Genomic DNA, 246,131 nt, shown 5'->3' with positions numbered 1-246,131 from the left:
AAAACTTTGTGTTCCAAATTTTATTCCTCCCTTCCTCCCCAACCCCCCCAAGAGCTCAAGCAATTCAATATAAGTTATAAATGTGTAGTCATGCAACATTTCCACATTAGTCAGGTTGTGAAAGAAAACAGACAAAAAAAAACTTTAGAAAAAGGAACTAACAAAAAAATTAAGCTTCAGTCTGTATTCAGATACCATCAGTTCTTTATCTGTAGATGGAATGCATTTTTTATAAGTTGCAAAGAACCACTTCAAATTTGAATGAACAAAGGAAGAAATGAAAGGTTGGTTAAGAAAAAATAAAGAGAAAGGAAAAAAATGAACTCTTTATTTTAATGAATGCTGTTATTGGGTAATGTAAAGTGAGGATTCCCTTTTCATGGTAAGTCTAACTACAAAACCCTTCTGATTGCAATTGTTCAGAGCAAATAACCATGGCCAAGCAGCTAGAGCAATTGGCTCACAGCATCTCTCATTGATTAGTAAACTTCATTAGGATAGAGGTAATTGGGATAGAGCACTGGACCTGGATTCAGGAGGACCTGAGTTCAAATCTGGCTTCAGACACTTGACACTTACTAGCAGCGTGACCCTGGGCAAGTCACTTAAACCCAATTGCCTCACAAAAGAAAAAATTGGGGCTACATCATCCTGATTGCTGAGTCAGCCAATAGGCATGGTCTCGGACTCTGGACTATGCTCCATATTATATCTAATTATCTGCTCTAGCCAACTCTTTGCCATCTACCTTTTGAAGGGAGGTACTTCCTCCCCACTAAATGTCTGCTTTCTACCTCTTAACCTGGGAATAGTAATCAAATCAATATTATCATTGCTCCTGAAAAAGGTGTGTCATTTAACTCCCTCATAGCTCTCCTCACTATCCCTGTGACTTTCTCAATGAAATCATCCTTGCCTGGAATCTAAGCTCCTTGAGGGTAGGGCCTTTTTTTGCTATTATATTTGTACCTCTAGCACTTGGCCATTCATTCATTCATTCATTCCAAAAATGACATTTACAGATGTATACAGTGTGTAGATAAACCGTATTCTGGATGGTATGGGAGACAAAAGGAGAAAGTAGTATCCTTGAGGCTGGAAACTTTTCAATCCATCTATTAATAACCAAATATTTATACAGCATTTAGTGTATGCTAAGCACTGTCCTAAAGGCTTGTTGTTTTTGTTGTTTATCACCCGTGATTTGATCGGTCCTCTTCTAAAACAAATAGCAAGGCAATTCTATTTTTTCCAAATTGATTTCCTATCACACTCACCTCCAGATCTTTCTTTTCCCCAAGCCTCCCATAAAACTCCCTTTCTTCACCTTCTCTGCTAAGGACCTAACCTCAGACTTTTTGGAAAAAATTCAGACCAGTCAATGAAGGCCATCTCTTCTCTTCTCTTCCTCATCTCAGATCTTGCTGACATCATCCTACAATGGCTTCTTATCTCATCATCCAATTGAAACTGCTCTCTCCAAAGTTACTAATGATCTCTTAATTGCCAAATCGAATTTGTTGTTGTTGTTAAGTGTTTAGTCACATCTGACTCTCCATAATTCCATTTATGGGGTTTTTTTTGGCAAAGATACTGGAGTGGTTTATCTAACAGTCTTTCCTAAATACTCATCCTTCTTAACCTCTTGGAAACATTCGGTACACTTAACCATCTTCTGGATAGTCTCTCATTTCAGGACTTTGTTCCTACCTGTCTGATTGCTTCCTCTCAAACTCTTCTGCTGGATCTTCATCCATGTCATGTCCACTCTATAAGTGAATTTGTAAATGCACTAATTGCCTTGATCTGCTTGAGCTCCTTAGTTTTCCAGGTAATGGAGAAGAATTAGGTGAGGATGGCTGTATTGACTAAGGAGCATAATTGCTTGACAATCTTTTGTGGTGATCAGAGTAAACCTAGCTGGAAAATTACTAACTCTGAAGCCAATTAAACTCATATCAGCCTTGAAGCAGATCGTGAACTATTTGGTGATGGTGGTTTAGGGACTTTCAAAAGAGACATTCCAATCTTCAAAGACTTACTTGACTGCAAGTAATGAGACTATGAATATATTCAGTTTATGGTCTTATTATCTTCAGCTCTCCCCTAACTTTGGTTATGGGACTCTCAGAATTATCAAGCTATTTGAGAAATCTCCTTATCAAGACATCTCTTAATCAAGCCTTCAACTATGTACTACTTATCACCAAGGATGTTTTTTGATTTGTGTATCAAAAGCCATTTTTTTTTTTTAGTGAGGCAATTGGAGTTAAGTGACTTGCCTGGGGTCACACAGCTAGTAAGTGTTAAGTGTCTGAGGTCACATTTGAACTCAGGTACTCCTGACTCCAGGGCCAGTGCTCGATCCACTGCACCACCTAGCTACCCCAAAGGTCATATATTTTTGACCCCTGGAATTCATCACTCCCCCTCCCCTGGGAAATGGAACTCACTGACTGATTCCTTTCTAAGCCCACTTTTCCCTCCAAATTTTCTTAACTGCCTTTGTTTAAAATGTATATAAATGGGGCAACTAGGTGGCGCAGTGGATAGAGCACCGGCCCTGGATTCAGGAGGACCTGAGTTCAAATATGACCTCAGACACTTAACACTTACTAGCTGTGTGACCCTAGGCAAGTCACTTAACTCCAATTGCCTCACCAAAAAAAATTAAATAAAAATAAAATGTATATAAACCCACACAATCTATATGTTATGTGGTGTCCTATTCAGCATAGGCATACCTATTCAGCATGTTAAATTTTTCTTTTCTTCCCTGCTTAATAAAAACCTTTCTTTAATTTTACAGGTATGGTCTTTCTCTGGTTTCCATTCCTTTTAGGAAGAATGGGATTTAAATCTCAAGTACTGGCCTATATGTTCTGCAGTCTTCCCCTTTGGGGGAGCAGACATCTAAATTTCATCAAGAGAAGTTTGCCTCAGTTTACACCCACTAACTGTGAGTGTAGCTTAAGGTTATGCCCTTTGCCCTCTTCTCTATCATTTGGTGAGCTCATCAACTCTTATTTGATGAATTATTACCTCTATGCAGATGATTCCCAGATCTAAATATTCAGCTCTAGTCTGTCTCCTGCTTCAGTCCTGCATCATTAAATGCCTTTTAGACATTTCAAAGTTGAACACACAGGGGCAGCTAGGTGGCACAGTAGATAAAGCACCAGCCCTGGATTCAGGAGTACCTAAGTTCAAATCCAGCCTCAGACACTTGACACTTACTAGCTGTGTGAGCCTAGGCAAGTCATTTAACCCCCATTGCCCCACCAAAAAAGAAAAGAAATAAAGATCCAAACTTGAACACACGATCCCATTAAAATTTAAGTAAGAGTTTTTATTATTTGGCACACAGAGGTATGGGGGGGGGGGAGAAGTCTAAACTTCAACTTCCTCAGCAAAGGAGAAGGTGATAGTTTTATAGAGGAGAGAAGGGGGTGAGCAGAAAGACTTAGGACTGAAAAATTACAGCTGTTTGGGGAATGAGGATGCTAGCTATTGGGGAGTGGGATACATGAAATAGTAAATATGCCACATTCCTAACTTGAGATTATTGTCATTAAATCCTAATCACATAGCAAACACAACTGGCTTCCAGTTCGGCTCATAGTATAATTTTCAAGGCACCCAACTTTCTGGGTGTCTGTGATGTGTCTGCTTTGTTATCTGTTTGACTAATCACTCTATGGTTATTTAACTACTCGGCTTTTCCAAGGAAAGAGTAATCTCTAAGTGACCCCAGCAAGTAGATCAACCAACCATATTTCTCCAGGGTCCAAGTGTCCTCCTCAGGGTCAGAATATCCCTAACTGGACCCAGACCTTCTAGACTGTCACTACAATTTATTGTATTTCTAATTTCTTTTAAAGCTGCACACCAAGTTCTTAAAATCTGTTCTTTCTCTGTTTTTCTGATGAAAACGTGTAGGGATATACAATTTCCCCCAGGGACTGCTTTGGCTAAATCCCTTAATTTCTTTCTCTAGAATATCTCTCACATACTTCACCTTCTCTCCACCACTATATCATCACCATCCCAGTTCAGGCTTTCATCACCTCTGGACCAGACCATTGCAGTAGCCTTCTAATTTGTCTCCCTGCCTCGCCTCTTTCTATTCCAGTCCATCGTCCACTCAGCCGCCCAAGTGATTGTCCCAAAGCATCGGTCCGACGATGCTTACCCCTTACCCCCAAATTGGATAAACACCAGTGGCTCCCTACTACCTCTAGGAGCACATAGGAAATCTTTGCCTGGCATTTAAAGCTTGTGGACTGACTGCGGAAGCTGAGGCTCAGGTCCTTAGATGTTCCAGTGAATGAATCAGGAAGACGTGAGTTCAAATGCAGCCGCTGACACTTTTGCGCTTTTTGACCACGGGCGGATGAGTTAATTTCAGTTTCCTTCACTATGAAATGAGAATAATAATGGCACTTACTTACATCCACGGGCTGATGGGAGGGTCAACTCTGTAAAGGTAATTTGTAAAAATTACGACCTGGCATCCAGTAGGCGCCTAATGAATGGTGGTTGCCTTCCTACAGATCTGTAAACGGCGGCAGTCTGGCACTAAAGGCGGGGCTCGAAATGCAATTAGAACATTTTGATTTTTTTTAGCCCCACTCGCGCCGTCCCCCTCCCCCCCTCCCCTAATGAAAATGTTAGTGAGACATGTCCGAATAGTCCAAGGTAATAAACGCTGCCCTCCTTTAAATATTGCAGTTCAGACTCGGCTTGTTGGGCTCCGCCAGTCAGAGAGCGCTATCCAGAATCGCGAGGGCAGCGGGCACCAATGAGAGGGCAGTAGGAAGATGCCAGCGGTCGGCTGTGACAGTCGTAGACGGCAAAAGGCGGGGCTTGAGAACCATTGGTTAGCGGGAGGCATCAATCAGTGTCCTTGGAGCCGGAAGCCGGGCCGCACCGGCGTGCTCGTGGGGTGAGAGCCGAGGGAAGGCTTCTGGGGGCGTGGTCTAGAGTTTGAGAGGCGGTGCCGAAGCCCTCTTGGTTCAATGATTACCCTGCCGAGGGCGGGAGCGAAGGTGGGGCTAGCCAATGGCCGTGCGCTCCGCGGACACTGTGGGCGGGCTCTGCAGTCGGGCCGGCCTTTGGGACGGGCGACTTCACCACTTTATCAGTGTCTCAGCGGTCGTGGCTGTCCGCTGTCCGACTTCGCTTCCGGCTGCGGTCCCTCGTGTCTCCCTGTGCCTCGGTCTCCCGCCATGGAGTCTTCCTCCTCCCTCGCCGCTGTCTTCTTTTGGGTGGGCGTGATCACCGTGGCCTATCTGGCCCTGCGGCTCTTGTACAACCTCTTGTCGGCCTTCTGGGTCTGGGGCATGGCCCACTCGGAGGTCGGTCCGTCGCTGGGCGAGTGGGCAGGTGAGTCCCGGGCGGGTCCCCGGAGCCCCGGGCGCTCGTTATCTGGAGAGGGGAGCCGGGGCCTGGGGTCCTTCCGCCCCACGTGGGCGGCCCAGGCTCCTCTCCCGATGCCAGGACGTGGTACCTACCACGGGCAGAGCCCCGGGGTCGAGTCCAGAAGCACTTAGTAAGCACGTACTGTATGCGGTGCCGGGCTGAGCCTCGCATAGTCCACTTGTCGGCCGTGTGACCCGTGGCAAGGGACTTCCTTCCCTGTTGATTCTCTCGGGGTTAAGCACACAGTAGGCGTTTAATAAGAGCTCCTGGACTATAGAATCAGGAGGGTTCGAGGATTCTATATTGGGCAGTGCTCCTAAGCGATTTCCCCTTCCCCTCATGCCCGTGCCACCGTGGAATCTGCCGGATAGGAAGTCAGTCGATCAAAAAGCATTTATTGAAGGCTTACTGTATGCCTTGGTACTGTGAGAGGATACAAAGGCGTAGAGGCAATTCAGTTCAGTAAAATGCATTAAGCTCCTGCTGTGTGCCGGGCACTGTGTTATTCGAAAACCGCCCCGGGCCACAAGAAAGGAGAATCAAAGTACCCATGGCACTTTCCTAGGTGTGCGAACTTTAGGGGAGTCACTCATCGAGGTTGGAACGTAAGACCTCTGAGGTTCTCATCCATTCTAAACTATAATAATAGCATACATGTGTATGTATGTATCTGCCTTAGGGTTTACAAAACTTGGCAAATGTTACCTCTCATTCTCAGGATGCAGTGGCATGCGCTTCCAGGGACTTTTGCTATTGTGCTAGGGCAGACTAGGTGGGCAGAGTTGACGAAACACCGAAGCAGTGCCGTGGGTTTTCATCTGTGCCCTCTTTTTCTCCCCAAGTGGAATAGGGCTCTTAATGATTGCATCTTCTGGGCCCCGGTTCAAAGTGGAGAGCCCAAAGTTGGCTCACTTTGTGAATGTGCATGCGTGGTTTAAATAGAAAGTTTCTTTCGTGGAAAAGTGTTCTCCAGCCACAGAAGGCTAGCCATGTGTTAACCGGTTTCATCGAAGAGTTCAGGAATGCTGTTCAGATCGGGTCTTTTCGATCCTTTGCAAACGCCTCTCGTGACAGTGTTTTTTTCTTGTTTTTTCACCCCTCTTCTTATTAAGATTGTACAGAAGAGTGGGCAGGGGCTTAGAGCTGGAAGGGATCCTAGAAATCATCAGGTTTGATCTCTTCTTTGAAGAAGAGGAAGCTTGAGTTTCATAAAGTCGAAGTGTTCATAAAGTGTTTTTTCCCGTTATTAAGCTAAATAGCAAGAATTAAAGTTTCCACCCTGATTTTTATTCTGGCAAAAATAGATGTTAACGTTGAAATGAATACTGTCCTGAAAGAGAGGGGCTTGGGGAGGAAATACTGTTCTCAAAATGTGTATGGGATTGTACAAATTGCTGAATTCCAGCTAGGGTTGGGGGGGGGGGCGGTGTGGGAAATGTAGGGTAAAGGTGTTTGGAGTTCCTGAGAAATTTACCTGTTGAGCAACTTCTAAACAGCTTATCTTTCAGATTACTTGTGGGGTGGTGAGTGACCTGGCTGATTTCACTGTGACTTGATTATTCATTTTGAAATCTCTTGTAGGTGAAAGACTTTGGAGATGATCCTGATTATTTTTCTGCCTGTTTCAATTGCATTTCTAAACAACTGACTAGGAAAACCAGAACAATTATCATTTTAAAGGGACCAAACTTAATTTTGACAACAGAATGTCTCAAGGAGTTATTAGGTTTATATGACAGCTGTCCAATGTGATTAGCTAACTATTAAAATTTTTTTAAATTAATATTTTTTGTTTGTTTTAGTGAGGCAATTGGGGTTAAGTGACTTGCCCGGGGTTACACAGCTAGTAAGTGTTAAGTGTCTGAGGCTGGATTTGAACTCAGGTACTCTTGACTCCAGGGCGGGTGCTCTGTCCACTGCACCACCTAGCTGCCCCTAACTATTAAAATTTTAATATTCACTCTTTTCTAATTTATTTTCTTTTCCTACACCTTCTGGCACATAAAAGATGGATTACTCATTTCTAATATACTGTATAGTAACTGAATTTCACAACTGTTTTGAATATTGAACTCTATAATAGTTTTGCAACAGAACTTTGCTTCAGGGAGTTAACAGCATTGAATTCGACACATTACCTGAAAACAGTTTTAATAAAATTAGAAGGATCTTGAAAACTTGGCAAAGCACTTTAAGAAAAAAGGAGGGGAGGGAGTAGTCTCTTTAAATAGACTATTTAAAAGAGTCCATTTAAAAATGGAAGTGTCTTGAAAGGAAAAGAAATATAGGCTTATTTAGCTGCTTGATGTCTAGTCCTGACACTGCCACTATCTTGGAAAAGTCAGTTTCTCTTCTGGGTCAAAGGTTTAGGGATAGGAGGATCTCCAACGACTCTCATTTTGTAGATGAAGTTACAGAAGGGAAGTGACTTGTTCAAGCTCATATAGAGTGTCAGAGGTGGAGTGTTAGCACAAGTCCTCTGAATTCCAGAGCCAGTGCTCTTTTCCCTGGCTTCATGAAGGATTTGGAGTACATCTCCAAGTTCCCTTCTAGCACTGAGTCTATGAGCCTGTCGTGGTAGAAATTGTTTGAGGGTACTTGGCAATGACTACTTTGAAGCAAGAATTAGGCATTTGAGTACTGTGCATAGTTGCTTTACCAAAAGTCATTGCCTGATGATTTTCACAGTGTTTCATTAATAAGATCCGGAGACAGATGGTGGGATTTTCAGTTGGGAGTTAAAGGAAGCCAGGAATGGCATTAGTTGGAGTGGAGGGAGGAGGAGAGGCATGGGGACACCGAGAGAAAAAGGCTGGAATCTGAGAGATAAGTCTTGTTCTCCGAATGGCCAGGAGGCCAAGGTCACTGGCTCAAAGAGCACTATTGAGAACTAAGTTGTAAGACTGGAAAGGTGGGAAGGGACTGGGCTGCCAAGGGCTTTTTAAAAGCCAAACAGCATTTTGTATTTGCTTCTGGAGGCAGTAAGAAGCTACTGAAGCTTATTTTAGGCAGCTTGCTTTCTTATTCTTTGTGTAACATTGTTCCACACTTTGTTTTTAATGGTGATGTTGGGGGAGGTATTGTCCTTATCTTAGATTTAATGTTTGTTTAAATCTTTGTTCTCTCTTCTATCACTGGTTTTAAATAATTCACTTAGTGTTCAGCAGTAACATGCAATCAGTTTGTAGCATGTTATCTGCTTTGGGGTACAGTTATTCTCATTAGATGGTAAGATCCAGGAGATATACTGAGAGTTGCTTCTTTTTGTATCATGTAGCTGCTGGCGCAGGGTCAGTACAAAGGTGGGCGTTCTGTTCTAGATAACTTAAAAAACACACAACCAAATTTGAAAGACAGAAAAACCCATCTTTTAAAAAACCATCAAAATCTTTGAAATTGATTTCTATTCCTTAAATCTTCCACTGCCCTCCCTCCTCCTTCTCCTACTGAGAGCAACTTCCCATTTAACAAAGACTTTAAAAAGAAAGGAAGAAAAAGGGAGCTTGAAGAAAAACTTCCAATATCATCAGCTACTTCTGACTGTCCACACAAAGGTCCACAATTGTAGCTCACCACATCTTTTCAGGGATCATGGGAGGAACCTTTTTAGTCTGAGGCAGAGCTCTTGGCTGGCTGAGTGAGGACATCCTGTCACCAAAGGAAACTGTAGCAAAATGACTGCCTGTCCTCAGTAATTCACACATCACTCACTGTAAGGAAGACTTTGAACCTTTAGAGCTGATACAAAGTGAAACAGGTGCCAGAGGAAGGAGGCAGTGGGTTTTTTTCAGTGGAAGAATCCACTGAACACCAAAAAGATCCTGAAAAGTTCAAAGGGAGATCAGTTTGCCTTTGCTCTCCATGCGACCCTAAAGAGCAGCTGTCTTGTAATTGCCAACCCTTGGTCTAAGGCGAGCCAGAGGAGAAACTGATGACTGGATCTGTGTATACTTGTACTGTTGTGAATACTCCCTCCAGTCATACAGATTGCAGCTTTTCCAAATCTTTATATCCTATATATGCTTTCCCATGAGTCCTCTGTAGGTGCCCCACCACCTCATAAACTGGAAGCCTTCCTCTGGCTCTTCTAATGCTTAAGGGAGTGTGTCATTTCCACATCTCCAGTTCTCCCTGTAATTCCTCCCTTTGGTATGGGCCCAGCCCACCCTTTCTGATTCATAGATAACTAAGGTAATGTCTTTTACAAGTCAAAACTAACTTTAAATGTATATGGAGAGGGGCAGCTAGGTGGCACAGTAGATAAAGCACCAGTCCTGGATTCAGGAGGACCTGAGTTCAGATCTGACCTTAGACACTTGACAGACACTTAACTAGCTGTGTGACCCCAGGCAAGTCACTTAACTCCCATTGCCCCGCAAAAAACAAACGAACAAACAAAACAAAACAAAATCCTACCCGGTGATAATGTGACTTTAAAGACTGGGTAGAAGATCGCAAGTTGCCAGTAGGAATTGCTTTTGAAGACGAACCTTATAAATCAGATTTGTGCAATCCCAGAGTTGGAAGAGACCTCAAAGACCACTTAGGTTAGTTAAAGTTGAAACTTAGTGGAAAGAGTCCTGCATTTGTTGTCAGGTGACCTGAGGATGAGTCACAACTCTGCTACTAACTGTGTGACTTTGGATGAATTTCTTAACCTCTCTGGGTTTTAGTTCCTCATTTGTAAAATTAGGGAGTTTGACCAAGGCCTCTAAGGCCCCTTCCAAAGGTTGTAAGTGCTAATTATGTACTAAGCTACGTGTGATAAAATTAAAAACAAAAAACGGTGAAACTATGCCTGTTCTCATGGTACCTTCCAGATCCTCTGATTGATGCATATGAATAAGACTGTCCTTACTAAAGCTAATTTTCAAGCAACACATCTTCGAGTTTCCTTCAGCCTCTACCTCCTTGAATCTGTTTTTAACCCTCCTGAGAGCATTTGTTTTTCTTTTTTTTAAAACTGTCATCCTTGGGGATGCCTAGGTGGTGCAGTGGATAAAGCACCGGCCCTGGATTCAGGAGTACCTGAGTTCAAATGCGATCTCAGACACTTGACACTTACTAGCTGGGTGACCCTGGGCAAGTCACTTAACCCTCATTGCCCTGCAAAAAAAACCAAAACATAAAACAAAAAACCAAACCAACAAACAAAGAAAACCCCTGTCATCCTACCCTCCACCAGAAAGAGAAATTCTTAAAGCAGCTGCCCTTTGTTGCCTCTTTAGGAAAGAAAGGTTAGGCTGCTAGGGAGAAGATGAATGGAGGCCTTTGATGTGCTGGAGGGAATCAGATGAAGCAATTTTTACTGTCTGTCCTTCATTTTCCAAGAAGACGAATGACATCAAGATGTTGGGTGATGACTTAATTTGTGTGAATTAGATTGAAGTGAGGCAGAGTTGTCAGACTCACTCTCTCTTCCAGAATCATGGAAGTGCAGTGGCAGGACAAAAGTCAGGACAGCTGTTGATGGCCCAGGATGCAGTGGAAGACCTTGGCATCTTCCGTGCCTGTCCAGGCTTCAAGTGCTCCACAGTGCCCGCTTCAGCCGCCTTCACGACCCTCGGAACAAATTGTTCTTATCCATCCACTCCGCCAAGGGAGTAGACAGGCTCCTAATTCGTTGATGGCTCTGAAGCCTGTTAGTTACCCACAGCCTGGTTTATTTAGCCCATCTGCCAAGACCGTTTTATTGGGATGTGGCCACTGTGCATGGTACTCTCGTCTAGGCTTAAACACTGAGTAGGTAAATGACTTGCCTTGGGTAACACAGCCAGACACAGAACTCTCCAAATGGCCAAATTGACTACACAAGATGTTATTAAATCTACTGAGGGATACTCAAAACCTCTGTAAATCAGGAGAATAATAGCTCCTACCTGAGGGGTTATTGTCAGGAGCAAAAGAATGAACGTTGCAAATGCTTCATGTACCTTGGAGCTATATAAACTCTAGCTGCTAGAATAATGGTGATAATAATCATGTTATTACTTTATCACTGTGGTGTTCAGACTCAAAAAGAATGAATTTGAGTAGAAATTTCAAAGCAGATCTAACACCAGTCAGTTATTCCAAACACTTTTGAAATCCTTATGAGCCCAGACTGAAAGCATCATAGAGAAACACACCCAGGTTTGGAATATATTGTGGCAATTAAGATTGGCCAAGCTGCAGTAAGAGTCTGAGGCAGAGCTCCGAGCCAATGGTCCTCTCTAATGAAGTGGACCCCAGATCTATCTCCCTCATGACCTGAGGCGCTTCCTTCTTCCAGGACCTTGTTTTTATAACTATTACCTGGATGTTCTAAAGCGGTGATACAAAATACAGAATTCTGTTGGGTGACATTTGAAGCATAAGCTAAAATAAGTCACAATGGCTTGGTCATCATGACAAGGCAAAAGAAAGATGGAGGACCTCTAGTTAGCTTTCAACTTGCAGTTCACACCTCTGGGGCCTAATATAACAGAATTTATAATCACTACCCCTGTGGAACCAGATCAAACGGATTATTACTGATTGGAATAGGGTAGGGCTCCAAATGAATTATTTCTCAAAATATCTGACATGTACATTTGCAAATTTGGATGAGACATTAGTGTGGTGACAATCACTGAATCTCTGGTGGCCTCTCCCTCCCCCAAGAAGTTGTAGCTTGCTTTAAGCTTGAGTGCCACTGAGATTAACTGATCCAGGTGGGGATCAGCTCAGTTAACACCTGTCTGTTTTCTTATGAGGGTCCTTTTTGGTCAGGGAGAAGTTGTAGATGAGAAGACTAGTTGTGGGTGCTGATCGTCAGTATTGGAAAGATTATGGCTGGTTTTCGAGGTGCAGTAGAGAAGGAACAGAAGAAGTGATGGTAGAAAACCCAGTGTGAATGGAAAATTCTGCTGACTGGCTTTCTTGGGAGAGGGGACTGGTTAACTCCTAAATCTCTGGTGTAGCAGTTGTTGTTTTTCCCCTGGTGTAGCAGTTTTAAAATTCTTTTTATTGATACCTTGTTTTTATATCACTTTCATTTCCCGATATATATCCCTTCGCCCTCCTTCCCAGAGCTATTCATTGTCAATCTATCAACATCTAGGGGCCTGGCACTATACTAAGTTCTGGGAATGCAAAGACAAGCAACAGGTAGTCTCTGTGCTTAAGGAATTCATGTTCTAGGCAGGGGAGACAGGTAGCATACATAGAGATATGTACAAAATAGCCATTTGGCACTTTGGGGGAGACCGAATTAGTGGGAGAGATCAAGAAAGGTTTCCTGTAGAAAGTGGTGGCATTTGAGCTGTCTTGAAGGGAATGGGATGTGTGGTGGGGATGAGGAGGCATGGAGTACTGCCTGCCAGAGCCAGAGGAGTGGGAGACAGACCGAGTGCTGTGTATAAGGAAGTGGAAGCATTGTCTCAGTTAAGCCTGGCAGTGTATTTATTATACAGTGTTACGCACTGGCAGTCCACTCCTGCAAAGAAGGGAGGGAGGTACATTCACTTCTCTCTTCTGAGCTAAATGAGGTCATTATAAGGATAAGAACTTAAGTTTTGATTTTTTTCCTTGTTGCTTTCATTATTGTTGTTTTGTCTCTTATTTTTCTAGTTGTGCTTATTTTGCAATGTATCTGTTTTCTCTGAGTTTCATATTTGTTGTTTCTTAGAGACAGTAATGTTCTTACATTGAAGTAACAAAGTCTCTGTGACCATTTCCCCAATCAGTAGCTATTTACTCTGTTACCAGTTCTTTGCTGTTACAGAACATTATGCTCTAAATGTTTTGGTATATGGGGACCTTTCTCTTGTCTTTATCTTGGTGTAACCTTGGGAGTGGGATCTCTGGGTCAAAGGGAAGGACGTTTGAATCACTTTCTTTACCTAGCCCCAAACTGCCTTGTGGAATGCTTGGAACCCTTTCATAGCTCCACTGGAACAGGCCTTTATAGGAGGTACTGATTTCTTCTACCCAAGGAACCATACTCCTTTAACTCTAGGTTCTGAAGAGATCTCTTGTCACTCTGATGTGAAAATGTTTCTAGGAAGAATTCAACTGGGAAGAATGACTAGAAGATTTATACTCTTAGACTCCTTAACTTAATGAATGCTAAACTGACATTACTCTAGCAGTTTTGCCTTTTTAAAAACCTTCTCTTCCACAAAATACTTGTAATGGAGTTGTTGGAAGGAAGTAATTACAGCTTGTTGAGCCACAACATTTAAAAACCTTGACTTTATAAACATAAATTAGAGGGTGATTACTGATATTCCAGAATTCAGCTCCTGCTTCTCCATGAGATTCCTGAAAATAAGGAATTCCCTGTCCTAGCAATTGAAAACAGATATTTAGAGATCATCTTTGTTTTTAAAAATTCAAATATTACCACATGTAAAAGATCAGATAGCAATTGGGATCCTAGGCCAGCTGTGTGGTGTTGTTGCTTGATGTGTTTAAGGAAAACGTAGCTACTTAGTTACTCTCAATAGGACTGTGGGAACCCTTTGTAATAGAATGGAAAAAAATCACGTCTTCAAATAGCATAAAGTAACAAGTTAATTTTTCTTTATCTGTGGTTTGGGAAAAAGGGAACCCATTCCATACTTGTTCTTTTTTTAAAAGGTTGTCTAAGAGGCTGACTTAATGTTAATCAGGCTTCTTTTAGCAAGACTATTGTAACTAGGTCTTTTAGTGTATCTCTTATTTGAAGTAAAAGTTGACTAGTTTGGGCTTGTTGTGAAAAGACTGATCTGAAGCATGGGATATTTTTGTCAGGGTTGTTGTAACTTTCTTCTTTTGAAGTCTATATACACTAAACCCCACCTTTCCCCAAGCTGTTGATAGATCAGTTTTTTTCTTATCTTCAGACTGGTAATGGTTCTGAATGTGATAGTCTACTCTCCTAACCTCCCTTCTCTGATTACTTACATACATACATATATAAGTGTATGTACACACACTTCTAAATAGCTTTATGTGCCCATTCAATGCCCTCCCCCTCTCCTAGGAAGAATCAGGTAGCTGAACTTGTTTAGTTGTTTCACTTGTGTCCAACTCTTCATGACCCCCATGTGGAGTTTTCTTAGAAATATTAAAGTGGTTTGCCATCCCCTTCAACTTATATTACAGATGAGAAAAAACAGGTAAACAAGGTTAAGTGACTTGCCCAGGGTCACACAGCTAGTCAGTGTCTGGCGCTGGATTTGAACTCAAGAAGAGAAGTAACTCTGACTCCAGGCCAGGTGTTCTATCCATTGTGCCACCTACCTGCCCCAAACAAACAAAACTGAAATGATGAGATGGAAGAGAGGAGGTGGATGGGTCAGTTACTAGGTAAAAGTGAGGGATAGCAAGTTCATAGACTAGGTTGCTCCCCTAGGCCCTGTGGCATATGGAAAATTCCAGAGGAAGGCCTGTAGAATGTTGGGGAGAGCCTCTGGAATCTCTGGGCAGACCTGAACAAAGACTGCACAGGATAAGAAGATGGATGTGTGAATATAGATGTAGAGGGTAGCTGGAAAATTCATTCCTGAGGTGCTTTTTGTAGCAATTATTAAGCGCCAGCTATGTGCCAGGTTCCATGCTGGGCTCTGTTGGAGACATGGAAAAAAACCTGAAACAAACACTGAAAGTAGCACATTGCTCACAAATTGATCTTTCTGGCAGACCCTCCCTGGCTTCCAAAGCAAGATGGTATTGTTTTGTATTTTTGTAATTTGTGAAAACACACACACACACACACACACACACACACACACACACATGCTCCCAAACAAAGAACAACAACAAACAAAAAAGACTTTATATTGTAAAGGGCTAAAATTCTAGTTATGATGTCTAAAATCTAATGAGTGGTCACCTTAAATTGGAAACTTTAGCAAGAGTTTAGACTTTTAAGTATTTATTAAAGTGCATCAGAAGTTGGTGAGGAGAGAGAAAGAGGTAAAAGGCAAACTTCCTCTGACTATCTAATAGACCCCAGCATCCGACCCGCCAAGCCGAGGTCAGGAACCTGTTAAGGGCTAAAATTCTAGCTAAACTGTCTAAGATATCTAATGAGTGGTCGCCAATAAATTATAAGCTTTAGCAAGAGTTAGACTTTTAAGCATTTATTAAGGAGAATAAGAATTTGGTAAAGAGAGAGAAAGGCCTAGATTCCTATCTATTAAAGGGAGAGTGCATTTCTAGCTCCCCTCTCCACCAGCGTCCTCAGGAAAGAGCCTGAGACCGAGCGCCACTCTCTTCCTTCCTCTTCCCACTAGCCCGGGTCACTTCCTGACGCCAAAGAAAAAACTCCTGGTCTTGCCCTCACAAAGACCTTTGCTTCATGGGCGGAACTCTTCTACAGTAAGTCTCCAGCAGGTGGCGTCATTCCAATCGTTACATACCCAAAAGACCCCTCCTCAGGGGCTTCTCCCAGAATCCCCCTTGTGAAACCTGAAACAGAGTCGTCCACACACACACAGCTCCAAGCTAATTCGTTGGTAGCTCTGACAGGCCCATGTGTGATTCTATAGATGTAACTTCCGGACTCCAGGCAACTTCCAGATGCTAAAGTCACATGGTTTCCAAGTCACATGCTTTCTCCTCATGGTGGAGTTTCCCTGCAATATCTCTCCCAGCAGGGGGTATCATTCCAATTCTCACAATATGCTCAAGTCCTTTCTCTCAAGTAGGTTAAATAGATTTGCAACAACCTATTCTACCTGGTGAGTTGACTTGGCCAAAAACTGGTTTAGATCTGTGCCTTGTTCAAAGCATTTGTGCTTAACGTAGTTGTATGGTAACAGGAGGCAGTAAAATGAGGCAGCTGCTTCCAAAGAATGACCAGTGTGAACAGTTTGGTCACAAACACTGAATTAAAGAAGTCTGAATTCACGAGGTTTTGTTGTATTACTCTGATGGTGCAAACTCAAAGTTTTCAGCAACAAAGGTGATTTTAAGGTAAGTCCTGTCTAAGTATAACTTTGTTTATCTGAGAGAATATCTGAAAGCTTTAGGAAAGAAAAGGCTAGTGTAGACTATGAAAAGCACAAGTTAGCATATACAGACATGATCTATTCTCCAGCTGTAATCTTTGTCCCTGTAGCCCAGTTGAGTTGCAGATGTGTACCCTTGGTCCAAGGGAGAGCAGAGGAGATATGCTTTTATATGTTTGTGCAAGCTGTTATCCAGAAATTCTAGAAATTGGTTTATAATGGATCAGTTTTTATCATAAGTATCTACTTCTCTGTAATTTAAAAATTAAATAGAGATTTTATTTCAGGCTATGATTGTGCCTTGATTTAGATGCAACCCCAAATTTGAGTTAAAATATATCAGTTAGGATAGTACTTTGCACATAGTAGGCTCTTTTTTTGTGATAAAAAAAAGTTTATTACAATGTACAATAGACTAAGATGACACAGTCTTGACTGCAGGTGGCAACATGTTGAAGTAGGAAATGCAGATGTCACAGAGCAAGAAAGAAATGAAAAGGAATCACCATCTTATCTACACAGGAACGTCTACTTTTTTGCCAGATTTCTTAATTCCACCACTGGCAAGTGGTACCTTTCCAGCAGCTTTTGCTTTTAACTCTTCCAGTTATTTTTGTTTGAAAGCTATATCTTCTCATTCATTTCCTTGGTTTGCTTCTTGGGCTGTTTCAGAGGCTTCTTCTCACCACCCTCGCGACCCGACATCATGCAAGCAGCTCAGCTTCCCCAACACATAGTAGGCTCTTAATAAACATTTGTTGAATTGTATTCCAGGTAACAGTTGTACTCTTAGCAGACCTACTATGCATTAATTCTCACACTGGTTGAAACTTGAGATGCAGTCTATGTGCATTACCTATGGTGACTTTAAAATATCCTCCATTTATATCTAATATATCTCTACCAACATAATTCTGTCTATGTACTTGGAATATGCAATTTAAAAAGAAATCATTCTTTATAATTTTCTCATTAAGATTAATTTCTGCTGGTAGTTTCTGAGTTTTAAAATAGTCTTTCATATTCAAATCGATCCTTGTTACCAACTTGTGAGTACACATCCACTGAACACTGGAATTTTGATGATTTCATGTTTATTTCTATCATTTTCCAAATAGCTGAATCATTTGTTTGTCCCATCAGATTGTCAGCCTCTTTATTATTCAGTTGTTTGTGGTTGGTTCTTAATGTTATCTATTTGGTTCTTTAAACAGGTGTTGTTGATTGATCAAGTTTTGAATAATAATGATTCAAAAAAAACCAGTCCATGCATGAAAAAAACTAAATGGATGGATTTTCCATGCCACTGTCTTGTTAGATGATGAGTCCATCTATACTTTTATCTTGGACTGGAATTGCATATGGATGAATGGATGTTGAGCTTGGCTCAGAACTGACTTGAATGGAAAAAGTGGATTGTTTTGAATTGGACATATTGTGTTTTTCAGTGATCCAGAGCTGCTTCCCATGCAAAAAACCTACCTTTGAAATGCAGCCGTTTTCCTGGCAATGCTGTGTGAATCTCGAAATGACATTATTTCTGGGGACTCATAGGGCAAGGGAGAAACTCCTAGTGAATATTAGGCTGCAGCATGTTTCCAATAAAGACCTAAGTGCAAGAAATGATAGAAGGAATATCATTAAGGAGATCAGAAAAGGATACAGGTTATTTATGTGGCAACAGTAAGGGGGGATAGTAGGAAAGACCAGTGATGCGTAGGTACTTCTGAAATATAAGGAAATGTAGAGGAGAGCCTCTACTATGGTGAATGGATCTTTCTTCCAGAGATCCTTTCTGGAAGATCTTTGGGAGAATATTGACAAGAAAGGAACAAAGTTTGAAGCCCTTTGAATCTTAAAAGCACCAAGGTTTTTGAGCTCCTTTCCAATTAATTCTTCAGTTCTCTGATTCTGTAATTCTTTCTATGGAAACGTTACAATCTGCATGTATAGAGGGTCTTCCCATACTGTTGAAATCAGGTCAGATGAGGTATTTGAGATATACCTAAAATCAGTGATTTCATTGGGGTGACTGTTGTCTCCATCATTTCAGATCACATTCCTTCCTTATCTTAGATTTTTCATGAGTTTGTGTGGATAAGACAGTTACCTGATTGTCAACATTCTGGTGATGATTCTCTAGGGACTTAGCTGGGATTGGCCTCTGAGGATGAAATAACAAACCCACAAAGTGAGATCCTGCCAGAACTTGTTATCAAATGGCATAGCTCTGGAGAAATTTGCCTTCTTTTCTCCTATGAAGGATTTTCCAACAGTGAGAGCTGAATCCAAGTGGAATGGATTGACCTTCTATTCACTCTTTCTCCCAGGAGGGCTTCTGGTAGACGTTGGATGATTGACTACTTTTTGAGGATGTTGAAGAAGGGCTTCTTTGTTTAGGGATGGATTGTACTTAATGGTCTCTGAGCATTTTGCCAAGTCTGAAATTCTGGGATTTTGAAGCCTACTGAGAAATGGTATTCCCATAGAGCAGCTCATGCTTTATTCAGTATGGTGGTCAGATCAAGTTGATATAGCTTCTCATTGAGGCAGTATAATGTGGCAGACAATGGGAATGAATTAGAGTCAAAGAACCTGGCTTAGAATCTTGCCTTTGCCATTCATCTGTCAGTTACTTACCTTCTCTGGGCCTCTGTTTCCTCATTTGTAAAGTGAGGGCATTGGATTAGATGACCTCTTTGGTCCTTTCTTGCTCTAAATCTCTGACTCTGTGGATGGGTAAAAGATCTTTGTTTGGATCATGCCACATTGAGGATTGATTGAAAGCAGGGAACATGGCTTGATGGGCTATGAAGTATGATCTCCATTTTCTCTAGATATAAAACGGCTTCATTCATTTTACAGATGTATGGCAGGTTTAAGCAGCATCAAAATTTATTTTGGAAACCATGGTGACTTTCTCATTATCTCCCCCTCATCCTTCTTCACCAGCATATGTACCTGAGAAAGGATCCAAGCTGTCTGCTTATTTAGATGATAAACCTGTTTCCAAGTAAAGAAGTGATTGTTAACTTTATAATAGAATATATCTTCTTAAGATGGGAGTGTTGATAGTTTGGGTAATGGACATAAAGAATGTTTTCCTTTTTAATAAAATAAACATACACTGTGGTCAGATAATGGATGAAAGATACTATTAAAGTTGTTCCTTGTGAAAGGGCCATTTTAGCTGTGATATGATTGGAGGACAATTTCATAGCCTGACATAACTGTAATGAAAGTACAGGGACTTCAGGGGGTGGAGCCAAGGTGGTGGAGTAGAGAAAGCGCTCCACTGAGCCCTCCCAATATTGCCCTCCAAACAACTTTGAGATAACTCCTCAAATTGAATTCTTGAGTATCAGAGGAGACATTCTTTCAGCCCAAGACAGTTTAGGAGTTCAGAAAGAAGGATCTATGGCATGGGGATGGAGGCTGGCCTTGAGCCTACATGGATGAAACACCAGTGGTGGGACTAGGTGGTAGCAATAGAAGCAGCAGCAACAGCTTTGGAAGCTCCTAAGCCAGAGATGATAAGGGCATCTGGTCAGAAAGAGACAACAGGGGACCCTTGTGCAATCACTGGATGCAGGATCAAACACTGTTTGGTTAACTATCACCTATATCCTCTTCTGGGTCATAGCTCAAGTGAAAATGGGAACACTTTTGGTCAATAGGGAGTGAAATTTCTGAGGTGCAGTATTACTTCTAGTCCCAAGAGATCAGATACCCTTAGGAGCAGTATCAGTTACTATCCCAAAGGATCAGAGGCCCTTCCTGTAGGGACCAGAGTGCAAATCAGAAGAGCAGTGACCACACCTCTCCTCAGATCTCATGAGTTTGCAAGCACTGAAAAAACTCCCGAACTCCCCAGAACTAGCTCTGAAAACAGTAGTGTGGAAAAGCCTGGAGCTTGAGACAGCGTCCCTCATCCCCTGACTCTGGAAACAGGGCTCAACATTAACATAAAATTCCAAATTAAGAAACAAGGTGGGAAAATGAGCAAGCAACAACAAAAAGAACTTGACCATAAAAAGCTACTGTGGTGACAAGGAGATTGATACAAATTTAGATGACAAGTCAAAATAATTACAAGCAAAGCCTCAAAGAAATATGAATTGGACATGAGCTTGACAAGAATTCCAAAATCAAATGAGAGTGATAGAAGAAATGTTAAGCAAAGAAATGAAAGCAAAGGAAGAAAATTAGGAAAAGACAACAGTCGAGTAAAAGTGGCACATAAAATGCTAAAGAAAATAACTTAAAAAACAATTGTCCAAGTAGAAAAAGGGATACCAAAGACAATAACTTCTTAGAAGGCAGAATTGGCCAAATGGAAAAAGAGGTATAAATGTTTACTGAATAAAATAATTCCTTAAAAATTAAAATTGGTCAAGTGGAAGCTAATAACCCTATGACACATCAAGAAATAATAAAACAAAGTCCAAAAAATGGGAAAAATGGAGGAAAATGTGAAATATAATCATAGGAAAAACTGACCAGGCAAAATCATTTAAGAATTTTTGGATTACCTGAAAGCCATGATCAAAGACGTAGCCCAGACATATTTCAATAAATTGTCAAGGAAAACTGCCCCGATATCATAGAACCAAAGGATAGAATAGATAGAAAAAAAAAAAGAAAGAAAGAAATGGAAGGAGTCCTATCCCCACCTGAAAGAGGTCCTAAAATGAAAACTCCCAGGAATATTATAACCAAATTCCAAAACCCCCAGGACAAAGAGGTAATACTTCAAGCAGCCAGAAAGAAACTATTCAAATATCATGGAGCCAGTTAGGATCACACAAGATTTATTAGCAGCTACCACATCAAAGGAGTGTATGGCTTAGAATTTTATATTTTGGTAGGTAAAAGAATAACCTCCCAGCAAAACTGAGTATGATCCTTCAAGGGAAAAAATGGATAGTTAATGAAATTGAGGACTTTTGAGCATTCTAGAGCTGAATAGAAAATTTGACTGTCATACAAGACTCAAGAGAAGCATAAAATGGTAAACATGAAAGAAGTCATAAGGGAATTAAAATTAATCTTTATCTTTCTTTATGGAAAAATAATACATTTCTTCTAAGAACTTTATCACTATTAAAATAATTTTTAAAAAGTCTAAATAGAGGCTGCAAGTGAGTTGATTATTTTGGGATGATGTAAAGAAAAATGGATAGGCAAGAAAGAGGGATCCCTAGAAGGGGAGAGGGAGAGGTGGAATGGGGAAAATCATCTCACATAAAAGAGCTTCACAAGAAAGAACTTTTATAGTGGAGAACAATGTGGTGGTGCAGGTGGGTGAGCAATGCTTGAACCTCACTCACTCACATCTAAATTAGTTCAAAGTGGGAAAATGCATATACATATCTGTGTGTGTATGTACACACATACACACACACAGATAGAAAGACAGATATAGATATTCAGTTGGTAATACAAATCTGTCTTACCCAATAGGGAAGTAGGAGAGGAAGGATAAGAGAAAGTGGTGGTGGTGGTGGTAGTGGTGATAAAAGGGCTGATAAAATAAGGCTCAGTGATCAGAAATAAAAGAAACTTTGGAGGAGGGACAGGATAAAAAGGAAGAGAATGATAAACACAAGAAAGTTGAATAGAGGGACATACACAATAATCATAACTTAAGTATGAATGGGATGAACTTGCCCATAAAATGGAAGTGGATAGTATAATGAATTGGAAATCAGAATCCAACAATACGTTTGTTTACAAGAAACACACTTGAAACAGAGAGACAGTTAAAATAAGGGGCTGGAGCAGAATATATTATGCTTCAGCTGAAGTTTAAGAGGCAAGAAAAGCTGTCATCATCTTAGACGAAGTAAAAGAAAAAAATACACTAAATGTAAAGGGAAAAGCAGGGAAACTACATCATGCTAAAAGGAACCATACACAATGAAGTAACATCAATACTAAACATATGTATCAAATGGCATAGCATCAAAATTCTTAAGGAAAAGTTATTTACAGGAGGAAATAGTAAAAATATACTAGTGGGAGACTTCAACTTAGCCCTCTCAGAACTACATAAATCTAACCATAAATAAGAAAGAAATCAAGGAGATGAATAGAATCTTAGAAAAGTTAAATATGATAGACTTCTGGAGAAAATTGAATGGGAATAGAAAGAAGAATACTTTTTCCTTAGCTATACAAAGTATCTTCACAAAAATTGACTATGTATTAGGACATAAAAACCTCACAACCAAATGCGGAAAAACAGAAACATTAAATGTACCGTTTTCAGGATTATAGTGCAATAAGAATTACATTTAATAAAGGACTGTGAAAGCATCGATTAAAATTAATTGGGAGCTAAATAATCTAATCCTAAAGCATGAGTGGGTCAAAGAACACCTAGAAACAATCAATTTTTTGTTAATGAGAATGACAAAAATGAGACATTCAAAAATTTGGCATTCAACCAAAGCAGTACGTAGGGGAAAATGTATATCTCTTAATGTGTACATCAGTAAAAGAGAGAAAGCACAGATCAATGAATTGGGCATGCAACTGAAAAAAACAAAAACTTAGAAACAGAACAAATTAAAAATCCCCAATTAAATATCAAAATGGAAATTCTGAAAATCAAAGAGATTAATAAAATAGTAAAAAGAAATTTGAACTAATGGATAAAAATAGGAGCTATTTTTAAGGGGGGAAAAACCAAGTAAAATAGATAAGCTGTTGGTTAATTTGATTTAAAAAAAGAAAACCAAAATATCAGTTTCAAAAATGAAATGGGTGAATACACCATCAGTAAAGATGAAATTAAAGCAATGATTAGGAGTTCTGTCCCCCAATTATATGCTAATAAATCTGACAATCTAAGTGAAATGGAAAAATGTTTACAAAATTATAAATTGGCCAGATTAAGAGAAGAGGAAATAAAATACTTAACCCTATCTCAGAAAAAGAAATTGAACAAGCCATCAATAAGCTGGCCAAGAAAAAAATTCCCAGGACCAGATGGATTTACAAATGAATACTATCAAACATTTAAAGAACAATTAATCCGAATGCTATATAAACTGAAAAAAATATGTAAAGGAGTCCTTCCAAATTCCTTTGATGATACAAATGTGGTTTTAAAATTTTATCATAAAAGTATTTTATTATTTTCCAGTTATATGTAAAGATAGTTTTCAACTTTTGTTTTCATGAAATTTTTTAGTTCCAAATTTTTCTCTCTCCTTCCCTTCCTAAGACAGAAAGCAATCTAATATAGGTTATATATTTACAATCACATTAAACATATTTCTGCGTTAGGTATGTTGTAAAAGAAGAATCAGAACACAAGGGAAAAACCTCAAAAGAGAAAAAAAAAACAACCAAAAAGTAGAAACAGTATGGTTCAATCTGCATTCAGAATCCACAACAAATGTTGTTTTGACACCTAAACTAGGGAGAATAAAACCATAAAACTATAGAACAATTTCCATAATGAATATTGATGAAGAAAAATTTAAAATACTAGCAGGGAGATTACAGCCATATATCACAAAGATCATACACGTTGTCCAGGTGGGATTTATACCAGGAATATAGGGCTGTTTCAGTATTAAGAAAAACTATCAGTATAATTTGGTAACAAAAACAATAAAAATCATTTAGTTACAGAAAAAGCCTTTGATAAAATACAACACATTCCTATTAAAACCACTAGAAAGTATAGGAATCAATGGAGCCTTTCTTAAAATAAGTAGTATCTATCTACAACAAGGGCAAACATTATCTGTAATAGAAATGAACTTGAAACCCAGTAAGATTTGGAGTGAAACAAGGATGTCAGTTATTGCCACCAGCAATATTGTATTAGAATTGCTAGCTATGACAATAAGACAAGGGAAAGAAATTGAAGGAATAAAAGTAGGCAACGAGGAAACAAAACTATCACTCTTTGCAAATGATGTTATGCTAAGAAAACCCTAGAGAATCAGCTAAAAAACTAGTTGAAACAATTAAGAACTTCAGCATAGTTGCAGGATATAAAATAAACCCACAAAATCATCAGCATGTCTGTATATTCCCAACAAAACCCATCAACAAGTGATAGAGAAAGTTCATTTAAAATAACTGCAGAAACATGTAATACCTGGGAGTTTACCTGCCAAGACAATTTACCAGCTTTTAAGACCTTGAGGAAAGTCCTGATTCTGGGTTTCTCCATCTGTAAAATGAGGGGTTTGGACTCAGCGATCTTTTAACCTCCCTTGCAGCTTTAAATCTGTGCTCCTATGATCCTACAAACACTAAGAATTGATTACCAAGTCGAGTGAAAAACCACAGTTGCCATGTACTGCTACTCATGTCATTTACTCAGTAATGCTAACAATTTGCAAGCATATTCCTCACAACAAACTCATGAGGTAGATAGTGAAAATCTTTTTCTATATATTTGCATGAGCTCTTTGATAGATCCTGTTTTATAGTTGAGGAATTGGAGGCTCAGGGATTTTGCTCAAGGACCACAATCAGCTAGTGGCAGAGTCCAGAATCCAGAAAACCAGCATTTCTTACTCCTTGAAGTCTAGAATTAGCTACTAAGGGCAATTGTAGAATCCCTTCTGGTGTCTCTTTGAGCTGAATCAGTAAATCAAGAAGGATTTTTAAAAAATGCCTTCTATGTAAAAGCAAGCATGGGATATAGTAAGAAGCAGAATTAATGAAGTATATTCTAGGCATGGGGGTCAAATAGCCAGACCAAAAGTGTGGACCAAACTTCAGAAAGACTAAGATTACATTTATGGTTCCCCCTCACTTTAGGCAGCAAAGACTGGATCACCAGTGGTTGGGCTTGTTGTAGAGGAATTCATATAAAGGTATTTTGTTGATGTTGGTAATTTTTCAGTCACGTGCAACTCTTCATGACCCATTTGGGGTTTCCTTGGCAAAGATGCTGGAGTGGTTTGCCAACAGGGTTAAGTGACTTGCCCAGGTTCACACAGCTAGTAAGTGTCTGAGACTGGATTTGAACTCAGGAAGATGAGTTTTGCTGACTCTGGGCCCAGCACTCTGCAACCTCATGCCCTATACAGGTATAGGTTGGACCAAATAATACCTCAGGTCCTTTCAAACATTTTGTGGTGATGCAAAATTGAGTGAAGAATTGTGCTCCACCCCCCACCCCCTACTGTGTGGGTGGACGTAGTAGCCCCTCACACTATTGTTTGGTCCTGACTCTAGTTTTCCTCCTGACATTTTAGGTCAGATTCACCAGCCTGGCTGTTCTAAGTCAGCTGACATAATCCCTGACTAAAAGAGAGGCTTATTTGTTGTTCCACTGTTTAGAAAATGGGGATGGGGCCTAGATAAGGTCTTTGTTATCCTTAGGATTTTCTGATTCCATGTAAAAATGATGTCAGTATTTGTACAAATATGAAAAATTAACTTGGGTTTAATTCTGGAGATGCAGCACAAAGTAGGGCAGGGTTCAGCAAAGTGTATGTGGCCCACTAGCTAAGAATAGTTTTTTTTCCTTTTTAAATGGTTGAAACAAAATAAAAAACATGAATATTATTTCATGACATGTGAAAAATGAAATTCAAATTTCTGTATTCATAAATAAAGTTTTATTGGGACACAGTCCCACTCATTCTTTCATGTATTGTCCATGGCTGCTTTTGAGCTGTGATAAGTAAGAGACTGACTGTACATGGTGCTCAGTCATGGCGAAGCAGTTATAATTTGACAACATTTCAGGTGCCACATGTACTTTGGTATCACATTTTATTTTATTTTATTTTTTATTATCCAAGCATATCCATCATGTTCAAAGTAAGAAGAGGGAAAAAAAGTTTTATCGTGTGTTTTTTTTAGCTTGTGTCTGAGATTTAAATTTTTCTGAATGAGGACCGCCCTCAAACATTATTATGAACATTGAATAGCTTTGGAAATTAACTTTTGCTATATATATTTGATAATGTTTCTTAATGAATTCAACCTAGAATTATAGGGTAAAAGAGCACTTCTACGCAAAACTTATACTGCAGTAAAGTCAATTTGATGACAAATGATGTCTGAATCACAAGTAATGTGATTTATATACTTCCCATGTTGCCAAAAGTTAAAACAAAGGGGCAGCTAGGTGGCACAGTGGATAAAGCACTGGCCCTGGATTTAGGAGGACCTGAGTTCAAATCCAGTCTCAGACACTTGACACTTACTAGCTGTGTGACCCTGGGCGAATCACTTAACCCCCATTGCCCCGCAAAAAAAAAAAAAAAAGTTAAAACAAGAAAGAAACAAGATCTCCATTTCCACATGCATCTGCAGTGGATTTGTTTTCTGAGCTCAAAACAACAGTTCTAGCACTTTCTATACCTTGATATGAGTGCAAAAGAAAAATTTCCTGTTTCCAAATCTATTTAAATGTGCAATTAAGGAAATTCCACCTGATCTTCAGTTGGAAGTGATTAATAATCTGCAATGTTATACATACTTAAAGCAAATATCAAGAGAAAATCAAAATAGTATTTCTACAAATGTCTTCCAAGTAATGAATATGCTCAATTAAAAACACTTGCTCATGGATTGATACCAGTATTTGGCAATACCTCTCTATGGGGAAAGATCTTTTCAAGAATGAAATATGTAAAATCTTATTATAGATCAGAATTAACATGTACATTTGTAATGGATTTTGATGATAGAGAACACTAACTTTGGACTCCAATTAAGTGGAAATACCACCTTAAAAAGAATTCCATTCTTTTAAGTAGTCCTTTATTACAAAAAAAAAATTCGATCATTTTAATTTTATTTCATCAATAAAAATGTATGGAAATTTTTTTCTTTCTTATTATATAAGTATCTACACAATATCCTTGATTTTGCTGCTTGGCCTACAAACCCTAAAATACTTAACTATCTGTCCCTTTACAGAAAATGTTTACTGACTCCTGATGTAGTAGAGAGTTAGGCACAGTGGGAATAGACCTGGGTTTAAATCTTGGCTCCAGCACTTAGTTGTGTGACCGTGGAAAAATTCATTAATTTCCTTGAACACCATTTTCCTTATATATAAAATGTGGGTAATAAATGTACAGCCAGTGGAAAGACCACTGGCTCTGAAATCAAAAGACTTGAGTTCAAATCTCACCCCCAGTGCTCCCCACTTTTGTACTCCATTAATCTTTCTGGGCCTCAGTTTCTTTTTCTGCAGAATGAGAGACTTTGACCATATGGCCTCAGAGGTCCCTTCAAGCTAAAAATGTATGATCCTATGATTTCACAAGGTTCTTGTGAGAATCCATTAAGAAAACATATATAATGTACTTCATAAACCTTAGGTGCTGTCTAAAATATTGGGTGGTGTTTTGGCTGCTCAACTATTACTACCTTGGGCTATCCCTAGAGAAAGATGAAAATGAATAATGATGATGATGATGATAATAATAATAATAATATAAGGGAGCATTTATGTAGGTCTACTATGTGCCAGGCACTGCTAAGTACTTCACAAATATTATTTCATTTGATCCTCACAGCAACCTGGGAGGTAAGTGCTGTTATTATCCCCATTTTACCATTGAGAAAACTGAGGCAGAAGTTTAATTGGCTTGGCCATGGTCATCTAGCTAAGTAAATATTTGAGGCTAGATTTGAACAGTGGTCATCTTGATTCCATCCCCAGCCTTCTATCCACTGCATCACCCAACTACCCACGTTATGTTACTTTTCAATTAAGTTCCAAAGACTACATTATATATATTTGGGGCTTCCAAAAATCTTTTTTTTTTTTTTTTTTTTTTTTGGTGAGGCAGTTGGGGTTAAGTGACTTGCCCAGGGTCATACAGCCAGTAAGTGTTAGGTGTCTGAGGCCAGATTTGAACTCAGGTCCTCCTGATTCCAGGGCCGGTGCTTTATCCACTGCGCCATCTGGCTGCCCCTTCCAAAAATCTTAGTGGAGTTATAAACTTTATAGCTTTTATTTATAAACTTTAGTAGCTTAATACTGCACAATACTGGAATGAAAGAAGCACCCTTAAATACAAGGTTTTTAAAAGTGATTTAAATTGTTTTTTTCTGTTATTCTGAACTTGATAAACACTAACAGATGTGAACATTTCTGTGTATAAAGAGGAACAGAAAAAGAGGAAATATAATAGGATTTTTAGCCCTTTTAGGTTTGCAAAACACTTTATGCATGTTAAATGCTATTAGAATATTTGGAATTTGCACATTAGATAGTTTGCTAAGTTCTTAAACTTGATTTGATCCTTAGAGCAAACGTATGCAGTCGATGTAATTATTATTCTCATCTTACCAATGAGCACATTAAGACTCGGAGAGGTTGACTGCCCCAAGGGCATCCCAGCCAGAAAGTGTCTGTGGCCTGATCCAGCTCCTAGTCTCTTGACCCTGAATCCCCTGTCCCCTGCACTTCACCATCTACTGGGAATCTTCATTACAATAATGGCCCATCTTTTAAAAAGTACTGTTATTAATTCATCAATTTGGTTCTAATATTGCCCTGCTTGTTTATGTTTCCTTTTGATCTTCTGTCTCCTCTGTGAATTTTTAAAACAATTCAACCATACTCTTTTTTGAACATTAATAGAGCATCTCTATTTCTCACTCCTTCTTTCCCTCTATTCTCTTCTCCATAAGTTAGAAAAAACCCCCACAAGCTTCTCCTTAAATAGAAATGTAAACTTATATAGAATCCCAGCATGTAGAGATCCAATCATAGCTTTATTTTTGAAAACCTTGAAGGGAAGGAAAAAGGCCCTAGCCCCTTTATTGCATAAACTTCTTCTGAATCTTTTACATTTGTATTGGTTTCCTCCAAAAGTACAGTGTCTGGCATATATTTTCCAGTTTGTTTCTTTAACAGCATTGAAAATATCCTTCATTCTTGGTCTAAAACAGAATAAAAAATAAAAAAGACTTGCTGAATTGCACCCCCTGTTGGCCACATTCTCAAATGTTTTCCTTTGAAAAATGGGAGGTTTAAGTAGGGCAACTGTAAACTCCTCAAATCTCATTCTAAAGAAGTGAGTCATGTGCCACTGCCAAAATGAGTTATTAGCAAGCACTGGCCTATTTCATCTTAATAAATGTAGAACTGGAAAGACTTTAGTGATTAACGCATTGTGGTACAAAGGAGAGAGAAATGAATTTAGAATTAAGAGCCAGCAGACTTGGGTTCAAATCCTGACTGTTTAAAGGACATATGCCAGGGGACACAATAACCCCCAGTACCTGGATCTTAAGCCTCTTTTCCCTGCTACCTTTGAACTTCACTGCCCCAGGACCATCTCCAGCACCAGTATATCCCGAGGACAAGAACTTCCCCAGGACAGAAAGTGCCCCTCACCCCCCAGCCAAGGCTTTCATACCTCTGCTTGTTTTGAGGAAGGCCACCTAGGACAATCCAAGACAAAACATAGTCATCTGCCACAAGGTTGAACCTAAAGAGATGACTTTGTTTGATCTTCCATCCTCAAAGGACCTCTCTCCAACCAATGATACTCTCCTAGGACTCACTTCTCAAAGGGTAACAAATTCCCATCCCTGTGATTCCAAACCCTTTAATGTGCAAACCCCATTCCCTTTGCAAAACTTGAACTGTTAATCTACAAACCCCATTCCCTTTCTCAAATTCTCCACTCATTCCCACCTGTGACCTCAACTCAAAAGATCCAAGTGCCTACCCTTTCTATGGCGTCCTTTGGAATGCACGTTCCACCATAAGACAAGCGTTCTCTGCTCTTAAATCTTCCTTTTATGTTCTTTCCACCTTCTCTCCTTTACTAAACCTGTCTTCTTCCTAATGGCACAGCTTTGTCCACCATCCTTTTGGATACTGCCAGTTTTTTCCTCTCATATCCTGGTGAGGGCGTTGGACTGCTTGTTTGTCATCATTTCCAGGCTTTCCCTGGATCACCTTCACCAACCAACTTCTCTCCTGTGAGGTTCACACTATCTCAATTTCTCACCCTATCAAGATCATGGGAGTTAATATTTACTTACTACCAGGACGTTCTTTCTCCTTCCTCTGTGGGTTCAGTGCCTGACTCACTGTGTTTCTCTCCTGTTCTCATACAAGGAGACTTCAGCATATGTATTGATACTCACTTAAACACTCTTTACATTGTCAGCTATTTGAAAAAAAAAATAGGTAAAGAAGGGCTTCTATTAAATTCTTCTTATGATACAAATGTGGTCTCAATACCTAAACCAGGGAGTCAAAACAGAAAGAAAGCTATACCAGTATTCCTCAGGAAAATTGTTACCAAAAATTTTAAGTAAAATGCTAACAGACTACAGCAACAGAGCACAAAAATTATATGCCAGGAGCAGGTTGGATTTATAGTAGAAATGCAGAATGGGTTCAAAATTAGGAAAACTGTCACCATAATAGGCTATAGTAATAACAGGAACAAGAATAACAGCAATCGTCTAGCCATGTCAGTAGACACAGGAAAAGCTTTTGACAATATTCAATATCAATTGACAATATTAATTAATTATTTTTATTTTAATTTTTTTTAAGTGAGGCAATTGGGGTTAAGTGACTTGCCCAGGGTCACACAGCTAGTAAGTGTTAAGTGTCTGAGGCCGGATTTGAACTCAGGTCCTCCTGACTCCAGGGCCGGTGTTCTATCCACTGCGCCACCTAGCTGTCCCAATATTAATTAATTATTGATCCTAAAATACCCCAGCTTCCCATTCCTCAACCTACTCAGTTCTCTTAGAATCCCTTCCATCTGCTCTGTGCATCTCTAAACATCTATTGGTTGTTTAGGCATTATCTCTTCTCTTAGAATGTCAGCTTCTTCAGGGCAGGGACAGGGTTTTTGCCTTTCTTTGTATCCTCTGGGCTTGGCACATAGTATGCCCTTAATAAGTGCTTGTTGCCTGACTGATTCACAGAGTTAAGGTGGGGTAAGGGCAGGCCTGTAGAACAGGACAACAATATGGTCCAATAAGTGGGGAGTGGGGAGTTGATAGGAAGAGGAGGATGGACAATGAAAGGACCTGGATATTCCAGATGGGATATGCAGTCATTGCATAATCAAAAATGCACTGGTTTTTGTTTTTGTTTTTTTCCTGTAAATCTCTCCTCCTGAAATCTCATTAATACTGTTCTTTTGAAAGTCTGGGAGGATTCTGTTTATACTTGGACACTGTTTCTTCATAAATTTGTTGATTGCGCCTTTGCAGGACTTCTTTCCCTCCATACTGATGTATTTTACTTAATGGAGCATCTGGTAATGCTGGCAGAAAATTTCAAACAGATCTGCACACTGGAATTGAGGGTGATGAGGGGTTGAATTTTCCCTAGAATGAACTCGCTTGCTAGTCTCCAAATTTGAGGAGACAAAGGAAGAAAATCCACATGGATTTAGTCACTGGAGAGCAAGAAGCAGTCTAGTCTTTTTCTGAAGGGCACAATCAATTGTGAATTGAGCTCTGTTACTTTTATGAATTGAAAGCAGCGCCGTTCATGTGCTGTGGCTGCTGGCCTGAATGTGAGCTCTCAGTGAACAGTGAACTTTATCCTGGTGAATGGTGCCTGCATGTGACTGGGCCCCCAGAGAGGTGGGCAGTGCCATGTGACCAGGACATGGGCTACTACACGTGCTGCTGGGGGGAGGGGAGGAAGGCAGGGTGTCCACGTTCTGCCTGGGGGCAGCTCCTTGATTCTTTTGCCCTTCTGCAGAGCATCATTTCCATTGGAGCTGAAACAAGGAGGCTTGATGATGGTTTTGCATTTGGGTAACAAGATGGGATGTTAGCAGTCTCCTTTTTGAAGAAGACCTCTTCAAACCCTTAAAAAATCTGGTCCCAGCCATTCTTATCAAACAGACATCCCAGACAGTTCCTAAACATTCATGTAACATTCTGGATTTGTCTTTTCTCAGAAAATTCTTAGCTTCCTCTATAGTAGAGTATAGAGCGAGAGTCTTAAATTTCAGACTTAGCCAAGACTATGTGAAAATTATGTCAGCTAATTCCTTTCCAAACAAGGACCCTTGCACAGCAATGGGGCAGAAGAGTGAGGCATGAACCAATTTAATAACAATAATATAGTTAATATCAGGTGGCCCCTTCCTGCTCCAAATCCATGATCCTTTGACCAGCAAACTATATATTAATTTTTGGTCCAATAGACCAATGAATGGATAAATAATTAATCTTTTTAATCATCTTGAATTATATGTAAGTGTTCTTGCATCGAGTTTTAGTTACTGAAGTAAACATTTCAGAGATGATGTGTTGACTTTAAGCATGATGCCTTTTTCTTTTTTAAACAAACATACCAGTTTGTAGGAGGCATAGTTACTTTGGAACCTCCACATTTTTTCTTAGGATGTTGCCTTTGGTGATATTACTTTTGAACTGCCTCTCCTAGAATGAGCCCAAGAACCTGAGGTCCATTTCCCTGAATGGCCTTAGTAGCGGTCAGTCTTCTTGAGGGAAGGCCATTGAGAGGCAAATTTGCTGAGCATTGTGGGTGATCAAACTGGATAATGTTGTCTGTTGGCCAGATCAGAATGTAACTTAGAAGTAAGGATCTAGCATCATGGGGAGGGGGAGTGTTATCAGTCTGTCTAGTTCAATCATCCCATTATGCAGAACAGGAAATTGAGGCCCAATGAGGTTAAGTGATATGCCCAAGGTCATACAGGCAAGTAGCAGAATTTAAATTCAAGTACTTTGACTTTGCTTCGCTGTTCTTTTTAGTATTTCCTGCTGCTTAGCTCTGAAGGCAATTCAAGGTGTGCAGATATCAATCTTTTTGATAGTCTTGATATCTTACCAGAATGTAAGATACTTTTGAATAACTTAAAGTCCTCTATAAATGTTAGCATTTCACTGTTAGGAAATTTTCAAATTAGAAAATTAGTTCAGTAGGTATTTATTCCCTACCCTGATAAAATGTGAGCTCTTTGATAGTAGGGTTTTAGTTGTTTGGGTTTTGTTTTTGTTTTGTTTGTTTGTTTGTTTGTTTGTTTGTTTGTTTGCTGGGCAATGCTGGTCAAGTGACTTGCCTAGGGTCAAGTGTCTGAGGTCAGATTTGAATTCAGGTCCTCCTGAATCCAGGGCCAGTGCAATGCTTTATCCACTGCGCCACCTAGCTGCCTAGTTGTTTGGTTTTTAAGCTGAGTTTTGTTTTTCTTTGAATCCACAGTGACTGTCAAATATTAGGTGTTTAAAACATGCTTGTTGATAATCCTGCCTTATAGAATCAAATGTGTTAAAGCTACTTAAGACCAATATTGTCTAATCAAGAACTCTGGACAATCACAAAATCTTCTGAGTTTGCTAATTCTACATCTGATCATGGCACAACTACCATCCAACACAAACTGTGTGTTCCATGTAGCCTGTGTTCTTCTGTTAGGCTCTCTGTTTTCCTATCATTCCTTTAAAAATTTCTCCAGGCCTGTTCCTTGGGCACAGAAGCCTAGCCCCTATGGCTTCTTTTTCATTTGCCAAATTCCTATTTCTCTTTCAAGGTCCAGTTTAGATTTCATGATGGGTTTCCATGTGCTTAGCTGAAAGAGTGCTTCCTACACACTCTGATAGTGCTGTTTTTACATTTGTATGGTGTCCAGTACATGCTGTCTTCTCTCTGGGCCTATTTCTGTTCATCTCATCTTCCCTACTGTACTGTTGAGCTTACTAAAAAAGGGATTTGGATTTTACACAACTTTGGCGTTTCTAAATTAACCTAGCACAGATTCTCCATTGGTGTAATAGTAATCGCTAGGTGGCGCAGTGGATAAAGCACCGGCCCTGGATACAGGAGGACTTGGGTTCAAATCTGGCCTCAGACACTTGACACTCATTAGCTGGCTTCATTCCAATCGTTACAATATCGTGGAACCCAGACTCTGGAGTAATCCATCCCCCTCCCCCCAGACTTGTGATTCAAAATTAGTGATGTTTACCTCGGAATAAGATTTCAAAAGCATTAAATTTTTAATTTGTCAGCTTTCTTTCCTTCCTTCCTTCCTTCCTTCCTTCCTTCCTTCCTTCCTTCCTTCCTTCCTTCCTTCCTTCCTTCCTTCCTTCCTTCCTTCCTTCCTTCCTTCCTTCCTTCCTTCTTTCTTTTGGTATTAGACATATCAAAATGTAGAATGGCAATAAGCATCCAACTGGAGGTTTGTTTTTTTTGGGTTTTTTTTGCCGGGCAATTGGGGATAAGTGATTTGCCCAGAGTCACACAGTTATTAAGTGTCAAGTGTCCGAGGATGGATTTGAACTCAGGTCCTCCTGAATCCAGGGCTGGTGTTCTGTTTAATAAAAATCTTAGTGTGTTAAATTTCTAATGCTACACGGGAAATAAAAGCCTGGGGTTCAGGTTCTGCTTTAATACCTATTATAGCAGTGATCATGGTCAAATCACTTAATTGATTTACTTCTCTGAGCCTTGGTTTCCTTATCTGTAAAATGGTTATAAAAAACCTGGACCACATATTTATGAGGATTTTTGTGAACAAAGCCCTTTACAGCCTGTGTGGTATCAAATTGGAGGTGAGGCTCATCCAAGGGAACAATCAAGCGTGGCCCCTGTTGGAGGGTATCACAAAAGAGGAATCATTCCAGAGAAGTGGTATGTCAAGTCAACAAGCATTTATTAAGTGCTTACTATATGTCACGCACATAGACTTAGTAGTGTGTTCCCTGTGCTCAACACTAGGGATACAAAGCAAGCCCTTCCCCCAAAAGTCCCTTCTCTCATTAGAGAAAGGAATGACTGGAAAAATAGGTTGACTGGTTATATAGTGAGACAGTGGAGTAACTGATGAACCCCTGTTCTAGGTTGTATCCATGAAATATCCAAAGACCTTGAGGATGAGTCCCACCCCCACCCCATCCTCTGCCACACTGGACAGACCCCCTCAGTGGTGGACTAGAGGGACAACATGGATGAGGGTTACACAGGATGGGCATCTGTGGAGATCTCTCCCACTGGTGGTAGAACTCTATCAATAAGATGACAGATGGGGGCAGCTAGGTGGCGCAGTGGATAGAGCACTGGCCCTGGATTCAGGAGGACCTGAGTTCAAATCCGGCCTCAGACACTTAACACTTACTAGCTGTGTGACTCTGGCCAAAGTCACTTAACCCCAATTGCCTCGCCCCCCCCCCCAAAAAAAATGACAGATGCATTGGATAATCATAAAGTCTTGTATACTGTATATTGTTTCTCCAGATTTGGTTTATGTGAAATTTGAGCATGGCCTCTAACTGGTATTGTATTTTTCAGCATACACCTATACTTTTACTTTGAAAGAGCTCTCCTTAGAGCAGTAGGGCCTTTGGGATTGGATCACGTATTTGGACTAATGAAGTACAACGTTTATTAAGCGTGGCTGGGCACTGGAGATAGAAAGATAAAAATGCCTCAAGGAGTTTACATTTTGTGGGTGTAAGAGAGGAGTGGATGTGGCTTATGCAGAGATAAAGAAATGCCAAAAGTTTGAGGAGGGAGAGAGCAGTTACCACTGAGGGGGAAAGAGAAGAGGAACTGGAGGAGCTGTTCTGGAGTCCTCAACTGTTGGCAGCGTGGAGCTGGAGTTTAGGAGGGATACTAATGGATCTGTAAATCTGGGAGTCCTCTGCAGAGGAGATGCTGAATGAATGAATGGGAGCTGATGAGATCTCCAGAAGAAAGCATAGAAGAGAAGGGCTCAGGAGAGAGAGCCTTGGGGTGACCAAGGGACAAGGACAAGATGTTCCATTGGTTCAGTTGTGTCTGACTCTTTGTGACCCCACTTGGGACTTTGGTGATTTCCTTTCCTAGCTCATTTTACAAATGAGGAAACTGAGGCAAACAGGGTTCAGTGACTTGCCCAGGGTCATAGAGCTAGTGTATGAGGCCAGATGGGACCCTGAGTCTTCCTGAGTCCAGACCTGGCTGCCCCAAGATGAGGCGTCCTCAAAGGAGAATGAAGAGCAGTGATCAGACTGGTAAGAGGAAAACCAGGCGAGCATGGTGGCTTGCTGGTGTCTTGCCACAAGAGGAGTCAGTCTGCAGGAGGAGGGGGTGATAGAAGATTGCCTGGAGTGAGGACTGGGGACTCCAGGTGAGACCAGTTTTCAATGGCGAACTGGATTGGAGCAGCCGAGAAGCAGATGGAAAGGGAGGAAATGAAGGCCAAAAATCCCTTCCAGGAGTTTTAAAGGAAGAGGAGACTAGGTTAAGAGGACAGGAGGAGCAAGGAAAGGTTTGGGGGAAACCTGGGCCTGTTTGTAAGCACAAGGAAGGTGGAATCCATTGGCTAGAAGGAGGGCCAGAAGATGGGGGCTGTTGGATAGGGCGGAGATGGGCTTCCATGTGTATGTATTAATGTGAAGAAGTGGAGGCCTCCAGGCTCATACCCGACACTGCCGTATGTCGCTACATTTCGGGGTGGGGGGACCAATACCAAACTTGTTAGTTAACAAGTATTTATTTTCTCTCCCACCTGCCCTTCTCCAAGTTGAGGGGGGAACCCCTTGTTAAGACACATGGATTAACAAGCGAAGGCAGTGCCCACTGGCATTGATTCTGTCAGGTCTTGGTATTCTTGGAGGAGATGGCCTGTTTTTCCGCTACTCCTTCCTCCACCTGGGCTTATTAGGCCCAACAGAGCAGCTGCTGTTCTACCGCTGTCAACAAAAGCTGATTGTTCATGTTGGTGGGAAGATGGTGCTCAGAGTTCTAGGGGAGCCTTTCAGGGCCATAAAACTTCTTTTAACAAAGAGCAGGGCTGCCTGTGAGGCCAGGGGCTGCCACCCCGTGAATGGGCTCCAGGAATTCAAGCTCCCCGTTTTTCACTGTACTCTCAGATGTAAAAAGAGGTCAGTGGGATTTTCCTCCCCTCTCCAGAGGCACTAGAGACAGAATCTTGGCTGGATGACCTCATTTAGAAATAATCATAATTGTGTTTTTAAACTATTCAGGATCTATTAGAGATTAAGCACTCTGAAGGAAGTGATGTTGCCACTCTGTTTCATGACACTTGTGTTGGGGGAGAAATAATCCTTCATTTCTATTATTAGTGCCAGTTAATAGGCTCCCAGTGAAGAGTCATCTGGCCTTTAATGCACTCACAGATGCACACCCGACTTCTCAGTGGACGTGTACAGTGTCCATAGAATCGGCCGAACTGGTGCCGTTTGCACACTTTCTCCTTGTGCTAACAAAACGCTCAGTTTTTCCTTCTTTGTGTGTGTGTTTGTATTCTGGTGGCGTAGCTGAACCAGACAGCTCTGCAGCACACTGTGTTATTTTTAGACTCTCGGTTGCCATTTTTATCCTGTAAAAATATTCATCAGTGTCTGGGTGACAGACCATCAGCTTTTATAAATGTGTCAGAGACCAGATTTGGTTCTTTGTCTCCTTCTTCTCCAAGCTCCTCCCCCCACCTTTTCTCTTTTTCCATTCAGGATCTGCTCACAGCTCTTTGGAGGGTAGGGGTTTTTTTGGGGGGGGGGTGGAGAAATCAGTTCATATATTAGATACTTCATTTCACACATCTTCAGTGCCTCCCAGTTCATTCATGTTCTCCCATGTGTAGCTGTTTACTGACTCTTACAGGGGAGCCAGGCTACTGATTAAAGATGGAGGCTTAGTAGGGCAAATGGGATCAACTGGGGGACTATCTTGCTGCTCCCATTCTGCCTGTGGGTCTCCCTCCCAGCCTGCCCCTCTTCTCACTTCTGCCTGCTCTAGGGTTCAGCATTATTTTGCATAAGCTGACACCCTGTTGTTTTTCACTGAAATGAAATCTGTCTTGCATTTTGATATTCATGCACCCACTCAACAGTTTTCAAAGCCTTCCTTTTAGGGACACTGAGTGCTTGACCTGTGGGAAATACAAATTTTATTCTCATTATTATAATTTTGATTATTCCATTTTAAGTGAGGAAATGAAGGCTCCTGGAGCTTTAATGACTTGGCCAGAGACATTTATACTTGTTTTTCAGTTGTGTCCAACTCTTGAACCCTGGGGCCCATAGCGTCATGGTGTTGTCCATAGGGTTTTCTTGGAAAAGATACTGGAGTGCCTTGCCATTTCTTTCTCCAGTGGATTAAGACTTGTTGTTGTCTTCTTCTTTTTTTAAATTAAATTAAATTAAATTTTTTGGTGAGGCATTTGGGGTTAAGTGACTTGCCCAGGGTCACACAGCTAGTAAGTGTTAAGTGTCTGAGGCAGGATTTGAACTGAGGTCCTCCTGACTCCAGGGCCGGTGCTCTATCTACTGCACCACCTAGCTGCCCCTTGTTGTCTTCTTGAAGAGGACTGTGACATGGGGGTGATGTCATGACTTGCAGTGAATTGGATTTAAGTGAGACAGGGCTGTGCAGAGTCTCCAACCTCACTTTGTCCTCCAGAACCATTTGGGTCCAGTGGCAAGATGTACATCAGGATGACTGGAGATGGCCCCGATTTAGGCAGAGCTTAAGTGACTTTCTGAGGGTAACATAGGTAGTAAGTATCTGAGGCCAGATTTGAACTAGTGTCTTCCTGACTACGGGTCCAGCACTCTATCCACTGAGCCACCTAGTTTTTTTTTTTGGCAGGGCATTGAGGGTTAAGTGACTTGCTCAGGGTCACACAGCTAGTAAGTGTCAAGTGTCTGAGGCTGGATTTGAACTCAGGTCCTCCTGAATCCAGGGCCAATGCTCTATCCACTGCGCCACCTAGCTGCCCCCATGTGGATTGTATCTTATCAGTGTTTACTGTATTAGAAATTAAAATATCTTGGTATTAGGAAAATAGTTCTGACCATGTGCACCTCCTGAGCCTCAGGATGCCTGGAACATACTCAGAACTGTATTCAAGGATCATGGTCCCCAAGGTCCCATTTCTTTCCTCTCCTTTCTGCCCTCTCAGGGTCTAATGCTTTTTTCCTGGGAAGAAAAACCCAATGACTTAATGGCAGCTGCTGGGGAGGGTGGCAGATCAGGAACATGCAGAGGCCATTGAAGCATTTGTACAGTGGAAGGGCAGGGAGAACCAGCACCAGCTCTGAAGAGTTCAGGGGCGAGAGGCAGATGGTCACTGCAAAGGACCCCGCACCTGAGATCGCAAGCCCTGTATTGGAGTCCTGCCCCTGCTCCCAAAGAGTCATGTGGTCTTGGGCAAGCCATTTGGGTTCTTTCCTCATCTGTGAAGTAGAGGTGTTAATACTGCTCTCTGCCTCTGGGGGCTGTTGTGAAACTCAAGGAACGTGATACAGTAGCAGTGTTAGTAATGAATTATAAATATAACGTGGCCTGAAAGTCTCACGTGGGAGCCTTTTCCGGTTGTGGAGGTGACGTCTGCCAATGGAAGCCAAGCTGTTGTGGCTCATACCAAGCTCATCTTGACCCTGAAGATAATCTGTTGGCCAAGGAGTGGGCCGGCTACGTTTGGAAAGGCTCATTTTGCAGAAGGTTAGCCACCCAAGGGATGTCTTTGGGGGCCCCAGCAACCCCAGGAATTTTACTCAGGCATGGCAGGAAGGTGGTCTGCATTGACTCTGTTAGCTATGCTCTCATCCTGAGGATGGCTGAGGAATTTCCCTCTCTTATTTCTCCTGTCACTTCTCTGGCCTGATTCTCCCATATGTCTGTTCCCCCTTCTCATGCCTTGCCTATGCCCTTGACCCATGGCTTGCCCCTTACCTGTAAGTGCCCTCCAAGACTCTCTCCCCTGTCTTGCCTATTTTGATGTTCTCCTTCGCTCCTCTGAGTTTGAATTTCATCTGTATGTAGAGGACTTGTATATCTGAGGGGGCGTGTGGGGGTGGGAGGGTGTGCGTGGCGGGGTAGCAGGAACATGGTTTGGGAAACAGGTGACCTGGGTTTGAATACAGGCTCTTCTACTCACTATTTGTGTGAGTTTGGATGTCTCTTGACTTGGCCGGATCTGTTTCCTCATCTATAAAATGAAGGGATTGAATTCAGTGACCTCATAGATTCCCATGATTCTAAAGCTATGATGTTACAGCCTCTCTGTGCAACCCCAATATCATTCCTGAGCTCCAGTCCCACACCCCCAGCTGCCGGTTGGACACATAACTGGACATGTTGTGGCCATCCCAAGCTTGGTGGGTCCACATTGGAGCTTGTGATCTCTCCTCTCGCCACCCCTCCCCCAGACTTCCCATTTCTGTAGCAAGCAACACCTTAAATTGACTTCGTATATCTTTAGACAGTCCCTGTTCTTTTCCCCATGGAAGTAAACCTCTCAAGGGCAGATACTTGTCGTTGCCTTTGCATCCCTAGTGCCTGGCACCGTGCCTGCTGGCCGGGGATGGACATAAGGATTGGCGCTACAATGCACTGCTGTGGGAAGGGAGTTTTCCCAGTGCAGAATTTCTACTCTCAATGCCGGGCAGCACCTTCTTTGGGACTTAATATTTTAGATGGTTGCCTGCAGCGCTGGGACAGATGGTGACTTGCCCAGTGTTCCACAGCCACGATGTGTCCGAGGCAGGACTCAAATTCCCAGTTCTTCCTGACTGGAGGATAACTTTCTATAAACTCACTTGGACTTCCTGCTTCCTATGAACATGCCCATGTTTCCCTCCACCCAAGAAGCCCTCACTTGATCCTTCCATTCTTGCCACCTTGTGTCCTATACTTCTATCTGCGGCTAAACTCCTTGAGAAGACTGTCTACAAGAGATGTTTACTTTCTTTCCTCTCACTCTCACTTCACAATCTGGCTTCCAGCCTCATAAGTCCACTGACACGTCTGTCTCCAAAGTTAGCAGTGATCTCCTAACTGCCAGATCCAGTAGTCTTATTTCTCAATACTCATTTCTTCCTTTTTTTCCCCCCACAGGAGGTTTCATATTATTTATTGTAAAGCACAAACTAGACATTTTAAAAGTGAAAGTATACATTGAAAAAGTACATTTATATCACAAGGCATTGACCACATAATAATTGCCGATACATTTGCTGGAATGTGTACATCTACACTAAGACAAACCAATGTTCATTTCGATGCAGAAATATTACCTCCTATCAGTAATGATAGGTATTTTGTACATTTTCAAAAAACACTATTTTTTTAAACCAAAAACAAAATTAAGATCTTCATCAAGGCGTCTGCATCCATACATTTAACAAAGGTTTTTTTCCCCCACACAATGATCTTAACCTCTCTGCAGCCTTTGTTTTTGTTTTTTTTTCCCTTCGGAGCAGTGAGGATTAAATGACTTGCCCAGGGTCACACAGCTAGTAAGCGTCAAGTGTCTGAGGCCAGATTTGAACTCAGGTCCTTCTGAATCCAGAGCCGGTGCTTTCTCCACTGTGCCACCCAGCTGCCCCCTTCTCCGCAGGCTTTGACACAATTGATTACCTCCTTGGCGCTCTCTTTTCTAGGTTTTTGGAACACCACAGTCTCCTGGTTAGTTTCTCTTTCTACTTACCTGACCTATTTTAGTCTCTTGCTGGATCCTCATCCCGATCACACTTCCTAATAGTTAGGCGTTGCATAGAGTTGTGTCTTGGGTCCTCTTCTCTAGGACGTGGTGATTTCATTACCTCCCTCTATGATAATGGTTCTCACATCTGTCTGTCTTGACCCAGCCAGTTCGGTGACCTTGATACTGCCTTTCCAGCTCATTTCAGATGTCTCAGACTGGATGTCCAGTAGACATCTCCAACTCAATCCATCTTAAACAAGGCCTTCTGAGTTGACCTTGTCACCCCACTCTCTCAGTAAACTCCAGCAGCTCCCTGTTGCCACTCGGGTCAAGTACAGAATCCTCTGTTTGGCACTGAAAGCTCTCCAGGATCTAGGCTGCTCTGACCTCTCACATCCTCTCACCCCTTACTCCTCGCCATGCACTCTTGGAGCCTCACTGCTGGCGTTCTTGCCATCTCTCGGCTCTGGGCATTTTCTCTGGCCGTCTCCCATTGCTTGTCTCTCTCTCCTGGTTTCCCTGGCTTCCTTCGAGTCCCAATTAAGATCCCAGCTTCTCCTAATTGGATGCTTTTTCTCTTATTTATTTCCCCTTTATCCTGTATGCAGCTTATTAACTCCTCTGTTAGAGTGTGAGCTCCTTTAGGGCAGAAACTGTCTTTTGCTTCTTTTTGTGCTATGAGCAAGTGCCTGGCAAATAGTAAGTGCTTGATAAATGCTATTGGATGAGAATCATGTCATAAGCGGCAGACGAGAGCCCCGCTAATTCAGTGACAGAGATGCTCTCAGACCTGGGGCATGGGCTATAGACGGAACAATGACAAACAGTGAGGATCATGTTATGGGTTATTACTACCTGTTATGTTTATGGAGAACCTCTAGTCTTCCAGGGAGGGAAGGCGGCTCTGAAGTTAAAACTAGCAGATGGCATCGGTTCTCTCAGCATGCCTGAGGTAAGCAGAAGTCTGCATAAATAATGGTGCCTCCTTGGAGCCCCTCCCCAGATGGTCCTTTCGAAGGAGCTTCCATTTGGAAAGAGTGGCAAAACTTTCAACAAGAAATCAACTTGACCTGGGTTGCTTTTGTGTCTGCAGTGGTTTTAGATTCAATTCTGCACTCAGGGTATTCATTAGGTAATGAAAGTGAGGGGTGGAGGAAGAAGTCTTCTCGTGGATAGAGAATGCAGCTAGGGATCTGGACATGCCCTGCCGCCCTGCCACTTGCAAGCAAGTGAGGATCATTGGAATGGCCAAGAGGAGCTGTCTCATACGCAGGAACCTGTGATGGGGCTTGTGGATTGTCTATACGTTTCAGTCATTTCTAGTGATTGTCAACAACGTCTTCAGAAGAAACAAATTGATAACAAATCCATTTCGCTGCTTGGAAGTATTTAAAAATTTGGGGGGGGGGCGGGGGGGTGGAGGTTGGTACCAAGGTTTGGTGTGGAGGGCAGGAAAAGTTGGAAGAAATAAAATAAGCTGGGGGTGGGGGGGGGAGGGTGCAGCTAGGTGGTGCAGTGGATAGAGCACCAGCCCTGGATTTAGGAGGACCTGAGTTCAAATCTGACCTCAGACACTTAACAATTACTAGCTGTGTGACTCTGGGCAAGTCACTTAACCCCAATTGCCTCACCAAAATAATAATAATAATAATAATAATAATAATAATAATAAGCCAGGGGTTCTTAACCTGGACTCTGTGAACTTGGGTTGTTGTCCTTCTCCCCACGACCACTGCTATTTGGGTTATTGTATTTCCATTTATAACCCTATGTATTTTAATTTATGCATTTAAAACCATGATTCTGAGAAGGGGTCTATAGTCTTCACAGACCTCCAGAGTGGGTGCATGACAGAGGAAAAAGATTAAGAGCTCCTGACGAAAGACCACTGGCTATTTTTCAAACTTGACTTGCTATTGTCCGACTCACTACATTGGCTTAAGTTCTTCTCCACATCCAAAATGCCTCCCTTTATTCCTTGTTTCTTTTCCTTGATATCCTTGCCTTTTTCCTTTACTTCTTGGCCCATTTGCCACCTCTTCTGGAAGCCTTCTCTGGACTCCCCTCCTTCCTCTGCCCAATGCTAACTCCACTTTTTTTCTTTTTTTTTTTTTTCTTCTTTTTTTTTTTTTTTTTTTTTTTTCAGTGAGGCAATTGGGGTTAAGTGACTTGCCCAGGGTCACACAGCTAGTATTAAGTGTCTGAGGCCGGATTTGAACTCAGGTACTCCTGACTCCAGGGCCGGTGCTCTATCCACTGCGCCACCTAGCCGCCCCCTAACTCCACTTTTTAAATTGTTTTCTCCCTCCTTAGATTGCCTTGTCTGAGTATAGGTTGCATTTCCCTCCTGCCTCCTCCATTGACTGTGTAGGGACTAATTTTTTTTTGTGTGTGTGTGTAGTTTTTTTTTTTTTAATTTAGTGAGGCAATTAGGGTTAAGTGACTTGCCCAAGGTCACACAGCTAGTGTTAAGTGTCTGAGGCTGGATTTGAACTCAGGTACTCCTGACTCCAAGGCCAGTGCTCTATCCACTGCGCCACCTAGCTGTAGGGACTAATTTTTAACTGAGGAGTGTTAGCTAGGCGGCTCGCTGCAATATTGGGTCAAGGAAGGAAACCAACAGCCTCCCTCAAAATGGAGCAAGATTTATTTAACAAGAATGAACTTAAAAAAAAACCCAAACACAAACAGGATCAGTAGGACTAAGGGAAAGGAAATAAAATGGGGAAGGGGAAATCATACAACCTGAACAACACCACTGCCCAGGAATCAGCTGAGAATACACAGCAGCATCCTGTCGCCTTCCAGCTTCCAGCTAGAATGGCACAAAACCTCCCTTCTTCCCAGCAGACCCCACGCTGACCACACATAGCCCCCAACCAATTGGCTGGCCGCTCTGACAGTCACATGACTGCCCTCACTGGGCTTCAAATCATTCTAATTTTGCCAGGCCCATGTAGGCGTTGGCAAGTGGCGATGACGTGAGGTGCCAGCGCAATGGCGATGGCTACAACCAGTGGGTGGAGTACTGTGAGGTTTGGAGAGTCCCAGGCCAGTGCGTGTGCCGAGGTCTCCTCAAACTCCAGTCAAAAGATGGGGCCATAAAAACCTCAAATAACAGTCAATTCTTTACAACTCTAAACTCCACTGGGGCTCAGTAGGTCTGTCTTGTCTTGGTAAGCCTTGCACCAACAGAAGACCTTGGATGAAATACCAGTGGGAGTAACTGGTGCTGACATCAAAGTTTAAAGCTTATATCCATGATGCTCTGTGATCTTTACCGTGTCTCTGTGAATTGCTTAGTGCTCTCAGCATTACTGTTCCCATTCTACAGATGAGGAAAGTGAGGGTTAGAGAAGTTGAGTGATGTGCCCTGTTTGAGATGGGCTTTGATGTCAAGACTCTTGCTAACTTCAAGTCCTGCCTTCTCCTCTCTACGTTGTGTTGTCATGTAGAAGTTTCCACAAACTCCCCTCTGTTGAAATGAGCAGAATTTATTGCTGTCTTCCTGCCCTTTGTTAAGCAAAGATCTACTGAGGGTCCATTTATTTATCACCATCATCAGCAAGCATTTATTAAGTTCAATGTGCCAAGCTTTGTACTGAGCACTGGGTTTACAAAGAAAGGCAAAAACAGTCCTCCAGGAGGAGTGCTAATGAAGTGGACAACATGAAAGTAACCAGTTCTCCCCAAGATTTCTACTGAGTAGATGGAAGGGGGTCTCCGAGGGGATTGGGAAAGGTCCCTTCCAGAAAGCTGGATGTGAACTGAGAGGTGGGAGGGAGGCAGAAGATCACTCTAGGCATGGGAGACGGCAGGTGCAAAAGCCTAGGCCCGTGTGGTTGGATTGTAGAGTGTATGGAGAGGATGAAAGGTAGGAAGGGGTCTTTAAATGCCAGACAGGAGTAACAGAGAGTCCTTAGAGCCCACTGAGCAGGAGGGGTGGGGGTGGGGGGGGAACACAGGGGTACAGGTCAGAAGTACCTGTTCTTAATCAAAATCTCCTTGGTAGCTGAGTGGAGGATGGATTGCAAGAGGAGAGACACAATGAGGATGTGTCAAGATAATGGAATGTGGTAGCAGATACTCCACCTGGAGATTGATCTAAACTGACTGAATTGGGTGAGAGTGACTGGCTGGCTTACTTCCAGTTAACTAGATTATAAGCACATCTGGCTGGTACTTAAGAGGGTATTGTTCTCAGAAGCTTAAAAACTTTGAACTTTACCTCGAGACTACTATTGGTCCAGTGAACCAATGAATTTGAATGACGCTAGCCAATCAGCTTGAAGAACCTCCCATTTCTGGGAGAACATGAAAGAGGAAGTGAATGCTGTGGGGGACCTTTTTCCTCTTTGGCTGGAGAGATCGGTGTGGTGGCGGGACTTCACATGGGAGTTTAGGAAGACTAGGATTTCCATGCTATAAGAAATCTGTTCTCAATCTTTCTCTCTTTACTATCTTTTATCTTTTAATAAGCCCTTAAAAGCCTAAACTCTTGGTGAATTTATCAGTGATTTTAGCCAGTTTCCCCCAGAAACTGGGGGGACAGATTAGAACCCATATTTAGATTTTTAAACAACACAAGGGCCTGAACTGGGGTGGCAGCTATGTGCATAGAGAGGAGGGGGGCATATACAGGAAATGTTGTGAACGGAGGGATGATAAAGTTTAGCAAGAAATCGGATACATGGAATGAGTGTTAGAAGTTGAGAATGACAGATGTTGTAGGCCTGAGTAACTGGGAAGAAGTCCTTGAGTAATAGGAAGAAGAGAGTTTTTTAGGGGAAAGGTGATGAGGTCTGGTTTGGATATATCGAACTTGAGCTACCTGTGGGCCAACCCATTTGAAATGCCCAATCGGCATTTGTTGATACCAGCCTGGATCTTCCAAGAGATACTAGGTTTCCATAGAGATCTGGAAGGGAATTATCTGCATAGAGATAAGTGAAGTCATGGGAACTGATAAGACACCCCCCCCCCCAATGAAATAATTTTTCACTGTAAAAGGCAACCTGAGAAAGAGCCTTGGAAGACACCTGCTTGTGGGTGTGACATGGGTGAAGACCTGTCAAAGGAGATTGAGAGGAAGGGCTAAGATAGGAGAATCCGGAGAGAGCTCTGTGTGAGAGCCTAAAGAAGGAGGAGATGGGCCACACTCTCAAAGGCTGCAGAGGCCAAGGAGGAAGAGGTTTAAGAATAGGCCCTTGGATTTGGTGCTTTGGTGCATGAGAATGGCCAGGCGCAGTGATGGAGTGAGCTGTCTCCGGTCCCACAGTCATTTAGAGAAGGAAATTGGACTAGAACTGAGATCTGACTTAGTATTTGAGGTGTGGGGAATAGCATGGGCGTAGGATCTAGCAAGTCTTGTTGGAGGGATGCTTAGAAGATTGTCTGAACTGCAGTAAAAAGGAAGTTCTGGAAGACCTGGGGTTAGGAGGGTGTGGGGAGAAAGAGAGAGAGGAAGCCTCTGGTAAAGGACCTTGATGGCTACCTGGGGACATCAATCAGCCTGTGGTGGTACTTAAGCTGTCTTTTTTTTTTTTTTTTTTTGAGTAAGGCAATTGGGGTTAAGTGACTTGCCTAGGGTCACACAGCTAGTAAGTGTCTGAGGCCAGATTTGAACTCAGGTCCTCCTGAATCCAGGGCCTGTGCTTTATCCACTGTGCCACCTAACTGCCCCTTAAGCTGAGTTTTGAAGGAAGCTAGGGGGTCTTAAGAAGAGAGAGTGAAATAGGAGGGCATTCCAGGTGTTGGGGGGCTTGCAGTTGGGAGGTAGATTGATGGAGAATAACGGGAAGGCCTGTTTGCCTAGACTGGAGAATGAATGAAGGAAGTCATGGGCTTTAAGCCTGAAAAGTCAGGCTAGAGCCAGCTTGGGAGGGCTCACATCATTCCTGCTGTATTTTCCCCTGACTCATGTCTTCATTTCAACTACAACTTCTAGATATTTCCATCCTTAGAGCTGAATCATCTCTGACTGCCCTCTTTCTGTTGGCTGGTGGAGTACTCCTGATTTGGTTCATCCTAGTAAACTGGAAATTTGATGCTCAGCACTCTCTGGCCTTTGGATTACTTTGCTTGGATATGTTTGTGGGGGGTGTGAGGTGAATACCTTCACCATCTGTGAAAGGATGATGGGATTTGCCTTTATATAGACCATTTCCAACTTAGAAAGGGATTGTTTCAAAAGTTCATTTGTAAGTTGGGTGTTTGGACTTCAGAGAACCTTTCTCCATAAGAACTCTGTGATTGGGTGGGTAAGTTTCTAGGCCAGGTGATAGGACCCTATTTAATTGATAATGGAGCAGTAGCGCTAATCTTGGTTCTGGGATCCAGTGGTTGAGATAATTAGTACAGGAGAAAAGTGGCGAAGGAAGAGTTTTCACCCTTTTCCTGGCTGCTGGGATGGCCTTAGATGAACTCCCTCTTTTACTTCCATTTCTCTTTCTGGATCTCTCTCCTCAGGTCTGGACACGCTCCTCCTCAGCCCTTTGCTCCCTCCCCATCAAAACGTCCATTTTCTTATTGCAGTTATTTAACTAGAGAAAAGCAATCTTATGGAAGTAATTCACTTTAATGTGTGAATGACTGATAGCTCAACCCCTCCCCCATTCTCCTCCCCCCCCCCCCCCCCCCCCCCATCCCCCAGCCTTCCCAGAAGAATTTACGTTTTTTAAATGCAGAGACTTCCTAACCCAAACGACTCTGTCTGGTACAAGCCCGGGCAAGAGACACCAAGCAAAGCAAGCAGCACGACATATGCCAGATGGTGTGGAGGAAGGTAGTTTGGACTGGCTAGAGGCACTGCCTGGCTGTGAAGACAGCCCTGCCTGGAAATCTCCCCCTTAGGGCTGTCTTCCCTGAGCTATTCCCAGTTTTCACACCCTCTTTCCCTTCCTTTAAAAGCCCGCTGCTTGTGCTTCCCGTGTGACTCATTTATACGTTGTGTACACACCACCTGTATAGATGGGTGTGTACGTGTGTGTGTGGATTATGTTTCAGCTGGCAAATTTTGTGGCTTTGAAAAGGAATCGATGGAATTCCTGGCACTGAATAGGCCATTTCTGAACAGATCCTTTTCTTTCCCAGCAAAATGACTTCCATTTAAATGCGACTGGGAGTGCGGGTCATATTGGTCTTCTCTTACTTTGCACCACTGTCTCTGTTTTGCTTTAATCAAAATGCAGGAAGTTGCTGCTGTCTTATTAAACTTGCAGCACGCATGCTTATCTTCTTTGTTCTTTGTTCGATATGAGCTGGCATGTGTTGGCCTGCGTTAGCATTCACTCTTTGGGACTTCAGTGGTTGCTAAATTCGGCATTGCTCAGCCGGTGCCCTGTTTGCTGGAATCAATTGGGACTGCTATTTTTAGCAACAAAAGGGAATTGAAATAGCAATTTTCTTTCCATGTAATAGATCCCCAAGAGGAATACTGATGCAAGCTCTCTGTCATTCCCTATTCTCCCCCTCCCCAAAAGCACTCAGACGAGAGGCAGCTGTCACGCTTTGCGGCAGTATTAATCTTTAATCAATCGAGTGTTTTCTGCATTCAGGTGTTCAGGGAAAAAAAGGGTCACGAGGAGGACCTGCCTGGAATAACCGAGCACTTGTGCATGGGCTTTGCAGTCAGGATTTGGTGGGTAACGACAGGGAAGAGAGGGAGAGGAGCTAAAAATAGGGTGTTTGCTTCCGGTGTTCCTCTAGTCTATTTTTGATGTTTGATTTTGATAAGGTTGATTGGGTTCTTGCTAAAAATATCTGTTCCTAGCAAATTGAGGACAAAGAGTAGAATATTTTTAACCTATACAAACTGAATTACTTTTGTTGACTACAAAAAAAAAAATCTGGAAACTAGGCATTGGTCAGTTGCCAATATTTTATATAATCTCTGACAAACTGGACACTTCTGGATGCTCAACAAGGATCGTCTTTATACTTGCTAGTTTCAGTCTTCTCAAAGACTCGCATATTTTGGATTCTGGTTTTGTTTGCTAGAATATTTCTCCCATTCTCCTTTCTCTTTTCTCCCTCTACCCCGATTCAACTTGTTATATATTAATTCAGTATGTACTCTCTTCTCCACCTCCAAAGTGGAGTTATGGGTACTAATGACTGTAGCTGGATTTTTGTTCTTTTATCTCCCTTGTCGAGAGGGGCCTTGACTCGGCTCTTTTTCTGTGCAAGGTAGAATGATTGCCATGACCATTGAGCTAATTGATGAAAGCCAACAGGAGTGTCAAGGAGAGTAAACTGTACCCACCTTGATAATGCAGGCTTTGGGTTTTTACCAGACCAGAATAATCAAGGTTCCCTTTTCCCCTGGGGCTGAAAACTAATTTATGGGCTAGTTCACACCCACCCTGGAACACGATAAGAAGCAGCTGTCTAGCAATAAAAATCATTTCTTTCTGTTACAGAATCCCAGCATCCTTTGAAAGTTTATCTATAGACTCAGCATGTACTGAGGCAGACTTCATTTTCTACTAATTATATTTCCTGGAAAGTTGAATTTTGTTCATTTCAGTGTTGAAAAAGGCAAGAGAGAATAATTGATTGCACATAGTAGGTGCTCACTAAGGATCTGTTGAGTGACTAGTGAATTGACCAGCAAGATTTGGCATGAGATTTGTCTTCTGGCTGTGATTTAGCTCCACTTACAGTTTCTGCCTTCACTGACCAGTTAGAAAACTGGGAACAAGAAGACTCGGCTTCTCCTTTCTTGATAAGGATATTTTCACTCAGGCACAGAATCACTTCTTGGGTGCCCTCTATATGTGCAATGTCATATTAAATGTGACTGCCCTTGTGGTTGAGAAATTTACAGTCTGGTTGAGAATATAGATCACATACAGTCTGCGAAATAGACAGTGCTTACCAAGGAATGTCCAGATTTGAATAATGGCCGAGGACAGTGAGTCAGAGGGAATGTTGAGAAAGGTGTCTTCATAGTGGATTGAGAGTGTTAGGGATGACAGGAAGACTTGCTGAAGGAAGGAAATCTTGAGTTGATTTTTAAAGGAGGGGACCCGACTTGAATATTGAGGGGGAGGAAGTAAGGTCAGAGGCATTCAGCAGGGAGGGTAAAAAAACCCACAAAAACAACCCACCGAGTTTGAATGGAGAAGTTGTGTGGGCTTGGCTTGGGAGGTAGACTTTACTTAGCTAGAGAAGAATATCTTTGTAGGGCAGTCGTGAGAAAGAAGGTGAGTGATAGAATGGTGGACCTGTGGATTGAAGACATTGAAGGACCAGGAAATAGAATATTTAATTTAACATGGCATTTGAAGGATCACAGTGCTTTTCCCACAATCATCCTATTAGGTAGGTGATACCCATTTTATCATTTACAGTTTACAGAGGAGAAAACCAAGTTTGGTAGAAGCTAAGTGACTTACTTGCAGTGTAACAGCCAGTAACTGTTAGGACTGGGATTCAAACTCAGGTTACTTGATTCTAAGTATTGTTTCCTACAGCAGTAGGTGCTTGGGTGACTTCTTCTCAGGAGAGCAGCACAGTGGAAATGTTGAGTGAAGAACATTTTTCTCGGATGGGTTGAGTGAGGAGGTACTGGAGACCAGGAGACCAGCTGGTTATTGGACTAAGCCATATATGGAGTGGTGAGGTCTTGGCTATTGTGAAACTCGGATGGATAATGAAGTAAAACTGAAACTTTTTGAGTGTAGGGATTGCTTTGCACTCATCATCTCCCCAGTGCCTTCCGTGATGCCTTGTTCCTATTAGTCCTTTAATAAAGCTTTGTTGGATGCATAACTCACCAGGTTATTTTGAGAAGAGTCTGTGAGTATGAGTTGTTATTGTGTGGCTGCTGCTTCTCAGGGAGGCACCTCTGGTGGTCGTGTCCCGGCACTGCGATAAAATGTGGGGATACAAAGAAAGGCCAAAGGCATGCTTCCTACCCGCAAGGAGCTCACTTTCTGATGGAGGGGGCAACTTGCAAATAACCATTCACATACAAATTATGGACAGCATAAGTGGAAGGTTTGGGGGGAATGGAATTGGAGATGTGTATTATTATTATTAAAATGCAAATATTTGGAAAGATCCCTGGATTGGTATTCAGGAAAACCGAGCTTTTGCCTCTGCTCCGGCATTAGTTTGTAGGAAATCGGACAAGTCAGCCCACTGCTCAGGACTGTTGCTTTAACTTTGAGATGAGGTTGTTGGGACTTCTGGATCCTTCAACTGTTTTTCAGCTCTAAAATTGTGATTCTGTGAAATACCTTTATTCTTGGTAGTATGACTAGTGTTTCTTTGAGGTGTGTATGTACTTTCCTTGGTAGGATAACCAGAGCCAGGGGGGAGGAAGACCTCAATTCAAATCCTTCCTCTGACATTTACCAGCTGGGGCAAGTCTCTGCTGTAGAACAACCCTTCAACACTGTCTTGTTATTACTTAGCTTGGGAAATCACCTCTGTAATTCAGGGCCTTTTTAATTGCAAAGAATAGTTGCAGCTCTTAAGTCTTTTTATTATTCAGCAGAGATAGACATGAAGCTGGCAAGAAATCCCCAAAGTTGTTTCTGCTGCTTGAATTTTGTCATTTAGATGCTTCCCTAATTTATTTTTCTTCAAAAACAAACAAACAAACCCCAAACCAGACGCACAGCTTAGTGAAACTGTCCTTGTTTCTTGCTATAGGTTCTGGTACTGTGCATAACTCCTGGAAGCATAAGTAGGGTAACATTGGACTCAATGAATCAGAGAGTCTTTGTTGTGGGAGGGCCCTCAGAGAATATCTCATCCAAGGCTTATTTTGTAGGTTGGGAAAATAGGGCTCAGAGACATGAAGTGACTTGCCCCAGATCACACAGCTAGTTAGTGACTGATGCAGGCTTTCAAGCTAGGTCTTCTGAAGGTCTGGTCCAGTGCACTTGATACTGCTCTGCTCCAGCTGAAGCCTCTTTCCTTGAAGAAGTAAAGAATTGAGACAAGGAATGGAAAAATACCACTGAGTTTCTTTGTCTGATCATAGTCCTTTATTCTTCCTCTGTCTTTAGAACCCATAACCCTGTTTTTTATGCTCACCAAGACTACTAGTCTGTTCACCTCTCACTTCTTTCCCTGGTTGTTCCTCTTGCACTGTCTATACCTTTCTCCCTTCCCTATCTCAACCCTTGGTGAACCAATTCAACTCTCTTCTATCCTCTACACTTCAGTGCCTTGTTCCATTATTTTCTTGCTGTTCACTCCTGGCCAAGACTTAGTCATGGATTATTCCCACCATCTGCTGCTTTTATGCATCTTCTCATGCTTCTGAACAAAGCTTGAGAAAACTACTGATTGGGTCCACTGCAAATTTATGTTCAGTAATGTTTACTGGGCCCTCTCTTCAGCAAGGGAATCCTTTTACATACCCCCCCCCCAATTGATTGACTCTACCAATCATTGCAACTGATTGTCTGAACCTTTATCCCTCTCAAACCTCTCATGCCATTTCCTCTTCCTCCCCATCAGCTGAGAACCCTGCTTTCTACTTCACTGAAAAACACTGAGGCCATTCACCAAGATCTTCCTCTTCTCTTACATTACTCAGATACCATCCTGTAATCTTTCCTCCTTTACTTCTGTCTCACATGAAGAGGTTAGCCAAGGCTAACTTCTCTATGTGTTTTCCTGATTCCATTCTCTCCTATCTTCTCCAGTTGGTTACTCCCTCTGTCATTCTCATGTTCTCACTAATCTTTAATCAATTTCTCTATTTTTATTGGCTTACAAACATTCCATGTCTCCTATCCTTAAAAAAACCCAAAAAAACCCTGATGTGATCCATGTATTCCTGCTTGCTATCATTCTAGATCTTTCTTCCATTTCACGGCTAACTTCCTTGAGAAAGCCATCTTCAGTTGATGGATCTGCTTCCTCTCATCTCAGTCCCTTCTAACTGTTTTCATTAGACTTTCAACCTCATCCAAATAAAATTCTTCTCTTCCCAATTCCTTTTTCCTCAGTTCTTATCCTACTTGACCTCTCTAGTCATTGATAATATTAATCATGCTTGTCTCCTGGGTATTCTCTTTTTTCTTGGTCTTTATGACACTGCCCTCTCCCAGTTCTCCTACCTACGTGAGTGCTCCTTTGCTGGATCTTCATTCAAGTTGTGCCTGCTTATGGTGGGCATCCCTTAAGACTCCTTTAGGTGGGGCCGCTAGGTGGCGCAGTGGATAAAGCACCAACCCTGGATTCAGGAGGACCTGAGTTCAAATCCGGCCTCAGACACTTGACAATTACTAGCTGTGTGACCTTGAGCAAGTCACTTAACCCCCATTGCCCCACAAAAAAAAAAACAAAACACTACAGAAGACTCCTTTAGGCCTTCTTCCCCTTCTATTATCTTGTTGAGATGTAACTAGATGCTACATATGAGCTCCTGTGAATTCAACTCTTGTATCTATGCAAATGATTCTCAGATCAGCTTCTCTAGCTCTGACCACTCCTGAGCTCTTGTCATTCATCACCAGATGCCTTTTGGTCATCTCCAATTGATTGTCCCACAGGTATCTCAAACTTACTCTCTCTAACACTGAACTCATTATTTTTTCTTGACATCCCCCCCCCAGCCCCCCATATCACCCCTCAGCCTTACTTTCCTGTTCCTGTTGAGGGAATCACCGGCTTCCCAATCACTTGAGGCTCACTACCCAGGGGTCATCCTTAACCCTTCATGCCTCACTGGCCTTTCTGCTGTTCCGTGAACTAGATATGCTATCTCTCAGGTCTGGGCATTTTCTCTGGTTGTCCTCTGTCCCTGGAATGCTTTCCTCCTCATCTCTTCTTCCTGGCTTCTTTCAGCTAAAATCCCATCTTTTGGAAGCCTTTCTCTGTTTTTCCTAACTCTGGTGCCTTCCTTCTCTTATTTATTTTCTATTTGTACTCCATATAGCTTGTTTGTACCTATTTGTTTGTTTCTTGTCTCCCCCATTAGATTGGGAGGATCTTAAGGGTAGACTGCCTTGTGCCTCTTTTTATACCTAGCACAGACATAGTAGGCACTTAAATGCTTATCACCCAGCTGACTTTCTCACACCCTATTCAGTCTGTTTTCAAGTTCTGTCAAGGTAGTCCTTCTATCTTTCCAATGTTTCCCATTTTTCCCCTCCTTTTCTCTTCTGACTTCGCTGCTATCCTGCTGCCGCTCCAGTCTGTCCTCCACTCAGCTGTTAAGTTCAGGTCTGACCATCATCCCCCTACTCTATCAAGTCCAGTGGCTCTCTGTTCCCTGTAGCATCAGTCATAAAATCCTGTGTGGTAAACTTGCAGGACCTGATACAGAATGATTTAAGTAGAACCAAGACAGTAATATACACAGGGACCTAACAAATATAAAGAGAATGCCACTAAAAGACAACAGAATTCAAATCAGTGTAATGCTCGACTGAGAAGGAAACATGTTTCCCTCCTTTTGTTGAAGAGTTGGTGGAACCCAGGTGGAGCCCAAGTGGTCAGGCAGGGTCAATGGTCAGGCTAATGCTGCTCATTTCTCTTTTACTCTAAGGGAGTGTTCTGCCATTTTGAAGCAAAGTAGTGGCTGGTAAATGAGCACTGGCTTGTCTTCTTCAATTTTTGATAGAACTAAGTGAAATTAGATGCTTAGATGATGTCAAGATTATGGTGCTCATAGAAACCGTTAGGGAGGCTAACAGCAGTTGAGTATTAACTGGGATTTACGTTGTTCTACTAAGTTTTGGTCATTTAAACTTAGGTCCTATTCACAGTGGGCAGAGATCATAGTATTTAGAGCTTGAAGAGACCCTAGAAATGATATATACCTTCTTTTTTCCAAGGCCCAGGAAGTTAAGTGACTTTCCCCAGATCACACAGGCAGTGAGTATGTAGAAAAGCTAAGATTCAAACCCTTCTCCAGTAATCTCTCCTATACAAGGAATTTTGCCCTTGTCAACAGTTTCCAAGGTAAACTTTAGGTAAGCAGTGTGTCACTTTCCACAGCGCAATTTTGTATCCTTAGACACCATAGCGAGAGAGGATGGACGATGAATCATAGGCTCTGTAACACTGGAAGGTATGGTAGAAATTATCTTGTATGCAGAGAGAAGTGGCTCACCTGGGTCATACAAAAATGGCATTGGACCTCAGGGCTTCTGGCTCTGAATCCAGTGCTCTTGGCGCTATACCATGCGGCCTGTCATCCTTGTGGCACATACCATCCTTATTAAGGTGAAATAAGAAATATTAGACAATTTCCTTTTAGAATGGCATTCCTTGTGACTGCTGATGATACTGTGTCCTTAAAAGTAGGAAATGGTAATTATTGGCAGATATCATCACCCTTTGTTTAAAGCAAAGTGACTTAGTTGTGCTCAGTGGGACTTTTGATTTAATCATTGGCAGAAGTCCAGGTTGGGCAAGTGACCTGATCCTGGCTGTTTATCAGAGAAAGGCCAGCATCACGTGACAGTGAAGTAGCTGGTGAATTTGTAATTTCCTCAGTGATAGGAAAGTGGTTCCTGATCCCCAGTCACTTATTGTTATTCCATGCCATTAGAAGTCATGCTCATTATAATGTACCAAGGGCTAGACAGGTGGAATGTCTGAAAAGAAGCAGTTGTATTTCAGATTTTATTTTTGTGACCTTATTCCCATAGACATACTTTTTATGCTCTTAAGATTTTTCTGAATATTATTCATGTGACTTGTGTTCTGCTTGGCCCCAAAGGGAAGAAGAGCCTTTAAGTGACATTAGCTTCAGTTTGGGGAAGCATAAGCATCAGGATTCAGAAAAGGGACTTTTCTGTCTAGGTCCTAGAAAATATGTGGAGTGAAGTTTACATGTGGTATAAAAATTGAATTAGTTCTCTAACATTTATTGACTGCAAACAGCACACTGTGTGCTGAGTGTTAACAATGTGTCCCCATGATTTGTGGATACAAATTCGCTCTTAGATTGCAGTGTATCCCCTACAGGGTCAAACCCATAGTAGGTACCCAGGAAATAAATTTGTTTATGAAATTGATGGCCAACAAAAGAATAGAAGAATTTATTCTCTGTAAGGTTTTTTTTAAAAAATATTTAGTGTTTTGCTTTTATCTTAGAAAGTTTGATAATGTGTGCTTGGTCCTTGTTCTTGATGATCTGTTTCTAGAGGTTTTACACAATTTGTTGGATCATAGAAATATTTTGAAAGTTACCTCTGCCCATCAGGGGCATTTTACCACCTCTAGAATTGATCTGTTTTGGAGGTTCCAAGGCTATTTTAGGCTAAAGGTAAAGAAAATTGTCTTGTAACCATGTGGAATAGGCAGTTTTAGATGTACAACAAAATAACGTTCTTTAAAGATACTTAAGCTAAAAAAGTCCATAAATAAAGTAAGGGTGTGTCTTCATTGTACCTTTAAGTACTGTACTCTAGAATTGGGAAGCCTAGAGCTATTAATAGTCTTGCCACCTCATTTATGACCAAGAGTTTTGGTCAAAGCCTGTATGTTCTTAGAACAACTTTTGGCCCCATCATGGGCAGGAGTGCTAGCAAGAACTCTGGACTCAGTCACATAACCTGTATTCCGAGTGCAACCTTCTCACTTACCTTGTGCCCCATGGCAAGCCACTTGGCTATTCTCACCCTGTTTCCTCACCTGTAAAGTGAAAGTAATAATTATTCTGTGCTTCATAGCAATGTTGTGAGCATCCAGTGACATGGTGTGCGTGCGTGTGCGCGCGCGAGCACACACACACACCTTAGAGTGCTTTATAATTATGAGCTGTTATTACAACAGGAAGAAAAATGTGAATAGGCAAAGGCTTGGTAGGTGAGCTTCAGTACAGGCAGGTGTATATATACATACTCAGGGAAACACCATCCAAACTTTTTTTATCAGATGATCATCTCTGAGCTATTGGTTTACCCAGAATAGAACTCAGTGCAGGCAGGCAGAGTGTCCTGGTCACAAAAGCCAAGGAACATCATCAAGAAGAGTTTTGGAAACCAAACAGAAAATGCTTATTCTCTTGGTGGGGGTAACTGCGCATATTACTGCCAGCCCATGCATGCTGTCTCATTCAGTTCAGACTACTTTGGAAAAGACAGAACTTGAACAAGATCCATAAAAGTGTAATCAGAAGAATAGAGAAACTTCCATATAGTCAGACAGATTTTGTGAAATTAGGGAAAGAGAACCTAGATCTTGAGAAGCTGTTTCTGGTTTTTGTTTTGCTTTGTTTTGTTTTTGGTGCCACCTCACAGTAGGCTTAATGGAGCTGGAGAGGGAGCCAGTGAAATCATCGGGGGCTGGGGTATAAGGACTCCCAAATGGAGCTTTCTGCTGTTGAGTCTTTTCTCAGTTGTCGCCCCCCCACACACACCTCTCTGTGACCCCGTTTGAGGTTTTCTTGGCAAAGCTCTTGGAGGGGTTCGCCATGTCCTTCTCCGGCTCATTTTACAGATGAGGAAACTGAGGCAAACATTTGCCCAGGGTCACACAGCTAGTCAGGGTCTGAGGCCAGATTTGAACTTGGGAAGGTGAGTCTTCCTGACTCCAGGCCTGGTACTCTTCCACTGTGTGCCTGATTGGAGTTAAATGAGGGATTCCATTGTCCAGATGAGCGAAGATGGAGAGGAAATGGGATTGAAGTTTATTTAACATGTGGGTGATTGAGATGGGATGTTGTTTATCTTATCTCAGAATCCTGGATGAGGACATCCCTGGAACTTTAGGAGCTAGTTTGATGAGAAATTGAAGCAAGTATTACTTTGCACAGGGGCAGGATCAAGAGGGTTAAGAGGAGTTCTATGTATGTGTACAGTAATTTTAAGGACCTTTTCTACTTCTGGCCACTTCCCAATAAATACCTCCTCACAGAATTAAAATTCCTCTGTAGATATCTTGTATCATGTTTTTGTCTTCATTCTCCTGAGATACATACATGTTGCATCTTCCATTAGACTATATATACTCCATGAGGACAAGGATTGGTTTTGCTTTGGTATTCCTGGTTCTTAGCACAGTTTCTAGCATATAATAAGAATTTAATAAGTGCTTGAGATTGATTGTAACAAAGAAACAACTTAAACCAATTGATAAGTGACTGCATCTGACAGTTTATGCAGTGATTCACATCCATAGTTGTCCCCTAACTCTCTAACAAAGTATGTTAGCTATTCTCTGGAGTTTTTATTTATATTTATGTAATTATTGTATATATTATTCTCCTGGTACTGTTTTCTCCACTCTGTATTAGTTCCTGAGGCAGCTAGGTAGCACAGTTGGTAGAATCCCGGGTTTGGAGTTAGGAAGACTCATCTTCCTGAGTTCAAATCTGGCCTCAGATACTTAGTAGCTGTGTGACCCTGGGTAAGTCACTTTACCCTGTTTGCCTCAGTTCCTCATTTGTAAAATGAGCTGGAGAAGGAAATGGCAAACTGATTCAGCATCTCTTCCAAAAAAACCCATAAGGGAATCGGGAAGAGTTGGACATAACTGAAAGAACTGAACAACAGAAGTGTTTTTATATTTCTCTGAATTGTATTAATCCATTTGCCAAAGTATTTTTTCATCCATTCCCCCTCCCCCCCAGTTGATGGGCATTCACTTTGTTTCCAGTTTTCTTCTACTACAAAAGTTCTAGTATGAATATATTGGTACATCTAAGACCTTTCTTCCTGTCTGACTTTCTTGGGGTATATGTGCCCCATCATAGGATCACTGAATCCAAGGATATGGACTTTTTAATGACTTTTCTTACATAATTTGAAATTGTTTCCAGAATGTTGGGACCAGTTCTCAGGTCCACCAGCAGTGTACTAGTATACCTCTCTCCAACAATGACATTTGTCTTTTCTTATTTTGTTCAATTTGAGGGGGTGTGAGTTAGATGATAAGTTTTGTTTTTGTTTTTGTTTTTGGTGAGGCAATGGGGGTTAAGTGACTTGCCCAGGGTCACACAGCTAGTAAGTGTTAAGTGTCTGAGGCTGGATTTGAACTCAGGTCCTCCTGACTCCAGGGCCGGTGCTCTATCCACTGCGCCACCTAGCTGCCCTAGATGATAGTTTTTAAGAGGAAATTTGAGAATACATCCTTAACCTTTTAAAGCTTGACTTCTAGAAGGGTAACCTTGCCCTTTCATAAAACAAATCTTGGTGCTATAGGCAAAATCCTAGTCTGGATGGACTGCCATGCTAAGCTTGAGGTCTACTCTTAGGATGTTTCTGCCCAAGCAGCTAGAAGATTTTGGTTTATAAAAGGGCTAGGATTTTCTGTAAAGGAAGTAGAACCTGCTTAACCTTTTTTCAGTGCTCTTTCTGTGAGTCAGACATTAAACTTTGTCTTTTTTTTCTCTTTTTAGTTGTCACGGGGGCTACCGATGGAATTGGAAAAGCATATGCAGAAGAGGTAAGCCTTCGTTTTATTAATTTAGGCTTTTGTAATTAATTTTTATTAATCTAACTTCTTCTTATACAGGACATAAAGTCTTCTCCTTCCTCCCATTTCCCAGTACATAGCAGAATAAAAAACAGGATTGCATATGAAACCCTGAGTCTCTATTTCATACTGCTTGCTTTTTTTTTTTTTTTTTTTGCGGGGCAGTGGGGGTTAAGTGACTTGCCCAGGGTCATAAAGCTAATAAGTGTCAAGTGTCTGAGGCCGGATTTGAACTCAGGTACTCCTGAATCCAGGGCCAGTACTTTATCCACTGCGCCACCCAGCTGCCCCCTACTGCTTGCTTTTTCAAAAAAAGTATATTCAAAATTCCATATTTTACTTTTCAAGCTGCCCTCCTTTGTACTTCCCTCTGAACTTCCTTCACTTATTTACTGTGCATTAAAAAAAAAAAGTTTCAGTGCCCTCCCCCTTTTTTTTGGCATTACTACTGCTGTCTTCCCCCACCAGTTGAAAATAGAGGAAATAGAACCTTTTAAACAAATAAACGAAGTCAAACTAAAGAATCCCCCATAGCACCATGTTGAAAAATGTTGGCCCCTTTCTGCATCTTGACTCTCTCCTCTCTGGCAGGAGGAGAGTAACATGCTTCATCAGCCATCCTTTGGAGCCAGGCTTGGTCATGGCGTTGATCAGCTTTCTTAAGTCTTCTTGTTATTCTTTACAGTCTTGTTGGCATTGTATACTTTCTCCTCCTGTTTCCTTCGCTCCATCAGTTCACACTTCCCAGGATTCCTTTCCCTTGAGATTCGACCCATGACTGCTTCCTCTCCTTCTCTGTTCCTAAATTTCCACCTTGCTAAGTTTGATGCCAGTTCTTGGGCGCCAGTTGTCTGTGGCAATGAGAGCAGCCTATTTCTGCCCCCCCCCCCATGTGTCTTTCCATTGACTTTTACCTCAGCAACAGTTTGTATTACTTCGAGGTTATGAATGTTGTTCCAGGATTCCTGGCCATAATAGCATCACTAGATGAATATTGGTGTCAAAAAGACAAAACATTATAGCCCAGTGTTATTGTTCATCTGCAATATTTGTCAGAGGTAGATAGACGGGTAAATCCAGTCTAATTGTATATTCCCATTGGAGCAGTTGACAGTCTTCAGTCATTTAATATCTTCCTATATGTATTGGAGGGATGACAGATCTTCTTAAGCAGGCTCTGTAGTATTCTGGAACTCAGCACAGTCAGCATAAAGTTGTTTCTATATAGGAACATCTGGAGGACCTCTTCATCTGTAGGGAACACTCTTTCTACTTGGACTCTTGGCTTGACATGCTCCATGACAGGAGCAAATACCTTACCAGTGTACACTTGCTGTTTTCCATCTCCACAAAGTACTGCTTTGACTCCTTTGTGTATCACGGAGGCATTTCTGGGCCCTCAGAGGCTCTGACTGCGGAGCATCATCTCTGTCGTTTTCTGTGAAGCAAGAGAAACTGGCCCAAGTAAGGCCCTGGGGCCAGACTGAGTCTGTGTCCAAGAACCAGCCTTCCCTGAACATGCAAAGTTTCATCGTCATTTGTCCTTCAGGTAATGAATTATATCTCTAAACACTCCCTCGCTCTGAGATCATTGTCTGATGACCAACGAATTGGCTTACTACCAGAAAGCTGTGTGCTGTGGTTCACCACATTACTGTTGATATTAATGTCAGAGACCAACAGGATATTTCATCATATCTCAAGGACTGGAAGGGATCTCAGAGACCATCTAGTAGAATTCCTTCATTTTGTAGAAAAAGAACCTAAGGGGGTCAGCTAGGTGGTGCAGTGGATAGAGCACCGGCCCTGGATTCAGGAGGACCTGAGTTCAAATCCAGCCTCAGACACTTGCCACTTACTAGCTGTGTGACCCTGGGCAAGTCACTTAACCCTCATTGCCCCGCCAAAAAAAAAAAAAAAAAAGAAGAAGAACCTGAGGCCCAGGCAACTCACAGGCTCTTTCAAGGCCATTTAAGTAGAAATCATGAAGGGCAAGATCTGGAGCCAGAAGTTAGCTAAATGGGAGGATGGCTCCAGGGGGTAGCCAAGGGAGCTAAAGTGACTCCATTGTATCTGTAGTTCCTCTGCCTTGCCCCTGGCACTGTTTGTATTGCAACCCCCACCCTGACTTCTACCTTTACTGCTGAAACAGCAAAGACAGACCTGTCTTTTAGGGTGAGGTTCTAAGAGCTGGCTAATGTGAAGAAGAACCTTTCCTGTTACTAGCCCCCTGCTACAAGCCTTGCCCAACCTGAGGTACCCCATACCCAATTCACCCCCATCTGAACTGAAATCTGAATAAGCTTTGTTCTTTTGTCTCTGCTCATGCAAGTGACCATACTCAATAAACCCTCATCGATTCCTCAATTTCTGGTAAAGGGTTTGGTTTTGGTTCTGGTTTGTCCTAGCACCAACAGTTTTATCCATACTCCTAAGTTCATTTTGGAAAGTTTCATCTTCTGACCAAAGAAAGACAAGAGACATCATTGTGTGGGGCACAGGATCATCTTGTCTTGTGGTGCTCATGATGGGCTTAACCAAAAGGGAACTGACGGGAATGTGCTCTTGACTTGTGTGCCAGATTCTTGTGTAGAGGGTGGTAGTGGGTATGAACCAGCAAATTGCATCAGCAGATGCTTCATTGCGAGACCACCTTCATGGGAAAGGGACCAGAAAGTGTGTTAGACAATGTGGCTAATGTCAGAACAATATGGGCAACTGAATAGTGGAATATTACTTCACTACAAGGAATGATGATGGGTACAGTTTCAGAGAAACCTGGGAAGACTTGTATGAACTGATGTAAGATAAAATGGGTAGGACCAGAACAGTTTGTTCAGTGGCAACATTGTAAGGACGATTTTGAAACTTAAGATCAATGTAATGACCCATCAACGGTCCAGAAGACCGATGATAAAGCTAGCTCTCCAACTCCCTGACAGAGCAGGGGTGACTCAGGGTGCACTGTGTTTGACTATGGAAAAATACTTTCAATCTGTAAGAAAGAATGGTAACTGCTTCATTTTTTTTGATCCTGTAAGTAAGACCTTAGTATATCCTACATTGTAAAAACCAAATCGTCTATATTTGGTGTAGTTACATAATTAGAGGAACATTAATAATGATCAGGAGGGATCTGTTTTCACCCAAAATGTTTGAAGTCACATTGGCTGATGAAGCATTGCATGCTCCTTAATTGAATTGTCTTTCTTCTCTCTCTTGTTTGCAGTTAGCAAAGCGTGGGATGAAGATTGTTCTCATCAGCAGATCCCAGGAAAAACTGAAGGACACAGCTAATGAAATAAGTATGTTTCCGTGTTAGCACCTGTTGTTTTGGTCATGGTGATTTTGATTATGGTCTGTGATGACCTCAGCATTTGTAGATGGTCTTTGAAAATGGCTGTGGTGAAAAAATCAATCCCTCTATAGTCATCCTGGCGCTGAGTGTCTCAGCTTTTCTAGACTTGTCCTTGTATTAACAGGTGGCCATTGCACGCTTGAATCCTGTCCAAAGCCTTTGCAGCTTAATTGACCTGATCAAGTATTTTTTTGTTTTGCTGGGATAGTATTTAAAAACCCAAGGACTCAAAAGGGCAATCACCACTACTACCACCACCACCATTATTCTTTGGCTAAAATTCTTCATTTAGACATCTTCATGGTGTGGGAGTAACCCAATATTTTGAAGGCTCTTCCAACCCACTACAATGTTTTGTAGCCCAACCAAGCTAGATTATTATTTTTTTTTAAGGCAATTGGGGTTAAGTGACTTACCCAGGGTCACACAGCTAGTAAGTGTCAAGTGTCTGAGGCTAGATTTGAACTCAGGTCCTCCTGAATCCAGGGCCAGTGCTCTATCCACTGCACCACTTAGCTGCCCTAGATTAACTTTTGCATATGGAGCTCACAATAGAATGTGTGGCTGTCAATTCCAGAGTTCTCTTCCCTTGGCTAAATTTGGAAAGGTCCAGGCCCAGAAGCTTGGCTAGGAGACGTTATTGAAGTATTATTATTTAACTACCTAATTAAGAGCCACCTGGGTGGTTGTAAATATTCCATATTGAGAAATATCTTGCTGAACAAACTTGGAAAGGGAGCATTTTCTATCCTGTGATGTAATTATTCTATTCATATATTTTAATAACTTGCATCAATATACCATTTATAACGTTCTTTACTTATTGTAGCTTTTGGTTCATTTTATTCAGAAAGAAATACAACTTGAATTTTTGTTGCCAGAACATTATGCTTTTGTGTTCCCCATTACTATATGGCTGCTTTACAAGTGCAGTATTACTGTTTTTCAAAGTGTCCAGTCCTGTCCACTTTCCTTTATTCATGGGGACACATACACCGCCAGAAGGAATCTGGAATGCATTACCGAGGGTTCTAAAGTTTGGAGTGTGAAACTAGAGCGGTTACAGGTGTCCCTCCTATCAGGAGAAGGCAAGAGTTTCCAGGCAACCAAAGACATTGCTGAAGATCCAGGAATGTTAGGCATACGCCAGGCTGTATCTGATAATGACTGGGAAGTATGTGTTTGCCTGGAATTTTCTGAATCTAATCCAAAGGTCTTTAAACTGAAAAGGGAGGTGGGAGAAAGAGAAAAACTGCCTACATTTGTCTCTCAGCCGGTCACCAAGTACTTATTCCTGTGGATCAGGCCCTTTGCCCGGCTCTGGGGATACCTCAAGTGCCTCCCCTTCTCTCTAGTTATTTAAATACCACTCAGCCAGAAGAGTCACTCTTGGGCTACCTAGGCACTCACAGAGGAGCCAGTGGCCAGCTGTCTTGTGCCCGATCCCTCTTTTAGGTACTAAGCGATTTCAGTCAGACATCGGGCCTTCTCTATCTTTGTATCTCCCTTAGTGCCTAGAACTGAGCTTTCCACATGTTGTTGGTCAGTTGTTTCAGTCATGTCCAACTCTCCGTGACCCTCTTTGGAGTTTTCTTGGCAAAGATCCTGGAGGCATTTGTCATTTCCTTCTCCAGTTCGTTTGAGGCTGTATGGGTTCAGATTTGAACTCGCATCTTCCTCATTCCAGGCCTTTTGTGCCACTTGGCTGCCTTGGTCCTTGCACATAGTAAGTGCTTAATATTTATTATGTGGAATTAAATAGGGGTCTTTGGAGGAAGGGAGAGCTGGATGAAATAGGAGGCACAGGACCAACTGAGGCACAGTTGAAAGAGGAAGGAAGACAGGAGGGGTAATTGCACCCAAACCCCAAAAGACCCTTGTTTTTCCTGAACAACGATCTTATCTTGGGTGCAGACAGCAAATGGGCCTTGTCGCCTTTCTGGAGCTGACAGTGCCCCAGAAAGTGAAATGGTGGGCTCTACACTCTAGCACAGGCCTACGTAGCATTCGTCCCAGCCAGGCTTCCCTCATCCATCTCCATGAAGGCAGAACTGGAAACAGCCTTTCCCTGTGTGGGCCTCCTCTGTGCCCGGGCCTCCTCCATCTAGAGCATGAAAGTGGAAGAACTTCTTGCCAACAGGTGCCAGCAGCCTGCCGGGAAGCAGCTTGGTGACTCCAAAATCAAGTCACCTCTGCCCCCCAGGTCCTTACCGCCCAGAGGCCCAGCACACTCTCCAAAGTACAGAGACAGGCAGAGACGGGTTTATTTGATCTGTTTAGATGCATTTCTGAATTGGAAATGTTCTCTGGTTGTGCTGCTGAGGACTCTGGTGTCAGTTGATGTACTACTGGAAATGATCCCTGTGCTTTCACTATGGGGTACTGGGCATGGCGGGAGCTGGGCTGTTGGGAAGGTAGCATTCTCTCAAGGCTATGTTTCTTTGAGTCTTGTTCAGGCCAATATTCCCATGTTGTTTCTGGTCCATCTCCTTTCCTGTGAGTAGGAGAGAAGCAAGAGATGGTGAAAGATGAGAAGAAAAGGTCCAAATAACTACTTCTGGGAGAAAAGTTAATCTTTCAGCTACAATTTTTGCACATGACTCTTCTTCCTCCTCGCTCCACACCTGCTGTTAATCTTTACAAATATCCCTTCACCAGCACCTTGAGAATGTGTCTTCCATGAAAGCTTCCTATGAAAATCAACATGCTAATGCTATACTAATGTGTATATTGGAAAATGGACATCCAAGATCTAACTACCTTTTGTTTTCATTCCCAAAGGTTCAGAACATTTGTTTTAATAAGGTTATCAGAGTATGGGGTAGAGTGGTTAAAAACCAATGATGGGGAAACAGGTCTACTGAACCACAGCAAACACCTTTCCTACCTGTGTCCCCAAGTCCTCTGTAACTTCTTCGATTCCTCTGCCCTCCCCCGTGGTGAGAGGCAGCTGTGATAGAGGAAGAAGACTAGGTTTGAAGGTCTCTGCTCCAAGCACTGCTGCTGTTGGCCATCTGTGCAGCCTGGGCCAGGTCACTTCACCCGGAGACTAGAGTTTCTTCCTTTGTAAAATGAGAATGCCAACATCAACCTTCCAGCTCAGCTTGTTAGAAGAGCATTTCCACACCTGAATGTGTGCCTCTCCTCCTCTCTGCTAGATGTGATCAGATTCATGTCTAAAACAAGGTGCCTTCCCTACCCCTGGCCCACCTCTCCCTTTAGGGAGATGACTTTGCAGAACCCCATCACTCTAGTTTCCATGCAGAAGTCTTCTTACAGTGACAGTAAGAGACAATTTCCACTCCCAGTATGGGGGTGGAGGGGGGGTGGCGAGGAGGGAGTCCTCTTCCATATACAGAGGTCATGATAAGTACATTTCCCAAGAGGCTGGTTTGTTAAAAAAAAAACCAACTGTCTTGTCCTTGTCATGGGTAGAAAAAGTCTTGCCTGTCACATCGATTTGTCACCAGCCTGTCTTACTATGTACCCTTTAGGATAGTAGGGAGAAAAAAAATTGCTTCCAGCCATACGGGAAAACGTGTGTGTGTGTGTGTGTGTGTGTGTGTGTGTGTGTGTGTGTGTGTGTGTGTGTGTGTGTTTCATTGTTTCACTGGGCCCATTGTCAGCTTCTTAAGCTTCTCTCTTGCTAAATAAAGTTTGGCCAATTTGGGGTTTTGATCCTTTTTTAGTTTCAGAAAACGGATAAGTTGTTTTTTCATCTTACATACAATTATGATTTTTCATCTTGAATGTACAATAAAAATCACCATTAGAAGGAAGTTTGGTAGTTTGGGGAGGATCTTATCAATGTCTTTCCTCCATTTATAAGTTGGTAACGTAAATAAAGGCTTTTACATCTCCTTTTATTTACCAGGCAAGGGTTTAAGGTAAGGATTTCACAGGCAGACTGAAAGTGAAACATTGTGTAAATATCCAGTCATTTGAGATTCTTTAGAGAGTTCGAGCTTTTCCTCCTCTCCTCAGCACCCCCTCAACCCCCCCCCCCAAAAAAAAACAACCCCTAACCTTTTTTTTTCTTCATCTTGGTAATTCAGGCAAGAGTAGTATTTTATCACGATGACCTCAATACGATCATTTCTACTCAGGTTTTAGATGCCTTTGTGATCCTGTTAATGTGGATATTTTCCCTACTGGGGCGGACCGCATTTCATTCCTTCTTATCCTGTGTGACTCTCTACCATGGTTTCCCATAAATTCTTCTCAGTGGGCCCCCTCAGGGTGCTTGTGGTCCTCCTAGACCGGGAGTGGTTCCCAGGAGAACAGGCAGCCTGACTATCACTTTTATGCTTAAAAAATGTTCTTTTAACATATAGGTCTTTGATACCATGCTTCTCCTGCCCACTTTTTTTATTGGTGAATGTGTTGAAGCTCACTCAAGTCTTTGTTGTACATTGAGTGATCCTAAAACTTAACTCTTCATCAATGAATATTGATGAGACTTTGTTTCAAGGAGAAGCTCAGAATCGTTAAGAACATGTAATTTCCCAAATACAATTAAACCTGGTATCCTATTGACCAATTCTGGACCTAGCTGACTGTTTGTATGTGGTGTCTGTCCAAGCTAGGGGAAACGATGGACCAGCTCTCTGAGTCCTTAAAAGTCTAGACAATGGGGCAGCTAGGTGGCGCAGTGTATAGGGCACTGGCCCTGGATTCAGGAGGACCTGAGTTCAAATTCGGCCTCAGACACTTACTAGCTGTGTGACCCTGGGCAAGTCACTTAACCCCAATTGCTTCACCACCACCCCCCCCAAAAAAAAGTCTAGACAATGGAAATTTTTTATCTGCCTCATTTTTTCCACTGGGATTAGTTACACTGCACGATTATGTTTATTCTAAAGGAGGCTCTGCAGTGTTCTGGGGCTGGATAAAATCTTACACTGTCATCCATAAACAAAGGACCTTGCCGTCTATTGTTGTTGTTGTGTTGTGTCTGACTCTTCATGACCCCACTTAGGGCTGTCTTAGCAGAGATCCTGGACTGGGTCGCCATTTGATTCTCCAGCTCATTTTTCAGGTGAGGAAACTGAGGCACACAGGCTTAAGTGACTTGTCCAGGGTCACACAGATAGGAATTGTCTGAGGCCAGATTTGAACTGAGGAAGATGAGACCTCTTTACTCTAGGCCTGGTGCTCTATCCACTGAGCCACCCAGCTGCCCCATTTATAGGGAGGGCTTTTTTTTTTTTTTAGTGAGGCAATTGGGGTTAAGTGACTTGCCCAGGGTCACACAGCTAGTCAGTGTTAAGTGTCTGAGCCCGGATTTGAACTCAGGTCCTCCTGACTCCAGGGCCGGTGCTCTATCCGCTGCACCATCTAGCTGCCCTGGGAGGGCATTTTTCGATGTGGACTCTATACTTCTCAAAAGAAACGCAAGATGTACAGATTTCGAGAATCCAGTGTGGACTCTTTGTGCTTGACCTGTGGTAGAGCTTTCCAGGCTCTTTATTGGTCTGATCAGCCACAGCTGGACACACTGTCACTTAACTCTAACATAGTGATTTCCTTTTGGTTCTCTGTGAGAACGAAGGACAGCAGCCAGCCATACTTTCCATCCTTTGTGCCCATAGCCAACCCTTTTGGCAAGCATAACTCTCTGTGTTTTGTGCTTCACTTAATTTTAACCAGAGGGTTGTTGATCAAAGTGATCAATCGTATTCCAGCTTTCAGAAAATCTCGTATGACTTGGTGGACGTGTGCTTGATCCATACTGGATGAATGAGTAAATGAAAAATGGTTGTTAAATGCTTCCTCTGTGCCAAGCACCGTGCGAAGTGTGGGGTGTGCAAATAGATAAAGAATATGTCTCCTGCTCTCAAGGAACTCACGCTGCTATTGGCAAACGGCACTTCCTGGTGTTTACTAATCATTTGACCCTCGGCAAGTCACCTAACTTTTCTGCACCTCATTTCTATGTCTGCAAAATGGGATTATGGGATGGGACTCCTGAGGTCCTTTCTAACTCCAGATCTCTCATCCCACGACCTGCCTCTTAGAATCTCTAGTTTCCTTACAAACTCAGTTCAAATGCCATCTTTTACATGAGGCAATTCTTGATTTTCCCCATCAACTGTGCTTTCTTCACCCAGATCACCTTGTATTGACTCTAGATTGTGAATCTACAGCTGTTTGTGTACATGTTGTTTTCCCCCAAATCTCATAAGCTCCTTGAGGACAGGGAGAGTTAATTTTTTTTTCTTTCTGTTCGTATTGCCCAGTGAGCTGCCTGACACCCAGAAGACACTAACAGTCCCTTGCTGACTAATTTGTATAGGTCTGTTACACTCTTCATTACACTGTAAAGAAGGGAAAAGTCACAGAGCACTGGATCCTTGGAAGAGGAAGGCATCTGAACTTGGAGTCCACCTGTGCCATGGCAGCATCCCCTTAACAAATGCCTGTCCATCCTCTGCTTTAGCTTCCTGTCTTTTGGAATGATTTTGTACCATCTCTGTGCTCACAATAACGGTTGCTTTGATAGCAGACACTTGGGCAGTCCCTATTCCATAGGTTACTATAAAGCACGTTTTCTGCATAGGCAGCGTTGTGGTTTTCAGGGAATATGGCAGGGTCTCTGCCTTTATGGAGTTCATAAGTTAGTAGGGGGATATGACAGACTCCCAAAAAGCTGCAATATAAAATGATATATGACCACGGTAGAAGTGATTTATATTCCAAGTGTGAAATCCATGATGGGAAAGATCCTTAACATTGCCTAGAATATAGCCTGGATTAAAGGGGGTCATGTGAGACAGGGCCTGAAAGGTACAGTGTCTATTAGTGAATGGGTGGCTTTGAATGCTGTGCTCGGGAGTTTTAAGTATTTTTGTCTACAAGCAAATTAATCTAATAAACTTGATTTGATAGGCAGTCGAAGAATTCTGAACAAAGGAGGGAAATGAAACAAGATATGTGCATGAGGAAGATTAAGGTGGAGAAAAGTTTGGAGGATGTATTATTGAACTGACTGAAAAGAGAGCTTCATTATACTCTGCAAAGAGTGATTCCTCTGAAATTTAATATATTAATCTCGTCATATGTATAGTTCCAAACTTTTGGAACGTTCCATTATAAAGTCAAAATGTTTTTACCAATTGCAGCTAATTTCAACTTGTTATTGTTTATACTGTTCATAGTTTTTGCTGTGATAGAGGAGAACAACATCTGTATTATGGATATTTTAATAGAAATGTTAGCATATCTAGCAATTACACGGACCAGCCAAATCAACGTGTTTAGGTCTGCATCTCCAATTAAGGCAGCTGCATTAGTGTTGCCATTCCACAGCTGGCATTAGGGATGTGGGAGTGTATGGCACCGTAGCCAGATGCTAGATTGTACCTCTTAATTAAAAAACTTGGCTGTGGATGGAGAGTTTCTTCAAATCATTAAGTGGTCTCTCCTATTGCATTATTGATTGATGGCTCAGTGATTTTTTTAAAAAATTAAAGTTTTTTTAAAAAATAAAAATCACTTTGGAAGGAGGAGAATGGAGACCAATATGGAATGAAATTATTCCCATTTAAATAGATGATTAGTGTTTCTCTTCTCACTCTTAAATTGCTGTGCTGTTGAAGTAAATAATTGTGCTTAGCTTTAAGCAATATATTAATTTGCAAAAACTGAAACATTTTTAAAAATTCTGATATTTTCACACAGGTGTTTATTTTTTCTTCTAACTTTGTGAGTAAGTAGTCCGAGTTCAAATTACCTTCTTTGCAAAATTGGTTTCTTTCTTTTTTTTTTTTTTAAATGAACATAGAACTGTAAAGGTGATCTGATCCAGCCCACAGGATGCTTTGATTCATAATGAATGATCTTGTACATTATGGGTCCTTGATGAATATTTGTTGCTATTCTTTCATTAATATTTTCACATCTTTTCAAGTATGTTTTGTCTGTCTGTGTGTGTGTATATACGTAAATATGTGTGAGTGAGAAGGTGGACTGTAAGGGGTTAAGAAGAAAGGAGAAAACAGAGGCACTTACCATAGTATTTTGGGGGGGGCGGGGCAGTGGGGGTTAAGTGACTTGCCCAGGGTCACACATCTAGTAAGTGTCAAGTGTCTGAGGCCAGATTTGAACTCGGGTCCTCCTGAATCCAGGGCCAGTGCTTTATCCACTGCGCCACCTAGCCGCCCCCTAGATAGTCTTCTTAATGAGTTTTGCCACAAAGGGCAGAAGAGATAGAGGACAATGGTTAGCAGGGATGGAAGGATCAAGTGAGGATTTTTCAGGATGGGGAGACATGAGCATGTTTGTAGGCAATAGAGAATGAGCTAGTAGATGGGGAGAGAAATTGCAGATGTGATAGATTGGGGATGAGAGGGGGCAGTCTGTTAGGAGGTGGGCTGGAATGGGATCAGCTGTGCAGGTAGAGGGGTTAGCCTTGGTAAGGAGGAAGGTCACCTCATCATGCGAGATAGTAGTGGAGGAGGAGAGAGGGGCAGGAGGTATATGAGTGATACTAGACAAGAAAGAGGGAAGAAGTGGGAGATCAGGGTCAATGGCCTTTTTTGGTTTTGTTTTTGTTTTTTTTGGTGGGCAGTGAGGGTTAAGTGACTTGCCCAAGGTCACACAGCTAGTAAGTGTCAAGTATATGAGGCTGGATTTGAACTCAGGTCCTCCTGAATCCAGGGCCGGTGCTTTATCCACTGTGCCACCTAGCTGCCTCCAATGGCCTTTAAAAAAAAAATGAAGCATGTTTCTCAGCTGAGAGGGTGGGGAAGGGAGGAGCTGTAGGAAGTTTGAGGAGAAGTAGCAGGAAAGGGAAGAAAACTTTTCCAGTGGGTGGAGGCTGAGTCAGGAATCCAGTTGGATAAATTTATATTTAATAATATAAGACTAAAGAGGACATGGAGAAAGTGGTCCCCAGCTCTTAGGGAGCCAAATAGTTTATTAACTAGGCTAGAGGCCCTTTTCTCACCCCCTTAAATTTAAATGCGTAATTCATATTAATGATGTGCATACTAAACCCCTCTATTAATTTTTTTCCTTTAATCATTATGTTTAAAGGGGTATTGGTTCCAAGGTGCCAACTAAAACGAACTCTGTAGGTAGCAAATCTTTTCCTGTTTGGAATGGATTACATTTTAGAAAAATAATTCTGTTTTCTCAGAAGTTAAATTCTTTCCCCTTGCTCAAGCTTTCTAGGTCGAAATGTGTTTTTGGCCATAATTTCCAAGTCTCTTATTGGGATGACTGAATATATTAGGAACATTTAGAATTAAGCTTGGGTTACTTTGGAATTACTTCACCAAGTTCCGGTTAAGGGAGCTATAGGTTATAACTGAAGCCATTTCATATACAGAGATGAAAATACTTTGCAGAAGGCTGCATAGACTGCATGAAATCCTTCTTGGGTTTTGAAGGGAGGGACTTTAATGCCACCCAACCCCCTTGACCTTCTGCTCCCAGCCTCTGGTTCTTCTTCCAGCCTGATTCTTCTTCTCCTTAAATCATCTTCCTTATTTATTCTAGTCCTTAGCTTCTTGCCTGGCCACACGTATTAGGCATTTAATAAATATTGAAAACTTTGTATTGGTCCTTAACCTTTCTTTCCATTTCGAGAGGAAGAGTGTCTCCCTTCTCCTTCACACTAATCCCTGCCCTTTTTCTCTCAATTCAGGTTCCTTTGGGACCTTCCCTCTTCTGTGTGTTTAATTCCTTTTGTGCTGGCTCCTTCTCTGCCTGCCAGTATACACAGGTCTGTCTCCCTATCTCAGAGAAATCTTTGCTGGAGTTATTCATTGCCTTTTACCTACTAGGCTATCTACCAAACTTCTCAAGTGAAGACTGTCTCTTTTTCTCATAAACTACTTTATCCTTGAACACTGGGACTTCCTTATCTACCTGCTGCTGGTCATACACACCTGCCTTGTACTATCTGCTGTATCCATTCAGAACTCTTGTTTTACTTTTGTTTTTGTATTTTGCAGGGCAATGAGGGTTAAGTGACTTGCCCAGGGTCACACAGCTAGTAAGTGTCAAGTGTCTGAATCCGGATTTGAACTCAGGTCCTCCTGAATCCAGGGCCGGTTCTTTACCCACTGCACCACCTAGCTGCCCCCTCTTTACTTTTAAGGCTTTCTGGAATTTGGTTCTTACCCTCCTGACCCAAACTTACTTCCCACTGCTCTTCAGTATCTTGTCTAGGTTGTTTTCCTCTCTGGCCTATTTAACGCTGTGGGCCTTTGTCCCTGATTTTACCCCCCCACTGCCCTTACAAATCTTATTCCTGTTTTAAGGCCCAGTTTAAATCCCATTTCTTCCATGGAGGCAAGACTTGTCTTGATTTGTCTTTGTCCTTTTACCCATCGTGCCTTGTACAAAGTAGGAGCCTGGTAAATATTTGTTGAGTTGAATTCATTACTCCAGCTGGCTGGAGAGTCTGAACTACACAATTCAACATGTAATTATATGTTGTTTTGTATTGTTTGCTAATTAGTTCATTTTGTTAGCTTTGCCTTTTACTCAGCCAGTTTGTCCTTCATTTCACTTCTCTATCCTCACAACTTCTGCCATAGGATGGACTCTACTATTGGGTAACAGAGATGCAACAATTACTTATTAAATGATATCTATGCTTTCATTTTTCAATCTTAGTTGTCTGTGGTTTAAAATAAATCTTTTCTTGAGAGTTTTGAAGCTCTCAAAAGCCCTGTTAAGATGATATGATGGAAGGGGAAGGGGAATAAGCCCTTATACAGCAGCTACTACTTGGTAGGCACTGTGCTAATAATCAGGACTTTACAAAACTAATGAAGCTCAGAACATGGTGGAGTATTACTGTAGTCCTGGCTCCCAGGGAGGCTAAGACTGACTGAACTCTTGAGCTCCGGAGAGCTGTGCTGTTGAGGGAGTTTGGCATCAATGTGGTGGCAATGCAGGAGTGGTAGACCACCCCATCCCTAAACCGCCCTGGGGTAGAAATGAAGCTGTCAGAGCTCCCATTAGTCAGAAAAGGGCTTGGGTTTATGAGTAGCCTATAAACTTCCAGCCTGGGCAAGATAGAGGGATCTTGCTTTTTTCTTTTCTTTTTTTCTTTTTTTCAATAGGTAATACAAGTGTCAAACTAGTGTTACATGCATTCACTTTTTTTTTTTTTTTTGGTGAGGCAATTGGGGTTAAGTGACTCACCTAGGGTCACACAGCTAGTAAGTGTTAAGTGTCTGAGGCTGGATTGGAACTCAGGTCCTCCTGACTCCAGGGCAGGTGCTCTATTCACTGTACCACCTAGCTGCCCCATGCATTAACTTTTAAGGTTAAGAGACTGTTAGTACTAGAAGAAACCTTGGAGAGAATTCTGGCCCAACACCTTCATTTTTCAGGTGAACAAACTGAGGCCCGTAAAGGTTGTATGACCTGCTCAAGTCCATAGAGTTAGTAAACCCCGTAATACTCATCTTTTGACTGTATGTCCAATACTCTTGCCTTTATAGCATACCCTGAGTAACATGGGGGTTCAGAAAACCCTAGATAGCAGCTCTGTTAGCAAATTTCAGTTGGATTTAATCGGTTTTTTCATTAAGTTGATGTATCAGTTCAGTTTTACTCAGGGCAATGTTTTCATAGCTGATTAGAGCAAATTCAGTGGAATGACAGAAATGCTGCAGGTAGTTAAGTCTCTCCCCACGGTGCATATTTGTTAGAATGAACAAGTTCAACATTTTCTCTGAAGTATATGTTACCACCCCATACACACCTACCCATGTGGCTTGTATGATAGGATCTGCCTCTTGAAGACCAGAATCCAGCACCCTCCTTTTATAGAGAGGGGGTGATTTGCTCACACAGCTAGGTAATGACAGAAGCGGGACGTGAGGTCCGGGGCTTGGCCTTCCACTCTAGGGTCTTTGCCCTAACAACACTGCCAGGGACTATCAGATGCCTACTCTCTGCAAGGTACACAAGGTAAGCCCTGGAGGTGCAAAGACCTAAGTGGAAAACAGTCCCTTGTTATAAAGAAAGTATAGTTTCAGAAGTTAATCTTCAAACAATGATGCAATAGTTCTTTTCATGATATGTTCCTAAAACATACGAGAATTATGTGTTTCATTTACAGCTTTAATGGCTTAAAACCACAATGCAACTTTTGGGTCAACCTGAATGTGTCATTGCTGAGTTTCTTAAAGTTTTCAATTGGAGAAGTTAAGCACCTTTCTTAGTCTAATCTAGGCAGGATGTTGGCAGTTCAGAATTTAAATCCAGCCTCGGAATTCCTTGTTTGTGTTTTTTGATCCTGGACCATAAGTGTCTTTTCCTTGATGTTTGAGGAAGTCAATAAGTTTGATTGTAAAGCATCATAGCTTCCCTGTGACAGCTAATAGATGTGCTTGGAAGCCCTTCAGTGCCTGAATGAAGACATTGGCTGGTCTGACTGCCACATTTTTCAGATGTGGAAACTGAGAACCCCCCAAAATGCGTTGACTAGGCCAAAGTCACATGAGAAGTAAGTGTTAGTTCTCATATGCCAATTCTTTTTTAAGATAACGTTTGTTGCTTGAAAAGAAAATTGATAGAAGCCACGTTTTTCTTAAGGTTATTATTAGATTTGAATTCTTCTTCACATAGTATGCTTTTGACCTGACGCTTTTTATAAAATTGCTCGGAAAGTTATCCCCATTTGGTGTGACCCCACGTGATGAATGGCTGATATGGGGTGGGTGCATTTTAAAGACCTTGTTAATCATGATGGAGACTCCTCAGGCTGCCTAGCACAGTACTAAAAGGAAAGAACAGCAGCTGCAGACGACATTTCTCTCCTTTAAAACCCATCTTATTTTAAAGTTAAAAGGCGCATATGTTTGTGTATGTGTGTATAAATGTAATATTTTATAAAAATGAGTTGTCGATCATTCCACTCTTGATTAGCCTTTTTCTTCTCCATCCCATCCTGCACAACACACAAAAGCTATTAACTTCATTTTCCCCTAACACAATTACCAGACCATGCTTTCAGTAGGGGGCTGAATGTCACTTACATCCTCGTTTCACATAGCAACGTCTCCCTAGGGTGTTTTGGGTTTTTGTTGTTTAATATCCAATGCAGCTGCTTGTGGCAAATGAAGGGGAAAGAAAAGAAATATACTGCCTCTTACCAATCTCTGGATGTTCCTGAGAGGAAGTGGTACATCCTGTGCATTAAGTAGCTCCAGGATTCAGCATGAATGGACAATCAGATCATGGAAGCAGCTACTTTTCCTTGAATGGAGAAATGCATCTTGGGAAGGAATGTAGGTTGTTTCTAATCTTTTTGTGAATGGTTTTTCTTGAAGTTGACAGATTTTTATGAATGATTTCCCAACTATTCTTAAGATTTTCAGAAGTGATGAATATTGTTGGGAAATTATTTCATTCGACTTGCTGTTTTGGGAACATTCCCATAATTTATTTCTTTTAGCCAACTTAAAAAATAAAAGCACAGACACATAACCCTAAATCAGACATTCAGGCAGTGAGAGTGTTTATTTTTATGTTGTGAAATATGTAGTTTATCAAATGAATGATATTTTCCAGTAACACTAACATTTAAGAAGCCTAAGCACAGATATGAAATTAGATTGTCCTCATAGTATGGTAGAAAGAGCATTGGATTTGGGTCATGTGACTTAAGTTCACATGACAGCTTTGATTGTGAGACCATAAACAAGTCACTTCACTGGATGAAAGTAGGGCTAAGACTAGATTAAGATCCCTTCCAGTTATAGGACTTAGACTATTACAAAGGACATTTTGTGCTTTCAACATCAGTCATTTAGTCCAACTCATTTCACAATATACTTTTATAACTGCCAGGCACCTCAGCTGTAAATGTTCATAACTTCAGTGATCTTTAATTTCATGTGTGAGGATACTTCTGCCAATGCCAGCTTCTACCTTCTGTAGGTGAAAAATTCATCACTTCATAGCTAGTCTAACAATAGCTTTTCCACCCTTAACTAGACCAGTCTTCAAGCAACAGATAGAATTGGGAGCATTTAGGTGCCACTGGAAGGTTTCTGATGCACTTTGTAAATATTATCTCAATTCTCCCAACAACCCTGGAAGGTGCTATTGTTACCCCCATTTTACAGATAAGGAAACTGAGTCAGAGTTTAAGTGGCTTACCTAGGTGCACATAGCTAGTAAATGCCTGAGGTAGAATTCCCCATTCCAGGTCCAGTGCTCTGTATGATCCTTGACCTGACCCAAACTCAAAGCCTCTACAGCTTTGACTAGGGCTTTTCAGAATTGGGCTTCAGTGGCATTTCCGTCCAAAACCTGGGTTATCTCCATGCCAGGAATAGGACTTGAGTGAAAATCTTAAGAGAAAAGGTTATCTCCTAAAATATCTTAAGAGGCCTTAGAAGATTTTCTCTTATGAATAATAAAAATTCATCATTTTCGAGAAAGCAACAACCTGCGTTTCACTGATGCACGTTTCAGTTCCAGGCTAATTATTTTCTCCCACGACTGTCCCTTCCTAAAGAATCCTCAAGCTATTCCGCTAGGGTTGAAAAGTAGTGGTTTGCTCAGTGAGTGTTGAGTGATTGATTTTGTTGTGTCCTAAGAGAGTGGGGAGAGGCCCGTACTAGTGTTAGATTAGGCTCTGGAGCAGGAGTCACTGGATCATGCTTCTGCCTTGCTACAAAGTTGGGCCTAGCCACTTCACCCTCTAGGCTCTCAGTTTCCTTATCTGCAAATGAGACATGATCCTAGAGATTTAGAGTTGGGTGGGGCCTCAGAGGTGAGCATCTCCTAACTCTGACATTTTCGAAGTAGAAGAAAATTTAAAAGTAAAACTTTGCTCACATTTGCTCTCTATAAAGTACCTTTATTGAAATCATGGATCAGTCATTCGCCTTATGACTCCCTGTGACTTCCCAGACAAAAATGCTCCTTCCTGGCCTCTCTCCCAGTACATGTGTTGTCTTCTCATATTAGTATGTGCCCAGTAACAACAGGGACTGTATTGCTTTTTATATTTATATCCCCCCCACATTTAGCATGGTGCCTGACACACAGTAATTGATCAGAATTCTGAATATTAGAGCTAAGTGGCATGTTCACACATAGAATGTAATGTGTTGGAACTGCGAGTGATCTTAAAATGTAAAATATACAATGTTTGTACTGGTAGGGGCCTTAGAATGTCGAATAGTAGTTGGAAGGAACCTTAGAACATTTTGTATAGAATATTAGTAGTGGGAGAGAGACCTTAGAAAAGATAACATAGAATGTCAGCGATAGAAGAGATCAGTCTCACCCGACTCTCCTGTTTTGTGTATTAGGAAAATGAGGTCCTAGCCACTTGTTTACCTTATTCTGATACTTAACAGCTGCTGTAATGCTTCTGTTCTTCATCCTTCCCTGTTTTTTTTTTTCCCTTCACTCCAAGGAAGGAGTAAATACAGATCATTAAGTACCATCATAAAATAGGACTTCTAATGGTTTATATTTGTTTTGTTTGCTGCATTCCGTCTTGACTGCTTGATGTGTCACTATGAATATGCTGAGAGGGCTTTTCTAGAGAAGTAAGTGTTCTATGTACACATCGTTCTAAGGATATTTTTCTGCATCCCTGTTGGCCCCTGTGAACCCCGAGATGTGCTTATTATGGAGGTCTGCATCATAAATTCCATTTTATGGGCAGCTTAGTCTAATGCATTTTTATGAGAATCTTTTTAACTTTAAATTAGGGAAGGGTATTATGGGTTGTGAAGTAGCTTTAATGTTCCCTTTTCTCCTTTTTAAATAAGATAAAACTATCAACCTAATGTACTAATGGAATGAGCACTAGACCAGGCATCAGGATGCCGGGCTTCTAGTTTTATCTGTGGCCTTTTTTGTGTGTTTGGGGGCAATTCACTACCTGTTATTTCCTCTTCTGTAAAATTAAGGGGTTGGATTAGTTTGATTTCAGAGCTCGCTTCCAGTTCCAACATCTTCTGAATTCAGGTTACGCTAAATGCTTGTTTTTAAGCGAATTTGATACATGGATTTTCCATAGCAATTCAGATTTTAAAATGTTGGGATTTTGTGTCATTTGAGTGGTCAGCATGTCTGAGGGCCCTTCTAGTTCTAGGGAAGTAGATCATGCTTCAAAATTGGGAAATGGATTTTATACTCGCTAATTTTACTCTGTTTCTTCACATGTGAAATAACCTTAAGCAGTAGGTGAACTTTGGGAAAACAATAAGCTCATTGCTGTGACCTTTTATGGTTTTTAGAATACTTTCCTCATTTCCCAGTGTGTTTGCCATTATTTCCATTTTACAGATGAGAAAACAGGCTCAGAGGTGAAGCAACTTGTTGAAGGCCATACTGCAAATATGTATTCAAACTGTTGCTTGCTGATTCTAAGGTTTGGGACCATGTAAGCAATCTAGAGGCACCTCATTTTCCAAGCTACCCTACCTTCCTGGGCTGGTCTATGATCAGTACCTGTTCTTCCCTTGATATAGCCAGGTTAGTATTTGTAGTTACCATGAAGTTCAGATTCCAGTGAATGTTGTGGCACATAAATATAGGACTCTGTGACATTTGGAAAAGAATTGTGCTGGCTTGCACAAGAAAAGAAGGTGAACTTCCCTCAAACTTCCTTGGAATTGTTGGCAGAGGAATGGGGTGAAGTGAGCTACAACATTTTATGCACAGTCCCTGTCTTATGCTAGTTCAGATATTGTCTATCCTTCTTATTCAGTGCTTCCTAATTAACACTCATCCCACATTTCCTTCAGTCCTTTATTTAACATTCATTCAGCAAATATTTATTACACACTTCCCTTGTAAACCAGTGCCCTGTGTTCAGGCCTGGGAATGTTATGATTCATTCACATTCTAAGACCAAATGTTGCTTACCCATTAAATTCAACAGACTTTAATTAAAGACCTGTTATATGCAAGGTATTAGGAATAACAAAACAAAACAAAAAAGAACAAAAAACTGTTCATGTTGTAAAGGAACTTATGTTCCATTGGGTATGTAAACTGATAAATAAATAGAAGATAATTTGAGAAAGCAGAGAATGCTAACAACTATGGGAATTAGGAAAGACTTCCTTTAGGAGGTGATAGCTGAGAGAGAGAGAATGAATGAATGAATGAATGAATGAATGAATGAATGAATGAATGAATGAATGAATGAATGAATGAATGAATATTTCAGTCTTTTAGGATAGATGGTGTGAAGGAATGGGATTTGTCAAGCTCAATGGCCTAAGAGGTTCAAGAGAGAGAGGTACTGAGAATGGATGCTGGACTAGGCTTTTGCTGTGAGGTGTATTTGGGTTGACACCAGCACCTTTTCCAGCAGAGAATAGAAGTCTCTCCCATAAACTGCCCTCCTAGTCTTCAAGAATGGGCCCTAAGTTAACCCCTCTATCCAAATGCCTTTCAGAGCTGTATCTGTGGGTGGTACCTTGTCGCGTAATTCTCCGTGTGAGGAAGGCATTTCCTTATGTTACCTATGGACGTATGCTCCAAGCCCTGGATTTACATGGATGGTGTTGAATCTTGATGACGGTGCCCCCTCCTCCTCCAGTTATATCTTTGTGTCTCATTTTTGCCGTTACCCAAGAGTGTATTGAGGATCTAGGATAATACTTAGAAACACCTAGAAATATAAGAAATAATATTGAAGAATTAAGATACGAATCTTATCAGGGCAAAGCAGTTTGAGTCAAAGCCTACTTTTTCATTTTGTTCAGTTTTGGGATAGGTCATCTTCCCAACAAATTTTCTAGAGTCTAAGAAGACAAACACAATCATTATTAATTAAATGGAGGGCAATATAAAGTAGTGAAAAGAGTGCTGAACTTTGAGACAGAAGCCAAGGAGTGAGTTGGTGGGGTTTCTTCATTCAGATCTTACCTGATCTATATAATTTTGCTACATTCTCTTTTGATTTGTGTGTGTGTGTGTTCTTTCCATTTATATTGTTGTGCTTGTTGCATATATTGTTTTCTTACCTCTTCTGACTTCATTCTGCACCAGTTCCTCTAGATCTTTCCATGTTTTGATATATTCATCACACACACAATTTCTTATAGCACAATAATATTCTATTAAGTTAAATACCTATTTTGTCTACTTTTCTTCCTATTCTTTGCTTCTATAAATATTTTTGTATGTATGGGAATTTTCTTTTTATCAGTAGCTTTCCTGAGTTATAAGCCCAGCAATAGAGTCTCTGGGTGAAAGGAGATGGATATTTTAGTCACTTTATTTGCATAATTCCAAAGTTCTTATTCACGACTCCACCAACAATGTGTTAGTCTGTCTATCATACTACACCCCCTCCAACATCGACTATTGTCATTTTTTGTTAACTTTGACAACCCAAGGTTATTTTAACTTAAATTTCTCTTACTGTGATTTGGTATATTCTTTCTTGTTGTTGTGAACATTTTGTAATTCTTCTTTTAAGAACTCTTCATATCCTTTGACCATTTATCTATTGGGGCAAAGCTATTAGTCTTATATATACTTATTGTTTGTTTATCTTGGCTACTAAGTTCTTATCAGAGAAATTTGATACCCCAAACTTTTTTTCTTCATTTTATTTTTCCCTAATTACATGTAAAAACAATTTTTAACATCCATTTAAAAAACCTTTGCGTTCCAAAATTCTCTTCCTTCCTCCCTACCCTCTACCCACTTTGAGAAGGCAAACAATTCAATCAATATAGGTTATATATGTGTAGTCATGCAAAATATTTCCATATTAGTAATATTGTGAAAGAAGACCAACAATAATAAAGTAAAAAATAAAGTAAAAAAAAAATTGCTTCAGTCTGTATTCAGATACCATCAGCTCTTTCTCTGGGGATGAATAGCATTTTTCATCATAAGTCCTTCAGAGTTGTCTTAGCTCATTGTATTTCTGAGAATAACTAAGTCATTCACAGCTGATCATCTTACAGTATTACTGTTACTTTGTACACAGTACATTTCACTTTGCATCAGCTCACATAAGTCTTTGGGTTTTTCTGAGAGCATCCTGCTCATCATTTCTTATAGCACAATAGTATCTCATCATAATCACATACCACAGTTTGTTCAGCCATTCCACAACTGATGGACATCCCTTCAGTTTCTAATTGTCACCAGAAAAGAGCTGCTGTAAATATTGTTGTATCTATAGGTCCTTTTCCTTTTTGTCTTTTATCTCATTTTGGATACAGATCTAGGAGTGGTATTGCTGGGTCAAAGAGTATGCATGGTTTTATAGCCCTTTGGGCATAGTTCCAAATTGCTCTACAGAAATTCTGTGAGATTAAGGGTAGTGTTTTGCTTAATAAACACATGTTTTAAAATCTTTTCAATCCCTCTAGGATTGTGACCAGGAAACAAACAAAATGCTTATATGGCAGCTCAGGGTTAGGGTTAGGTTACATCACTTTCACTTTTGGGACCATAATTTTCTTCAGCTGTAAAACTTGGGGCGGGGCAGGGGGCGGTTAGATTCAATGATCTCTGAGGTCTCTTTTCAGTTCTAGCATTCTGATTGTCTCATTTTACAAGAGAGGATTTAGATCCAAGAACATAATACAGATCAAGTTTGGCCCCCCTATTTTATAGATGGAGAGTAGTAGTTACAGGGAGGCAGATAAAGGCTCAGTGTAATAAAACACATTACCACTTTTGAACAGCTCTTGTTAGAGAGGGGGTTTCCTATTGCTAGAGGTCTTCAAGATGAGACTCGATGAATGGGAATTGCTATTCAAGTATGGGTTGTATTAAATGGGCTCTGAGATCTTTTCAACTTTGAGACTGTGTCCTACATCACATGAGAGATGCAATGAGGTACCGCAGACTGTTGAACTTGTAGTGAAGAGTCCTAGGCTTGCGTCACAGCTCTTAATAGCCGTGTGAACAACGGTGAGTCACAACTTCAGTGCTTGTTTCATCATCTGTAAAACGGAGATAACCTTTGTACAAGAGGTATGTTGAGTAAAGTGCTGTATAAACACAAGGGAAGTATCACTTTAAGCCTATTGTGAGGGCAGAACTCTCCAGATACATACAGGCTTGTGTGTTTCAAAATTATAAAGCAGATAATCTCATGCCCATAGACCAAAATTAACCTATTCACAAAGGTGTGGGAAATGCATCACACCATAGCCATTATAGGTTGAGTTGTATTTGTCCATTTCATAATCGAGACAAATACAGACTAGTAGTCCTCAGCTGAGGCCAGTTGCTCTTGACAGATGAGCTGTTGATATCTTTAATATATGAACATCATTAGGACAACTTGGCCACCCCCTCTAGAAGCCACATAAAACCTGGGGAGAGAAAGTAAAGGCTTTTGGAGGCCCCATAAATGATGCAAGGAAAACTAATCCTAATTCTCATGAGCAAAAAGGATTACACATGTGACAGGGTATCTCTTTTTGATTCAGATTTGGTATTCTAGATCTAATTATAGTGCAAATAAAAATTGTAATAAAATCTCCCCCCCCCCAAAAAACCCCAACAAGAAACCCAAATTGCTCTACAGAATGGTCAAATCAGTTCACAACTCCACCAACAGTGCATTAATGCCTCATTTTCCCCACATCTCCTCCAATATTTGTCATTTTCCTCATCTGTTCTATTAGCCAATAGGTATGAGGTAATATTCCAAAATTGTTTTGATTTGCATCTCTCCAATTAATAGTTAGAACATTTTTCTTTCTTATGGCTATAGATAGCTTTTATTACTTCATGTGAAAACTGTTCATATCATTTGATTGTTTATTAGTTGAGGAATGGCTCTTATGTTTATAAATTTGACTCAATTTTCTATAAGTTTAAAAAATGAGGCTTTTATCAGAGAAACCTACTTAAAATATTTTTTGACTACTGCTAACTGTATTTTCTTCCATCCTTTCTCCATTTATTCTATTCTTTCTCTTTTCACCCTGCCCTTCCTCAAGTGTTTTGCTTCTGACTACTTCCTCCCCCAATCTGCCCTCCGTTCTATCACCCACCCCAACCCCTGTTATGTCTCCCCTCCCCCCCTACTTACCTCTTACTGATGACAAACTCAAGGTCAAGAGACACAAGGTGACTTATTCAATGTCACACAGGTAGAGAGGCAGCATTTGAATCCAGGCCCTCTGTTTCCACTGGTCTGTTGTTGTTTCTGTTACACCATAAATTGAAAGTGAATCCTTTTCCTCTTTGTCTCACATACAGTCTGGCTGCTTCCCAAGAGATATTAGTAATAGACTCCTTCCTTTATACCACATTGCCCCCAAGGGACAGCAAAAATCACTTTACAGAATCAGTGCCCATAGGGATGGACTAGGGCCATATTAACATTTGAAATACCAGGGCGCAGCTAGGTGGTGCAGTGGATAAAGCACCAGCCTTGGATTCAGGAGGACCTGAGTTCAAATCTGGCCTCAGATACTTGACATTTACTTAACAGCTGTGTGACCCTGGGCAAGTCACTTAACCCTCATTGCCCTGCCCCCCCCCCCCCAAAAAAAAAAAAGGGAAAAAAAGAAAAGAGACATTTGAAATACCAAATCAACCTATGCTCAGAAAGGTTTTCTTTTAGCTTGAGCTCTTCCCTTAAGATAGATTCAGACTAAAAAACTTCCTATGACCCAGCAAGTATTTAAGAACCTACGATGTGCCAGGCACTGTGCAAGGTTCTGGGGATCCAAATACAGTGAATGACATGATCCCTCCTTACAAGGAACCCCATGAATGACACCCCAGCCACCTCAGAATCCTCTGAGCTCTTACCACAAACTGCTTTCTGTTCCTTCCCATTACCAACAGCTCCCTTAACATTCTGGTAGACTTCAGTAGCTGTGTAGCCCCCTCCCTTCTCTCAGTTAAGCCTTGTGTTTCAGTAAGCCTCAGATGAGTTGTGCATAGTCATGCAAGGTGACGCCAGGTCTTGGTCCTATCACTATCTTCTCCAAAGAAATGGAGTGGGGACATTTTCTCACATCTCTTTGGATCCATGCTTGTTCTTTTTTTTTTTTTTTTTTTGTGAGGCAAATTTAGTTTTTTTAAATTAATGCCTCTAGGGGTAGCTAGGTGGTGCAGTGGATGAAGCACCGGCCCTGGATTCAGGAGTACCTGAGTTCAAATCTGGCCTTAGACACTTGACACTTACTAGCCATGTGACCCTGGGCAAGTCGCTTAACCTTCATTGCCCCACCAAAAAAAAAAAAATTATTGATCTCTTTTTTTACCTTGCCTGTTTTTCCCCAGTTTTCTTTCTCTTTCCTTCCCTCTTTCCTTTCCCAGAGAGTCATTCCATATAACAAAAAATCAAAACAAAACAAAACAAAAAATCCAGTTCAGCAAAACTAATCAACCTATTGAAAAACTTTGACATATGGGGTATTTTTATACCTTTGCTGGGTCACTCTTCTATCCCTGGACCCATGGCACTGACTTCTCCCTATCACACTGACTTCTTGCTGCTTCTCCAATAGAGAACTGAGAAACAGGGTTTAAATCGAATTTCTGGGTAAGTAAGAAGAGTTAAACAGTTTTTGGTCTATCTGGCATCTAAAAGCCATTAAGCTGAGTTAGGCTATAGTGTCTGATGTGATGTAAACTCATGACTTACCTCTGTGGGCCTAGTTCCTAAGTTGAGACTGCTTCATAGTAAAATGGTATCTCTCACCTAGGCTATGGGGAGTATGTTGTGCTGAAATTTCATGACAGACTAATGGCTTTAAAGACTTCAGAGAGAAGTAAAAGGGGAATGTTGACACCAGAAGAGCATAGTCTCTGATTTCTTGGTTGGTAGTGGCAGGATTTGGAGGTAGCTGGATGACTCAGCGGATAGAGCATTAGGCCTGTAGTCAGGAAGGCCCGAATTCATATCTGGCCTCAGATACTTACTAGCTGGATGTCCCTGAGCAAGCCACTTAACTTTTGTTTGCCTTCATCCACTGGAGAAAGAAATGGTAAACCATTCCAGTATCTTTGCCAAGAAAAACCCCTGGAGAGCATTGGCATGCTCTGGTCCATGGGGTCACGAAGAGTTGCACATGACTAACAACCACAACAAAAGTGGCAACGGAACAAGAGAGAGTTGTCTTTTGGGGGGGCTCCTTTCTGAGGAGAGAATTGATATAAATAGGTTTCTCAAGCTTCTTGGTATGTGATGAACTGAAGGACATCAACAAATAACAAGCAAAAGAATCCCCAGACAAGTACCAAAGCACACCCCAAAGCAGTGTAAGGAGACAGTGGCTCAATAAAGAAATGGTGGTGTGCGGAAACCAGAAATGAGTACGTTGACTTTGGCCAAACATGCCTTGTTAATGAGGCAGAGCCACAAACCAAACCAGGAAAATGCTGATGGTCACAATATGTGGCCACCTGACTTCTATTCTGCACCATTCTTTATAATGAGGTACCTTCAAAGAAAAGGGAACAGGAAATGGGGGAATATATTTTCTCATAATAACATAATGACAATAGTATTATCTTATAAACCCATTGGACTCTTTTTTTTTTTTTTAAGGCAATTGGGGTTAAGTGACTTGCCCAGGGTCACACAGCTAGTAAGTGTTAAGTGTTTGAGGCTGGATTTGAACTCAGGTCCTCCTGACTCCAGGGCCGGTGCTCTATCCACTACATCATCTAGCTGCCGCCCCCCCCCCCCCCCCCAGGACTCTTAAGGTGAGTTTAGCTGTGTGGTTGTGGGCCTTCTCTGGGTGAGTAGGTATGCACATGTGTCTGCATGAGAATTCTGAGGTGCTGCATTGTGGGTGATTACTTCAAACACCCAAAGCATAAGCCCCAGCTCTTGTTATTTTACAACAACATTGGTAAAGCATTGTCACCAAAGCCCACTATACTTAACTTGTGATATGCCCCTTCTACAAGAAAAAGATTGTGCAAAGACAAAACCCAAGGCGCCTTCAGGTCTTCAGGGGATATGAACAGGGTTTTCTTTCCCCCTGGAGTATAAAAATCTCACCCCCGAATTGCAGATTGGAGAATTGAGCTAAATCTCCTCTTATGAGATTTTTATCAGGTTTTAAAGGGACCCAGGAATGCATCAAGATAATGTCCAGCTGTCTGATGTAGTGAGCTCTTATAAAGAATGTTGTTGGGGAAAAATATATAAGAAGTGAAATTCAAACGATGACTTCTTGGCCTGTTCACCTAAAAATTCAAGCATCCTCCCAACTCTTCAACATTCCAAAACTCGTGAGGGTTGCTAAGGAGGTGATGCTCACCCACCCCCCAAACAGAGCAGGGATTTGGTCGGGGATAGGAGTGGGAAGAAAATAGGAAGTTCTTAATGTACTGTTCTGGATTTTGTTTTTTAACATCCAATAGAATCCATAACCCAGTCTGCTGTCATACATACTGGCCAGGCCTAATACTCCTTGCTAAAACAGATGAAAAAAGCCCAGGTTTGCCCTGTTTTCCTGGTCTCTCAGACTGCCTCAAAACAAACCACTCATTGTTCAAGAAAATGAACATTATGAGTAGTAAAAGGGGGTGGGGGGAGTCTGGAATTTTGCTCATTCAGTCACAGTCTCTTAAGGGCCTACTGTGTGCTAAGTGCTCGGTGTATTTGAAGACAACAGTGAAATAGTCCTTGTACTGTCTTGGAGGAGACATGCAGTTTGGGACAGGAAGATTCGGGGGGGGGGGCAGAATCAGGGAAGGCTTTCGGGTAGAAGGGGACACTTGAGCTGGGTCTTAAAGGAAATAGGATCCTAAAAAGTGGAGGTGAGAAGATTACTTGTAGCGGATTCATGAATTTTCTTCTAGTCTGAGCTTGTGTATGGAAGTTGGTGGGTTTGGGTTATTCTTGGGGAGCCCAGAACCCCAAGACCATTTTTTACTTTTTACCCCAGACCTTGCTTGACCCGGTTCAGTAGTTTCTGAACTACAGCTAGCCACACAGCTGGAGTGGGCCAACCCCTGCCCAGGGGCTGACAGCGGCTTGAGGGCAATGACAATCCATTGTGCTATAGATCTGTGGTTATAAATAACACTGAGATTGGTTTTTTCTCCTGAGCATAAATTGTAGGGATGTATGGAAGTGGACTGAAAAAGTGAAGGGACAGTTTTCTCTCACCTAATTCATGACTTTTCGTGCAGTTACCCATGCTGGGGCTGGAACACTGCTTCTATTCCTAGCTGATAGTCTGCTGCGGGACAGAGGTTTGTCCCTACATCAGAGCTGTGTTAGCCCTGAAGGTATCGATTACACCCCTCAGACTGAGAAACAGAGGAGCAGGCCTGTGGCAGCAGGACTGTTTTATTTGTCGGAAGGCATTCGGTTTAGAGCTCTAGAATGTTCCCATCAGGGTCCCGTGACCTCAGAGAGCATCGTCATGGACAGATGTACCTGCCACTAACCTGGGGAAGGTGTCACAGTCCGGGCGCTCTCCATCTCTGCCATGACCAGCACCATCTCCAACCCCCGGGAAAGGCAAGGTAGCCTGGGTGAACTGGTGAGGCAAGCTGGAGTGATGACCCAGGCCAAGGCACCACCACCCATGTCTTTGATATCAAAGCTCTGGGCACTATCCAGTGAGTTAACAGTGGCAATGCCACCACAGAAGATGCATTGCCATCTGCCATCGCAAAGAGGACTGGGTCTTTCAGACTGCTCTGGGACTGAATATTGTCTATGTGGAGTTCTCCCTTGCCCTGCCCCCCCCCCCCAAATAAATATAAGAAAGAGGTAGTGGATGCAGTGTTTCACACTCAGCCCCAACTGTGCAAAAAAAAGGAAAGGGAGATGTGCGCTCTCTCTTTCCTAATGCCCAGGGATTAGTCATTATTATTACACAGCTTTCAGTTTCCTGAGAGTTTTTGCCACGTTGTCGTGATCACTGGGTATGTTGTTTTCCTGGTTATAATGATTCCATTCTGAATTAGTTCATGTAAGTCATTCCGCGCTTCTCTTACATTCATACACCATAACTTGTTCAGCGATCCCACATTTGACGGATATTGACTTTGTTTCTGGATCTGTGCTACCACCGAAGTTTTGTGAATAGTTTGGTGCCGCCAGGCATGAGGATTTTTTCTTTTTTTCCTCTCTTTGGCCTTCTGGGCATATGCCCAGCCTAGATCTGCTTTTATGGTGGTCCAAGTAGACATGGTATAAGAAGAGGGTGGCACCCATTTTAGAACTTTTCATGTAGTTCATGAGAACAGTTAAAGCTGAAAATAATTCTGGAGATTATCTTAGTTTGTTTCCCCTACTTTCAACAGAAAAGAAAACTGAAACCCAGAGAGTAGTGATTTGCCCAGGGTTCCATAATATCAGGGATAGAGCCAACATAATATGAATCTCATTTTAATATGGGGACTACACTGTAAGTGGCAGGATGCCAGGCCATCCGACTTCAGGCAATAGATGGTTTACTTGTTTTTAAAGATGAAGATGTCTTCAAAAATATTGAGTACCTAAGTTTGCGTGATAGCCTGCAGGGTGCTATATAGGATTCTATAAACAGATGATTCCTGTATGAGTCTCCGCTGTAGGCATCAAAGCTCACTTTTTAAAAATAACCAATCCAGGGGCGGCTAGGTGGCTCGGTGGATAAGGCACTGGCCTTGGATTCAGGAGGACCTGAGTTCAAATCCAGCCTCAGACACTTAACACTTACTAGCTGTGTGACCCTGGGCAAGTCACTTAACCCCAATTGCCTTACTAAAAAACAAAAACAAAACAAAACAAAAAAATAACCAATCCAAAAAATATTTTAAAAATGGGGCAACTAGATGGAGCACCAGCCCTGGAGTCAGGAGTACCTGAGTTCAAATCCAGCCTCAGACACTTAACACTTACTAGTTGTGTGACCCTGGGCAAGTCACTTAACCCCAATTGCCTCACTAAAAAGAAAAAAAAAATTTTTAAATAACCAATTCACTGATCTCCTAAGTACTGGTGCAAGGATAATTGTAGTCCAAAAATCTGATTTTGTGTCCCAAGTGGCTCTTTAGTAGTTAGTTGTGTGATCCTGGACAAACCACTTCTCCTCTCTAGAACCTTGGTTTCCCAATCTGTAAAATCAAGATAATGAAAACAATAGTTATATTTTCTCTTTCACAGGGTTGCTATGAAGAGAGCACTTTGTGAGCTATAAAACCGACAAAAGAAAGCTTGTAGGACATAAAGATTTTAGAGGCTCCCATTATCACGAGGCCATACTACTTCCTCTTGATATACGAACAAAGAGAGAGGCTTCTTTAGGGGTTCGTGCTCAATAACACTCTTGGTTCTTTGATTACATTGTATATAAATAAGTCTTGAAAATATAAGTGTGTCCACCAAATGTAGTAGGTTAGCAAAGTGTACATTTGCTTCCTTGGTTAGTACATAGTTATTATTACCAGGGAGAAATTTATTCATCTTCAATGTCAGCCTAGCAGCTTTGGCTGGAAAGATACTTTGCTTTTCTTAACACCATCATGAAGATTGCTTTATTATTTTCTTCGTGACTCCCAAACTTTATGTTTAATTAAAGGTATCCTTCAACCTTTCCTCCTTCCTTTTCCTTGGGAGACCACGAACAAGAGAAGGACAATGTTCTCGGCCACTGGCGAATCCTGGGGGCCATTTTGGATGGCCTTGAAGTCCCAACTCTCGTGACTTCTGTGATTTGGAGTAAAAGCTATACAAAGACCCAGTCCTTACATTTTCCTATCCACTCCTGATTTTTCAAAAGATATGCTGTTCTCATGTTTTCTGGACTTCCAGTCTATGAGTAGGAATAGACCATTTGTATTAACTCAGGAATTATGTCTTCAAGCCAAGGCAAAGTAGTTTTGGGATCAGCTATTTTTCCTATTCCCACTGATTCAAAGTCCTGGCAAAAATTTCTTTCCGGGATCAGTTCTTGTCTTTAAATCTTTTTTTTTTTTTTTTTAAGTGAGGCAATTGGGGTTAAGTGACTTGCCCAGGGTCACACAGCTAGTAAGTGTTAAGTGTCTCAGGTTGGATTTGAAATCAGGTACTCCTGACTCCAGGGCCAGTGCTCTATCCACTGAGCCACCTAGCTGTCCCTCTTGTCTTTAATTCTAACCAAGATCCAAGGCTCTCAGCCTTAGCTTTAAGGCAGGAATCCTTTTAGATGAGTATTATTTCTTCCTACTGGATGAATGTGGCATCTTCTGAAAAGAATTGCTATTTATGGCCCCCCCCTTTTTTTTTAGGAAGTATGGATTTATTTTTATTAAAATGCAACCAAATTCCAGTCTTTTAGCTTACTTAATAAAAATATAACTAACTGGGAAACAAATTTCAAAAAAACCCATTTAAAAATTTCTGGGACTCACTGTTGGAGAAGTATCAAAGGCTTTTATTTATACATTCACAGGAATGGGCCAACTCCCTAATGGAAATAGCAGTGATTATCGGACCCTTTTATCTCTTAACGGGCTGGCTCCACCCTTCTTCCTCAGTTACAATCTTCCTGCCAAGACACTGGTGCCAAACGCTAGCCAATTGGAATACAATATAGCCAAAGGGGCAGCCCTCTAAACTCCTCCCCCACGTGACCAGCCCTGGGTCTCTCATCATGTGATCCTGATTGCTGGGGAGGGGGAGGAAAGGAGCCATTAGTAAGCACCCATCTCCCAGCTGAAATTCACCTCCCAGACATTCCCCCAGACAACTTCAATCAACTTTTGAGGGGGGCCCCTATTTTTCTCACATTAACCAATATGGAAGTCACTGTGATTAGTTTGCTTAAAGGAGGGCTTTTACCTTATGTTTACATGAACATCACCACTCACTCCATTGGAAAAAAGGTCTAGGCTTTTCTTTGTATCCAGAGCTCTCAGCTCACTTCCAGAGTGTTGAATAGCTGCTTGTTGATTGTTAACTGGGCACCCTTCAGGCCTAGGGAGGAGCTTTGGGAACTTTTATTATGTAGATCACGGCTTTGGAGGCCTTCTCTCTGTCTAGTTAGTGACCGTCTTAGCTGAGGGGGTTCCTCTAAAGTTCTTAGGAGGTCATTTGTGACTGTGCTGACTCATTTTGTGTGTTACCATTTTAGTTTGATTGACTGTAAATGTTGATGCATGAGAATCCTCCATCTACTCTACTGACCAGGGCGTGACTTCTCACTGAAATGGTGAGATCTTAAATTTTTATTAAAATCCTTAAAGCCTGTGGTATTTCAGATATACTTAGATGTGAATTGTACTTTTCCTGTTATTATATCATGCAATTTATCTAAAGATCTGGAAGTGGATGGCACTGTCATCATTTTGTTTGTTTTTGCGGGGCAATGGGGGTTAAGTGACTGGCCCAGGGTCACACAGCTAGTAAGTGCCAAGTGTCTGAGGCCAGATTTGAACTCAGGTCCTCCTGAATCCAGGGCTGGTGCTTTATCCACTGCGCCACCTAGCCGCCCCATCACTGTCATCATTTTAAAAAAGGCATAATTGATGGTGGGTTATTCAGACTCATTCTGGGCAGCTAGGTGCACAGTGGATAGAGCATGGAACCTGGAGTCAGGATGACCTGAATTCAAATCCAGTCTCCCACACATACAAGTTGTATGATCCTGAGCAAGTCATTTAACCTTGTTTGCCATAGTTCTTCATCTGTAAAATGAGCTGGAGAAGGAAATGGTAAACCCCTCCAGTATCTTTGCTAAGAAAACCCTAAATGGGATCACAGAGTCAGGCATAACTGAACAACAACAACAACAACAGATTCATGCTACTGCTGAAATTCCAGCTCGATGTTGGCTTCTTATTCCATGTGTTTTGCTAGCTGATCCTTCTAGGCCTGAAAATCATAGGCTCATAGACTTAGAGCTGGAATAGGAAAGAGTTCAGTTGTCCTTGTGCTAGGGTTTTTGTTTTATAGTGGAGGAAACTGGGGCTCACGGCCAGGTTCAGTGCCTTGATTAAGATGTCCCACGTGGCAAGAAGTGTTGAGTATGGAGTCATTTTCGAAGAACCACATCCAGTTTGAAAATTTTAAAAGAATAATTTGAATCCCAATTCTTTTTATGTGTCTATACTTATATTTTAAAAGCATCTTTCTCTTTGTTCCTTTTTAGAAGAAAAATTCAAAGTGGAAACCAAGACGATTGCTGTTGACTTTGCATCAGCTGATATCTATAACAAGATCCAGATAGGCCTGGCAGGCCTCCAGATTGGTGTTCTAGGTTCGTATCTTTGGCACATTTCTTGGATTTATTTGATCTATCATTTGACCATCACCACACCACCCCCTCCCCCCCTTGCTTTGTATTTATTAGTGCAAAAACAGCTTGTCAAACATTACTATTGTCTCTATACTTTTAAGTGGATAGAGGAAACTCATAAACACAATAAATGAAGTTATTATGGATTTTGAAGGTTATAAATCTATTCAGATAATGAACCTGCTTTTGGGGCAGTTGGGGTTAAGTGACTTGCCCAGGGTCACACAGCTAGTAAGTGTCAAGCGTCTGAGGCCGGGTTTGAACTCAGGTCCTCCTGACTCCAGGGTCAGTGCTCTATCCACCGTGCCACCTAGCTGCCCCTGCCTTCTATTTTTAAAAGTCAGACCGCAGAAAGCTTCTCTTGGAGTCTTTGGTAGGTTCTGCTATTCACCCTAATCCTGAGAACCCCTCTTGCCCATTCTGCCTCACACCTAAGCCCTGGGCCATGTCACTGTTCTCAGGAGCCCCAGAGGGCTCTAGCGCATGAGCTAGCCTCCATGGTTTACTTTAAAGCATTTTTGGCCTGCAGTCCTTCATGGTGTCAAGTCCTTTAGCTCTTCATTAGCTTCCATAATAGCCGTTGGCTGGGCAATGAATCCCAGGCGACATATTTGCCTTCTGCAAAATCCCCTGACTTTCTTTTCCTTCACTGGCAGCAACCACAGGTACTTAGCCAGTTAAGACATTCCTCTGTCAGTGGCCTTCAACTCCCTCCTAAAGGTGATGGTGAACTCTACGGGTGGGGAGAGAAGACTTAGAGCAAGACTCAGCTTAAGGGAGGAAACAGAAGAGATCTTGTTGTGGAGCAGGGGACCAAACTTTTATTTGCTAGTTTTAAGCCTTCATTCTTCAATAATCTTTTCAGGAGGCATGAGTATTAATCATGGTAAATATAATGACAACAGTGATGATGATAACTAACATTTAAGTGGTGCTTTTATAGTAACAGTCTCACAGCAACCCTGGGAGGTAGGTGTTACTGTTATCCCCATTCTATAGATGAAGAAACTGAGATGAAGAGAGGTTAAGAGGCTTGGGAGGGGCATACAGGTGGTGAGTAGTGGAAGTCAGTATCCTGACTTCATCTAGGACCAGCATTTTACCACCTTGTAACAATGTAGTCTGTTGTCATAAATAGCCCCTTTTCACCATGCAGGCTTCCAGACTAGGAGCCCCAGAGTCAGGCCCTTTGGAGACTGTAAAGAGAGGGAAGAGAAGAGTGAGGTAATCATTACGTTGTTGGTGATCTCGGCACCTTACACTGGTTTAGTACGTCATCATTTTCAAGGTGCTTTCATGGCCATAGAATATTAGTTCACATTGATATCGCACTGTGAGGTTTACTTTCCATCTGCCTTCCAATACTCCTTTGAGGCAAGTCTAATAATAATCTAATAATAGCACCCTTTTACACATGAGGAAATCGAGGAGAGAAGTGGATTGAAGATCTGTTCTTGGTCACACGACTTGTAAATACCGAGAGAGGCATGTCCTAACAGTGAAGAGTTGTCTGAAAGAACGTGGATAGAAAGAGAGAAGAGAAGGAGATTTAGGCTCTAAGAACTCTTATTAACCTTCCAAACTATTCTTTAAATAGAATGGGCTAAGGATGGAGCTATAGTCAATTTCCCCTCTTTAGAGGTTTTCAAGAAAAGACTGGATAACTGTAATACCAGTACGTAACGTTTATGTAATGCTTTTAAGGCTTGCAAAGTTCTTTACAGAAGTTATCTCATGCTATCCTCACAACCACCTTGGGAGGTTGGTGCTATTATCCTCGTTTTATATAAGAGGAAACTGAGGCAGACAGATTAAGTGACTTGCCCAGGATTGTAAGCTAGTAAGTGTCTGAGGCAGGATGTGAACTCTTGACTTCAAGCTTGGCCCCTGCAGCCCAGATCTTTGAGGGAGCCATGATATGTGGCAAACAGATGGTGAGTGACGAACGAAGCTTGTGGGTATTTTTAAAAAGTCCCAGTGGAAAGTGTGCAGGCACTTTGTCATGAGAGTGACATTGTTTTCAGTAAGTTGATGCAGAGAAATGAATCTGAGAAGTTTGTACTGAAAGCTCAGCCTAGCTTGACACCTCCATGAACACTTAGAGTTAAGAAGTTGTGGCCTTGAGATTATTATGTAAAAGAAACAGGCTTTCATTCTCCTCATTCATGTTCCTTCACAAATGCCGAGGAGGGCGAGTCTGAGAGTATCTTATGGAGAAATGCATCTTTTTCACTGGGGAAGATGAGATCAATGAGTACCAGCCATAATCAGAAATAAGCTTATTAACAATAGCTCGTTCTTTTAGTGCTTTTTATAAGACATTCTGCACAAGCGTCCTGAGAACCAAGTAGTCCCATTTCACAGAGGAGGCCTGGCGAGGTAAAGTAATTTAGAAAATTCCAAATTTTAGAGCTGAAAGTGCCCTTATCAGTTATCTAGTCCACCCTGCCTCATTGTACAAGGTGAGGGAGCTGATGCTTAGGTAGGTGGATGAAATAAATTGCTCACAGTCAGAACTTGGGCCCAGATCTAGTCCTCTTTCTACTCTACTTGTTCTGGACATGAGAAGACATTTTCATCTTCAGGTTTGGTTAAGCAAGTGTTCATTTGAAGGCCTTTGGACCAAATAGCACGCCTGTCAGTGCCACTGTGACACACATCACAAATGGAGACCTCCATTGAGAAAGAAGCCAGGAGCAGCCACTGCCTGGAGTAGCCATGGGCCGTGGGGTTCTTCCCACCGAGACGTCAAGGAAACTTTAAATAGGAAGTGTACCCATGGTGGCCTTTGCCTGTGTCTTTCACTAGGACTGATTTTTTTCCCCTTTGCTTTTTTAAATCAAACAAGTGAACATGGAATGGGCTTTGCAAACTTCACATACATGCCAGGTGGTATTGTCGCCATGATTGTTACTGTTCTGTCCTCTAGTCCAGCCACCTTCATTTTTTAGAGATGAAGAACATGCGGCCAAGAGAGGCTGGCTGCCATAGGCTGGGTCATGGCAGAAATGGGCCGCGAACCCAAGTCTCCCGATGCCCGTCCACTGTCCTCTTCTCTGCCTCCTGCTATAGGAGTTCTTCCCTTGTCTCTATCCATGGGCAGTCTGGGAAGGTGGAGGCCAATGGAGGCCTTCAGAGAATCATGCTTTCAAATAATTGAAGGAAAAGATGCAAATTCTTTCCCATTCAAGTTCGTGGACTCTGAAAACAATCCCTGATCTCCAGGTCAAGAACCCTTGTCTTAATCCTTCAGGGAAATCAGAAACACTGACTGGGCTTTTGTTTTTGTTTTTTGGGGCAATGAGGGTTAAGTGACTTGCCCAAGGTCACACAGCTAGTAAGTGTCAAGTGTCTGAGGACAGATTTGAACTCAGGTCCTCCTGAATCCAGGATGGGTGCTTTATCCACTGCACCACCTAGTTGCCCCCTGTATGAGTTCTGATAGAAAGAGAAAGCCAGGATAATTTTGGAGCCTGAGGAAGAGGAACCTAGTCTGGGTGGATCTTAACAGTTTATTGCCCTGGGGGTTAAGGAAAAGGAGATAAGAGAGAGAAGGGAGGATGTTGCCTTGAGAGACATCCCCCTGCCAGAAAAGTTTGCTTTCTAGTCAGTCATTCAGCAAGCATGGCCATGGCCAAGGTACTGTGCTAGCCTGGTGCTGCTGGAGATAAAAGGATACCCCCACCTCCTACTCTCCTCAGTTTATTTTGTTTGTTTGTTTTTTTGTGTGTTTTTTTTTTGCAGGCAATGGGGGTTAAGTGACTTGCCCAGGGTCACACAGCTAGTAAGTGTCAAGTGTCTGAGGCCGATTTGAACTCAGGTCCTCCTGACTCTAGGGCCGGTGCTCTATCCACTGCGCCACCCAGCTGCCCCGGCCTCTCCCTTCTTAAAAGAGGAGTTAAGAGAAGAGAGGGATAGGAGTGGTTACAAATAACCAGAAGGAGGCTGAGTCCCATGAGGCCGTTGAAGTAGAGGACTGTGAGGAGTGCCCTTCCCCTTCCTAGGCCTAGCCATTATGTTGCACTTCACAGATCCAGGAGGAAAGGTCTGACCCCACGCTGGGGAAGCTTCCTTTTGCTTCCCTCCATCTCAGAGCCTCTTTAGAAGAGGAGGTGTGGCTCATGGTGAATGGAGCCTATTGGAAACCTAGGGGAGGTCAGACCCATGCTTGCTGGGAAGGTTGGTCTCGGCTCTCTTACCCTTTCATTAGAGGGTCAGGATGTGAAAGTCTGAGTTTGGCTCTCCCAAGTAATGAACAGACAAAATAGGACTTAGAACATGCAGACGCTTTGGGGTCACCTCACCGCTGCTAATAACAACAGTTCTGGGGGCTTAGATGTGGGACCTGTGACTTCCCTGGGAGAAGGAATTCCCCAGGGAAGAAACTTCTTCCATCTGTACAGTTGTGTGCCATATTTCCAATTCATTTTTTACAGAGTTGCCTGGAGCCCTGAGACATTAAGTGATTTGTCCAGGGTGGAACTGTTCAGTAGGAGCTCTCAGATCCGGCTTTCAAACCCAGGTCTTTGTTATACCTGATATGGGGAGGGAGCACCTGGGTCCTTAGGATTCCCCTGTAAAGAGTTACACCCTCCCGCAAGTCCTATTTAGGAATAAAAGAACAGCTTTATTGGGGTACAAGAGAAACTGGCCAGGAGGAAGGTTTTGGAGAAACCAAAATGCTTTCCTCCCCAACTAGCTCAGGGAGTGCCCTTATATAGGGTTCAGATGGCGTGGGTAAGAATGTCCCTTATTGCGTGAGGGGCTGGGGGTTCTCTGGAGTTTGGCTGGGGTAGGAGAGATCAGTTGTGAGCAATCTGCTGATGGGCGTTAACTCTGGCCTGATGGTCCAAGCAGTCTTCTGGTGGGCGGTTCCAGGGTCTTCTGGTGTAGTCTCTCCCAACAGGATTACCTCAATCAGGGAGTCAGGAGTGCTGGACTGCGGGGTGGTGGTCCTGGAGCACGCTCAGTTCCATCTAGTGCCACGTATCTCTTTTGGGTGTGTATGTCCTTGATTGAGCTCAGGGAGAGGCCTACTTGATTTCAAGGGAAAACTCCTGAGGTTTCGAGGAAAAAGTTCCTTGAGCTCCCCAGACAACTGTTGGGGTAACCGGGGCCCATAATCCTCCCCTAACATACCTAAGGGTAGCTCTCCATTTAGTCTGCCATACTGCTTCTCAATCCACAGCCAAAGCACAGTTGAATGCTGTGTCTTCCTAATAACCAAACTTACCCCTATATCCACCACCACCCCTCAAAAAAAGAGAGAGAGAGAGAGGAGGGGGCACCTCTTTCCCTTCTTTGCCAAGTCAGAGGATCTGGGGTCTAGACAGGTGGCTGTTCACCAGTTACTACAAAGAAAGGCTGGTAGACTCGATGGACACGGTGCTTAGTTTGGCCAAATGGCTTTTTTCCCTCTTTTTTATGCTTTCTTATAAGGGACAACTGTCTGGGTGGATGAAATGGAAAGAATATATTAAGAAGCAGCAAAGTAATGAAAAATAAAATCTATAAAGAAAAATTAATAAGAAACAATGATTTATGGGATCATACGATTTCGATTGGGGATGGTGAGGACCTTAGGAATTATCTAGTCAGAAGAAAACTTGAGGTCCCAAGAATGGAAGAGGGGGGTTCTTTCTTATCTGCCCAAGATTTCAAAGGTCCAGTAACCTCAAATATAAATTGGTCCACGATCCATTTTGTAAATGCTCTTTCCTTGAGCTGTGAATTCTGGTGTAATCTGATCCAGTCCCATTCTTTCCCTCCTCCTTCCTTCTTCCACACCACCTCCACCCAGCAAAGTTTGTGCTCAGCCGATGGCCTTTCATTTTGTTGTGGAGCATGTATGGCAACTTAGAAGTAAATAGTGGAGATTTTCTATTGTGTAGCCTCGAGCTGCAGATTCTGATTCAAGCCACTGCCAATTTAAAGCCTTGTAAACTCCTTCTTATTTAGAAATTGATTCTCACAAACGTAGGAAAACTGTAAAGTTTGCAAAATGTTTTGCATAGTGTTCCAAATATCATCTGTCAGACTATGAGCATGTGCTAGCTGCAGCAATATGTTAAATAAGAGGAAGGAGAACCTTTGTATGCCGGAGTCCCTGAACTCCACTGACTTGAGATAGTTGGAGCAAGACCCATGGGAGAGGGGCCAGGGAAGGCGAGGGAACAGTTATTTGGTGAATTGAACCCTGGCGATGAGCTGGGCAGTGTGGGCCGTCCCATTCCAGGCCCTTTGCTTTTCCTTCAATAGGGTTTCTGACCTGAATCACCTTTCTGTTTTTACCATGGTCTTAAAAATGTCAGGCAAGTACATTAACCCTCAAAGTTTATACCTCCTAATCCAGAGGATTTAAAAAAAAAAAATCACACTAAATCAATCTCTAATAAATGTAGCTTAAATTATTTTAAGTTTTGCAAGTTAAGTCAGTGAGAGGGCAAAATGGGGGCAGAATAGAAAAGTTCTGGAGTGCAGCCTGTAGGAGAACGAAGACACAGCTGACCTGGGCTCCCTCCTTAAGTGGGAGGTTCTAGGAGGAAACATCCTGTCCAAGGTCTAGGCCAGAGGGAGGAGGCTGCTTCCCATGAAGGGACTCTAGCACAGGAAAGAGCCTGTAGGATGAAGAGGTTCCTGCGGGGTGGTAGAAGTCCCGAGTGCCAGCCTGGAGAGGAATGAGGTGTATGGTAAAGCACCTTTTCTCTTCTCCCGTCCCTCTCAGTCAGTTTAATGAAGAGACTCTACCTGGGCTTGAATTCCTTCTGGCTTCTAGGTGAGTTAGTGCCGGGCCCGGTTAGTGTAGATGATCTCAAAGGTGACCGAAGTGGAAATCTTCTGTTATCAGACTTGATCTGATGAACCAAGTAATAGAATGAGGAAGGATAATTTGACTAATCTGGTATATATTGAAAGGCACCTGGGCTTCAAGAATATTTATTTCTACAGCCTGGGCGACATGCTTATTTCACATGAATCCGAATTGTCATCCCCGGGGGACATAACAAGTAAGGCATTGGGTATACCTATCTTCAACTCTTCGGATTGAAATTGTTTGCTTGAAAGCAGACCGTAACTCTCTGGTACTTCACTCTTCTCTGCCTCTGCCCCACCCCGACCACCAGGGAAAATGACATTCTTGGACGACATCATTGTCTTCACAGCAGGAGAACTTTGAGTTTAGGGGGGTCAACAACAGCAAACGAACTTAGTCCTTTCTCATTTAAAAAAGACTAGGGATCAGCTTGATGGTGCAGTGGATAAAGCACTGGCCCTGGATTCAGGAGGACCTGAGTTCAAATTCAGCCTCAGACACTTGACACTAGCTGTTGTGACGCTGGGCAAGTCACTTAACCCTCATTGCCCCACAAAAGAAAAACAAAACAAAAAAACCCAAAAAAAGACTAGGAAGAAAAAGGAGAATGATTTTAAAAAATGATGCAATTAGAATATTGGTGGACCTGTTTCAGAATTAACCAAAAATTGACTGTGCTTTCTATTTTGAGCACTGTATCGGTGTTTTCTACAGCTTGTGATTGAGGGAGAGTGGAAGCCAGTGTAAGTCTCAGCTCTTGGCCTCCTTCTTCTCTATGGCTTTGACAACACTATCTACCTGCCCCCGGGTCACCTGCTGTTCCTGCCTGTCCCTTCCTGTTAGTCCCTTCCCCTGGGCCTGCCGCATCCCATTTTATCTCTACTCCTCTTTAACTTTGTCCCAACCTTAGCTAGGTAGATGAATCATGACTCAGGTGAGTATTTGCACCTTTCTGAAGGGGCCATGTCTATATTATTGTGTGGAGTTTATGCCTAAGGTCATATCGACCATGTCTTTCCTTATTGTTTGCTAATTAATCCTCTTTAGTTTGAAATCCCACCTTCCCAGCCCTGAACCTGCCAGTTTCTCTCATGTTTCCCCACTGTCCAGCCAACACAGCCTTAGTTGTCAAGTGTTATTAAGAGCCCAGTCCTGTGCCAAGTGCTGGAGAAACCCCAGAAAGGGCCAGAACCTTATTTCTATGCCTAGAAATCACTGAGCTTATCCTATATGTCCAGGAGAGGTGGAAGGATGGCACAGAAAGAGCCACTAGCAAAGCAGTTGGAGGTGGAAAGAAAACAGAAGAGAACCTTCTGTTGGAGGTGGGCGTGTGAGCTGAGTATTGAAGAAAACCCGGGAAGCTAAGAGGTAACTGGGAGGAGGGAGAGAGAATTCTAGACACGAAGGTGGGCGATGGCGTCCTTTGTGGGGATGCTCCAAGAAGCAGATGGAGCTAGAGGATGGAATGTGTGAGAAGGGCCCGGCGGCACCGCCTTCACTGCCAGGCCCTGGAGGAGACACCCGTGGTTAAGAGGCACGAGTGGTCGTACAGCTAGGAGGAGAACCAGGAGAGAGCGAGCAGGATCACAAACTGAGAGGAGAGAAAGCCTGGGAGGAGATGGCACCATCCACCGTGGCAAAATTTGCCGGAAAGAAGAAGGATCAAGACTAGGCTGTTAAATCTGGCCATTGGGAGACCATCGGGGACTTCGGAGAGAGCATTGTCAGTTGTGTAATGAGGCAGGAAGCCAGGGGACTGAGAAGAGAGAGTGTGGAAGGCCTTGATGTGGAAGGCTTGCAGCATAGCAGGGAGCCAGCTCAGTAGGAATGGCCGTGGGGACTTGGGCAGTCCACGAGTGGGAAAAAGTCAGTGGATAGGGAAAGAGTGGAGAGAGGGAGAGTGGGATGGTAGGGGCGGCATTCTGCTGGGGTTACCACTAGGGGCCGAGCTCCCCGGCCCGTGTGGAGAGCTAGAAAGGCCAGCCACCTTTTCCTGGGAGACAGGAGCAGAGGAGGAGATGATGGGGCACGTCCCAGCAATGCTGGGTGATACGCTCTGTGTGAGTCAGTGCCTTTCCTTTTGTCTGGCCGTGTTGCCGCCTCTCCTAGAATGCCTGCTCTGCCACCACCTCCTCCCCAGCGCTGTCGTCCTATTCTTATCTAGTTTGGAAGGTCAAGCTCAGAGGCTGCATTCCTCCCTGAACTCTGCAAAGTTGGGGGATTTCTCCATCTGGATTGCTGCTGCATGTTGTGTTCTCCATCAGTCGTCCTGGAATGAAAGCCTCTTCAGGGCACAGGGCTCTTTGGCTTTTGTCTTTGTGGTCCCTGCTCCTAACACAAAGCCCAGCACATAGTAGGCACTTCGGAAATTCTTGTTGACGGCTCTATCTCCTGGATCGCAGGGACCAAGTCTCCGACATCTTTGATCTTCCACGATGCCTTTAACGGTTCTTTCAGGCACTTGATAATCTGCTAAATAACTCAGTCGATCAGTTTATAAGATGATAACCCAGAGGTGTTTGTTTTGAAGTGGGGGGACAGTGAAGAATTTGGTGTTAGGAAGACAGTTTTGTCACCGAAGACTCTGGAGTCCCAGGAAGGAAGAGTTAAAAACAAACAGTGATCCACCTTCTTCGGTCAGTTATAAAGGGCCTACTATGTGCCCAGCACTGGGAATATGATAACAACAAAGGACGTAGCCCCTGCCCCCAAGAGGCGGCACCAACATCTACATGTACATCTTGGAGGTAACATGTATTCATGTAGTTATGCACGCACACATAACAAGGATATAGTTGGCTATCTGCACTGACTAGGAAATAAACACCAGGTCACTAAGGGGGGAGGTCAGGAAAAGCCCCTGAAGAAGGTGGCCCCTTGGTGGGGCTCTTCCTTGTGCCCACACTACAGATGAGGGAAAAGCGGCTGCCGAGGCTTGGGGATTTCTCCCCTGTACATTTTAAGAGATTTCACAAATCTAAACGGTGTGAAAACAATTTGTGGGATTCACTGGGTGTGTGGTGAATCCTCATGTCATGAGTCCCAGAATGTGCCGAGATGCCACCCCCGCCCCCACCCGCTTTGACGTGAGATTAAGCGAGCGGCGTGTGGGAATTATAATCTCAATATTTTTCTGGCACACCCAGTGCCATACTTCGCCCCCTCTCAGCCTGCGGTTCTCTCTTCCCTAGTGATGCCCCTGGTGAGCCAGCTGCCTGCTCTCGGGTTCCTGCTGCCACCTAGTGTCTCTATTCTGAACCACAGTGGGCTTGCCTCTTGCAGGAGGTAGTGGATGGGGAATGTGGGTTAGGGAAAGCGTTTTTTAAGCAAGCAACAGTTGGGCTTTGCTAGATTCTGAAGAACATTCTGAAGGGATGACTTGTTCCTGGAAGGCCAACACATATACGGGGAAACGACATTCAGCCGAGTCTAGAGTCCTGGTGTGGGAACAGGGAGACTAAGGTTTGCCTGCTGTCTCACAAACTAGCTGTACAACCGCTTTACCTCTCTTGGCCTTTTAACCCTTTATCTATTAAATGACAAATGTTAAAAACAAACGAACAAAACTAACTCAGCTAATGCCTTAGGTTTTCAGCACTATAATTCTAAGCATTTTTTTTGAGCTTTAAAAATAAAGAGGATTGGGGGCAGCTAGGTGGCACAGTGGATAAAGCACCGGCCCTGGAGTTAGGAGTACCTGAGTTGAAATCTGGCCTCAGACACTTGACACTTACTAGCTGTGTGACTCTGGGCAAGTCACTTAACCCCCATAGCCCTACAAAAATAAATAAATGAATAAATAAATAACATGGAGAGGATTTTTGGATGTGGCCAATATGGGAATTTTTTGTTTAACTAAACTTATTGTTACAAGGGCTCTTCCTCCCAGGGCAGAAGGCAGAAGAAAACCTACCATTTTCAAGGTTCACATAGTAGGAGTTGTTGAGATTGTCTTTACATTTTTATGTTATTTTGTGGTTTGCCGAACACCTAATCACAATCTCTGAAGCTGAGGTGGTAGACGACATACCCGAGGGCCAGCGTAGCTGAATTCAGAGGTGCTTCGTTCCTAGGCTGACCACAACCTGTGTTTTTTAAAGCATGGAAACTTGAGATGATCTTCCACCAAGTTTGTAGAGCTACTGCAATGAACAAAGTTGGGCAGAGTGCCCACAGAAGCAAAATTACAGCAAAAGAATCTGATAACCTAGAGAAAGAAGTCCTGGGTTTAGGGGGAGTGAGACATTGAGAATGATTTGACTGTGTAAGAAGGGAGGGAATTAGGTGTAGACCGTGGGGCAGGTATTGAGGGTGGGGAGGGAGTGGCCACTTGGCAGACAGAGAAGGAATCTCCTTGTACTATTTTCATGAGAGAGAGTTACATGATGATGTTTTTTCACAAGGCGGACCTTAATGGGAGCAAAGAGACCTAGGGAGGGGGAGGGCAGGTTTGTGGCGGGGCCACGTGGCCTTCATAATTGACCTGTAGTCTAGGTCTGTGTAGTGAGGTATGGACATAGCTCTTGCAGAACTGGGCCTGTATTTGGGAGAAGGACCCTTTTTGATGACTAAAATTAAAATTAAAGCCTAGCAAGACTAGAAACTCTTAATTTCTCCTAATCCTTAGTAAAGTAGCCTTGATAAATAACATTTACTCATTTTTGTCCTCTGCTTACTGACTTCCAGGCAGTGTTCTGACCTAAGAATTTTACCCTGCTTTTGTAAGTAGATTCTGGAAAGCCTGGATACCAAGTGACTTTCATAAGGCTGAATGTTGTAAACCCATTGCCTGGGTTCCCTCCGTGTGCTCTCCTTCTGTGGGTAGTAGCAACAGTAGCAGCTTAATGTCTATAATTTAGAATAGCTTCAAATCCCGGCTCTGACGCTTGCTTTCTGCATGACAATAATAACCTCACTGGGTCTTATCGTCCTCATTTATGAAAGGAGAGGTTGGGCCAGAGGACCCCTGGGGGCCGGTTGAGCTATAAATCTATGATCCTGTGTTCCCGTAATCTCATTTTTAGGAGACAGGGTTGAGGCCTAGATTGGGTTTCAGATCTCAATTCTGCCGCTTACTGGCTATTTGACTTCAGAGAGGTCACTTCTCTGGGCCTCAGTTTCCCCCAATTATAAAATGAGAGAGTTGGACTAAGGACCTCTAGGCTCGCTCCCAGCTTTGACTCTATCTATGATCTTTGAGTCTCACAGCAGGCCTGAAAGGAAGGGAAGGCACGGGATTATAATCCTCGCTTTACAGATGAAAAAACTGAAGTTGAAAGATCTCGGATGTCTTGCCCACCAAGATGGAGACAGATCTCCGATCTCTTTTCTCTCTTCATGTGCAGGACTTCCTCCATCATGCCGGGCCGAGTCTTTGGATACTACTGCCGTCGCTACAAACAGGCTTCTTTGACACGTTTTCCTTTACCAACATTTTATTTTAGCTCATGATTTCACTGTCTTTTATCTGCTTAAACTTCTCTTTTTCTAATAATTAATTCTCTACTTACTAAATCCTGTTTAGACTTCTGTTAGCGACTCTTAATTCGTATCCTGTTAATGGGCTGCTAGATGAAGTTAGAGGGGATCGCCCACATCCCGTTGCCCCCAAGCTTCATTGGTCTTACATGAGACCAGATCCTGCCGGTAGGAGGAACCTTGTTTGACTGACAACATTAACCATTCATAACCTCATTCCTGGGGGTGTAACTGCCTGTTTTCAGTCAGTGAATTAATAAACATTTATTAAGCACCAACCATTGTGCTAAGCCCTGTCGTGTTTCACTTCCTATCAGGCTTTCAAGTAACCCATTAGCAATGTTAGTTGGGGGAGAGGAGTGCTTGTATGTTGGAGGCATTGTCTTTGAACAATTCAATTAAGTATAGGAAGGTAAACAGAACACAAATCAGGAATGTAATCGATAATCCTGAAGTCTGATGATTATTTGGAAAAGTGTTAAGTTCTTTGGTAAGAGAAACTCCAAAGACAGATATTTGCATTTAAAGATGAAACCTTAAACGCTGAATTTTCTTCCTATTCAAAGATTTTATTTTTGTTATTGGAAAATAGGGCAATCTGAAGGTACGAGGATTAGCTTGCTAACATGTTTTAGGCTGCTTTACATGTTGTAAATTTTAGGGGACTATTTTTCATTCTGTCATTCTCAAGAATCTTTAAAATACATGTCAGCAAACCAACAACTCATATTTTTGTCTTTCAGTGAACAATGTGGGTGTGTCATATGAGTATCCCGAATACTTTTTGGATGTTCCAGACCTCGATAATGTAAGCTATTTTTGAAACATTTCTGAAAACAAATATTTGAAAACCTATCTGGTGGTAGGACACATGCAGCCAAGCTAGCATTGACATGGGAGGAATGATTTCCTTGGTGTGGACAGGCTTTCCCCCTAAGAACTGTGTAAACATGTCAAGGAGAGAACTGCTTATTTTAACTCCCAGGGGTGTTCAGAGCCTTTTGCACAATGTTCCTGGGTCTTTTCAGGTCAAGGGAACTCTTGCAACATCTGCGTTGAAGTAGTCGAATGGACCTCTGCAGTTAGTGGCTCTCAAAGGGGTTAGAAGGTAAACTTATAGGTCCATGGGCGTGTCCTGGTCTCCTGACTCTCCCCCAGTGATGCCCATGTCATGAATCATATTGTGCCATGAACAGAAATGTCAGAGAGGTGCTGTTGTGGTTGTACACTTTAATTTGAATGGGGACATGACAATATAGAAGGGACCTCAGAGGCCACGAAGGACCTCCACCCCCATTTTACAAAAGTAACTGAGGTCTAAGGATTTCATTGAGTTAACCTATGTTACACAGTTTTGACTTTTTTGGGGGGTGGGAGGGTGGGGCAGTGAGGGTTAAGTGACTTGCCCAGGGTCACACAGCTAGTATGTGTCAAGTGTCTGAGGCTGGATTTGAACTCAGGTCCTCCTGAATCCAGGGCCAGTGCTTCATCCACTGTGCCACCTAGCTGCCACCCACAGTTTTGACTTTTAAAAAGCCAGTTGTGCTTAGCGTTCTTCTCAGGTGACAGATGAAATCAACCCCACCTGTAAGTGGAAATGGTATTGGCTGTGGTGTTAACCCATGGGAGAGCCAACCACAGCAGTGAGTGGCATTGGGATCTCTGTTCCATCTCTCCTCACCACGCTTTCCTCAGCTTCCTTTAAAATGGGCATAATCACACTTGTTCTACTGATTTCACATGACAAGGTCGTTTTGAGGTGAATCCTTCATAAATCATAAACTACCACAGAAATGTGAGTTCTTAGGATGCTTTATTTTTGTTCTCACTCTTTTTGCCCTCATTTTAAGGACGTCACATTCTTAGGGCAAGTTTCAGGATGTTTTTCCTATCTATAATGTCAATACGTACTTCTAAATGAACTACTTGGAAGTAATGTCTAATTCTTTCATTTTTTTGCAGTTTATCAATAAATCGATAAATATTAACATCCTCTCTGTTTGCAAGGTAAGCAGTTACTTTCTTAATATGTTTTTCAATTTAAGACCTATGTTAAAACAGTGAACTAATCTCAGCTTGTTCCCTGCAACCCATTACCACTGATAGGTAGATGGTCCATTATACCCATGCCCTCAGATCATTGCTTCCTGATGCCCTGTCGAGATGTGGTCAGAAGATGCTGATTAATTTTATTAATCAGTCTGTGGAGAAACATTCTAGGAGTCATACCAGTGTAAGGGAAAAGAAATTGTTTGGGTTATTCACATCATGGCCCAGAGGGAGCCCGTCACCAAGGGGTTAATGGATGTGAATAGTGCTTGGGGTGTGAAGGCCATGTGTACTGGGCAAAGGCCAAAGAGAACTTTGAGGTGAACATCCTTTCTCTGGACTAAGGACTTAGAGCAGTGAGAGCCACAGAGGACAAAGAGGAAGTCGGTGACATGATCTCTCATGTGCAGGGTTAGCAAGGCCTTCCCTGTACTTTCTGGTCATTCATTCATGCGACAAATAAAGTGACCTCTCTGGAGGGCATGGGGCTGACCTGCAGGGACACAGAAATGGACGGCTGTCCTTGCCCTCGGAGAGCTTACTAGCACAGGTCATTGAGAATTCGTGCAACAATAAGACCTCATGAAATTGGCATCATGGGAGAGACCCCGGCTCCCGATTCCTTTAGTGATCGGCGAGCGTGTCTGTGTGCCGGTATTCCACTTGGACATAGCTGATGGCCTTAGACAGTTGTAGGATAAAATGCCCTGTGACTCGGGGGCTGATGCACCTCCCTCAGACTGGCTCGGCGGGTCCTTGAGTGACCCGTGTCTAGGCCCTCACAGGGCTCCTTCCCAACCTCCTTCTGGCCTGCTCAGCTGTGACAGAGCCTGTGGACTGCCAGCTTAGGCTTGGAGACCTCTAGGATCCGTCCCTCCACACCAGGAGGTGGTGTTGCACGGAGGACTCGAGGGGAGGAAAAAAGGCGACTTGTAGAAAGTGCTGTGATACTCTCTGAGGGCAATGCAAACATAACGCCAAATTTAAATGAAGGTTTTCCGCATCTCTAAAGCCTGTGGAGTCGGCCTGTTCTAAACCCCTGGTCTGATTGCTGGTGTGGGATAAGAGGGGGTTCCCACAGCTCCTTCCTCCTGCTTCCCTTGGGGAGTAGAATTCTGGCCTCTGAGTGAGTTATCAGGTGCCTGGGATCTGGGACCTGGGACCCCTCCTTAGGATTTATCGCCTAGGAATTGCTCCCCTCTCTATGAAGTCTGATAGCAGCCTTGCATGTGCTATAGAAACAAACAGCAACACCTGTAGCAAGTCACAGGTGACTGATGCCAGAAGGTGACAGGCCACTATACAGCTTTGGGGCCTCCTCAGCCCATGTGAGTCCTTTCCTGGACTTATTATTGGAGGCTGTACACATAGAAACCTCGAGCCACTAGCAGCCAACCCTGGGAGGTAGGTGCTATTCTTACCCTGTTTTCTGATGGGGAAACTGAGGCAAACCGGTAGAGTGACTTGCCCCAGATCGCACAGCTACTAAGTGTCTGAGGCTGGATTTGAACCTGGGTCTATCTGTTGTGCCCCCTCACTTCCTCTGATAGTTCAGTCTTGGTCCTCACCCATTTCTCTCTCCCATCCCCATGCCTTGGCCCTGCTTTCTCTCGAGCCTGAAAAATCCTTCCTCGAAAGCTCTGACTTTTAGAATCCCTTCCTTCCTCCAAGACTCAATGCAAGCCCCACCTGAAGCTTTCCCAGACTGTACCCTCCTCTTCCACCCCCACTGCTGCTGGTGCCTCACTCCCCCAAACAACCTTGTGTTGTTTATGGTTCTGATCTACTTATGGACACATCTCCTCCCCCAGGAAAATGTAAGTTCTTGAGGACATTTCGTGTTTGTCTTGGTGCTTCTAGGGCTTAGCACAGAAGGCTCCTAATAAATCCCTTTTCATTTATTCATTTGTATCTCTACTGCTTAGCACAGAGGTTGTACACAGGAAGCTCCTAATAAATCCTTTTCCATCCATTCATTCATTCATTCATATCTTCACTACTTAACATACAGTTAGGACCTAATAAATGTTTATTGGTTGTCTGACCAGGTGATTGAACAGGTTAGTCATTGTCATTCCTGGATGAACTATGGGGTGGGACCAGAACATAGGGCAGTGGAGGAGGGCCCAGTGGCCAGAAAGCTGGAGCTCAGTGCCAAGGAGAGGCGGAGGCAGATGGTGCTGTACCCACACGGGGGCCGGTTCTGGACCATCTGTCTCTCAAGCGTTGAATGGTCGTGTTGGGTACACGATTGTATTTAGGAGAGACTTTGGCACAGTTTTGAGCAGACACAGGTTTTACACGTGTAGCTGAACCTCCTACCGGGGAAAGTGCAGGGTGTCGAGTGAATGGGGTGCATCTTCTTTAGATCCTTACACTGTGGGCTGGCAGCCCCGATGAAGGTGGCTTTTGAGGAACCAATTTGGTGCTCCCATTTTGTCCCTGGTGGCCACATACAGTGCGTATCCCAGCCCTTGTGGTAATGAAATACTGAGTGTGTTCTCAGTTTGGCAAAAGGCATGGGCTGTGCCACCAGACCACCAGCAGAGGGAGCCCTTTGGCAATCCACCATGGGAGACTTGGACTGGTCAGGGAGGAGAGGCCTCTGCCCAGCAGCTGAATCCTGAACTCCGTCCCTTCGTGGCTTTAGGGGGATCCCCCTAGTCAACAAGTCGTTTAAAAAGCAATATCCTGTTAGTTTTTCCAAAGAGATGTTTTCTGCATGTGATGCTGACTCATGTCACACTTCCTTGTTAATGCATTTTGAAATCAGCCATTAATACTCTGGTCCACTAGGATGTGCGTTGTGGAATCACTGGGGACATATTTAGCCTTGAAAGATCTGTTCCGTGGTAGTCATGCCAACTGCCATAGATATAACTAGGTAAATAAAGGCTGGGTGGCCCATATCCTTAGGAAGAAGGGTTCATGTGGGACACTCGACACCCTGCACTTTCCCCGGTGGGAGGTTCAGCAAAAATATGGTGTAGAACCTCATTGGACAAATTAGGGGGTTGTCCACCAATAGGACATGTGCCGACACTTTGGGGAAAGCACAGTCTTTGGCAAAAACTTAAATAATGACACCTTGAACGGTCTTTGTATATGAAATGGCTAAGCTTTGGAAAAAATCAATTGTGCCACACCGTTGTTACCTCCTCAGTGTAATGTCGATTTTGGAAATTCCATTTATGGATTGTTTTTGTTTTTGTTGGAGTCTTCAAATGAAAGATTTGGGACTCAGAAATGATACTGTATGGAAAGTGATCCGTAATGGCTACACACACACACACACACACACACACACACACACACACACACACACACACACACCTCTGTGTGTGATTTCATGTTAGGTGTCAGTGTGGCATGCTAGACGAGAGCCCTTACTCTGAGGACAAGAAGGTCCTGCCTTGCTCTGCCACACCTCGGATCCTTACCACAGGGTGATTGCAGGCAGGTCCCTTCACCCCTCTGAGCCTCAGCTTATGTATCTGGAAAATGAAGATTGGATCATTGCACCTGCTTATCTGGGTCCTTTCAGAAGTTCAGCCCTAAAAGCAGTCTCAAAGTGTGATTTGTTGTGAATAAACTAGACAACTCCAAGTGTGAGCTGTTTTTATTATGGTAGATTAGTAGTAAACACTGTGTTCCTGGAGGACAGAGAATGGACTGTGTCTTCCTGCTCTTTGCAGAGACGACTCCCAGAGGGGCTACAGGAACACAGTGGGGCATGCGCTGTCCTCGTGCCACCACCATTTTGGTTGATTTGGCTCGATTCCAAGGCAGGCTCAGTGAGGGGGTGGGGGGGGGGAATGGTGAAAACTGTGCCCAGAAACACCTATGATGTCAAAATAAAAAGCATCAAAACCCACATTTGATTTTAACAATTAGTATGTTGTTTTTCTCCTTTAAAGAGTGGGTTTCTTTTCTATGTATGAAAACTGGGACTTCACTGCAGGAGGTCTATGACAATCCTCGTAGGCTCTCCAAGGAAACACAAGGTAGGACATGAAAAACGTTCTCTGTTTTAGAGAGCGTAGGGGGACATTTTCCATCTTGAATGACTTGGGGTGGGGTCTCTGGGGGAGGACCGCTTAGTACCACAAAGACTTAGAATTGCTATAAAGGGAACAACAAAGAAGCATTTGGCTATTCACCTGAGGATCTCAAAGCACCTTACCAACTTGATCTAATTAAGCCTTCTACCCCCTGTGCAGTAAGTATTATGTAGGCCTCACAGATGTGATTCTAAGAATTTCTAATCACATTGTGCTCCCAGTAACACTGAGCTCAGATTATACAGCTTTCCCAAGGTAATGTGTGTTGGATTGTTCTGATGGGACTTCCAGGAGAGCTGTTGCCTCATTACTGCCAAACATACACTGTAACACCATTATTACCTGGTTGATTTCAGATCGCTATTATAATGGAATTTTAAAAATTATTTTGTAATGAATCTACTTGCCAACAGGTTAAAAGCATTTACTTCTACGAAACACTTGAGTTCAAAATGGCACAGCTCTATTCTTGTTCGAGTTGAGGCCGTGTTTTTAGTTTTATTTGTGGAGAGAAGGGTAGCGAGAGCCTAACTGCCCTAAACTTGTAGGCCCGGGAAGTCTGGGGTCTGACAGGTCTCATTCAGTCTGTTGGCAAAAAGCTTAGCAGAGAAACATTAAGATGGTACAGTAGACACACACAAGTCATCAGTATCACCCCACTTTACTAATGGGAGACTCTCATTTGTAGATGGGTGATTGCATTCCCTGAGCTGGCTGTCAGATGTGTGGTAAAGCTCTAACCCTGCATGACCTCATCGATTAAGGGACAAAGGAGAAGTGATTGCTTCATATCAGTTTATTTTTTTTTTTAACTGACTATTTCCACAAACATGAGTAAAGGATTGGTACTATTAAACCTCATCTTTCTGTGACAGCAAGGAATCACAGCATTTGAGTTAAAAGGGAACCTCAGTAGCCATCTGATCCAGTGCATAGCTAAGATATAGTTCCCTGAGGACACACCCAAGAAGTGGTCACCCAGTGTGGCAGGGAACCTGCAGCCTCCCGAGGTGGCCCATTTGTTTGTGGAGATAATTGAACATACGGCCCTTGTATCAGGCCCAAATTTGTTTCACTGCCACCTGTTACTTCTACTTCTGCCCAGTTTTCCCCATATTTTTACTTGTAAAGGTCATTTCTTAAACTCAAGTATAAGACTGACCTTACATTTATTACGTTTTCTTAGATTCGACCCAATTTTCTTAGCCTTTCATGACAATTTTTTTTAGCTCCTGATTCTGTCATTGGCATATTAGGCAGCCAGTTTTGAGTCTTCTGCAGACTGGATAACGATGCCATGCATTGATACCTTTGTCTAAATCATTGATTTAAAAAAAATATTCGACCACACAGGCCATCCAGATCCCTAGGGCACAGTTAAGAGATGGATTGTGTTCTGTGGAGAACAGGCAGGAGGTCGCTGTCCCTGGAGGTTGGTGGGGCAGAAGACTAGAGACATAAGAGAGGGCCAGACTACGAAGGGCTTTGAACACCAAATAGAGGGTTCGCCATTGGATCCAGGATGGGCTGGGGAGCCTTTAAGTGTGGCCATTCAGCCAGTTCCAAATCCATCTAATTATGCATTCATCCAGCCCACCTGACTTCATTTTATCCACAAAACAATCACATGAAGTACTTTATTAGATGCTTTGGGGGTGGTTTTTTTTAGATTCAATTTTATGTTCAGATTTTCATTCCTTCACCTTTGAGGAAGCAAGAAAAATAAAATCCGCTCCCAACATAGATAGTCGCCCAAGACAAATTCCCACATTGATCACATCTAAAAAAATATACCTCAGTCTCCACCCTGGAATCCATCACCTCCAGATCTGGAGGTGGGGTAGCATGTCTCATCATTGGTCCTCTGGAACTGCTTAGTCATTGTGTTGATCAGCGTTCTTCCGTTTTTTATTTTGATAATTCTCCAATTGATGGACACTCCTTCAGTCTCTCCTACTTTGCCACCACCAAAAAAATATTGGGTACCCAGGGGCCTTTTTTCTCTTTCTTTGATCCGTTTGAAGACCAAACAGCAGTATTGCTAAGTCAAAGGGTCTACACTGCTTAATAGTTTTGGGGAGCATGGTTCTAAGGACCAGATCACAGTTCTAGCCCGAGTACCTGTTTGCCAACAGTCCCACCAGTATCGATCAAATGCTTTTGTCAGATCTAGGTAAACAACTGTTCCCATAGCATTCCCATGGTCTACCCATGTGGTAACCCTGAGAGAAAAGGAAATAAACTCAGTCTAGTATAACTGTCCCTGACAAAACCATGCTGGTATTTTGTGATCACCCCTTTTCCATGATGTTCATAATCCATCTCTTCGTGAATATGTTTTAGAATTTTACAAGGCATCAGAGTCAAGCTTGCTGGCTTGTAGTGTGCAGATTCCTTTCTATTTCCTTTTTTTAGAACTGTGATATTTGCCTTCCTTCAGTCCTTCGGTGCCTCCCCCATTCTTCATGATCTTCTAGATGCCACTGAGAGTGGTTCAGCATTCCCATTGGCCATTGTTTTTTCAGTACCCTGGGAGATAAGTTATCTGAGCCAGCTAACTCAGTTTCATCAAGGAGGACTAAGCATTCTCTTACTGTTTCCTTATTTATCTTGGGCATCTACTTCCTTTTATCCATTTTTGTTCTGTTCTTTGCAGTCCTAGAACCATCCTCTTTGGCAAAGAGAATAGAAACAGAACTCTTCAACCAGACTGTACATTGCTTTGGCAGCATACAGAGCCTGTGTCTGATGAATGCCTCACATGACCGCTTGTGATCATATACCCCAAAGAATTCTAAATTGGGTTGAATCAGAGACTTTCCCTGCATCTGGTTGATTTATCACCATTTCAGTGGCTGTCAGGTCAATAGTACACCTCTTGTTAATCAATCAATGAACATTTATTGAGCATACACCATATGCGGGACATTACTGTGCACTAGGAATTACAGGTACAGAAACAAGGCTGTTGCATTGAACTGCCACAGCCTGAAGGAGCTTATATTCTGATGGGGGTGGGCATAACTCAGATGGGGCAAGTGGCCAGGGGGGAGAGTTTAGATCCTGGCAGTCACAGAGATTATGAAGGGGTTCCTAGGGCAGTCGATTGTCATACTCGGTGTTCTAGAGTGTTTGGGGTCAGCGATGGATCTGACTGAACGGCATCTTCTGTTAACAACTAAGAATGTTTGTGATAATTTAATTAAAATGATTCACACCACAACTTTCTGCTAAAGAGACCATAATGTAATACCCAGTGAATCCATTAATGTTGATGTTGAATGTTCAGAAAAGGATTTTTTAAATGTGATAAAACATGATAGAAATGGGAATTAGGACTTTTGAACTGTATAAGATTATAGTAATAACCATCTCTTGCATCATTTGTGTGCAATTGTATCCCATATAATGTGGTCTTGACTGGTCTTATTTTGCAGTAATGTTGTTAATAGAACCTAACGTTGCAAGCCTCTGCTAGAATGCCTGCTGGCTCTTGACCCACTAATAACACTGGAGTTTGTTCTGCCCAGAACTTTGTTTGGCCGAACGCAGTGTTTGTGCAGAATTCTGTAGTGTCTGGCTAGAGGGTTTGAGAGCTTATGTTGTCTGCTCACAGCAGCTCCGTGAGAAAAACGGCAGGTGATTATTATTCCTTTCTACAGATGAAGCAAGTGAAACTCCCACAGGTACGGTGAGTGACGCGCCAGTGATCAGAGATCACAGACTTAGAGCTAAAGGTACCTGTGCGGTCCCCTTCTCACTCCCATTTCACCGATGTGGAAACTTGGGTCCCAGGGAGTTTGTGACTTGCCTGAGGTTCCATTGGTCACCTAGTGGTCGAGCAGGGCTTGGGACTGTTCTCTGCCCCATAGTTGAACATTCTGTCCTCTGCCACGTGCTGCCTCCCCACTCAGGGAGAGAGTGGAGCTGGCTTCCAAACCCATGTGTCATCCTTGGCGCCTGACACTTCACCCACCCATAGCCAATCTTTTGCCAAATCCTGTTGGTTTTACCTTGAAACATCTCTTATTACACCATGCTCCCCCACCCCCAACACACGTGCACACACGCGTGCGCACACACATATACACCCCATCTCCCTTCTGACACTGCCTGCCAGGTCCTGATGTAGGCCCTCATTGGCTCATGCCTACTCGACTGCTGCTACTTGCTTTCTTTGCCCCAAGTCTATTCCCACTCCCACTCATTTTTCATCCCGCTGTCAAATTAGTCTTCTTAAAGTATAGGTCTGTCTGATCATGCCATCCCCCCATCACCCTCAGAATCAAATATAAAGTCCTTTGCTTGGCATTCAGAGCCCTTCATAACCTACACCCCTCCCCCACCTCATGCCTCTCCCCCAACGGGTGGCACTGGCCTCCTTGCGGTCTCTTGCACCCGACACGCCAGGCTCCTGACTGAGCGTTTTCAAGGCTGTGCCTATCTTTTCCCTGTCTTTGTGTAATGCCAGTGTCTTCCCCCTGAGGATTGTCCCCAGTACGGCTTGTTCGTGCTGTTGTTCTCAGGTTGTGCCCCGTTAGACTGGGGGTTCCTCGAGAGCAGGGACAGCTTTTCTTTGTGTCCCTGGCGTTTGGCGCGGTGCCCGGCACCGAATCAGTGCTTCCTGACTTGACTTCTGGCTTGTGGGCTCTTCCTCTTCCCACCACAGCGTTGTAGCCTTTTGAGGAAAGACTGCGTGAAAAGTAGGAAGTGAGCTTCATAAGACCCTGAAGCTGTGCACAAGCTTTCTCAAGGAGAAGGGGATTTAGGGTCAGAATCTGAAGGTGAAGGTAGTGAATGATGCGTTGGTGAGCATCAAGCTTCAGTCTGTGAGAGGCCGCAGAAGAGGAGCTTGGAACCTTGAGCCACTTCTTAGGCTCCCAGGGCCTCCCTTTGCTCAGGAGTGGTGGACCAGACTATGGCAGTTATCATTTGGGTTTGTTATAACTATTTCAACGCTTTGTAATCCCATAATTTATTGTAAGCATTTAAAAACATTGTTCTGAGCTGGGGTCCATGGGCTTCTCCACAAAGATATCACAAAGTTAAAGGACTCCTGCTTGTATGTAGCATGTAATAATAGAACAATATGATGTCTGCTATGAGTTGTTACTCAAATGTAAAAGAAACTAAGTTGTTTAAAAAAAAATAATCCCTCTTGAGCCCTAATAGATGGTTTGGTGAGTTTCTGTGGTAAAGACAGTGGGAGCAGTGGCTGAATTGAATACATTTTCATTGCAACAGTAGTGGGATGAGAGCATGACTCAGAGCCAGGAAAACCTGGATCCAGGTACCACCTCCTATGTGTGACCCTGGGCAAGTGCTCCTAGCTGGTTCTCTAAGGCTGTGAATTGCAGAGAAGGGGCTGACTCCTCACCAAGGAGTTCCTATCCCACATCAAACCACAAGTAGTCCCCTGGCCTTTCTGGTGGCTAGCTTTCTAGAGATGAGCTACTCCACAATGAGCTCAGCCTTTCCTCAGGAAGACAGTTTAATTAAAACAAAAATTATTTTGAGTGCCTAACATGGTCAAAGCACCGGAGATGAGAGATAACATAATCCCCGATGTTGAGGAATTTCAACATCTCTCCCACCCCCCTTCCCCGAAAAAATCGACTCCCTCATTGGTTCAGGTGCTCATAAACTTTCCAGCTTTCTCAGAGTTAACAGAGCATGCACTCCACTAACAAGGTGACCTCTGTGTTACAAGGAGGCTATTGGGGGTGGCTAGACTCCTTAGCAGATGGAGTCTAGCCCAGTCCCATGGTGGTGGCTGTTAGCACAGGTGTGCTAAGCACCTAGCCCTCCGGCCCCTCCCAGCTCTAGGTGTGCCTTGTGGTGTTTATTCATAACCCATCATTATTTAGGAAGTCCTTCCAAACCACAAATTTGACTTTTGGTGTTAATAAAGTAGTTGTTCTGGCTTTATAACTGCTTACTTGTTCTTTTGCTTCTTATGACCAAAGTTTTCTTTCTTTCTGACTAGAAGAATAAGAAATTAATCTTAAAATACTTTAAGATAATCTTAAACTATTGTTGGCATGCTGCTTTTTGATGGTGCTTTAGGAAAGTGGCCAATCTCATAAAATCAAAGACATTTGAAAGTCTCTATGGATGAGTTAGTTTTAGCAGGTAGCATGTTTGCCTGCGGTAGCATGTGCCCTTTTATAAGGAGGAAGTTTAGTCAGCATCCTTTTCATCAGAAACCCTGTCCTGTTTCAGAATCTCTAGACCTGCATTCAATTTCAGCCAAGGATAATTTAACCTGGTTCACTGACAGAGTTCCCAGAGTTATCTCCAGTAATGTCGTCTGATTCTTCTGTATGCACACTTGACATAACCAAGTGCTATATAGTATATAAAAATAAACAACGATGGGGAGAGGCTCTTTGACTCCCTTCACTTTTGTGGGGGCAGCTGATCTCCCCTCTTTGTCTTTTGCTTGCATCCTCAGCTCTCACAGATGCTTTGTTTTTCTTCTTTTTTTGCAGATGACACAATTGGTGCTGCCCGGCATGCTGGCAAGGTGAGTCATGAGCTCACACACAAATGCTATACAGACAGAGTTCATTATTATTTATAGGGGAGAATCCTTTCTTTGAAAAATTCATTATGGTGACTAATCAAGCTGCCCTCCATTTTCTCCTGCTGGAGTGATGCTGAAGTGAGTCACGGCCATGAGGTGTGAGTCAGCAGCTGGTGGAAGCCTCTTCCACTCAATTCCCTTTTTCTTCCCCCTCTCCAGGACTGTGGTGGCTTCTTTAGACCAGAATTAAAGAGCCACTCTGAGTCATTCCCACTAACGCAATAACCTGCTTTTCTGAGGGGGTGGTTAGGGTTCCTGGGATGTTCCCGGGAAGAGCCTTTTTAAAGCTTTGCATTCCTCTCCATTTGTGACCCAAATCGCTAGGGTTTGTTAGCCAAGGCACAAACTTCTGCTTTGGATTTCTGGAAGGAAGAATGGGTGTGTGTTACACACAGGCAAAACATGCGATGATTATGATGTGTGGAGCCAACCGGTAAGGAAAAGAACCTGAAAAACATCTGCTGGTCTCACGTTCCTCCCAATTCGTATTGATCCCTCTCTAATGGAATTGGCCTCTCACTCTTCTTGGGAATTATAATGTGCAGTCTTAATGGTTAAAGTTTCATGTACTCTAAGGACAGCATTTGGTGCCTTGGGAAAAGTTCCCTTTTCCTTTCCTGAGGACACCTGCGTCACAAGTCATCACCTGGAACCTTGTGTAATTGCTGAGGCTGAGGATCCAAGGTGACTTGATAATTCATTGATCTTAGGCTGTGTCAGCCCTCATTGCTCCCTGGCTGGGACAAGATAACCTCTCCCTCAGACAGGAAACAAGACTTAGTATCATGGGCTTTGGAATCAGAAGACGAATTCACTTCTAAGTCTCTCAGAAACAAGACATAAATTGCTCCAAAGGGCTAGTCAGACAAAGACAAGCGTCTGGCACTGAGGCCATGTGATGACTCGGAAGACAAAGTCTAGATGGTGACTTAGCCTATTAGGGGAAAAAGACAAGCTTCACCAAAGAGTAAGAGCCTTAACATATGGATCGAGATTTTTGTTTCAGCCTGGACAAGACAGAGAGACAGGGCAAGGGCAAAGACTGGACTTGCAGGTGCCCAATGTCAAAAAGACAAATGGGGTTAATGAGATCACTCAGCACAGGATGACTGGCAGCTCAGAAGAAGACTCTTTGAGGCCACATGGGGAAGGGCCTTCCTTATCTAGGAGGCCTGAGGAGAAGCTGTTTCCCCAAAGATTTAACGGGATGAGATCAGGGGTTCTTAAACTTGGGGCCCAGGAATTTGTTTTTAAAATATTTTGATCACTGTCTTTCAGTAAAATTGGTTTTCTTGGTAAGGTTCTGTGCTTCATTTTATTGCTTTAACAACATTCAGAGAAGGGGTCCCTAGGTTTCAGTAGATGGCCCATGTAGGTTGAGTACTCCATTTAGATGACTGATTCTAGCTTCTGATCCTTTGATCGTGGTGTGATCCATGGAGTAGAGGCTGTGCCACCTCACTCTTCCTCATATTAGAAATTTGAGTTTGTCTATTTAATGTCTTTGGAGTAAACATAATCCCTACCTTGACCTGTACTGAGTCACTGGAAACCTTATTTCTTATCATAGAAGATGAGAGGCAGGGTTCCCAAGAGGGAGGAGGTTACCTCTCTCTAGCTTCACCATCTCTCATCATCATCTGGGATTACCCCTTCTGTCTCAGCTCTCCTTTAGGTTTTGATAGACACAATGGGCAGCCACTGCCTCCCAGGGATCTGGGTGTGGAAATACCTACTTTTTTTTTTGGATTTTTTTTTTTAAGTGAGGCAGTTGGGGTTAAGTGACTTGCCCAGGGTCACACAGCTAGTAAGTGTTAAGTGTCTGAGGCCGGATTTGAACTCAGGTCCTCCTGACTCCAGGGCCAGTGCTCTATCCACTGTGCCATCTAGCTTCCCCGGAAATACCTACTTAACACACCACAGGCAAATTCACAAGCAGATGGGAAGTTTTGAAGAATAATTTCACTAAGAAACTTAGGTTAAAAGAACGACAGAGAAAGCCGCAAAAATTGTGTGAGCTGGGTGGACTGAGAAGGCAGGCTGATCTTTCCCAAGGACAGTTTTCTACATGGGTCATTCCCAGGAGTATCTCAAGAGCCCATGGTTTGGTTCTCCCTTTGACTTGATCTAGGCTCCTGGGCTGAGAAGAAGGAAGAATGAAAGGAAGAAGGGAGCTGTTTGTGGGAGAACCTGGCAGCCGTGGGCAGGCCAGACCAGGCCAGGTTTGCTGCAGTCAGTGCTGAGGACCAGTGAGGAATATAGAGGGGACAATCAATGAAGTGCAACCACACACCTTCCCTTCTACCATTACTTGCTAGGGGAGAGAACTATCCCACCCCACCCCACCTGGCCCCGCCCCAAAGTTTCTAAAGCATCCCTTGGAGCCTTTTTTTTTTTTTGGTATCCTAAGTGAGCCCCTTCCAGCTTGCTTTGTGCCCTGCCTGTAAATGGGGTCCTTGTTTTTGTTGAAGCTCCTGCAGTGCATAACCATCGAGGGAGAGACAGGAGCCCTTAGAAGTGGTCTTTGTTCTTATCTTTGCTCAGTTCTGGATGGGAGCTAACAGAACATCCAGTCCTCCAGAACAGTCGCCTTGAGACCTGTGATCCCTCCACCAATATCTCTGCAGTCGGGTGACGGTGTTATTGCTGCAGAAGTAGAAAGTGCAGACTTACATGATAGAGGAAGCGTGAGCTTCCCACTTCCCTGGAATTGTCAACACTGTGGACAGCTGGAGCCAGGAGGTGGTTGCCATGGCAACTTGGGGAAAGCTAAAAATAGCCTGTTTTCTCCTCTCTTGCTTAAGGTGGCATTGATACATGGTGGGGTGGTGGGGCAGGTAATTCTTTGTCATTGGCTAAATGTTTGCAAACTTTGACTGACAAAGCCTGTTTGTATGCAATAAGGATCTGGATGTTGGCTCTCATTAGATGACTGACCCTGGATTCTCGGGTTCTCCTCGTGATGCGGTGTCCGGATTTATGATCTGTCTCTCAGACCTTGAGAGGGGGAGTGGGGAGGGGGTGTTGAAATCAATTTGCATCTCCTGCTTCCACTCAATGTCATGCTTTCTGAAAGCACACATATGTGCTCCCTGCCCAAGGACTGCAGCACTGTGACAGGCTTTCTAGCGCCTGCTCTCCTTCCTGTCATCAGCTGCCATCCAGTCCCCACTGTATGCTGTTCCACAACTCTTATTCCCCGCCTCAGAAACCTTCAGTGACTCCCTATTACTGATATAGTAAATGATGTAGGCATCTGTGGTAGCCTTGTCAGCTTACAGTAAGGACCCTGGCCCCTATGCCCCCTTCATCTCTAGTTCAGCTCACGTGTTGTTATTTCAGAGAACTTTTTCTTATTTCCCCAACTCAAAGCATCCTCTACCTCCAGATATTTTCCTTGAGCACTTGGGGTGTCTCATTTGCAACTCCCCTCTACTTTCCCTAATGCTTACCTCTGGGCATGGTGCGTCTCCTCTCCCCTGCCGCCCCCCCCCATGCCCCCTGGTAGACTATGATGTCTTTCAGAGCTGAGACTGGATCGGTTTTTTGTTTTCACATCCTAGCTCAGTAGACGTTGGTAGGTTTGCCTTGTGCGTACTGCACATAACATGAGTTCCATCTTCTACAAAACAGACCGTGACGCATCCTTACCCTTGTTACCCAGATCCTATAATAGATCCTGCATGAGGGATTTGCCCATTGGCTCAGGGGCCTTTCTCTCTATTTTTTGGTAGTCTATGGGTGGGTATGAGCACAGCTTGCCAGGGTGTCTAGCCATCTGTTCTTTTCTCCTTCTCACTACAGGATCCTCCCACTTCCCTTTTTAGTCCTTCCTCTCTGTGATACTTTTTTTTTCTTTTTTTGCAGGATAATGCGGGTTGAGTGACTTGCCCAGGGTCACACAGCTAGTAAGGGTCAAGTGTCTGAGGCCAGATTCGAACTCGGGTCCTCCTGACTCCAGGGCCGGCGCTCTACCCACTGCGCCGCCCAGCCGCCCCTAAAATACTGTTTCAAAAGGTCTTTAGGTTTCCTTCTCATTCGCGGCAAGGATCACCTTGATGCAAATTCCCGAATATTTTGTTGGGATGAAACACAACTTCTGGGTCAAATATTAATTAATAACCTCAAAGTTCCTTTTTTTTTTTTTTGTAAAAGTAACTGCTTAATAGTTATTGATGAATTAAAAAGAGTTGAATTGGAGATCAACTATAATGGTAGCAATAATAATACAACTGTGCCTTTGCAGACCCCTCTTTAGTTTACAAAATGCTTTCCAGTATTTGATTGTATCTTGACACAGTATCTATAAGAGACATCTAGGTCAAACATTATCTTCATACTCATGACAATGAATGTGGTTCCAGAGAGATTTTGACTTAGAATGATAGATTTTAGATAGCTTTGAGGGGAAACAGGGATTATAAGCAGTGGAGGCAAGAAGGGAGTGTGTTGCCGGTTTGAGGGACAATTTGTGCAAAGGTATGAAGACGAGCTGGAATTTAATGTGTGAAGAAAAACAAGAAAGTCACCATGGCTGGGCCTTGTGGTTTGTGAAGAGGAGAAAGGCACCGGTTCATCTGCTTTTCCTGGGCTGCAACCTCAGAATGAGTCAGCAGTGTGATACAGCAACGAAAAAAGCTGTTGTCGTTCAGTTGTTTCAGTTGTGTCTGACTCTTGGTGACCCCATTTGGGATTTTCTTGGCAAAGATACTGGAATGATTTGCCATTTCCTTCTGCAGCTCATTTGACAGATGAGGAAACTGAGGCAAACAGGGTGAAGGGATTTGCCCAGGGTCACACAGGGCTTCCTGCCTCCAGGTCTGGCACTGTGTGCGATACCTAGCTGCCCCCAAAAGCTGATGGAATCTTAAGTTTCCATATCTTCCCTCCTTAAGCTCCCCTCACCTTCTCTCTCTCCCTCCCTCTCTCTCTGATGAGGATCTTGCCTCTCACTTTACTGAAAAAGTTAAGGCGATTCATTGTAAGGTTTTTCTTCCATTCTCTTTATTTCAAAATCCCTTCATATCATCTCCCATTCCACCCCCCCCCCCCAGCTAGTCCCCAGTCTTTCCAAAGAGGTGGTCCTCTTTGCTTAGGCCAACCCCTTTACACACGTGCTTGACCCTCCTGTCTTCATCAGCAGAATGCATGCTCTATCATCTCCCCCTCTCAAATCTTCAACCTGTCCTTATCAACTGGTTCCTTCCCAAGGGCCTTCAAACATGCCCCCTGTCTCTCCCATCCTTTAAAAAAACTAACCTTCACTAGATATTTTTACTTTATTCAGCTGTTTAAATGAACAAGTTTACAGGTATTTTAATCACACACTACATTTTATGGGGATAAACTGTCAAATACCTGATAATATTGAGTGCAGTATAGAATCTAACAAGATAAACATCACATCTGTAAGCTACATCTTTTCCCCCTTCATCTCTCCTCCATCTCCTTCCCCATTCTCATCCAAACTCCCTAAAAAGTTTATACCTATTGTCTCTGTATTTCCGCCCTTTCTAATCCGGCTTCCAACTTTATCATCCTATGGAAGCTGCTCTGTCCAAAGTTACCAGTTATCTCTTAATTGCCGTGACCTTTTCTCAGACTTCATCCTTCTTGACCTACGTGCTGCCTTTGACGTTTTCGATCCTCCTTTCTTCCTGGCTCCTCTCGCCTCTATGGGTTTTCATGACATGACTCTCTTGGTTTTCCTCCTCCCTGTCTTCGTCCTTCTTAGTCTCCTTTGCTAACTCATCATCCATCTCTCACCCCCTAAATGTGAGTGTGTCATCCTGGGCTCCATCCTGGCCTTCTTTTCTCTTTTCTTTCTCTCTTGGTACTTTCATCAACTCCCAAGGGTTCAACCATCATCTCTGGACACATGATTCTCATCTCTCTCTGTTTAGCCCCAGTCTATCCCCTGAGCTTCAGTTTCACATCATGAGTTTGCTCCTGGACATTTTTAACTGAATTTCCTTGAGACATCTCAATCTCAACATGTATGAAACTGAACTCATTGTCTTTCCCTCTAAATCTTTCCTTCTTCCCAACTTCCCTATTTCTTTCAAAGGCTCCACCATTCTTCCACAGTCATAGACTAGGTATTGTTCTAACCGGTCACTCTCACCAGCTTGCTCCCCTCCTCTTGCCTTTGAATCAGTTGCCAAATCTTCCCATTTCTACTCCCACAGTATCTCACATATGATCCCTTTTCTCCTAGATTATTTCTCGCCTAGATTATTGCAGCAGCCTCCTAATCAGATTCCCTGCCTCAAGTCTCTCTCCATTTCCCTGCCTCAAGTCTCCACTGCTGCCAAAGCAATTTTCTATAAGCTCAGACCTGACCATGTCACCCTCCTATCCAGCCAACTTCAGTGGCTTCCTATTGCCTCTAGGATCAAATATAAACTCTTCTATTTAGCTTGTAAAATCTTCCACAGCCTCATTGGATATTCTCCCTCCTTCTGCACTCTGCTATCTAGCCAAAGTAGCCTTCTCTCTTCTACATCCCCTGTCTTATTGTCTTAGCACCCATCATCCCTGGAATACACTCACTCCTTAGCTCCCTCTCTCCCTTTAAAATGAAGCTCAAGTAGGGCAGTTAGATGGAGCAATGGGGAGTGCACCAGTCTTGGAGTCAGGAGGACCTGAGTTCAAACCCACTTGCTAGTTGTGTGACCCTGGGCAGGTCATTTAACCCTGATTGCTGAGAGAGAGAGAGAGAGAGAGAGAGAGAGAGAGAGAGAGAGAGAGAGAGAGAGAGAGAGAGAGAGCGCGAGAGCGAGCAAGCGAGCGAGCATAAAATGAAGCTCAAGCATCATCTTCTGCTCTAACAAAGCCCTTCCTATCCCCTCACCTGCTAGGTGCCTCCCAACAAACTCCTCTTATTTAACTACTTGGTGTGTATTTATAATTTATTCACTTGCATTCTCTCATTTGTTATTGCTTGATGGATGGAAGCTTCTTATCTCCCTTATCAGAATGTGAATTTGTAAATCAGCACTGCTACATTCTTTCTAGTGATGGCCCCAGCACTTAGCCTAGTGCCTGATACATGGTAAGTAGTTAAATATTCGCGGATGGCTGGTTTGACACAAATCTTTTTTTTTTTTAATTGGAAAGAACATTTAAAGACCAGATCATCCAACCTCTTTATTTTAGCCAGGAAGGCTAAATGACTTGTCCAGGGTTACAGGATGAAGGGACCTAGTGGTACAGTGGAGATTTGAACCCAGGTATCCTAATTCCCAAATCCTATGGTCCTCTCACCGTACCATGGCTTCCTCTTACAATGGGGATACTATGCAACAGCAAAATACCTGTAAGAGAACACAAGCCTGGGCTCCTCTCAGTGATAAATAAAGGAACTCAGTCTCAGTTTAATCTTGCTTTAGCATGAAAGCTTCCTTCAAAAGAGAGGAGTTACCAAGTAGAAAAGGTACAGTGAGCTCCATATTTTACCAGGAAGACTGACTGACTTTCCATTTTAGATGGTGATAAGGCAGGCTCCCAGGTCAGCCACAGACTTGGAAACGATAAGGACATATTTTCCAGCAAAGGTTGTTGCTTTAACACTGGCCATTTCAGCTTTGCTATCTCAGTATTTGAGTCCTGTCCTGTGAGAGGCCTTGTGGAATTGTGGTGGTTGCTAGTTAAGCAGTCTTACCAATAAAGACTGTTGCATCACAGAATAATTAGATGGCTGATTTTTGTGGACATGTGGGGTAGTGGTAGGTGTGTTACTGGGGAAGTGGATGTAGCCAGCACTTGATTGCAGACTGGCACCATTAATCCATAAAGTCTTGCCTTCTCTTTCCAAGCCCCAGGAGAGTGGAGCTTGTTCTCATTTGGTCCTGGGTGTTTGGCCAAGCACCGACTTTCTCTTTTTTCCCTCCCTGACTTGATGCAGCGGGATTCCTGAGTCTGCCTGTGCCATGGAAACTGCCTTGATGTCGTAGATTCTGCTTGGGTGGGGATTGGAGCTAGAAATGCAAGTAGATTTGAAGAAAGCCTTTTGTTGGCCCGGCGGGCCTACTCTCCTCAAGAATTGCATCCCTAAATTTACATGCATGCACTAGTAACAAGTAAAAGCATGCATCCAGGTGACACCAACAGAGAGTGTATGATAATGCAGTCAAGAGTGGGGCTGGCCTGTTACCCTTACAGCATGAGAAGGGAGAGTCTGATAGCAGATTAATAGAAACAGCTCCTCATGTAATGTGCCTTCAACCATAGCATTTCCCCGGAACCCTCCCATGCCATCTCAGAACCCCTTGGTCACATCCTATGATTAGCATTGAATAAACTCACAATTTCACAAGGCTGCATGTGATAAGGGAGCCACACCATTCAGATCTCAGTGGCACAGTGTAAAGGCCCCAAGCCTTGCAGGCAGAAGAGACCAGAGTTCAAGTTGTACCTCTGATATTTAGTAGCTATTTGACCCTAGAAAAATCACTGAGTCTCTCTGATCCTCAATTTTTAAATTTATTTATAAAATGGGGCAACATCTGTAGCACTAGCCTCATGATTATTGTGAGAATTCAGTGAGATATTCTATGGAAAATGCTTAGCTTAATAAAGTGCAGTTAGAGATAAATAACCACGTGGTATGTAGTCGATTCATTGTTCCCATTATACTGAAAGAATAGATGGAAAATTCATTGGATTTTGAGCCCAGGGAACTAGATTCAAACCTGGCTTCACTTATGTACTTAGTAGCTGTAAAATGAACAGATTGTAGGTGATGAGTTCTCAGGTCCTTTCCAGTGCTGAAGCCTATGTTCCTTTATGTGAAATTACTTAGAGAAGGGCATGTTGATATGATGTGGCAGTCATTTTTATGTCCAAAGTACTAACAAAAGCTATAGTCATTGGGTTGTGTGTTTGTTTTTTTTAAAGTTTGAATGAAGAAATGAATGAATGTCATATGGAGCAAGGGACAGCCTACAGAAACATCATCACTTTTAGGAAAGGGTCGTTATCTGCTGAGAGTACTTCAAAAGAAGGTGTGGCTGTTCGTTCTGGCTGAGATTTCATTCTACTTGAACCATATGTCTGCATCCATTAGCATACCTGGGCCAGGGATTGATGTTTTAAAGCAACATAGTTGGTGTGCATTTCTGGCAGCAATTCTGATTCAGAACAAATGCAGTAAACATTAGGTTCTAACTAACCTCACCATCTTTTTTGAGCACTTGTAATTGCTGGACTTAGCCTGTGTGTGTGACACAGAGCACTGTGAGGCCTGTCACATAGGAAAGTCTACAGTTCTCTAGCATTAGCATCGGAGAGGGCCTGAGGGGGGTTTCTGAGTTTTCCTTCTGATTGGTCTCTTTGTATTCTCATGTATTTTTATTTTAAGCATTTAAAAACAGGATTCTGTGAGGGTTCCCATTGGCCTCACCAGTCTGCCAAAGGGAGACCATGTAGGACACAGAAGAGATTAAGAATTGCAGACCTAGAGCTGTCCTCTCATTTTCCAGAGAAGGAAACTAAGGTCATAGCAAGATGAAGCATCTGGCTCAAGTCCAACAGCAAGTTGGTGGCCTGGTTGCCTGTAGAGTACAGGCCTCCACTTTCTTGGGGCAGGGTGACCTCATGGAGCCGAGTCTGGAGACATTCTGAGGTGTTCTGCCTAAGTGAGACTAACCGTAGGCACTCATGGGCCTTGTGGAATTGGCTCTTTGATGTCTGGGAATCCACAAATCAAGGGAAGTGTGGTGCTGTACAATATGCACTCGCTTGTTTTAAGAGTGCTTTTTCAAGCCTTCCCCCTTTGAGGCCCCCTGGACCTCCTCATGGTGGTGTGGCCTGACCCCGGGTTCTAAAGGCTTAGACAGCAGAGCCAGGCCTCTGGCAGGACCTACCAGACCTCCCCTAGTTGTGACACCATCCAGGAAACTTTTGTGTCCAGAGCATAAGAACACTAGCTAAAAACAATCAAAAAGCACCGTTGCCTTTTCGTGTATATGGGGACAAGAATGGTACCAAAGAAGGGATGGGACAATGGTGGGAATGATTCTAACACAGGAGAGCAAGAAGGCTGAACTAGTCAGCTCTTACCTTGGTTCTGTTTTCTAAGGAGAGTGATCTTTGGTCCATGGAGAATGAAAGTCCCAAATCAGCAAGGCCAGTCAGTCAGCAAGTGGCTGCCCCCAAATACCCTAGTGCATCAAAGAACTATCGGGTGGCACTGTGGAGCCACTGACTCATCTTGGAAAGCTCTTAGGGGTCAGGAGAGGTCCTGCGGGCTTGAGGAAGGGCCGTTGTCAACTCCAGTTTCAAAAAGAGAAAGTCTAGACAAGCAAGCTTGACTTCTTCTGTTTCTGGAAAAATGGGTAAAATGGAATTTTAATAGGGATAATCATGAAGCCGAGCTAAAAGAAAGTGGCTTCACCAGATACAAGATGGCTAGATGGCAAAGAACTCATTTGGAAAAGATCAGGGCTTTTAGTGGACTGCAAACTCAGTATGAATCAGCTGTGTGATATGGCATCCAAAAACCAATTCAGTCTGAGGCTGTGTTAAGCAAAGCAGAGTAAACAGGACCTGACTGGTAAAAACTGTGTCGTGCTGGTCAGGCCACATATGGACGGTTTGGGGCCTGTTGCCTTCTGCAGGCCACATTTTAGGAAGAACATTAGGAAATGGGAAGCTAGCCGGAGGAGGGCATGGCTTCACCATAATGCCCTACGTAGTTGACCTAGAGACCAGAAGACCAGGGGCCCAGAAGTGCTGGCTTCACGTCTAGGCGGCCCATCGTGGGGAAGGGGGCCCAGAGAGCAATCGCTTGAATTGCAGATTTAAGCTTGATGTAAGGAATACACTGAACCCTGAGTGCCATCCCAAAACGAAGGAGATTCTGAGGTGGGAGGAGAGGGGGAAGAAAGGGAAGGTGTCTCCAAGCAGAGGCTGCATGGCCGTTCTTTGGGGTCCTAAGAGGACTTTGCAAAGCATGGATCGCTAGTGCTGAGCCAGGAAGGTTTAACATGGCGCAAGTGGGGACTCCGTTAGGTCAGGTCAGAAGGGCGCATGTTAGGAGGCACGGAAGGACTGTTGTGAGCCGGAAGCCAAGAGGGGCAGAGCCTAGCATGCTGGGGCAAGAGCGGTTTGGCTGGAGGGCGTTGTATATCAGTCAGTCAGCAGCAGTTATGTTCCTGCTGCCGTCCAGACATCGTGCTGAATGCTGGGATGCAAGAAAGGCAGAAGACAGTCCTGGCCTTGAGGAACCTCTAGCCTGAAGAGTGAGATGGTGGGAAAGCCACTGTGGACAGACAAGCTGCAGGCAGCATGAATTGGAGGGGATCACCAGAGGGCCAGTGCAAGCATTAGGCACCAGGAAGGACGTTCTTGGGAAGGCAGGGTTTGAGATGGGACTAGGCTCAAAAAAAGGAGAAAGCCAGGGAGCCCAGGAGGTGGAGATGAGGAGGGAGACAGCCAGGGAAAACGGCCAGCATGGCGAAATAGAAAAGAGGCCAGGGTCACTAGATCACAGGGTAGATAGGTGCGGGACTAAGGTGTGTGATGCGTGAGAAGACTGTAGAGATCGGGAAGGGGGCCAGGCTATGAAGCTCTTTGACTGCCAAACAGAGGATTGTTTCTATTTGATCCTGTAGGTCATAGGGAGTCATTGAAGTTTACTGAGTGAGGATGGTGGTGGGGGAGACGTGACACCTGCATTTTAGGAAAATCATGTTGTCAACCTAGTGGCAGAGAGACTGGTGGGGAGAGACTTGTGGCATGCAGACCCATCAGCTGGCTGTTCCCAGTAGGGTTGTCCAAGGTAGGTCAGAGCCAGATGGTGGAGGACCGTCCTTTGCTGGTACGAATCTAAGATGGGTTTTGAGCAGTGGAGCGAGAGGTATGATCCTGTACCCTGGAAGACCAACCCCCCCGCAGCCTGTCGAATGGAGTGATGTGGTTCCAGGCTGGAGAGGCAGGGAAATTTGTTCATCAGCTCGTTAGGATAAGGTCAGCAAGAGGTGATGGCTGCCTGAGCTAAAGGGTGACAGCAATGGGAACAATCATCAGTGAAAGATGAGCACAAGAAGTGTCACAGAGGAAGAATGAATAGGTCTTGGTGAGTGCACTGGTTTGTAGAATGAAGGGGAGCAATGACTCCAAGGTTGTGAATGTGCAGATTCACAGTGCCATTGACCGAAATGGGGAAGCCAGGAAGAGGAGCAGGATTTGGGGGTCAATAACTTCCATTTTACACGTTGGTCCTCAAGCTCAGGGACCGTGTGGTATTTTGGTGTCCCTGGACATGGCTGACAGTTAAATGTAAGTTGGGCTTCTAACTAAATGCTGGACTGAGTGGTACAAAGATTTTAGGAGTTTCCAGAATAGAAAGACTTAGAATGACTAGGAAAGGCCTAATGGAAGAGGTAGACCACCCTGGAGTCTTTTATGCATGATGTTTCTTTGTGTGTGTTGGGGGGGGGGGCGGGTTGTAGAACTGATACTTCTTCAATGGAAGGACACCCTTAGATGTGAATTATCTTGGAAATGAATGCAGCCAACTGTCAAGTGGATCCTCTCGTTGCTGGAGTTGTACCTCTCCAAATGACCATGGGTATCTTAGGTGCTGCTGCAGTAGTGACTCTAGGACAGTTTTTAAATCCGTATTAAGTAAATAGTTATGAAATGATGCTTCAAACTGATGAATTTCTGTAGCCAGCGCTTGAGAAGCAGCCGGTGTATATGCCCCATGCTCCGTAGCACTCTCTGAACCTTAGCTGTTTCTCCTCATAGAATGTCTAGACCACTATTTGCACCAAAGTCTTGGCAGAGTCGCTTTGGGGAGAGCAAAGGAATCGGCAGATAAACATGGAAATGCAAATAACTGTCATTCTTCTCACACATTCTGTCTTGTCCTCTGTCTTCTAGATCTAAAGGTGCAATTCTGAACATTTCATCTGCCAGTGGGATGTTCCCGGTTCCACTGCTGGCTATTTACTCATCGACCAAGGTAAAGTTTATTGAGAAAACATGACCCAACTAGTCATGGATCATGGAGTAAGTTAGAAGTGATAGCAGTGTGTGTTTCCTGTGGTTTCCTTATTGGAAGAGTAGCAGAGTGGATAGATTGCTAGACTTTGTTCATTTCAGAAAGAACTGGGTTCAGATCCCACCCACACTTCCCCAGGCAAGTCACTTGATGTCTTTGGGTTTCAAGAAAATCCCCAGGATTTAGCTACTAAATCACAGATGAATTGTGATCTGTATAGGTAGATTAAGTTCCCATACTGATGAAAATAGCGCCCCTTTGTGTGTTTTGTTCTGGTCAATTTTTTTTTTTTAATTTTTTGCAGGGCAATAAGGGTTAAGTGACTTGCCCAGGGTCACACAGCTAATGTCAAGTGTCTGAGGCTGGATTTGAACTCGGGTACTCCTGAATCCAAGGCCAGTGCTTTATCCACTGCGCCACCTAGCTGCCCCCTGTTCTGGTCAATTTTAAAGTGGGTCAGAAAGAAAATCCAAAATGTCCCTTGCCCCTTTCAACAGGAAGAAAACACTGATCTAGTTTAACACAAATTTTTAATTCTTTTGTTGTAGGGAGAATTATATTTAGGTATTACCCTAAGTTCAGGAACTTTTGAACTCTAAATTTGTTTTAAACAAAAGGTACAGTAGCTTGCACCTTTTCTTTCATTCATTTAGTAAACATTTCGTACCTATTATGTGCAGAGAGCTATACTCAATTCTAAAGAATAAAAAGAGTTTGCATAAAACATAGGCCCCCTTCCATGTTACAGTCTAATGGTCCTTTGGCTGAGGTATAAGAGGGTCAAACCCACATTAATTGTTCTTTGCAGACTCGGTTTTTCCATAGCAGTGAGGATATTTTCTGTGTGAAACCAGTTGTGATTATAGACATATATAACCCAAAGTAGAAATGTAGCCTATGAGTGTCTTAAAACAATTTTAAAATCCTTGCTTATGTTGTTTCCTAACTTACTGACCATCAACATGTTGGAGAGCTAAGTACCCACAATCTAACATTATGGTCATTGCTGCTAGACCCCAGTGAGCTATGGGGGGCTGGGCCTCTGCTCAAGTTGCCTGTGGCTGCAATGAACCTGGTATTCTTGAGACCAAGCATATGGTGTCATCTTCCAAATGGACCTGTGAGCTTTTTTCAGGGCTTTTCTTCTAACCCTGGTCAACTACTTCTGTGGGTCATTGGTCAGTATAGGGTAGAAGCTAAGGAGGCTAGATCAGTCAGCACTAGTCCATCTCTACAATGGGAGTGGAGTCATGTGCTCTCAGTATGTCATCTTCATATACAAAACTCAGTATCATCAAACCTATTGTGGGAACAAGAAAGGGAAAATGTTGAGAAATACAAGTGAATCTAATCATTCGAATATACAGTGAAACCAGTTCACGGAAGAGACTCAAAAATCCATTTTTTAAGTGGAGAAAAGTTTATTATTTAGTCTATTAGGTATGCTTTTCCATTTAAAATAATGGATAATTAACTCTTTTTCTAAATTTATCTTGAGAAATAAGAAAAGGAATGCTTATTCTTATTAATCATAGTGAAATTTCTTTTTGTAACATTTTATTAAAAGAGAACAATATTCCTAGTCATTAGGTTTATTTTTTTATTCTGACAAATTGGAAGAACTTGGAGAGTTTGGCCTGTGATAAGAGAATACAGCAGGGGAATCATGGAAAATGACCTTGATGACTCCTGTTCAGCAACAAGGGCTGCTTTGGATTTAGTTTTTTTCTCAAGTTTATTAATAACATCTCAGAAGGCTCATCGGGACTTTTTTGGGGGGGGCAGGGCAATGAGGGTTAAGTGACTTGCCCAGGGTCACACAGCTAGTGTCAAGTATCTGAAGCTGGATTTGAACTCAGGTCCTTCAGAATCCAGGGCTAGTGCTTTATCCACTGTGCAACCTAGCTGCCCCTAGTACATTCTCAATTACAGAAAGCACATGTTTCCTTTAATAGGATAGGAGAAGTACAGGTGTGGGTGGTTTCACATTTGGACAGCTTCATTTTTTTACTGTTTCAATATGGCGGCATTATATACATGACACTTGTAGGAAACAAGATCCCAAATCCACAGAACCTTTGGCTTTTGCAGCTTTATTGAGAGCAAGAGCCAGATAATTCAGGAAGGGTCAGTCTGGGGTCATAGAAAGACCCCTGGCCTGAGGGTCAGAAGTTCTGGAGCTGATCTTGGAGAAGTAGCTTAACCTCTTGGAGCCTCTGTTTCCTCCGATTTATTATTTTTTTTTAATTTATTTTTCCCTCTGATTTAAAACAGAGCCAGTCATGTTTCTACTCTCTGTAAAGTGGCTCAAGTGAAATATGTGTCTATGAGTAGGGAGCCTCAAGAAAAAGTCTTGCTCTCTTAATTGGGGTTTGAGTGTGTTGCCTGTGGCCTTGCATCCACCATTGAGCTCCATTCTGTGGCTGTGGAGCTACTGCTGCTGTCTCAGGAATTGGAGAAGAGTGGATGTGTCTGCATGGCCATCCCCAATACTGGGGCGGGGGCAATGTGCTTGTCCTGCCAATAATTGGTCATTGCTTCATCTTCACACACAGCACCGTACAACACTGAGACTGGGAATTAGCTGGGAGGTTCCTCAGAGATGTCTCTTTCTTTTGTAAGAGAAAACCTCAGTGACATAATGCACTGAATGGGGGATGTTCATTTAACTAGCCAAAGTGAAGTGTGCATTTGCAGCGTGCCATAAGGCCTGGCTTTACTCTATCAGTGTAGTTAGGGAAGGAAAGGAGCAAAAACCCTGCCCGCAACACAGCCATTTTCCTTGGTTTGTGTCGGCCTCTGGAACACCCCAAACAGCTGCTCCTCTTTAGAAATAAGTGCCCCCCACCCACACACACCCATTTTGAGCTACTTTTGTCCAGGGCCAACAGCCATGTTCTCAGTGAAATGCCCATGGACACATGCTAATGGCCCAAGTGCCTGCTCTGCCGAATTAGCCAGAATATTGCCGCTTCCCAACCTTGCAGTCAGGCTTACTATCCTGTGCATTACCCCTGAGACTCAGTCAATCAACAAGCATATGTCGCAAATTCCCTGGGGGATATGCCAGGCACTGTGCTAGGCTGCAGAGGGTGGGTCCCTCTTATTTCCTGGAAGGGGCCTCCAGGTTGTTGTTTTGGAAAAGACAGGGAATGTTTCTTGTCTGCACCTGCTGGGTCTCATCTCCCCGGAGGACCCTTGACTGTTCATCTCCCATTTCAGCCCTGGGAGCTCATTTCTCAGTGTCTCTTAGAGCTAAACGAAACAGAATTCTGACTGTTTTTGTTTGTGCTGTAACTGGGGGAGTAGCTGGAAATAAGATGCATTTCTTCTTAGAAAGCAATAGAATGATAAACTGAGTACACTTGGGACCATTGTGTTCTAACTGGCCAGAACCACCCAGACAGATGATGACAGTGAAGACTCCGATTTTAGGTCGTTTCATATACATTATATTTGCTCCTTACAGCCCCTCCCTTAGGTTAGAGCATTGTTGGGTCCTGTCGAATTAAACCACTTGTGTTGTCACATAGACAGCAAACGGTAGAGCCAGACTTTAAGCTTTCCCAGGCCTTCTCTTTCCATCACATCGTGCTGCCTTGACCCTATGACCCATGAGCTCCAAAGCATGTCTTCCTGATCGAATCTCAATCAGACCGATAGAATGATTTTAACAAGAATCCAGTTCAGCGATAACTTTGCTGTTGAAAGCCAACTTGTGATTCTATTGTATTGTATGAGATCTCAGTCTATCTAAAGTAAAACAAACGGTGAGGAACTCTCCTGTTCCCTGGTTGCCAGATTCTTTCCCGTTTCCAAGACGACAAATCAGCCGATTGATGTCATCTATGTGGTTTTTTTCCTCCCCCCTCCCACCCCATACAGGCTTTTGTGGATTTCTTCTCCCAGTGCCTCCATGCGGAGTACAGGAGCAAGGGCATCTTTGTGCAGGTGAGTGGAGTTTGTTTCCACTAAGCATCCCTGTTACTGCGTGGTTACCACAGCAACTGTGGCTGTCTTGGCAACGAAAGGAAATCACGTTCCTAAGTAAGTGAATGTGACGTTAACACACCGTTAAAGATGCAGTTTCCCTTTGGCTTGCGCCAGGGGAGTCTAGGCTTCTGGAAAAAGTTCCCCACGCTTTTCTGTGGGGGTTCATGCCCGAAGGCAAACCAAGGGCATCATGGAAGCGGTTTTGGCGGAATTGGTGCAGGCTCTGTTTGATGCCAGAGCTTATAGAGGAGGCTGTGGTAATAGGGTGTAAAGGTGGAAGGGGCCTGGGCTTCCACAGAGTCATTGTCTCCTCACTGGAGAGATGAAGGCCAGTCCCGGAGAGGGAAGGCCACTTGGCCAAGGCTCCCGGGTTATAAATCAAAGAGCTGGATTCAGACCCAGGGCTTTGGGGCCCGAGTGCAGAGTTCTTTTCTCCTGCACTGTGAAGGCTTCTGCCCAAGGTAGCGGTGCCCTCACCCCTCTGACTAAGGTGCTGCTGATCTTTAGGACCATGTGGGCCATGGGGGTCGTAGGCAGAGACAAAGGGAAGAAGTGCTCTAGGATCCCGTGGATCCTGGGATGACGTTTGTAATGATGTCTGATGTTAGCACCCAGCGAAGTCCCAGGAAGCTTGCAGCAACAGTGCTCTGCCAACTGGCACTGTGATGGGGGAGGGGGATCATAGAGATTCTGCAAGGTGCCTTTATTGGTGCCAGTCTCCATCAGCTGTTGAGCAGTAGTCGAGGGTACATGGTAATGATGACCCATGGGATATGCATCGTGAAGGGCATCGACAAGTATACCTCTGGGCATGTGCAGATGCCCAGCCATAGTTTAATATGGCGTTCCGTCCTGTGAGATCAGGGCCAGCCCCACCTCTCATTGTTGGAGGGGAGCTCAGGGATAAGTAGTGAAATCTGCTCTGAGAAAGCACCCCTCTGTAAGGTATGCAGAAAGTGGTCCTCCGGCCTCTACTCAAGCCCCTCTCGGACCATCAGAAACTGCCTGTTCTGTTTGGATAGTTCAAATTATCAGGAAGTTTTTCCTTCCATTGAACTGAAATTTGTTCCCCGTGCCTGCAACTTCCCCCTTTGCTCCCAGTTCTGCCTTCTGGGACCGAGCAGAACATGTGTTAATTCTCTCGTATGTGTCTGCCATTTGGACCTGAAGATTGCTGTCATGTTCCCCAGCTGCTGCTGGTGAGAGCTGGTTGGCCCTCCTGGCCTCCGGGCCCTCTTGTACAGGCAGCTCTAGGGACCTCTCAGGAATTCCTTAGACCTGGGCCGTACTGGTCCCGCAGAGGAAGGTGAGAACAGGTCAGTCTCCCTGACGGTTCAGAGCCACCTCATCAGGTTCTTAAGGCCATATCTCTTGTTCTGCTCCCAAAGGAACACAGACATTATCTTGCCCACTGGGGGTGAGAGTGTTATTATCTCATCATCTAATCCTGGAATCAGCTTGACTCTGACCTGGTCTAAGGTCTCACTCCCTGTGTTGTATGTTCTTTTTTTTTCAGTGAGGCAATTGGGGTTAAGTGACTTGCCCAGGGTCACACAGCTAGTAAGTGTATAGTGTCTGAGGCCAGATTTGAACTCAGGTCCTCCTGACTCCAGGGCTGGTGCTCTATCCACTGTGCCACCTAGCTGCCCCCTATGTTGTATGTTCTGGTAGCTATAGTGCTCTGAATGCCCTCACCACCAGGCCCTGTCCTCCTGCATCCAAAATCTCTACCTGGATGTCCAGCGCCCCTGTGGTAGGCCAGTTTTCCAGACCTTAGATTTGAAAGACTCCAGAGCCCTGGGTTTGAGTCCCAATTCTGCCGTGTTAGCTCTTGTGGCCTCAGTTCCTTCCTCTGTTAAGTGGGTTGGACCAGGCCTCCTCCAGGGTCAGCCTTCCAGCTCTACCACTCTCTGATCTGGGCTTTGATTTTATGTGGCGTGATGTTGTCAGTTACCACTGCCTCTTGACTGAAATGTAAACTGTTATACCGTTATGACACTGTTTGTGTGACAAGGACTGATGGTTCTTATCCCAGCACTCCTGTTGTCCTCTGTGTCAGTATTACATGGCAGTGACCCTGCTTCCTTAATGCTCCAGATACCATGTGAAGAGGCTCATCACTCCTAGCTCGGCCACAGCGGTTCTCAGAAAGTAGGCTGAGCCCTGGAGGGCATTGGGTGTGCTCTGGTGGAAGGAATGCCCACCCCTACAAACTCAGCAATGCCTCAGGTAGCACTAGACTAGCAGGAGAGACCCTCCTGACTTGTATGGCCCTTGAGAGTCTACAGAAGGGACCTGCCCCACATGATAAGCCTTGTGCCAGGCACTGGGCACAGACGCCAGCCCTGCCCTCCGGAAGCTTGGGTTTTGATGATGGCAGCAGCATGCAGGGAATGAGGTCTGCATGTTCTCTCGTCTGATCACCACTGTCCTCTGAGAGAAGGTTCTTACCCCCTTTTTCCAGAGGAAGTGACTCGCCCCAGGTCACATGCCTAAGAGATGGAAAAGACGGGGCTTGAACCCAGCTCAGAAAGGCGTAAGGGATCTCCGTCTTGCCTGTACCTGGTATATGGGAAAAGTGTCCTTTGGGAGTCACCATCACAGGGAGGGGATGGCAGGCCGTGCCACGTTAGGGCGGCTCCATTATTAGGAAGCTTGCTCTATGGGAAGCTGAAATCTGCCTCTCAACATCTCCCACCTGATGCTTCTAGCTCTCCCCTGTGGAGGCAAGAAGAATGAATACAATCTCTCTTCTCAGACAGCCCTTCAGATACTGGGAAGCTGTTATCCTGCTCCCTCGCGATCCCCTTGGCTCCAGGGAAAGCTTGCCCAGGTCTTCAAGTGTTTGTCGTATGACACAGTTATTAGTCTTCGTCTGGACTCTGCCCAGATCGTCAGTGCACCCCAGAGAAGGGACCGGCCTTGCCCCCCAACACAAACTGCTGACCAGTTGGCCCCATTGTGGCAGGGAGGGAACCCTAACTGAAGCAGCATCTCTCTGAGGGAGAGACAAGAAAGCTGCATGTGCCCGCCATTCATCTCAGACTGCTGCCACCACTTGGACCATTGGCTCTTCTCAGACCTAGATAGAAACAGCCCCGAGAACCAAACTTCCCCCCTGCCCCGGAGCACCAGCCTGCATTTAGCCTGGCCTGCACTGCCATCATCAAGAAGAGCGGCTCCTGTGGGGAAGGTGCCCACCACCAGTAGGCACGTAAGCCCTAGAGCCCTAATGAGAGCAGCGTTCCCCTGGACGATGGAGCCTGCTTCTTGTTCAGCCCTCAAAGCCTTCATCCAGGAAGATGACTCTTGGGAGGTGTAACCTAGCAACTGCCTCTGCAGGTGTGGGAGCTTCCCCTCCTCAGCAGTCACTACTGTGGAGCACAGGGAAGGGACATTCTCGCCATCAGAGTCCTTGGCACCATCAGATGGCTTGACATTAGCATTATCAATGGAGACGACAGTAAGAAAGGGTTCCTCACCGTCTGCGTTGTCCCTGTGCCCTCAGGACCACTGGGTCTTTCTATCTGACTACTGAAGCCTCGTCTGTCGTCTCCCCCATTAGAGGATGCAGTGCTTGAAAGCAGGGGGCACAGAGCTTAGCATGGGCCTTTGCGACAGTATGCATTCAGTCAATGCCCTTTGCATTCATTTGTCGATGCAGCCTGAGGTTGCAGAAGTCTGGGGAGCGCGCCCATTGCATGCATTATTACCTCTGACCAAGTATGGTATTCGGGGAATGTTCTTGCTGACTCTGGGGTATTGCCTCCCGATGGGGAGACCACCCATTCCGTGCAGCTCTTGTCTGTATCCTCCTTCCCTGTGCTAGAATGCCAAGTGTTTACATTGGAGAGGGCTCATAATATCTATATACCTATATATCCGTGTGTGTGTGTGTGTGTGTGTGAGTATCCTGAAGAGACCTTCAATGTCAAATTGTAATCGAAGGTTAAAAAAAAAATCATGTCAAAATGAAACTCAGGGGCAGCTAGATGGCGCAGTGGATAGAGCACCAGCCCTGGAGTCAGGAGTACCTGAGTTCAAATCTGGCCTCAGACACTTAACACTTACTAGCTGTGTGACCCTGGGCAAGTCACTTAACCCCAATTGCCTCACTAAAAAAAAGAAAGAAAATGAAACTCAAAGGAAAAAAACCTGGTATTTTAATGGAGTTTTCTCCAAAAAGAAAAAAAAACCCCAAAAAACTGTTTAACATTTTTATTTAAAGTTTTGAGTTCCAAATTCTCTCCCTCTCTCCTTCTTTCCCCTCCTCCCTTCCTGATGAGTGTTTCTTTAGAGTTATTTTGTTTCTTCTTTGGGTAATAATTTTGTCCCAAGAGTGTAATCTCTTCACTAAGCTAGTTACCGGGAAGCAGATTTTGACTCAAAATGAAGAACTTCCTGCCAAAGCTGGAATGAACAGCCCATGCGGGTGGTGGATTCCCCATCGCTGAAGGTGGTTAAGCAGAGACTAGACAGTCACTTGTCAGGAAGGCTGCAGGCTAGGGTTGGATTCAGGGATTGGAGAAAGACATATACAAATAATAATAATGTAGGGCGTGCTTTCGGAAAGAGATGCCAAGTGGTAGGGGAATTAGGAGGCAGGAGATGCCTCTTCTAGCTTGGGGAAATGAGGGCAGGGGGAATCTGATCTCAAGATTGAAGAATGGATAGGAAATGAAATAGAGCTGCAGGTCCCGTAGGCAGAAGGACCAGAGTGATGCAAGTCCTGTCTGGAGAGTGAGCAAGAGGCTGCTTGAGCTAGAGCATTTGGTGGAGGAAGGGTAAGATGGGGAGGTGGGGCTGGAGGGAGAGGTTGTAGAATCCCCCAGTGGCGCCTTGGATGGAGAGTCAGGAGCAGAGTGTCTAGAGTCATCTTAGCCTGGCTGTGAGACACGAGCTTCCTGCCCAGCAACACCCAGTGTTACGTGGCAGAGCCAGGATTTGGAGCAAGCCCAGCAGCGCCATACCCTAATGCCTCTCTCACTATTAGCAGCCAATTCTAGACATAATTTATTCAGAGCACTAGATCCATTCACAACAGATTGAACTTAGTCAGTTTGGGGGGGGGGGCAGTGAGGGTTAAGTGACTTGCCCAGGGTCACACAGCTTAGTAAGTGTCAAGTGTCTGAGGCCAGATTTGAACTCAGGTCCTCCTTTATCCACTGTATCACCTAGCTGCCTCAACTTAGTCAATTTTAATATCCAATCTCCCTGAAAAGTTTTAGAATTGTACCTTTAAGTTCTGCCTCTGAGGCTTATTGGGAGAAATGCATTTTAGTCATAATTTAATACAAAATGAGATTCTCATTTCAAAAAAACAAAACACCTGGGGCGTTTTGCACTTTGTAGCAGAGCCCCTTGTAGGCTGGGCCATCCTGTTTTTCTGCGTCCCTAGCACCTAGGACAGTAGTTAGCACAGTTGAGGTACTTAATGCTTTAAACTGAATGGCCAAATGCATATTTGCAGAATGCATCCTTTAGGGCCAACCTTTTTTTGTAAGGGGTGGGTTTAGGAGGTGTCAGTGTACAGTAAGAGAATTTGGGATCAGATTAAACTTGATTAATATTCTCTTTTTGAGGAAGGTTGTCATATTGTGGCCGTTGAACTGATCAAATTCACCCTGACCTTTTATCTGTTTAATATGTTGTAAGAACCTGTCCTTTCATCAAGATCGCTGCCTCTAACATGAGGTGAGGTCATTGTTGGTGAGGAATGAGTAAGAAATTTGTGGGACTTTTACCACCAGAGGGAGCACTAGAGTCACTTGTCTGCCTGAACACCCTCCCTAGTGACAGAGACTGGATTGGGTGTTCCTGATTGCAAAGAAAAACTGACTTTGGTGCTGGAAATCGAGCCCAGTGTTCAGGCCCTTCTCCCACCTCTTTTCCTTAGTACCTTGTGTATCACAGGGTCTGAGGGCTCTTGGCCCCTGTTGGCACATCGAGGGTTTGGGATCTTGGTGGTGGTCTCTCCCGTGCCTTCCAGCTTTTGCATTCTGGGGTTCTCTTCAGCCCCTCCCCAAGTGCCTCCTGCCAGGCCCCACAGTTGGGGCTGGGGATGCAGATGTGGAAATCGGCATCCTCCTGGTGGGTGCCCAGCAGCGCACTGAGGTGCCTGTGACGCTGAGGGCAAGCAGAGATTCACACACAGTGCCTTAGGAAATTTGGAGGACAGTGAGACGGCGAGTGAAGATGAGCCTTGGGCACCCTAGAAGTTAATGCAGTTGATCTTTGGAGTCCAAGGGCCCCCACCTTCTTTCTGCGTGACCTTATGGGACGACTCAGTTTCTTCATCTGTAAAATGAGGGGGTTGAAATAGATGCTAAGATCCTCACCGGCTCTGAGCCCTTGACAGCTGCCACCCTGGCCTCCTGGGAGGGGGCACTTCATTTTGAAAGACCAGCACTTTCTCATTGGTCTTTCCAAGCACTCACCTGGCATGCCTGCTGGCTTAGTCACGCACCTGAATGATAAACTGTCCTTTGGCACCACCAAGTGGTCCATCTGGGCCACGCAACCTCATGCTTCCTAGCTTTGGGTGGTTATGCTGCATGCCGATTCACCAAAACAAGCTGCAGAGGGACAGTTATGATCACAGAGGCTCCTTTAAATTGCAGCGGTTTTGTTTTCCTTTTAAATGGGATGGGGTTTTTCTGGGGGGAGGGGTGCTGCAACATCGAACATCATGTTTACCTGAGCTATTTGTACGCCTTAACGTTGTCAGTGAGACAGTGAGAGGAAGGATTTTTAAAGGGAGGTAGAGATCATTTCTCCCAAATATCTGGTGCTTGTAACACTCATAAGAAGTGATTGATAAATGCTCAAAAGTAAAACCATCTGGCTGCTTTGATGGGTGGATGGATGCCCTCTCCATGCCTTCTACTGCAATGCTACTTATGTTGTCTCTTCCCCTGGGAACCGAGCTTCTGACAGACCCACAGATCTTCCATATTCTTCCATCAGTATACTGGGGGCCGCCTGCTACATGTCTTTTTTTGTTTGTTTGTTTGGTTTGGTTTTTTTGGTGAGGCAATTGGGGTTAATTGACTTGCCCAGGGTCACACAGCTAGTAAGTGTTAAGTGTCTGAGGCCGGATTTGAACTCAGGTCCTCCTGACTACAGGGCCGGTGCTCTATCCACTGCGCCACCTAGCTGCCCCCTTGCTACATGTCTTGACACTGGGTAAATATAGATGGGAGTAGTTGGGTTATCTTTGTGACCAGCCACTGTAATGTCCTTCTATCTACTTCTCTTGGCAGGGAAAGGGTAAACACCTCCACGAGCAAAGTCACTGCCAAGTACATTTCACAGGAAGCAGGTTTTTAGTGCACTTTGGGGGGGGGGGGCGGGGCAATGAGGGTTAAGTGACTTGCCTAAGGTCACACAGCTAGTAAGTGTCAAGTGTCTGAGGCTGGATTTGAACTCAGGTCCTCCTGAATCCCCGGCCGGTGCTTTACCCATTGCACCACTTAGCTGCCCCCATTAGTACACTTTCAAAAACACTGAGCCCACCATAGCAGGACAGTATGATGCTTCCTTTACAGGGGTTTGAAATCCTCAACATTTTTTGTTTAATAATTCCGTTCCCATGTTTACTAGAAGAGTTGGGTAAGAACATCCTGTCCTGGACCATTCTGGCCTCCCAATTGAAGCCTTCTTTTAGCTTACTCCTACCGTTTTCCTCTTCTTTTTTCCTCTTTGGTTGATGTCGGTGATTATTTCTCATCTTGGTTCTTTTTTATAAATTGTGTCCTATCCTGGTGCCTTCTGTTGAGATGGGGAGAAAGATCCCTCTTTGAGATGAGAACTTGAAATGTATCATTTTGCCACAGACATGGTTCTGAATTCTGTTTTTGAAAATATTAATTGGCAACATGCTGTTTTCTCACTTTAGCTCAATATGCTTTGTTTTCCAGAGTGTCCTACCATTCTTTGTGGCCACGAAACTGGCAAAAATCAGAAGGCCCACCTTGGATAAGCCATCATCCAAGACATTTGTGAAGTCTGCAATTAAGACAGTCGGTGTGTGGTCCCGCACCTACGGCTACCCCATCCACGCCATTATGGTAGGTTGTTCTTTAAAAGGAATAAAGAGTCTTCCCTTCTCAGTTACTTCTTTTTATAATAAGATACTTTTAAAAAATGTTTTTATAGTCAGAGTTTCTGTATTGAAGCAGTAGATTCGGTAGCAAAACATAGATAGTTTTTAGACATGGCAAGAAATTATTTCTGGGTTGCACCAGATTCCCTCTTTGATTAGAAAAATGCCTTAATATCAGATAACTTTAAAAATCACATTTAAAACAATTTGGTCAGAGTAGCTTGGCTTAGTGGGCAGAGATCTGACCTCAGAGTCAGGAAGCCTTGGGTTCTGTTTCTGGCTCTGGTCATGCTGGCGGTCAGTTATGTCCCGGTTTCTCAGAGGCGTGCATGATTTTAAAGCTATAAATCATTGCATGCCAGGTGGCGGACTCCATTGGTCGAGGGAGTTCCCTTGTCCTGAGCTTCAGATACAAAGGAATCCCAGCTCAGATGGAGCCACTGAAATTGTCAAGGCCATAGAGCCGTATACTTCAGCATAGCCCTGATTGAAGTTTTATGATGGTCCAGGGACTCCTTCTGCATGGAGATGACCCTAGCATCTCAGGCCATGCTGGGGGCAAAGGTTCTGGCAGGTTCTACTGGGATGGAGGTCCTTCCCATGGAGGCCACCCAGTGGTCAGAACGGCATCCTAGGGTGATTATAAGCGGCTCATCAGCAGAATGGCTGGCGGAGGGTGCTTGCTACAGCCCCCACCGCTCAGAAAGGGTTCTACACAGAGGTCAGAGACAGGTGGCAATCTGCATCTGGGAAGTGAGTGAACAGCCACACTAGGGAAATCCTGGATCTGTGGAGGATGGGCTTAGACTCTTCTTTTATCACTTTGTTCCCTAGGGCTGGTTCATCTTACTGTTGCCTTCATGGCTTTCCTTGAAAGTAGCAAAGTCTTCAAACCAGAGTACGCGCGCTCGCTACCTAAAGAAGGCCCACAAAACCTAAGCTGGGCTGAGCCCATCAAGGATTTCCAGCAGATGGTCCGACGCATCCACATTCTCTGCGGAAACCAACCTTTCAAATCTCCAGTTATCACTTTTTAATTTAGTAATCGGACTAAATGCTTTGGGGTTTGGGGAGAAGGCATAAATTATTTCCAAGGCCTTCTGCCTTAGACTGCTCACTGGAAGACTAAGTCAGAAACTTCAAATAAGAGATTACTCAGTTAGTGAGGAATCCTTGCTTTAAAAACAAAGCAGAATCAGATTAAGGCGGGGTGGGGGTGGGGGGCAGGGCAGATTGCAAGAGAGCTGCTTACTAACTCACAGAATTGAATGACTGCCAAGGGACCTCAGAAGCTTCATCAGGACCAAAAAACCTGAACCTCACCTGGTTTTGTCATCCTCAAGGCATTATTTGTATAATCTGAGTTGTACTTGCTAAGCAATGGCTTGGCTGCTATTAACCGTTCTAAGGGATGAGAGGAGCTTGATTCATTGTATGGGGGTGGGGGGTGGGGGGCGCGGGATTCATGCAGTTTGTGTAGACATTTGGAAGGTCTTTTTAGACCTATGTAAAGTCTGCATATGTGTAAGCTCCTCAAAAGCAGGGACTTGCCTGGTTTTTGCCTTGTATCCCAGGCACCCAGTGCTTCACCTGCCTAACCAGGAGCAGACGCTGAATAAAATTCTGCTTGTGTTTGACCCAACTTTGTTTGCCAGTGTTCTTTCACAAACAGAATGCCACCAGAATGGCCTTGTCTCTGACTAATGCTTATTCCTTTTTAACCTGCAACTGCAATGAACATGAATATACAAAGCTCCGAAAGGCTTCTGGCTCGAGAAAAAAATACCCACAAGAGACCAGAGGTGACCTTTGGGGTCAGGTGATTCGTAGCATGACTGGCCTGGAGATGCAGCCAGTGTGGGCCCCACCGGCCTTCCTTATTCACACTCTGTGTGTGCACATGCATCCCTCCCACTATTTAATACTGCTCCTGAAACACCAACTACTCAGTGGGCAAAGATTGCTTACATTATGGTCACACCTACTGTAATCTTAAGTTAAAAAAAAAGCAGTTGTGAGGAAATGGAAAGATCACTGATTTTGAAAGCCAAAGGAGTGGGTTTGTGTTCAAGCTCTGCCACGTAATGAGCACATGGCCTCAGACAAGCCCTGAGTCCTCTCTGGACCTCAGTTTACTCGTCTTTAAAATGATTGGGACTAGATGATCCATCAAGCCCATCCCAGCTCCAACATTCTGCCAGTCTGGGGCAAGACTTGCCTTAGTCCTGCTGCTTTTTTCAATCACAACCACACCTAAAAGGGACTGGAGGAGGTGACAGTCACATCACCTAGTTTGAGGCATCAGGCAGGTAATAGTGGTACTCTCAATCTCCTTGACATTGCTTCCTTTGATCACAATTACGAAACAGCAGCATTTTGTCTGGGTGGCACCCCAGAGATGTCAGAAACCTCTCTCACTGCTCTGATTGATCATGCCAGCACCACTTTGACACTCTGGGAGGAAGTGGGTGAAATGAAAGTCTCCTTTCATTATATAATAATATCCCCCCCCACCCCATTCGACTTTGAGCTCTTTGAGAGCAGGGACTTGTCTTTTGCCTCTTTTTATATTCCTTAGCACAGTGCCCAGCACAACTGTAGGTGTTTGGTAAATGTTAATTGATTGCTATCCATACCAGTTGCTTGCACCTCCTCTCTCTACGCTGGTTGGCTTACCAAGTGGTACATCAAAATTTAGCAGAAGTGGAATTAGGATGTACCAATGACGGTCTTCACAATCTAGCTCCAGCCTCCTTTTCCCAATGCATTTCACCTTCCTGCCCTTCACACATACTCCCTTCCAGCAACATGGTGCTCTCTGAGTCAAGCATTCTGTCTCCTGTCCTCATGCTTTTGCCCAAGCTGTCCCCTCTGCCCAGAACGCACTTCTTCCTTACCTCTGCCTCTTAGAATTATTATTATTATTTTTTTTTTGTGGTGCAATGGGGGTTATGTGACTTGCCCAGGATCACACAGCTAGGGTCAAATGAGGTCAGGTTTGAACTCAGGTCCTCCTAAATCCAGGGCCAATGCTTTATCCTCTGTGCCACCTAGCTGCCCCCAGAATTCCTAGCTTCTTTCAAGACTTACTTCATATGCCGTCTCCTTTGGGAAGTTGTTCCTGGTCCGACTAATTCTTTCTCCCTCTCTTTTTCTCAAATTATGATCTCTATGCTTGTCTTAAGATTAACAATAGCAGCAGCGAGCATTTATGCGGCACTTGACAATGCACAGAGTGCTTGGCTTGTTTTGTCTGATCTGATCCTGGTGCTATTATTACCCCCATTTTACAGATCAGGAAACTGAGGCAGGCAAAGTGACTTACCCAGGCCTTCACTGCCAGTACTTGTCTATGGCAGGATTTGAATTTGTGTCTTCCTGACTGTAGATCTCACGCTCTGTCCATTATGCCAATAGCTGGCTCGTTTATTTACATGGTGTATCCCTTCAGAAGAGTGTAAGATACCTGAGGGAGGGGAATGTTTTTTTATTTTATCTTGGTATCACCATATATGGGCAGCTGTGTGGTACATAGAGTACCAGGCCTGGAGTCAGGAAGACCTGAATTCAAATCTGACACTAGCTGTGTGACCCTGGACAAGTCACTTCACCCTGTTTGCCTCAGTTTTCTCATCTATCAAATGAGCTGAAGAAGGAAATGGAAAACAGCTCTAGGATCTCTGCCAAGAAAACCCCAGATGGGCTCATGAAAAGTTGGACATGACTGAAATGGCTGAACAACAAACTCCTCAGATGTTAAGCTTTCAAGCGATCAAGCGGCAATGTAGTGTAATGGAAAGGTCTGGGAGCCAGATTCCACCTCTGCCACTTAAGAGTTGTGGAATCCTGGGCAAGCCTCAGTTTCCTCATCTGTAAAAGGAAGAGAGGGTACTGAATGGTACTTTGCATTTACTCAGCTCTATACATTTGTTCATCAGCTGCATCCATTCCTAGAATGACTTCTTTGAGGGCAGGCATTGTTTCCTTCTGTCTTTGTATCCCCAGAACCTATGTCGTGCTTTGTATGCCCTGCACATGTACGCTTTTAAAAAATAGTATTTTGGGGCAGCTGAGTGGCGCAGTGGATAGAGCACGGGCCCTGGATTCAGGAGGACCTGAGTTCAAATCCGGCCTCAGACACTAAACACTTACTAGCTGTGTGACCCTGGGCAAGTCGCTTGGCCCCAATTGCCTCACTAAAAAAAAAAAAAAAAAAAAAAATTTTGTTGGGTTTTTTTCCAATTACATGTAAAGACAAATTTTAGTAGTCATTTAAACTTTTTTTCAGTTCCAAATTTTCTCCCTCCTTCCCTTAGACTAAATATATACAATCATGTAAAACATTTTCATAGAAGTCATCTTGTGAGCGAAAAATAGACCAAAATTAAAATAATCCCAAAAAACCCACACAGAAATAAAGTGAAAATGGTGTGCTTCAGTTTACATTCAGACTCACTCCGTCAGTTCTTTCTCTGGATGTGAATAGCATTTTTCATCGTGAGTCCTTTGGAACTGTCTTGGATCATTGTACTGCTAAGAGCTAAAAGTCATTCACTGTTGATCATTGTGTAATGTTACTGTTACTGTGGACAACATTCTTCTGTTTCTGCTTACTTCCCTTTGCATCAGTTCATGTCAGTATTTACAGGTTATTCTGAAATGTGCCTGCTTGTCATTACTTATAGCACACTTGTATTCCATTACATTCACATACCACAACTTATTCAGCCATTCCGTAATTGACACAGCCCACAGGTACTTAACAGATGTGTTGAATTTGCATTGAATTGCTGGATTGGATCAGGTTTTCCATCCATCCATGCTCACCATTTGTTGGGAAACAATGATCCTGAAGGGGTAATGAGGCTTCTCTGTTTCTAATCAACAGTGATTCACCAGACTAAATATGTCTGCCTTCTTCCAAAACCATAGTCAGGGGGCTGACAGAAACAGCCTCCTAAAAGATACACCAGGGGTTTCCCACTAAGCAAATACACTGAGGCTAAGAAACTTGGGAATTTGGGTCTGCTTTTATCATTGACTCACTGTGTGTCCATGGTTAAGTCTCTCAAGTCAAATCAATAAACATTTATTTGTTAAAATACAATCTGTATTTGTTTTTTTCAAATATTTCCTGGTAACATTAAAAAAAAATTTCTAGTTCTAAATTCTCCTCCCTTCCCCCCTGGGAAGGCAAACAATATGATACTGATTCTATAGGTGAAGTCATGTAGAATCTTTCCATATTAGCCATGTTGCAAAAGAAAACACACACAATATGCTTCATTATGCACTCAAAGCTCATCAATTTTCTATGGGGAGGCGGGGTGGATAGCATTTTTCAGCACGAGTCCTTTGGAATGGTCAGCAAGCATCTATTAAGAAACTACTATGTGAGGGCTAGCTAGGTGGCGCAGTGGATAAAGCATCAGCCCTGGATTCAGGAGTACCTGAGTTCAAATCTGGCCTCAGACACTTGACACTTACTAGCTGTGTGACCCTGGGCAAGTCACTTAACCCTCATTGCCCCACCAAAAGAAAAAGAAAAAAGAAACTACTATGTGTAGGGCAGCTAGGTGGTACAGAGGATAAAGCACCGGCCAGGGATTCAGGAGGACCTGAGTTCAAATCTGGCCTCAGACACTTGACACTTACTAGCTGTGTGACCCTGGGCAAGTCACTTAACCCCAGTTGCCTCACCAAAAAAAAAAAAAAGAAAAGAAAAAAAGAAAGAAAGAAACTACTATGTACCAGGCACTGTGCTAAATGCCAGAGATACAAATAAAGGCCAAAGACAATCCCTGCCCTCAAGGAGCTCCCAGTCCAGTGGGGTAGGCAACATTCAAACATCCATGTACAGATGAGATAGGTTAAACTGGAGATGACCAGCAGAGAGAAGGCACTGTCATTAAGGGGGAGGAGGAAAGGCTTTTCGGCTTTTAACTGGGACTTGAAGGAAGCCAACAGGTGGAGATTAAAGGGTAGTTACAAGTTTGAGGGACAACGAGTGAAAATGCCCAGTTAGGAGATGCATTGTCTTGTTCCAGAAATAGCCAGGAGGCTGGTGTCGGTGGTCTCTCAGGGATGTCGTCCTTCTCACAAGGTGCAATGAAGAAGATTGTGTAGTAGAGAAAGTGGGATGGATCAGAAGTCACCATATCTTTAAATCTCCAAAGCCTTTCGAGCTCCCTGGAGCTGGGTTGGAGTACATAAACACAAGGTGGTCTCTTCACAAACTCCACAGTGATTGTGCCTTGGCAGGGCCAGGAGAATAACTGGTTTAAAATACTGAGTTATTCTCATGTTGCTATTACTATATCATTTCCCACTCCACCCCACCACACTTGGGTCAAGAGTATTATTATTCCTACTTTATAGATGAAGTCCGTAGTAACCCAAGGTCTGTATAGAGCAATGACTGTGGTTCAGAGAATTCGCCTTGAATGCTTACCCGCCAAGGCCCTGTGGACAGGCAGAATTAGCGATTCTGCCACCGAGCCAAGCTCTGAGAACTAGACGTTCTCTGGGGGGACCTGAGTATGCACCCCTCCCCCCAGGGGAGGCCAAACTCGTTGGCTACTCACTCCTCCAACTGCCACTTTCCTCAAGCCGCTGGAGATCAGAGTCCCGTTCAGGCCTCCATCTCCCCTGGCCTTGTTGCAGCCTCATGCTTTTGTCCTCTCTCCCTCACCCATCTGTGTCGGGGGATGCTTCTGACGTAGAGGTCTGGCCGTGTTCCTCCTCTATAATACGTACTTCCCCTGTTTGAAACGTAAAGCCTTCTGCAGCCTGGCCCTAGCCTGTCTTTTCAGGCTGATGAAACGTGACCCCCCACCTCGTGCAGCCCATATTTCCAACCACAGTTGTTGTCGGGACACAACATGCAATTTTCCGTGGCTCTGCCCTGGGACAGATGGTGCCCCCCCCCCAATGTTTCTTCTCTTCCTCCTCTACCTCCCCATCTGTAAAATGAGGGGTCGGTCTAGATGACCTCTCAGGCCCCTCCAGTTTTAGGTCCTTAATCCTATGAAGCTCAGAGAAATTAACTTTCCCAGAGTCACTGAGATAGGACAGGGTGTGGCTGAGTGGCCTAAAATGGAATTTCTTTAATGCTCCCATGGGCCTGTGATCCCACTGATGGGAGCCCTGGTATGGACCATACCCTATCCTGCCCCCTCATGTTCCGGCTAATCCGCCCGGGGCCCTCCCATAAATCTAACATGGAGCAGCGTCCCAGAGTGCTGGGCTTTTGTCAGGAGCTCTCTTGACACTGCGTGGCTTTCACCAGAGTGTGCAGGCCCCCCATCCCTTGTCCCACAGTCTGGCCACATGGGCAGGCAATTTTCTTTTCCAATCACATATCTCTCAGCCTACTTATGTTGTTCAGTTCTTTGTCCCACTCGTGTCCACCACATGCATCTCCATCACCGTTTGGGTGACCCTCCACTTTTCCTTCAGGAACCTTGTTGTAAGAATATTCTTTTTTTGAGGCAATGGGGGTTAAGTGACTTGCCCAGGGTCACACAGCTAATAAGTGTCAAGTGTCTGAGGTCAGATTTGAACTCAGGTCCTCCTGAATCCAGGGCTGGTGCTTTATCCACTGCGCCACCTAGCTTCCCCTGGAAGAATATTCTTGTTTAAATTGTGGGGTTTTATTTCAGTGTTGATTGCAATAATTACTTGTTAAGTGTTTACTGTGTGCCAAGCATCGTGTTAAATATGGAGAAATAGAGAAGGAACAGGGTTCTTCCAGCTCTCACAGAGCTCCCGCTCTAACTGGAGGAGATTGCACACACAGCGGAGGTGAGTCGGAGGGAGGACAGAAAAGCCTGGTGGTCTCTGGCCCTTCAGGTCCAGCAAGTCCTTGAGGTATGAAGGATTGTAGTCGGTCACTCCCTGCCCATTAAAGGACTGGGAGCAGTCATGTTTCTCCCAGTAACTGGAGCCCCGTGAAGCCCCGGAAGGAAATCCTGGGGGGCCCTGGGAGATCAGGCTGGGGGCGCTGGCGGGAGGCATCCCATGCCCGACTAGACACCAGGGTCATCCAAAGCCCCCCAGTCGTGGCCCGGCCTATGCTTGTTGCCTCAGTACCTTCCTTCAGACTTAAGATGTTTCCTGGCATAGTCTGGGTTTAACCCCGGGGTTCTTATTTTACCTTCCTCAGAATATATTTCAATGGGTCAGATAAAAGAGGCAGTGGATGGAGCACTGGGCTGGAGTCAGGAAGACTCCAGTTAAAACTTGACCTCAGACTCTCATTAGCTGTATGACCCTGGGCAAGTCACTTAACCTCTGTTTGCCTCCCCTCTTGAGCCCTCCCTCCCTCTCCTCGTGGCTCCTCCCCTCTCTCCCTCTCCCCTCCTGGCTTTCTTTTCTCCCCTCCGGTCCGATCACCTCCCTCCCCCACTCCTGGCTTCTTCCCTCTTTCTCCCATCTCCTCCCTCCCCTCCCCTTCCTGACTCCCCCCTCCCTTCCCTATGGCTCCTCCCACCACTCTTTGCCCCTCCCACTTCCTCTCCGCTTGCTCCTCCCTCCCGAGGAGGCCCTTCTGGAGCTGGGAAGCAGTTGCAGCCCGGACTCCCGCAGGGGCGCACCGGCACCGGAAGCATCTGAGCTGCTGTTAGGGTCAGCCGGAAGTCCCTCTGGGAAGGGGCCGGGTGGATGTAAGTGGGCGTTCTACGGGTCACAGCTCGCCCCAGCTGGGGCCTCGGCCTTCCTGCCGGCGGGTCCGGGGTGGAGGGACGAGCCGCCGTGATGAGGGTGAGAGCGAGCCGCGGGCCGGAGCGTCTCCCGCCTCCTTAGCCGGGCCTCAGTTCCGCGTAACCTTCGGTCTTGGGGCCCCGGTGGTGGCGGGAGGAGGGACGGCCCCTGAGCCCGGGGAGAATCACGTGACCCCACGGGGCCTCAGTGTCCTCATCCGGAAAATGGGGTAGGGCCGGGGACACAGTGTTTGTGGGCCGGACCCCGAGGTCCCCTCCAGCCCTGATCTGGGCCCCGGCGTCACCCTAGTGCCCGTTGGGAGGCTCGGGGGAGACGTGCGGAAGTGCTCTATCACCTCCACTTTGGCCGGGGGAAACGCATCCGTGACGTCATCCTTTGGGGTGAGGTCCCGTGCACGTGGGGACCTCAGAACCAGGCGCGAGGGACCCCCGGAGGCTTTTTGCAGATAAGGAACTTGAGGCCCGGGCGGCAAGAGGCAGAGTCACATTTGAACCCAGGACCCGCCCTCTTTTCACTCTGTTCTGTTGCTTGTAGGCTTAGTTGCCGGCGGTGTCCCGAATAACCCGGTGAATATCCGAACCAGGACTTGAACCCGGGGCTTCTGGCCCCCTCTTGCCTTTCTAGCCATTCACATGATTAATAAAAACAGGCATGTTGGTGATGACGGTGGATAACAGACGCCACTGCAGAGCCCGGGGCACCCAGGGCCCTTGACTTAGGGGATTTCCTTCCTCCTTCCTCCCTTCCTCCCTTCCTTCCTTCCGCCCCTCCCTCACTTCTTTTCTCCTTCCTTCCTTCCTTCCTTCCTTCCTTCCTTCCTTCCTTCCTCCCTTCCTCCCTCCCTCCCTTTCCTCCCTTCTTTCCTCCCCCTTCCCTCCCTCCTTCCTTCCTTCTTTCCTTCCTTCCACTCCTCCCTCCCTCCTCCCTTCCTTCCGCCCCTCCCTCCCTTCTTTCTTTCTCCCTCCCTCCTTCCTTCCTTCTTTCCTTCCTTCCACTCCTCCCTCCCTTCCTTCCTCCCTCCTTCCTTCCTTCTTTCCTTCCTTCCACTCCTCCCTCCCTCCCTCCCTTCCTTCCTCCCTCCTTCCTTCCTTCTTTCCTTCCTTCCACTCCTCCCTTCCTTCCTTCCTTCCGCCCCTCCTCCCTCCCTCCCTTTCTTCCCTCCCTCCCTCCTTTCCTCCTCCCTCCCTCCCTCCTTTCCTCCTCCCTCCCTCCCTCCTTTCCTCCTCCCTCCCTCCTTTCCTCCTCCTTCCCTCCCTCCCTCCTTCCCTCCTTCCCCTCTCCCTCCCTCCAGACCTCTGGGATTTTTATGAGGTTTTAAGGATATCAGACTTTCCACTCCCCTCTTCACACCGCTTCTTTCTGGTTTTTCTTTGCAGTGTGTCCTTGTATGTTCAAGGTGAAAGTTTGTATTTCCTGAAGCTTCCAGCCAGCTTACCTAATTGAACCTGCTTTATTGAGTACTTGGTAAGTCTCTGGATCTTATAGGATGGATTTACACTTAACATGAAGTGAGGAGTTAATAAACTTTGCATTCTTCCGTGCCGCTGTTGGGGAGGTGAGGTCTGGCCTGTTGGATACTGAGCCTTCCCAGAAAGAAGGACCTAGATCAGAGGCTCTGACCCACAGTGGCTGTGGAGCCCTGAGCCAGTCACCTAACCAATCACTGCCCCCCACCAGAACAGGTGTTAGTCTTTGTTCTGGACCTCCCCCCAATCCCCAGACGCGAAGGCTGAGCATCATTGAACCTCTTTTCCTGAATGCACGAAGGGGCTTCTCCTTTTAGCCTGGGGCTGATGAGGACTGGGTGTGTTGTATTTTGTGCAGAGTTAAGAATCCGGCTCTCATTCGCACATAGGACTACCCTGGTTTTGTGGCCGGTGAGGAGGGATCAAATACAGGCCACTGCGCTTGAGCTGCTACAGCCAGTATCATTTCATGGTAACCTGGTTACAGTCTCAGAAGCAGAGCTCAAGCCATGCTCTCACAGAAGCGTTTCACTCCGTTGCCTCGTTAGGGGACGTTGGCCTGAACAGTTACTTTGCCTCCCTCTTGGTCTTTGTTCCCTCTGGGACAGTGTCTGTCCTCCTGTGGTCTCCAGTTAGGAGAGCAGATCCCGCCTCGATGCTCACTGTGTAAGCTGGGGCCGACCCGAGCTTCCCTGGCCCCTAGAAAGTGAAGGGACTGGACAAGATGGCCCAGCGCTAGATCTGTGATCCAGTTGTCCTCTAGGGGGACGGTCTCTGTTCCCTTCCCGACACCATCATCACGGGGGAAATCCCTCCAAGGTTTCGTCCAGGTCTTTTCCATGAGGATTTCCCTGATTTCCCTGCCCCTCCCTCTTTAAAAAAATGATTTCAGCTCATGGTTCATGTGTTTATCACCGGCTGCTCTGTGTCATTGTTCTTTTTGTATCTGTTCCTTCTTCCTGCCTTCCCTATCAGGAAGCATTTAAAGCCTCCTGAGAGCAGGAGCTGGGCCTGACTCATGGATCCTATCACCTTGTGCCGGGCCTCACCTGGGGGACCATGAGCCGATGCTGGAGTTGTTCTAATGAAAGAATCTGGTTTCTTTGCCTCAGGAAGAAAACCACAAAAAGCAGGAAGCGCTTTTGACCATGGATGACAAGAGACGAAGAGTTCGAGTGCAGGGTGGCTGGGCGGGCCCTGCCAAGGGTCAGGCTGCTGTAAAGCCAGGCAAGACTGTGGGGGCTTGGCCCTGATCAAATCCTAAAATGCCTCCTGTTCGTTCTGTGACAGCGGAGTCTTGCTTAAGTAACTGTGTGGTGCACAGCAGGGCTTCTTAAACTTTTTCCACTCACGACCCCTATTCGCCTGAGGACCTTGGGGAGATAGGTACATAAAATAGGCATAAAATCAGACATTTACTGCCAAATTTTTCATGACCCCCACATGCAGTTACATAGCCCCAGATGGGGCTTTGGTGGTACAGTGCACTGGAAATGTTGATGGAAGGCTGAGGAGGGGTCAGTGGCCTTCATTTCCCCTTTCTCCTGTGGAGCCTCCCATGGCACAGGCACATCCGCTCAAGTGTTCTCTGGGCCCCAACAATGCTAAGGTGCCGGGGAGGCCCAGTGTCAAACAGGAGGGTCTTGGGGCTTGCTTAGTGATGGGAGGAAGGCCTCTGGCTTCCTCTGCTCAGTTGCCTGGTGGTGCGCTTACTCCGACTCGTTCTTTCCTTTGCTTTAGCTCTCAGTGCCAGAGGCCACCCCCACCAAGGCCTTGGACAGAGCTGGATGAAAAGGGAGTCACTTCCACCCGAAAGACAGTTTGTATATAAAGAACCAGCAGAACAGGTGAGTACTCCTTAAGGCTCTGCTCACAGAATTAAAGACGTTTTAAAAACACATTTACTGTCAAGTAAAAGAACTAGGAGCAATTAACAGGCATTTATTAAGTGCCTGATATGTACCATATGGTCTCTAGAAATAGGGACAGAGAGGAAACAGTCCGTGCCCTCGAGCCTTCAGGAGCCTTGGGAAGAGAGAACTGTACACCCAGACACAGACATGCGCTACACATTAGATCTAAGGTGGTTTGGGTGGGGGTGGGGAGCGGGCCAGCATCAGGGAGGGTCACCTTGGATTCTGAGAGGAGGGAGTCCTGGGGCCCTGGGGATCAGGCATACAAAGACGCAGAGATGGGCAGTGGAGCACTGTGAGTGAGGCACAGTAAGGAAGGGAGATTGACTGAACCCTAAAGGGTTAGAAGACTGGAAGGCTAGGGTGGGCTTAGGTTGTGAAGGGCTTGGAGTTTGTGTTTGCTTTTGGGATGAATAATAAGAAGCCACTGGACTTTATTGAATAGGGGAGGGAGTGGTCAAACCCAGGCTTTAGGAAGATCTCTTTGGCTACTGTGTGGAGTGTGGATTGGAGGGGTGTGGGGAGAGAATGGAGGCCAGGAGGCTGAGGAGGAGACTTGAAATAGCCTGAGGTGACAGGGTCATGACCTAAGGTGACAGCTGAATGGATGGAGAGAAGCAGGGTTACCCAGCAACGCAGAAGCAACAAGATTTGGCAGGTGATGGCCTATGTGAATAATGCTACAAAAATAAGATTAGTATAAATTAGGTAGGTTAAAACTACTCCTAGGCAGTTCAAGGGGCTTTATTCAGGCCTGATAAGAAATCTAGCAGGCAAATGTTGCTCCTGTTTTACCCATCAGATAGCTAAATCTAGAAAAGGGAGGCACCCAAAGTGTGCATAGCCTGGTTTTGCTCTGAAGGGGAGGAGAGAGCACGGAGCACTGAGGTTAGAGCATCCCAACATCCATCTCAGGCTGCTCCTCGTGGCACTAGAGGATCAACTCTATGGTGTTTTATTGTGCTTTCATTTTACCCACATGTCTCTTTTCTGATGCCCTTCTTCCCTTGGCCTTAGTGGCAGAAGTGCCCTTTCTCATTGCCAGGGCAAACTCTTTGACTTTTGTTCATTCATCTCCCATGAAGGTTTTTTTAGGGATGGCTGAGACTGGGGCATGTTTAAAAGCAGTGAGGAAGGAAACAGTAGATAGAAGCTGCTGAAGATTGGAGAGAAGTGAGCAGTGGTGTTGCAAAAGATGGGAGGGGTTGAGGCCCGGAGTACAGCAGAAGGACCATGGGAGATAAGCAGGAGAGGCGGGGGGGGGGGGGGGTCCGAAAGCTGTGAGGTGAAGAGCAGCAGCAGGACTGTGAGATGAATGGCTTCAGTTTTCTCAGTAAAGTAAGAAGAGAAATATAAGCCAAGGGGGAGGTGGGGTAGTACGGGAGGCTCAGAGAGAGAGACAGAAAGAGAGAGATAGAGAAGATTCTCAAGTCTTCACTTTGTTAAGAGCTAAAATTCTAGCTAGACTGTCTAAAATCTAATGAGTGGTCACCAATAAATTATAAGCTTTAGCAAGAGTTAGACTTTTTAGCATTTATTAAGGAGAATAAGAATTTGGTAAAGAGAGAAGGAAAGGCCTAGATTCCTATCTATTAAAGGGAGAGCACATTTCTAGCTCCCTTCTCCACCAGAGTCCAAAGGAAAGAGCGAGACAGAGCGCCAGTCTCTTCCTTCTTCCTCCCACTAGTCAACGTTACTTCCTGACACCAAAGAAAAGACACATGTTCTTGCCCTCAAAGACCTTTGCTTCATGGGTGGAACTCTTCTACAGTAAGTCTCCAGCAGGTGCCGTCATTCCAGTCGTTAAAACTTAGAGGTCTGATCAGGCTGTGTCCCTGGGTTTGTATCTTCCGTGAATCCTGTAGATTTCCTGTAGGATCAGCTGGCAAACTCCTTTTCTAGGCATGTAAGACCTTCCCCACACTAGTTCTGGCTTACCTTTCCAGCCTTATTTTGTAGGCTCTCTGCACCCCGGCCACGCTGGGTTCTGGGGCCTTTCTCTGAGCCTATCCTTTCCTCTCCCACCTTAGCGCCTTTGCAGGAAGAATGCATAGGCCTGGAATAGTCAGAGGGAAGATGTCTTAGGAAGCGTATCAAGTGTGTTGGTCGGTGCAAGAAAAGGCTTAGAGCTGCCCCTGGTTTGTTGTGAGGATTAAGCAGCTATACGAGGAAAGTGTGTTGGGTTTAGAGTCAGAGGGCAGACCTGGGTTCAAATCCCAGCTTTGTGGCTTGCTGCTTTTCTGACTGGGCCAGTCGATTACCCTCTGGGCTCCAATTCCATCTTTAAAATGAAGGGTTGGACTCTGGAAGCATCAGCCAGGGCCTTTTTTTGCCATTCCATGATGGGGGCTCCTTGCCTGTGATGGAGGGTGGGTGTCTCTTGGCATCTCCAGCTATGGAAGGTCCTGCTCAGCAGCCGCCTCCTTCACAAAGGCCCCTCTGCTCACCCTCCTGCATCCTTAGCATATGGTTACTTGTGCTCGTGCTTCATTCCCCTCCCTACTGACATCCCCCTTCAGGAGAGGCATTCTGTTTTTCTTCCTCGTTTCTATAGCATCTGGCACAGAACTTTGCCCATGATGGGCCTTGAGCAAGTGTTTGTTAGGTTTCTTGTTGAGTGTTCAGGGTCAGCAGAGGCAGCTGGCACTTCTCCATTGTAGTAAAAAAAAATGAAATCCCGAAGAAGTGGAGAAGCTTCCATTTATAATAGTTGTTGGTTTCAGCCTCTTCACCATAGTCACCTAACGAAGCTGCTTGCCAATGCTCGCGAGTATTAATTGAGGCATACTGTACCAGCTTTCTCCTCAGCCTCTCCCTGGTCCCTTTCACAAACACACCTGCTAGCATGCATCAAGTACCTGGGGGGTGGGGATTACATTGTTTTCAGCCAGCAAGCATTTTATTTCCTTCCTGTCCCCATGGGGGAAGCAGAGCAAAGCAAACCCTTATCAGTTGACCCAAACAAATTCCCATATTAACCATGTCAAAGTCCCCTTTTTACCGTGTTAGAGTAGAAAGTGTTTTGCTGGTTCTGCTCCCATGGCTCTGCATTAGTTCATGGAAGCTTTCCTAGTTTGCTCTGAAACTCTCCTTTTGTCATTTCTCATGACTCAGTAATGTTCCATTACGTTTCTGTAGCATCTTTTGTTTCTCTAGGCCCCAATAGGTGGACACTGCTTTGGTTTCCAGTTTATTGATACTATGAAAAAGGTGCTTTGAATATTTTTGTACAGATGAGTCCTTTCCCTTTTTCTTTGATCTCTTTGGGATATAGGCCTGGTAATGGTTATGGAAGTCAGATGGACATACACATAGTTAAGGGACTTTTTGAGCCTAATTCCAAGTTGCTGTCCAGATCAGCTGGAATAATCCACAGCGTCTGTTGTCTTTTATCTTCTCCAATGTTCGTAATTTTTTGCTTTTATCATCTTTGCCAAACCTCATAGTTGCATTAATTTGCATTTCTCTAATAATTAGTGATTTGGAGGATTTTTTTTTTAACTTGACTGTTAGTAGTTTGGGTTTTTTCCTTTGAGAACTGCCTGATAAGGACGTATCCAAGGAAAAACCCTTTGATTTATCAGTTGGAATGGGTCTTCTATTCTTATGAGTTATATGTCTTAGAAATGAGACCTAGCTCAAAGAAACAGGCTGCCAAGAGTTGTTTCCATTTAACTGTTTTCCTTCAGATTTTAAGATGCATTGGATTTGTTTGTGCCAAAAAATTTTAGATTTTTTTTTGTAATCACAATGGTGATCCTCTCTGTCCTTTGCTTGTTCATGAACTCTCTTCTCTTCTGATTTATGATGTGAACTTTTGTATTCAGATCATGTATCCATTTGGAACTTGTCTTGGTTTATGGTGTGAGCTGTTGGTGTAAACCTAATTTCTGCCAGACCGCTGTCTGGTTTTTCCAGCAATTTTTGTCAAGTACTGACATGGTGGTTCTTTGGGTTTATCGAGCGTGAGGCTGCTAGGTTTGTTTGCTTGTGTATGGGCTGGAGCTCATCTCTTGTTTAGCCTCTTAAATGCTGTAACCAGGGCCAGACTGAATTGACGATCACTGCTTTTAGTATAGTCTGGGAGCTGGTGCTGCTAGGAGAGACTAGTCTTAAGCTAAGAACATGTCAGCAGGAATGAACAAGGCAAGCCGAGAGAAGGTACTGGGGCACTTAGTGGCACCACAGTGCACAGGGTGCTGGACCTGGAGGCCGGAGAACCCACGCTCAGACTCGTCCTCAGACACTTACTGCCTGGGAGACTCTGGGTGAGTCACCAAGCCTCTGCCTGCCTCAATTTCCTCGTCAGCGAAATGGGGACCTACTTCACAGGGTGGTTGTTAGGGTCAGAGGGGATATTATTTGTAGAAAGCATGGAGCAGCAGCAGCAGCGATCACAGCTAACACTTATATAGCACCTTCTATGTGTCAGACAGTTTGCTGATTTTTTTTTTTAATATTGTCTCCCTGGATCTTTACAGCAATCCTGGGAGGTAGGAGCTGTCTACAGATGAGGAAACGGGGGTAGACAGGCTCAGTGACTTGCTCAGGGTCACACAGTCCCCGCTCTTAGGACTTCCTGAGGTCAGGTGCTCCAGTAGGTCACTATAAATGCTAATTCTCTTTCCCCCTTTCTCTGTGCAGAAATAGGAATGTCTCTGTAAATTCCGGATGTTAAAGTGGTTTTCTGGTTCTTAAGTCTGCTGTGCTTGTTTTCTGCAGGTTGTCCGTCGGATCCCAGACCCACAAGTGATCGAGTGAGTACTCCGCTTCCTGATGGAGCAGACAGTGGAGCCCTGTAAATGCTGTCTCCATTTAGAAACGTGTTTTCTGTCTACTGTTCATGAGTCACAGAACCCTGGAGTAAAAAGGGTTCTTAGAGGTCTGGTGCTAGAGCACCACCGTGCAGCCTGAATCTCCCCTGCAGTTCAGGAAGCCTGGAGGAGTTTCCTTCTTGTAGCTTTGCTTCCCCTCTTCCCTTCTGAAGGAGTGTTCACACGGCCCCATGGGAGGCCTTCCCAAATTCACTCATGTAGATGAGAAGGCAGGAAGAACTTTGGGCAGCAGTGTGGCTTTTTCTGATCCACTTCCCTTGGATCTCCAGAGAAGGTGAGCCAGAAGGGAATCTCCAAGGTCATTTACTTTTGCTTTAAGGGAGCAGAGGGAGATGCATTCTGATTCCTTGAAACACTGAACATCAAACCTTGATCAGATCTGGTTTGACTCAGAATGCTTAAAAAGCAGCAAGAAAACAGCGTGAGCTTTCTGTCCATTTATCAGAACCTCCTCATTCTTCCAGAACAGCCACTCCCTTCGCTGATCGTGTGCATGACATTCCAACCCCACATCTGCACAGATCAGTTAGTTGTGTTTTCCTGCATCTCTTGCATTGCCACTCGATGTGAAGATGGTCAGAGCCCTAGCCTTGCAATGCAAAGACCTGCATTCAAGTCTTGGTTCTTCGGCTCTGCAGCTGAGTGCTCCTGGGCAAGCCCTCCATCTTTCCGGAGCCTCTCTCCTCCTCTGTACAGTAGTGAGCACAGGTCTCTTCTGGCCCCGATATTCTGCTCCTACAAATAGAACAGAAACCCTTCTTTTAGTCAGACAGGTTAGTCTTGTTTATGTCCTTGCCTTTGTGCAATACAGTGTCTGGCTTTTTGCAGATGCCTCTGGGATGTCGAAATATCTCTGATATGACTGGGCAGGTCACCTCCATTCTCTGCCCCTTATTTTTCTTACTAACCATAGATGTTCTTCAAGGTTCCTTGGAGCTCCAAAGTCCAGGCTGCTAGTTTGAAGTGATCTCTGCTTAGAAGAACAGCAAAGCCATAGCACCCATCGGGAAGTGCTGTGAGATAGTCTGGCTTTGAAACTTGGTTTAATGTGTTTTTCAGGAAGAAAAAGGAGACAGACCTAGTTCTCACTTTATCCTCAGGTGTGCTCAAGGTGCTCATCTGCCTGGCTTGTGGCTTGTGTGGATGCTTTCAGATCTCCGCTGGTGGGTGGGAGCACCCCTGTGTATTCCCTGACCGTGGGTCAGAGAGCCAATGAAACATTGAAGAGTGTGCTTATTAAATAGCAGTGCGGCCCTTCCTTCTTTGCAGAGGTGGGCGCTCTACAGATGTATGTACTGTCATTCAGAATGTGCTGGCAAATTGTGCCTAACTCCTCCTTTTCTTTCGGTGATACTCCATCACATTCATGTGATACAGTTTGTTTAGCCGTTCCCTAACTTTTCTTTCTTTGATACGTGACGGCTTGCTGTGCAGAGGAGTGGGGGGAGATCCATGAAATCCTATGATGTCCCAAATCACTTTGCTTCCTTAGGATTCAGTCAGTAAGCATCCTTGATCTCATCCCATGAGGTAAGTTTGTGGCTGCACTCCAGGCTTCTCTCTCATGATCCAGGCCTTTCTTCATCCAGGAAGCTCATTCCAGCTCTGGAATTCACAGATTGGAAGTTTATCCTCTGCTCCTTTGGCTTCTTCCTCTAATTTGATGACTCCTCCCAGACCCCATTTAAGGAAGGCAGTTGGGCCAGCTGCGTCTCTTTCCTTTCCGGGTTTTACTGCAGACTTGGGCCCGGTATCCTGGGGTCCCCCTTTTCAGCTTTTATTGGATGTCTTCCCCCATTAGAATGTAAGCTCCTTGAGGGCAGGGATCGTCTTTATTCCTGTTTGTGTTTGTATTCTTGGGGCTCAGCCTGGCACATTGTGTTTAATAAATGCTTTTGGACCGACTGCTCATTGTTGCACTTATTTGTGGTATTGAGCAGTTGTTCAGTTCCTGTTGGTTATCAAGGCTGACTTCTTCCTTTGGGCTGTGGGAGGACCAGTGCGTGTGACCCCTGACTCCTTTCCTTTTGTCTTTGGGTAAGACATCTCTTTCCCTTTGGACTAAGTCCCTTGATGACCAAAGATGGTCTGTCCTATGATTCCTACTCTTATTTCTGCATCCCTCCTTTCCTCCTAATCTCCAGTCTCTCACATTCCTTCTCTTCCTACTATCTTTAAATGCTCAAAGGGCTCTCCCACCCTTAACCCCTGCTTGATCCTACCATCCATTCGAGGTGTTACCCTTTATCCCTCCTCCCTTCCTGCCAAATTCCTTTTCTAGCCATTTACACTCGTTTATCGAATCGTTCTCTCCCTCAGTGTGGTTTCTGACCATCACTAAACTGGAGCTGCTTTCTCTAGAGCTGGAAGTGATCTCTCAGTTGCCAGATCTGACAGTTCTTTGTTATTCTCTTCCTTTCTGACCTCTCTGCTTGATACTGTTAACCACCCTCTCATCTCTCAGTTTTCATGACTCTGCTCTCTTAATTCTCCCTTTGGCCTACCATGTCTCACACATCACACGCACACGCACACACATGCATACACACATACACATGTATGCCCCATATCACACACATACCATATCATACACACTCATATACCCAAGGGTATACCCCAAAGCTCTCACTGGGTCTTCTTTCTATTCTTTCTTGGTAACCTCATCAGCTCTCATGGGTTTAAATATCATCGCAGTTATGAAACACTTAGCAAATGTGTAATTAATACCTGCTGATCAATTGATTTCTCTCTTAGGACAGGTACATCCTGGCTCCAAAGACAAGTTCATGGTTTGGAGAGACTGAATCAATGAGATAAATTAAAAAAGCAAACACTTTACTAAATATAAACCTACACGCTGCAAAGATATGCATTGACAAGTGTACTTGTCTAAGTCCTGGCTTCCAGATCAATAATCCAGCCTGCACAGGAATAAATAATCTACCAGATATGAAGAGCTATAGTTCTTCATGCCATTTATGTAGTATCACCAAAAAGTAGACCTCGGAGCATTTGGCCTTTCCTTCCCGGGTTCTTTGTACCTTATATCAGTTCATATAGGTTTTCCTAGGTTTCTCTGAAACTTTCTTCTTCATTTCTCTTAGAGCACAACAGTATTCCATCATATTTATAGGCCATAACTTGTTCAACCATCCCCCAATTTATGGGCAACCCCCTCAGATTCCCATCCTTTGCTACCTTCAAGAGGTATCATTGTTCTCCATGTTCTTGTACATCCTCAGGGTTCATTTTGCTTAGACCAGTCCCTCCCTTAATCTGCTTTCCCTCTAAATCCCCTTTCTGGTCTGAGCTCTGCAAGTTCCTGGCCAGGGTTTGAGTACGAGCAGCTGTGGACTATAACTGGACTCTGCCAACTGTCAGCCAGCAAGGGAGCTTGGGAAGGTTTCTAGAACTGCAGGCTCTTCTTTCAGCCAGTATTCCTGCCCTGGTTATTTGTCTCCAGACTATGCTGAAGGCCTGAACATTTAGTGCGGTCTGAACCTTCACAAAACTCCTGGGTCTGCATGTGCTCCTCTATGGGTCAGGCCTGGGACCCCTGGGGGAGGGCTGAGAGTCCTCACATTGTCTGTGGTTGAGGCCCTTCACCATCCTGAGTGCTCCTGCTGGTGTCACTCTTAGCCCTGAAATCCTGTGGTCAGGGCAGGGAGAGAAGGCTGGTCCTGGAGTCAGGAAGACTCTTCTTTCCTGAGTTCAAATCTGGCCTGACATGTAAACTCATTGTGTGACCCTAGACCAGTCATTTAACCCTGTTTGCCTCCGTTTCCTCCTCTGTAAAATGATCTGGAGAAGGACACAGCCAACCACTCTAGTATCTCTGCCAAGAAAACCCCAAATGGGGTCACAGAGTCAGACGTGACTGAAAAAACAATTGAACAACAAATGTTTATTGGCCAGCTGAGGTCCAGATCTGTCCCATTCTTGTAGATTGAATGGCTGCGACTTTACTGCCATCATTCACTCCTTACGCTGTAAATTTCCATACTCAAAGGAACTTCACAGGGAGATGTTCCACTTTGTGCATTTACATTTTATTAATAACTCACATTTATAGTGCTTAAAGCCCAAATGGGGCAATTAGTACTTACGTACTATTTCCCATTTTACAGATGAATAAACAGGTTCCCAAAAGTTAGTTAAGTTGCCAGTAGTCACAGGACTGGAATTTGGACTTAGGTCTCTCCTGACTCTGAAGTCTATCTATTTCCTACACCTTAGACTCCCTTCAATTGAGTATATTCTAGTATTCTCAGCCCTTGAGAATTCCTAGTAAATTTTCCTACTAACTTGTCTGTATAATATAATAATTTACATTTTAAAAAATTCTTTGATTTTTAATATTCCCTTCATTTCTGACTATATCCTCCCTTTCCCAGCAAGTCTTTTTGTAACAAAGAATAAAAGAGAAAGGTTTTTTTTTTAATGGTAGTTCAGCAAAACTAACCAATACCTTAGCCCAGGCTTTCAGTGTATGCAAGCTCCCACATCCATAGTCCTCTGTCCCCCACCTTTGCAAAGAACAGGAGAAAGCACATTTTCTCAGTTCTTCTTTGGGATTCAACTTGGTATAATAATCACAGAGTTCAGTTTCATTGTTTTCTTTCTTTTATATTGTGGTTTGGATGTCTTTCCCCCCCCGGTTCTTTTTGCTTCGTATGTTTTTGCTTTGCATCAATTTGTCTTCCCATGTTTCTCATAGTTTTTTTTGTTGTTTTTTTCAGGACAGTGAGGGTTCAGTGACTTGCCCAGGGTCACACAGCTAGTAAGTGTCAAGTGTCTGAGGCCAGATTTGAACTCGGGTCCTCCTGAAGCCAGGGCTGGTGCTGCCCCCTCATAGTTTCTTCTAGCGTACGAATAATTCCTATGTTCCTGTACTACAATTCATGCGGGCGTTCCCAAGTCAGTTGATGCCTATCTAGTTTTCATTGCTTTGCAAGCACTAAAAGTGTTGCCATGAACACTTTGGTGTATATAGGACTTTCTTTCTGTAACATACGTCTGACAGTGGGATCTCACTCGGGGTCAGAAGGTATGAACATTTGGCCTCCACATTGATATCCGTAGCTACAATGAGAACGTGCTACCATGTCTGTCTTCGTACAACCCCTCCAGCATTGACCATTTTCATTTTTTGTCTTCTAGTCTGTGAATCTTGATGTGATTCCAGATAATCTATTTACAGCAGCCGCTGCTTCGGGGTTGGGGGGTTTTAGCACTTTAAGGATTAGGAAGCATCCCTTCCCCCCAACCCCCAACTCTGAAGCGAGGAAGTCCAATTCTCCCCAATCCATAAATCTAATACGTGTCAGAGCCCAGGTTTGACCCCAGGCATCCAGACTCAATATTTTATACTATGCCCCTCTCCATCCTTGTCTGCCTGATCTGATAACTTCTGGGTTCTTCTCCATCTCGGACCTGCTCTGTGACCGAGAGCACTTGTCTAACCCTGTGTTTCAGTTGTAAAATGAAGAGTTTTATGTCTCCTTTCCTCACTGCTATGTTATGTGGTTAGTTTTGGCAGCATCTTTGGGATCTCAGAAAAACTCCAGCCCTAGAGAAGTGCCAAGTTGGATGTTTCCCGTAAGGCATTATTCGCGCTGTTGCCCTCAAGGTTTTAGTTTTCCATTTCTCTGTCTCATTTGAAAAATCCCTTGTCTCGCTCACTTCCCCTGGCCTTGCTGTCTGGCCATAGCTATGTTGAAAGCATTCAGCCTTTTTTCATCATTAGACAGGCAACTTTTTGGCATTCAAATCCCCAGTCCTAGGGAGAGAATATATTATATTTGTCTTTTAACTCTTACAGAAACTAAAAGAAAAGATTGTAATCTTCTACAGCAGGCCCTTCAAAATTACCTTGGTTTCTTGGTTAAAAGTACCATTTTAAAGTTGTTGTGAGGGTGGGAAACATACTTGATGGCCTCTGTAAAAGCTGGCTTGGAGCCAGAGAGCCATTGTAGAGGTGCTGGTGGACAAGAAAAACCTGCCACTTTATACAGGATGGGAGACAGTGTGATGGTGAAATTTGGTACAGTGTGTGTGCACTTGCTGGGTAGTGAGTGACACAGATTAAGGGGAGAATGTGGGTAGATAGAGGGAGGCTTGATCCCATGTTATTTTCCCTCATAGCCTCTTGTCCATAACTCTCCTATTTAAGAAGGCTGTAGGGATAGCTAGTTGGCACAGTGGATAAAGTGCCAGCCCTGGATTCAGGAGGACCTGAGTTCAAATCTGGCCTAAGACGCTTGTCATGTACTAGTTGTGTGACCCTGGGCAAGTCACTTGACCCTTATTGCCCCGGAAAAAAGAAGAAGAAGAAGAAGAAGAAGAAGAAGAATGCTGTAAATGTTGGCCATTGTGGACATCTGGCCTTGAGCAAGGGGAGGGGGCATTTGGTAGGAGAATAGCTCCTACCATTCATCCCTGCTTTGGCTCTGGAACTTTTGAATGTCTACTTGTAAAGCCTGTAAAAACCATTTCTCCCACTAAGAGGTTTTCTTTTGTTTTCTTTCCTTAGCAAAGAAGGTGTCTATGAAATCAGCACATCACCCACAGGCGTTTCTCGGTGAGTGAGCGAACCCTTCCAGTAAAAGGGCTGCTTCTCAGTAAGGCTCTGTCATTTAAGAGTACCCACTTGAGGACTTTACTCTGAGAATATGCCCATATATGTGCCCAGATTGGAACCATCTGACTTCAGATTCATGAATCCTATTTGGCAGCTTAAGTTAGAAAACAAGGATGCTTCTGTTTCCTCACCTGAAGAATGAGTTTGGGAGGGAGGGGGAAAGGGTTGGACAAAAGGTTCTTTATAGCTTGCTGATTCTGTTGTACTTTGTGTTTGTTTGGTCACTTGTAATTTTTCAAAAGCACTTTTACATCTCTTCTTTTATCCACATAACGTTCGTCTGGAGCTTGAATAGCAAGGTTTGTGTTCTCCAGAAATTCTTTTTGCATTCAAAAATCTGATTTTTGTGGATATTTTTGGTTCTTTATATCACATTCATTTCTGAATCTATCCTTCCTCCCTTCTCTACCCAGGGGTCCATCCCTTGAAACAAAGATTAAAAAGGAAAGTTTCTCCCAACTTTAACAAGCCAAAGAGAGCTGTTGAGTGACTTTTCCAGAGTCCTACAGCAAACTGGTGAGAGCATCAGTGCCAGGACAGGTGTCTTTAACTCAGTATCCAAGAAAATGAAACTACCTTCTTATAGTTTTTACACCCCTAGAAAATATGAGTTAGGAAGAAAAAAGAGACTTTGAAAACAATTAATTAAAACCTTTTGCTGTCTAGCCATAGCTATGTTGAAAGCATTTGGCCTTTTTTCATCATTGGACAGGCAACTTTTTGGCATTTGAATCACCAGTCCTGGTTCATAACAACAAATAAATAAAAAGTAAATGAGAAAATAAATAAATGAATGAATGAATGAAAAAGAAAAAAAGAAAGTTCATAGGAGTCCAGATTAAGAAGCAGCAGGGGCTTCATAGGCCGCCTCCATCCCATGTCTTTATTTTAGAGATGAGGACAGAAGCTGAGAAGCTGAGCTCACATAGCCGGCATCCAAGGGAGGATTTGAATCCAAGTCTTCCTGATTTCCTAAGTCCGGCATGCTGTTTGCTCCACCATTCAGTGGTTCGTTCAGTGAGGCTGCTGTTGGGCAGGTGGTTTATGGAGTGCCCTTGGGAGTTGCCTTCAGCACCTGTTTCTAAGGCACCAGGGATGAACGGTCTCACGATCTTGTGATCGCGGCTCATTTTGACACAGACTGCCATCTGATTCTTTTCATCAGACTTGGCTCCAAATGACTTACGGTGTCTCCAAATCCATCCTCCACCCCCAGGTGATGATTTGGCACAATTGAAAATATCTAAAAGCTGTTCTTCTGCAGGCAGTTCCCAACGTTGGAACGAGGAAGAGACGTGCCAGCCATTTGGAAGGACGTGGCCCTCCTTTGGCTGGCTAAATTTGCTCAAGGAGTCACTGGTTACAGATGACTGCTGACCGGTCTGCCTGGGAAGCAGGAACTGGCAGGTCCCACTGAGCTCCAAGGACCTCAGGCCGGGTCCAGGGCCAGTCTGGGGCTGCTGTCCAAGGTCCAGCCTGGCTGAATGCAGAGTTGTTCCCTAAGTGATGGATGTCCGGGAGATTGACCTCTAGGGGATGAAATAGTTGGCCACAGTGACCCATTGCCTATCTCATAGCATCCCTTGGAAGTGGAAGAGGCGTGTCCAAAGGAGAATTGTTCTTGATTCAGGAGACTGTAAATACTAGAACATTGAATTTTCTTAACACTTGAGTAATTAATTTTTTCTATGAAAACGGATCACAGTGTTGTTAGATTCTGCCCCTAGATTCATCTTTCACTTTGACGGGGGCTGCCTATTGAATGTATGATAACAGGGATTATGGAATTGTATAGTGCCTGGAGTGGACATAGCTTCTGCCCTTCAGTAGTTTATTCTCAAGAGATAAGACTGAGAACATAATAATATTAACTTAGATATATGTAGCTCTTCAAAAATTTCAGGGGCTTTCCTCATAATAGCCCAGTGAGGGAGGAGTTTCAAGGATCATTCCCCCCATTTTATAGATTAAAAATGGGTTCATTAAGGTGGAGCGACTTGGCTAAAGTCAGCTATCTTAGGGTCTCTTCGCTGTCTCTTCCTATCTCCAGAGTGAGGGCACTTCCAGGAATTGGATGGACAGCTGGAAAATTCCCAGAAGAACAGAGAGTGGGAGTAATCTTTTGGAGAGTCTCATTTGCCTTTGTGTGTTTCATCCCAAAGACTTGAACCAATTCATTGGCTTTAAACCATAAAGGTCTGAGTGCCTTGAAGAGAGTGGCCTCCAGTACTGTCCTCACCTGACTAAATGCTGCCTCTCCCCGCCCCCCTTTTGCTGTAGGGCAAAGGGGAAGACCAGATGGGGGGATGGCATGCTGCGAGTTTGAGCCTGAAACAAAGCATGCAGCCATCAACTTGGTTAGGAACTGATTGTATTCATTACCTCAGATAAGCCAGGGTAGTTGTGTGCCAGTCTCATGGCTGGGATGCGTGAACATCCTTTGTTCATGCTTCTCTGTCCTTTTCTCCTCTTTCTTATCTTGGTTTCCTGGCTTCTTGCCTGGCTTCATGAAGCATTCCTCTTTGTCTCACAGGGGACCTTATTTTTGTTTTTTATTATCAGTTCATTTGACTATATGGCGTGTTACAAGCTTTTAGTGTACTTTTGTTGTTGTTGTTGTTGTTGTTTTTTTAAGTGAGGCAATTGGGGTTAAGTGACTTGCCCAGGGTCACACAGCTAGTAAGTGTTAAGTGTCTGAGGCCAGATTTGAACTCAGGTACTCCTGACTCCAGGGCCGGTGCTCTATCCACTGCGCCACCTAGCTGCCCCTACTTTGTTTATTTTCTACCTAAGCAGAGTAGCTGCTTGCAAAAATTATTTTAGATAGAAGATAGAACTTACTGGGCACTCGGCAGACTGTGTTTTCTGCCAGATCCCCTAAACAGACTGGGCTTGCATATTGTTGCTGGGCTTGGACCTCTTTGGTCCTTTTTAAAATCCCCAAGTAGAGCACTCCTAACATTTCTAGCTTATGCAATCTTTTTTCATACTTTTATGGCCCAGTCTCCTAGAGTTTCCACAGCAGAATATTGTCCAGTCACACACAATGTCACTTGGGTATTCACTGCCTTGCTGACATTGGGTTTTCCAAAGTGCCTCTTGATTAATAGATTAAGATGCCTGATAGCTTGCTTGTTTGCTTTTACATCTGAAGAAGTTATCTCAGAGTGTTGTTATCTCTACCTTAGTACTCTCTAATCTTTCACGCTTCTGCTTCCTTAATCAGGATATGCTTGTTTCCCAATTTCATTGAATCAGAAGAAGCAGATTGGATATTTGAACAACTGTGCCAAGATGTTCCGTGGAAGCAGAGGACTGGTACCCGAGAGGGTGAGTTCAGGAAGACTCATTACCTTCCTTAAAAATGCATAGGCATTTCTCATTTTAAGCAAGGATCACGCAAGAGCTCCAAATATCTCAGCTCATAGAAGGTGAACATTATTTTCAATGTCCTTTCCACTCTAATGGCAGCATCATGAACCTAAGGAACGGGGACACTGGTTTTTATACGTCTCCTTGCCTACGGGATTCTTTCTGTAAGCCTTGTTCTAAGTGCCTGTAGACTATAAGCTCAGGTTTCTAACCCTAAGCACTAAATTGTTCAGCCTGCTCTCCTCCTGTCGCTCGCTGCTCCTCCACTCAGCTACATGCAGACAGTCACCCCCTGAATCTTGCTGTTATCCACAAATGTAGCACCTCCATGCTGAAGAATTCGGAAATCCCTTTATCCAATCACAGTCAATTGGACTTTATCACCTCTCCCTCTGCCTTCCTTTAAGTAATCTTACTCTTTATCCATCCCATGTCCTGCAATCCCTTGACACCTCAGTTTTCTCCCAGGCCATCTTCCCTATACGAGGCACTCTCTCCTCCTCTCCCTGTCTTGGGGAACCAATTCAACTCTACCTTGTCTTCCTCTCTCGAATCCCTAGCCCCTTCCTAATATTGCCAGTTACACCCAGCGAAGCCCCAGCCTTGGGTCACCCTCACCATGTGATAAACATTTGATGTTGAACAAATATAGTGAAAATCACACAATCACTCTGGGTCCACTACAAGTTTATGTTGCACAGCCTCAACTGGGCCCTCATGGCCACTAGGCAATCCTGCTGTATCAGCTTGCTATCCCACTCTCCATACCAACTCTTCCAGATCTTTCCTTCCCTCCTCAAACCTCCCATGGCTCCCCCTCCTTCCACCCTCTCAGCTAAGAACCTTGCCTCATATCTAACAGAAGAATTCAGGCTGTCCCCGAGAGCTCGTCTTCCTTCTTCCTCATCTCCTTCCCTTCTCTCTCGCATGGAGGTGGCCTTACCCTACCGAGGGTAATCCCTCTGCCTGCACAGGTGGTCCCCTTCCATCCTTCTCTAGTACATTCCGTGCTCTGTTCTGTCCTCCCTTCTCTTGACCTTTTTTCACTATCTCCCTCTACCATCTCCTTTCCTCCTGCCTACAAACATGCCTCTAGCCTGAAAAACCTCTTCATCTTTCTGCCCCAGCCAGCTGTCTCCTACTTCTCTTCTGCCTTTTGTGGTGAACTTCCTGAAAAGTCTCTACAGCAGGTGCCTCCCCCTTCTCTCTTACTCTACTCTGGCTCCAACACTCTCTCTGCTCTTACTAATGATCTCTTAGCCGCCAGACCCGGTGGCCTTTTCTTGGTCCCATCCCCTTTGACCTCTCCATAGCCTGTGACACGGTTGATCACTCTCTCCTCCTCGATACTCTCTTCTCTTGAGGTTTTTGCTCTCTCCTGCTTCCCCTCCAGATGATGCCCTCTGACTCTGGCTGTCCCACCAGGCTTTCTCCTGGGCTCTCTTCTCTTCTGCCACCATACTACTTCACTTGCTGATCTCATCAACTCCTATGGATTTAATGACCATCTCTAAGGTGATGATTCTCAGGTCTACCAGTCCTGCCCCAAACTCTCTGCTGACCTCTAGTTTCACAGCGCCAATTAGTGTCCAGGAGACATATTACACTCATTATCTTTTCCCCTAAACTCTCCTCGGTCCCAAACTTCCCTGTTATTATAGAGGGCAGAACCATCCCTTGGGCTGGTAACCCAGGAGTCGTCCTTGACTCACTGTCTCTTGCCCTCCGTGTCCAAGCTGCTGCCGACTCGCGCAGATTTCGCCATTTCAGCCTCTCTTGGATACTCCTCTGACGAGGCCCCACCCTGCTGCAGGCCCTCATCACCTCACCTGGGTCCCTGCAGTAGCTGTTGGGGGTGGGTTTGCCTCTGGTCTCTCCCCGCCCCATTCTGTCCTCCATCCCGCTGCCGAAGTCATTTTCCTAAGCTCAGGTCTGACCGTGTCATCCCCACCCTCCATGAGGAGCAGATGCAGAAGGCTGACTCTGTCTGGCATTCAGAGCCCTTCATCACCAGCCCTCTCCTACCTTTTCAGATCTTCTTACATTTTACTCTTCCACACACGCTCTTTGATCCGGTGACCCTGGCCTCCCGGCTGTTCCCCTGACCCTCCATCCCTCAGCTCTGGGCATTCCCTCGGACTGTCCCCCACGCCTGGAAGGCTCTCCCTCCTCCCTGGCTTCCTTTAAGTCCCAACTAAAATCCCACCTTCTACAGGAAGCTTTCCTTAGCCCTCTTTATTCCAGAGCTCTCCTTCTCTTGATTATTCCCTGTTTAACCCATCTATCACTTGCTTTGTGTTTATTTGTTTGCCTGTGGTCTCCTCTGTTAGATTGTGGGCTGCTAGAGGGCAGGGCCTGCTTTTTGCTTCTTTCTGTATCTCCAGCACTTAGCACAAAGCCTGGCCTGTAGCTGGGGCTTACTCCATGTTTATTGAATTTATCAAGTTCTTTTCTAATTCATGTGATCACTTACAGCTGTAGACCAGTCACTCCATTGCCGTAGGGAGCAGTGTCCTGCTGAGGAAGCTCCCCTACCATGTGCCGCGGCCGCTCTCAGACAGCTACCTGCCTGGGGTTGGGGCGCCCAGGCCACTGGGTCAGAGGCAGGGTTTGAACCCCATTCTTCCTGACTCCCAGGCCGGCCTCCCTTTTCAGACTTCCAGAGCCCATGTTATGGTAGGTCGTACGCACCGCTCAGTGAGGATACTGGAGGCGCTCCCCTCCGCCGCACCCCCCTCCGCCACACCCCCCTCCGCCGCGCTCCCTCCCTGCTTAGTTGGGCCACTCTGGGCAAAGCTGCTCTGACGTTCCTCATTTGTCAGACCAGCTCTGTGTGCCTGGCTTCTCTCCAGGAGGGGTCGTCAGGGTCTATGAGGAGGATGCCCACAAGAGCACATCCAAAAGAACCTTCTTTTCTAGTACACCTTTTGATTCCTTCCCCGTTCTTCATTTGAAACCTTTTTGTAAAATCCCTTCTGTAGTTGCCTTGGTTTTCTCTCTTCTACTTTGTTCTCTCCCTCTGTCAGCTCTGGTATCAGCATTCTTTCTTCACACATTCAGTCTTTCATTTGTGTTCGAGCATCAGCTTTCCTGCTGGTCCCATCATTTGCAGTGAGTCCTTTGTCAGTCTCTGCTGAATGACCTAAACACAAAACAGTGCACCTTTTAATGAAAAGGGCCCATTCCCCATTGCTTCAGCCTTTTGCTTTCTCTCTTTTGCACTTTTTCAGTTTGTAGAGAATTATAAGTGTAGCATATGTCTTCATGCCAAATTAAAAACCCCAGAGACACTTGAAATGTGAAGCTGCCTGAGGCGCCTGCTCCACCACGTGTTGTCACTGGGGGGCGCCTGTGCCACGGCCGCTCCTCCCCTGGATCAGTTACATGGAGAAGAAAGGGCCCTTGGAAGTGGCCGGAGGAAGGGAGGGGCTCTCAGGGAGCTGCTGATTAAAGGGGGTGAGGCTGTGTTTGACACGAGGACTTTGCTGTCCCAGACCCATGTAGCCCTGGCCACGGGGCAGACGTAGTAGGACCCTGTTCCTGCCTTTGGAAGCAGCCTGGACATCCGGGGGAGCGTGGTCTTAAAACCCACAACTATTGTCACTTCTCTTCTTACCGTTGCTCTCCTTCACCATGCCCTTGCCTTCACCCCCTTAACTTTATCACTCACTCCTCCCTAATGGGAATCCTTGGCTCTTCTCAGGTAAACGTCTTCTCACCTTAACTAATCATGCACGTTCTGATCACTGGGCCTTTGTCTGTGCAGTTTGCCCAGTCTGGAATGTCTTCACTCCTTCTGTTCTGTCTCCTACATAAATCGTGCTCATCCTCCCAAGGTCCACCTCATGGCTCTTCTCCCCTACACTGCCCACGTCTGTCTCCTTTTGGCTATCCCTTTTGTACTTACTATCTGTGCTTATATACTTGGCTTCACATGTTGTTTTGTATTCCTCTCTGCTTCACGTCTAAGAAATACATTCTTGGGGGCAGCTAGGTGGGGCAGTGGTTAAGTACTGGTCCCAGATTTAGGAGGACCCGAGTTCAAATTCAACCTTAGACACTTGACACTTACTAGCTGTGTGACCCTGGGCAAGTCACTTAACCCTCATTTCCCTGCAAAAAAAGAAAGAGAGAAATACATTCTCGAAGGAGGGCCTTTATTGCAAAGCTCTTATAAGCACCCAAGAACTATATTGATCCCATTGTAACTTGCATTCATAGAATGAAGTCTCCTTCAAAGGAAAAAAAGTGCATGCGCGTGCACACACACACACACACACACACACATATGAATAACTCTGAGTAGAGAGCATACATGGGTTTTGCACAGTCAGATTTTGCAAGGGGGAATATTATGAACTATATTAGAACCAATATTGGAATTAAATTAAATCCAATTGAAAAATTCTAAAAGCCTTGTGTTTTCTTTCTCTAGGTACAACTTATCTGCAGCCAAGATTGACAGCGTGGTATGGAGAACTCCCTTACACTTATTCCAGAATTACAATGGAGCCAAACCCTCAAGTATGTTTAAATCGTGTAACTGATACATTTTGATGGACTAAACACTAAGAATTTATGGTGCAGAGCTTAAAAATGATAATCCGACTGGTTAGGGTCTGTGGAGCCTCCGGTTCTTCATGACTATCGTTCTTCACATTCTTTGTGTGATCTAGTGCAACAAGTAAGAATAAGATCAAAAGCCCAGCAGTGCCTAGCATCTTAAGAAAATGGAGCTTATTTTTTCATCCATTCTCCCTTCTATGAATACCTTTGTCTCTCCATACTATGAGGTAGGATCCTTCAGCCTGCCCTGTGAATTCATAACATCCCTTTTGCAGGCTATTTTGTCATTTCTGAAGAATCTCAGCTTTTTGTGTGATTTTTGGCTTTCAGACCTCCAGTGTCATCTTTTTGGATGTCTCTTCCTCCCTTTTGCTTTGTTTGGAGTGTCCACTAGGGTAGCTGGTTCCTTCCTAGTCTGTAAATTAAAATTGTCAAGAGGAAGGAGTTGGTACACAAGAAAGAGCCTCCTGTTGAATTCGTAGGCTCCTTGCCCCTGGCAAGGGGTGTTATGTGTTAATTAATAAACTTGGAAGAAAAGGAGATTGTGCTCACTGTATGTGAATAAACAGAAGTGTGTGGCATTTCAGAGGATGTAGTTAATATGTGGAAGATACTGGTTAATTTGTAATGGAAAAAGATGTGAAAGGGTAAGAATACTGAATTGACCAACATGATTTTTGACTTAAGAAAGATCCGTGTAATCATTTATTCCTAGTTTACTATTTTGTGTATGTAGGCCAGGTAAAATAATGGCCCCTTGACCATCTGAGGGTCTTTTGGAAACCTGTGTTGGGAATTGAACTCTGTCTGATTCCTGTAGATTCCTATTCCCGTGCTACTTGGCATTATTTACTGTCTCTTTTTTCAACAATTACTGAATCAGAGCATGGAAATTGAGCAACTACTAAGGTTGGGGGGCGGGGAGAGCTTCTTACTTGTTATGGTTGATCTTTCCAGATTAGTTGGAGATACATGGCGCCTACTAAAAAGTGGTGGTTTAAAGTAGAAACCCATGTAGCATATCTCTCTGTTTCTAGACCCTATTGAAAGTTTCAAATTCCTTCAAAAGGATTAGATTTCTTTTCTTTTTTAAAAAAAAATATTTAAATATTTATTTATTTAAAGTTTTGAGTTCCAAATTCTATCCCTTTCTCATTCCTACCCTCCCCAAGGTTGGAAGCAATCAGTATAGGTTATACATGTGCAATTATGTATATAAAAAGACTCAAGTAAAAAAAAAAGAGAAAGTGCAAAATAGCAGCTTCAGTCTGTGTTCAATCAATATCAGGTCTTTCTCCGGAGGTGGATAGTAAGCTTCATCATTAGTCCTTGGATCATTGTATTGCTGAGAGTAGTTGTCATTCACAATTGCTCATAGAGCTAGAATGCTGTCACTGTGCACAATGTTTTCTTGGTTCTGTTCACTTCACTAGACATCAGTTCATATGAGTCTTTCCAGGTTTTTCTGAAATCCTCCTGCTTGTCATTTCTTATAGCAAATAATATTCCATTACAATCATATCCCACAGCTTGTTCAGTCATTCCCCAATTGACTGACATTCCTTCGATGTCCAATTCTTAGCCACCACAAAGAGTTGCTATAAATATTTTTTGTACATTTTTTTCCTTTTCTCTTTTTCACAGTTGCTCTTGTTAACTGTTTCCCTCCATCCTATTTCCTTCCCCATGATATTTACTCTATTATCTTCTTTCACCCTCTCCCTCCTCAAAAGGGATTTGCTTCTGACTGCCCCCTCTCCCAATCTGCCCTCCCTTTTTACCCCTCCCTCCTTATCCCCTTCCCCTCCTACTTTCCTGCAGGGTTAGATAGATTACTCCAACCAACTGAGTGTGTATATTAGTCCCTTCTTGAGCTAATTCTGATGATATTAAGGTCTTTGAGCCCATTCTAATGAGTGTAAGGTTCATTCACTGCCCTGCTCCTCCCCCATCTCTCCCCCCACTCCATAAGCCCTTTCCTGTTTCTTTCATGTGGGATTTCACCCCATTCTGCCTCTCCCTTTCCCCTTCCCCCAATGCATTCCTCTCACCCCTCAATTTTACCCCAAAGATGTCATCATGGGGCAGCTAGGTGACACCGTGGACAAAGCACCCACCCTGGACCCAGGAGGACCCAAGCCCAAATCTGTCCTCAGACACAAGACACTCACCCACTGCGCAACCCCAGGCATGTCACCCAACTCCAACCACCCCACATAAAAAAGATAAAAAATAAATGCTTTACAGATATCATCCCTTTATAATCAATTCCCACTTCTGTCCTCTGTCTAAATTGATTTCTATCATCTGCCCTAATACTGAGAAAATTCTTATGAGTTAGATATATCATCTTCCCATGTAGGAATGTAAACAGTTTAACCTTTTAACATCCCCCTTAATTTCTTTTTCCTTTTTCCTTTTTATGATTCTCTAGGGTCTTGTATTTGAAAGTCAGATTTTCTATTCAGTTCAAGTCTTTTCATCATGAAGGATTAGATTTCTTTAATTTGAATTGGGTAGTTTATTGGGAACATACTTCAGTCTTGCAGATAGATTTTTAAAAAATCTTTGTACCTCACAACCTAATTTTCAGAGTTGGTATTTGAATTAAGGTAAACCATCTAAAGACTTGGGGCCAAGGGAGGTTGTAAAGTACCCTTTCTAGAATTTTCTTTAAAGCAGAGTACCCATCACCAAACCAGGTGGTTTGTTTATTCTTAGTTTTTAATTGCACCTTAGATATAGTTTTTCCTGAAAGGGAGAGGTAGGCTAGCAGCACTCTCCATGTCTCTTTTAACCCTGAGAGTCCTTTATTTCTTTAGCGTTGACTGCCTTCACGTGAGTTTTCAGGATGGGATGCCATCCTTGAGTAGGCTCCCTTAGAAGTTCAGCTCCCTGGGTCATAGGGGAATTAGGGGAGTTGGTGCAATAGTGATCAAGGGATGCTTTGTCCTCTGGCTCATTGTTTTCTTCTCCCCTATCTTTCTGTCAGCTTAGCACTCAGGAAAACAGAGATTTGTAACCTAGAAACATTACAGAATTGATTACTGCCACATGCCCTGAACACAACCAAGAGTTGTTTCTTCAAGTTCCTAGCCCTTTTGCAGAAAGACCACTCTCTTTCATTGATCTCAGTCGAGCTTTACTGAGCATCACATATTCATGGAGATACTGTGATTTATGCCTCTTTCCTTGTTAAGTCCTGGGTGATCTGTGCTACTGTGATAGTGTCATGAAGTGCAAAGCTTTAGGATCATCAGGAAATGTAGCTAATTAGGTTGTTTGAGGAACTTTGAGGAAAAGGGGGCTTGAACCGAGTTCAGATGTTGACTCTAGTAGTGGTTAGCAGTTACGAACTAAATACAATCCTTCCTTCTCCCTGGCCCCTTGTTCCCCAGTCACTGTTACTGTTCTTACATAAGTCTGAGAGCGAGAGCCTCTGAAAGCCCTTCCTTGATGATCTTAGCAGTCAGGAGCCCTGAGCGACCCTGAATGCTGACAGTTTTCTTTGGCTCACTGTCCTTTCCTCCACCTTCATACACACTATCATGTATTTTTGAAGAATCTTTGAAGGACTCTGTAGAGCACTTTGTTTGGACTTCTGGGAGGAAAGGCACAGAAACTGTAACAACAAAGAGACAATTCAAGGTGTCCCAGTGGAAGGTGCAGAGTACTTTGTGAGGTTGGGGTCAGAGCTTCCTGCCAAGTAATGAGAAAGCAGGAACTTCCTAAAAGAGCCCAAGTCTCTAAGTGAACCAGCCGCCCTCAGTGACCCAGAACCCACAGGGCACAAGGGAGAGAACACACGTGAAAGGAAAGGATGGTCACCATTAGGTGAAAGACCATTAACTTTTCCCTCACAGGGTCACTGTGTAAAAAGTATTCCATCCAGGAAGCAGCCTTATCGTCTGTGAAAATAGTCCCATCCACTCTGGCTGAGAGCAGTGAGGACCCACACTGAAGGGCCTTTTAAACCTGGATTCTGGGACACAGGCTGGAGGCTTTCTCTGATCTCCACATGGAGGTATCTCCTCCTCCTGAACTCAGCACTCTGCTGTCCCATCTGGGATGCAATGGGCCTCTGCCTGGCGTGGCTGTTCATGTGATGACTTGTTCTCTCTCCCTGACTGGGCTGAAAACGTCTTGTGCACAGGGAGCAAATTTGACTTTTCATTGTATCCCTCACAGGACCGTCCCTAGCATGCTGCCTTGCATGGAGGACATACTCGAGACATTTGTAGTGATTGGATTTTTATTGATCTTGTGTTTCTACATTATTCTTACAGCTCCCTAAAATAAATGTAAATAAAACAGTCCCATTTTCCTAAGAAATACAGGAACAGAACTAACAGAAGGAGGGTTACATAGCAAGGTGGTTATCCGTGCCAGAAAATTCCACGTGGTACCTGTTAGCTAGCTGGAGACACACTGGATACACCTGGTCTGATATGATAGTTCAGAACCGACTTATTATAAGCCTGCCAATTGATTAGCCTGTTATTCACATGTTTTACCCTGATTCGGTTTAGTGACAGTTGTCTCTCTGAAGTGGATCATGTACCAACTGTAAACAGTTGCAAAGAAAAGGAATCAGGCAGCTAGATTTGTTCTGGTCCTTCTTTATGACTGGTGGTGGTGGTAGTGTTCTCAGTTAGTCTTGTCCGACTCTGTGTCCCTATTTAGAGTTTTCCTGGTAAAGATACTGGAGTGGTTGGTCATTTCCTTCTTCACTGGATGAAGGCAAACAGAGGTTAAGTGACTTTCCCAGGGTCACACAGCCAGTGAGTGTCTGAGGCCAGATTTTAACTCAGGTCTTCCTGACTTCAGGCCCAGTGCTCTATCCACTGAACCACCAGCTGCCTCAGACAGATGTAGCTCAAGCCTAATAGTTCTCATCATCAGTCCGATTCCAGTATAACGTGGCAGAGGGTGACTAGTCTTTGTAATAGTGTGTTGTTGAGTGTGATGGGAAAGGATGACATGGCATTACACCGTGCTGTAATGTAACTACAGAAATAGAGCCAAACCTTGGTTGTCGAGCCTCTCGGGATGGGTTGCAGACGGGCATCTCACGTGGCTCCTCATTGCAAACCATCGCCATGGCACACCCACACCTCGTCCTTTTTTCTCGGCCTTTGCTTGATCCCGTTGCCACCTCTCACTTCCTCTCTGTCCTGTTCCTGCTCTGCCTGTCCACTGCAGTGGCATCCCGTGCTGAGCATGCTGAAGAACCGCATTGAAGAGAACACCAGCCGCACCTTCAACTCGTTGCTCTGCAACCTTTATCGGAACGACAAGGACGGCGTCGACTGGCATTGTGACGACGAGCCCTCGCTGGGGAGGTGCCCCGTCATCGCCTCCCTCAGCCTGGGAGCCACCCGCACCTTTGAAATGAGAAAGAAGCCCCCCCCAGTGAGTACTCTCTGCTGCCCACATGGGACTCCCTGGGGGTGGGAGCCCCCAGGACCATAGTGTCAGCACACGTTTGTTAAGCACCTACTGTGCGTCTGCTGTGCTAGGCGCTGGGGGTACGGGGACAGAAGGATGCAGTCCTCGTCCTCCTGGGGCTTATGCTCTTTTGAGGGCAGACGGCAGGTACACGTGTGGGGGTGTAAAAGACACAGAGTAAGTACGAGGGCTTCTTTGGGCCCAGTGACGAAGGCTCATGGGTGACAGGGAGAGTGGTGGGTACCCTGATAATGGGCCACCTTCTGGCCAGTCACCTCAGTGCATCCTCCTTCATCTTTTCAGTGCGCCTCTGAAGCACAAGGGGCTTGTTTTATCCTTGCAAATAAAGAAGCGGCGGCAGGGGGAGACGGCGGCAAATTCAGTGACAGAAGTCAGTGACGGAACTAGACGGAGAGTCAAGGCTTTAACTTTCTCGGGGCTTTTCATCCTCATGGTTTCTCTTGACACAAAATGATCCTGGTCTTGATTCCTTTCCCAAATGCTATGATGTAGAGCGCCCCCCCCGCCCTACTTTGTAGTGGCTGCAGCAGCTGTTACCTCCTCCAGCGGGCTCAGAATCGCAGTCTGGTGGGGAGCAGAGGCGTGGCAGCCAGTCTCCCCTAACCTTGTCCTGTCCCCCAGCTTTTCTGGGTCCTGGCACGGTTCAGCTCAGAGATCGTGACAAGATCCCAGCCAGGGTGGAGTGCTGACGGGCAGCTTTTTAAATGTGACCCGATTCAGACCACGGCCGTGTGGGTCACCTGGGCTCGGTGTCTGATCTTCATCAGAAATATTGCCCCGAGGAGAAAGCCAGAAGGAGCAGTTGTGCTGCTGAGGCACACGTTGATGCCCAGATGCTGTGTGGGGACATTACACTGACCCCTGTCCTCTCACTCTTTGTGTAGAGAAGTAGCAAGGCGGCTGCTTGGAGTCCAGAGCCTTTTGAGTTCAGACCCTTTCTCCGGCGTCCTCTATGCACTAGCTGCTTCACAGGACTGTCCTGTACCCTTCTGAAGTGCTTTGTGAACCTTGAAACTCAGGACATAAGTGCCAGCTCCGGTTAAGGTCATCCCTGTTTTACAAAAGGAGAAGTCAAGGCCCAGGGAGGTTGGCCCTAGTTACCTGCTTAGTCACTGGCAGAGCTTGCTCTCCTGGTTCCAAGACAAGCACTGGTCCGATGTCCCAGTGATGAACAGGAGGGAGGGAGGCCTCATGCGTTGCTGGGGCTAGCTAGCAGCCAGCGCGGCAGTGCTGGTCCTCTTTGGGAAGTAGCATCCTCCGGGGTTCTCTGGGCCACAGCTTGAGAGCCATCTCTCCAAGGGCTGGCATAGCCTTGTTAGGTTTTAGTGAAACACTCACAGACCCCCTTGTTTCTGGCTTCAGTTTCAAAAGTAAAGGGGAGTTCGTGCAAAGTGACTTCCCAGCTCTCAGAGAACCTCTGCCCAGTGTCTGGAGCAGAGGAAAGCAGACTTGGACCAGCCTTCTTGCTTGTTGCTGCTGCTGTTGCTGCAGAGGCCGGCATCTGACAAGGCGATGAGTTGTGCAAGTCTCCTGTAACGTCCTAGGTTCAGCCAGGCTGGAAGCCTGAGCATAAGCCCCTGTCTTGGCACCCATAGCCTTGGGAAGAGGCCCCAGGGAGATTGTTTCCCTCTCACTTTTCCCCCAGGATAGAAAGGAAACATGTTCCCAAATTGGGCGTCTGCTCAGTTTTCTCCGGAGAATCTGTCTGTGAATGTAGCTGCTCTAGTCCAAGGTTGAGTTCAGATGAGCATCGCCTCTGGGGTACTGAGCTGGCTGTTCTGGTCCCTCTTGGCTGCTCTGAATAATAGTTGGGGGAAAGCTAGTGCTATCATCTTCTGTCAGTAGGACATTTGCGGGGCTGGCGGGGAGACTCTCCTGCCAGTCCCAGTTCCCCTTTTTCTGATCTGTCTGACTATTCTGAGCAACAGCTTCCTGCCTGCAGGGAGATGTGGGATGTGAGCCTCCTGCCATCCAGGGCCAGCCACTCTGCTCAAGGCTCTTTGGACTTGGGGCACTTTCAGAGAGAATGATGTTCTGGCCTTTAAAAAATGGACCCAGGGGCTTTCTTCACAAAGCAAGCGGGTGCTCCCTCTGCATTGACCCTGTGGCAGACTAATGGAGGTTACAGTTATCTGCAGGCAGCCCCAACTTCTTCACTTCTTTTCCTGTTGGCTTCTCTTAGACCCGGGACTGTCTTATTTTGGAGACGTCGGGCCTCCCCTCCATGATCACACAGTAAGCTGAGCCACCATGATACTCAGGATACGTGGGATCCCTGTCCCCACCCCCATCAGGAGTGCCCAGCCTCATCACTGTCATGGCTCCCAGGCCAGAGCGCCCTTTCTTCCCTCCTTTCCTCCTTTGTTTGGTTTGGGGTTTAGGGCAGGGTTAGTGACACTTTTAGCATATTCTGTAAATACTGCCCCCCACACACACTGCATTGATAAGGAAACAGAATGTTGGAATGGGAGTGGACTTTGGGGCTCATCTTTTGTAAGCCCTCATCATATAGGAAACTGCTGGGTCTGGATTTTGTTGGAGGGGAGTGACTGCACCAAGGTCACACAGCAAGTCAGAGCTGCCCATAAAACCTGGGTTTCCTGATTCCTGTTCCGGGAACTTTCACACTCATCCCACCACCCCTTGGTAGGTCTAGAGCTCAGCCCCATTTTCAGTTCAGCCCTCCAAGGCCGTCAGAGCTCTCAGGGCTCCTGGGCCCCCACACAGTTGTCTCTCCCTTGGCTTTGCTGCAGCATTGAAGCCCCATTGCTTTAATTCTATGGAGAGGGAAGGACAAAAGCCCGCTGGCAGGCTGCTATTCCTCAGTGGTTACCACGGAAACAGTGATGGCTGGAGGAGGGGGGGGTGTTATTAGATAATAGCAGGAAGTTTTGTGATGCACTGGAGATTCGGATGCCAAAAGGCTTGGCTTTTTCTAGCAAATAACCTCCAGGTAATCTCTGTCCTTCAGCTGAATCATCACAATGAGATGCTTTTTTTCATCTGCCTCAGGGTGACTTGAGCTAATAAATTGCATTTCTTCCAGTCTCTCCTTTCCCTGGTACCTTTGGAAGGAGCAAGGGGAAATCCTGCTGTGGACATCACCGGGGGTGCTCTTGTTCCATCAGTTCTCAGGGCAGAAGCTTTTAGGGGTCTGTGTGAGCATGTGGGCAGCACGGGTGACCTGAACTCCTGAGCTAGAACACCAGCCTTCTAAAAGGATGGGTCTTACAGGTATAGGGTGAAAATCATCAAATAGGATCTGAGAGTCAATTTTCTAATGGCTCTATAAGGTGTGGGAAAATGGAGATTGAATTTAGGCCACCATTGACTAGAGATAGAGATAAATATATACACCGAGAGAGATAGAGATATATAGAGATAAAGACATGGATGGAGAGAAATAGATTCAGATAAATAGATATAGACATAGGGAGAGAGGTGGCTAGATATAGAAAAAGATGAATGGAGATAGAAATAGATACATATATGTGTGTGTGTGTGTGTGTGTGTGTGTGTGTGTGTGTGTACTTATGTAGATAGATATGACGGGTGAATAGAGGATTTGTTTGTTTTTGGTTTTTTGTGGGGCAATGAGGGTTAAGTGACTTGCCCAGGGTCACACAGCTAGTAAGTGTCAAGTGTCTGAGGCTGCATTTGAACTCAGGTCCTCCTGAATCCAGGGCCAGTGCTTTATCCACTGTGCCACCTAGCTGCCCCAAATAGAGGATTTATTAAGTGCTTCTTTCTATGTGCCTAGCACCATGCTAAGTTCTAGGAATACAATACAAGCAAAAAAGGGCAGCCTCTACTATTGAAGAGCTTGTGGTCTCGTGGGCCCCCAGGGATTGTGCTTGGAGTAACTGGCCTCAGTCCTTTAGCCAACAGCAGCCACTTTTATTTCAGCATCGTCCTGTCCCCCTCATGTAGCCAGCCTGTGGAGCTTCCTGCTCTGATATTGCTGCCTCATTTGTTTCATGACTTTGCCAGAAGTGCTTGAGAAAGTTCATTGAACATGGTGCTCTTGGGTTTCTGGGCCCTAACCAGAAGTCAGAAATGTGACCCCTTCCTGTGTGTCCTGCTGTTGGTCAAAGATTGGCAGCTCTTTTGTTCAGACATGGCCCCTTCTACATCATAGGATGACAGAAGAATGTTAGAGGTGAGAGGAGCCTTTGAGGGAAGCTTCATTTTCAGTAGATCGAGAAGGATCCTCAGGCCCAAGGAGATCCAGTGATTTCTCTGAGGCCTCATAGCTAGTCACAGAGTAAGGACTTGGACCTTGGTCTTCCACCCCAAGCTTGGGGCTCTTTGAACTGTGCCCCGCTCCAATTCAGCAAATCTCTTTGAAATGCTTTTTGTTTTTAAACCACTGATTTCCCAACATCCATCATGCCATCCACCACCACCACCATTGAATCCTCTCTTGTAAAATAGAAAAAGCTAAGCAGAAAACACATTGACTTACAGCTGACAGAATATGCCACACCCTGCAGCCCTAGCCCCGCTCCTCTCCTTAGAAGATTGTGTTTCATCATTTGCTCTCTGGTGCTGAGACTGACTGGCTTTGTGTTGTTTATTTGTGTGATGGCACACATTGTGTAGAAGGGTCTCTTGTCAGTAATATTTACTAAGGGTATATAGAGTGCTCTGTTGAGGGGTGATATAGAGAGAAGTCAACTATGACCTCTGCCTCATGGAGGTTCCATTCTATTAGACCTATCTAAAATAGGGACAGAGGCCGCTCAGTGGTACAGTGAGTAGAGCGTTGGGCCTGGAGTTGGGAAGACTTCTCTCCTTGGGTTCAAATCTGCCTGAAGATACTTAAGAGCTGTGTGACTCTGGGCAAATCACTTCATCCTCTTTGTCTCAGTTTCCTCATCTGTCAAATGGGTTGGAGAAGGAAATGGCAGATCTCTCCAGTATCTGTGCCAAGAGATTTGGACATGACTGAAATGACTAAACAGCAACAAAAAAATGAGGCATGAATAGAGGATAAGTTCTTTTTTAATTTTTTTTTTGTGAGACAATGAGGGTTAAGTGACTTGACCAAGGTCACACAGCTAGTAAGTGTCAAGTGTCTGAGGCCAGATTTTTTTTTAATTGGTATACCATAATTTTATTTTATTTTTTATTTCATTTATTCATTCATTCATTTATATATCTATTTCTTTATTAATTTACTTATCTATCTGTTTATTCATTCATTCATTCATTTATTTATTTTGGTGAGGCAGTTGGGGTTAAGTGACTTGTCCAGGGCCGCACAGCTAGTAAGTGTCAAGCATCTGAGGTCAGATTTGAACTCAGGTCCTCCTGACTCTAGGGCTGGTGCTCTATTCACTGCACAACCTAGCTGACCCTAGAGGATAAATTCTGCGAATGAATGAATGAAAAAGCATTTATTCAGTGCTTACTAAGTGAAAGGTACGGTGCTAAGAACTGAGGAAACACATATAAGCAAGTAAGGCAGCCTCTGTTCTCAAGGAGCTTATGACTTCAGTTCACTGAGCATTTATTGATCACTTCTGCATCAGAAATTGTGCTAGCTGCAGTGTATAAAAAACAAGGCATGGAGGGGCTCACATTCCGATAGAAGACAACACATGGGGGGGGGCAGAGAGAAGGATTTTGGATGGGCAAGTCAGAGGAAGTGTTGATAGGGCTTATAGAACAAGTGATTGATATGTCCTTCCCAGAAATGTCATACTGATTTAATGAGGATTCTCAGACACAGAGATTGAGAGGGGGTGTTGGTACACTCCCAGCGTGCCATAGAGATGGCTGGGAAGTGGTGGGGTGGGCCTAGGTTTGGACAAGATAAGGTATGTGCTTCCCAGTCAGAAATCTGGTGAGTGGTACGTGACTGGAAACTTGAGATCCGGCTGGTGATCCAATGGGGATGGCATCTCTACCTACTTGATGAGTATAAGAGAAGTGTTTTCCAGAGAGTACATAGAGACTGCTAAAAGCTACTATGAACAGACCAAGACCCAACAAGGCGATTTAGGGAATTGTCAGCCTGTCCCAAGTGATGGATGCCATCCGTGTTGACCAGTGCAGCCCTGGCAAAGCAAAGCCGTGCATTGCTATTTATTCCCTCAACACAGCATCAGAGGAGGAAAGGGAGAAGCCTCCTGAGGATTAAGTGAGGTTCAGAACCAATTAGAGAAGCGGGTAGCATTGAATGGGAGTGATCAGGAACGAGTGACTAGGTTTTGGAGTTGCTAGGCTGAGTGTCTGTCATCTTGCACATATTAAGTGAATGGGCTTTTCCTCTCTTCATTCAAACTTCCCAGCTTTCTTGAACCCCAAATTCTCCCTGCTACCTCATCGCTATATCCAACCAAGGTGGAAGAAGAGGGGATACCTGGCCACCAAGTGTTAGAGCTAGAGGGGGCTTGAAGTTCCTATCTGCCATCCCTCTTTTAAAAATTTTTCCCAATTAAAGAGTATTTTATTTTTTCCAATGACATGTAAAAGATAAGTTTCAGCATTTTTTTTTAATTAATTTATTTTTGGGGCTGGGCAATGAGGGTTAAGTGACTTGCCCAGGGTCACACAGCTAGTAAGTGTTAAGTGTCTGAGGCCGGATTTGAACTCAGGTACTCCTGAATCCAGGGCCGGTGCTCTATCCACTGCGCCACCTACCTGCCCCATAGCATTTATTTTTACAAGATTTTGAATTCCAAATTTTTCTGCCTGCCTCCCCAAGAAGGCAAACAGTCTGATATGGGTTATACATGTACAATCATGTTAAACATTTCTGCATTAGTCATATTGTGAAAGAAGAGTAAAAAATAAAGGTAAAAACCATGAGAAAGAAAAACAAAAAGTAAAAATAGCATGCTCTGATCTGCATTCAGACTCCATAGTTCTTTCTCTGGATATGGAAAACATGTTCCATCATGAGTCTTTTGGTATTGTCTTGGATCATGGTATTGCTGAGAAGAGCTAAGTCTATCACAGTTGATTATTTCACAGTGTTACTGTGTATGGTGTTCTCCTGGTTCTGCTCACTTCACTCAGCATCAGTTCATGTAAGTCCTTCCAGATTTCTCTGAATGAACTCCTGCTCATCATTTCTTACAGCTCAGTAGTCTTCCATTGCATTCATATACCACAGCTTGTTCAGCCATTCTCCAGATGATGGGCATCCCCTCAATTTCCAGTTCTTTGCCACCACAAAGAGGGCTGCTAGAAGTATTTTTGTACATCCCTTTTTTATTGTCTTTGGGATACAGACTTCGCAGTGGTATTGCCACAGCATCTTGAGGTTATAATGCTGTAGTAGTGTGGCATCAAGGACTTAGCATGGTGGAAAGAGTGCTGGCTATAATGATAACAATAAGAACAGCTAGGATTTCTAGAGCTGTCATATTTGCAGTTCTCTATATAAAGTGCCATAGTTCATCTTCACAACCCTGTGAGGTGGGTGTTATTATTATCCTCATTTTACAGGTGAGGAAACTGAGGCTGAGAAAGGTCACACAGCTAGTGAGTTTCTGTGGTGGGATTTGAACTCAGTTCTCAGGTCAGGCACTCCAAGTCCTGCCCTCTGTGCCCTGTGCCACAGCTGCTGGATTTGAAGTTTGATCCAGGTGTGAATCATAACTGCTTCTTCTGACAATACAGTCTACATTTTGGAAGCACTTGCTGGGTTCAGAGTGCTCTTCTGAGCCCTGGGAGAGAAAGGAAGACTTGGTCTCTCCCCACAAGAAATTTAGGCTCTGGGAGCTCCTACTCATGTGGCCCTAGGTGAGTCATTTCTGCTTCTCTAGGCCTGGCTCTCATTTCTAAAGCCCAACAGGGCCAGATCATCTCCAAGCTCGTTTCCGGCACCTGCAGAGTGGAAATCCCCATTGCAGTGTGAGGCACAGCACAGACAGTGTCAAGCCCATCGTTCTGTGACTTTGGGTATCACTTGCCTGATACTTTTGAGGCCTCCATGCTTCTGACCTTGTGTCCCCTGTGTGAGAGCATTGATTGGATTTTGGTCTTCTTATCAAGTAAGTCAGCCAGCCTGTGCCAAGTGAATGCCAGGAATAACGAGAGTATTTTCATCTGTGTAGTTTGGATGGGAAACAATGAGATTAAGGTGGTCAAAGAACCTTTTTAAGCACATGGGCCCCAGTACTCCTAAAGCAGTGCTTTCCCCTGGGGTCTCGCTTTTGCAGGTCTCGTCTCAGATACAGCAGCTTTTGTTTTTAAAGGAGTTGTTTGAGATCAATACCAGAAATTCAGTCATCCGCAGCTCGAGTTGAGTCAGCAGAGTGACTGTAAAATGGTTTTGTGGGCTGCCATGTTTATTCTCTCTCCATAATTTCCGGAACGAATCAGAAGATGCTTTTTTGTTTTTCTTTGGTGTCAGCACTGCAAACAAAAGGTCCAGCTGGGATTTTTCTGCTACTTACATCAACACCAGTAAGAACAGCTCTGCAATCCAAATGTAGCGGAAGGTTTGTTGATCCACAAGGCCGATGAGAGCCCAGCTGGGGGCAGTGAGGCTGGCCAGTAGCATGTTTTGATCAGCGAAGTAAGCTCAAAAGAGATGAAATATAAAGAAGGGACAGTGTTTACATAGTCGTTTGGGAAGACAACTGTGGACTGGCACACACTTCCAAATGTTCTGCTCTACAGTTTTCCTTCGGGCAGCTAGGTGGTGTGGTGGATAGAGCACTGGGCCTGGAGTCAGGAGAGCCCAAGTTCAAATATGGCCTCAGACACTACCAGCTATCTGACTCAGGGCAAGTCACTTCACCCTGTTTGCCTCAGTTTCTTCATCTGTAAAATGAGCTGGAGAAAGAAATGGCAATCCATTCTAGTGTCTTTGCCAACAAAACTCAAATAGGGTCACAGATAGTCAGACACATCTGAAATGACTCAACAGCAACAATAACAATTTTCCTTGGCCCTTCCCACACTTAATCCAACTGTACCTTGAGCCGCTCCCCAGCTGCAAAGTCTAAGTTAATGTGCTCACATCTCGGATGCTAATTTGAACAGTTGTTTGACCCTGATCATTTTTCTACTTCCTTTCATTGTTCAACCTCTGGAATAAGAGATCCACATCGCAGTGTGTTCTTCCCTTGGAATCTCATTTCCTCAATACCTATTCACTCCCTAATCCCCAGAGTTGTGCTTCTACCCCCCACAAATGCAGAAACTGTACTGTCGAGGTTACCCAGGAGCACCGAGGGTACAAACCCAGGGGCCTTTCCTCAGTATGTGGAACCCTGAGGACTCCCAGCATCTTCCTTGACTCTAGTCTTCTAGGCCTTCAGCTTCATCAACTCCCAGAGCCTTTCTTTTTTCTCTCTCTTTTATCCCAAGGCATGATGGCATTTTCCATGGCATCCTCTGTGTCATGTGGAGCTCTGACGTCCTTCTCTTGTAACTTCCTTTCCCTTCACCTTCCTCTTCCTAAACTTAATCACCTTCCTCCCTCTTCCACTCCCTCAGCCCCTCCCTGTTCTTCCAGGCCCTCACCCCTGGGAAAGGTGGCCGCGCTTCCTCCTTCAGCTCCGTACTGTGCTCCACCTTTGATTTCCACGTCCGTGCATTACCCCGAACTGCGCCTTCTCTGCTTCTTCCTGCGGGGTGCTCCCCGGGAAAGCATCAGCATAGACTGACTTGGTCTGGTGCAGAATTGCTATCTGACTTCAGCCAGGCCCTCACTGCTGCACGGCCATCCTCTTACTCTCTGCTTCACCTTCTGTCACTTCCCATGGACTTTCTTTTCTCCTCAAACTCCTACGCCCCTGTCAGCAGATGAGCTTGCCTTAAGAAGATGAAATTTGATAGAGATAAATATGCAGCCTTATGGGAATGTTTTGAAAAATCAACATCACTAGTATAAGAGTGGTTAGATACCTGTTTTTCTGTTTGTGCAAAACCTTTTTAATTTTATATAATCAAAATGATCTATTTTACATTTTGTTTTACTCTCTGTATCTTCTTTGGCCCTAAATTCTTCCTCTGCCCATAAATCTGACAGACAAATAATTCCATACTCTCTTAAACTGCTTTATGGTATCACCCTTCAAGTGTAAATCACGTGCTCCTTTTGACCTTATTTTGGTATGCAGTGTGAGATGTTGGTCTATACTTAGTTTCTGTTATACTGTTTTCCGGTTTTCCCAGCAGCTTTTGTCAAATAATGAGTTTTTGTTCCAAAAGCTTGAATCTTTGGGTTTATCATATACTAGATTACTAAAGTCATTTACTATAGTGTAGTTTGAGATACCTGTTTTTCTGAAAAGAGATCAGAGAGTTTTCTTTAACTGTGAGCTTAGTATTACTCACTAGTACGTCTGTTTCACTTCCACCTGTGTGATTTGTGGCTGTGCCTTCCGAAAAAGCTGATGGGGCCTGAGGCAGCATTGAAAGAGCCAACACTCCTGGGGCTATGGAAGCAATAGTCTTGGTGTCCCTGCCATACTCAGATCCCACTTTGAGTACAGTGTTCAGCTTGGACATCCCATTTTAGGAAGAACGTGGATGAACAGGAGAAACTCTGAAGAAGGACAGCTGCAAGGAAAGGGCCTCAGGTTCATGCCTTCTAAAAATTGAAAACATTTGGGGGTGTTTAGCCTGGAGAAGAGGCAATTAAAGTTATCCAGAAGTGGAATGAGCTGTGTAGAAGGCTAAATTCTTCTTGGGTATGTTGTGTTGAGATTCTTTGGGAGGAACAATTTGGACAAGATGGCCATCGAGATAGCCCTACCCATTCTGAAATTCTGTTATTTTGTAACTGGATGTTACCACACCATAATAAATTTTGTGTTCAAGAAATTTTTAAATGGGAAGACTTATAGGAAGTAATTGCAATGTAAGCAGAATCAAAGACCAATAAAGTAGTCATCTCCAGCTGTAGAGCTAGGCCACAATGACAGAAAATGTATGTTGTTTACCCAGTAAAGGTCACAATGGAACAGGAAAAACTATAATGTGGGCGCTCACATGGTAATGTAAGTATATGCATGCTTTGGGAAAGGCTAAAGAAATAATAGGAGTTTCAGGTATATATTAAGCTAATTACAGTCTCTTGGTATTTTGTTTCAGCTTTTATGCTTGTTTTTTTTGTGTGTGTGTTTTTATACCGAAATAAAATGAAAAATAATTCACTGAGTCAATCTCCAACTCAGAATCTTTCAGCGACCAAAGTATCAGAGTTGGAAAGGCCTTAGAAAGCATATAGTCCAACTCTTTCATTTTGTAGGTGAGGAAAAAGGCTCAAAGTATTATCGTACTTGACTAATGGTGTTAGTACCAGCCATAGCTTCTCAACTCTTGCCTACCATGACAGTGCCTTCTCCCAAATAGACACTTAATGAATATCAGTGTAATTAAACTAGGAAGTGAGCTCCTCGAAAGCAAGGATTATGAACGCTTATTCACCCTCAGTGCCGAGCACAGTGCCAAACGCAAAGGACTGAAAAAGGTTTGCTCGTTGATCTGTGAATGATACAGATTATTACAGCCCTTACCTTCCTGGCACACACCTGACAACAACAGCTGAAGGAGGGTCAGAGATTCAGGACAGAAACCTTTGCTTAAATGAGATATAGCACCAAAATTCACCTCAGCCCATCCACTCCATGGTGCAGTGAAACAGCTGAGAGGCCCCTGCCCAACCACTGTTGTCCTCATAAACCACCTTCGCACAGGTGGCATCACCCCTGTCACTGACAGATGCCCCTCAAGAATCAACCAGAATACATAGAAAGGAGGGGAGAGGGATCATTGGTTTGTTTCTTATTAGAGGCCTTGAGCTTATTGGTTATGACTCTGGACAGATGCTCTGGTAGGGATTTCAGGTTTCTGTGCAGACACTAGTGGGATTCTTATAAAATTGAACCATGGAAGGGTATGCTGATAATCTCAAAGTATATTTTCTTAGATTTTGCTTTCTTAGAAGGCAATAATATACTTAGAAAGTATATAAACATTAATAAAGCTCCCACGATGTGAGCCACCTTTTAAAGGAAGATGGAAAAGATCCTGCCTTATGACCTACCACACACAAACCGAGGGTGTCCCAAAAGTCTTAGAGCAGTTTTAAACTGTTAAAGCTTTGGGGACTTTTGGGATGCCCTGTATACATGCACTTAAAAAAAAAAACAAAACAAAACAGCTTTTTTAGGAAGGCCTCTAGAACCATCTGGAGTCTGTGGCTTTCTCTCTGTAAGATGGAATTCAGAACTATTAAACTTGATGAAACTTTCCTCTTTCCCTGTTATTACAGGGAGGGGTAGAATTAAGCATCCAAGTGGAATATAATTGCGCTCTGATGAGGAGGAATGGAGAAGGAGGGAGCTTCGTCAACTTTTTATACTTTTAGATCCCTAGCAAAATTTTAGACTGTTCAGGGAAGGGCTGCTGAACACCTAGAAGAGTGAGTGGTGATGATGGAGGGTCAGCTTGACTTCATCAGGATAAGGCTATGCCCAACTAACCTGGACTACCACTTACCCAGATTTTAGCAGAGCCCTTGGCACAGTCTCTTTTGCTATTGTGGACAAGATGAAAGATAGTGGGATAGATGATTTAGCTGGATTTGAAACTGCTCGAATGGCCACACGCAGAGGGACTAGTCATGAGTGATTTGATGTCTGCCTTAACATTTTAATCAGTAAGTTGGGTTATTCAATAAGTCAAGACTTTGTGAAGCAAATTCACATATGGCACAAAGCTTCTGTGTTGAATGACAGAATTAGGATTAAATATAATATCAAAAGGCTAGAATGATTGTTGTTGTTGAGTTGTTTTCAGTCCTGTCCAATGCTTCATGGCCCCATTTGGGGTTTTCTTGGCAAAGATACTGGCATGGTTGGCCATTTCCTTCTCCAGCTCATTTTACAGATGAGGAAACTGAGGCAAACAGAGTGAAGTGACTTGCCCAGGGTCACACAGTTAGTAAATGTCTGAAGCCAAATTCAAACTCAGGAAGATGAATGAGTCTTCCTAAGTCTAGGCCCAGCACTCTGTCCACTGTGCCACCTAGTTGCCTTCTGGTCGAATGGTGAGTTGAGACTAATAAAATGAAATTTAATAGGAATAAATGTAAAGGCTTTCTCTTAGGCTAAAAAAAAAAATATGCTTCGCAAATCAAAGAGGTATTGCCGGACTGCAGTTCATCTGAAAAAGATCTGTAGGTTTTACTGGACAGCAAGATCCATATGAGTTAACAACATGAAACTAAAAAACCTAAGATGATCCTAAGACCTAGCTTCTTAAACTGTGGATCGCTTAACTGAATGGGTGTGAGGGGGCAGGGTGAGAAAAATTTGGCTACAGTAAAAAGTTATGTATTATGCTTATTTTCTTTACCTATATACCCAGTGTCTCGTAACAATTTCTCAGGTGAAAGGGGGTCGGAAGTGGAAAAAGTTTAAGAAGCCCTGATGTAAGATACTCAGACCCCATCTGAAACAATGTGTTTATTTCAGCCATCTTTTAGAAAGGATAATGATGAGCAGGAGAGAAGAATCTAGGAGAGAACAACCAACATGAGCACTAGAGTCTTTCCATAGGAGGAATGGTTAAAGGAAGCAGACATTTTTAGCCTGCAGAAGAGAAGACTTAGGGGAAGACAGGAGAGCTGTTCAGAAGACAGAAGGTGCGAGCTCCAAGAGGCATATGGGGGTTAATACAGGCAAGAACCCCCCAAAATGGAAGGTCTCTATGGCAGTTAGTCCTAGTAGGGGCATTCAAGCAAAGGCTGTGAGGCTTCTTGCAAGGGCTATTGGTAAGGAAGGGGCTTCCAGTGTACTACTGGCGGGACTAGATGCTTTCCAAGGGCCCTCGCAGCTCTGAGATTCTTTGTTTATTTTCTTCTCTGGCTTTATCTGTCTCTCTCTGGAGTTGGGAGGATCTCAGAATCTCCCAGCACAGTGTTGTATGTACAGAGAAACATCATATGCCGCTTTCATTTTGAATCCTGAAGCCCACTTGAGGCGAGGAGCAGACATGGAAAATTTCATTCTCAGCCATGGTTGTTTTTTCTGACCATATTTAAGAAAGTTCTCAATAAATGAGAGGACTGTTTTTTCCCACTTAACCTCACTTAATGACTATGAAGGCATGTCTGTAAACAGTCAGAATGAAGGTTTCCACTGTTGCTTATCCATCTATCAGCCTGAATCTTTGTGCACTCTGGCACTGGCTCTTCTGGTTTTTTAACTGTTGCTTTCGTCAATGGAAAGAGGCTGCCCGCCATCTTGTCCAAGGTGGGCTATACAGTTTATAGCCTCATTAAACTTTGGCCAGAGGATGAAGCATTCGTGAGTTCTCTGGTTGCTGTTTATTGTGTGACCTTGTGTACATTTGAGAGAGATGCATTCTTTAACCAGGAAATTGTGAGAAATCTATAGAAAAACATATAAAAAGAGCACTGAACTAGAATTAAGTGTGGTCCTCCCTTTTGTCGCTCACTTGCTGTATGACCCTGGCTAAGTCATTTCCCCTCTCTGGGCATCAGTTTCCTCCCTCTTTGAAATGAGAGAACTGGACTAGATAACCTTGCAACCCTAGTATTCTATGATTCTGAGTAGGAATAAGTAATATAACAATTCTGAGTATCTCAACAGCTGTACCATGTCTTTCTGCCTCCCTCATGAGTCTAGAGTTGCTCATTAGAATAGCTCTCCCAATAATACACTTATCTTTGTCTGTTCTATTTGCAACATTGAGCCAGAAGTGTCTAAAACTAATAGGATCCATTTATCCCACCAGACTTAGAAACAATGGTGAGCTTAAAAAAAACATTTAGGAGAAAACGAGGTCAGGTACAATTCGTGGGTATGACTGGCACAGAATTCTTAACCAAACAAGTGATAAAAGTATTCCTTAAAGGTAAAATATTTTCACCGACCTGAAATTCAAAAGCATTTGCATTTTAAAAAATCAATTACAGATAGGATAAGAAGGGAAAGAACTGATTAAGGAAAGAAATCTTTGTGTGAAGTACCTCTGAATAGGGTCTGGTATCCAAGATGTCCCAGTGTCTTAGAATTTAAGAGCTGGGATCTCAGTTGGCTATTTAAACCAACCCCTAATGGAGAGGAATCGCCCTTATAACGTGTCTGACAAGTGGCTCTTCTCAGGCGCTCCTTGAAGACTTCCAGGGAGGGGCGCCCGCCCCCTCTTAGGCAGCCTGTTCCACTTCTGGGCAGCTTTCGTTCTTAGGAAGTGTTTCATGGCATTGAACCTGAACTGGCTTCTTTTCAGCTTCTACATTTTGCTCCAGGTTTTCCCCTCGGGCCAAATAAATCAAGTCTTGTCCCTTCTCCATATGTCAGCGTTCAAATACTTGGACACCGTTATCTAGGCCTCACTGAAGTTCTCTGTAGTCTTAATATCCCCGTGCATTAAGTCCTCCAAGCCTTTCGCGGTCCTTGTTCTTCTCTGAAGCCTCTGTGCTTTATCAGTGTCTGTTAAACTGTGAGGCCGAAAGCTGACCATAATGCTCCAGAGGAGGTCTGACGAGGGCAGAGGACTCTGGGAATATCACCTCCTTGTCCTGGATTATTCCTCGTCACTCTGTTCTTTATGCGGCTCAAGATCACTTGAGCTTGTTTTGACTGCTGCATCACACTGCTGATTTTTATTCAGCTTACATTCCACCAAAACCCCCAGATCTTTTCAGAGCAACTGCTGTCTGTCCCTGGATCCCCCTTCTTGGGAAGTTGATTTTTGCTGCCAAGGTGAAGACTTGACCTTGATCCCTGTTGAATTTCATCACAGAAGATTCAGCCCCATTCTCCAGCTTATCAAAATCCTTTTAGGTCGTGACATCCCTTGTGTTGGCTATCTCTCCCAGCTTTAGGGTGATCTGCAGATTTGAGGACCATGTTATCTTTGCCCCTGTTCAAGTCATTGGTAAATATGTGAACCAGCCCAAGGCCAAGCACAGACCCCTGGGGTATGCCACTGAAGACCTCCTGCTATGTTGACTGTAAACCATAAACAGCAACTCTTTGGGCTCAGCCCTTCACCCAGGTCTGACGCCAGCCCACATCTTGCCTCCCTGCCCACAATAATGACATGAGATTCTGTATTAAAGGTTTTACAGAGATTTAAGTGAACCATATCCACAGCATTCCTCTCCTTAGTTTAGTTCTCTTGTCAGAAAAGGAAATGAGCTTAGTTTGGCACGATCTGTTCTTGAAGCCAGGCTGGATCTCTGTCCTGCTCCACAACCATCTCTTGAACGATGCCTTTCAGAAATTTCCAGGGAATTGAAAACCAAGCTCACGGATTTATTGGTTTGGATTCTGTTCTCTTCCCTGTTCTGAAAATGAGGACATTTACTGTTCTCCAACTTTTTATTCCTCTCGTTTTCCCATGATCTTTCAGATAGTGATGACAATGATCATAACAATGGCTCAACAGTCACATCTACCAGTTCTTCCAGGATCCAAGGCTTAGTTCGTCTTGGTTGGGTAACTCTGATTCTTCAGGAGAAGCCAGGTGTTTTCTTCCTGTACTATGTCCTAAGTTATCTTAGCCATCAGCTCTCTGCCTTAGTCAGGGATGGGGAAAGAGCTGGGACCTGTGATTTCATTAACATGGGAAACTCCCAACTGAGGAAACTACCCCCCACCAAGGCAAGTTGATGTCTTCTTTGCTCTCTCCATTACGTCAGTCTGCCTCTCCTAGGGAATTAACACAAAAAAGTAAGACCGAGAGCCATTTCCAAATGACTAAGTTGTCAAAGGGTACGCATAAACAATTCCTAAATGAAGGATTCTAGACTCCTAAGAACCATATGAAAGATAGTCCTAACTCATTAATAATAGGAAAACAAATCAAAACAACTTTGAGGTTTTACCTCACAAGCAGCAAATTGACAAAGACAGCAAAAGACAGAAAGGCTGAAAGAGATAGATACGCCAAATACAGTTGGTCGAGCTGTGAAAGCAGTTTTGGACAGCAGTTTGGAATGATGGTTAAAAAAAAAATAAGGAACAAACTGGCCATCAGAGATTCTATTCCTCAAGGAGGTCAAGTCAACAGGCATTTTATTACTATGTGCCAGGTAGCTGAAGTCCAGAGAATAAATCATGGCTAGCCTGGGCCCTTCCATAGAAGAGAGGTTCCCAAAAGAGCTCACCAATAGGAGAAGAGTATCACAGTGATAGAGAAAGAGCAGATGCAGTGCTAGTGGCAGTGGCTGGGAGGGAAGCTCAGCTGCTCGGAGCCCATCCTCAAAATGAAGTTTCCTGGAGGAACTAACTGGTCGGGGTGGGGGGGGGGTGGCGCAGAAGGGCAGAGGGAGCTTGGTGGCAAAGTCTGGACAGTGAGCATGGGAATCAAAGGTCTCATGCACAAAAATATTCATAAGCATCACTTGTAAAAATGTTGTTTATTAACTATTTCCCAATTCTATTTTTAAATTGTTTAAACATACATTTTTTAAAGAAATTTTGAGTTCCAAATTCTTTTTCTCCCTCCTGTGCCTCCTCTGCCCCTTGAGAAGGCAAGCAACAGGATATCGATTATACATGTGAAGTCAAAGCATCACTTTTTTGTGGTAGTGAGAAGCTGCAGAAGAGAGTCCTCCCTCCTTGGGGAATGGCTAAACAAATTGGGGTAGATGAAAAAAGGGAACATTCCTTTGCACCTTAAGAAACAGTGACCCTGAAGAATTCACAGGAGCCAAGCAGAAAGAAAACCTGAATGTGACCACGCACAAGACCACAGGTGTGAAGTGCTGCATGCATTCTGGGGCACAGCCACGGTGTTGCCGAAATTTTGTTTTCTCTTTTTTAGATTCTTTTGTTACATCAGGATGGCTTACTAGGCCAGGGGAAGGAACATTTGGAAATGTAGCTGATTGATGTAAAAACAAGATAGTGACAAATTTAAAAACACTTTTGTGAAAATCCATCAATAGAAACAGAACCGATTAAGTGGCTGCTGCTTTGTCAGTGCTGATTTCCTCCTTTATGTGTGAAATTCTCCTTGACTTTTAAAATCTCTTCTTCTTTTATCCACAAGCATTTACGGTTATCCTCTTTCCTTGTTCCTTAGGCCCCCCAAAAACAAACAGCAAAAAAAAAATGGGAAAAATTAATCCATTACCTGAAAATTAATCAGTTGGTTTGAAGACACTTTTTCTTCCTCTGCTATTTTCTGTGCTCTGGTTCCGGTTTCTGTGTTTGATTTACAGATTACCTGCTTTTTTGCACACACTCTCCCCATTCCTGTTTATTCAGTCGACTTGTTTACCAGTGTTACCATCCTTTGGCTTCCAGCTGTCGTGAACCTTGCTCTGACAACTCTCTTGCCTAAATCGAGCAGCCTTGTATTCCCCTAACCTCACAGATGATGCACTCGGCTTCTGCTATCTTTTCCCCCATAAAACATAAATCGTTTGTGTCTGACATTTTTCTTTCCATGGAACAACTTGGTGCTGGGGAATAATTAGAGATGGGGCCAGGCTGCCATAGGGCAGGGTAACCTCCCCACGGCCTTCTGGATGGCAAGTTGGTCTCATGGGGATGTTTGGGGGCGAGTTAATCCCCGTCAGGTGTGAGAGGCGTGCATCATTAGGAGTCAGTCAATATAGAAAAAAATAACTTCAGTCGTCTGTTTCACTTCCACCTGTGTGATTTGTAGCTGTGCCTTCCAGAACTACTCTTAAGAGGGTTGGGGCCTGAAACTTGGACTGTTTATCCAAATGCCTTATTGTTTGGGTTTTGATTTTTCTGGGAGAAAGAATTATAAACGGTGAAGTTCTCAAGAGCAAACCCACAATAGTAAATCTAAACATAACCACACACTAAAAAGCTAGGCCCAGATCACAAGGAACTGCAGTCTTTGCATCAGAAGGGAAATAATGGGCTCTGAGGCAGATGTCTGAGGGAGCCCCTTACACTCATAGCAGGGAAGTCTACAAGCCAGGGACCTCCTGGCTTAACTGTTGACCTCCGTGCACTCCCCAGAGACAAAGTTGCTTAATTCACCACTTCTTTAGCTTCTGCTTCTGTGAAAGAGAAATAACCCTACCTGCCTCCCACTACTCTGTGTTGTGAAGGCTCTTAGAAATGACATGCAAAAACCTCCTTTGAGATCCTTGGGAGAAAGGTACAGTGTTCATACAACGTCTTTTCATTCTGGACTTCCAGGAGTCAGTGGTAGATTGCCAAGAGCTAGAACAGCTGGTGCACACCTGGAAATATCATGCTTTTGGACGGAAGACTGCACCCAGCTTTTGAGAAGGTCTGAAAGCAGAAGAAAGATCCTTCAGGACGTTGGATGGGGAAGAGAGTTCTCACTGGCCAAATATCTTAAAGAACCAAGTTGTTGAATTTCTTTGTTGACTGTTAAAAGATGAAATGTCACCTACTGGTGTTTGAACAGTTCATTTTCTCGATTGTTCTTTAATGCCAAATGCTAAGAAATGATGACTCAGTTCTCTAGGGTTTTAAGATTTGCAAAGCACTTGTCTCACAGCAGTCTGGTGGAATAGGTCTTAGCAGGAGGCTCAGAGAGTTGTGACTTACCCAGGGTGACAAAGCCAGGAACTGGTAGAGCCAGGACTGAATCCACACTTGACTTTCTGACTCCTGAGTCCATTATTCTTCCCGTGATACTACAATTGAGTATTATTGCTTTTAGAGAATTCCTGTACTATTGGCATTGGGTTTCTTCTTAAGTCAATGTGGGCTCTACGATAAACCTGAACACTTTTGGCCACTCTATATGTCACAGAGGTGATGGATGAGGGGTGGAATTTTTCATTTGGCTTGCCATCTGTCATCAGATCTATCTAATTACCTTCTCATTACACATGCAAATAACTTGGTTCACTTAATACTATTTCTCAGGAAGAGAATGGGGACTATACATACATGGAAAAAGTAAAGATACCCTTGGATCATGGGACTTTGTTGATGATGGAGGGAGCCACACAAGCTGATTGGCAGGTAAGAACATAGACACAGCATGAAAACCATCTCTTGTACAGTTTCCCAAATGTAGCCTAGGACTATGAATTTAAGAAACACCATAGTTTTGTAATGATTGAGACATTAAATTAACATCACATCAGGCTTGATAATGCTTTTTGATTGATCATGGCCAATAGGTTTTGATAGCATATACAAGGCGTTGGTCAAAAGGTATTTCAGGCCAAGCTCCCTTTAAAGTGTTAAAAGGCTAAGAAATGATAGATCAGTTACCACTTGGGGATGTCTCTCACATTGCCCTTTGGTTTATGTGAAAGACTCGACATTTAGAATCCTTCATGTTGGACTGGGGAGAATGGTAAAAGGTTGAGGTGAAGAGTAATGCTTAGGAGAGGTAAAAACTATTTCAGTGCTAGGATGTTCTCACTTCGTGGCAGGGGAATATTGAAAGGTAGAGAGAGAATTTCTATACTAGTTCATCATCACTATTAGTTTGAAACCTTTGTCATATCCATTTTAGGGAGGTTAGAATAGAAACGTTGCTATTTCCTTCAAATTACCTTTCATGCAAATCTCTTTCTATGTCTGTTGTTAGTGATAAAGCATAGATGTTAATACCTTGTCGGTTTCTCTTTAGCACCGGGTGCCCAAGGAGTACCATTCGAAGGAAGCAAGAGTGAACCTGACCTTTCGGACTGTTTTCCCTGAGCCCAGTGGGATGGATGCTCAGGTGACCTAAGAGCCCTTTGAGAGAAGCTGCCCTTGGAATGGTTCCACCCTTGGACACCAGACATTCCAGGGTGGATGTGGGCATGAGGGACATTCGGGTCGTCTAGTGATACAGTTCCATGGTGCTTGAGAGTCTGATTGGTGCCTTATAGGAGATTTCTGTTAAACAGTAGTAAGCGGTTCATGTTTGGCATATGCTGGTTGTGGGAATGGTCATCCCTAAACAGATTTAATTGTGCAAATTAAAATCTCTTGTCCTTGTGCTCACAGATGATTTCTTCCATTGCCTTTTCTTTTCCATTCATTTGTATACAAGAACCATGAATGGATGGATTCGTGCCTCTCAGGGACTTCAGCACATGCTTCCCCTGTGACTTGAGAGATGTAAATATGTGTCACCAACTCTGGGTTTCTTTTTTGGTCAGAGAGCTGCTGAAATCCAAATAGAGGTGTTTTTCTTGTGCTGCTTTGAGGGTTGCCTTGAATTCTTGACTTCTGTGCTAGTGTAATGGAAGTCTGTATATTCAAAGTATACTTTGAATAACACTGAATCATCCACTCTTTCCAGCCTCTGCTCTGGCTAGTCCCTCAAACCCCAGAGCCTCAGGCAGCTGATCCTCCAGCAATCAGCAGTACATATGTAACCTCATGAAGAAAAGAATCATGAAGTGATGTACGGAGGAGTAATAGGCTGGAATTTAGGCAAAATAGCAGAGCAGATATCCGGGTGGTGACATCTGTTCCTTGTAGATTAGTATCCCCTGGAGAATTGCTGGAGTCATTTAAAGCCAAACCAGATAGAAGCCTAGTGAATCAGCACCATGCCAGGAGCTGTCCTTCCTGGGGTCTGCTGGGAATGGACCAGATTATCCAAGGAGTCTTTTCTACCTATGTCGATTTCAGTAACCCTGTGACTCAGGCTCGTGAGGCCATTACATCACTGAGGTTCCCAAAACAACATCGGGTTGCTGCCTCTTAGTGCATCATAAACACGTGCTTTTGTGAACCCTTGGTCAGGAGAGGCGTGCAAGGCTATTTCCAGACCAAGACCGGGAAAAAGGAAATAATGGGACAAGAAGAAGGACTTAGCTGCTGTGGACATAACCTCATTGTTGAACTGTGGCCTTTTTATCCCACCTTCATTCCATGCTCTTGGATCTGTCATCCTGCTGCCCAGGGTAAAGAGGCTGGAGGATGTTTTGTTTCAGAGGATAGAGTTTGTGGCTTGTTGAGCTGTGGAGCCTCTCTTTTTGACAGACTCTGAGATATCTCACCATTACAGTTCCCGTTATTTTTGCCATTGACAAGGGTGGTGAGGCACTTTAAAGAGCCTGTGAATTACCCTGGTATTTGCTCGTAAGGGAGGGAGATATGAATACTTTTCTGTCAAAGTAAAAACATACCTCTACTACATCTCCACCTCTTTCTTGTTGACAAACTAACCAACATTAGCAAAGCAACCCATTTGGTGATGGGTTCAGTAATTGCCATTTGGAGTCTCCTCTTTCATTCCTGTGGGTGAACAGACTATATAGGTCCTCCAAGATCCTTCCCAGTGCAGAATCATGATTTCACGTATCTTGGGCTGGCAACTGTAACCTTCCCACCTGCATCCTGCTTTTTCTGTTAGGGTGATGCCTACTGAGCAGCACTGGCGAGCTCAGCCTCCCCCCTGCAAGCTCCAGATGAGTCCACAGTGATTTGTGACTCTCCAGAGAAGGCTCAGGTGACCTTAGCATGCATTCAGAGAAGTCCAGTGTCCAGACAGAAGGAGGCATTAGACCTGCTCTGTTCTTTCCTGGTTGGAAGACATCTGGAATTTTGTAACCGATTATGGGCACCATATTTTACGGTTGCATTTCCGTTTTTGATTTTCCAATGGGCTGTGCACCCCCCCCCATGGTCCCCATCCTTACAGAAAAAATGGCAGCCAAGCAGCATCCTGTATAGCAGTCACACATAACAGTTTAGTGACAATCTGCAGCCCTTAGTCTTTTCTCTGCAGAAAAGAAGGAATTCTTTGCCAACATCAGTCATCTGGAACTAGTGGTTATCGCATCTGATCTGAATTTTGTTTTCAGTCGCATTATTGCAAGCAATGTACAAATTGTTCTCCTGATTTTGCCCTGTTCTTCAACAGTTTGTGGTTTGCCACGTTTCTCTGAGTCCTTCCTATCTATCAATCCTTACAACCAAATGGTATTCCCCATTTTGTACTCAGTTTTATGCTACCACAAAAAGATGCTACTAGTCAGTAAACCTTTATTAAGCACCTCCTGTGTGCTAGGCATTGATTATGCTAGGGACACAAAGAAAGCTCCCCGCACCGCCAAAAAAAAAAAAAAAAAGGCCCTTCTCTCAAGGAAGTCACAGTCTAGTAGAGGAAACAAAGTACACACAAGATATATGAGGGACCAATTAGATATAACCAACAGAGAAGGCATTATCTTTAAGGGGGATCTAGAAAGGCTTCTCATAGAATGTGGAATTTTAACGGGGATTTGAAGCCAGCAAACCCAGAAGGCAGAGGTGCGAGGGGAACAATTCCAGGCATAGGGGACAGTCAGTGAAAATGCCTGGAGTCGGCAGAGTATTGTGGATCGAAGATTGGGGTAAAAGGGGAGGGAATAAGGTTTAAGAGAGGGTCATGTTGTGAATGGCTTTGAATGCCAAACAGGATTTGCTGGAAGCCACTGGAGTTTACTGAATAGGGGGATGACATGGTGAGACATCTGCTTTTAGGAAGGTCGGTCTGACAGCTGAGTGGAGGATAAACTGAAATGGGGAGAGACTTGAGGCCAAGAGACCAATGAGGACAGGCATGTAATAGGACAGGCGTGAGGTGATGAAGGCCTGCACCCAGTGGGAGTTAGTTTGGATATGGGAAATGAGAGAAAGTGAAGAACCAAAGGGGATACCTTGGTTATGAGCCTGGGGATGAGGAAGATGGTAGTGCCCTGGGCAGGAATAGAGAAGTTAGGAAGAGGGAAGAGCTTGGGGAGGGGGGTACAGTTTTGTACTATGAATATCTCAGCATATATGGGACTGTTCTTCCTGTCCTTGATCCCCTTAGTGTTTGGGCCCAGTGCTATAGCACCCAGAATGCCTGATTAAAAGAAACTGCTTAAAGGAACAGTAAACTTGGGGGGTAATTTTAAATTTTTGGTAATGTTCTCACAGAATTCCAAACTTTTTCAGCCTAGTTGGACTAATTTTTCAGCTCTCTGCCTGTCCTTCTAACAGCGTATACCTGCCTTCTGATTAGGGTATCTCTCTTTTTGTTACTCTTGCCAGTTTGGTAGGTGGGTGTGAGGTGAAGCCCTGGAAGTTTTATTTGCGTTTCCTTCATTATTAGTGAGTTGGAGCATTTTTGTATAGTTGTGGGTAGTTTGTATTTCTTTTGAAAAGTGTTCATATTCTTCGATTGGTCTTTTGGGGAGTAGTTTTTAGTCTTTAAAAATCTCTATCAGTTCCCTATATGTTTCAGATATCAGACTCAGAGATCATAAGGATTTTTGCTTCTCTCAGAAGAGATGTAGAGATGAGTTTGTCTAGCCCCCTTCATTTTAGAGATGAGGAAATTGATCCCTGGAGAAGCTGAGTGACTTGTGCAAAGTCACCGAGGCCCAGGAAGTGACAGAGATGGGACTTGAACCTGGTCCTCTTACTCCAAGTCAGAAACTGATTTCACTGCCCATGCTTCCAAATGGGCCACCTTGGGAGAAAGTTACTTCCTGACCATCATATATCCTTAAGTGGCATTTGATGTAGAGTGTCATAGCCAGGATTCCTGGTTGAATTTGGAACAGATTAGATGATCTCTGATGTCCTGGACTCCAGCGTCTAAAATCCTGTCCATTCATTCATTCATTCATTCATTCATTCATTCATTCATTCATTCATTCATTCATCCATCCATCCATCCATCCATCCATCCATCCATCCATCCATCCATCCATCCATCCATTCATTCATTCATCCATCCATCCATCCATGCATTCATCCATCCATCCATCCATCCATCCATTCATTCATTCATCCATCCATCCATTCATTCATTCATTCATTCATTCATCCATCCATCCATCCATCCATCCATTCATTCATTCATTCATTCAGCACTTAGTGTTCTATATCCATATGGCACCTACATTGCTTAAGCTTATTATAGCTTCTTCTGCTAGGATGATCTGAATCAGGGTTGCTTCTCTTGGCTTTAAGAAATGTTTTCTTTTGGGGGGGGATTGCATTTATCTGATAGTTTGACTTCCTCTTTTGCCCAAGTTGATTTGAACTTTTCAAAAATGTTTGCATTGAGGAATTACTCTTCGCTCAAAAGGACAATTACCACCATATGCAAGTACCGCCATCTTCCCCCACCCCCCATATTAAAGGACATCATAGGAAAGGGGAGATTGAATTCTGGGAAGACTACCAGGCAGATAGGAAATGTTTAGTAACTGTCACTAACCCGATCCCAGGGACACATATTTTACTAGCAGTGGGAGTCAGGTTGGCAAGTTCATTCTATTATTTGTGTATAGCAGAGGAGCCAAGCATGGTGGCCCAGCCTTGTAGTCCCTGCTTCAGGGGAGGCTAAGGCTGGTGCTTGGCTTGAGTTCGGAAGTTCTGAGCTATGGGGCTGAAGCTGATTGGACACCCCCACAAAGTCCACAACCAACATGGTGAGCCCCAAGGAGTGGAGGGCCATCCACCAAGGGCCTTCCATCCCCTGCCATGTGTGTCCCCTGAGGGAAGGTGGCAAGGAACCGGGCTGGGCCAGCACAAGGCAATTCCCACCTCCTCCTGCCAGCCTCGTCTCCCAGCTGTGATGTGTTGAACCTCTGATGCAAAGAGAAGCAGCCTTCCCTTTGATCTGTGATCTCCTGCTGTGCCTGCACCTTGAGGGAAGAGGAAGAGGAAAGTCAGTGGGGAGCCAGACTTCCTTCTGTTACACAGGTTTGTCTTCCCTCTCCTGCCACCCTTTCCTGCCTAATCTCCAGCCTTCAGAGGGGAGAGAATTGGTGAAACAGGGCCTCCTAGCTGATCATCTGACCCTGTGCCTTTCACCCTTGCTGCACCTGTCTCCAGTCCAGTGTCCAGGCTCCTGGGCAGAGGGGTGGCACCTTCCGCTCGGGGACGAACATTCTCCCTCCTGCTCATACTCTCCATATCCCACTGATTCTGAACCCCGTAGGTCATCCAAATCCCATTGCCCATCCCCCACCAGCCCTTTGCTTATTCCCATCCTCCTCAATCCTCCCACCCCAAAGTGCCAACCAAACCCCCACTGTGCCCTGTGGGGTGCCTGTTACATAGATCACAAACTTCCCTTCATCCTAAGCCATTTCTTTCCCACTTCTTCCATCTTCTAGTTGTTCCTGAAACTGGCTCTCCCGATGACACAGACTCCTAAGCATCCTTGTCGCTACTGGCTGCACCTTCTCTCGTTCTCTGCCCACCAGCCGAGGTGGGTATTCGGGACACTCCTTGCTCTTCATTGCCACTTTCGGGTTCTCCCCCACCTCCATCCCTCAATAATCTCTCCTCCTTTTGAGCTCCGTGCTATTCATATCTAGCACCCGATCAAATCGGCGTAGCTCTTGTCCGCAGACCTCCACGTCACTCTTTCCTTTCTCAGTAAGTTCAGTAAATGTCTCACAACTTTCCTCTTCTCCCCAACTTCTGCCCTCTTACAAGAGGACTTCAAACATACATATTGACTCTCCCTCAAATAACCCTAACCACTCAGGTCTTCAACCCACTCACTTCCTGTGTATGACCTACTCCTTCACCCACCTCGAGTGACACACCAATATTGTCACCACCCACAAATAGACCACCTCAGCCAGATATAATCTCTTTTCACCTCTCCCTTCCCTTACCAAACCCTACTCTTCACACACATCACAGCCTCCAGTCCCTCAGCCCCTCAGTTCTCTTCCATGCCATCTTCCCTGCACTAGCCACTCTCTCCATGCTGACCTCTTCATTCTGATTGTGCCTTGCTAATGGATCTCTCCTACTATCCACCACCTTTACTCCCATACACGTGCTGCTGAATGACGGTAGAGAAAATCATGCAGCCATTCCATTCAGGTCCACTACAATTTGTTACCCAACCTCACTGCAACTCAACAATCCTACCACACCATCCTTATCAGCTCACTATTCCACTCTCCATGCCAACTCTTTCAAACCCTTTCATCTCCTTAAATCTCCTGTGGCTCCCCCTCCCTCGACCTTCTCAGATGACAACCTTGACTCATATTTTACAAAAAAAAAAAAAATTGAGGCCATTCACTGGGAGCTCCCTCTTCCTTATCTCATCACTCAGGTGCCTTCGGCCACCATCTCCTCCTATGCCCCTGTCTCACATCAAGGGCTTTCATCTTTACCAAGGCTAACCCCCTCTAACTGCACAAGTGATCCCATTCCATTGGTCATGTCCACTCTCACTTCAGTCTCTCCTCTGTTGGCTTATTCCCTAGTTTACAAACATGCCCTTTTCTACCCTGTCCTCAAAAGACCCTCATTTGATCTTTCCATCCCGGCTAACTATGGTTCTATATCTCTTCTGCCTTTTATAGCTGAACGACTTGGTCTCCAATAGATTCCTCTGCTTTCTCTTCTTTCTTCTTAATTCCTTGTAATCTGGCTTCCTGACTCATCATTCCTCTGAAACTGCTTTCTCCAAAATTACTAATGATCTCTTAATTGCCAAATCCAATGACCCTTTAAAAAAATCCATTGCCTTTTCTTAGTCCTCATTATCCTTGACCTCACGCTCTCTTCTCTGGGTTTTCTGGATACCTCTCTCCAGGGTCCCCTCCTACCTGTCTGAATATTTCTCTGCCTCTTTTGCCGGATCCCCATCTAGATCACACACTCTCCCCGTAGATGTCCCTCAGGGTTCTGGCCTGTCTCCTCTTCTCTCTCCCAACTAAAATCTCATTCACAAGAAGCCTTTTCCAAATCCCTCTCAATTCTGGTGCCTTTTCTCTCTTATTTCCTATTTATCCTTTATCACCTTATTTGTACATATTTATTTGTTTGTTGTCTTCTCCCATTAGATTGTGAAATCCTAGAGGGTAGTGACTACCTTTTGTCTCTTTCTGTACCTACCCCTAGCTTTTTACATAGAGCCAGACACAGAGCCAGGTGCTCAATAAATGTTTATGGACTGACTGGAATTGAACCAATTCCTTATGTATCTTGGAACTGCAAAGATTTTTTTTCCCCAAGTTACCCATTTCCTTTCTAATTTTAGCCACAGTAATTTTGTGCAAAACCTTTTTAATTTTATGTAATCAAAAGTGCTCATTCTATCTCCTGTGATCTTCTCTGTCCCTTGGTTCTTCATGAACGTGGTCATTTCTTCTTCCTCTTAAATTCCACTTTGTCTCAGCCAGCCTTTTTGGTGAATCAACTCTGAGCAGTGTTTCCCAACTATTCATTGTCCTGCACTTGCCAGAACACACAACGATTAACTTCTAACCATCCATTCCCCACCATCTAATCATCTGTTTACATTATAGATATCAGGTATCTCATTCTTCTATAACACAGTTACCTGAGTAATCGCAGGTCCTGTATCCCTGAATACATCTTCAGGCACCGAAACTGTTATAATTCAATTCAGTCAGAATTTATTAAATGCCATTCATTTAATAATAACAATTTAACAAAATTTAATAATCTGCAAATCCCTGTGCTAGTTCCTAGGGATACAGAGACAGACAAAGCCGTCTCTGGACCTCAGAAAGCTTATGTTGTCCTGGTGGACATGAATAGTAACAGTGCATATTACGTGCTGACAGTTCCTTTCAGCAGCAGGTAATACCAGCGTTACTGAAGTCGAGGGGTTTTCTAGCCATCCATAACTAGAATTTTCCCATGTTGTGTTGCCCTGTCCCTACAGCTGGCGCGAGGCTGCCCCTTGTGTCCCAGGTCCTGACGTCCTGGTTCACTGAGGGAATGGATGGTCTTTTGGACCAGCCATGGAGCACTGGGAGGCGGTGGATGGGGGAGGATTTGGAGAAACTTATGAGAAATGATAAGCATCCCCACAGCTAAGAATGCCCTCCTGCATTCTTGGCAGCTCTCGATTGGCCACAGCACCCCTGCTTTGCCTTTTCTGGTCATAAACACTTGTAGAATTGGAAGCTTCAGTTGCTTTATTTTTCTCTTATAAAGCCTAATGTTTCCATAGTGATATGTTTTATTTGTTTAAATCCTCACTTATTCACGCTTTCATCAACACCCTCCTCCCCAGAACTGACCCACTCTCTGTAATTATGGTCTTTTTTCCTTTTAATTCAAGTTCTGTAGCTTTTGGAGGAGCTTCCCATTTGTGCCTCCTGTCGTTGTGCTGCTGCTGAACAAAGCCAGCCTCTGCCTGCCAGGGGAAGGCATTCAGATGCTCATCCATCACACCTGCTTTCAGGTCGGGACCGTGTTCTGAAAACCCATTTGAAACGGCCACAGGGAGGCCTGTGACTGGGCTGGGTTGTTTTGGTTGTAGAGTCGAGTGAGGGGAAAACAGGAAAAGGGAGAGGCGGAGAGGGCATGGCATGGAGGTGGAGGAGAATCATGGTGGAAATCAGGGTGTGTGTTTGGAGCAGATACCGCTGAACAGTGCCACCCATTTGAAAAAGTGAGCCTGCTTTGAATGGGCCTCAAACACTACCTGCGTGACTCAGTTTCCTCATCAGGAGAGTGGAGATGATAATACCTACAGCACTTCCTTCACAGGTTGTTGTGGGGATCAAATGAGAAAAGTGCTCGGCAGTCCTTAAAGTGATTGATCTGGAGCTGGAAGGGAACTCAGATGACCAAGTTCATCCCTCTCCCCCTTTTCCAGATTAGACAACCAAGACCCAGTGAGATTTAATGGCTTGCCCAATGCCACACGGGCCAGCTAGGTGGCCCAGCTGATAGAGTTCTCCGCTTGGAGTCAGGAAGATTCATCTTCCTAAGTTCAAATCTGGCCTCAGACACGTACCAGCTGTGTGACCCTGGGCAAGTCACTTAGTCCTCTTTGCCTCCAGTTTCCTGCAAAATGAGCTGGAGAAGGAAATGGCAAACCTCTCCAGTGTCTTTGCCAAGAAAACCCCAAATGGGGCCACAAACAAAACCGAAACACATGAACAACAACATCACACAAGTAATAATTATCGAGATAAGACTTGAACCCGGCCCTTGGACCCCAGATCTAGAACATTACGTTTATGTGCCTGTGTACGTAGACGCCTGCTTACTATTGTTAACAAGCACTTCTCTCTCTCATGGGGCCAAAACCCTGCATTAAACAGACCAACACCTGCGTCGGCCATGGCCTGGAGTCTGTGACACCTCGTCCGGGAAGTGGGCAGCGTGCTTCACTGTCAGTTCTCTGGAATCGCAGTGAGATCTGTTTACTGTTCAGGAAGCTTCCTTGGCCCCCAGCGCCCAGTTGGGCGTGCGAGGATGGACATTTATGGGCCAAGTGCGTCTTGGGGAAAACAGAGAAGAAGGAGGAGGGAAAGAGACTTGCACCTAAGGGGTCCCCAATCCCGTGGGGGCCTAGAGCCGGGCTCAGACTTGTTCTGATTCTCCCTGCAGTTTGTGAGCTACCCTCTGGGAGTTCATCTCCACAGTCCCCAGTCCCGATTAGTTAGGACTCTTCCTAAGTGAGACCCATCACATCCTCATCTCTGTTAGTGGGCCCCCAGAGTGCCACAGCGTGAGCAGGCACCTTCCTACTCCCCCTGCCCCACTCCAAGATGGCAGCCTTGGGAGCTGTGAGAAGAGCGGGGGAGGGTTTGTATTCTGTGCTCAGGAGCAAATGGGCAAATCCCTATAGTCCATCTTTAGCAGGAAGCAGTGATCTCTTCTGGTGAGCCAGCCAAGAGACCTCAGTCAAAGCTAGCATGGTGGCATGAAGCGGGGTGGGGTGGGGAAGTGGTGGGCAGAGCTGGGTTTCCCAGTGCCCTTTGATCAAGTCACAGTCACCCACCCACTACAGGAAGAGAGCAGGCAAAGGGCTTGGATGAGCTGCCCAGACCGATTCCACAAAGATCTCCAGAGTGGCAAAGGACGCTTGGTGTTTCTTCAGGGCTGAGGCTTTCAAAACCTTTCTGCAGGAAGGGAGACCGACCTGCCACCCCAAGAACAGCACCCCAGGTCCTTCTTCATCAGGTGCATACCAAAGCAGGATGGAGGTGGCCCCAGGCCTCCCTGGCAGCAGCAGGCGCATGCTGAGGCAGCTATTTTCTCCTCAGTCAACCATCCTACCCATGCCTAGACCAGGTGGGGTCACTCCACCCCAGAAACTTTCCAGGGCTCCCTCTTGCCTGTTGAATAAAGTCCAGAGCCCTTGCTTGGCACCCCCCGGTAGCACTCCCCTTCTGCCTCGCCTCACACTGCACTGCTTTGGGGGTAGGGACCGTGTTCTTGCCTGTCTTTGTATCCCCAGAACTTAGCATCTGGTGCATAGTAAGTGCTTGTTGACTGACCACACTAAAGCCAGCCTGGACTGCTCTCTGCCTTGTGAACATGCTATTTTTTCCACTTGGTGACCTTTGCTCATGTCATTCCCAGTACATGGGATGCCCTCTCCCCCAGTCCTCCCCACCACAGTTTTCACCTATCCTTTGTAGTTCAATTCAAATGCTCTTTCCTCCGGGAAGCCTTCCCTGATTCTTCCCATCCCCTTGTCACAGACCTGGCAGTGAAGCAGGGTCCGAGAAGTCTCCTCCCAAGCTCTGTTCCTGTCTTTGTTCATTGGGCTCTGCCCTTTGCCTCAGCCTCCTCAAGAACCCCCCTCATTTCCCCCCACCCAGCTTCTGGCACGGAAGGAAAGTAAAGGAGGAAAGGGGATGGGGGAGGGGAGAACACTGTACTTAGAGCCAGGACAGCTGAGTTTGGAAACTGATTCTAGCTCTGTCCTCCTCTATGACCCTGGCCAAGCTCCCCTGCCCTGGGGGCCTCTGTTTGCTCTTCTGTAAAGTGGAGAAGTTAGACTCTATCTCCGAGGTCCCCTCACTCTAACTCCTAATAGCCTCTGGTAGCACTTCCTTTGATTTATGCCTATGTCATGCCTTTCCATCATATTGTCTCATAGTTATGCTTGTGTATGTTTTCCTGGCCCCCCGCCCCCGCTAGTCTATAAACTACAAGAGCAGGGGCCATGTATTACCTAAACTTTGTGTCTTCTGCGATACCTACTCCATCCCTCCACACTTGTGTGCTTCATAAACATCGACTTTGAGCCAACCAACTGAGCTCCTCCCTGGAGGCGGGAATGAAATGAAGGCTATGTCCCTGCAATTAAGGTTATATCTAGTTGGAAAAGAGGCACTCTGGCCTCTTTTCCAAACTTTCCAAGCAAAGAGCCTTGGACTCAGAATCCGGGAACTTCAGCCGAATTCCTGGCTTCGGCATTTTAAAGTCTCTCCTCGGGTAACCACAGATCTCTCAGTCTCTAAGATGGAGTTAACGATACTCTCCCTGCCTCCATCGTAGGCTTGTGAGGAAAATGCTTTGTAAAGCCTAAATACCCTAGGAATGTAAGTTTGCTTCTAATTTGTTGGGGGGGCGGTGTTTGGTTCAAGTTTGTGACTTTCAGCCACGTCTACAGTTCCTGCCGTGCTAACTCCTCCTATGACTGTGGAGAATAGATTGGGGCATTAAGCGATTTGCCCATGGCCACATAGCTTGTATTAGAGACAGGACTTCAATCCAGGCCTTCCTAACCTCAAGGCCAACCCGTCTGGCCATCACACCTTGGAGTCGGTGCTTATCGAAGATGTTGACAATGAGACAATGGTGACAAACAGTGCCGAAGGATGGAAACAGGCAGTAAAGCCGTAAGAGCTGAGAGGAGAGCACTCGTGCGTGCTAAGGGAGCTCAGTTAGCTGAAGCCGCAAGGCATGCTGGTCAAGGAGAGCCAGGGAGGTGGCAGGGCCCCTCACACCATGAAGGAGATAGCCCAGGACCTGGAACCCAACAACAGTGGCCACCAAAGACCTAGGAAAGAAAGGTCCCACCTAAGTCCTTGGCTCCAGCAACGGTTCAGCATCAGAATCAGCCAGGGTTCTTCTATGAGTAGAAAGGACATTAAGGGAGACGCGCTACATCTGCTTTCCTGATGACCTTACGGCCTTCCCTTTTCACTTGTGGCTCAAACTTCCTATGGGTCATCAGCTCCTCCACTGACTGTGAGCACCTTGAGAGCAGGGGCTATCTCTGCCTCTCTTTGTATAGAAAACTGCTCAGCACAGTGCTTCATACACGGGAAGAACTTCATACATGGGTGGGGTTTTGGGGGAAGGAAGACTCAAAAGGAGGAGCTGGGTGTGAGCTGGGTGATGAAATAGAGGTAGGGTCCTGAGGCCATTCATTGCAGGTTATGAAAATGGGAACAAAGGAGTAGTCATGGGTAAAGTGACTAGTGGGGGGGAGGAGAGGGCAGGGAAGGACTGTGAGCCCTGGAGTCCGGCTGGAACTGTGGGTTTGTGGAGGGGGCTATCAGGAGATTCGAGAGGACTGGATAGAGGAGCAAATGATTTAATTGCTCATTGCCCCAAGCAATTCTCTAAAACTACAAATCACTAAGGAGTTTCTGACCTGCATAGGAGATAGGAGGGAGTTTTCAAAAAAAGGAGTTACCATTCTCTCTCTCTCTCTCTCTCTCTCTCTCTCTCTCTCTCTCTCTCTCTCTCTCTCTCACACACACACACACACACACACACACACACACACACACAGAGTCTCCTTTGCTGGATCTTCCTCCAGGTTATGTTCCATAATGTGAGTGTCCCCCAAGGCTCTCCCTTAGTCCTTCTCTTCTTCTATACGAACTCACTTGATCTTATCGACTTCTGTGAGTTCAGTTATCATCTGAATGTAGATGATTTTCAGCTCTATTGACCCAATGCATTCTGGCATCTCCAACTGCCTATTTTTCAGTTATATCTGACTCTTCGTGACCCCATTTGGGGTTTTCTTGGCAAAGATACCAGAGTAGTTTGCCATTTCCTTCTCTGGCTCATTTGACAGATGAGGAAACAGGCAGAGTGAAGTGACTTGCCCAGGGTCACATGACTAATAAGTATCTGAGGCAAGAATTTGAACTCAGGAAGATGAATCTTCCTGATTTCGGATCTGGCACTCCATCCACTGTACCACCTGGCTGCCCATAGCAGCTTGTAGACATCTTAAACATAGTCCTAGACTAAACTCATCTTTTCCCCCAAACCATTCTACCTTCCAGACTGGGCTTAGCCCAATACCTGGCATGTAGTGTTTAATCAAGGCATCTGGTGGTGCTATAGAGCCTAGCTTCCTAAACTGTGGGTGGTGACTCCATATGAGGTAATGTAACTGAATGTGGGGATCGTGAAAAATTTGGCAACAGTAAAAGGGTATGTATACTTGTTTCATATACCTATATACTTGGGGTTGTATAAAAATTTCTCAAGTGAAAAGGGGTTGTGAGTGGAGAAAGTTTAAGAAGCCCTGCTATAGGGGCAGCTAGGTGGTGCAGTGAATAAAGCACAGGCCCATTGCCAAGAAGAAGAAGAAGAAGAAGAAGAAGAAGAAGAAGAAGAAGAAGAAGAAGAAGAAGAAGAAGAAGAAGAAGAAGAAGAAGAAGAAGAAGAAGAAGAAGAAGAAGAAGAAGAAGAAGAAGAAGAAGAAGAAGAAGGAAGAAGAAGAAGAAGAAAGAAGAAGAAGAAGAAGAAGAAGAAGAAGAAGAAGAAGACCCGCCTGTAGTGCCCAGAAGGAAACCCTGAATTCAAGCTTGACCTTAGACATTCACTAGCTATCTGACTTTGGCCAGTGAGTCCCCTGGCAGGTAACCCCAGGCTACCTTTTTTTCTCTCTGGCTAGATGCCCCATCTCCAAATGCTCTCCCTTCTCCCCACCTCTGCCTCCTGGCTCCCCAGGCTTCCTTCAAGGCTCACTTCACATCCCACCTTCTGCAAGAGACATTTCCCAGTCCCCTCCCCACTAACACCTTCCCCAAGACTGCCCACAGTCTGCTTTGTAGGTAGCTTGTACGTACCAAGCTCCTTGGATATTGTCCTCCTGCTTAGAATAAAGTTTCCTGAGGACAGGCATTGTGTCCTCTCTTTTCCTTTTTCTGTGTCCCAAGCACTTAGCACAGTACCAGGCATCTTAACAAATGCCCCTTGACTGACAGACTGACCGACTGATTATAACCTTCCACCTAGGTAGGGGCAGAGGGTTCATCGGTTCGTACCAAAATCTGATGCCCATGATTTGAAGGCATGACGGAATTTAGCCAGAGCAGGATGCTGGACCTCCAGATATATTTGCTGATCTCTGCATTTGGGGGCAAGTTCTCAGGCAATTTTGCCAAGATGCAGGCTGGAGGGGGCATCCAGAGCTCAGACCCAAGGCTCCACAGCAGAAAAATAGCCTAGATCTCTGCCAAGATGGGATCCAAACAAAAACATTTCTGCTCCCAAAGAGCAGCACTCCCTGGATTTTTGTCTTAGGAAAAACACCCTCTGGAATGGTCTATAAATTCAGCTGGAGCAGCATCTTCCTCAGGATGTGATGCCAGATTCTTAGGAGCCAAGTTCAGGGGCCAGACCAAGCAATCTCATTTGAGACTCTTTTGGTCAGGGATGAGAGGGAAGGCTGGGAGGAAATTGAGGCTAGAGATTTTTCACTTAAACACAAACTTGAAAAGCTCCTACTATCTGCTCTAATCCATTAAGCATTCATGAAGCACCTACTATATGACAAGCCCTGGTCTGGGTGATATTGCTAGGGTTACACAAACAAAAGGAAAAAGTTCCTGCCCCCAAGGAATGAGGAGCAGTGTGCTAACATGTCTAAAATTGTATATTAGATCCAGTTCCTGCAGCCACACAGTTTACAAACTAGCTGGCATGAAATAATAGCTAAAAGTTACATAGCATCTGCTTACTTTGTGCTTTCTGATTATTATCTCATTTGATCCCCAAAATACCCCCTGGGAGGCAGGTGCAATTATTATCCCCATGTTTACAGATGAGGAAACTGACACAAAAAGGGGTTGTGACTTACCCAGGGTCACACAGTTAATAAATGTCTAAGGTAAAATTTGAATTTAGGTCTTCCTGCTGTAGGCCCGGTGCTCTGTCTTTAGACCCCACCTAGCAAGGGACTAAGGAGTTAGGACCTTTGGGTTGTACACCTAACTGCTGCTACCAACAACCTCCTAGAGACAATGGGTGTGGTAGGTTTGTAGTCCAAGTATCTGGCTTCAGATGTCAGCTTTACTATTTACTACTTGCATGGCCTTGGCCAAGTCATTTTCCTGGGCCTCGAGTCTCCTTTGTAACATGAGAAGGTGAGACTCCAAGGTTATTTCTATCTCTGAATCATGTTGCTAAGGTTCATCCCTTGAGTCACTGGTAGAGGCAGACTAGGACTGGTGTCCTTATAGGCTATCACTCCCACAACATCAAGCTGCCTTCCTGAACGTATGTGTGTTCTTGGAGATCACAGGCTAAAAGGCATTACATGGTGACCCATGTTTTCCTAAAAGGAAGTCAAATTGAATGTCATGAGAAGGTAACTCGAACCCCTTGGGACCTGGCTTGAAGTCTCACCTGAGACTGTTCCATGAAACATCTGCCGCCACATTGCTCACTTGGTCATAGCTTCTCCTACTGACATTGGAGGTTAGTTGAGCTGAAAATGAGTCAAGACCCAGCTTTGTATCTGCTGATTTATCAGAAGAACCTAGATAATTTCTGGCTTCTCTGGCTCCTTTCCACGGGGCAGTAAGGTCATCTGCCAGTGTGGAATTAAGAATCAATCTTGGGGGCGGCTAGGTGGCGCAGTGGATAAAGCACCGGCCCTGGATTCAGGAGTACCTGAGTTTAAATCCGGCCTCAGACATTTGACACTTTCTAGCTGTGTCACCTTGGGCAAGTCACTTAACCCCCATTGCCCCGCCAAAAAAAAAAATCAATCTTAGTAAAGGTCTGATTAAGCTGGTTTCCAAACACAGAGCACAAGTGATATATACTAGGAACACCAAGGGTGGAGATGCTCCAGCTGCTGAAGATGCACGAAATGGTTCAATATTTTTGTGTACATTTTCCAAAACAAACTTATTGGACTTAAAAAAAAAAAAGAATCAATCTTTGTGGCACAGAGACTCGGCTGTGATTCTGGAAGCCGCCTAACAGTGGTGATTGGGTAATAATGGCATGCTCTGTCATCCTCCACACTGGACAGAAGATGCCTCTCCTGGGGCTGAGCACCTGGAGGAGTGAGCCTGGCAGGTGAAGGCAGCCGTCAAGTACGCTCTGAGCGCTCGCTACTGCCACATCTATGGAAACGAAGGAGAGATCGGCGAGTTAACCAGGCCCGGCAAGGCTGTTCCCTGAGAAGTGCTTGTGACCTCCAAGCTCTGGAACACCCAGCGCCATCCGGAGGATGTGGAGCCCGCCCTCAGGAAGACCCTGCTGGAACTCCTGCTGGACCACCTGGATCTCTACCTGATGCCCTGGCCCTGTGACTTTGAGCGGGGGGACATTGCGTTCCCCCAAAATGATGACGGCGCCGGTGTCCAAGAGGCTGGTTCGGGCCCTGGGGCTCTGCAACGTCAACAGCCGCCAGGTCGACGACATTCTCAGCACAGCCACAGTGAGGCCTGCCGGGCTCCAGGTGGAGACTCACCCGTACCTGGCCCAGAAGGAGCCGATTGCTCACGGCCACCAGCGGGGCCTGGGGTGACAGCCTACAGCCCCCAGGGCTTCCCGGACTGAAGCTGGCCAGACCCCTAGAGCTGTCATGCTGGAGGAGCCCGTGGTCCTTGAGCTGGCCGAGAAGTACAGGAAGTCCCCAGCCCAGGTCCTGCTCAGGTGGCAAGTCCAGCGGAAGGTGACCTGTATTCCCAAGAGCATCACTCTTTCCCGTATCCTGCAGAACTTACAGGTGTTCGACTTCACCCTGACTCCTGAGGAGATGAAGCCTCTGGGGGCTCTGAACAAGAATTGGCCCATGATAATGGTGGGCGAGAAGCGGGTCCCAAGAGATGCAGGACATCCTCCGGGGACCCCTTCAACAAGCCCTTTTAAGGCCGGCCTTCAGATTAAAAAAAAAAAAAAGAATCAATCTTCTCGTGTGTGTGTGTGTGTGTGTGTGTGTGTGTGTGTGTGTGTGTGTGTGTGTGTGTGTGTGTGTGTGTGTGTGTGTGTAGTTGAGGGGCGGGAGGTCTCAGTGCCTAATAGCCAAACAAGTTACCCTCGGCCTTTTCTAGCTGTGGGGGATCCCCGCCAGTGTCATGTTTCACAGGCCATGCTCTGTAGGGAGAGGAGTATTCTTAGCAGCTGCCTGGGCATAGATCTATCAAATGAATGAGTGAAAAGGCACTTAAGTGCTTGTGCTGAGCACTATGTAAAGCTCTGGAGACAGGAATACAAAGCCTTTCCTGCCCTCAAGGAACTTACATTCTAGAACAGGATATCACCAGAGGAGGGTGACTGCTGTGGAGGGGTGCTTCGGTCTGGTCTGGTCTTGGTTTGTTTTCACCTTACAGGGATGTTGAAGACAGCCACCAGGCAGCTGACTTGGCACAGTCTTTCCAGAAGCAATGAGCCTGTTCATTTTCTGACTGCAAGAAATAGAAAGTAGGGGCAGGGGTACAGAGGAGGTGGCATGGAAGAAAGCTGAGGAGCGGGGTGAGCTCTCCCTAGTCAGGATAGCCTGGGCCCAGGTCAGGAAGTGGCTTAGCTCCTCCAGGGCACATCTCCTGAGCTCCAGTTGGTGGAGTTTAATGGGAGGAAGATGGCTGGAAGAGATGTTACTACACATACACCTTGCAAACCTTAACATACAGGAGCATCATTGAGAAGTGGAATGTTTCACCTGGAGTCAAGAGGACTGGGGCTCACATCCCTCCTCAGACGCATGCTAGCTGTGTGATCCTGGGCAAGTCAGTGAACTCTTCTGAGCCTCGGTGTTTTTTTTTTCATCTCTAAAATGGGAATAATAATAGCACTTACCTCAAAGTGTTCTCAAAGGCTCAAATGCTCTCCCCCATTGGAATGTGAGCTCTGTGGGAGCTGGGACCGTGTTTTTGCCATTCTTTGGATCTTGGGATCCAAACGCCGGGAAACAAGGTGCCTGGAACATGGTTAAGTACTAAGTACATGTTGGTTGGTTATCAGTTGATTGAAATGAAATAATATACCTACAGCGTCTGGCAGACCTTGACCAGCTAAACAAATGGGTGCTGCTTTAAAAATGCTACATGAATATCATCCATCATTGCAGTCCAGTCCCCCATCCCATTGCACTGCGGTAGCATTCTCTAGTGGCTCTTCAGTCAAAGCCACTCAGGGGCACGGGAGTTGATAACTCCAGGAGGGACAGTCAAAATGGAAAATCCAGGAGTCTGGGTCTTATCTTGTTAAGATCAGCTGCATTTGCAGGTCCTCTTGGGACGGCCAGTGGTCCAGGCTGAAGAGGACGCTCAGATGAGAAGCTTCGAGAGAGCCCCCAGTGGAATCCTAGATTTCCCCAACTGAAGCCTTGAGTTCCCCAAACCTAATGGGCTTACTAAGACAGGATTTCACATTCTGGTTTCCCTGACTCTTCCCCCACTTAATTCAGTCAGCTGACAAATCCCAGATGAAATGAGTGATGAGTGAGTTCCAAGAAAGGCACTCCAGGGGTCAGGTTACATTTTCCCTTTTTTCCTCTGACTGTGGTTTCCCATATCCTTGAAGACCATTTCTAAACCATTTCAAGGATGCCCTGGAGCTTCTCTCTTTCCCCTTCCAAATTGAGTTCTGTTTAGTTCTGGAGCTCAGCACAGCTCGCTTTACAGAGAATTTATCACATACTTGCTGGGCACTCCTCACCCTCCTAGAGCAGAGGGTGGCAAGTCTCTCAGATCAAGCTGCTTCTAAATCTAATTTGGGAAACAAGACATAAACATACAGGGCAGTAGATGATTAATTGCCAGAATGATAAGTAGGGACAATAAAAAGGTGAGCATGTGAGGTAAGGCGGTCAGAGAAGGCTGCAGAAGGAAGTCGGACTTGAGGTGGAGCTGAAAGGATGGCTATGTGGAACAGAAATGGGAAACGCATCTCAGGCTGGGGAAAAAGGCACAAAGGTGGGAAGAAGCTTGGCACATCAGTGAGACAGTGAGGAGACTAATGTGACGATTGGGATTGCACAGGAATTTGGGTGGGAAAGAGGAATGATAATGGTTGCTCAAATGTTTAAGGACCTTTAGGTTTGCAAAGTACTTTACACAGATGATTTCATTTCATACTAAAAAAATAATTCAGAAAGGTAGATATCATTATTATCCCTTATTTTTACAAATGAAGAAATGTAGGTTCAGTGACTTGCCCAAGGTCACACAGCTCATAAGTGTCTGAGGTAGGATTTGAACTAAGGTTTCCCTGCTTTCAAGTCAAGCATTCTCATCCATTGTTCTACCCTGCCCCACTAGATAAAACTGTACAGAGAAGTTGAAACCAGATTGTAGAGGTGATTGACAGGGAGCCATTGAAGGGTTGTGACCAGGAGAGTGTCAAGAAAGCTACTTTAAAAAGGAAGGTGAGGGAGGGCAGCTAGGTGGTGCAGTGGATAAGCACCGGCCCTGGATTCAGGAGTACCTGAGTTCAAATCCGGCCTCAGACACTTGACACTTACTAGCTGTGTGACCCTGGGCAAGTCACTTAACCCCCATTGCCCCGCAAAAAAATTTAATTTAATTTAATTTTAAAAAGGAAGGTGAAACTGACAGCTGTTTACAGGATGGGTTGGAAGCAGGAGGTGACTTAGGTGGTTATGGGAATAATCCAGGCAAGGGATACGGGGAGCAATGGGGTGTGATGGAAGGAAGACTGGATTTGGTGTCACAAGAGCTGGATTAAAATCTGGAGGAGCTATAATCCTTTCTACCTTTGTAACTTTAATGTTTTGGTGTAGTAAGAAACAACTCCATGTATATATACACATATTTATATACATATACACATGTATATACATACATACACACATACATACATATACACACGATATGGTTTTCTAAGTCAGCCCACAGGGATCATTCAGAATGACTTAGAGGCCTTTCTTTCAATTTAAGTTTGACATCACTGGTGTAGTGGAATTTGGTGCCCGAGTACCTGAGCTTAGATCTAGGGGCAGCTAAGTAGTACCAAAATGCCCAGAGCTCCAGGCTTGGAGTCAAGAAGTCCCGAGGTCAAATCCTGCCTCAGACACTTATTAGCTGTATGACTCTGGACAAACCACTCAATTGCCACCTGCTTCAGTTTCTTCGTCTATAAAATGGGGTTAGTTTTGCCCTCCTAGGGTTGTTGTGAGGGTTAAATGAGATAATGTTTGTAATGTACTTATCGCAGGATCTGGCGCATAGTAGGCCCTATATAAATGCTAGCTATTATTTTATTAGATCCTTCCATTTTCTTCCTATGTGACATTGGGCACATCTTTCTGGACCTCAGTTGGGCCAGATGGGCTCACAGGTCTATTCCATCTCTCAATCCATAAGCCTATGGTCCTCTATATAAGAAACAGAAAGTATCTCAGAACTACATTTACAAAAATATTTATAGCTCCTCTTTTTGTGATAGCAAAGAATTGGAAACTCAGGGGATACCCATCAATTGGGGAATAGCTAAACAAATTGTAGTATATGAATGTAATAGAATACTATTGTGCTGTAAGACAGGATAAGCAGATGGATTTCAGAAAAACTTGGAAAGACTTACATGAATTGATGCTGAGTGAAATGAGCAGAACCAAGAGAACATTGTACACAGTATCAACAACATTGTGTGATGATCAACTGTGATAGATTTAACTCGTCTCAGCAATACAATGATCCAAGACAATGCCAAAAGACTGATGGTGGAAAATGCTCTCCACATCCAGAAAAAGAATCTGAATGCAGATTGAAGCATACTAATTTCACTTTTGTCGTTACTTTTTTGTTATTGCTCTTGTTTATTCTTTCTGGCGTTTCCCTCCTTTTTTGTTCTGATTCTTCTTACAGAATGACTAATGTGGAAATATGTTTAACATGATTATAATGTATAACCAAATCAGATTGCTTGCTGGCCTCAGGAGTGGGGAGGGAAGGGAGAGTGGGTGGGAGAAAAATTTGGAACTCAAAAAAAATCTTTACATGTAATTAGGAAAAAAAATTTAAAATAAATAAAATGTAAAAAAGAAAGAAAGGGGGCAGCTAGGTGGCGCAGTAGATAGAGCACCAACCCTGGATTCAGGAGTACCTGAGTTCAAATCTGGCTTCAGACACTTAACACTTACTAGCTGTGTGACCCTGCACAAGTCACTTAACCCCAATTGCCTCACTAAAAAAAAAAAGAAAGAAAGAAAGAAAATATCTTGGGAAGGAAGTGAAAGCAGGACTGGTCATTTGGATAGGAGAAGCAAGGATTACCCCCCACACACACCCCAAGGATAAAACCTGGGTGGTGTCATGGACCAAAGTAATAAAGGTGGCCCTGGCAGGACTGGAGGAAAGTGATGAGCATGGCTTGGGATGATGGGAATCCAAGTGGGATCTTTGAGTAGACAGAAGGAAGAGTGAGGGAGATGTAGGGAGCTCAGCTAAGACCCTAGAATCAGCGATAGAAATTGGAGAACCAACCATTTCAAGGTGATATCAAGAGAACAGATGGGAAAAAATGTCAAGACAGGGAAGGGAAATGGTGAGCATTGAACTCTGGAGAAAGCCAAAAGTTGGGGGCGGTGGGTGGACAAGGAGGCAGAGGAGCCAGGAAAAAGGAATGCAGATGAGTCAGAGGGAGCATGCTCTGTCCCTGCAGCCAGAGAGTTTCCAGGAGAGGACAGGGTGGTCAGAGCTGTGACATGTTGCAGAGGAGTCAAGGAAACTGATGATGGAGAAAAAGCCATTCAGCCTGGCAGGAACGATGCCGTGAACCTTTGCAAATGTTGTTCCAATACAGTAATGAGGTGTTATCATCACAGAGAAATATTTATTGAACCTTGCTCTGGGGAGGGAGAGCCTTGGGCTGGAGAGGCAAAGAAATGGAAACAGTCCCTGCCCCCAGCCTCTAATGTAGTTAGGGGAACATAAACAGACAAGGAGCCATCCGTCCGGAGGAGTGTGGCTACAGACCACTCACTGAGGAACCCGCCTGGGAGAAGGAAGGAAAGGACGAGCGCATGATGGAATTGGCATCAAGGATCAGAGCGGGAAGGAGACTGTCCAGTCCCACCCCCTCCCTTTGCAGATGAGAAAGCTGTAGTCCTCGAATATTAAATGACCTGTCCCAGACACCTTTCATTCATTGTTTGGAAGAGAGTAAGCCCATGTTTGCCCCTTTGTCACTTCCACACATTGTTCTTGGTTCTTCTCCTGTGTGACCATCCTCCAAACAACAGGATCAAGAGGAAGGGAGCTTCCCTTTACAGACGGGGCAACTGAGGCAACTGAGCGACTTGCCAGGAGGATTCCATCTCCCAATGGAGATCTGTCTCTTCATCTGAATGTCTTAGAGGATAGCCTGTTAAATGTCTTACCCAAGGTCACACAGCCGGCACATTTCAGTGGCAGGACTTTAACTTGGGTCCTCTTAACTCTTTATCTGCTATGCTTCAGCTTCCTCTACCTTTTTTTTTTTTTCGGGGCAATGGGGTTTAAGTGACTTGTCCAGGGTCACACAGCTAGTAAGTGCCAAGCATCTGAGGTTGAATTTGAACTCCTGAATCCAGGGCCGGTGCTTTATCCACTGCACCACCTAGCTGCCCCTCCCCCCCCCTTTTTTAAATCACTGGCAGCTGTCTAGTTCCTCCCCTCCTCCTAGTAAGTCTAATCTAGGCTACATGGCCCTAGTTCCTTCACCTGAAGGTCCATCACCATTCAGGTTGGTCTCATTTGGATGCTCCCTGGTTTATCTTCCTGGACGTCTCGCGCCATTCCAGAAGCAGCTGGTGGCTCACTGGATAGAGCACTGGGCCAGGAGTCACGGAGACCTGGCTTCCAATCTAGTCTCAGATCCATACTGGGTTTGCAACCATAAGCATGTAACTTAAACTTCTGAATGCCTCAGTCTCCTCAACTGTAAGAAAAAGACAATAGCAGCACCTGTCTCCCAAGATGGTTGTGAGAATCAAATACAATACTTTTGTAAAGTGCTTAGCACAGTGCCCAGCACAGAGCAAGTGCTAGGTAAATACCTGTTCCCTCTCATTCCTAAAATGTGGTGCCTAGAACCGGACACAATACTATAGGCATAGCCTGACCAGAATAGGGAACGATGGGACTTCTTTATTTGTTTTTGGTCTGCAGCTTTAGCTCCATTGGTTTTTACGTTTGAAAAAATAATAAAGCTTTATTTTAAGATGTAAAAATCATTCTTAGCTCACCGGTGGTGGGCCAAACTAGACCCCAGGGCTGCCCAGTGAGAAAATTGACTCTACCAATAGAGATCAGCAACTGCTGTGCCAGGGAGAGGATTAGATTCAGCAGTTAATCAGTCCACGTGCATTTGTTGTTTACCACGTGTCAGGCACTGTGCTAACCACCGGGGATCCAGAGAAAGGCAAAAACGTGGCCCCTGCCTTCAGGGCACTCACGGTCTAGTGAGGGAGACAACATGCAAACATGGAGTTAGATACAAGATAAGTACAGAGTAGGTGGAAGGCACTCTGACAGGGGAAGGCGCTAACGAGTCAAGAGTGACAGCGGATACCAAGGCTGTGGTACAGGCTGATGGGAAGGATGGTGTTGCCTCCAACAGCACTTAGTAAACATCAATTAAGTACCTACTACGTGCCAGGCTCAGTCCTAAATCCTGAAGATACAAAAAGAAGCCAAAGGCAGTTCCTGCCCTCAAGGTGCTTCCAATCTAATGAGGGAGACAACATGCAAACAAATATAAACAAAAATATACAAATATATGCAAAGCTGTACACAGGATAAGTAGGAAATAATTAAGGCTCTGGAATTAAAAGGAGTTAAGGAAGGCTTCCTGTAGAAGGTTGGGTTTTAGTTGAGACTTAAAGGGAGTCAGGAAAGCCAGTGAATATTCCAGGCATGGGGGACAGACAGAGAAAGTGCCCAGGGCCAAAGGATGGAGTGTCTTATCTGGGAGACAGCCAGAAAGCCAGCCAGGGTCACTGGACTGGAGTATTTTGTTCTGTTTTGTTTTTGGAGTATTTTTTTTGGTAAACATTATTATACCCCTACTATATTTTTAAAAAATAAAAGTATTTTATTATTTTCCAGTTACATGTAGAGATAGTTTCCAGAATTTGTTTATATAAGATTTCCGATTTCAAATTTTTCTCCCTCCCTTCCCCCTCCCTTAGACAGCAGGCAATCCAATATTACTCCTACTATTTATATTATTTTTTCCAATTACTTATAAAGATAGTTTTCTTTTTTTATTTTTCTTTTAAATTTTTTTTAGTGAGGCAATTGGGGTTAAGTGACTTGCCCAGGGTCACACAGCTAGTGTCAAGTGTCTGAGGCTGGATTTGAACTCAGGTCCTCCTGACTCCAGGGCTGGTGCTCTATCCACTGCACCACCTAGCTGCCCCTAAAGATAGTTTTCAACAATTATTTTTATAAGATTTTGAGTTCCCAATTTTTCTCCCTTCCTCCTTCCTTTCCCTTCCCCAAGACAGCAAGCAAATTGATATAGGTTATACATGTACAATCATGTTAAGCATATTTCCACATTAAGGGCAGCTAGGTGGCTCAGTGGATAGAGCACTGGCCCTGAAGTTGGGAGAACCTGAGTCCAAATCTCATCTCAGAAACCTACTAGCTGTGTGACTCTGTACAAGTCACTTAACCCCAATTACCTTAAACATCCAGGGGCCATCTCCGGTTATCTCTTGCCACTGGATCCAGAAGAGAGGGTGAGGTTGGTGACCTTGCACGGCCCTCCCTCACTTAAATCCAATTCAGTGCAAGTCATGACATCACCCCGATGTCATGGTCCTCTTCCGGAATGAAGGACAAGCAACAACAATTTCCACATTAGTTATGTTGTGAAAAAAGAAACAGAACAAAATGGAAACCCCAGGAAAACAAAAAAACACCCCCCCCCAAAGTGAAAATAGTATGCTTTGTGGAGCAAAGAGTATTTCAGAGAATCAGTAAGAAGATGGGAAAGGTGGGAGGGGAAAGGTCCAGAAAGGCTTTGAACATCAAAAGAAGGTTTTGAATTTGACCCTGGAGGTAATAGGGAGCCTCTGTCATTATTGAGTAGAGAGGGGCTATAAGGTTGGCCCCGTGCTATAGGAAAATCACTCTGGTGGCTGATTGGATAAGGGGCTGGAGTGGGGAGAAACTTGCAACCGGCAGATCCACAAGGTGATGAGGTCCTGTACTGGAGTGGTAGCAGCATCAAAGGAGAGAAGGAGGCATAATTGAGAGAAGGTGAAATCCACAGACCTTGGCAACAAATTGAATATAAGTGGAGAGGGTAGTTGAGAGAGTGAGGAGTCCAGGCTGACTCCTAGATTGTAAGGATTGTGATGTCATTGCCTTCAACAGTAATAGGGAAAGAAGGAGTGGGGGAGGTCTTGGGGGGAAGAGTGATGAGTTCCCAGCATCTTCGATGCTGACAGTTCACGTGTCACACAATCAGTACATGTCAAACAAGAGAATTAAATCCAGGTCTTTGTGACTCCAGAGCTGGCTTTCTATTCAGTGTGCCTAGAGGCTATGCTGCTCTGAAGTCAGTTCAAGGTTGCCTTAACTTTTTTCCCCACTATCGTATCACACTGTTAATTCACACTGAGCCTAGAATTTATTGAAACCTCCAGAAAAAGTGATATCTTAGCATACCTCATTCAGCCTGTTTTTGTTAAGTTGATCCTTTGAACTCAAGCCTAAGACTTTCACCTCTATCCCTATTACATTTCATCCTCACAGTGAGCAAGCAGGAGTTTTTGCTGTTCTAAAGAGCTTTTAAGATCTCCACCACTGATCTGAAATAACTCCAGGAGTGGAGTCAAGTTTTCCATGTATAAGTCAATATTACTACTTGTCAAGGACAGTGTGGTCTCGCTGTCTGTTGTTCTTGACAAATATTGTTTTTTTAAATCTCCATCAAGCTTGGGGAACACGAAGAAGACAGTCAGTTCTGTCCCCAAGTTTATATTCTAGGACAGACTCATTCCAAAATGCATTTTTTAAAAAAGTACTCATTAAGATTTTTTTTAAAAATCCTATTCTGGTTTTCTTCTCTTCCTTTCCTTTCATGTAAACCTTTCATGATTAAATTCTGTGGCTGGCTTTGGTCATTTTTTTTTCCAGCCCCCAATCCTGCACAGTAGTTAAATGAAATGGCTTTTTATCACCAGCATGAAAAGGATTGCAAATGAGACATCTAAAAACCTCCTCCTGGAGCAGATGTGATTCTGAGACATCTCTAATATTTTACAAGGGCTTATTGATCTGGGCTATGGAACACAACAATCTCAGTCTTATTACCCCTGCAGAGAAAGAAAGGAATGGAGCCAAGACTGGCTTGCCAGGTCAGAGGGCTGGGCTTAGAATGTGAGAATTCCCAACTCTTTTCCCCAAGATGACTGAAGTGTTTGGCTTCTTGAACCAAGGATGAGACAGAGGCATGCTTGGACGTTCCCACTCTCCAGGGAGCTGTCTAATTTATTTCACAACTAGAAGCTAGGAAGGTGGTGCAAGGAAGGCAGGGAGAGTCACCTTGGACAAGTCACTTTGTTTCTCTAGCTGTTGCTTTCCTTATCTTCAAAAGGAGAGGGTTGTACTAGCTGTTCAACCCTGGGCAAGTCACTTAACCCTAATTGCCCCCACCAAAAAACCAAAAAACCAAAACCCTCTTATTGGGGCAGCTAGGTGGCACAGTCAATAGAGCACCAACCCTGGATTCAGAAGGACCTGAGTCCAAATCCGGCCTCAGACACTTGACACTTACTAGCTGTGTGACCCTGGGCAAGTCACTTAACCCCAATTGCCTGCCAAAAAAAAAAGGAGAGGGTTGGATTGGATCATCCCTGTTTCTTAGTTGGAAGGGGCCTCAGCAGCCATGTAGTCCAACTCTCATTCCCTAAAGCATTCCAATGACAACATAAGGGGGAGGGGTGTCTGTCCCAAGCATGTGAAGACTTCCCCAGTGGAATGGGCAGATGAGAACAATTTGTTCCAATGGCCATGAAAGAAGCTGAAGCAGGCACTGTGGAGCACTTTGAACTTGATCAGACACTGAAGATGCCAAGGTCACCCACTGCATCTTGGGCCATTGCCAGTCATCTTGACTTTTGTCTTGCTGCTGGACTTTGATGACTCTGGAAGAGAGGGTGAGGCTGATGACTTTGTGCACCTCTGCTTCCCTAAAATTCAATTCACGAAGGAGTCAAGACCTCACCCTTTGGTGTCACTGGTCCTTTTTGAAAACAAAGGACAAACAACATCTGAGTCTCTGCTCAGGGACCTCCAGTGAAGAGGAACCTTCTGCCTTTTTACACAGCCCATTCTACTTCAGGGCAACCCTGATTGTTAGAAAGTTTTCCTACTCAGAAACTAAATTTGTCTATTTGAAACTTTCACTCCCGCTCTTGCCCTCTGGGGCCACAAACTCACCTGCGATGGCCAAGTGGTAGGAAGTCCCTCCACCACTGAGAGTCCTCTTCCTTTGCTGCCTTCTCCCTTTGCCCTGGGCTGTCTGACTGCTCCAGGGCTTGGATGAATTGGATGTTCAAAGACTCTGTTTCTTCCGATGAGATGGAAGACCACCCGGCCTCACCATCTGCTCTGAGTCTACACCTTGCTCTCCCCTGGTACTGTCAGCTGACCTACTCATGTAACCCAAGGACCTCACAGCTTTGGGGCTTCTGGGCCCTTTCATCCATCAGGCACCTGAACCTTCTTTTATGTGTTGTTTCCCCAATTAGAGGGTGAGCAACTTAGGGGAGGGATTGTCTCCTCTTCTCTATTTGTATCACCAGAACACAGTGCTTGACACAACAAATGCTTAGTGAATGGTTTTCCCATCCATCCCTTCCTCTGTGAGGAAATAATTAATAATGGATTTTTACAGGAGATCCGGTGATCAGTTTTAGTGCCTTCTCTCCCTCATCCCAGAAAGTTCAGCTCTTGCCTTCGATGAGCCCAAGGGAACAAAAGAAATGGAGACTGATTCTTTTGTTTAACTAAGTGAGCAACCACACCTAGACACTGGAATTTGCCCTTTTGACTCCTCCCTAGCATCCTCAAGTCATGTCAATCAATGGAACTGATGATGCTATATAACCAATTAGCTTAGATGAATGTATAATGACCCACTTCTATCTAAAGAGGAAAAAACCTTTGGTCTCACCTGGGTCAGTCTCTCTTTGCCCTCTCTTGCCCCCCTCTCTGGCCTTGCTCTTGCTTGGTGTATGCTCTTCCTCTTAGGACTATGTAGGTATGAGAAGGTAGGGAGACACACGGTCAGTTCTTTACTGGTATATATGACATTAATTAATAATAAATGCTTACTGCCAAAATGGGTGCAATAGCAATTAATGTATAAAGTACAGTATTAGCAATAATTTTAGAAGACACACCTCCATCCATCCCTCCATCCCTGTATCCATCCATCTATCCCTCCCTCCCTCCATCCATCCATCCATCCCTCCATCTATCCATCCCTCCCTCCTTCCATCCATCCCTCCACTCCTCCATCCATCCATCCATCCATCCATCTATCCATCTATCCCTCCATCTATCCATCCATCCATCCATCCCTCCCTCCATCCATCCATCCATCCCTCCATCCCTCCATCCATCCATCCATCCATCCATCTATCCATCTATCCCTCCATCTATCCATCCATCCCTCCCTCCCTCCATCCATTCATCCATCCATCCATCCATGCATCCATCCATCCATCCACAGACTGTCTAATTCTTCTTCCACAGACCAGCTTTTCAGAGACTTGAAGATGGCTCTCATCTGCCACTCCAACCTCTTCTTCCCCAGGCTAAACATCTCCAATTCCTTCCAGAAGTCCCGTAATGGCAGGGACTCAAGACCCTTTGTCACCTTAGCTGCCCTCCCCTAAATGCTCTCTAGATTTTCAGTATCTGGTGCCTAGAACTGAGCCCAGAGTCAGAGGTCTGACTGGAGCAGGGAAGAGCACAGAAGGATTTCATCCTGGGACAGCAGCCCTAAATCCTTTGATCTTAGCCCAAGGGAAGAGAACTTCCATGGAGAATGAGTTGGAGCAATGGGAAGGGTTAGCCTGTGCTCAGGGGCAGATGGGGAAACTAAGCCCCATGTGAGGAAGTTGGCCATCCCTCTGTGAACTATGGGAACCCAGGAGAATGACTCCTCATCAAAGTGATTTAAAAGACATAAAATGGGGCAGCTAGGTGGTGCAGTGGATAGAGCACTGGCCCTGGAGTCAGGAGTACCTGAGTTCAAATCCGACCTCAGACCCTTACCACTTACTAGCTGTGTGACCCTGGGCAAGTCACTTAACCCCAATTACCTCACCAAAAAAATAAAAATAAAAATAAAAGACATAAGACTAGATTGATTACATTTTCCTACCAGAATTGCTCTGTTTTCTGGTTGTATCTCATTGGTCCTCATTAATTCAGCTTACATTGCTCAGTTTCGTCTTCTCTTCTGCCACACCAGCTGGCATATGTGTGGTCTAGGGCTAGCAATACCAGATACCCTAATCTTCAGCAACTGCTTAGCATCATGGCATCATAAATGTGGGGCTGGAAGGGACTTCAGAGGCTACAGAATCCAATCCTCTCATGTTACAGATGAGGAAATAGACTCAGGAAAGTCACATGGGCCCCCAGTCACACATGGTAGTAAGCTGCAGAAGTAGGATTTGAACCCAGGTTTTGGGACAGCTAGATGGCACAGTGGATAGAATGCCAGGCCTGGAGTCAGGAAGATCTGAGTTCAAATCTAGCCTCAAACACTTACTAGCTATGTGCTACCTATTTGACCCTAGGCAAGTCACATAGCCCAGTTTGCCTCAGTTTCTTTATCTGTAAAATGAGCTGGAGAATGAAATGCAAACCGCTTCAGTATCTCTGCCAAGAAAAGCCCAAATGGGGTCATGGGAAGTCAGATGTGATTGACAAATGACTGAATAACAGCTTGTGATTACAGAGCCAGTGCTCTCTCCACTGTGCTGTGCCACAATCCTCCTTTTCTCTCCCACCAGTAGCCAACAGCTCCTGGCTGCTTGGCAGAGCATGCTCAAAGCCAGCTGCCTTTTTGGCAAGGCATTTCCATTGGGTCCCAGCATAGTGTCTTACACATACCATACACTCCATACAAGAATCATAGATTGGAAACAAAACAGGACCTCAGAGCTCACCTCCTGAATGACTTGGTAGCATGAATTTGGAGTCACTTTTCTCATCTGTTAAATGAGAAGTTGGATCAATGGCCTGTGATATCCATTCCCGCTTTGAAACTGGGTTCGAATTCTGGCTCAGCCACTTATTACCTCTGTGACCTTGAACAAGTCCCATAGCTTCTTTGGGCTTCAGTTTCATAAAATCAAGCAAGGGCAGGGGGTGGGGAGCAAGCCATTTGACATCCATGGGTCTCAGTTTTCTTACCTGTAACATGAGGGGATTGGATTCACTGGCGTCCAAGCGCCAAGCTCCTTTTCAGCCCTAAATCTACGAGCTGGTGACTAGGGTCCTCTGTCCTCTACACTTACCAGCCCTTCCTTCTCACCCATCCCCCTTCCTTTTTGATTCCTCCTCTAGAGAGGTACTTTGGTGCCACTGAAGCCTTTATACACCATGGCTACTTCCCAAACTCCATTTGGGAACCGCTGCCCCAAAGGAGATGCTGCCGGGAAGGCGTCCTCTCGTGATCCCTCAGAGACTGGTCTAAATAAGACCTAACGAGCCTTTCCCAACCCATCTTCCTCTGCCTATTAAACTTCTCTGGCTGGAGCCCCACTTAGAACCTATTTGGCTGAGGTACAGAGACTGTCCTTGGAGAGCGGGTGTGTTGCCAATGAAGTACTCAGAACTGGGGGTTGGTGTCCTGGTCTCACCAAGCAGGGGCTGAGGTTGGGGCTCTTAGAAGGATCAGCTTGCCCTGACTTTATTATTAGATACTTAAGAAAAATGAAGTCTCATTAGTCTCCCAGGAGAAGAAGGAAACATAGTCCTCCAGTAATTCTGAGGGCGGGGAGGAGAGAAGAACACTGCCTGAGTTCATCTACCACACAGATACCAAAGTGGTTTTCCTTAAGTGCAGATCCGACCATATTGTTCTTCCCCACTCAATACACTCCAGCTACTTCCTATCGTCCATAGGATCAAATATAAACTCCTCTGTTTAGCCACGTTTTACACCCTAGCCCCAACCTCTATTTCTGTGTTCATTGGCCATCACTCTCTCCCTATACTCCGTGATCCACCTGACTGACTCTTACTGTTCCTCACACTCAAGGCTCCATCTACCATCCATCCTTCATTCCTTTTCAGGCTCTCCTCCTGACTCCCTACACTTTCTCTAACAAGACCCAGTGGCCTTCATCTTTCTTTCTTTCTTTCTTTCTTTCTTTCTTTCTTTCTTTCTTTCTTTCTTTCTTTCTTTCTTTCTTTCTTTCTTTCTGTGAGGCAATTGGGGGTTAAGTGACTTGCCCAGGGTCACACAGCTAGCAAGTGTCAAGGGTCTGAGGTTGGATTTGAACTTAGGTCCTCCTGATTCCAGGGCCAGTGCTCTATCCACTGCACCACCTAGCTGCCCCACCAGTGGCTTTCATCTCAACCCTGGGAGTACACTCTGCTTCCAGGGCCCCTTCCTCACATTCCTCCCAGCACCTTCATTTTAAAGGAAATGTCCAGGTAACTCATGTCTTCATTCCCTTCTAGCCTTTACTGCTGACTCTCTTGTCCTCCTCCCCTAACCCTTTTCAGGTCCCTTTTGTGTATAGAGTGTCCTCTTTAAGGACAGGGACTTGCTTTGTTTTCACTTGTGTTTATATTACTCAGCACCATGTCTGGAATCAGGATGTAGACACAAAGGTTTGTAAGGTTTCTAAAGCATCCCATTCCAGGGAAGTTTCCTGCCCAGTGGCAGTGCCTCAAAAGCAGCATAGCTATTAGGGCTTCGGAAAAAATCCAAGTTCTAGTTCCGGTTCTGCTATTCACTTGCGATGTGAGCTTGATCTCATTCATTTATATAGATTTCTGCTATTCTTGGATATCAAACTTTTATCTGAGAATAAAAGATTGATGCAAAAACCCTTTTCCCCATTCATTTTCTCTTCTTATTCTAGTTGCATTGTTTTTATTTGTGGAAAAGCTTTTACATTTCAGATAATTCAAATTATCTGCTTTACTTTTTATGACAACCTCTAGCTCTTGTTTTGGGCAGCTAGGTGGTAAGGTGAAAACCGTGCTGGCCCTGAAGTCAATAAGATTCATCTTCCTGAGTTTAAATCTGGTCTCAGACACTTATTAGCTGTATGACCCTGGGCAAGTCATTTAACCCTATTTGCCTCAGTTCTACATCTGTAAAATGAGCTGGAAAAGGAAATGGCAAACTACTGCAGTACATTTGCCAGGAAAACCCACGAAGAGTCAAACACAACTGAAATGACTGAAGAACAACAATCCCTAGTTTAGTTAAAAACTACCCCCATTATAAATCTGAAAAGTATCTTTTCCCCCGTTATTCTCTACTTAAAAAAAAAATACTGTGCCCTTTTTTTGTTTGTTCATTCATTGGGGGGGGGGGCAGGGTAATGAAGGTTAAGTGATTTGCCCAGGGTCACAAAGCTAGTAAGTGTCAAGTGTCTGAGGCTGAATTTGAACTCATGTCCTCCTGAATCCAGGGCCAGTGCTTTATCCACTGCACAATCTAGCTGCCCCTTACTGTGCCCTGTTATATATTTAGTTTTTAGTTTTTGGTTTTTTTTTGGTGAGGCAATTGGGGTTAAGTGACTTGCCCAGGGTCACACAGCTAGTAAGTGTCAAGGGTTTGAGGCCAGATTTGAACTCAGGTCCTCCTGAATCCAGGGCCGGTGCTCTATCCACTGCACCACCTAGTTGCCCCTAGTTTGGTTTTCTATATGGAATTTTTTATGGTATAAGGTATAAGTTTCTAGTCTAAACCTATTTCTGCCTAACTTCTTTCTACTTTCCTCAGAAAGTTTTTAATGAATAGTAAGTCTTTTCCCCTAAATAGTTTGCATTCTTGAGTTTATTGAAGACTGGGCTTCTATGATTGATTGTTTCTGGGTCTTAGTTACATGTTATTCTATATCTTAACTAATACCAAATAGTTTTGAAGACTATAGCATGATTTGAAATCTAAAAATGCTATGACCTGATTCCTATTTTCTTTCTTCATTGCTGCTGAAATTCTGGACCTGTCATTCTCTCAAATGAATTTTATTGTTATTTTGCCTAGTTCTATAAAGTCCTTGAGAGCTGAGTTAGCATAGTGCTAAATATGTACCTTAATTTATGTAGCATTATCATTTTTACATTGGTGTAGCCAAACCATGAAAAATCAATATCTCTTCAGCTCTTGAAATATGATCTCTGTAAAGAATGTTTTGCCATTGTATTTACAGAAGACCTGAGTTAGATTTGGTAGATTAACACCGAAAAGTCGCGTGTGTTTTGTAGCTATTTTGAGTGGGATTTCTCTATTATTTCCTCCTTGTTTTTCTTTGTATCATAGGGAAATGCTGATTTCTGGGGATTTGTCTGCTGTGCGGAGACAGCATAGAGGAGGAGCCTCGGAGGCAAAAAACACCTGGATTTCAGTCCTAACTCTGATCTAGCCTAGCTTTGTAAGCACAGGCACATTGTTTAATTTCTGACTGCTCCTTAGACAACCCTCTAAGACCATAAATTACAGAGAAATTGTCACCTGCACTGATGCAGGAGCCACGAGAGGGCCTCCCCTCACTGTCACAGTGACAGTATAGGTCCAGACAAGAAAACCGACCGAACCAACAATAACCAGAAGACAAAACAAAACAACAAAAATACCCCACAACCAACTTTGTTGTGACTCTGTTTATATCATTTCATCTTTCTGAGCCCCAATTGCCCCATGCCTGAAATGGGAATTACAGTATTTGCCATATCTACCTACGCCCCAAACTTTATTGGTAATAGACATTTAACACACATTTGCTGTATGAATGAATGAATGAGGGAGAAAACCTCCTGGGGTTCTTATGAGAATCAAGTGAGCTCATGGATGAGAAGGGGCTTTGAAGAGCACTCTGCAATCAAAAGGTAGGAGGATCATTACTATTTATGAGCCTTGTCCTCTGGGGGTAGGGCACTTAGGTCTACAAGAAAATGTCTCAGAGAGAAGGGAAATGTACAACTCTCTGGACTGATGATCCATTACCATAACCGGATTCCTTGAAGGGTAATGAAATTACAGATTAAGGAGAGGGCAAGGATGCTTCTGATTTAATCACCCCATCCAGCCCTTCCCTTCTCTCCAAAGTAGCTCCGCATGGCTCATGGGGGAAATTTCCCTGGGCACCATTCCCCTTTGAATCAGAGTTGGGAAAATCCAAAGGCGAGGCAGGGTAGAACAGGGCAAGCAACGGTGCCAGTCCCTGGTCAGATGACTCCCGTCCCTGCCCCCATCAGCGGTGTCCCATTGCATGTACAGTGAGCATCCCAGATTAGAGCAATGAGCTCAGCTACCGAATGAGCTCAGTGTGGCTGGGGGGAGAAGTGAAAGCCTAATTTCGGGGCCTGTCACTGCATATCTTCTCTTTCCTCCCCCCCCCCATACACACAGAGAGCCCCTTTTGGAGCTCGTTAGGGATTGCCATGGTAACCCTCCCGCAAAATTATCCAAACACTTTGATGTTCATAATTGTACCAGACTAAGTGCTAATTCCGAGTGTGGTAGAGCCAGTTGGTCGGATGCTGAACTCACAGGCTTTGTTCCGAGAGCTTGGGGAGGGGGATTGAGGGTGGGGAGGAGAAGGGGGATACTAGAGGAAAGCTCACCCCGGGCCTCGAAGAAGGATCGGGAGCCGTGGAGTTATTCAGTGTGTCTCCATATTCCCCACCTCACACACACCCTTGCACCTACTCATTCTCACACACACACACACACACACACACACACACACACACACACACACATTTAAGCACATACACATGCTCTCATACACTATTCACATTTTCTCTTATCACTCACACACTTGGACAAACATACATATAGACATATTTTCCCAAGCAAACTCTCCCATGGTCCAGATGGGAGCAAATCCAACCTGGTTTGTAGAATGACCCAGGCAAAAGAAACTCCTCTTGAAGACCAAAATACCATGTGATTCCATAGTCTGATTTCCTCAGTTAGACTTTTGAACCCTAGACCCAATCTTCTGGGACAGCTTGGGGGTGGGAGAAGAAAGGGGTTGGGATGGGACGCAAACTAGCTGATCTGAGACTGGAAAGTGGGAGTTGGCAGCCAGGAAGAATCTGGCTTCCAGCTGACCAGCAGCCCAAGCCCTCTGTGTCTGAACTAAAAGAAACCAAAGCCTGGGTTCCTGCCCCCTGGCTGCTTCTGTCCTGGTGGTTTGGGTTGGCCCAGGATGCCACCCTGTACTTTCCAAAGGGTAGAAGACCCGAGAGTGAATCAGGAGACCCAGCTTCTGTTTCTAGTTACACCTAGCTCACTGTGCCACACTTCTCTGCGTTCCCGTGTGTCCTTATGTGTCCCTGGCTCTCTGCTCAGAAGCAGAAGCTTTTGGGAGGATGATTGAGAAGAGATATTTGGAGCTCCTTTGGCTGAAAGCCCCAGGAGGCACAGCTAAGAATCCACCTGCTTAAAAAACAACAACAACAACACCACCATAGCTCTGCTGTTAAATCAAAGTGGGGGGAAGGTGGTGGTGCTGATGGTGGTAGCCCCAAGCCTCCCAGAGCTCCTCTCCATCAATGTGTTTCCATCTATCCCAATCAACTCTCTTTCCCAAAATATTATATTTTTTCCTTTCTTCTGCCCCAGATTCAAGATAAAGCTGTTCCTTCTGAAAAAAGTCCTCATTTGCAATTTAAGATTATAGAATGTTAGAGCTGGAAGGATCATAGACCTCAGCCTGAGTTCAAATCCTGGCTCTAGCCTTTATTTCTCCCTCAGCCTTGGGCATACCCCCTGATTTTTTATACCATTGGTATACTGTGCTTGGATTTCAGCAAAGCATTGTGGGAAGGACAAGTGAGAAAGTGACTCCCAATGACCTTATATTTAACATGTATACACACATGAGTATGTGTATATGTGTATACATATGTATCTATATACATATACTACCTTTCTAGATAGAATGTAGACCCCTTGAGGACAGAAAGGGACTGTTTTGTTTTTGTCCTTTGTATCTATCCCCAGTGTCTAACAGTAATCGTAAGTAGTGGGTGCTTAACAAATACTTGCTAATTGTTTGAATTCAATTCAACAAACATTTCCTCTTCTGCAAAATGAGGGGGTTTGATAAGAGGCTCTCTAATGTCCCTTCCAGTCCCAGATCTTATAACCCTCCTGCTTTGTGTTAGAATATAGAACGTAGAATGTCAGTACTGTACAGGATGTCAGAGGACACATAGTGCATAGACCATAGACTGGCCGAGTTCTAGGAGACTTGAGAATATAGAAGGTAGAACACTGGAGCTGGAAGGTACTTTAGGATCATCAGGACTGAGTCTTTCATTTTACAGATGAGGAAACTGAGTTCTAGAAAAGGGAAACGACGGGGGCAGCTAGGTGGCGCAGTGGATAAAGCACTGGCCCTGGATTCAGGAGAACCTGAGTTCAAATCCAGCCTCAAACACTTGACACTTATTAGCTGTGTGACCCTGGGCAAGTCACTTAACCTCTATTGCCCTGCCAAAAAAAAAAAGAAAGAAAAGAAAAGAAAAAGAAAAGGGAAATGACTTGCCCAAAGTCACTCAGTTGATTAATGGCATAAACACCCAGACTACTGGGGCATATGTTCCCTATCTGGGGCATATGACTCCCTATCTGGTTCTCTCTCTGTGATACCTTCCTTTCCTGCATTTCCAGGCTTGCTATCAGGTCTGTTGTCCTACTTAGTACCCTCACCCTAACACACACACACACACACACACACTCACACACACACACCTGAGTCTTTGACTCCAAATGACTGTATATTTATTCCCATAATAATCTTGCCTGCCATTCACATACAAATCACTACATCCACCTTCCCAACTGAGATGTGACACATGGCAGGTTAGTGTTAGTCCAATAGATGCCTGGACTCCACTACATTTCACACCAACTCAACTATGGCCCAGACCAAAAGTCCTATTTGCCCAAAGTCTGGAGAAGAACTGTGTCCCTAGAAAAGTCCAGAGTATAGTAGATTCCAGGACCCAAAACCCTTCCTCCCTGACTGTAGGTCAGTCTCTTTTCCCCTCTAAATCCTCTTTTATTCTCTCTGTCAATTTCCCCTTTCCCCACTCTCCAGCACGTGATTCCAGAAGATAGACTCCCCTCCTCATCATTCCTGGAAAAGCCCTTACTAGATAGGACTCCCTGAACCTATGACCTTTGGGAAAAGAGCCTGGGGATAGAGAGTTGGGGGCCAAGCAACAATGAAATGACTTTCTCCTCCCATGTAGGTAGTGTTGTTCCTTCTTCCCCCTGGATATCTCCCTTAGCTTCATCTCAGGTCCCAGTATTGGATAAATGATTCACAAAGCCCAAAGGAAACCCAGAGCTCATCTAAACTACTCTTTGTTTAGATATTAGGAAACAGACCCCCAAGAAGTTTTAATTTTCTTTTAAATTATGAACTGTATCAAGCATAAACATTTAAATAAACAAAGAACGCACGACGACAACGTTGTGTATGAGATCAAATGAGATAATATATGTAAAGAGCTTTGAAAACCTTCAAATGATATGTAAATATCAACTCTAATTATTTGGAAACAGTCGACTTCTGTCAACTTTGTTGTTTTTTAAAAAGTATCAATTACATTTCACACAGTAATAACAAAATTTCCCTACTTGTCTGTGTACTTGGCTAAACTTCCTTCCACTAGCCGCTGTTTTTGTACAATATTTCATTGATTCTCTCTTGTATTTTTTTCCTATCACTCTCATTACCTCCAACACCCCCATCCTTCCCAGTAACCTTTAAAAGTATTGTCAAACAAAACCAATCCACACACAGAGGGTTAGGTGATTTGCCTGGGACCACCCAGCACTAAAAGGCGCAGAACTGAGATTCGAATTTGTTTTCTGGATTCCCTCAATCTCTCAGCCAGGTTTGTGGTGTCCTGGTTAAAGGGTGCCCCCTTCCTATGGATGCAAGCTCCCTCTGGGAAAGGTAGTGAAGGGGAGGGGGGAGAGAGCTCAGATATATTTACTTAGGGTGGTAGGTCTCTTCCCAGGTAGGGGGTGGGGAGGTCAGGGTAAGCTACCTCCCTGGACCCCGGCACCTCATCAGAGCCTGTGTGGAGAGATTGCCTTTCCTCATCGGGATCATATCCAGGGGAGTTATTCTTATCCTCATTTTCTTCATCCCCTCTCCCTCTCCCCCTTCTCTCGCTCCCCACACCCCCCCCAGGCTGTCAGTGAGCAGGAGGCCATAGGGTGGGAAAGCGTCCCAGGAGATGACTTCCTGAGGGATGATCTCATACTCTAAACCAGGCCCCTCCAGTGAAGCTGATACCTGCTTCTTCCCCCACCCCCACCCCTCCCCCAGGGGAAGGGGAGGGAGGCTCTTCCCATCTTTAGGGGAAAGGGGAAGTTCAGAGGGTGAGGAGAACTTGAACTTGGACCATTCCAGGCCCTGACCAGCAAATGTATTATTATATAGAGCATAGCTTTATATGTAATATAATCCCCACCCCCAAATAATACCAATGATACCAGTTTCCATTGTACTTTCACATTTTCAAAACACTTTCCTTACAGTAGTTCTGCCAGGTGGGCAGAGGGGGTAAAGATCAAGGAGAAGGAACAGGGAGTAGAGTGGAGCAAGCTGGGTGAGGGGGGCGAAGAGATCTGATTCTCGTGTTTGCCAACTCCTAACCTGCTCTTCTGCATCCGACCCCAGGAGCTATGTTAAGTAAGAGAGTGAGTGGGTGGCATGGATTTCTGTGAGGCTGACTCATATTCATTCATTCATTCATTCATTCATTCATTCATTCATTCATTCTTTGTTCCAGGATAGGGCCAAGGACTGGACTGGTCATTTCAATGTTATGTGTAACTTTATGAGAAAATCCCTTCTACCCCTGCAGTTCAGGCTCTTTGCTACAATTGCTAACAAGTTATCCAGAACGGAGACTCTCAAACTTTTTCATCTCGAGACCCCTTTATACTCTTAGAAATCACTGATGACCTCCAAAGAGCTTTTGTTTATGTTGGTTATGTTTATTGGTATTTACTATACTAGAAATGAAAACATATTCTTATGAAAATACTTTTGATCTCAAAGATCCCCTTGAAAATGTTTCAGGGACTGCAGGGCTCTCCAGACCACACTTTGACACAAGCCAGTGATGTCTCAGAAACAGGACTGGAACCCAAGTCTTCCTGGCTCTGAGGCTGGCTCTCTTTCTACTGCCTTTCCAACACAAATTTGTTTAATTTTGAGGCAGCTGGATGGCACAGTAGATAGAGTTAAGGACCTAGACTCAGGAAGAACTGAGTTCCACTCTGGCCTCCGATACTTCCTAGCTGTGTGACCCTGGGCAAATCACTTAATTCCGTTTGCCTCAGTTTCCCCATCTGTAAAATGAGCTGGAGTAGGAAATAGCAAACCATTTCAGTATCTTTGCCGAGAAAACCCCAAATGGGGTCAGGAAGAGTCAGACACAACTGAACAACAACAGATAGTTCAGTGGATAAAGCCCTGGGCCTGGAGTCAGGAAGACCTGAGTTCAAATTTGATTTTAGGCACTTAATAGCTATGTGACTCTGGGCAAGTCACTTAACCCCTCTGTGTAGTAGATGCCTTATTGCAAAATGCGGCTAATGATAGCACCTACTCCTCACATTGTTGTGAGTCCCAAATGAAATCATATTTATAAAGAATTATGTAATTGGGGGAAGCTAGGTGGCACAATGGATAAAGCACCAGCCCTGGATTCAGGAGGACCTGAGTTCAAATCCGGTGTCAGACTGTGGTAAAATATGAAAGTTTTTAACAGTCGGTTAGGATAACTGAAAGACGCTTGACACTTACTAGCTGTGTGACCCTGGGCAAGTCACTTAACCCTTACTGCCCCACCAAAAAAAAAATTAATTAAAAAAAAGAATGATGTAATTATCCAGAGGTGAGCTACAAAGGCCCTCCAGTCCAATCTCTTCATTTCACAGATTTGGAAGTTAAAGTTTATAGAGGTTAAGTGATCTGTCCAGGGTCAAACAGTCAGTATGTGTTAGGGGTAAGATACAAAACCACTTCTTCCTGACACCAAGTCCCATACTCTATGCACTCACTATACCAACTATCTATATAGGGTTCTCTGACTATGCCAGGTCCTAAGGAGTCTAAGATTCTAAGAGGTAAAGATGGAGAGAGAGAGAGAGAGAGAGAGAGAGAGAGAGAGAGAGAGAGAGAGCATTCCAGATATAGGGGACCCCTTGTGCAAAGGGGCACAGTAGAACATAGAAGGTCATGGAAGGGGAAGCTAGTATGCCAGGTTGGCCAAGAGAGGAAAGTGTATAGAAGGGAATACTATGGACTAAGAGTGGAAAGGTGTGTGGGAGTCAGACTGAAAAGACTGAAGAGCCTGCATTTGATCCTAAAGGCCCTTGGAAGTTATTGAGGTGGGGTGGGAGGTGTTCTGATCTGGGGTTGGGGAATACTCACTTTGACTGAGCAAAGGCAAAGCTTAGTGTATTGTTGGTCAGTTGTGTCCTACTCTTCATGGCCCCTTTTCCTCCACTATCTCCCCTAGATCTGTCCAAGCTCATGTGCATTGTTTCCATGACACCATCCATCTATTTCTCAGCCATCCCCCTTTCCTTTTGCCTTCAGTCTTTCCCAACATCAAGGTTCTTTTCCAACGAGAGTCCCATCTTCTCATCATGTGGCCAAAGTATTTAAGCTTCAGCTTTAGTATGTGTGCTTCCAATGAGCAGTCTGAACTAATTTCTTTAAGTATTGAATGATTGATCTTCTCCTTGCTATCCAAGGGACTCTCAAAATCTTCTCCAGCACCATGATTCAGAAGCGTCGATTCGGTGGCGCTCAGCTTTCCTCATGGTCCAACTCTCACAGCCATACATTACTCTGGGAAAACCACAACTTTGACTATTCAGCCCCTTGTCGGCAAGGTGCCGTCTCTGCTTTTTAGTATGCTGTCCAGATCTGCCATGGCTTTCCTTCCAAGGAGCGAGTGTCTTTCAATTTCACTGTTGCAGTCGCCATCTGCAGTGATCTTTGAGCCCAAGAATAGAAAATCTGACACTGCTTCCGTTTCTTTTCCCTCTCTTTGCCAGAAAGGGATGGAAGCAGTTGCCATAATCCTAGCTTTTAAATGTTAAGCTTCAAGCCAGCTTTGACACTCTCTTCTTTCATCCCCATGGAGAGGCTTCTTAACTCATCTTCACTTTCTGCCATGAGAAATCTTATTGTGGGCAGAGTTCTAATCAGGTGCCTTGGGGTCTATGCCCTGAGGTGGTCAGGGTATTAGCCGGCAGATTTCCCCTATTAGGCATCAATCCCTGTCAGGTTCTACTGCTACCAATTCCACCTTCAGAAATCCTCATCACCGGTGTTTGGTTTGTGTCTGCCTTGTATCCCACCGTGTCTGAGAGGTCGTAGTTTCCAGATGTTAGAAAAGAGTCAGAGCACAGCTGGGTTCAAAGTCTGGGCAAACAAGTCTGAATTTAAGAAAGGTATCAGCCTAGGGATTCTCATTTATTTCAGTCTATGAGGTCATGACTATGCACTAAAGTCCCCCTCTAACCCCTCTCATGAGATGGAGGTGGCCCCCAGCTCTTAAGGCTAGGCCAGTAGAATGTATGGTCAGCTAGGTGACACTGTGGATAGAGCACTAGGCATGGAGTCATGAAGATCCAAGTTCAAATGCAGCCTCGGATGCTAGTTGTGTGACCCTAGGCAAGTCACTTCACCCCGTTGGCCTCAGTTTCCTCATCTGTAAAATGAGCTAGAAATGGCAAACCACCCCAGTATCTTTGTCAAGAAAACCCCAAAATGGGGTCATGAAGAGTTGGACAGCACTGAAATGACTGAATGACAAATCTGCACCGGATTAGAGTTCTGCATGCACTAAGCTTTCCTAGGGCAGAAAGTGAAGAAGGATTAAGAAGCCTCTTGATGAGGGTGGAAAAGGAGAATTTAAAAACTGGCTTGAAGCTTAACATTTAAAAACTAAGATCATGGCAACTGGTTCCATCCCTTCCTGGCAAAGAGAGGGTGAAGAAATGGAAGCAGTGTTAGATTTTCTATTCTTGGGCTCAAAGATCACTGCAGATGGTGAAATTAAAAGATGAAGGGAGAGGATTAGAGACAATGAAACAGTTGAAAGAGACAGAATGAACACAATGTCTCTCCTAGAAGAACCTCATTGAGGGCAGAAGTCATTTCACTTTGTACCCCTAGTGCTTAGGTGCATATTAAATGCTTGCTTGCTTGAAGAAATCAGTATGGAGATGGTAAAGACAGAACCACACAGAGGGAGAAATAAGTAGAGAACCACTTTCTCACTGTGTAGAAAGAAGCTACCAACCCAAGCATCTCTCTCTAAGCATTGGCTGATGATGCCATCTTCCAGGAAGGACACTGATAAGATGGAGAGTATAAAACTGAGGTGTCAAACATGCAGCCAGTGGCCCACAAGCTTAAAATATAATTGGAAATTTTTAAACTAAAAATACAATAAAACACAGATAATGTAAATGTGTGGTTTTCTGAGTCAATATGCACCCCACAGATATCCTTATATATGAGTTAGTGGCCCTATTTCTATTTGAGTTTGATGTCACTGCTATACAAGATGGTAGATAAATGGGTAAGATAGAGAAGGACATTGATTAAGGCGTTGAACACAGAAGATAGTGGATAAGATAGAGGAGGCCAACCAGGGTGTTAAAAGATCACAGGATTGATCATGGGTTTAAAACTGAAAGGGACCTTTTTTGTTCAGTCATTTCAGTCATGTCTGACTTTTTGTGACCCATCTGGAGTTTTCTTGGCAAAGATACTGGGCTGGTTTCCCATTTCTCCATCTCATTTTACAGATGGGAACTGAAGCAAACAGGGTCAAATGACTTGCCCAGGGTCACATAGCTAGCAAGTGTCTGAAGCTGGATTTGAACTCAGATCTTCCTGTCTCCAAACCCTGTGCTTTATTCACATCTAATCCAACCCCCTCATTTACACATAAGGAAATTGAGGTCCATAGAGGTAGAGACTTGCCCAAGGACACACAAGGAATGCATCAGAGACAGGATTTGAACTCGGGACCTCTGATGTCAGTGCTTTTCCCACTGTACCCCCACAACTTATTGTCTGTATGCATTGTTTCTTCTAATAGAATGTGAATTCCTTGAATTGAGGAACTGTTTTGTTTTTGTCATTGTAATGCTACTGACTGACATTTAGTGATTGCTTATTAAATTGCCTGAGATCACCCAGGGAGCAATCAATCACCAAGCATTTGTGATGCTTTTGTTATATGCCAGACACCATGCCAGACTGTGAGCTTCTAGAGAGCAGGACTGACTTTTGCTTCCTTTTGTATACTCAGTGCTTAGCACATAGTAGGGCACTTAAATGTGTATTGCTTCATTCATTGCTGGGAATACAAAGACAAAACAATATTGTCATTAGAATGTGAACTCCATAAAGACGAGAGTGGATTTTTGTCTTTCTTTGTATCCCCATAAATTAGCACAGTGTCTTAACACATGTTTAATAATTGTTTGCTGTTGATTGGCTCCAAGGACTTTACACCTTATCAGAGGAGACATTATATACATACATATTTACGCAAAATGTCTTCAAAATAAATGGAAGGTCATTTTTTGAGGGAAGGCACTAGTAGCTGGGAGTGGTTGGATTGGGAAATGCATCATGTATAAGCTGAGCTCTGGAGGAAACTAGCAGTCCTAAGAGTTGGAGGGGAGGAGGGAGTGCATACCAGGCATGGGGGACAGCCTGTGCAAAACATGGATGTCTATGGGAAATAGGATGTCATGGGTGAGGATCAGCAAGAAGGTCAGTTTGGCTAGACTGTGAAGGACAGGTAAGGCTAGAACAATTGGCTAGAGTCAGGTTGTGGTGGGCTTTATCATAGAAAGTATGGAGTGGAACCCACATCCCCTGAACTCCAAAACCAGCATTCTTTCTTTAACAGAATTTTTAGCAAGAAGCAAGAGCTTCTTTTGGAATGTCCCCTGCTGATTCCTGGTACTTTGTAAAACAGAGGTTTGCGAACTTCACCAGGCCCTCAGAGGAACAATATTGGTGAAGGCAAAAAGGGATCCCAGACCACAGGTCCTACCCTTCCCCCATCCTGCTTTCTGGCCGTCTAGCCCCTGGATGTTGGTGACTGAGCAGTCCCTGAAGGAGGAGCCTATTAAAAAACGACATTCCTAGAACTGCTCGAAGGGTTACAGAACCCTTTCCCCTCAGTCAACCTGGGAGGGAAGGCGAGAGAGAGTGGACTATCATGCCCAATTAACAAAAAGGAAAAAC

The 246,131-nt window shown here is 44.3% G+C and overlaps 4 protein-coding genes, 1 non-coding gene and 1 pseudogene across 11 annotated transcripts in view; 5 read left to right on the top strand and 1 right to left on the bottom strand.

Moving 5' to 3' along the window:
• The first annotated feature begins 5,095 nt into the window (after positions 1-5,095).
• HSD17B12 (hydroxysteroid 17-beta dehydrogenase 12) lies at positions 5,096-145,433 on the top strand. The gene is made up of 11 exons (XM_043971631.1): positions 5,096-5,385; positions 60,093-60,139; positions 63,399-63,474; positions 93,551-93,658; positions 106,733-106,797; positions 107,952-107,996; positions 118,591-118,625; positions 131,574-131,655; positions 135,580-135,645; positions 143,607-143,756; positions 144,626-145,433. Exons 1-11 carry the CDS (start codon positions 5,229-5,231, stop codon positions 144,728-144,730), a joined length of 936 nt encoding a protein of 311 aa, XP_043827566.1. The 5' UTR covers positions 5,096-5,228; the 3' UTR covers positions 144,731-145,433.
• On the bottom strand, positions 16,894-17,084 carry LOC122730880 (translation machinery-associated protein 7-like). Its single transcript, XM_043970443.1, is given in 2 exon segments — positions 16,894-17,015; positions 17,018-17,084. Coding segments are annotated over 2 exon segments (189 nt in total).
• LOC122733146 lies at positions 65,380-65,513 on the top strand. The gene has a single exon (XR_006353739.1). It is a non-coding gene; the product is annotated as a small nucleolar RNA SNORA68 (small nucleolar RNA).
• Positions 145,434-152,388: 6,955 nt separating the features above from the next.
• On the top strand, positions 152,389-201,686 carry ALKBH3 (alkB homolog 3, alpha-ketoglutarate dependent dioxygenase). Of its 7 annotated transcripts, none has more exons than XM_043973113.1 (11): positions 152,389-152,454; positions 153,889-153,976; positions 155,091-155,205; positions 155,719-155,825; positions 160,614-160,648; positions 167,259-167,306; positions 170,593-170,696; positions 175,174-175,262; positions 180,507-180,716; positions 200,606-200,704; positions 201,324-201,686. In XM_043973113.1, exons 3-11 carry the CDS (start codon positions 155,127-155,129, stop codon positions 201,423-201,425), a joined length of 873 nt encoding a protein of 290 aa, XP_043829048.1. In that variant the 5' UTR covers positions 152,389-152,454; positions 153,889-153,976; positions 155,091-155,126; the 3' UTR covers positions 201,426-201,686. The 7 variants fall into 7 exon arrangements, with proteins under 7 accessions (XP_043829048.1, XP_043829051.1, XP_043829047.1 ...); XM_043973116.1 differs by having other exon boundaries at positions 152,399-152,551; positions 155,095-155,205; XM_043973112.1 differs by having other exon boundaries at positions 152,399-152,551.
• Positions 201,687-217,625: 15,939 nt separating this feature from the next.
• On the top strand, positions 217,626-242,853 carry LOC122731957 (annotated as a pseudogene).
• Positions 242,854-245,629: 2,776 nt separating this feature from the next.
• Positions 245,630-246,131, top strand: part of C6H11orf96 (chromosome 6 C11orf96 homolog) — a 3,051-nt gene continuing 2,549 nt past the window's right edge. The window contains exon 1 of the mRNA XM_043972197.1: positions 245,630-245,651. Within this exon, the coding sequence (XP_043828132.1) occupies positions 245,630-245,651 (22 nt within the window). The remainder of the gene's footprint in view (positions 245,652-246,131) is intronic.

The sequence above is a fragment of the Dromiciops gliroides genome, chromosome 6 (genome assembly GCF_019393635.1).
Source record: "Dromiciops gliroides isolate mDroGli1 chromosome 6, mDroGli1.pri, whole genome shotgun sequence".
In the NCBI taxonomy this organism is placed as follows: domain Eukaryota; kingdom Metazoa; phylum Chordata; class Mammalia; order Microbiotheria; family Microbiotheriidae; genus Dromiciops; species Dromiciops gliroides.
This window is presented reverse-complemented; position numbering and strand designations above follow the sequence as displayed.

Coding starts and splice junctions, on each gene's coding strand:
- HSD17B12 (XM_043971631.1), top strand. CDS start 5,229: ATGGAGTCTTCCTCCTCCCTCGCCGCTGTCTTCTTTTGGGTGGGCGTG. Junction 5,386..60,092: donor GTCGCTGGGCGAGTGGGCAG/GTGAGTCCCGGG, acceptor TTCTCTTTTTAG/TTGTCACGGGGGCTACCGAT. Junction 60,140..63,398: donor GAAAAGCATATGCAGAAGAG/GTAAGCCTTCGT, acceptor TCTTGTTTGCAG/TTAGCAAAGCGTGGGATGAA.
- ALKBH3 (XM_043973113.1), top strand. CDS start 155,127: ATGGATGACAAGAGACGAAGAGTTCGAGTGCAGGGTGGCTGGGCGGGC. Junction 167,307..170,592: donor TCACCCACAGGCGTTTCTCG/GTGAGTGAGCGA, acceptor TTCCTTAATCAG/GATATGCTTGTTTCCCAATT. Junction 200,705..201,323: donor CCACACAAGCTGATTGGCAG/GTAAGAACATAG, acceptor GTTTCTCTTTAG/CACCGGGTGCCCAAGGAGTA.